This window comes from Apteryx mantelli, chromosome 29, assembly GCF_036417845.1.
Source record: "Apteryx mantelli isolate bAptMan1 chromosome 29, bAptMan1.hap1, whole genome shotgun sequence".
Classification (NCBI taxonomy): domain Eukaryota; kingdom Metazoa; phylum Chordata; class Aves; order Apterygiformes; family Apterygidae; genus Apteryx; species Apteryx mantelli.
In genome coordinates, this window is record NC_090006.1 from 7,003,848 (window position 1) to 7,254,706 (window position 250,859).

The window sequence follows — 250,859 nt, forward strand, 5'->3', positions numbered from 1 at the left end:
GCACAAACAATCTGTAAGCAGGTTGTGCACAATTCTCAAATCAGTCCTGCTTTCAAGGGTTTTGGCTTTCAGCTCAAATGACATCCTGCATTCTGTACCATTACTCTTATCCAAAGTACTAGAGAAACAAACAATTTATATTCAATATGGTTTTATTGAGAGGTATGATTCCAAAAATACTCACAAAAAAAGATAGTATGTAATAATACTGTAATCTATATTACCAATAGCACAGTAATTGCACAAAATATTAGGTAACATACTAAATGCTAGAGGACTACAGAAGACCTGATTCCACCAAAAATTACTAAAATAGCATTTTTGTTTTGCCCAGTTCTGCACACCCAAGCAGGGGGATACAGGTGCATAACACAAAATTCCTGCTTGTAAAGTGTGGTCTCAATTTTTAAAATGTGTTCCTGCTTGCCATTGTATGACATACAATACATGCTTTTCACAGAACTTAAAAAAAAAAAAAAAAACAATTTTCAAACCAGAGGACTTCTTTACAGTGATGGATATCAGCTGCAATTTTTTTTGAACACAACACATCAGTCAAACTTTTTTTTATACCAACCTAGTCAGCTCCTTGATAATAAAAAGAACCTTTTCCAACAGATTAATACATGATTATATATTATTTCTCCCCATAACTGAGGACCCCCAGTTTCCATGATGTGCAATTTTCTCCCTATCCCAAGACCATCAATTTAAGCACAGATGTCCTAAAATATTCCCAATACAATACTCTGAGAAGGGACGTCTTTCTAGTCACAATGATGTAAAGCTACACAATCTGTTAAAGTACAATTATGGGAAATATTTCTATACTTAATTGATTCACCTTTGCTTCTTGTGTGTTCAGAATAAGATCCTTTATAAATATACACACACATAGACACATTAGCTACACAAACATTGCATGCAATTATCAGTGATCTGTTACACATGACCACCATTATCATCCAGCCTCACCAAGAGAAACGAGGTTGCGCTTGCTCGGCAGTGGAGACACCTTTAAATTGGTTTCGTTATTACCCCAGTTTCACATTACTCTCGCAGGTCTAACTTCAGCCCTGGTAACTGATCCAGGGGAAGAAGAAAGCCTGGTATCTTTCCCCTTCCACATAAGATTATAAAACAAAAACAGCTGAAGCCAAGCAGCAGATACTTAACACCATCTACAGGGTTGGAATGAATTACTTATACTCATGTGCTACCTATGGAAGACAAAATAACAGTTTGTTATTAATAGATATCCTAGTTACCCAGGCTAGAACTTCTCCCTCTGTAGGAGTTTACAGTGATATTAAGGGTGTGCTCACTAGCATTTTTGTTCCCTTTTTCTTATCCAATGTATTACGTATTATTCTTAACACCTGTACACCAGTCACCTGTCCGTGTTTGATAACTGTTGGGGCTCTCTGTTACTTAAAAAAAAAAAAAAAGCAAACCTTATGTCTTTGGCAGTTGTTACCTTTATGTATAGATTTTCATCATCATGTTTTAGTCTTATAAGAAATGCTGGATGTAACATATGCATTACGGCAGTTGACCTATAGCATGGTTGAGCTTCAGCTTCCAGGCAGGTGTGTCTTACCCTCCTGTTCTTGCCTGTACCAGTTAATCATTTTACTGTCCCAGCTCCCTGTAGCGCCATATACTCACCCGAAGGGCCGCTGCTGACCTCCAGGGCGGCTCTGGCAGGCCTCCGCCCGGTGGGAGGGCCGGACCCAGCCCCGGCTTCGCCCGGACCGCGCTCGGCCGCTCCGGCCCAAGGCTCGCCAGGCCTTCGCCTGGCTCGGCGCCGTGCGGCCGGAGCCCCCCCGGCCACGCCGGGGTCTCCCCGGTGCCGCGGGGCGCCGAGCCGCGGGGCGCCCGGCCCGGCCCGGCCCGGCGCGCGGGGAGCGGGGGAGCGAGCGAGCGCAGCGGCTCGGCCCGGGCTCTGCCGCGGCCGCCCGCGTCCCCGGCGGCGAGGCGGCGACCTGCAGCACCCGCCCGCCGCGCTGGCCGCGCCAGGACGCTCCGCGGCGGGCGGGAGCGCGCCGGACAGGTTAAGAGGCACGCATCCATCTCGCCTCCGCTCCCTCCCCGTGCCCCCAGTCAATATGTCTCTCTCCGATGGGAAAGTTAATAAATTTAGCTCTAGATTAAAAGTATCGATCATTTCATTTGTAAGCGATAAATAACCGGGGGCAACGCTGGGCGGCCCGCGGGGTAGCGGCTGCGGGCTCCGGCTGCAGCAGCCCTGCAGCCCGCTGGGGCCGGGGGCCCTCATATGCATTCTGCCCGGATGCCGGCATTGATTTGCTATTAGTCTCCCCGCACCACCCAGTAGCACATCATTCCCGGAGCCGCTATTAATGGCCTTTTGATAAATAATCACTTGTAAGTCAATAAATTTTTATTAAACAGTGTGGCGCTTTGATTTATGAAAATCCGACGGGGTTTGTCTGGGAGAAAAGCGATGCGGAATTGAAGCGGAGCCACTATCCATCTGCCTGCCAGGCTGCCCTGCCTGCGCTCGCCGCTCTCCAACCCGCGCAGCGGCCGCGAGGAGGCGGCCGGAGAGCCGGGACCGGGAAGCGCCGGCTCCACGGGGCGCGCGGCCGTCGCCGGGCGCTGGGCTCTGCCCAGCTCTGCCCAGCTCTGCCCCACACATTGCCGGTGCTCTGCCCTACACACCGCCGGTGCTCTGCTCTACACATTGCTCGTGCTCTGCCCTGCACACTGCTGGTGCTCTGCACCACACATTGTTCGTGCTCTGCCCCGCACATTGCTGGTGCTCTGCCCTGCACACTGCTGGTGCTCTGCCCCACACATTGCTCGTGCTCTGCCCCACACATTGCTGGTGCTCTGCCCCGCACACTGCTGGTACTCTGCCCTACACACCGCCGGTGCTCTGCTCTACACATTGCTGGTGCTCTGCCCCGCACACTGCTGGTACTCTGCCCTACACACCGCCGGTGCTCTGCTCTACACATTGCTCGTGCTCTGCCCCACACATTGCTGGAGCTCTGCCCTGCACACTGCTGGTACTCTGCCCCACACATTGCTGGAGCTCTGCCCTGCACACTGCTGGTGCTCTGCACCACGCATTGTTCGTGCTCTGCCCCGCACATTGCTGGTGCTCTGCCCTGCACACTGCTGGTGCTCTGCCCCACACATTGTTCGTGCTCTGCCCCGCACATTGCTGGTGCTCTGCCCTGCACACTGCTGGTGCTCTGCCCTGTGTACTCTGCAAGTTCCTGGCCCCAGGCCACCCACCCTGCCCCATGTGCTGCCAGTGTTCTGCCCTGCAGGCTCCCCAAGCTTTGCTCCATGTGCTCTACAAGGTCTGCCCCACATGCTGCTGGTGCTCTGCCCCATTCATTCCACGAGCTCTGCCCCACACAGTCCATGAGCTCCTGGCCCCAGGACCACCCAGGCACTCTGCAAGCTCTGCCCCATGCACTTCAGTCTCCTCCCTCCATGCACGCACTGCCCTGTGTGCTCCACGAGCTCCTGCCCCACATGCTACGTAAGCTCCTGGCCCCAGGGCCACCTGCCCTGCCTCATGTGCTGCCAGCACTCTGCCCCACACGCTCTGTGAGCTCCTGCCCCATGTGCTCCCTGAGCTCCTGCTCTCTGAGCTCTGCCCTGCGCACTCCATGAGCTCTGCCCTGAATGCTGCCAGAGCTCTGCCTGACGTGCTGCTGGTGCTCTGCCCCATGCACTCTGCAAGCTCTGCCCACGCACCCCCCCCCCCCAGCTCTGCCCCATGAGCTCTGTCCCACGTGCTCTACAAGCTCCTGCCCTGCATGCTGCTGGTGCTCTGCCCCATGCACTCCATGAGCTCCTGTCCTGCACGCTCCCCTAGCTCCTGCACCACACACTCCCAGAGCTCTGGCCCATGCGCTCTGCCCCACATGCTCCCGACCCCAGATCTGCCCGCCTGCCCCACAGCAGTGCAGTAGCAGCTGTCCCAGCTGCAGGCACAGATGGGACAGGGCAGAGCTGGACACTTGCCACCAGCAACTCCGCGCAGCCGGCCCATGTGCAGCCAGCCCAGGCCCCGGTGCTGTACGGACAGACAGTCTGTTGCCACTGGCTCCTGATGGCAAGAACTGGCCCTCGCCGACGCAGGAGCAGGATGTGGCACTGCAGGAGCAGAGCTGGGGCAGAGCGGAAGGAGAGGAGGGGGCTGCCTGGTGCAGCGCAGGGCCCATGGGCCGAGCGGCACCACTCTGTGGGCCTGGCTGGAGGCGGCGGCTGTGAGGGGCAGTCAGGCTGCAGCTGCGATTTGTCACTCTCCCGGCTGCAGCAGGCCCTTTGCCACCTGCTTTATTTGTCTCCTGGCCCTGACGTGGCATCAGACAGGTGTTAAACTACTTAATCACTTTAAAATTGTTTTAATTTTCTGTTTTGTATTGATCTCCACAGCACCAATTAATCAGCTCACTGGACCAGGCAGTTAGTACATTAAAAATTGTCAGCCACGCTGGGCAGCTTAGAAAATGTCAAAAAAATATCCCAACAGCAGCTCGGCACTTCTCTCCCAGTGCAGAGCTAGTTCCTGCCAGGGGCCAGCTCTGCCCATGGACAAGTGATGCAGCCTCTCCAGCCCCTGCAGAGAGGAGCCAGGGGTGCATGGCCTTGCAGGAGCCCCCTCGGCCTCACAGGAGCGCCCACAGAGTGCAATGCACCCGGCCCGGCACACTGCCTTGCCTGGCCCCACAGCCTTTGGCAGCTGGTGCCACACATCTCGCAGAGCCACCCTTGCAGAGGGGGCTTTGGCACTGCCACCCCCCCCCCCCGGGATCTGCCCCACTGGGCAGATCTGCGCATAGATCTGCCTTGCTGGGGGCAGGACAGGAAACCCCCCCCCCCCCGGGGGGGGGGAGCATGGGAATTAGCCCTCCCCACACCCAGGGACATGCTGCAGCGCGGCCGGGGCCCCTCGCACAATCCCCGGCCTGGGAGCAGCGGGACGCGGTGGCAACAGGGGGCTGCGCTCAGCAGCGCCAGGGTCTGGTGGACGGGGCGGACGGGGTGGACAGGGTAGCGCTGCATCCCCGGGCCGAGCCGCCTGGCGCTGCGGAGCCGCGGTGCTGCGGCCCCGCGGGCAGCGGCTGCAGCTGCGGCTGCGAGCGGGGGCACCGCGGAGGGGGCCGCGGGGGCGGCCCCGGCCGCCGCCCGGGTGCTGTGGCGGCCGCTGCGCCGGCCCCGCCGCGCCGAGCGCTGCCCGACGGGGCTGCAGCCGCTTATCTGCTATCGATTTGCGCCGCGGCAGCGGGGCTGTTTGCTCGCACCTGGCGGCGCTCCGCCGGCTCCCGCTGGGCAGCTGCCGAGCCCCACGGCGGGGGAGACCCCGGCCCGGCCCGGCCCGGCCCGGCGCCCGCCGTGGGCAGCGGCCGGGGCTCCGCGCCCCACGCGTGTGCGAGGCCGCTGGCGCGGCGCGGCTTGGGGGGGGGGGGGGGCAGCAAACAAGCTGGGGCTATCGACGCAGCATCAATCCTGCGGCCCCGACAGGTGAATGGGCTCGCGCTCACGCTGCCAAGATAAATGATATTTATTCGCTGCTAATAGGTTCCTACAAGAGGCCCCAACGAGGGACTTTTGAACCGGCAGCTCTCGCGGATGCGGCACGCCCCAGCCGGGAGGTTCCCCGGGGGGGGCGGCCGGGCACCGCTCCCCCCCCCCCCCCCAACTGCCGCGCTCAGCCGCGAGGCACCACAGAGGCAGGAGCGGAGCCCCACGGGGCCAGGCTGGGTGCTGGGAGTGGGGCTCAGGCCCCAGCCTCGCGAGCTGCAGATCCCACCAGCCCCACCACCTGCACACCCCTTCCCCGGGCCACGTGCACGGCCCCTGCCCCACGCACAGCCCCTGCCCCACATATGGCCCCTGCCCCACACACAGCCCCTGCCCCATGCACAGCCCCTGCCCCACGCACAGCCCCTGCCCCACACATGGCCCAGCCCAACACACGGCCCAGCCCCACACACGGCCCCTGGCTGCGCACCATGAAACACGGGACTCGGCTGGGGCTGGGACCTTTATTTCACCAGTGCTTGCGGGGCGACTGCGTCCGACGCCTGCCCCCAGCACGCCAGCCTGGCCGAGCGCGCCACAGCCCCCGGGCAGTGCTGGCGATGGACAGGGCCATGGGGGGACACGGCCTCTGTGGGGGATACGGCCTCCCGTCCCCCTCTCAGGGCCAGGCTTGGCCGCTGCAGGAGCAGCTCCAGGATCAGGGATGGCACCCAGGATCAGGGATGGTGCCCAGGATCAGGGATGGCTCTTGGGACCAGGGATGGCTCCCGGGATCAGGGACGGCTCCCAGGGCCAGGGATGGCTCCCAGGGCCGGGAATGTTTCCCCACCCACACTGACACCGAGGGCAGGGCTGGTGGCCCCACAGCTGCCGCGGGGCAGGCTGTGCCGAGGTGCTGGGACTGTGGCGGCAGTGCTCAGCCGCTGTGCGAGCCCAAGCCAAGCACTGAGAAGGCAGCACGGTGCTTTCGCAGCAGCAGCCGGATCTTCTCGTCATCCGAGTCAGGGTCCAGGGGCTTGTTGTACTCGTCGTCCTCGGTCTCAGAGGCTGCCCGCTCCCCGCCCGCGCCCCCAGCCCGCTGCGAGGAGGAGGAGGGCTCCAGGGCACTCTTCTTCCTCCACTTGGTCCGGCGGTTCTGGAACCACACCTGCACCCCATGGTGCCGGCACCATCAGCGACTGCCGCCTCGTGCCTGGCGCGGGCCGGCCCCACCAGACCACACTCACCTTCACCTGGGACTCCGTCATGCCAAGAGAATAGGCCAGCCGGGCCCGCTCTGGCCCAGCTAGGTACTTGGTCTGCTCGAAAGTTTTCTCCAGCGCGAAGATCTGGTGGCCCGTGAAGGTCGGGCGCGTGTGCTTCTTCTTGTGGATGCTGTCGGCCAGGTGGGCCGGGGCTGGGGAGGGAGGAGTGGGTGAGTACGGGGCTCACCACACCACAGCCGCAAGCCCTGTCCCAACACCGGCTGGCCCCCTCCCCGCATTCCCCTCCAGACCCCGCATGCTCCACGGCGGCAGCCCGTCCCAGGCAGGCAGTGCTGCCCTCCGAGCTGGCCTGGCACTGCCAGAGCTGAGCTGCGCCCACCCACCTGGCACCAGCACTGCATTGTCACTGTGAAGGCACCAGTCTCCTCGCGCCCATCTCCGGCAGCAGGGCATGGCTCCGGTGCCATGTCCCTGCCCTTGCCTCACCAGGTGCATGGCCGGAGAGCTGGCAGCAGTGCCAGGAGTTGGCACTCTTGCTCCCCGGCCTGTTGCCCGAGGAGCATCCGAGGGCTGCAGCTGCTCGGCTGGCAGCACCTGGTCCCTGCCCGGGGGCTCCCGGGGGAGCATCGGGGCTCCATGCTGGGACAGGGCTCCCTGCAGCGCTGCTCCAGGAATGCTGATGCCAGCTGGGCAGCTTCCCCTGCCCGGGTCTGCGGCTCTGCCCTCCCATCCCATCCCGTCCCATCCAGGCCGAGCCTGCACCAAGGGGGCTGCGGTCCCTGCGGGGCAAGGGCTCTCCAGAGCAGCAGGCACAGCAGAGCCGGCTGCAGCTCGCATTGGGGCTGAGCAAAGAGTTAATTTCTGCTCCCGGACCGGCCCCGCTCCAGCCATGCAGTGGGAGACCGCCGCGGGCAGGCAAGCGCCGGCTGCGCGGGCACCGGGGCCAGGGCTGTTCTGGCTGTGCCCACGCGGGATGGTGGGAAGAGCCAGATGCAGCCCTGCCTGCACCGGTGCCTGCGCTGATGCCCGCGCTGATGCCCACCGTGCCGCGCCGCGCCACGCCGCACTGTACTTACGGCCGCCGCAGTGCCGGCCACCACGCCAGTCCGGGGCGGCCTCCGCCCAGCAGCTCCGGCCCCGCGGCAGGTACTCGCCGCTGGCCTTGGGGAAGGTCCCCACCTGGGGCCCGTAGTAGACGCCCTGGGAGCTCAGTCCGCCAAATCCACCCGCGTGGGGGTAGCCAGGGAGGAGGCTGCCGTTCGGCGTCGCCGCGGGCCGGCTGAGGATGTCGGAGATGCCATGCGGGGTGCCCGCAGCCAGCTGGGCACCCAGCCCCGGGGCCCCCAGCTTGTAGAAGGAGCTCTGGACCGAGTACTGGCACACAGGCGCCTTGGCCTCAGGGAAGGGAGCCAGCGCCGGCCCGTTGAGCAGGAAGGTGCCGGGCAAGTTGGCATCCATGGTGCTGCGAGTCGCCCGCCCGCACGCAGCAGCCCTAGAGCCTGGCGCCCCAGGGCCGCGAGGGCCGGCCCATCCCTGGGGCGGTCAGGCCTGGGCGTCTGCCCGGTCTGCACCTCACCAGCAGCACCGCGGTGGCCTGGGGCCCCGGGCAGGCTGGTGCGGGATGCCTGGCAGGGATGGCGCCGGCAGCGGGCGGTGGGTAGCCACGGCCGCAGCGGGCGGCGGGCGGCCGGGCTGACCCCACGCCCGACGTGCCACCAGCGCCGGACACTCAACTTGGGCTTGAGCAGAGGCAACATTTCTCTGATAAAGATGTGGCCCATTAGAATACCCAGCCCCCATTGGCCAGGCTGCTGCAGGCGCTGCTCCCATTGGCTGGCCCATTGCGGGCTTGGCTCCCATTGGCTGCCCCATGGGGTCTGCCTGTGATTGGCTTGCTCCAGACAAATTGCCCTTTGAAAGCCAGCGGCGCTGGGGTTGCCGCGGGCCATGCACGCCCGCCAGGGCTGTGCACACACCCCTGCAGTCTCTCCCATGGGACACAGCAGCACCGGCTCCATGGGACACAGCAGCACTGGCTCCATGGGACACAGCAGCACCACCTCCCTTCTGCATGGCTGGGTGACCTCCTGCAGCTCAGACACAGGTGCAAACAGGGTGCTCATGGCCCCAGGCCTGCACACACTCGTGCATGCACCAGGCAGCACTAGCAGAAGGGCATGGAGTGCAGATGACACCAGATGGGCAGCCCCTTCCTAGCCCTTCCTGGGAGGCTGCTGCCAAGTCAGCCCCAACTCCTGCTTGCATCTTTCTGCACCCTTTGGCCTTTCCCCAAACACAGCACAAACAGCTGCCTGTCCCCTGCCCCCCCCCGCCCCCAGCTGTAGGGTAGGACAGAGGGGAACCTCATCTTGCCATGCTCCCTGGAGTTTCACTTCCCCACCCCCACCCCAAAAAGCAGAGATGAGACACAGTCTGTGTCATTTTCTTTATTAATTCATAGTCTGGTAGCTGGTGTACAGGGAAATGATCTATACATCAGGGGCTAAGACAGGGAGATCCAAAAGGCTTGTTTCCATAACAATTAAAAAAAGGAAATAAAAGTAATTTTTAAAACTTCTAAAAAGCTTCTAGTGTGCAGACTGCAGTATTCCCTAGGCTCATGTCGGATGCAGCCTCCCCCTACCAGCCCTACTAGCAATCCGAGCGCAAAGCAATGCCACTGCAGGTGCCTGGCACGGTTGCAGAACAGCACATTCCCTAAGGAGTATATGAGGCTGAAGCAAGGACCCACACACAACTCTATGGCGATGCTATCAGAGGCAGCTGTAGCGGTGGGTCTAGGGAGGTTACTCTACACAGCAAGGGCGATGGATGGAGAGTCTGTGCCCTACGTGGCTCAAACTGGGGGGGGGGGGGGGGGGTGTCGTTTTGCTCTCTGAGACTAAGCTGGCTATTTGCTTCGCTGCAGCTAGGCTTCCTCCCCAGGCTGCAGGGGAGCCGCGGCTCTCCTGGCAGATGGACACCCTCTGCCACATGGGGCTGCCCTGCCAGCGCACCCCCTCGCACGGCCAGGAGCGAGCAGCGGGCTTGTTCTGCGTGTGGCCGCAGGGTGTGACTGCAGACCTGTGAAGCAGGTCAATGGCCACCTCCTGGGGAGAGCTGGGGCCCCGCAGCCCTGTACTGCAAACCCCTGGCCCTTGCCTTGGGTTAGGTAAGGGACAGAGCCAGGGGACGTGGGACCTACTGCTCCTACCGGCATCCTGACCTCCCGGGGTCAAGTGCTGCAGCAGATTCAGCCCGCGGTGCATCTCAGCCACGTGGGCAGTGCTGCCTGTTACTGCTAGAGTAGCGGGCCCCAGGCTGGCTCCAGCTCTAGGGGTGAGCGCTTGGTCCGAGCTGCTGCAGCAAGGCCTTCCACATGGCCAAAGTGCAGCTGCCCAGGTTGGTCCTGGGAGGGTCAGCATTGGCGGGGGTCGGGGCTGTGCTCATTTGTGACCTTGCAGGAGGCCAGGGGACCCTGCAGAGCCCTTGTGCGGGTGCGTGGTGCAGGTCTGCTGGCTCCTGCCAGCTCCTGGCTCATCTCCTGAGCAGAGATTGTGCTGAGTAGAGCTAGGCACAGCCCAATGCACAGCACAAGCATCCCCTGCTCTGTCACTACTCATTCTCCCTGGGCCCCAAGCACCTCCATGCAGGCTACCAGCTTCACTCCAGCTGGAGCCAACACAAACTGGGGCTTGCACCATGGGGCCAGGCCCATGGGACTGCTCCCACAGGCCCCTCTCTTCAGGCCAGGAGGTGACCAGAGAGGGGCACAGGGCAGGAGCAGTCTGCTGTCCTCCACTCCTACAGCCTCCCAGCTCCAGTCGCCAGAGCTGCTCACATTCTCCAACGGCTTGGCCCATCCTGCAGCCTGAAGAGGTATTTGGGAGCAGAGCTGTTAGTGCTTTGTACATACTGCTAGAGTGTCCCTAGGGGTTTGCATAGTATTTATTGGTTCATATACACAAGGCTGATTGCTGTACAGTTTACACTTTCAACACAAGCAACGAGCTCAGTGCTCTAGCCAGAGCCCTGCCCTGGTGGGAGACGTTGCACGTGCTGGGGAGAGGAAGGGCAGCCCTGCACCAGCCGCTCTGTTGAGGGTGGCTGTGCTCCTTGCAGCCCACCTGTCCCACGCTCCTGGCCACTGCTGCCCTTCCCATACCCCAGCGATTGCTGGGGAATGAGATGCGAGTCCAGCAGCGGCAGCACGGAGGCAGGGGCTGAGACCCTCTCCTTGCACGGCCGGCGGTGCCGTGCTGCCCCAGCCTCCCTCTCACGGCTGGGGCACGGGCATGGGGACGCATATACACACGCGAGCGCGCGAGGGTGGATGCTCCTTCCCTCGCGTTTGCTGCCAGCCCAGCTTTTGCCTCCCAGAGTAGCCAAGAGGATGGTGCCCCTAACGTGTGCAACCGTCTCTGGGCTCCTGGTGGCAGCGGATCGGGGACGGAGGCCCCTCCGTCAGTATTAAGTACTGTAGCTCATGCGTCTGCAGTCAGTCAGTCATGCGAATAGGACGGTAAGTATGTCTCATACAGAAATCATGCCATTAGCCTATAGAAACATGTACAGCCAGCCCTGCTCCCCTCCACTCTCTTTCCTCTCTCCTCTTCTCAGGTATGTGTCAGAACATGTGTGGCGTTTAGTGGTTTGGTGTTGAGGTGAGATCCTGGAGAGACAGAGAGAGAGAGAGAGAGAGAGAGAGAGAGAGAGAGAGAGAGAGAGGGAGTTACCAGCAGCTCACAGTAGCACAGCAAGGAAAAAGGAAGGGGGCAGCTGGGCCTGCAGCAGCCCCAGATCCTTCTGCACCCTGTGCCTGTCCCACATGCAGCCATCCTGCCCAGCCAGCCCACAGCAAGCTTTAGGGGCATCAGAGAGGCAGCACCAGAGCCTAGCTGAGTGCCCTGCCTAGAACCAGCAGCAATGGGATGGGTGGTATCGGCGGCACTGTCCCTGCTGCAGGGAGCTCGCTGCAGCTTGGAGGGGTTGCCCATGTGTGAATTTGCATGCATCACCTGCCATGGGCCAGGGCAGTGGGGAGGGATGGTCCTGCACAGGGGGTGCACCAGCCTGCGGCAGCACCTCTTCTGTGACAAGCACCTCAAGCAGAGAATAGGCTTTGAGGGCTGGCCGCGTATGCAGAGCCTCGGGATGCAGGTGGGGAAGGTGCTGCAGGACAGGTGGCACCATCCATCCCCGCAGCAGGAGTCCCCGGTTCCTGCTGGTGTTGGGCAGGACTCAGCAGCTTTCGCAGCTCCCAGCTCACTTCCCAGGTTGGGCTGCCCCACAGGCAGTGCAACACCAGGAAGGAGCTGGGTGGGCAGCTGCAGGCTCTGGGACAGACACCTGCCTTTCAAAGCCAGCCCTGAGCCTCAAGCCTTGCCTAGGGCAACTGACTGCACCTTGCCCTCACAGCAGCAGGGAAGACCCCGCACGTTCTGCCTGCAGCCACTGGGCCACTTCCACAGGCTGCAGAGCAGTAGGAGCACTGCCTCACGGGGAGGCAGCCCCAGGCACTGTCCACAGCGTGGGGTAGGCAACAGGTGTGGACACAGGCGTAAGCCTCTTGACTGCTATGCACCCACAGAGATCCCACTAACACAGTGGGGAGAGAGGAGAGAGAGAGAGAGAGAGAGAGAGAGAGAGAGAGAGAGAGAGAGAGAGAGAGAGAAGACAGACAAACACAGCCACGCATGTGCAGCAGAGGCCTTTCCTCGGCAGTCTCCTTGCTGGCACAGACACGCTTGCAGCACCTTCCTACAAGTGCTGTGCTGCCCAGCCCAGCAGCAAGTACACAGAGGACAACAGTGCAGCTCGTCCAAGTATGCCATACCAAGCACCATGCCTTGGGCCTGGCCCACTTCCACCAAAGAGGGGAGGCTAGGGAAGCAGGGAATGCACAAGGCTCAAGGCATACTCCAGTGTCCACCCTGGGGAGCAATGGAAGAAGTGCCCTGCACCAAGGACAGGACCCTGCCCTCATCTCTGACAAGCGTCATGTCCCTGCACCTCACCACTCCTGCACCCCTGCTCCCCTTGTATCCAGCAGCAGCATCCCACCGCCACCTGCTGCCCTTTCCCAGCTGCGTGAGCCTGAGCAAACCTCGTTGCCGCCCTCTTGTGCCGCCTCACAGGGAAGGCTGGCAGCAGGAACTGCTCACAATTTCCCATCAGGAGTGCTGCAAGCAGAGGCAGCAGGCCAGGCTGGCCCAGCAGAGCCATGACACCCGCATCTGCCTCGCTCCTGGGCTGCACCCCAGGGGACAGGGAGGCAGAGGTGCAGGCTCCAGGGATGCCGCTTCGCTGCAGCGAGGCTGCATGGCTGGTGTTGGTGGATGAAGGGGACAGCTCTGTTCTGGGCTGAGGCAGTCCTGGGGCTGTCCTGGAGGGAACAGTTGTGGAGGGACTGTCAACTCCACAACAGTAACTGCAGCACTGGCCAGGCTCCAGGCCAGATACAGGGCAGTGGGGGAAGAAACCGGGCCAAGAACTGGAACTGCCCCCGTGCAAGTGCTATGCACTCCCTAGAGCTGTTTTGGATACAGATCCTCCCTCTGCCACAGCCTGCTGCAACCAGGAGTAACAATCCCGTGGCCCCGTCACTGCGGATGTGGGATTGCACTGGAGTAATGACTCTAAGGATCCAGGCTGCTGTGGCCACAGTAGCAGCCCTGGCACTGCACTGCAGTGGAGAGCTGAGTGCAAATGTGGATCCAGTGCCAGGAGCTGGCTGAGGACCACTGCAGAGGAGAGGCACAAGCCCATGCACCTCACCCAGGCTCTGGGCCCAGGCACAGGCTAGCAGCCGGGGCACCAAAGCCGCCTGCCTTCAGCTCTTGGCTGCAGCAGAGCAACCCCCTGGCAGCCTGAGAGCTGGACACAGCCTTGCTGGCGCTCCCTGGGGACGAGGCGTGTGTCCCAGTAGCTCCGTGCATGAGGCAGCATGGGGAGCTGGTGAGAAGAAAGAGCAAAGGTGGGGTTACCTCAAAAGAGGCCATTTGAGGGGTCACTGCTTTCCCCTTTTCAGGCTGGCGCGTTTCACTATCTGAGCCCCCATCCTGCCCCCGGAGACCTCCAATTTCGGGACACGGACTTGCACCTCCTCCTGAGGGAGCCGCAGGGGCGGGAAGCAGGACACCACCCCGGTGGACGGACAGACGGACAGACAGAGAGACAGAAAAGGACAGGAGAGGGAAAGGCAGAGTCAGATGGCAGAAGACTGAGCAAGAAGACTATGGCGCAGAGGGCAAGAGTTGCCCCAGCAGCCGCAGAGGGGCGACAGGAGAGGAGAGCAGGACAGGAGGAAGGACAGAGGGCAGTGGAGCCCCGGCGCCCCACAGAGGCAGTGCTGGCCCAGGGCCAGCGCCTGTGGGGCCGGTGCCTGTGGGGCTGGGCTACGAGACGCACTGTACCTTGGCCCCCAGACCGTCCCGATGCAGGCTGGCATATTTCATGAAGTGATCGGCCTCAGCCTCCAGGTCACGAGGCTCCTGCAGGGAGCCCTCCAGCAGCAGCTCCTCATGCTCCCGCCTGCTGTCCACGTCCCTCGGGCCCAGCTGCCGCACCACCTTCCGGATGACCTGCGGAGACCAGGCCACGGGCATCACGGCCAGCCCACGCGGCGGGGTACAGCACCAGCACCCACGCCCCACGTGCAGGGTCCAGCCAGAGAAGCGCCACAACCTTCACTGGTGGCGGCAGGGAGCAGGAGCCCTGCAGGGCCCTGGCTGCAGTGGGGAGTGGGCAGCCAGCAGAGGGGAGGGAGCAGAGCGCTGCAGCATGCCTGCCACTGGCACTGTGCCCCAGCCACTCACCTTCTTGGTGACGATATTGCCTTGATCGTCTGTGAACTGCTCCTCCGTCACCTGCTCCCCAGGGAGATGGAGGACTTCATTCCCCTGCAGCAAGAGGAGGGACAGCAGGGCATCTCAGGGGGGGCAAGAGGAGCCCCTTTGCAGCGGGACAACATGCTGACATGCACCCGTGGCCTCTGTCTCCCACAGGGCCCCGGTCCCTAACTGCTCTCCTGTCCACATTAGCCCCGGGGCTGGGCTTTTGGCCCCTTGCCCGTTACCTTCACAAGGACGCGCCGACGGACAACCCTGGTGGAGAACAACTCCTCATCGTCCGCCAGCCCCTGGCTCTCCCCGAGCTCCCTGTCCAGCTCGTGGTGGGCGTGCTTGAGCAGGAAGCGCAGGGAGCCCCTGGCGATGTGCAGGACGTTCTGGCAGCTGACCAGGAAGAAGGTCAGCAGCACCAGGGCGATCAGCAGCTGTGCCAGGAAAGCCCACATCCCGCCCCGGCGGCTCCCAGCGGTCCCGGCCTGCCGCTCAGACCCCAGCCATGGTGCCCGCAGAGCCCCGCAGCACGGGAGCAGCCCCTGGCGCCGTGGCCCCGCACTGGGCGCTGCCGTAACTCGAGCTGCCACAGATCAGCTGGCCACGGGCGGAAGAAGGCAGCAGGCAGCTGGGGTGTCCTTTGCACTCACTTCTGTCCAAGTCATCAGAGGCAGGGCAGTGACAGCACCACCCTTCCCCAGTCGGGTCACAGTGGCAGAGACAGCCCTGTCCCCCTCCCCATCAGCCCGCGCCGGGCTCTGCCAGCAGCTGCTGCCCGGGCGGGCAGCACTCAGCCCTCGGTCCCAGGGTAAGCGCAGCCCTTGGCAGGGGGGCCTGGGGGCTCTGGAGGGTCACGGGCATTGCGAGCGACACTGCAGACGGGCACTGCTGAGCCGAGCAGCTGCCCCCCTGCAGCCACCGGGCACCGTGCTGGAGGTGTGTGCCCCAGCCTGGGACACGCCTGCCCTCGCCCTGTGTCTGCCGGAGCTCTGGGGCTGCGCAGGATGCCCACCACCCAGCTTGGCCCCAAGGCCAGCTCTATTTCTGGGCTCTCTGTGCCCAGTGCTGGCAGGCTCTTGGACAGGGACCAAGAGAGATACTCTATTAGGAAGTGAGCAGGGTGACCGGCTGGGTTATAAATGGAGAGCAGGTGCATGCATGCAGAGTGCAAACCAGGCTATTCTGGGCCAGCCCTGGGCAGAGAGGCCCCCACAGAGGCAGGGGGCAGACAACTCGCCAGGACACCTCCACCTCTTGCAGCCCAGGTCAGCCCAGCTGGCCCTACGGCAGGCTCAGGAATGAGCTGCCCGTGGGGTTTCCATCTCCCGTGGTCCAGGTCTCCTTGCTCTTACCCTCATCTGCACAAAGAAGCTGCTGTCTGTCTTCTGCCAGTGGCCGAAGGCCTGGCCCATGGAGTGCTGGGGCTGCCAGTCGCTGTGCTCTGCGGAGTTGATCCGCATCGGCTCCACGGCTGGCACCAGGACCTGCTCTTGCTCCTGGCCCTGCACCCCGGAGGCCGTAGTGTGTGTCAGGTGCAGCCTTCGGGTGACCCCCTCCTGCCAGGAGCCCGCTGTCAGGTCCTGTAGGCAGGAGATAAAGGAGCCTTCTGCATTCCAGTCCCTCAGCCTGGGCACCGGAGAGGGACAGGGACAGGGAGAGAGAGACAGAGAGAGAGAGGCAGTCAGCTTTGCCACGGAGTTGCTGCACCATGGAGCACCAGCCTGCCTCTTGCAAACACACCTGCGCACCCTGCACACCCCTAGGCTCAAGGCTCACTGGCTCCTGGTGCCACCAGGGCCCAGAGCAAGCAGCATGAGACGCAGATGTGTAAAAAGCACACACCTGCTCTCCCTATGCTCCCTGCCTGTCCTGTGGCCTCACGGCCCAACTGTCTCTGGACTCTGCACCCTGGTCTGCAACGGGGTCTAAGGCAGCACCCTGCACCACCAGGCTCTGCTGGGGACCTCAGCAGGATTGGTGCCACTGAGGGCGTGTGAGGAAGTGGCCCAGGCTGAGCTGGCTCTGGCAAGCATAACCTACATGCAGGGCCTGGCTGTCTGTGCAGGGTCCCTCCCAGGCGTTCTGCGAGGAGCCCCACAGAGCATCTCCAGAGAGGTGCCAGGGGCTCAGCCTGAGCTGCCACTCTCTCTGCCCAGAGGTGTTAGGGCTCCAGAGCCGGAGACCTGCACAGGAGTGAGCCAGGCTGGGAGATGCCTGCAGCTGGCCCAGTGCAGGGCAATAGCTGGTGATGCAGCTCCGCTCCCCTCCCATGGCCTCCCTGGTGCCCCAGGCCACAGTACCTGTCTGCACTCTTCTCAGCCATGTGGCTCACAGTAGGTGATGCCGTGATCCTGGTTTGCGCCTTCTGCTGAACTGAAACAAAAGAGACTTCACTCTCTGGGTCCTGCTCCCCGGCCATCCGCAGCTGGCGATCACTGGCTGGCATCTTCCCCTCTGGCCTCTGACCCTCCTCCTGCTCTAGCAGGTCAATCAGGCCATTCATGGCATCTGAGTCCACTGTGTCATCCTCAACCAGGTCCATAGAGCCCAGGTGGTCTGGGCCATGCGCGTCTGCCAGGAGCTGACCCGGGAATCGGCCTTCGCTTGTGGCGTCCGAGTCCTCGGCCTTGCTGCACTCCAGAGAGGAGTCCTCAGCAGTCACCAGTGAAGGGGCGAGCCCCGAGGACCACACCTGCATGTCGGACATCTCCATCAGGGCGTCCTGCTCAGTGGCAGCCATGGGGATGGCATCCATGATGGCCACCTCATTCCAGTACTGGTCGGCACGCAGCGGGGACGGCAGTGTGTAATGCAGGGAGGCAGGGGACAGCAGCTCGTCCTGCAGCGAAGCATAACCTACATGGGCAGATAGAGGCAACATCTCCAGCAGCCGTCTCACACGCACACACAAGCGCAGCTGGGAGAAGGGGAGCAGCCTCAGCAAGGGTGCCTGCCCTGGGGACAGCATTTTCCTGGCCACGCTAGACCCCAGCTGCTAGGCTGAGCAGGGGCGGCTCGCAGCAGTGGCAGCCTTTGCACGGTCCCTCTTGCCCCTGCAAGCGCCACAGTGCCTCCCTTCGAGTGCTGGCTCTGAGCTGGGCAGGCCCTGGGGTGCTGAGCACACCAGCCGGGGGCTGCATGAATGCCCCATCCACACTGCAGGGCAGAGGCCTCTTGGCTACCTTGCTGCCTTAGCTCCTGCGTGTCTGCCCACAGGCAGCCTCATCCGGCTAGCCAAAGGTCTGCCTAGAGCTCACGTTGCCAAGTCCTGCAGGCACCAGCTCATGAAGCTAACCCTTCCACATGGTGCAGAGGAGCAGGCTGAAGGCAGCACCAGGAGCAGGGACGGACAGTGCGGCTCGGGGGCCCTGGCACATGTTGTGCAGCCCTGGGGCTCTGCAGGATGCAGCTGGGGCCCTATAAGCCTGTCTTTGTCTCTGGGGCTACCAGCAGCTGTCAGGTCCTCATCCATGGCGGAGCGGACAGCCTGGTCGCACTGACATGGCCTGCAGCTGGGCCAGGCACTCCCACCCAGGCAGGTGGCTTTGCTCAGCCTTTTTTTTTAGCTCTGAGCCACTGGCCCCTTTTTCGCCCCCAGAGAACTTGTCCTGCTCTCCAGGCAACCAGGGATTGCCAGAAGCAGCCAAGACACGGAGGGTAACCGGGAGCCCCCAGTGCAGTAATGGTGCCCTCTCCCTGGGCAAGAGCAAGCCATGCAGGGCTACCCAGGGAGGTGCACAAGGCAGTGCAGGAGGAGGTGGCCCAGGGTGGCTGCCTGCGAGGGCCACACAGCCATGCACGGGGACAGTCCCTGGTGACATGCGGTCGCTGGAGCTGGACATGACTCCCGGAGGGCTCAGCTGAGGTGGAGACAGTGGAGACAGGCAGTGGAGGAGGATGAGAGAAGGAGAGGCCAAGATGAGCTCAGAGGAGAGAAGTGACAAGAAGTGACCCACAGAAGTGCCCGCACCTGATGGCACTGGGTGGCATGTTTGAGAGAGCACAGAAGAAGGAGAGAGAGCAATCAGCAGGAGTGGCGCAAGGCAGTGCCGCAGTGCAGGGCCGCAGCAGCACACAGCCCCATCCCTGCTCCCAGGGGACACACTGCAGCTGAGCCCGGCCATCCCACACCCAGCACACCTCGCCTGGGATCAGGCACGCAGCCACAGCCAGACACCTGGGCCTCTGCGAGCTCCCAGGCCATGGGTCAGCCCAGGAGGCCAGGGGCATCCTTCCTCCCTGGCACGTCAGGATGAGGAAGCACTAGGTGCCCGTCCTGCCCGGAGAGCTCCAGGGAAGGCAGATTTCTGCCTGAAGGCTGGCCAAGTGTTTTCCACAGCAAAGGACCCAGTGCAGCAGATGCATCTGTCTGCCTGCACCGTCAGGGGGTGCCGGGTCCAGCACCCACCTCACACTGCTGACTGCCTTGCCTGCAGCCAGCTGGCTCTGGCCAGGCAGGATGTCAGCTCCAAGCCTGCCTCTCCTCTTCTCTGCTCCCCAGGGCTCTCCCCGCTGCCCCATCACAGTGCCCAGGACTCACCATTCATCTGGGACGGTGAGAGGGAATAGTCTCTGTCCGTATAGCGCCAGCTGCCCTTCAGGCTGCGGCTCTGTCGGCCAGAGCCCTCCAGCATGCTGACAATCTCGCTGCGGTCAATATTCCTCAGTGCCGTATACAGGCTCTCGACTGCAGGGGGAAATCAGTGTCATCAAGCAGCAGGGCAGGCCAATGGCTGGGGACACAGCTATACCCCTGCCACACGCAAACCAAGCAGGTGTGTGTGAAATGGCTGCATAAATCCAGCCAGGGACCCCTGAGCAGGCACACATGGGTGTGCTACATGGCTGCTGTGCGCAGCCAGCACAGCCGTGCCCACAGGCATAACACACTGCGGGTGTGTGCACCGGTGCTGGGAGGCCTTGTATGCACATCCAAGAGAGCCCAGCTCACGGGACCTGGCCCAGCTCTGGGTGGAGGGAGAAGAGCTACCCCAGCTGCTCCCAGAGATCAAGGAGGGGTCAGCACTGCTGGGCCAGAGCTGCAGCCCTGAACAGACCCCAGCAGCAGGTGCCGGCCACCTCGCAGGGCCACCGCCAGGCTGCTGCTGGTGGCGCACGGCTGGTACTCACTCTTGGCGTTCTTGTCCTCGCGGCTGACCCAGAGGTTGAGTAAGGCCATACTTTGCTCCAGCAGGGAGTTGGGGTTCTCCACACGTATCCTGTTGATGTCTTCCACCCCAAACTGCAGTTCACGTGCCAGCTCTGGGGGAGACACCACATCTAAGGATCACACTCAGGCACCAGCCACCAGCTCCCGAGCCGAAAAGGCTAAGGATGTCATGAGGGACTCAGCCAGACCCAGCACAGTCCCCCCATGCAGCATGCAGCCAAACACAGCAGAACATGCAGGAGCAGGAGCTGGGATGGGGCAGAGATTGAAGACCGTCTGCCTAGGCTGGCTGTGGCCAGCTCAGCAGTGTCTCAGGCTGAGGAAAAGCATGAGTGCTGCTGTTGGGTACGCGGCTGCAATGAGAGTGCTGGGCCCACGTGGCTGGCACTCACCACCTACACGTCAGCTCTGGAACAGCAGCAAGGCTTACAACTCAGAGCAAAACCCCAACCTGGCATCTGTGTGCATGCTTTGCATTGCGTGCACAGCTGCAGGTAGGCTCATTTCAGTGCCAAGGCATGTTCACAGGTTAGCAGAAGAGCTGGGACCTGCACAGCCAGCCTGTCAGAAGAGCTAGTGCAGACTGCATGCATACAAGCTGCACAAGGGACCAGCTCTCAGCAAGACTCCCCTGGGCAGCACAAAGCAAACTCTGCCCAGCAGCATGTTTCCAGCCTTTTTAAGTGCCAAGTTTCAGAGGAGCCTCATGCATCACCTGAGTCTGCACAGTGTCAACTCACCTGCCCAGCTGAGGCCCAGCTGTTCTGCTATATCAACCATCTTCTGGTCTGCCTTGTCCGTGCTGCTCAGAGAGCCTGGAGGAGAAGAGGTAAGTCACAGCTTCACCTGTGCAGGGCCCTGCACCAGGGTGGGGAGGTAAAAGGTAGCCAGCTGCAGGGCTCTGTGCAGACCTGTAGGCATTGCACTTGCTTTCAGGACACCGCAGGGCAGGGCCAAGGAAACCACTAGGGAAAGGGAACCCGCCCTGAGTGCGAGTATGACAGGGTCAGCCTTTTCACCTGGCCTGGGCATCCCTACCCCCTGAGTGCAGGTGATGGGAGGGCTTGGACAGGCCCGCAGGCTGCATACCAAGACTGCTCTCACTGAGGATGCTGTATCTCTCCCGTAGAGCCAATGGCGTCAGTGTCCTCCTCCGCTCCTCGCTGCCACTTCCCTGTGCAAGGTGATAGACCAAGGGGTTACCAGCCTGTGGAAACAGGGCAGCAGCTCTGCCCTGACACCACCACTTCTCCCAAAGCCCTGGAAGAGTACAGTGTGGCCACCTGGAGCAGCTGAGGAAGGAAAGTCAACCAGCAAGTGCCATTCCCTGCGCCTGGAGGAGGGAAAGGCCCCCTCTGCCAGAAGTGCCCAAGACCCAGCACTGACCTTGGTGCAGGGCGGTACACTGATGTTCAGGTGGCAGAGAACATGCTGCAGGTCCTCATACTTCATAGCCTTGCGCAGGAACGACAGGGAGCCGCTAGCTTCCCGGCTGCTGTCCCGCACCTGCACAGCAAGAGCCAGGTTAGCTGGACCTGAGCAGGGCAGGAGCGGGGACCGCTCTACAGCTCAGCCCCAGGCCCTGCCATTACCTTGATGGGGATGGCGAGACGGTTCTCCCGGAAGGACTGGAAGAGGAAGGTGCGCGGCTGTGTGGCCTTCTTGACAGGCACCAGGTTGCCCGAAAGCTCGACGTGTAAAGGCATTCCCTCCACCACCTAGCAGGGGAACAGAAAACAGGCTCAGCCCCTCCACAGCCAGTGCTGCTTCCTGTTCCCCTGGACAGGGACAGGTAACCCTGGCTCTCCTCCCTGGATCAGGGCCAGGCCCTCCACAGGCATCAGTCTCCCCTCACAGGGCAGTCCTCACCCTGCTGCCCTCCAAGCATGCCGTTGGGGACATACCTCAATGTCCCGGCTGCGGGCCACCTCTGTGAAGTTCTCATGCTGCTCCAAAGTCTTGTCGACCTTGTCATCGGTCATGCAATAACAGCGCAGCCGGCCTTCCCTCACATCGTTCATCTTGGCAAACACCACAAATTTGGCCATGTAGGGCACGGCTGTCAGCTCCTTGTACAGCGTGGTGGCGAAGTGCACGGCCTCAGCTGTGCGTGGACAGTCTGCCAGCCAGAACCTGCAGGAGGGCTGGGTCAGAGGGACTGTGGGGACTGCTGGGTCAGTGGCACCAAGAAAGCTGACCTCCAGCCTGGTAACGAACTGCACTGCAGAGGGTGCCCCAACAGCCCTGGGCACAGGAGCAGCACAACCTAAGGAAGGTATCACCCAGGCACAGAGTGCCCACTCCCCTCTGCACACCCAGCTGTCACACGTTTCCCAATGCATACAGAGGTAGCATGGGGGGAGTCTCAAGGCTTGCATTCAACTGCCCTGCACATGGGAATATGGCAGCACCAAGGAGACTGTGAGCACAGAGACTGTGAGTACAGAGCCTGCACCCCAGGATGGCCCAAAAATCAGAAGATGCCCCCTGCTCATCACCTGCTTGCCCATGGCTTACCTGGCAGACACGTTGGTGGTAAAGTTAGCGCACTCGTTGGCATAGACCAGCTTCGTGGTGCCTGTTATATCTTCCCACTGAGCTTGGGCTGTCCCTCCTGCAGCAGAAAGCAAGGGTGAGCATGCTGCCTTTCCTAAAGCCTGGGGCCTGCGTTCCCCTGACACTTGCTCTCTCCACTTCACTGCTGTGATCTGTCCTTAGTTCCCAGGAGCTGCATCCCACTGAGGCCACCCAGCCCATTCCCACTGGAGAACACTTTCCCCTGCACGGCAGGGCTGGGCAATCTCACCGATGACGCTGCAGAGCAGACGCAGGCTGGTGGTATCACCCTCGCCACTGTCCCGGGGGCTGTCCTTCCAGGATGGGGGCAGTGGGATGCGGAGGCCGATGGGGCGGTGGAATTTCCTCCGGCGTGGCTCCACCGTGACAACGGGGCTGAAGGTCGCCTGGTTCCCCAGCAGCTTGGTCACCAGCTCGTCGGGCACAGGCTGTGCCTGTGGGCAACGCAGGTGGGTGTCAGGGCTGGGCCCATCCGGTGGGCAGCCCCGGGCCCCTGCAGGAGCACAGCCTGGCTCCTGAGCAGGCTGTCTAGAGCCCCCAGGGCTCACCTGAAGGGCCAGCTTCACCCTCTTGGTGACAGCAGTCTCCGGGAAGGTGGCCTGCACCATGGGCACTAGTGTGCTTTTCAAACACCCTCCCTCAGGGCCGATCAGGTCACAGTCCTGGCAAATCCGGGACATGACCACGAAGTAGAGAGGGAAATCTGTGGTGATGATGCGGCAGATCCTCTTCTTCTCCAGCTCCTCCTGGCTATCCAGCTCTGCGAAGGCAGCACAGTAACTGACCAGAGTGCAGGGCCCAGGCACACACCAGGCCCACGGCCCTCATCTGCCAGATCCTCTGAGCTGCACTGATCACACCACACTGTGCTCAGCACCAACCCCACCGCCTCACGCTCTGGGCATGGCCCGTTCCCAGGCCTGCTGCAGCCCCCTCGAGGGGCTTGGGGCTGCCCTGACCAGCAGGAGCTGCACCGATGCTGAGCCCCGCTGACGCCGAGCCCCTGTCGGCCTGGCACACTCACCTTCATCCATGCCGTTGAGCAGCTGGTCCAGGTAGCTCTCCTCATAGCGGTTGCGGTGCTCCTTCCAGACAGAGCCATTCTCACTGCGCAGCACCACCAGCTCGCGGTCCCCGCGCCCGTATGAGGCGAAATGCGGGATCTCCACAATCACAGGGCTGCGGGCAGCAAAGGGAGGGCACTCACACCCAGAACCTGTCCACCGGGACACCCCGCTGGCGAGCGGCCCCCTGCCAATGCCTGGGCAGTGCCCTTCGCCCACTCCCAACAAACTCCGGAGGAGGAGGGCAGGACTCCTCACACCCCTCCCTGGGACATGGGGCTTCTCTGCGCCAGCAGGACCCTGCTCGTAATGGCTTTTCCCGTGGTGGCCCAGCCACCACTCCACTGCCCGGCAATAACCCGCCCAGGAGCATGCTGCCCCTGGCCTAGGGTGCGTCTTGCTGGCCAGCGCCTGCTGTGGGACGTGGTCGGGGACATTCCCGCACTGGACCCTCCATGGGCATAAACTGGCACAGGTCTTGCCACCAGCTGGCAGAGCCTCTGGGGGAGCCAGGATGTGTCCCCAGTGCTGGGAGGAAGAGCCCCGGCGCAGCAGCGCCAGCCCTCGGCGCTCACCTCAGGAACTGGGCGCCGGCGGGCCCCAGGGCAATGATGCGGCTGGCCAGGCCCTCCTCCTCGGCCAGTGGCGGGGGAGCCGGCAGCTTCTGGGGCTTCACCAGGCGGCAGGTGATGCGAGTCGGCGCGGCGCAAGTGCGGGGCGGGATGACCACACGCAGCCCGTTGTGCCGGCTGCCCCGCATGGAGCCGCCGCGGGCGTCCACCATGAAGCTCACCAAGAACCTGGGGGGCAGGCAGAGACGCAGGCAGGCTGGCACGCTCCGGCCAGGCACGCTGCCACCGGGCGCACGCCTGCCGCAGGGGTTGGGCACTCACCCTGTGTGCACGGGACTGGCCACCGGGCTGATGTTGTCCGAGGTCTCCGTGGCAGGGCTGCTGGGGATCAGCGAGTCCTCGTCGAACTCCTTGGAGGGCTGCGCAAGACAGGGGCAGCCCCACTAGACGCAGCTTCTGCCTGGGGGCCTTGAACCCACCTGCCCTTCCCACACCACCGCACAGGGGGGCCCCCCCCGGCAGCCCCCACCATGCGGCCAGGCCCCACTCCCACCCCACACTTCAGGCTGTGCCCAGCGGTGGTGGAGCGGGCTCACTCTTCTGGGCTGGGGGCAGCCGCATGCCAGGAACGCCCCAAAGTTGGGGGCCATGACAGATGTGTGTCTTGTGCTCACCTCCTGCGGGGAAACCAAGGGTGCATGCAGCAGACTGACTTGCTCGGCTTCTGCCTCAATAGGTCCTACCTGCTCAGGCTCCTCTGCTCTGGTCACCACAGTTTCAGGTGGGATGCAAGAGACCTGCAGGATGGCTGGAGACTCCACTCTGTGCAGGAGAGGACAGTGATGGTCACTGAAGCAATGAACCCTCAGGCCTCTGAGTGCCCCCAGCCTATCTCCAAGGAACACCAGGGCTGGAGGGCACAGGGGGACTCAGCAGCGACCCGAAGTCCTGGCGCTGGCCCAGCACCAGCCGTGCTTGCTATCCCAGGATGCTCAGCGCTCCATCTGCCGCCCAGCTTTTTCCCTTCCTGCTCCCAGCACCCAGCCAGCCCCTTGCCCTGCAGCTGCTCCCTCCCTGCCATCCAGGGCCTCTTACCTTTGTTCCAGTGTTGTCTCGGTCACAAACTCCAGCACCTCCCTCTTGCCCTCCTGGTCCCTGGCATCGGGTGTCTTGGGCTTGGGTGCAATCAGCTCCTCCTCTGAAACCAAAAGCTGGCTCAGCATACAGAGGGGCAGAAGGATAGGGAGCACAGGTGCCCTCCCTCAGGACTTGAGCCAGCAGGACCCTTCTCTGCTCCCGCTGCTGGCCTCACCGAGCCCTTGGATCTCAGCAACCACAGACCTGCTTTGCCCTCAGCCAGACGGGCTTTGTGCTGGCCACAGCAAGGCCCACAGTGCGGGTTAGTGCAGCAGGAGCTGTGATAGCTGTTAGGAGCCTGGGCAGCCAGACGACCCCTTTCCTGCAGCACCCAAGCACAGAGCAGGGCCCACTGGGGACACTCCACAGTTGGGTGCTAGGAACAAGAGTGAGGACAGAGTTGGTGCCACAGGAAGGATGCTGTAACACTGCTGAGTGCATCAGTGCACCCCTCCCTGGAGACACAGCCCCTGTCCAGCACTACCGCTGGCCCAATTAATGCTTGCTGAGGAATTGACCAGGGCTCAGCTTTTGCTGAAGCCCTACAGGAAGGGGCCCAGCTCCTCCCAAAGCAAGGAGCCAGCCCCAGGGTGATGGGCAGGGGTCCAGAGCAGCATGGAGACTCCCCAGCACTCCAGTTCATGGGCAGAAGCCCCCCCCCCACCACCACCCTTGGCCAGAATGAGCTGGAGCCAGGGACAGAGCCCAGGGCTGCCAGGGAGACACCAGAGGGACAATCCCGTTCATGCAGTCACACCACAGAGAGCAGCACAGACACAGATGGGCAGGGCAGGATGGCAGGGCCTGTGCCGCAGAGCACCAGCCCATCAGCAAGACTCAGCAGATGGATGTGGTGAGCGGATGGTTAGTGGCTGTGGGGTGAAATGGGTCATTGAGCCAGGGCATAGGGACACACGTTTTCATACCCATTAGAGTGACATGAGCAGTGCCTGCAAAGTAAGAAGAGGCAAAGGTGAGGTGTTGGTGGGAGGGAGCACAAGGTGTCCAGGGGCGGACGGGCTGGGAGTGGTACCACCCGGGGGAGCAGGGCACTGCAGGATGCTCTGCATGCCCAGGGGTCTCTGCAAGGGCTTTGCCCCTGGGGCACAGGACCCATGAAGAGGTGCAAGCACATCTCTCTTGCACAGTGCAGGGAAGTGTGCGGGCAAGGAGGTGCCACCCAAGAGTCTCATGGGCTACCCTCTTCCTCTCCGCGAGATCCCCCCAGTACCACCCAGCTCCACCACCCTGGCCAGCAGAAACACCTGCTCCCATCCCTGGGGCTCCTGCCTGCCACACCGGCCAGCCAGCAGATCCCTGGGGTGGTGCAACCCCAGCTCCAACCCCTCACCTTCATCCTCTGACACATCCAGAATCTCGTCTACAGTCTCCGGGAAGCTCATGCGATGCTTTTCACTGACTGACTGCAAGAGCAGAGGGGAGTCAGAGCAGTGCAGCAACCCACAGCCCGGATCCCCAGCCCTGCACTAGCTACCCAGTGCTCGATGCTGGCTCTGCAATGCTGCCGACGGGGGTTCAGCTGTCCCCAGGCAGCCTCTGACCCTGAAGCAAGCCCACGGCAGCTGCCTGGGGCTCGCTGCCTGGTTAAGGGCAGCAGACTCCTGCCTGGCTGCCTCCAGCCCCAGCCCTCCTCCATAGGGCTCTGGGCCCAGCCAGCCCCATCCTCCAGGGACTCACCGGGATGCTGGTTTCCTCTGTGACAATCTTCAGCACGTCTGTGACAGAAATGTAGCCAAGCCGCTTTGCAATGGCCAGAGGGGTGGTGCCATTCTGTGCAAGGAGACAGGACATGGATCAGCTGCAGCCATGGGGAAGCCCGAGCAGGTGGGTGTCTGAGCTCGCCCCTGGGAGAGCGGGGGGGGGCTGAGTGCTGTACTCACTGTGCTGATCTCGTTGGGAGATGCACCGTGCTTCAGCAGCAATGTCACAATGTCTGTGTGGCCCTGCTGCGCAGCTTGGTGCAGGGGGGTGTAGCCCAGCTGCAGGGGAGGATAGAGGGTGCTGCTGTCAGCTCCAGGAGCCTGCTGCCCTAGAAACGCTCCCAGGCCTCACACTATGCTTCATGCCTGGAGCACAAGGGCTGCTCCCGCCTTGCTAGGGTGAGCAGAAGGTTCTGCAGAACCCAGGAGTTGCCCAGGGCTGCAGCTGGACTACAGCAGCACCCAACCATGGAGACCAGATGGCTCAGGGCAAGGAGGGAAGAGCCTGAGCCTTCCCCATAAGTCTTCAGGTGCTGCTGCCCAGGGCAGAAGGGTCCTTGGAGCACAGGCCATCTCTGTACCTTAGTCTTAGCATTGACGTCAGCCTGGTGCTGCAGCAAGAACTTCACCAGCTTGATGTTCCCGTAGTGGCTGGCCACATGCAGTGGGGTATAGCCCATCTGAAAGACAAGACAGGGTGTCAGCCTGTCCTCATCAGTGCTTTCTGCCATTCTGGCTTAGCTATGCTGATCCCATGGGCAAGCTCCACAGGGCATGTGTGCTGGCGCTGCCTGAGAGCCCAAGGCCAGGGTGGTGGGCACGCTGTAGTGAACATCACATTGTGCCCAGGGGGACATCGGTGAGCTGTGGGAGCAGACAAGAAGCATCCCCAGGGAGCTGGGGGGAAGAGGAATGAGTCCTTGAGACACAGACAGGATGGGAAGGAATGCCTGAGAGAGGGGAAGGCCCTTGCACAGAGAAAAAGACCAAGGTTGCTCTTGGAGGGAGCCTGAGATGTGACTCCTCCATGTGTTTGCACCCTCAGTCAGGGTCAACCCTCTAATTTACCTTGGTTGTTGCATCCACTGTGACTCCATGTTTCACCAGAACATCAGCAACCAGCACATGCCCCTCTTGGGCCACGAGATGGAGAGGAGTCAGGCCACTCTGCAAAAAGAGTAGGTCACAGGCACAATGGTAATGCCAGCATTGTGGCTGTCTACCAGCAGGCAGCAGAGTCTGCTACCCTGTCTGCTAACTCCTGCCAGGGTGTCCACCTCCAGCCTGGCAGAGAAGTGCCAGGCCAGCTTACCTTGTTGCCAAGGTTGCCATTGGCTTGTTTGGAGAAGAGCAGTGCCACCATGTCTGCATGCCCCTCCTGGGAAGCCAGGTGCAGGGGGGTGACTCCCTGCATGGACTCTGCATTTGCAGAAGCCCCATATTGCAGCAAGCTGCTGGCCACCTCCATCTGGTTCTGCTTGGCAGCAATGTGCAGGGGGGTGTACCCATTCTGCAAGAGGAATGAGAGAGGAGCCATTGCACAGTGCTCGGGACCCACAGGGCAGACCAGCAGGGACAAAAGTTGCCACCCTTCCTCTCCAGGCCGGGTCTGCCCTTTCTAGTCACCACCAGAGCCGATGCTCCACGGTGGAAGGCAGGCTTACGCCCAAACCACTTCCCTGACAGCAGCTAGCCCTGACACTGAGGGAAAAATCCTGTTTTTCCAGCCAAGTCAGTGCAAGGATTTCAAAGACCACCTGCTTCAGTCCTGACTGGTATTAGCTGTCCTGGGGCTTCTGCTCACATGAATTTCTACAGCAGCTTTCAGCCACTTGAGCCATGAGGAGCCGGGGCAGACAGACCTCTGCTAGAAAATGTCTGGCTGAGGTGTGGACCAAGGCTGGCAATATGCAGGATCAGTATTCAGGCATAAACTGCAGGGCCTTGAGCACTGCCTTTGCTGCTACACTCCAGGAGCACAGTGCCTGGCAGGCACCCTCCGCCCAAGATGACGCGCAGGCTGCCAGTGACGCAGACCAACGGGGTGATCAGCATGTGGACCGGCTGCTCCCCTGATGCCTGCCCAGCAGCTCTGCTGGCAGTCAGTGCAGGAAGGAGAGGGGAGTGCCATATGGGGAGGGCTGGCATCAGCAGGCATTTGCCTGTTCAGAGAACACAGCTTCTGCAAACGCAGTTACTGAGGCTGCTGAACTGCTCTTCGGGGAGACGCGCTGCCTGAGCATGGGGACTCCCATGAGATGGTGGGTTTTATTTCTTGCTGCTTCCCAGCTGCATGCAAATGTCCACATGCGGTTTCCCAAACTGCCAGAGAGCAGTGCTATTCAGCAGGGCTTGCCATGGAAACGGCATCCCCACGCAACAGCCACTGCATTTCCAGTAGGGCAGGTCCCTGACACAGGACAATCTGTCCTGCCTGTACAGGGTAATCATTTGACACCCCTGCCAGCCCCACAGGCTGGTGCAAGGGAGGAAGCAGGCATGAGCAGCACGCACAGAGAGCAGCTGGTGGATGATCAGTCCCTTGCACATACTCCAGCAGCAGGAGCTGCCCAGATGGCAAGTCAGGATTGATGGGTGGTGCAGGGCACGGCACAGCTGGCCCTAGGTTGGACTGTTTTGGACACATGGCACATCCCCATGCCCACAGGAATGCCCAGTCCAGCCTTACCCAGGCCGAGCTGTGTGGGGAACTCCCCTTGGGAAGCAGCAGCTTGACAATCTCCAGGTTGTTGTGGTGCACAGCCACATGCAGTGGGGTCAGGCCATTCTGAGGAGGGGGAGAAAGCAGAGACAAGTGAGACAGAGACTTTCCCCACACCACTTCTCCCACAGCCACTGGCCACTTCGGGAGCAGCACTCACCTTCCCTGCTGCATTGGGGTTAGCATCACGTGCCAGGAGCAGCTCAGCCACATCCACCTTCCCGTACTTGGCTGCAACGTGCAGAGGGGTAAATCCTTTCTGGAGAGAAAGGGAGCCCATCACAGGGTGCACTGGGAAGATGAGAAAAGGACTGGCACATGTACAAGAAGGGAGGCTGCAGCATATGAGGAGGCTGCCCCTTTTCTGATAGAGACATTGTGTCCAGCCTTGGCCCAGCTGGGTCACACATTCAGCAGCACAGGCCACATCAAGCTACCTTGGTCATGCAGGTCTGTGAGGCCCCTTTCTCCAGCAGGGCCAGTGCCGTGTCCACATGCCCCTCTCTGGAGGTGATGTGCAGGGGCATGTGCCCAGCCGTTGTGGCCAGGTTGGGGTTGGCACTGTTCTCCAGCAGAAGTTTCACCATGCTGGTGTGGCCAATGCGTGCAGCACAGTGCAGAGGAGTCTGGTCATCCTATGAGGGAAGCGGGAGATGGTTGGCAGATCCTGGACCAGTCCCAGGCCTTCAGTGCTCAAGGGAGCCCTGGTCCTATTCCTGCTGTTACACAGCCCCTGGTAGGCAGGGCCATAGGCAGGTAAGAGCGAGGGAACTAGCACCCAGACTCTTCGCACCTACCTTGGCCTTGGCATTCACTTTGGCTTTGTTCTGCAGCAGATACTTTGCCACATCCGTGTGCCCTGCTCTGGCTGCCATGTGTAGGGGTGTCTCCACTTTCTGTACCAAGGACAGAATAAAGCAGTGAGGCCATAGGAGGGGAGATGCCTTCCTGCAATCATTCCTCTGGTCCCCGAGAGTGGAAGAGCACTGTCCCCACCTTGTTATGGCCCCTACCTGCCATCAGTGGGGAGGTCCACCAAGGATTGCCCAGGAGACCAGAGAGAACAGGACTCAGGGACTCCCCATCTCCTGCTGCACCCCGCCATGATGAGCTCCCAGCATCCCAGCCAGGGTTGGACTCACCACGTTGGACACATTGGGAGATGCTCCACGCTGCAGCAGGGTCTTGACAATTGGTAGGTGCCCCATGAAGGCAGCCACGTGCAGGGGGGTCAGGCCGGACTGTGGAGATAGAGGACCCAAGAGCCAAGCTGGGGGCTGATGGCCTTGTCCATACCTCTTCCTGCAGCCCCCCCACAGGCAGGCTCCAATGCAGAGGAAGACTCTCGGCCCCCAGCCTGGCCCCCAGCAGTCCTGCAAGTGAGCTGAGGGGAGCACGGAGAACTGCTGCCTCCCCTGCCACCCCCCATCCTCTGGGGAGCACGGCCAGGGCAGATGCTGCCAAGCGCAGCAGGTCACCGAGCTGCAGAGAGCTCTAAGCTACAAGGAAGAAGGTGCCTGGGGACAGGGAGAGGCAGCAGGGCCATTACCCCCCTGCAGTCCTGCCTGGCTCTGCACGGGTAGCAGCAGGAGAGCTGGGGACTGTGTTGCAGCCCCACCTACCTCCGTGACAGCATCGATGGAGGCACCCATCTTCAGCAGAAGCTCCATCACCCGGATATGGTTCTTCTTGCAGGCAATATGCAGGGGCGTGAAGCCATTCTGCAGAGAGAGATGGACAAGGCAGGTGAGTCATTCTCTGTGAACACATCCCCCCTCTGCCCCAGGCCCTGGCCCTGCCTGACCCTCCTTCACTCACCAGGGCTCGGGAGTTGGGCTTGGCCCCCTTCTCCAGTAGCAGCTTGGCTACGCGGTGGTGCCCGCAGTGTGCAGCCACGTGCAGCGGCGTTAGGTGGTCCAGGGTGATGTCGTCAATCTCAGCGTTGTACTGCAGGAGCAGGCGCACGCAGTCCAGGTGGTCACCCTGCGCTGCCATGTGGATCGGCGACAGGCCATTCTGCAAGCAGGGATTGGGGCCTCAAGGCTGGGCCAGGTGGGGAGCTGGGCATCACACCACAGTCCCTGCCCCATTCCCCATGCCAGAACCCCATGGCAGAAGGGAATCGCACATTCCCAAGATGCTATTGGAGAGGAGCCCTGACATCCCTCACCAAGGAAGCAATGCTGAGCTGAGGGGAGGTCCTGAAGAGCTGCTGCCTTTGAGCAAGCTGTCGCCAGCAGGGCTAGTCCCTTCAAAGCATGCACCCCTCTGGCAGAGGGCTCCTGCCAGGGCCAAGGAGGAGGTCAGGCAGTTACTTGCCCTTTGGCAGGCCAAGAGCACAGCCCTGGCTGCACAGGAGCAGCCCCCAGGGCGAGGAGCAGGGCAGTCCTGAGGCCCAGCCATGGATGGCATCGAACAGCTATGCACAGCTTTTTACCCCCTGCACTTCCCTGGGACCTGATGTCAAGGGCAACCCCACAGAGTTTCATGGGCACCTTGGTTTTGGCTTGAATGGGAGCCCCGTGGTCCAGCAGGATCTCCGCGATTCGCACATGTCCATTGCGGGCTGCACAGTGGAGAGGAGTCAGCTCGTCCTGGGGAGAGAGACGGATTCAGAGGCTCAGTGTGGGCCAGGCAAGCACCATAGCTGTGGGCAAGTAAAGGCAGGGCACCCTAGGGAGGGAGGGGGACATGGACTTTGGAGAGTCTGCCCTCAGCCCCCAGGGCACACCAGAGGCAGCCATGCAGCCTCCTCTCATCTCTGCACGCACCAGCCAAGCACTTTGTTCACCACCTTTGGCCACCAGGGACTTTCTCTCACGCAGCAAGCGAGACATTCACATGGCCTGCACCGTGGAGTGCAGCATGGCTCTGCTCCCCTGGGTGCAAGGAGCTCAGGGAGGGAGACGACCCATGTACTTGCTGGTGATGTAAGAGTGGTCCTCACCTTGGTCCTTGTCTCTATCTGGGCCCCACGATCCAGCAGCAGCCGTACCATGATGATGTTTCCTCGACGGGAGGCGATGTGCAGGGGTGTGATCCCATTCTGGCAGGAGGAACAGCAATCTGTTGGAGAGAGCAGCTCCTTCCCCTTCCCCCACGGGGCTGCAAGGAGGTGGGGGGGGAGGGAGAGGGGGAGGGAGGGGAGGGAGGGGAGGGGAGGGGAGGGGAGGGGAGGGGAGGGGAGGGGGAAGGACACACAAAGGGCAGAGAAGCGCTCCACCTTCCTGCCTGGGGATGGCGTACAGGAACAGCTTGTTTCACCGGGCTGAGTGAAAGGGTGAGCACCTGCTCCTGCCTGGAGCTGAAAGCTGCAGACAGAAGCTGCATAGAGTTCACAGGAAAACTCCAACTCATGGGTTTGGCTGCACCCATGGGACAGGGAGAGACATGTCAACTGCAGGGGCTGTAAGCTCTGCCCTGCAATGGCAGCACCAGTTTCCCTTGGCCTGGACACAAGGCCCCAAGAGCTTCCAGGGGTGCATGGCTGCAACAGAGGTGCAACAGTAGAAAAGGCCCACGCTGGGTATTAATGGCAAGTCCTCAGACATGCCCAGTGCTCTACTTTCCATACGGTCCCACCTCACCACAGTACCCTGGCTGGTACCTGCTGGTGCACTTATGCAGAAAGGAGGCACAGCTCCCTTCCCTGATGCCAGAGCAATGTCAGTCCCAGTGACTTCCCTGCTTTGCACTCACCTGGGGCGTGAAGTTGACACTAGCTCCACGGTTCAGCAGTAACTGAGCCACACTGAGGTTCTCATAGTGGGCTGCAATGTGCAGGGGGGTAAATCCAGTCTAGGGGAAAGAAGGAGGGATCAGACTAGCCAGACACATGCTCCCTGCTGAAAAGATGGATAAAACAGCATACCAAGCTGCTCTTCTCCCTGGGGATGTGGGAGGCTCCCAGAGACAGGGTGGGAGAGCCACACACCTTGGAGAGGACATCAGCATTGGGGTCATTCTGTAGCAGCACAGCAGCTGTGCGGGTGTCATCATTGCGGGCTGCGATGTGCAGGGCAGGCAGGCGGACCTTACCCTTTGTCCCATAGTTGATGAGGTGAGCAACCACGTTCTCATGCCCCTGCTGCAGAGCCACAGCCAGTGGCGTGAAGCCATCCTGCCAAGGAGAGATGGATGAGAGGTGCAGAACCAAGGGGCCTTGGCAGCACCCAGCACACCCAACAGCAGCCCCAACATGCAGGGCTCTAGGGTCCTCCACTGGTGTCTCACCTCCGTAGCTACATTCTGGTTGGCTCCATTTTCCAGCAAGAACTTGACAACTTCTAGGTGGTTTTCCTGTGCTGCCATGTAGAGGGGTGTGAAGCCTTTCTGTAAACACAGAGCCATGCATGTCAACACAGCCCTTCCCCAAGTGCCTCAAGCCCCTTACAGACCTACACACCAACACCCCTTCTCCGTACCCAGCTCACTGAACTGGGGCAAAAGCATACACAGCATGGGTGGGACAAGTGAAAACCTAGCAGGAATCATGGAGAAATTGTAGAGAGCTGGAGGCCCCCCACATCCAGAAAGAACCAGGGGATCCTTCACAACAACAGTCAACCCACATGATACTGCCTTCCACTCGCTGCCACTGCACTCTCTTGCTCTGGGGATGTTTCTCCCACCAGGTACATACTGAAGAGTTTGCAGCCACACCGGGTCCAGGAAAAGGAGAACAAAGGAGACACGGTGCACAGAGCTGCAGGAGTGTGATGGGAAGCTTGTAGCTGTACAAGGGCAGCATCGCCCATGAGTCCTCTCAGGAAGAGTTCAGCATGCTTGCGTGTGCTGCCACGGACTCCTTCAGGAAAGAGACCACGCTTCTTTCCCCATGCCTCCCCTCTCCACTTGCTCACACGCTCGTGTTCTTTCAGGAGTCTGGCAGAGAGCCTGAACAGGACTAGGGAGAAGCTGCCAAGGGCTGCTGAGGTGCCCACGCTGGGCACGGTTCCCACCACAAGGACACCACCACTGTGTGTGCTGGGGGCTTTTCCCACTCCAGCCCAAATCACTCTACCTGAGACTGCGCGTTGACATTGGCCCCATAGTTCACCAGTTCCCGGACCACGTTCTCTTGCCCAGCCAGGGCAGCGATGTGCAGGGCTGTGTTCCCCTTCTGAAAGACACCATGAGGCAGCACTCAGGGGCAGCACATGGAGCAGCCCATGATGCCAAGGAAAGACAGGCCTGGTGTGTCAGCACACATGCAAACAGAGCTGCTGCCATTTGACAGCATCTGGCCAGGGCAAGCCTCTGGGGCCATGCAGCCTGTGCTCTGCACCCCATCCAGGCAGCCTCCATTCGTATTTGTTGTCCAGGAAAGAGAGTAATTTTGTATTGCTCATGAAGTTACTGCCAGCAAAAGCTGAAAGCTTTGACTCAGACTCTGTGCGTCTCCAGTACCAAGAGATGAGCAGAGGAGGGAAGAGAGGGAGCTGAGATGGCAGTCTTTAGGCAATGCTGCAGAGTGTGCCCTGACAGCCAAGGCATCCCAGCCATGCTGGGGATAAGCAGGCTGGAAAACGCAGATGTGGGCTCCTCCGACATTTGCCTTGCCTTTGGGTGGTGGGGATAGAGAACCCACGCTGGAACAGATGCCAGACTCTGCTCTGCACCAAGCCTTGCCAGAGCATAGAGAGCCTGGCGAGCCAGGCTCCCTCCCACTCACATCTCCCTTCAGACAGTGCTGGAGGCTGCTCATTTATCAGCGCTGCTTGCCTGCACCTTTGTCCTGGTCGTCACCGAGCGAGTGCTACTCCCCGCTGTGGTGATGCAAGGTGACAACTATATATTATTTAGGGAGCACCAGAGCTCTCTGGGCTTGCGACAACGGCACCAAAGCCATCTCAGTGCTGCAGCGTGCAGGGGGCTGCCCTGGGAAAACATGGGCTTGGTCTGAATGTGTCAGCCCATGCCAGCAGAAGTGGGTGAAGACAGCACTAGCATATCTTGTGGTCTCTGTCACTCTCCTCTTGGGCTTGTGGTGCCCTAGCTTTCATGGATCCCAAGGAGGAGATGCATGGAGAGGAAGGCTCCCACCTGGAGCTGCCCAACAAGGCTGCAACTGAGCTAAAAGCAGAGCCTAGCCCCCACCCAGGCCCCAGCTCAGCGGCGCTACTACCAACACAACCTTCCCAGAGGGATGAAAGCAAACAACATGATTCACTGTGCAGCTATTGCTGGTGCATCTGGCAGCAGTGGCAGGGTGGCGAGTTGCGACTGATGTGACCAGCCTCCCTCATCCTCACCTTGGTCGTCGTCTCCAAAACGATCTCCTTGTGCAGCAGCTCTGCCACCATTTTCACATGGCCCTCCTTGGAGGCCAGGTGCAAAGCGTTCAGCCCATTCTGGAGGGAGCAGAAGTGGGAGAGGGGCATTAGTCACCTGCTGGGGCTGTCTGAGGAAACACCTGCCCTGAGCTCCTGTACAGAGCTGTAGGTTCTTGGCTCACAATACTGGAGAAAGCAGAGTCAGGTCTTGGGGCCTCCAGGATGGGGACACACAGCCCCCTCCCGGCCCCTCCACTGACACAGCTCCAGGACACAAGCAGCTCGCAGTCCCCAGTGCGGGCACAGCAAGGAAGCAGGGGTGACAGGGATCAGCCCAAGGTCTCCACACCCCTGCCTTTCTCCCCCAGCTGCTCTTCCCCATGCACCAGCAAGTACCAGCTACTGCTGGAGCTAGACTCCAAGAGCTGTAAGACTGGCTGGGGAAGCAGCCACCTTGCATCCCCACCGGGAAGATACAGGAGCCAGGGAACCCGCTAGCAATGGGCCAGCACCAAAACACCTTTCACCCACTGGGACAACTGCAGAGCCAAGGAAACCTGTCAGGCTCCTGCGGCACAGCCAGGCAGCAACGTCATGGCCCAGCACTCCTGCTGGGAGCAGGAGCAATCTCCCCGCCATCAAGTCCTGTGCTGGCTGTAGCAGGCTCCACACTGCCAGAGCACCTGCATGCAGCCCTGAATGCCAACTTGCTGCCTAACACGAGAGGTTTCTCATGTGAGCAAAACATGCAGCTACCATAGACTATTTCCTATGGATGGACATCACCAAAACCCAGTGCCTGTGCCCTCGGCTCCACACGCACCGCCTCAGTCCTCCCTGCTTGTGACTCATCCCTGAGCTCACTGGCGCACTTCCAGGGCCCTCCAACTCCTGTCTTGGCAAAAATGACTTTCCTGAGGGTGCCAGTCCCCTCCTGGAAGCAACAGCCATTCAACAACCCGGTCAAAGAGACACAAATTCTTTTGTTCAATGCTGATTACAGCACATAGCAGAGCAAAAACCTACATATTCACAGGCTTCCTCAGCAAACTAACTCCCAAGTCCCCAAAAGCCTCAAACACAAGAGACTTTTTTCTAAGGGGAAATTCAGCGAGAATGCTGCAACACTCCCAGAACAGGACCACCAAGAAGAAACATTCCCAGGCCAGACCTGTTTACACTGGACACATGGCCTCAGATAAGGCCAGCCTCTTTGACTGGCCTACGCAACCCCATAAAGACGGTTACTGACACCCTTAGCTTCGTGGGCTCACAAGCTTGATCTGTGGCCGCAAACATACAGCCTTTCTCTCTGTTAGATTTGCACAACGGACACACGGAGCACAAGACCATGGACACTCAGTTGCTCTTCTCAGCACATATGTCCTTTTACGCAAGAGGTTCCTAAATAGCCTTTCGAATACTGAAAACCTGTAAGGAATGATTATTCTCTGGCAATACAAGTGCAGTGTTTGTAGAAGACTGTTTCCCAGCATCCTGTCATATTTCTGCTTCAGGAACAGTGCAAGCTGTTTTGTACATTTCCTTCAACTTGACAGCTCATCTGACCCAAAACCTCCACAGGATGTGCCCTAATTTGAAAGGTGCTGCATTCCCCTCACTAAGTGCTGCAAATGCTTCCCAGAAATCCCAGTCACTGGCTGCCAGTGCAACAAACTCAGCCCTGCAGAAAACACAAAGGATGGGGCTTTGCACTTAGCCTGCGCCAAAGCAGGTCCCTGCCTTGAACTACCCACCAGGACTGGGACTGGCCACCCCGAAAGAGATATCTCTGGGAACCTGTGTGCCAGCACAGCTCCAGTCCCTGCTGGCGAGGGTCCTGGCAGCAAGGTCTGCTCATCCTCAGGCCACCAGCTCCTCATACATGAGAGGGGAGCATGCAGAAATTTGAGACATGAGAGAGGTGGATGATGATGACGATGCAGATGCCAATAATGATAAGGATGAAATCAGCAGGATGAAGATCAGATGGCATGTCAAGGTCTCTGCATTTGTGTAAGAATACAGGGCCTGTGGGATAGGTCTGACCACATACATCCCTCTTTATTCTATACAGGACATGTGAGGTTGGACCTTTCTCACAGGTCTGATATTCCTCAGATGGAAACCCCAAAGTGCCATCTAACCACTGCAAGATGGCAGGAACCAGTGCAAAGACATCACTGAAAGAAGTGCCTCATACTGTTGCAGCCATGTGCTCCCCATCAAGGTGTTAAATACCCTCACCAGCAGCAGAAATCTGGCTGGAGACTGACTCCACAGCCAGCGAGTGGAGACAGGTGGTGACTGACCATCCCTTTGGATGAGGAAGGAGAAGTTCAAAGCCACTGTCTTTAGCTCATGGCTGGATCTCTGCTTTTTCTCCTTGCAGAGCCCTCTCCAGAATCATGTATTCCTTTGCACTAGTGGTACAGGAGCAGGGGACATAGAGATCCTCCCTCTGCTTTTAGGGTTGTCATCAGAAATGAGTGAACATCCATGATGCGCTCTGCTTGTGGATTCTCACATCTCAAAAGGCATGCACCAGCTTGACTAAACACAGCCCCCCCGCCGCCTGCTCTTGCCTCTTTCCTCCGGACACCTGCAGGAAACCAGCAGGAGCGATTTCTCTGAGCCATTTGTGAACAAGCAAAGCAAGATGATTTTTCCCTGACAGGCTCTGTTCCAGCCTTTGCACACATGGGGCATGAAGCATGAATGTGGCACACATGGCAGCATCCCCAGTCCTTCCTGGAGAGAAGCGTGACACAGATTTGAGCAGCCTGATCTCCCTGCTCCCCATGACTTGCTTTCCCAGATATTTGTAAGGGAGCAGCTGGTACATTAAATAACTATTTATCTTTGGTCATTCATGGTTGAGTGAATGGAACCACGAGCACTGTGAGTGCTTCCAGTGACTGGTCCACTGCTGTGGCTCATTTACAGGGCTTCTGCTCCACCATGAGAGCTCAGGGGAATAGCAGCTGGGTTTAATCAGTGGGCCAAATTCTGAAATAAAGTATGGCAACTTGGAAGATCCTGCCTGGTTCTGAGGCAATTTGGTGCAAGCATGTGATGTGGTCAGTGCTGAGTCCAGTTGAGTCCTGCAGCCCAGCGCTAACAGCGCATCATATGGCTTCTTCTCTTTACAAACCATACATAAATCCACAACGATTATGGGATTAGAGCCTCTGTCCCACAAACAGGAGCCCATCATCTCGTCTTCAAAGGACTATGAAACTGAAAATTCTCTACTACTTCTCCCTACAAGACCCTTCTGACTTTAAACCCCTATGTCCCCACATAGCCTGATGGTAAGAGTCTTTAAGATTCCATCAATGCTGATAATATGCATTAATAATTCAGATAATAGAGTGATGAAAAAAAAATCAGCATCTCTTGAGCTTTCTCCAAATCTTTTCTCATGCCCCAGAGAGTAGAATTCAAGCTGCAATGTGCCCCAGAGGCCTGCAAGAGCTCAGCATCTGCATGGCACCACCAGTCAGAAAAGGAAAGGAGACAGCGACATTTCCAGGAAGAACCTGTCTGCAGTAACTGCACCAGCCACTGCAGTGCTTAGATCAGTAAGTATAAACTGTGCTTGGTTTGAGTGCTTGATGCTGAAACAGGTAAACATACATTTGTGCTACGTGCTGAGCCAGCCTCCCCAGCATCACTGCTGCTTCAGAAAGCAGCTAACAGTACAGCCTGTGTTCCCTGCTGAGCCTAAGCCTCCCGCCGCAGCACCTACTCTGACTCAGCCTGAGCCACTTGCACTTGACAGCTGCCCAGATACGAAATGTTCTGTTGATTATGTGCAAACAAATCCTCTGTGCCTGCAGCTCTTCTTCCCTGGGTCAGACCTGCTTTGCTCTGAGCTACAAGGGACTCCACCTGCCCAACACATCCCAGGCCAGCAAGACTGGCATTTACAGACATGCCCTGACCACATTCAGCTGCAGCTTCTGCAAATCTGAAAGCCTGAGCATTGCAAGCAAACAGAATATTCCCAAGAATGAATCCTGCAACATCCTAGACACTGTGCTGCACTCTTCACAGCCATCTGTTCTGCCCTCCAACAAGCAACTGAGCCCCTTCCAGCTGTCTCAGGTGCTTGTGTCCCTGAAGGAGCCTCACTTCACCCTCTCTGCCCACCTGCTAACTCCCTCTGCTACACTCCAGCCAGCGCTGCCGGGCACCCCAGACCCTTAGGTATTACAGCCCTCCCTGCCCTAAAGACAACTGGTCCAGATCTGCTGTCTTGTCAGCTGTTTTTCTCCCTGGCACAGGACTTGTTTGCACTCAGCTCAGCACTGTGGGAGCCCCCCAGCAAGGAACTGCTCTCATGCTGCAGTCTGCCTTGTGTGGCACCCCTCTTCCCCCAGCTCAGTCCTGGCTAGGAGCTCCTGGTCACCTGATTGGGCTGGGACAAGGGCTGCAGATCGCCTGGAGCCTGGGAGTGAGGGGAAGGGGAGGATGGGGACTGCAGGATCCACACCCAAGGGATCCACAGAGAGAGTACATCCCACCAGCCACTCGCTCCTCTTCAAAGCATGGTCTCAGCATGGGTTATTCATCCCATCGTGCTGGCAGTCCTGACCCTGCACTCTGCCAGGTGCTGTGCATCTAGCCCTCAGCCAGGCATGCTGCAGCTCCAGAGACAGTTGACTGGAGGCTGCACAGTGCCTTGGCAGAGCAGATCATCCCAGAGGAGAGCTTTATTCACACCCAGGCACACCGGGCACAGGAGAGGAGTGGGGTCAGGACAGGCAGCATCTCCTGCAAAGTGTTTAAACTTCTTCTGCCACAACGTTATTTGTTAGGAAAACTGTCCAATCCAGTGGCTTCCCTAGCACTTACCAGCCAGTTTATACCCTACTCCATGCCAGGTAGGACTGTGGGATCAAGGCAGACCCAACCAGACCCACAGGGCAGAGAAGCGAGCAGCTGTGGGGCACCTCCTTGCCTCTATGCTATGGGAGCAGTGTAACGGAGGGATGCAGTGACCGTTACCTGGGCCTTGCGGAGACACAGCATGGCAAGGTTGCACATGAACTAGGGATGGTACCAGAACCCCTATGGGCTTCACCTACCTGGTTACAGGTGTTAATATCTACCCCATTCCTGATGTGATCCAAGGCTTTGTCCAGGTTCCCAGATCTTGCAGCTCTCAGAAAACTGGTTGCAGCATCAGCCTTTGGGGGAAAAAGAAAAAGCATGAGACTCAGAGTCCCCCTCTTCTCCCGCCCAACTGGCTCAGGGCCATCTCTTCACTCTGTTGTAGAGAGTACAACTGCAGTCAGCCCCTGGCAGAGGGCACCGAATCCAACCACCTTGCTGCTGACCACCAGCCTTGGGAAGCAGCGAGGATGCAAACAACCAGAGCCAACTGGGCAAGGGTCTGTGCTGGAACAGAAGGGAAGAGGCATGAGGCAGTCAGGGCCAGGACACATTTAATCCTAGGATGCATTTAACAGAGGGAGGCTCCTACCTCCTCAAAGGCTCCCACCCAACCTGACTCTCAGGGGAACTGAAAGGGTAGTTAAAGGGATCCTCGTTCTCATGGACAAGCATGTGTTCCCCAGCTAGACCCCAGCCAGAGAGCACTGGATTGCTTTGAATTTGTGTTTAAACCTGCAGGGAGAGCTGCACGGAGAAGCAGCCAGCGCTGAGAAGCATGGTCCTCTCACAGCAACAGCAGCTGGGAGCAGACAGAGAAGTTAATTCCCTCTCTATTGTTCGCAGAGCCACAGTCTAGCTGCACACTGGCAGTGGCTACAGGAGTCCCTTGCCTCCCCGGGTAAGGCCAGGGGAAGCTGGGGCTGCCAGCACAGAAAGCAGCGAAAACCTTCTGAAACAGGCTTGTGGCAATGCACCACGAGCATGGGTCCCTGAACACTCTCCTGAACGTCAGTCATCAGTGGGACCATCTCCACAGGTGCCTGATAAAGCAGCTCTCCTGTGCCTGCCCCATGCCAGCCACAGCACTGCCAATGAGAGCACTGGCATGAGCCCACAGCATCTGTCTGGCATAGGGAGGAGAGGAATTTCTCCTCCACAAGTGGATTATGAGGTGCTCTAGTCAGCACAGGTGAGCGCAGATGCGGGGTTATTATTAACTGTGCTCATCCCTTGCAATACCTTGTGAGCACAGTTCAGATCATGAGCAGGAGGTGACAGAGCAGGGAGAGAGCTGTGAGGAAAAGATTGTTTCTGGGCTCTTTGAGGCAGGATGTGGGAGAAGGGCCTCTGACAGCCATGTCCAGATGGGGGTTGCCCCTTTTTGCTCTCCTGCTCTGCGCAAGCTGGCACGCATGAGGGCCACACAGGCTGCAGCAAGAGCACACATCTGGCAATTTCCCTGTGGCCATGCCACAAGCACCTCAGCACCGCGGATCCTCAAGCTCCGGGTCCTGTGCACCAGGCACTGTACAACTGCACAGCAAAGAGCTGGCAGTCTACAGAAACCAGCCAGAAAAGGCCAAGGACAGGCAGGTCAAGGTGGGAGCTGCTGGGACGGACCAAGTCGCCCAGAATCACGCAGGACATTGCAGGGCTGCGAACCGGACCTAAAGTCAAGAGCACCCCTCTAATGACAGTCTGCTGACAGAGATGACAAGGGGGACGAGAGCCACGCAAGGTCTGCAGCTCACCCCAGCACCCCTAGCATGGCACAGAAGAAGCTCTAAGGGGATTGCTGTAGCCACAGCAGCCTCCCCTGGCCCAGGAAACACTCGTCCTGGCTGAGCCCACTTTTGCTGTTCTCCAGAGACTGCTGGCCAGCCATGTTGGTAAGTTCAGGTATTGGCTCCAGCGACAGTGACCCTGACTGAGCACCCTGCAGCCAGGAGAATCAGAGCACTCTTCTTTAACAGAAATGAGGCAATGCCTCCCCTGCGCCACTGAAACACAGCCACCTCAGGCAATGCACAGCAATACTTCAAGCAACGCTGCTTGGTAGCGTAAGGCACCAGATGGGATGGACCACCAGCAGCTGAAGAACAGCACAGCGGGAATGTGGTAAGACATTTCCACGTGGCAGGGACACTGGGCTGATGACCAAGGGCTGGTGCCTGCACACTGGGTCAGGCCCGAAGAGCTCTCTGCAATGAAGAGCCACGAGACATCTGCAGCAAGGGGGGAAGGACACCCTCCTCCACCTCCAGCCCCACTAGAAAATCAGAAACCATCTTGTACTGCCCGTGCCAGGAAGCCTGACCCAGCCCCGGCTGGCCTGCAATGCCTACAGCCTCACTGCGGAAGAGCATCCAGGGTTAACAAGCTCCTGGGAAAGGATCTGGAAGCAACAAGGCCGGAAAGCACAGTACTCGAGGCAGAGATGGGCAGGGTAATGCAGCGTCTGGCCCAGGGCTCTTCTCCTACCCTCTGTTCTCAGTGTCACTCGTTTGAATTTGGACAACGAAGCAGGGCACAGTTCAGCTGCTTTCTGCTCTCCTCCACCTGCTTCCCCCAGCCCATCCTTCCTGCCCTGACCATCTTAGCCCAGAGAAACGTAGCCAAGCCTGGGGCCTGCAGCCCTGCTACCCCCGGCCAAAACAAGGCCCCCGGCCAGGGTGTGCAGGCCCCCACCCACAGGGCACCCCCAGCAGGACTCAGCCATGGCTCCTGAAGCAGTGGCCAGGCGCCACGGCCCCTCCAGACTGCTCATGGCAGGGGAGCGCCTGGTGTTAAGGGAGCGGGTGGCAGAGGGCAGCACCGCTGTTCGCTCTTCTGCGCTGCAGGGAGCACATGCTGACTGCGTGACCTCCCCTGCCAGCCAGCTTGCTACCACCTCAGAGCAGAGCCTTGTTCATTTGGAAAGAGCCCCCAAATCCAAGACTGACCTGCTGACTTTGCAGAGGGCTGTAAGCATGAGAAGCCACAATGTGGCACTTAGGTGCTTCCTGCTCATTCAGGCTTATCGACTGCACTAGGCAGGACGCAGTACCAGCACCGTGCTCTCAGAAATGCACATTTGTGCTCCAAGTCCTGCGTGTTGTCTGGAGGCCACAACTCACAGCAAGGAAATACTGACAGCTCCAACCAACAGATTTAATGCAAAGGACTTTCCCAACTCCGGACCCTGCTAAGCCTCTTCAGCTCAGTCAGGCGCAGTGACAGGGCAGCACCTCAGCTATGCTGCAGACATGTTAGCCACAGCAGAGACTTTCCACAGCAAACCCCTGGGAAGTTCAAAGCGCAGCTCAGCCAGCTTCTCCCACCCAGAGGATACACAGGGAGCTGCAAAGATTAAAAGGATAAAACTCTACAGGCTCCAACAGCAAAGGGGCTCCCAAAGCCCCAGCACACCCAGCAGCAGAGACCACAGGCAGAAAGCAAGCAGAAAAGCAAGGGGAGGTCTCTTTGGGCATGAAGGAGAAGTGCGTTGTATACTCACAGCAACGTCTGGACCGGACCTGCCCTTTCGTGCTGCCATAGTCCGGCACTTCAGCTGAAACCTGAGCCTGGTGTCCCCTCTCCCCCTCCTTGGTTATCTACTCCCCAGCTTTGAGAGAGCCAGTAAGTTACATTGCATTCTGTCTAAAAATACAGGCTCCCTCCTCACTCCAACGCAGACCCTGCAGGGATCGCCAGCCGCTAATGGAATTTGTTCATTTTCTCTCCATTATTGTGTCAGACAGGATATTTAATACCAAGCCGCCTCCGGAAAGCAGATGACTGCTGCCAAGTGCAAGGAGTGGGTCAGAGCTGCAGGTGCCACCTTGGGAACAGCAGAGAAGAGCAGCCCCACAGACATCCCCAGGACCCTGGCGTTTCACAGGTAACACCCGCCACAGAGGAGAGGTATCGCGGTGCCCCCCTGACCCTCCAGATGTTGGGGGCTGGGGTCTTGGAGAACATGGTGAGTCTTGAGTGCATCAGACCTACTGCCCTTCGGCTCCCCATGATCAGGGATGCATAGAGAATTGCAGGACATCAAACACCAGCAGTCAGACCACACACGCAGCCAGAGAAGGTGGTCTAGCTCAGCTCACACAGTAAAAGCAGAGGAAACAGATCTGCAAACCCTCCTGACACCAGTATGCACATTGGGACTGCCTACCTATCTGTCAGGGGTATTCTTTCACGGCAGCGTGCTGTTACTTTGGGGTGTCACAGGGATCAAGACAGCACTAAATTAGCCAGAAGAACTGAAGCATGGTTTGGAACACTGGCATCTCCTAAATTTCAACAAAAGGAAGCTGCAACAGCAAGAAACGGAGAGACCCTATGAACACAAGTAGATATGCATGTTGAAGACACACGCACAGCCCAGTCGGCACAACACGAGCGTACCTAAACACAGACCCACGCACAGGCACACTACATGCACCCACCTGGCATATGTGCACACACACACACTGCTGCACACAAGTGCACATGCAGTCACTTGCTATCCATGTGCCCCAGAATATGCAGCAACTGCTTCCAGATGCAGAGAATGCCTCTAGTGGTTTTCCTATCCTTGTGGTTTGTAGTGTTTCTGTTCTTTGTCTTCCTAGCAATTTTCCAGGAAGGAATTATTCCAAGGGGAGAAGACAAACTGCCTTACTTGCCACTGTGTACCACTTGCACTCTTACAGAACTGCTACATCCCACTACACAGGTGCCATGCTCCACAGACTTGTGGACCTGTGAAGTGGCAGGGTGCTGTTTCCAGCAATTACCAGAGGGAAAAATCCTCAGATTTGGAGTTTGCAAAGTGCTCCAAGACTATCTAAAGTAAAAACCATAACACAGCACATTGGACTGTGCTTCTAGTTTCCTGAAAAAAAAGAGAGGGAAGGAGACAGCACCCCTTGCCTCCTGACAATCTAGATTTTCCCTTTTCTCTCTCCTTGCCCTGATTAGTGGCTTCCTCCATTCCTATTCACAGATGCCTTCCTGCTCTTACAGCCCTGCTCTGCAAAGCATTACTGCTGCCAGATACATGCCCTAGCCCCTCACTCCCCTTCACCCTAAAATAAGACATCAGGACCTGATGGAGTCCATTGCATTGCAGCTGTGGCTAAAGCAACATGCAAAGGGAAAGTTCTGCCCAAACAGTTCAGGATGGATTTCACAGGCTGCACTCAGAAGTTCAGCAATCCTGCTCTGCTTGTCTTCTGACCATGGTCAGAGTTCTTCTCTAATCTGTTCTGGCAGTGTCGTTGCTCTTGCTCCCACCCAGGGAGGAGCCCCCACGAGCTCCCTCTGCACGTCACTGATAAAGGAAGGGAGGATCTCAACAACACTGCCTACTTCTGTGAAAGGTGGATATGTTTATCAGTCCCTAGGAACCCATTCTGCACAGGCTGGTAAATGATGAATGTAGATGATTCCCAAGCATAAACGAGTTCAGAAATTCATGCTAATCTCACTGTGTTTTCTGGGCCACAAAGACAGGCAAGAAGCAAATTGCTGCTGCTGCTCCAGACTGGCAAAAGGCACACGTGCATCCTGCTACACTGCCCTCTTCACCCCCCCCCTACCCACTTGTGTCTTCTACCTGCAAGTTCTCTGCTGGAGCCAGGAGGCAGCCTGGGCAAGGACTGCAACTCCTCAGCTGTTTCTACAGCATCAGCACGAGGGGGAGGCCTGAGCTGGCTGCTCACTGCACTGTACATGGAGGCACTCCAGAGGAGCAGGGACCTCTTCCCTGCAAGGATGCGCACACAGGTGACTTCCCATGCCTTGAGGGGTAAAACAACCCTTTCTGCCAAACTGTAGTTAGTCCCAGTGGCCAGGGAGTTTGGGTCTGCTCTGCTGCTGAGACATGTGGTTGACACCTGCATGAGAAAAGAAGACAAATGGCTGCACAGCAGCTCTACCTGCATGCCAGGGGCCGAGGGATGCAGACCAGGCCATGTACATTGTCTTCAGGGCAGGCTTGCTCCTGCCAGCCCTGGCACTCATTCAGTTTGGCTTCTTTCAGGCCTAGTTACTGAAAAACATTGCCAGTGAGGAGGATCACAGACAGCAGGCTTTGCTGCATTAAAAGCTTCCTAAGGTTGCTCTATAGAAGAGATCTTGAAAGCAATTAGACCCAATTAAACCACTAAGCAGATTCCTCTCTCATGAGTTTTGCCACTACTGATAACTCTACATCTTCAAACTCTTGTCTCCTTTGTATTCTCTGGAAGCCATGTGCTCCTACCAGCCGGATGCTTAGTAGCTCCTGCTCTGCACACTGCTGTCATCTGTTTGCAGCTCCATGGCTCTAACACTCTCTCCAAATCCTGTATCAGGAGCAACGCGTGCCACGTTTTCTCTGGGATACATTAGAAGCAAAGCTGGCTGAGGCATCTTGCAAACTGCGATGCTCAAACAGCCTGTGGACAGCAGACAGACAGCAACAGAAGAGCCACCAGTGAACAGGAGGAAACAGAGCTTGGCTGCCTTGGGCTCCCGGAGCAGTGGACAGAGGCAGTCCAGCAAGGATACACCTGGCAGCCTGATGTTGGCACACAACTATCACAACAACCAACAGGGCCCCAGGACTGGCAGCGAGATGCACAGCTGACTCTTGGCAACAAAGCCACGTGCTGTTATGGGCATCCTACCTAGACTGTACACAAAGGTCCAAACCAGATCCTAGGAGGTCTTTCAGTCACTTCCAGTTCTTAGTGCCAGGGTGCTGGAATCCACTGTCGGTGATGCCAGCTGGGGAGGTAGTGCAATAAACCTTGTAATATGCCTCGACTTTTGCTTAAAAGAATGAAGTTGCTTTGCTCACGTGGGCTTGTGTCCAGCAGTGGGCATGGTTCTCAGGTACAGCCAACTCCTTTGATGCATTATTTCCAGCAGAGCGGGCAAACCCTTACATCAATGTAGTGGCTTACTTGTAAGACACTGGCCAACCCAGGGATTTCTCTGGAGCCAGAGCTCACGCAAACCTCCCTGCCTTGCAGGCATCAAATGTCCAGATCAGCAGGTAATAATCTGGATTTTTTCTCATCAGATGGGAAGAATATGTCAGCCCTGGAAACACACTGGCTGCCAAGATTAAAAGCAGTCAGAGCTGGCCTCTAGGGTCTCCCTAAGGAGATCAGGGGAGCCGAATCAGGAATTCAACCGAAAAAGCCCAGAAACAGAAATTGCACTGCGTTTGCCTTACAAGAGCTTTCTCCCCTATCTGTATGCACAAAAATTTGACACTCCCAGTGGTCCCTGCAGCGGAAATAAAACCCTCTGGCAGGTTTCTGCCTACTGGGTAGAAGAAAGGATTCAGCAGAGCACAGCATCTCCAGAGAGGCCACAGCAGCAAGGCCTCGGGCACGCAAGCAGAGGAGCACAGAGAAGAGGCCACCAGGCATATACTGCAAACTCAGATGAAAGAGAAAAGCAAAAGCATCAGGAAAGCTTATCAGATAAAAGGATAAATCCATACACCCAAATACTATTCTGTCACTGTCCTCACCCCTGGTCCAAATGGTGCAGGACAGGACCACAGATCTTAACAGGACTGACAAAAGTTAAGGCACTGACAAGGAGAGGCCATCTGTGGAGGGCATCTGCCAAGTGAGCGTGTCCCTATTTCATATATCACCCCAAGTAGACCGTTTGTCCATGCTGCTCTCTGCTAAGCAGAGATTTCACAGTACCACCAAGCTTCCCCAAGGCACACTCCACTGATTGGCAGACTATCACAGGCCAATGCCTCATGCTCAGCAGAGATCCCCAGTTACTAGAATGCAAGGAGGGACCCAGCCATCTCCCAGCAGGGAATCAAAGCATGCAGAAACATAAGGATCTGCTCATGTTCCTGCAGCAAGAGGCTCTTAGAACTGGGAACAGAACTCAGCACAACTGGCAGAGGAGAAATACCAAAGCAAAGGGAGGAGAGCCCCTCATGGGTTTGCAGGGAAGGAGGCATCTTGTCAATTAGTTTTCATTTTGAAAGTACTGAAGAAGGGGCAAGTTTTCAGGTGCAGTCGCCAGTCTGGATCCTTCATCATGCACAAGCCTCCATCATTACATAATAATGAGTAACTAGCTTTTGGAAACCCCATTTTTGCACACTTTTAACAAGAGGGGTGGTTCTGGACTGTCACTGGTGGTGCAGTTCAGCGCCAAGGTTAACTCTGTCCCTGCTGAGCACATTCATATCCTGACAGCATCTGTGTTGGCTCCCTCCTTCCCCCTCTCACAGGTCCCCTTTGCTAGCTGCTGAAGCTGGAACAGGTTCAGGACTGCGAGGAGGCTGGATATCAGAAACAGCTTAGTCTGTCTTGAGCAACAACTTGGGAGCTGCCCCTACACAGTAGGCTCTGATCCTTCTGATAAGGATCCCCTGGTGCTACATCCTACAGCTCTAGGAAAGCGTACCTCTGTCAGTTCCCACCTGCTACTAAGGGTTTTTCTAAGTAGCAGCATCAAAATCTTGCTCTGTCATTTGCAAACTATCATTTCCCAGGTGAAATACAATGCTGGGTCCAGCAGCAATGAGGGGAGAGAGAAACAGGGGCTGGACAGGGAGATGGAGACCAGAGCACTATTACTTTCACAGAGAGCCAAAGCAAGGCAAGCATCAACAAAGCTACCTCTCCTGCCAGCTGGGGCCAGGCGCACCCAGCAAAAAGCTGTCACTCTCCTTTGATGTTAGCAGGAGCCTCTGCTCTCTGCACATCCTGAAAAAGGAAAGCTATTTTTACCTCACCAGAAAGTATATAGACTGCGACTGAAGACAACACACCAGAGCCTGTCGCTCAGACACTACACCTCTTCTTACAATGTAACAGGGTTTATAGCTGGTTAGAGAGATGCAGCAGAAATGCGACTGCTTGATTTTATCTCCTCCTTCCCTAATGCACTTTCTTCCCTGGATCATGACGTAGCTCAGGCAGGCATGTGCAGAGGATGCTGGGGAGGCCCAGAGCTGGCAGGGCTCTAGCAGGTTGCCACTGCAGGAGGGAAAACAGACTCCTTTGAGCCTGGCTGATGTAAGTCAGGGACTGTGAGGCACACCTTGTCAACCTGCCTCCAGCCTGCCACGGCTCTGCGCAGCGTCCCTGTGGTCAGGAGACGGGCTCGAGTCCAGAAATACTGTCAGAGTCTGACCCAGTCCCTGGTGGAGGAAGCTTCCTTCTCTTTTTTAGGGTTGCTTAAAAACTGCTCCTAAATTCTGCAGTGTGCTCTGGCTCATCCTCTACCTCTGCTTCAGCAGGGCTAGTCCACACCTGCTTTGCCTGCCTGCACAGGGCAGATGGCTCCGAGCATTGAGCTGTCTGTTAGGATCTGCACACTGCAAGGGATCGCAGTGCAGACCCTACACCACGGCTGCAATAGATTGCGAGCTAGCAGCATTCAGCCAGGCCAGTCTGGCTAGCGCTTAGGGATGCATCCTCCAGAAGCCATGCAGGGAAGAAAGCATTGCCAAGAAAGCACCTGAAGCACAGGTCTGGCAATATATTCCTGCCAGCTGATTCCTAGGATTGACATGCAAGCAAGAGTCATGGCAGCAAAGACACCTGCTCCTTAACAGAGCTAGTGCAGCACCGTGCCTAGAAAGAGACGTCATCCCGTGCACCTGGTCCAGAGCTTTGCTGGATAAAAAAAAGATACGACGACACAAAAACCAACACTTACCATTAGAATAGAGCAAAAAAAACAATACTGGGAGGCACCTCCCGTCTCCCAGTAAACTAGTGGTGAGAAGGACAGAGGTGAGCACAGCACCAGGGGGATCTAGGAATTCTGGGTTCAGTGCCAGGCTCTGCCACTGTCTCTCAGCACAACCTTAGGCAAGTCCCCAGTGACTAAAGAAGGGCAGCAAACCCTTTCTGCCTTTCTCTGGTCCTTTTAGACTGCAATCCTTTTGTGAAAAGGGCCATTGTCTCTGGACCAGACTCAGGTCCATGTTACTGGCCAGAATATATTCATACTCCTACATGCAAACAAACACTTGGACAGCTGACCTTATTCCTCTTCCCCCAGCACTGCCCAGCAAGCCCTTTACCACACCTGGAGCTGCCCAAATACTCACTCTCAAGTAATGCAGGCATGGCATCGCTGCAGGAGAAAGTCAGGACACCCTGGATAGCCAGGGTCTGCAGGTCTGATGAGACCACTTACACTGTAGCCAAACCAAGTGCGAGTGGCCAGTGTAGAGGAGGTTTATCAGCAGCAGGACTGCACCCTATCACTGCTCACACGTGCCTACACGCAGGCACAGTGGGGACGCTCCTGCCTGGGGTCTGGAGATTACAGGGCGTCCCACGTCAGGGGCTTGGGGTGAGCTGCCAGGCTGGACATGAAGTGTTTCGTGAGTGCTGTGCCTGAGGCACACTTCATAAACATATCTGTGAGCCGTAAACAGGGTGGGGCCCACATGCTTGAACCCTGCTCTTCAAACAGTACAAATGAAGAAAAAACTTCAGAAGTACGAAGCAAAATAAAACTCCTCCATGGCCAGAACACCACTGTCTCTTGGTTTGTGCTGCACAAAGCATGCTGGGCTGGAGGCAGTTAACATAACTGGTCTCTGCAGACCTCGGCCAGGGCACAGTCCCAAAGTGAGGGACACTGAGAAGGAACCGAAATGGCAAATAACGTCTAGTAACAGCAGTTCCAGGCCCTTTGCAGGGCCTGGGGCCTACTGCAGTACAATGAACGCGCCCCTTCCCCCCTTCTACCTGCACAGCAGACTCCTGCTCCAGCATCCCTTCAGGAGATCCTTGCTTGCAGCAAGAAGGCAAGGGGTCCACAGTGGTTGGTGCATGCCCTCTCTGAAAGACACGCAAGGAGTCACACCAATTGCTCATAGGAACAGACCTCCTGGAGACAGCTCCCACCCACCCTCCTGCCGCACACTCAGCACAGGATAGCGCACCACCAAGTGATGCTTACTTGGCACTTCTGGCTGGCAGAATGCATCCTTCTGTTAGTAAAAGATGCTAGTGCTTTGCTAACTCTGTTTTGGATCCAGATACTAAACTAGGCAGTCTTGACAAAGCAGTAAGGGAGTGCAGGGGAGTTGCACAGCTTGGTTTCTATTTCTAGCTACTGTTCACCAGGTCCTCGTTGCGAATTATAGATTCAAAAAGGCCAAGCTGCTTTCTCCCAGACACTGGGGCCAAACAAGTGAATGAGAGGCCCTGAGGTGATCACACATGGGAAGGCCTAGGCAGAATATAAACAAATACAACTTGTAGCACTTGCAGCTTCAGGGAGAACAAAAACAGCTCTGCCAGCTGTATCTTCACTGGGGGAATTCCTATTCCAGCCCAGCCCACCACTGAGAAAGCTTATACCGGCTGGGAGGCAGAAAAAGTAGATCAAGACAACCTGTTAGAACAGAAAAATGCTTTGCATTATATAGCGATGGGGATTTTTATAACTGAGCAAATGCCAGGTCGAAGCATTAGAACAAAGTGGAATCCTTACCTCAGTATAAGGAAAACACCTTCCCCTTGTCCAGTGCAATTCAGTACTTCCCTGAAAGTCTGGGATCACTCAGATGTTTGACCTATAACAGAGTCCACCTCTAATACAGGCAGAGCTCAAATGTAAACACTGAAAAGGATGGCCACTGCGACTGTTGACTGGCATACTACATTTGCTCCAAAAGGCACTGCTGCTCTGAACCTACAGAGCAACAGCATCAATATATCAGATATTGCTTTTTTTTTTTTTTTTTCTGCATAACTGCATGTCATGAATGCAAATAAGAGTCCTCTGCACTTTGGAGTCAGGACCTTACCAACCAGAGCTGACAGGCCTATTCAAAGTCCCTGGCTTAGCATACTGCAGACCTCCTCCAGGTCCTGCAACCACCAAGGTAACACATACACTTGACAAAGCCCTAGAAATGGGACCTGCGTGCTCCAGTTCATTTGGGATTACCTCATACCATACCTCTGGGAAAAGCAGTGTAAAAGCACCTGTGAGACCTCTCCACCTGTTTGCTGAACAAGTCCTCCCCCACTTTTTTATGAGAACTCCTTCAGGCAGGGACTAAGATTTAGCTGTGATTTGTGCAGCCTCTGGCACTGGTAAACACTTGGAGCGCAGGAAGAGCGGCTTTCCTGAAAATGGTACAGAGAAACTCAGGCATGGCAGCATCTCCAGGGTGGCAAAGCCATGTCCTCCTCATGAGGGTGAAGACAGGCCCTGTGCAGGGCAGGAAGGGACATTGCTTTGGCGCTTGGCTCCTGCCCAGGATTTCCTCATGCATGTCACATGCCCAGAGCTGCACCGTGCCTGAGCGAGGGAAACCCTGGGCCCGTGTGCAGAGCAGGAAATAGCTGTGGTAACAGCTATTGGTAATGTAATGGTAAACACAGGGTATATTGGCTCATGCCTAGCAGCCATGTGGTTAGCAGAAGAAGGAACTGCCCCAGGTCCCCACTGCTCAGCCAGAGCATTTCTGCAGCCACGAGAAATGAGAAAACTGCCAAAGGAGAAACTTTACCACCAGGCACTGTCCCAACCAGCCCAGCCAAGTCAAAAGCCCTTGCTCCCCCTGCCGAGACCTGGGGCTCTGCCCACAGCTGCTGCCAGGCTCCCAAAGAGCTAGCTCCCCCAAACAGCACGACCGAACTGCCCTGCACCAGCTTCCCTGCGCATCAGAGAAAGTGCTCGGAGGCAGCTGAGGGGTCCTGGGCTATCAGCGACGTCCACATAGGCTGGCAGGCACAGGATGGTGGCAGACCCATGGACCAACAGTTGAGGTAAATGGGCATGTCACATGGCACCAGATATCTGTCTTTAGGCAGCTGTACGGAGGCCACAGGGTTAAATCTATCAGCCACATTTCTGCAGCTCTAGAAATGGTGGTGGTTGCAAGAGCATGAATGGACAGGGTCCTGCGAGGTGGCAGGGAGGCTTGCTTGCTCTCTTCCCAGAAGAAGGGGAAGAACAGAGCTCCATGCCTCAAAGCATGTGATACACTAAGATCCACTGCTTTCCTTGGCTGTTTGTAGAGCTGATGTAGGCTTCATCCCTAAGGGAACTGCTCTTTTTGCTACATTAATTGCAGTCACACATTAATCACATCTTTCTGTATGCTTTCCATGATCCCTCTACTAGATCTCATCTCACTCACTAGCATCTCAGTTGAGGCAAACTCCATCCCTAAAGTTCCCCCTATCTAACTGTGGACAGGTGAGTTGTATATACCAGTGCTGAAACTAACTCTCTAGATCAACTCACTTTACTAGCATTTTGTCACCACCCTCTTGCCTGTTAGATCTAACAGCAACATCTTTGACACAGCTTACAGTTCTGGAGAAAACAGCAGTATGGGCACAATCTTGTTTGAGAAACCAGAGCCTGGAAGAGCATGAAAGTTAATGAATACAGCTCTAATAAATTAATAGCTCTTAGTCCCAAGAGCATTTTCCATTTTCACAAAAACAGCTCGAAAGCTTAAGTTCTCAGGCAATTCCTTAACACTTGCTTGCTTCCTGACCCTAAACTGGGGTTGGCTGAGTGGCTCATGCCCTAAGATTTTACACCATGTCTTCTCCCTAGTGGCATCTGGGTATGTGAACGCCTCCTTAAAGGCCTCTGAGATTCTACAGATCAGTGTCGTGTTGCCCCACAAAAGCTAACACAGAGCTAAATCAGAGCTCTGCAAAGAGAAAGGGTTTACAATGGACACAACAGAAACACTCTCTATGAAAGAGCAATCTTCATGGTGCAAAAGAGTGGACAAGAGCTGCAGTGAATAATAGCTGTCAGCTCCCACCTGTGCCACTCTGTGCACCCCCATAGGCTTCAGGGGATTTTTGCAAGCAGGGGTTCCAGTGTTTCTTAAGTGCTGTTCCCTGGATGCTATAAAATCTATCATAGACATGAGAAAAATAATTTCTCCCTCTGTTGTCCTGTGATAGCTCTGGGATGGGACTCAGCAGCCCCAAGAATAGTGAATTCCATCAGCAACTGCAGACAGAGTTGGTGGGGCAGAGTGAAGCTGTTTGTCAGGAATGAAAAAGGAGAGGAGACCTGTAAAGAAAACTTCTCCTTCAGCTACAAAGAGTTTTGTTTTTTTCAAGACACAAAGTTCTGCCTCTGACCTTTTCCTGAGAGACTTTGAAGAAACTCTTCAACTGCACTATGATGTAGCCGTGAAGGAATGCAAGGATCCTTCTTCTGTGCTGTTATCTCCCATGTAACTAGAGAAGCGATCTCTGGGCACCAGCAACTTTGCTGTCTGCTGTCAGTCCATCCCCAGCTGTTCTTTTCCTTTCACTGAAGGGAATGAGGAGTGTGGGCAGCAAAGAGCTTTAAACACCCTGCCTTTGCGAAGGGTAAATATCTTTCTTTAACAGTGTGCTTCATTACCTTGAGGAAACTGCTTTTCTCACAGGCCTTAGATGCAGTCCTTCCTGCGTTCAGCAGGTTGAGAAGGGATGCTAAAGCAAGTCCAGGGCTGAAGTCCCTGAAGGAGAGCTGCTCCTCTCTGAGCACTCGTTGTGCCCTCCTGCTGCAAGGATGAGAGTATGCCAGGGGTTCGCCTTCCTCCAGCGCATCCCCTTTCTGCTTACAGAGGAAAATGCTCCTGGGCTTCCATCATCTGCTGAGGCCCCAAGGGGCAGCCAGGTTCCCCAGTTCTGGTCAAAAAGCTGTTACCTTAGGAAACATGAATGCAGTTTTAAAGCTGAGTCAGCAGCAGAAGCTGAATAATTTAAGTCCTTAGCAATTCTGTTACTGCTGCCAGTCATGGATAACAGGAGGTACTCGGCTGCACACGAGGAGAGAGGCAGGATGAAAATCAGTGCAGCTGTCAGGCTGCTCCCTCCTGTTAAGAGGGAATAGCAGTGATACCGGGGGAAATAAGCTGATTACAGTGCTCTGCAGTGCTGAATTAAGCACTCTTATGCTCAGAGCAGGCAGTCCTCTGAGCACAGCAAGGCTGAGACTTGCTTTCCTGTGTCATTTGTTGTTTCTGGCATGGTGATCCATAATTTCACAGGAAGTCAATGGGTGCCTCACCTTTCAGACAACTAATCCCTCGGCTTCCAAAGTGCTGGAATCATCAGCTATGAGCAACAGAGAAAGCATATGAAATGTATGTCCCCTCCGACATCCTCTCTTTAGCTTTCTAATGGAAGAGGAGCTACGCAATGTTATGCAGTGGGAGAGGGGCAGAGATTTGCTCTGCATAGATTTTCCAGCCCTTGCTCTCTCCCTGCTTGCACCATCTCCTTTAGTTGGGGGGGGGGGGGGAGCCAGTTTGCAAGTACTCCTCTCCAAACCACTCAAAAAAACAGCACCCAGAAGCATGGGACAGACGACAACCTGCAGGAAAACCAATGGATCAGCTTTGCAAACCTCAGCAGATGAAGGAAGTGTCTCCCCATTTTACCTCTGATCCAAGAAGCTCTTTCATGGTCTTACATTAGTTCAGAAGTATTTGAGCCATGGGATTCCCAAGGGAAATCCAGAAATACAAATTGAATAGATGCTCTTAATGTTGTGTTTATTGAGCTGTGCAATGTCTCCTCCAAAGGGACGATTTCAGAGACCAAACAGCTTTCTCTCATGCTCCAAGAGACAACTGCCCAGTGCCACCATAACCACAGTTTAGTCCCTGGAAATGCTGTGAAGCTGCCTGGCTGCTCTGTATGAGTGTTGTGAGGGCTTAACTCTGTGCTGTTCTGGCTGCAAAGAAGGAGATTTCTGCACAAACCAAAAGTGTTCGGCACCCTCTCCATCCAGCCCTCCCATCCAGTAGACCAGAGGTTTAACATCCACTTTTTTTTCTCCTGCTAGAGGCCAGCCAGTCCTGAGAGCAAACAGTATCTCCTAGCTCAGCCTGAATCGTGGAAAAATCCCAGCTCTGGGAAGTCAGAGTTTGGCATTATGCCCATAGCATGGGCCAAGGGCAAATCGCTACATAATTACTGCTTATGGTGTAAGTTTCTTCTTTCGCTCAGGCAGCTGCCAGTCTGAAAGACATAACAAGACTTCCATCAGCCTGCAGTTAATCAATCCCACCTATTGATCCTACTGGTATCCTGCTGTAACTGAGAGATTACCGAACCCCCAAGATCCTTAACTGTGCTGCCTGTCTGGGGATCTCAAGACAGAGAAGCATCCAGCACTTGGCTGCAGTGCATGCCTGGAGGCAGTGCAGACTGACATCCTGTGAGAGCAGATGAACACACAGTCCCACCTGGCACGCTGTACTCTGCTCCTCTTGGAAGGAAATCTTCTGCTCTGCTGCTGAGGATTGAAGGAGGGGAGTGGGAACTCAGGTCTCACTGCACCCTTGTGCCTCCATCCCTTTCAATGGACCTTTACTCTCAGAAGTCACCTGGTCCTTGAGCTCTGCAACATCCCCAGATGCCACGGTCTGCACCCTGAGATCCTCCTGTCCAGTCACATTCGTTCAGGCAGTTTGACAGAACTTAGAAACCATTTCTGTAAATGTCTTCTTTTTTTATTTGTCAAATTATTTTCCTCTGGGCTTGTACCAGCAGGAAAATCTTTTGAGCTTGAGTCACTCTGTGGTGTACGCAGTCTTGTTGCCTGCTCTCTGGAAGGCACAGAGCTCACCAAGGAGAAGAGGAAATCTCTGTTTTAATATTCACAGCAAGAAACAGTGAGCTGCATACCTGTGCTTTGACACAGGAACTGTCTAGTGTTTGATGAAAGGCTCAGATATCAATAACAAGGCAGGAGGTTTTGCACCAAAAATTATTTCCAGTCAATATTCACACCACAATCAAATGCAACTTGCTGAGCTTTTTCTTCTAGGCAGACACGGCATACAGCTGGGCAGGATTAACAAAACAAGGATCAGCAAGAAGCTTGATGGAACTGCAAGTGCAGCCCAGCCATTTGGAGGCAATATCTGTGACAGTGGCAGCGCTGTGCCACAGCTTACCGTGAATTGGTGGTCACAGAGTCAAGGTACAAACAAAAATAAACAAGTCATTGGAAGTTTCCATTCTCTACACATCTCTAATTGACCCGGGTCTTTAAGCACCCCTGTATGGGAGCTGGAACAGTAGTTTGACTGGGTTATATCATCAACATCAAAGGAAAACAAATTCCATAATAGACATTTTGCCAAGAATATTTGTGAAAACAGTAAGTGCTAGTAAAACTCATTTGTCACTAATATTTGCTCCTGGGGATTATTCGGGTAGAGCCACTGAGACTATCACAAAATATTTATCCTGCAGCAGCACATGGAGCCGGACCTGTCCCACTATTCCAGGTCCCTCACAAATAAAGCGCTGACCTTCTCTCAGGAGGTTGGAGCCTCGCTTGCCACTGAAAGCAGATTCCACACACACTCCCAAGGTCATTCCTCTCTCTTTCCTAGCAGGGTGTCTAAGGGGATTGTGATAAGGTTAGACCACTCACACTGGCAGAGCTGGCCCTACACAACAAGCCCTGGCCCCGGCAGCCAGCTTGCAATGTGCACAGCACTGCCTCTCTGCAGAGGGGTCCCCATAGCTGAACCTCCTTGAGAAGAAGCTTCCAAGAGAGACCACTGATGCCTGGGCTGGGCAGGTGCCAGGGAAAGCAGTTTCAGGGAGTGGAACGGTAATCAGAGCTGAATATTACTTCCACTTACGGGCCAGAAAGAGTGTCAAGGACAGGCCCTCCACAACCACAAACACAGAAAATACAGGCTGCAGATTCTGCCTTGGCCTGAGATGTCCAGAACGAGGGCCATCCCGCTTCCCATTACTTTCTTTCCAGCTCTGACTATTTTGATGCTTCACTATTTAGCAGAAACATTGTCATATTTGTCGTCTGTGCAGTTATTTTACCCAGAGGCAATTAACACTTGTACAAAAAGTCCAACCCAATGAGACTTGAGAGGAAAGAAGAAGGAAAACCATTGTATTCTCCCGTTTCCTAAACTATAATTGAAGCACTTCATATGTAAGTGTCTGAGCTTAAGGCCATGTTCTACACCAACACAGGAAGTTGCAAAAGGAGGCGGCAGTCAGAGGGCTTTTCATGCTCAGCTCCATGCATCTCTTGGTGACATTCCTTGCTAGCAGAAGGAGCAGGGGTCAGCTCCATTGTGGTAGGCAAGGGTCATGGCTCCTCTGCCCACGGTGCTTGGCTCTGAGAAAGACAGGTACTGTAAGGCTGGAGAAGCCGGCTCTAAGCATCTTCTTCTCTCCACTAAGAAACTCACTCAGAGCAATAATCCTCCTGCTGAGTGACTGTGAATGACATGACAGCCAGGCACGCTGACAAGCAAACAAATGCTGCAATACCTTGGTTTTTTTGTTTAACAAACAGACCAAAAAGATGTAATTGTTTTCAATTTGCAGAGAGCAGTTTTGCAAATACATTTCCAGCCTCTCAATCCTGCAGTCTTTGCTCTTCCTAAAGGCCTAACCCAAAGCTTTGGAGCAGAAAAGTTCATGCCCTGAGGTCTGGAGTGCAACTGCACATTCCTACTCCTTCCAGGAGAGTCCAATCCCTCACAGACAGCCAGGACCTGGGAAACCTGTGCATTTGCTGATCACCTAGCTGAGCAAATGAACGAGCCAAATGCTTTCTTGCATGCAGATCCATCCCAGGTTCTGATGGTCAGTTACCATTGATTTATTTATTTCTCAAGCACCCCAGGCATGCCTGGACGACATGATATAAACTTTACGGCAAGAACCAAGCCCACACCACTGAATCCTGCTCACAATACAGCAGTCTGCACCTTTCTCCAATTACTGCAATGTTCTGAAGAACAGTTTGGCAGATCTGCAGAAAAATCCACTTGAAATCTTAAACCCCATGAGTTCCATCTAAGGATAATTAATGAATGATACGGAAGAGATGTGCACATTTCTGTTGTATGCCCACAGCCCTGCTCTCACTGATCAGCATTTAGGATGATTTCATCTCACAGTAGCTTTTCCTAAGGTTTAATTGAATTGCATAAGATGCCTCTGGATGAGAGAAGCAGAGTCCCAGAAATACTCACTCATACTACTTTGGAAAGTGAGCAATTCTGCAGAAGAGAAGTGAAGACAGGGCTCCACTGACCCAGCAGAGTTAATGGGAGTCTCACTATTGTTCTAAAATTGAAGGACATCAACTATTTTATTTCTCCCAGCTGACATTTTTCACTGAATGCCTCCAGCATCAGCACTTTTCCTTAGTCTCAGCAGTAACACCAGAATGCATTCACTCTGGAACCTGCCCCTAAAGCTCTGTCAGCTACCATGCAGGGGGTGGGGGGGTATTTACTTCCAAAACTGAACTTTCCCTGCCAGCTGCAAAACACCAGTGCAGTCGCTCCTCTTCACAGGCCAGACAAATGCCTTCTGCAACTTGAACTCTCGAAGCAGAACAAAGCTTCTAGTGGTCACAATCACCAGAGCATAGGCACGGACAAAATTGCCCTACTGCCGGACTCACTGACACTCTGCAACATAGAAACCATGAACCAGCCCTGAAACATTTGCAACAGCACAGGGCTCCACAATGGCTCATTCACCTGCTTCTCAGGGTAGCGCAAGACACTGCACTGGCAACGCTGGGCGCTGCACTGCAGCACTCATGTACCCACCTCAGTGCTAGCCCTCACATGCATTACAGCCTGCAGAGCAGATGTGCCACAGAAAGGGCTTTTCCAAAATCTCTCTCACAAACCTACCCTGTGAGTCCTCGTTTAGGCACATTTTGTTTGGAAACCACAGAGCTCTTACACAAGCAGTCTCTCCTATCACTGTTTGCCTAACCGAGTCCCTAGCCTTCCTTCCCCAATATGTACTGTAAAAACCCAGCACTACAGCCTGGGCCACCTAGGACACTGGACTAAGGCAAAAGAGAAAAGGGGAATCTCTTCCTGTAACTCACTTAGCAAATTATGTATTGTTCTCTTGTTCAGATGTCATCCAAATGCTTGAAAATAAGTGCTGGGCTCCCAGACCAGCAGCCCTTTTTCCTGCAGTAATGTTAGACAAACGCTCCTGAGCTCATCAGCAGGGTAGTGGGGCCATTTGCAGGCTCAGCCCAGACAAGATCATGAAGCAGAGAAGAAATTAGGTGTTTCACTTCAGAGGAAAATATCAAGGATCACCATTACCAAGAAAAGACAGTCCGAGCAATCTCAAGAGAAGGATGCTGTGATCCTGATATGGAGAGGACCTAGCAGTACAGGGATTGCCTATCTGACCTCCAAAAGAGGCTAGGAGCCAAGCTCAGAGAAAGGCAGGAGATCACCACAGTGGTGAGAGAAGATGGAGGAACCCCAGCAGTGCACGTTCGTAGGCCACACACAAACTCACGTGGCCCTTCTTAATGCAGGAACAAACAGACCTCTGCAAAGCCAAGCCCAATGTGGCCTTTCCCACAGCAGTCTGCTTGGTGTTCACATCGGCCCTGCAGCCTAAAGTGCCTATAAAAGTATACGCACAGAGATGGGAGGAAGCTTTCTGATTACTGGATGCACTGCCTTTGTCCACGTCCGCCTTGCTACCCCAGGCAGGATTCAGACCTTCTGCAGTTTCTTCCAAAGAGATCATGCATCAGACAGATCACATGTCCTGAACTGCCCTTGCTGTGCTAGCAGCAGGCCCAGCTCTCGGAGTCAGGCTTGCCAGAAATCCCTCCGGTTGATACATTCAGCAAGTCCAGCGCAGCATCTACAGAGGCTACCCTGGCATCCAGAAACATCATTACTGCAGTACTGAGGCACTTCCAACTGCTCCAGCAAGCACATTAGGCCTGCCTCCACCGGAGAGGAGAATGTGGGATAGCAGCAAGGACACAGTAGGGAAGCAGGAAGTAGCCTGGAGACATTTGTTCATTCCCCTTCACTGTGCTCCCAGTTGTGAGCTGTTGTGTGCACAGTGACGGGAAGCAGGCTGCTCTCAAGAGCTGGTGAGAGCCAGCGCCTTCGTTTTCCCAGTCCTTCCAGAATGTGCTGAATCCCCCTTGCCCTGCGTCAGCCTGTAACCCTGGCTGAGAGCCACCCCAGCGCTCCCTGCAAACGAAGGAAACTTCATTTTGGTGGGTGGGAGGGGGGGAGGAGGTATGCCCCCTCCCATTGCGATCTGCTCCTGAACCAGTGGAGTAGCACAAACTGAACATATTCACTCCATTTTAGAGACAGGGAATAAAACACAGGTAGAGTGAAAGGGAGAAAAAGTGTGACCAGAGGCTCATGGTTTCTGGGTCAGCTTTCCCTGCTGTAGACTCCGGAGAACTTGTGCATGCCGGCAGTGAAGTGAAAGCTCTTGCTCTCCATTCAGCATCCAATTCTGCACTGCAGAGCAGTGCACCAGGCAGAGTCTGTAGGAGACAGCAAGTCACTGTCCAGGGAGCAATAGAGAACCCCAAAGTGTTCCTGTTCTACATAACAGATCAGGTTTTGTTCTCGCATAGGTCTCTTGCAGCCTGGCAGCAGAATCAGCTCAAAGTTACTTCAGGGTAAACACACAAAGGGGCAATGGACTTTGTTCTACCAATTTTCACGGTCTTTGCTACACTCCTATCAACACCTTCCTTGTGCCTGCATTTCTACTTCTCTGGTGTGCAAAGTCACTGCATCCCCAGCTCCTCTGCCCTCCACCCTCGAGCCCAGGTCAGAATTGTGAGAATGTCAATACAGGCTGGAAAAACACTGCAACATGCTACAACACAAAATTCCTGACAATCAACCTCCCCATGGACCAGACATACCCCAGATCCCCCATTAGACCTTTTGCAGGCAGCTGCTTTTGAAAAAGTCTGATTTTGCGCTAGAGCAAGCCTGTTCTATAGGCCATGGCTAGAGCTATAGAAGCTAAGCCCTCTAGAGACAGGAACCTGACCTGAAACATCATCTTCTCGTAGACAAGCAAGAGAGGTGCTTGCACACTCTAAGAGCATCATTCCTGAGATGCTACAGAGAAAACACATACTTCTGTTGGAAAGCTGCCTGCTTGTAGGAACACCAGGTCTGCAGCCCATTTGGAAGTCTAGCCCTAGCCTACAGGAAGCAGAGACATTAATCCCATGCACATAGAGTCAACAAAAACAGAAAGCGCTTTTTGTTGCAGGTTTGTTTGTAATTAATTCAGGTGATTACATAGCAACTTAACAGTGGCAATGGTGCTGCATCCACTGCATACCATGCTACAGCATATTATTACCACCTCACAATCTCCTGAAGACTGCACTGTCTAACAACACCAAGGCCACAGCACTGGCAGCTGGTTGCCCAAGCTACAGCAGCATGAGGAGCAAGGGGTGTGATTGAGATGACCTACTCTCCTTCCTCAAACCACCTAGCTGTTCCTGAGCACCCACCACAGTACCCCAAAGGCCACTGGCTGACAGCGTGTCAGAATAAGTCACACACGTGTGCCTGTTCCCTCAGCAGACATTAGCTGGAGGTGCCAGAAGCACCCGAGAGGGGAGAGCTCACAAAGCGGCACTGAATTTCCAGTGGCAATTATAGCACACAATAACGACAGTTGGGCACTTTGCCAAGGAAACGCGGCATTTCAGCTTGACAGATTAACGGTGAAGGCCAGCAGCAGACCCCTTGGGAATGCTGCTGTAGGAGAGTGGCCAGACCCACACCATATTTTCACAGTGTTTAAAGCTCAGCTTTGCTTTTACTCCTGGTAATCCCCCATAACAAGCACAGAGCTGCAGGGGACAGAAGAGGTGCCTGGGGCAGACACCCTAAGGGCAGACTCGCCGCACTGGTGCTAGGCACCTATGGAGTTAACACCTGCAGCAGGGCTGGCTGCCTCTGTTCCCTTAAGAGCCAGTGCAAAGAGACAAGCATTTTTAAGGGCACAATTCAGCTGACCTACTTCCGTGCGCGATGCATCGTGGGAAGGACTCCTGACTGGAGGGCGCTGAGACGGGCAGTGCAGATGCAGAGATCTGCATCACAGCACCCCTAAACTGGGGCAGACAGGCCCCTTTCGCAGCAAGGGCTCTGCGTGCTGCTGGCAGTGCCAGGCGCACTGGTGCACCAGCCAGGACACCGGACACAGCTGCATGGACAGCAGCCCTGCTCTGCCCCGACACAGCTGGTGATGCAGTCCCACCCCAGAAACATCCATATCATCCAAATCCTCTCAGCTGCTGCTGCCATGGCAACGCCAGAGAGAGCCTCTACCAGCCTTTGATGTGCTGATCTGTTTAAAGCGTACAAAATTCCATGCGGGAGCTGCAGAGCTGCCGGAGGGGCACCTGGCCACCCTGCCAACAGAAACTTTCCAAGGAGCAAGGGGTTCTGTGCACAGCAGGCACCACTGCCATCTCCTGCCAGAGGGAGTCGTCACCAGTGTACTGTTGTCCCTGTGCTTCAACTCACCCACTTAGTGGAGTATAATATTTAACATCAGACAAGCTGCTGTTTCACAAGCTAATTTGGATTATTAATAAAAAAATCCCCCACTAAATGATTCAAAAATAAGATATTGTTACTCCAAGCTATCAGCGAGTGTTGGGAGCCAAGCACCACAGGAGTGCTGGCCACAGAGCAGTTAACTGGGAGACAGGCAGGGCTGCTACAGGCTGTGGAAATGCCAGCAGAGCCAAGCAGCACGTGGCATAGCATGTCCCCATCTCCCATTGCCTCAAAGGAGGAGGAGGAGGAAGCAATTCTAAATGACAAACAGGTTGCGTGAACCACAGGAAAAGCAGGCTGTTTGATCTCCTCTCCAGCAGCTCACAGAGATCCCCCTGCATTGCAAGGATACCTCCAAGCTCCAAAGGACTGCACAGTTACTTTACCTTCAAAGATGAAGTCTCTTCTAGCATTTAGCACCAGGATTCCCTGAGGCTTTGCATGAAACTGATGCTGCCAGTGCCAGGAAATGTTAGACACTAACCCTGCACCATGCCTGCCCTTGCTGAGCTACCGGACTAGGGTGGTTCAGGACAGTCAAAGAAGTCCTGAAATGTGAAGGCACCAAGGAAGACTTTATGTATTGGAGGAGGTTTTATGCTAGACTTCAGACAGAATTTGCATTACAACATAAACCACAGGAACCTGAGGTAGTCTCCTACAGAGATAACACATTTGTCCTGTACTCTCCCCTTTCCACCACTTTCATTTGAAGCCCACTTCACAATCAAAAATTTTTTTCTGTGTTCTTTCACCCTCTCACTAAACTAATGTGACCATACCAAGAGTAAGAGGAAACAGCCTTCAGCAGCCCACAGAAATGCTGCAGAGAACTTAAGGGACAGGAGAAACTTGACTCCAATTAAAATTGCAAAGTGAATTAAATGAAGCAGAATGCAATTACATAGAATTACAGAATAGTTGGGGTTGGAAGGGACCATCTGGTCCAGCATCCCCTGCTCAAGCAGAGTCAGCCAGAGCAGGTTGCCCAGGACCATGTTCAGTCGGGTTTTGAAAATCTCCAAGGATGGAGACTCCACAACCTCTCTGAGCAACCTGTGCCAGTGTTCAACCACCCTCACAGTAAAGAAGTGTTTTCTGCATTCAAGTGGAACACCCTGTGTTTCAGTTCGTGTCTGTTGCCCCTCATCCTGTCACTGGGCACTACTGAGAAGAGTCTGGCCCTGTCTTCGTTAGACCCTTCCTTCAGATATTTATACATGTGGATAAGATTCCCCCAGAGCCTTCTCCAGGCTGAACAGCCTCTCCTCATATGAGAGTTTCTCCAGTCGCTTAATCATCTTTGTGACCCTATTTTACCTGAAACGGAATTTGGCTGAACAGAGGAGTCAGTCCACACACACACACACACACACTCTTGGGAGAAGCATCACAGGAACTCTGACAGCAACTATGGGGGCTGCTGGCAACCAGGCTCAAAGATAGCTGAACCCAAGACCTCTAGGTTTCCTCCTTTTAACTTCATGGAGTGTGGGGGCAGGGTAAGCACTTGTTTTACAGTGAATACCCTGGCTGTGCATGTCTGTGAATGAAATTAAACAGTAAAGAAAACCCTATTAATTATTTCCTCTCGTGGCTTCCCCAAGTTCTTTTTTTAAAGAAAAGAGGAGCCATTTTCTCCTGACAGCAGATGGAGGTTGGGAAGCACATCTTAGCCACAGTGCACACTGTGGCAGAGACAGGAGAGCACACTGGCTTCCTCACAGCTGCTTTGCTGCATTACCTGCTGACCATGTTTTGGAATATGGTCCTGCTGGGCACCCCCAGCTCTTCGCTGAAGCTCTGTTGCTGCCACCAACAAGCGTAAGGCAGGTGCCCCTCTGACCAGGGCTCTGCCTCTTGAGCAGTGCTTGACTGGAGTCTGCCAGAGGAATGGCGCAGCAGACAAAGCTCTGACTGTCCTTTTCGCCATGAAGGTGAGGCCCTATGTGATAAAACACCAGCCCTTCTCCCCACATGCTAGACAACATGCAGGCTGCTCACAGGATAATGAGGTTTGCATGCCTCCCAGATCTGATGGCGGTGAGAGGCAAGGCTGATGCCAGCCTACACTGAAAACACACATGCTGTCTATGCCTGGTGCTGCTGGTGGAGGGCAAAGGAAACGCCAGTAAAACTGGCAGCTCAGGTTAATTCCTGCTTTGAGATGCGTACTGTTCTGAGTTGTAACTGGAGGGCAGTGCAGCAACACCTGGCTGCCTGAAGCTCCTGGTCAGATCCTGCAGTGAAGGAAGCACCTTGGCTGTCCGCTTACTTGAGCCCCATAGCATTTCTCTCCTTCATAAGGAAGCCGCTTTGCTATTGCAACTGTGCACAGAGCCTCTGGATCAGCTTGCCCCATGCCCACAATACTCCCAGCTCTTCTAGAGCATGACTTTAAAGCAAAGTGAACTAGTGAAAGATGCCAGCTCTTCTGCCCAAGTATCTGCAATTTACCCATGGAGTCCATGGCAGCACAAGAAAGGCAGAATGAGTGTTCCCCACATGTCCCCTCTGGCAATGCTGGTGGTGCCATGTGGTGCCTTGGGAGACCCCGTAAGGAGGTGCAGCTGATCCCTACTGCTATGTTGTCAGGAGGCAGTGAGTGCTGCTGTCCCACATTTTGGCAATGAACAGCATGATGTTGTTTATGTCTTGCTGTGCTGCTGCTGGCCTTGGGGCACTCTTCTGGCATGTCTAAGAGGCATACCTCACCATTGATGGGGGTGAGTTCCCACGTGTTGAGAAGGACTTTTGCTGATACAGTGTCTCAGTATTGATGGGCAGCAGATACTTTGGACCACTGTCCTGTGATACTGCTGCTCCTCTTACTGCAATCTCAGCACTGTAGACATTTGACAGTGTGTTTGACAGGAAGTATTTTTCCCAGCATGCACAGAAAGAGGGTCAGCCTGCTGACCATCATGCTGCTGTTTAACAGGAACATGTTGTTATGCATCAGTGCGGTGGCACGTCCAACCTGCGTGTGAAGAGAGCTGCCATGCCATGCTCCACTGAGCAATTCTTGCTTGGACCAAAACTACTGTCACTGTGAGCTGAGCTGAGCTGAGTCTGATAGGCAAAAAGCTGAAGGATGGGCTTAGAAAATTACAGCCTGCATGCCAAATACAGATGCCATGCAGGCAAATACTTCCTGCATGCACTTCCTACTGACTCTGCTCAGGCCTCTTGCCCTAAAGCTGAAATGCCCCCATGCCAAAGACACTGACCCAAAGAGAGTAACTTCTGTCTCAGCATGAAAGATGAGAAGCAGAACCATAACCTTCCCCCACCACAGTGAAAGCAAGCCCAACATCAAAAGCCAGTTAGATAAGTTTTTCCTTAATGAGAGCTCTCTGGAACGTCATCCCCCCCCCGCCCCCCCCACACACACTCCCATTCCCCGTGGCCACTGTCAGCTTGAGTACTTTCATCTACCACAAGACAAATGGAGGAGGAAAGAAAAAAAAAAATCCTATTTAAGAACACACAATTTACTCTTATAATCAAGTCCACAGAAGTCATTGCAGCAAAACATTGATTCAAACAGCAGAGTAAGAACCCAAAAAAGGAAAAGGTGTGCATATGACCACGGCGCACAGTAAAAGCTCACACTTTCGGTCATCAGCAGAGTACAGCCTATTCCCGAGCAGACCAAAGGAAGAACCCCTCCTTTTCGCTCCCCTCCCCTTTACAATGAATGAAAGAAATAGCTCAGATGGTGTCCCATCTTGGTGTCCCATCTCTGCCTGAAGCTCTGACGGAGCCTGTCCAGTGGAAGCAAGGTACAGGCCAAAGCGGACATTTTTCTCCTCAATCTCTTCAGTTTGCATGACACCTGCAAAAAGGCAGACAACTGACCTGTAGGAATTTGCCTTGTGTTCCAACATATTTTCACAGTCTTGACTTGTTGCTTGTTAAGACTCTGCTTCTCCCAGCAAGCCAATCTGAGGTGTCAGAAAGGCTGGTAGTTTCTGAAACTTTCCACATGCTGATAATGCCAGCTTAGCTTTGTTTTTAAAAGATCATGGAGAATAATGGAACAAAAGGGATGGCTTGTTTTGGAATCTCCAGTTCCAACAAATTCAGTCATGTTCAATGTCCATCCAAAGCACCAGCACAAGACTCTCTCATTGCAAACTCCTAAACCAGGGATGCTAGCAGGTGCAGCAGAACAGACTAGTAGCTCCAGCAACATGGACAAGGCATGTTCCAGGAAGCAGCATGACAAGCTCTCCACAAAAACCTCACCAACGCTTTACCCACAAGGTTGCTAGATGACAGCAGCTAGCAGGTTGATGGCACATTCATTCTGCAATAGCCCAGGACCCTCAGTGTTTGCACAGGAGATTCCAAAGTCTTTGAGTGCCATTCACAACTGCTGCCCTGTAAATAACCACTTAGAGCTGGGCTATGGAAGAAAACAGCACTTACTGCTGAGCAGAGCAGTTCTCTCCAAGCAGAGCAATGTTTGCACACTAGGACATAGCACCTCAGGCCTGGGAGGCAGTGTCTGCAGCTGAGGACAGAGAGGGAGAGAGAGCTGCTGAAGTATCTAAAAAGATGTTGAGTTTAATTGCAGCATGTTTGGAGAAGAAAGGGTCAAATGCCTTGGAGTTTCCCACAACACTCGTCCAAGGCAAGGCTCTGAGACCATGTGTGACCACAGGCTGGTTCAGTCAATCAGAGAGCTGAGCAGTTGTTCTGAAGTGACAGCACAGACACTCCCCTCTTCTATTCCCCAATATGTCACTTAAAATAGATGGTGGACCCTCAGGGTGTATCCTATCTAGTGCATAAGGATGGCAGAGATCTGTGCTGCCTCAAGGTCCATGGAAGTGCCGGATGACATGGTGATAGAGTTGGAACAGGATCTAGATGGAGCAATCGCACTGACAGACCAATGCCTCTGCTGCCTACAGCCAGCAGTGAGATATCTGCATAGTGATCACTGCTCCTTTCTGCAGACTGCCCTGTATCTCTCCTGTGTTCAGAGATGTAATGTGAAAGTCAGGAAGGTCACAGTTACAGCTGAAATTGTCCTTAACTCACCCCACACCTGTCTCAAATTCACCCACCACAACAGCACATTTTCATAGCATTTATCTTATTCTTTGTTTTGTGCTGCAATCAGCAAGTCCTGAGAAAGACGCAATACTCCCTATTCCAGGCATGGCATCATGACAGAACTAAATGGACCCTGAATACACTATGCATTTCCTGTAGAGTATCTGGAAGCCTTGGTTTTCTGGACAAATGACACTGTGAAAGGTGTAATTACTCACGATTCAATTCCTTTGAAGAGACCATCAGACATGTTAAAGACCTAACATAATTTATATTCTATGGTATAGAGGCAAAAGGTTTTACCCCTCTGTTCCCTGCATTTCCCAGATAAGAGGTCCAACATATGCATGCAAACACATCCTACAAGCCCTGAAAAGGCCCAGTAGCATGCTGCAGTAAAGAACTGTAGCCTTCATTTCTACTTTTTGTCTTCCTGCAGTACCTTTTTGCCTAAACAGGAGGCTTCTCAGTGACCTGGACACACACACACACGCATGCACACTCCCTTTTCCTCTTCTCTCATCTTTGTACAAATATAGAAACCTCAGCCGTTTTCTAAACGCTATCCTGCTGCTGCATTCTCTGCCTCCACCTCCCAAAACACTTTGGTGAATACCTGCTGCTTTGTTTCTGCTGCAGATTTTTTTCACTAACAATTGTACAGGCTGCAATAAATCCTAGATTTAACATAGTCCCCTACTCCTGCAGCCCCAGCATAGAAATGTATGGCTCTGGCTTAATGTTTCAGCCACTCAGCAAAATTTGGTTCACAAATAGGAAGGGAGCTTGGATTTTGCTGCTGTCAGCAGCATTGTGGCTCAAAGCATGACACAGTTCAGCTGCAAATGGCAATGTGAATTTTCAGAGGGCTCCAGGGTGCCGAGCAGTCCCCTTAAAAGGGGAGGGAGACGTCAGGAACTTCCCTGCTCATAGGAAGCTGCCCTCTGCTCATCTAAGACTTTAACATGGTCTATCCAGTCCAGGGCTGATGTTTTCAGAAACTCATGTCCTTTTGAGAGCTAGCAACGAGGACTGCTACAGAGATACAAGTAGGGCAGGGAACCCAGAAGCCCCTGCAATCCTTGACCTATCCCTCCATCACGCCCCCAGTGATGCTGCACCTTCCCAGACTGGCACAGAGCGGGTACATTTATGAAGAACCTTGACATACTTAGACAATTAAACCAAATTAGCATAATTCAGACTGAACTTCTAATTTTAGCACTCTCTAAAGCTGCTTTCTTTTGAGCTCAGCTCTAACTTGCGGTGCCTCAGCTGCAGCATGCTACAGCCAGCTTCCTACAGTGAATAAACAGCTCCATGAGCCGTCAAGCACAGGACTTTCACAAGGGGCACAGTCCTTTGCCTTGCCTTCTCCTGGGGGTACACTCTGCAAGCCAGATGGGTCTCGTTTCATGGACACAGCAAGTGTCCTGTTTGGCCAGCACCTTGGCTATTACCCACAGAACAGTGGGGGACTGGGCCTTCAAGATAGGGCACAGACTGTAAGAACTTGCTCATGAATTAGAATTCTGAATGCTGCAATGTTTCAAACATTCCCCACCCCCTCCAATATCCTGGTATCTGGTGGGCTCACCAAGAGCATAGTAGACATCATTACCTGAATAATTTAACAGCCTGCAGAGCAGCAGTGCAGACTGGCACCAGCTTCCTTTCAGTGTCCTCTCCCTCTAGCAGCTAGCCCTGCTGCAGCAGGGTCTGCTCTGACCTGATGCCCCTCCCATCCAGAGGCCTATATTCTGTTCAGGTTTTGTCCACCAGCCAGTCCCCCTCCCATCACTGGCACTACATTTTCCTCCTGCCTGGAAATGCCAGGAGAGAACAGAGGTCGAGGGTCTAAAATGCCTTGCTAGCTAAAGTCATGGACAAGTTGTTCTTCACTTACAACTGACTCTAGTATTTGTGGACAACCAGTTGCTGGGAAAGGAATGGACTTCCTAAGGCAAACGTGAGCCGCTATACTTGAGCTCGCATTATCTAAGAGACTAGGCTCTTTGGGCACTGCATCCTGCAAAGGGCAAGGCAGACAGTGAAAGAAGAAGGTGGTAAACCCAAGAGAGGAACCTGCCACTGTTCAAATGCGCTGTTTTTTTAACTGAGCAGTTTGAGAGAGGTCTTGGTCTATGCCCATTGCAACATCCCACGCTCAGCCACAAGTCTCTGTAACCTCCCCACTGCAAAGGAGCATTAAGAGCAGTCTAATTTCTGCAGTGCCATTTCCCTTCCTGCACACAAATATGCCACATGCTGTCCTCTGCCATCCCTCCCCCTTACTTAATGCAATCACTGGAAAGAAAACACAAATGCCAGGAGCACAGATGCTCCCATTATAACCAGTGCATGCTGTATTGCAGCCTACTGGAAATTGCTAGAGGGTGACTGCAAGCAGCAGTGGCTGAAATCAGACAAAGCATTTAATCAAAGGGGAGTTTGAAACAGTCTCCTCTTCCTACTAATTCCATACTGGGAGAGGGAGGGGGGAAATGGAGTGGGAACCTGGGTGGGGTGAGGCAAAAGTGTCCCTTTATAGGCCTCAGTCTGCAATGGAGTGCAATAAAGCAGATCACTGATGCTATCTTTAACCCTGTCTGCATTTCCATTTGTACAGGACTCCAGTGGCAGGTCAGATAAACAGCATCAGAGGAAGCCATTGTCACACACAGAATGCACAGCCCCAGGACTTCTCAGCACAGCCTGAAACACAGACTAAATATTTATGAAGCTTCTCCAAGTTGGAGGTCTGAATCTCCCAACAGTGCAGCCAGCTGACGTCATCCCCCCTAATCCTGACGGGACTGGCTTCCCCGACAACCTTGACAGAGCTTGGGGCAGTCACAGTCACCTTGTATTCACACAAAGCAGTTCCTCGTTGGCATGCTGCGCAGACAGAGGCAGGGTGCAAATCCTCCACAGCTGCTCCATCACTCAGAGCACTGCAGCACCTGTATAGGAGTTCATGCCTTGCCCCATTTGACAGCAGTTGTGTCTGCAAAACACTCACCTTCCCAGCAAGCAGAACTACCTCCCTGCCCCCATTTATGTGCTGGATATTTGTAGCACAGCAGATGCAACACTGTACTGCTGCCTTGAATCTAATGCACACAGAACCCATGGAAAGATTTCTTAAGATGGTCCTTTAGTTTGCAAAATGCTTTTAAAGCCCACATAGTTGCTAGATGGCTAATGGTTGAGCCCACTCCTAGGCACACAGTCTAATTTTCTGTCTACATGCCCATCCAGTTACACTCAGGATGGTAAAGCTAGGGCTTCCCTGAGTCTCAAAGGCTTTGGCTATCCCGATATCCCATGTTCCTTCTCCCCGCCACTGCACTGTAGCATCATGCTGCAGGCAGAAGATACCAGTTCCTCTGTGAAAAAGTACTTCAGACAGAGTACTGGAGTACCCAGTCCTGGCTGCAAAGAGCTGCTGCTGACAGCTGGAGCCTGGCTGGGGTGTCTTCTGTTCTAACAGACTAGTTCCTATCTCATGTGGTCCTGAAGGTGCTTTCTTCAGTGCTGTCCCATCCCACCAGCTGGTTAACTTCCAATGGAAGGTGTCTGTAAAACCACCATTCTTGCTGTGCTGCTGCTGCCTCGAGTGAGATAGCATACATGCACCTCAACACTGTTTTTCCCTGCTCAGCTTCTCCTCCCTGCTGCTTCTCAGTGCAGGGTCAGTTAATGGGACTACTGACCCCAGCGGGCCTCCCACAGTGTCTCACTTCCCTGTTCTTCCCAAGCTGCTGAGGGCTCCAGGCTCTCATATCCTGCTCTTCCCTGCAGGGACAGCCTTCAGAGAGAGGGTGGTAATGACAAAATGCCAGATGAGAGGTTAGAGCTGGTATGTCCAAACTTCCAACATCCCGTTGCAAGAAAGTGTGGGCACAGCCAGAAGCGAATTTAAGATCCAAGCACTGGGCTGCAAGACCAGTCAGGAAAATCTCTTGGCTTCACCTGCTTCAGCATCCGCAGTGCTCTCTACTTCACCCTGGTGCCAAGCCAACCCAAAGCTGGGCAGGAGGAATTTTGTCTGATGGAGATGACAGAATTTGCCACTGCAGCTGTTGCTCTAGGAGCAAGCAGAGAAAGAAGGTGAAGCAGCTCTGTGCTTGAGACTCTGCAGGTGGCATGGTCCTTTCTCTTGCTGACAAGCTCCAGCTTGCAGGTGAGACACCAACCCAGCTCCCAGCAGCCACTGCAGTCCTGGGTGACGGATAGCCATCTCGCATCTTTGGCAGGACCTACTGCCACTGAATGTGGGAATCCAGGTAGTCCAGTCCAGCAACTGTGTCAGGCCAGACACCCATGGGAGAAGTGCACAATTTTCTCAGAAGCCCAGGCTCATCCTGGGGATGTTCTAAGCTCTCTGCAGCCCAGGTCTGCTGAAATCCTTTGCTCTTCTTCTGCCCATCACTCTTCTGTGCAGCCTCTCTAAACCTAGTGCAAGCTAAAGGCTGCTGCTTAATGATGGCCCTTGGAAAGGATGGCAGGCAAGCACAGAGAATAGCCCTAGTGGCCTCTCCTTGGCAGCACTCCAGCAGCCATTTCTCACCCCAGTTTCTCATGTGCTTATTGCATAATTCTGACAGGGGTGTCTGGATTTTACACGTCAGGGATCCTAAGCTTGACCTCAGGTTTCACCTTGATACAGCTCATCAGCAAACTGCAGATGAGTAAGCTCTTCAGCTTGTAATACACCAAGCACAAGTGTGGTCACCCTATGTAACCGTTGGTAGTCCTACATTTAAGGAAACATCATTGCTCCCGTCTGATTGAACTTGTGGCTGTTGTACCAAACCCTGTTTGACTTGTTCTCTTTCCCACACTTCTCTGCTTCCCTAAGGAAGCAAAATTCTTTTGTGCAAAAGAATGAGCACCCTCAATACCACCTCTTTCTCCTCAGAGCTGCTCATCCTGATCTAGCCTCTCTCCCAACTCATTTCACACACCTCAGATTGGAGTTTCTTCCGAAAGTTGATGCCAACTGGTTATGTTCACAGTTATTCCTTACAAATATTCTCTATTCATGCTGAAGAACAGAAAGGGGGTCAGCCCATCTGCTGCCGCTAAGTGCTCTGTTTGCTCCTTCCCATCATTTCTTCCTAGCTGGTGGAAGAACTTTCTCCTCAAGAGTTTCTCCCAAACAGAAAAGCCTCTCTCTGTCTCTCCTCTTCTCCATCAAGCCCTGTCTGACAACTTCTTGTCTCCCTTATCTGAAGCATCCTCCCAGCCTCTCCTGCTGTGATGTATTTCAGTTTGTAATAGCGAGCACTAAAACATTTCCTGCTACAGCCTGTAAAAGAAGCACTGCATGAAGCATGGGTGCCAGTCTATACTGCGGAGAGCCATGAGCCCTCAAACTGGTTTGTGTTCTGTTTCCAGGAAACGGACAACTACAAACAAGGGAAAGAGTTTTATGCAGAGAATTTCTTATCAGGAATCATTTTCTTTCAATATTCAAGACTGCACTGCACAAGGTGCTGTACAAATCCATAGCAAGTGACTGTCTTACTCTTGGACACTTGCAAGCAAAACAAGGTAGACAGGGGGGAAAGGTAAAAGAAGGGGTTTGTTCCTCATCACTCAAAAAAAAAAAAAAAAACAGTGGTAAATTCAGACTTCAGTGCATGTGCTGTGCTCTCTTTCTTACACCACACTACTATGTCCAAGCAAAACTTACCCTGAACATATCGGGAGGATGTATAACATCTTTCACACTAACAGCTTATCATTTAAACACTGATAGCAATTGCCACTGAAATTGTCAGCTACTGAGCTTTTGGCTAACTGTTTTTTTAATATAGCAGCCAGAGTTATACTGCACACGAACGGCACACACACATTCTCCTGTGCACTTGAGGTGTCCTTTGGAGATTACTGGCACTGTCACTCATACTGAAGTGCTATTGGTCTTAACTCCAGTGTGGAGGTTACACCTCTTGGGCCCTTTCTAGCAACTCATTTAGGGAGCTCCCTTATTGCTTCCAGAGCTCCTTGGAAAGGATTCAGTCCATTTTCTGACTTTAATATATAACCACAACAAGAAGCTACATACAACTGCAAAGGAACTGAATAACACTGTACTGACATAATGTGTTCACAGATGAGCTTACAGCTGTGCCAAAACACCACGTTCTCACAAGGTGCTGTGCTGCCCCCACTAATCCTGCAGAAGGCAGGGCTGTATCTTTTAAGCGCTCTCTGCGACTTCTGAGGGAAGGCTTTCTGCCTCTCAAGTGACCACCGCACAACCACAGTGAAAGGAGTGTTCTTTACGCCAACAGCATCACCCAGAACCACACAAAATGACAGATAGCTGGATCCAAAAACCAGATACCGATACTGTCAGTCACCACTTGCCTCACTGTCAGCATAGCTGGCCACATCAGAGACTTCACACGCAGCACAGCAGCTGTAACTGAGGGGCTGTGGACTGGCCATCTAAACAAAACACCTAGAGGTCTGGAGCTAGGAGCCATCCTAGATGGTGCTTGGCAAGTTCTCTAATGGCAGTGAACTTCTATTATCTAATTCATATGCTCCTTTGCTCATGGGCTACTCTGTCACACCTGTCTGCCCGCAGCACATCCTAAAAAGCCACCAACACTTTATGCTAGTTCAGCACTTTTGCTAAATGTGGTAATGGAACAGGCTATACTGAAACCTGGCTCTCTGGGGCCATCCTCAGACTAAGGCAAACTCCAACCACACTGCAAAGCCCACAGATTGGGAACACTCCTAGGAAGAGTCTGGCTGTTGAACAGACTGCTCATCCCCAGGGCACTCGTGTGGCTAGGCTGCACAAAGAGCAGAGGTGAGTAACAAAATACTGTTCCTTATATCCTTGACGTGGACCCTGTCAAATCATACATTAGCTCTCATCATCTGGGTTACTAAGGTGGGGACAGGGAATACTGGAGGAGTGGCAAGGTTATGTACATGGACTGTCGCTGTGCTGAGGAGACAAATGAGAGGGACATGACAGGAAAATGGAAGGACAAGGTCAGTCAGGTGTTTGTTTCATTTTCTCCAAACAAAAGCCAAGGAATTGCCATGGAAACTAAAAAGCAACAAATATAATCTTGGTCCAAGGAGAAGGTTTTGGGGCAACACAGAATTAAGTAACAGGACTCACTGCCTCCAGATATAACAGGACACAAGGGACTGCAGGATTCAACCCCCAACCGCTAATTTGGGCAGTTCAGGGGGCACATACAACCACACCAAAATGGCTGGAAATGCTAAAGGATACAAAACTCTCATGCCCCAAGGCATAACGTCAGCTTACATGGAATGAGAAGAAACTTGTTCCGGGGACATAGTCTCCTTCCTTTAGCTTTGCCTTATGCTAGCACCTCCTTGGATCACAGGTTACTTCTCTACTATTAACACAAAATGCATTGCAGTGGCACATGGTGGGTTCAGTCATAAATTGAGACACTGACATGCCAGACTGTGCAAACATAGAGCAAATAAACAGTTTCTGCCCCAAAGAGCCTATACCTATATCTGCATACAAAGCAAGGGACAATAGTCAGGCACAGGCGGAGAAACAGAAGGACCCCATGACACAACAGCAGTTCAATCCATTCCAGGTGCCAGTGCAGGAGCCTTTTGAAGCAGAGGCCTTTTGCACAGACATTACACGCTGTCAGAGCCCGATGCAGACTCACAAGGCACCAACCAGACACCCAGACTAACACAGATGAAATCCCCACAGCTGCTGCAGCAAAATAGAACAGGAAATTCAAATGCATTCTGGTATTCTGAATGCATTCCCCAGCCTGATGCCAACAAGGAGACTTGTAGGATAAACCACTGTCACCAGAGACACTCAGGCTTTGGGGTAGGGGGAGATAAGGAGAGAGAGCTGGACCTACAGCAAAATCTCCTGGCTTGCTAGTTCTTCACACCAGACCCCCTTTACAGCCCTCTGGTAACATAAGAGACAAGCTGTTCCACCAGCACGGAACAAAAGAGTCCCTGGGGGGATGAGCCTTGAATCTGTGTGCAGCAAGCAGCTATCACTGAGGAAGGCAGCATCTGACATGATAGCATCATGGTAGCTGAAAGACCCACAGCCAAGGCCCTAACTGCTGTCTGCAGATTTCACTTCTGTCCTGAATGCTTCCACTGACTTCCCAGAAGTTCACTGCTCTCTGCAGAGACACAGCCATCCTGGGCTGCCCTGGTCAAATGGTCTGGCATAAAGTCACACAGAAAACACCCTTACGCCCAGCTTTGGTCCCAAGAGGAAGGGGCAGGTGAACAGGGATTCTGCCTACCCTGATTGTAATCACTGAGCTGAGAGGTAGGCAGGCTTCCCTTGCCAGAGTATGCTCCTGGGAATTACCACTCTGGAAGGGGTAGCTAAAGATCCACTCCTCCTCAGTGTGCCAGAGCCCTGCCAAGTTCTCCAAGGAGACCTTGCTCACTTCTCCCCATGCTGCAACAAACCCCAACAGTACACTATAAACAAGGCTTGTTCATGGCTATAAGGTCCATCCCATCCCAGGAAACCAGACCCATTTGGGTTTATTTAGTGGTGTTTCTCCAGCTTCCTTCCTTGTGTCACAGTGTGTCTTAGCAGCAAGTGCAACTCAGGTCCCTCACAAGGAACTAGCAATAGGATGCCCTTCCCAGTGCCTTCCATCTGAGGAACTCCAGTCACTTTACAGGCATCTTTGGATCTCCCAACTCGTCACCAAGACACACTTATGTTGTGTGTCTGGGTGGGGCAAAGAGGGAGAGAGGGTGATTTTTTTCAAAGCCACACAAAGCAAGCCTTTACAGAAAAAGGGATGAAATCTAAGAATTCCAGTGTTCTGCACTGGCCCCGGGCAAGAGCGCACTGGCCAGACAGCCTGAACCAGCAGTTGTCCAGCAGTGTGGCAGGAAAAATAAAAGCCTGAGGGCTGGTTAGCAGTGCCCATCCCTTTCATCTCAGCAGGGCACTTCTCAGGGCTGTCCAGGAGCAGCTATTGATAGGCTCTGAGCAGTAGCGCACTGCTGTAATGCCCTTGCTTGCAGAGGGCACATGGAAGTCTCCAAGTCTTTTGCTAAATGCAGAGCAGGAGCCCACCCAAGGCACCCCCGTACTGCAACCTCTTCTCACATACACTCTGGATTTCCCTTGGTTTTACCTCTCTCCTCATTGCCCCTCTGCACTGGTGTAGCACATACGTCCCTAGACCCTGTGCTGAGAAAAGCATTCAGTTCAAGAGGTCTCCAAGGAGCAGCAAAACTCTCCTAGCCCCATGCCTGCTCCTGCAGGAAGCTGACAAGCAAACAGGCAGTGACTTTTCAGAGAGGAGCTGCCGCTTGGAGCAACTGGGGGACCCAAGGCTCCAGCATGTTCGTGTCAGCAGAGGGGAGAGACACCTCTTCTTGCTCTTGACCCCCCACTCACCTGCTGCCAGCAAGTAACATGTCTTTGCTGTCAGGGAAGACCTGTGTCCCACTCACAGACACATCCTTCCCTAAAGTAGTGGCACAGCTCACAGTCCCCTGCATAAAACTGCTCTTTCTACTTCAGTGGTCTGCTTTCACTGTACCCTGGTTTCAGTGTCCTGGTAGAGCTCAAGCAAGACATGGGGTGGTCATTAAAAAACACTTCTTCACTAGAGAAAGGGGTGCAGGTCTCTTGCCCTTCCGCTCTTCAAACTGAGTGGCTCTGGGAAGCTGCATGATACTAGAAGCCAGAAATTTTACTTTGGAGATCAAATCTGTTACTGGTAGATTATTAAAGGCTTGACTTGGAACTGGGCCGAGTGAGGCTCCCGAGCTGCCTTGACAAACCCTTTGCTTCCTCTCTCCCTTCACCCTCCTTCTTCTGTCCCCTCTCTAAGCTGTCAGGGTAAAGAGCAGATTGCTGCCCCCCAAAGTTGTCCTCTGCTTGGCAGACTGAAGCATGTAGATCTGTACAGGGAATTGGCTCCCCCTCCCCACCCCCCCACCCAGCAAACTGCACCCACTACCACGAGCACAGGAATCTGAACATAAGGCTGCCTGCTCCGGTGCCCCTTACCTTTTTCTTCCGGTCCCGAGAGCGGTTCCTGCGCTTGCGATCGGATTCTTCCTTCTCCTTCTGCTCCTGCAGAGCCTGAGCCTCAATATCTTTGATTTTCTTCAGCTGTTTAGCTGCTTGAGCCATGGCTGGTCAGGCTGCAGTTCTCTCCAGAGCTCACACCTGCACTCACCACGCAGCACCCTCCAATTCCTGGCCAAGAAAGTCCCTTTCTCTAGCTCAAAAGCTGCCGACCCAGATGAGTGCAAAACCAGTAATGAGAGGAAGATGGAGAGCAGACTACAAGCCCCAAAGGGCAGCCGATGTCTCGAGCTAATTGCTAGATGGAGTCCAGGACACCTCTATAAAACATTAATAATCTTAAGTCCAGCTGTTCCAGAGGTTCTGTGCACCATTGCAGCAGCCCCCGACTGCACTGGCACATCATGTAGAATCCTTCTTGTGGGACAGGACACCTGGCTGGTGCTGTGCTCTCTCCCTCACTGTCTCCCCTGCAGTGCAAGAAGAGATGCAGGCAGTCAGCCACAGGAGGAAAAATAACTCTCAGCAATTAATGCATGATGACAATAGAGAAGCAGTGAAAGAGAAGGCCGATGCATTTCATCTTGACTTCTGAGCTCCCTGTAGCAATGCATTATGAGCAGTAACCGGCATGTAGTTAGCCGGTGGCTTTACCACTGCAGTGCTGCTGAGGCAGGCACATATTCCAGTCTCTCCCATTCTCTCCCTCTCAGTCACTCTCTGTGCAGCAGCCGCATCGCTCGCTTGTTCTCTGGCTTATGATTGCAGCTCCTTTCAAGGGGAGTAATAGGGAATCGCCGCACACTGTCAGAAGGCAGGCAACATCTCTGCTCAGAAAACAGCCAATACTGCAAAGGATGTGCCAAGTACTGGAGCGAAGTGCAGCTTAACAGCATCCTTCCCTCCTCACATCCCTCCACTGAGTGAGCAGCAAGGGGAGGGGAGGGATCTTGGCTGTGAATGGGAGTCAGAAACCAGGAACTCAGACTGCTCTTTGACTACACAGCACCAGAAAAGTAAACTGGGGCCACCAGCTCATGCCCACCCTTGCACCACCAGAACTCAAGCCCTGTCCAAGGACCCCTGACCAGCACTCCTGGAGGGTCAGCGACCCCTTTTCCACACACATCCATACATTTCACCTGCAGCTGCCTCTCCAAAGCACAAACAGTTTGCATGTTGGAAGTCAGTGACTCAGGCCTGGAGGTGTAACTTAGATTCCTCCACACAGCCTCAGAGTGTGAGGGGACCAGGATAAAACTGGGGTGGACTCTGGTCATGATGATAATGGGACCTGACAGAATGTGCTGTACTATTCAGACACTTCCGAGCAGCCCTACCTCTATCAGCTCAGCCCCTGTTCTCCTGAAAAACCTCCCCACCATGTGCGAACCCACGGCATGGCCAGAACCTCAGGAGCATCACCATTCACCTGCCCAGCTGGAAGCCCTGCACGTGCTACATTTTTCTGGCACAGCCCACCTTATTCTGAACAGAAAGGGTCCCTTTTGCTGCCAAAACATAGGCAAGCAGGGATTAATAGCTCTTTCTCAGCAAGTACTCGACAGTCACTCCCAGGTCATTCAGGCTGGCAGCAGCCTGGGAGATGCAGACTTAACCGCACAGACAATATAGGACACTTTTCTGCCCAAGAGGCTTGTTTGAGTAAGTTTTCCTCCATAATTTCCTGCATCTTTTCCTCTTTGTGGTTCCTCTGCTTCTCTTGCTCCATCCACAGATCAAGAAGGGTGCTAAAAACAGAAAAAAGATCTCCCTGTAGCTTTTATAGTGTGATGGGTGAGAGTATATAGAAGGCTTATGGAGTCCTATAAAGAATGAAGAAAAGGAAATCATTAAATTGTACAGGGTTTTTCCAAGGACAGCTTTAGTTCTGCATACTGTACCCCTATGAATAAATAATACACTCAAGAGTAGATAAAGCTGCACATCTTTATATAGCAAAATCTTATGAACACTCACACAAAAAAATTACAAAATTTAATAAAAGCTGCATAGTGAAAGGTTCCACAGATAGGACATGCCAGGTGCACAGCTGCACCAGCCACACTAATCCTGCCTCTTCCACATGAGCACTTTGCAGGCCAAATGAGGAAGGGACCAAACGGGGGGGGGGAAAGGGTCTGCGATCAACAGCAGGCACATGGGCAGCAAATTAATTGTTGCAATTAACCATAACATGTTGCGAGTTCCTTACTTCTGTGTGTTTGACTTTGCATCCTAAAACAGCTCTCTGCTACCTTGGAATTCTTTCCCTGAAATTTCCTAATTTTTCCAAATAGGGAATTCAGAAATGAAATCGAGTTCTGCTACATACAACTGCATCAGTTCCCACCACGTCCTCACTACTTTTTGGGTCCTGCTGATCTTTCCGTGCTAAAGGACACACTGTCCACCTTGAGCTCCAGGCATGGCCAGCAAGGCTGCAGCGAGGCACCTCTGGGATATAACACGTCATCCCTAACACAAGTTCTGCCTTCCTGGTTCCATGACTTGAGCTGGATCAGACTTCGGAAACCCAACCCTGTTATGTGGCAGGGTCTGCATGCTTGGACTTAGGGGCAGCTGTGTTATAGCCCAGGCTTTGGCATAGGCAGCCCTTATTTCCCTGATATCAACAATGTGTCCGCTATAAATGCGGCTAAACTGGCAGACAGTGGCAGTACACAGAGTCTTTGCCTGTACATGCCTGTAGGACACTGCCTCCTCCTACAAATAGATCCCACCCCTTAACTCCTTATAAGCCAGAACAGAGCGAGCACAGAACAGGAAAAGCAGGCATCAAGGGAGAGCCAGGATATGGGAAAAGAGACACACAAGTGAGCGGAGCCACACTTTGCTGCCACATCTGCTCCAGGGGACATCAAAAAGCACCTTCTGAAAAGCCAGTCTGAAAGCCTGTTCCCCATCAGCGCACACACAGGGGGAAAGAAGCTCAGTCTCACAGAAGGAACAAGAACGTTTTCACGAGCTCATCGATTTTGAATTCAAGCTCCTGTCTTGACATGTTACAGCCAATAGGCTCCATCATAGCCAACCAGGTAGCTACCAAAGTCAATTTATCTGCAGACTGCCTAATAGCCTACCCACCATTTTCCCACAGCACTCTCTGTGAATGCCCCATGCTCACCTCTGACTGCATAAAGCTGCAGTCAGGAAAGAGGGATGAGGTCAAGGGCAGGCATGGCACTGTGATTTTGCTCTCTCTCCCAGCTTTAGCATGGGTTTCACATTTTTTCATACATTTTTCAAAAGCCCTTGATTTTGAAACTAGGAGAACATAAGAAAGCTTTCTTAAAAATGGCATTAAGCTCTTAATGATTGCAGAGAAAAGTTGAAAAGCATGGGATGGATGGAACCCACAGGCTTGGCTCTTTACCTTGTGGATCCCATTGGGGCCAATTCCAAAATCCTGATCTATAACAAATCAGGCAAATTTGGGTGGCTTGAGTCAGATTTCTAGTATCTGAAGTTGGCAATACTGACTCTGTAGCATGGAGGACACACCTGCACGATGTCTGTTGTGCTAGCTTCTTACCACAGAATGAATCTCGTGTCTTGAAGAGAATCCTTATGAGGACCTGGGACAACTTCCCAAAGCCGGTGAGTGAGACTGCTGCACATCATCCCAGGTGAATGGGGAAGATGCTTTCTCTTCCTTTCCCTCCACTCAAGAAACATTGTTCTCCTTCTTTCCCTTCCCCTGTACGCTGGCTTTATTCTATACTTCAGGCAAAGGTCAGCATGTTTAAGGGCCCATACACACAAACTCTAGAGCTAGATGTGGTCTTTGCAAGTGAGAACCATCAGCAAAACTAGTAGAACAGGTGTAATATCTTTCCCAAGCCTGGGCTAGAGATCTCCTGTCACCTCCACAACTCTGACCCATTGCAAACAGTACTCATGCACAGTTCTGGTATCAGAAGACAGCAGAACACCGAGAAATGTCTGGATATGACAGTGACTAGTCATGGCTGCAGGAGGAAGTTGCTGCATGGAATGATTTAAGAGGCTTCCGTAGAAGAAGAAGAGAAACCAATTAATCCTGTATTGATTCGGCTCCTCAGAGCATTCAGAGATTGGGTTTGGAAATGTCTCTGCAATAGCTGTGACTGCTTCCTATGAACAATTTAAAACAAGAGGGAGAGTGAGCACGAAACTGCTGCAGCCACTGCTGTCCATGCAAGCTTTGCACCAGGGAAAGGTGCAGGAGCCATAGCAGTTAGCTGAACTCTCCCTCACCCCAGCCCTGTCTACACAGCAGGCCCTGGCACAGAGCACAGCCTGCTCCTGCAGTCACTGAATGGCCAGATGTTAGCAACAAGACCACATGGAGACTTATGGACCCAGATGGGCATCTGACTGGTTGAACTATGTCCTCTAGCCCACATTTTACATTACTGTCCCCATAAAATCAAAGCAGCAGTCTGGAAGTTTACATTGACTACAGAGCAATTCCACAACGCAGTACTGCAGGAACAGAAAGTCACCTTAGCTCATTTCAGTTGACAATTGGTTACAAATATCACTTTGAGCCTTGGCACTAACACCGGGGCAAGAATCACCCATGACTCAATACAGCACAAACCTGTTGTTTGTGCAGCAGTGCAGGCATCACATTCAGCAGCTGCAGCATGAACCCTGGCATTAGCACAAGGATATGAATCATCCTGCAACCTGAGGCTGACAGCAAGCACCATTACAGCACACACTAGCTGCAGCACAAGTCCTGACCCTGGGGCATAAGAGAAAATGTCCTGGCACGCTCTCTGGGAGGCAGTGCAAGTCCTGACACTAGTGCTCATGAGTGCGCTTCTTAGCTAAGGCAGCCCATTATTATTGGTCTGGAAGCACAAACTGAGGGTCTCACACTTGAGCAAGGAAAAATGGACTCTGGAGACTCAGCAGGAGTAATGGCTCAAACGGCTGATGTCAGAACAATGAAACTTAAGATTCCTCTCCACAGTGCTTGTCCTAGGTTTTTCATTAACTGGCAAACAGCCAGGGAATGGTGAACAACATGGCGAGGCAGTCAGCCTGTGCACAGCCTCTCCTGGGGCTGCCTCATTTTGCATACTCATCATACCATTGCAGCTGCAGAGCTCACTACCTGGCTCTGGGGGGATGCCTCCCAGCTGCTAAAAGGGAAAATTCCTAAGTTTCTCCTGGAATGAGGAGAAGGAAGGACAGCTACTGCCACCAACTCTGGGAAGCATGTGAGGTAAAGGCCAGCCCTGCTCCAATACCTGCTAGCAACACAGGGCAATGAAGGCAGTGGGATAGAGAAGATGCTGGCTAGGGCACGACTCTTCTGGTGACAAAGGAAGGACTGTGCAGTAGAAGAGCTAAGAACCCTCACCTTGACAAGTGTGTTGAGACCAAAAGTCTCTTGGAAAGCTTTTTATTTTGTCCCTACTGCTTTTAACCTTCTAAGACGGCTGCTGGCTTTTGCACCAAGCACTGTCTCTTTCTTTTTCTGCACAATTAGAAACCTGTGAATGAGAATGGCCAAGACCTCAGTTGTCTGCTTTTCTTTTCTTCCTCCAGGCAGCTTTAGGAAGTGTTGCCAGGCTCTGAACAAAGTCCTGTTTTGCTCAGAAAATGCAGCATCATAAAAGAACAGGGGCATTTAATCAACTTGAAGGGTAAAATTCTAAACACTGCCTAAGAGAGAAATTATTATTAACAAGCTTAGGGTTCAGGAGAACCCAGATATGTACATGTGAGCCTGGAGTGACCATAAAGGAGACATTTTTCAGAGAAAGTGTTAGCCCCATTAACATAGGTGGATATAGCTGCTAATGTAAAGGGGGCCTCAACCTATGTACAGGCTATTCCACAAATAAAAAGACTTCCTGCTCTGGACTGCCTGTCCACAAAGCAGAGAAGAGAAGTATCTAGCAAGACTCCAGGCAGCCCCAGGTTCATACTTTATTTAAGTCAGAGGGAGTATTGATCTGTTCCCCTTTAGGTACACTTTATAGGGCACCAAAAGAATCACCCACTGTCCTCAGAAAAGGGGAATGCACTTGAGCAGATCAGTCACTCTCATCAGTGCAGCTAAGAGGGAGTCCCATGCTTTCCCAAGGCCAGGAATGTTTCCCTGTTCAAACTCCTTTTCCTTATCAACTTATCCAGGGTAATATTGTATTCTTCAGAACCCCGACTATAGTGCAGTGGTCCACAGCTGTGTGCATGCTGTGGGAGCCTCCAAACAGATGCTTCCCATAACATCACTATTCTTTCCCTGTTTACCTTGTTCCTACTCCGACATGCTGCTTCCCCTCACCGAGTGCTGCATGGTATTTGTGCTGAAGGCTCTTGGGGCTAGCAGTAACATCTCCTAACAGATCAAAGTGTCTGGCTCACATCTGGAGGCACAGAGAGGTGATCAAGGGCAACTGTGATGGCCCCTAAAGACACTCACTATTTTTCAGTGTTTTTCTTTGTCCTCAGACTTTCTACCACCACCTCCTGACTTCTTGATGTATGGCCAGGCAGTTCTGATCACTTGCTGAGGACCAAATTCTGCAATTTGCTTTAGTCTCAACTGTATGCTCACTAATACAAACCAAAGGAGGACAAGGGGACTCCTAAAGCAGCTCTAATCTTGCCTACATCAGTCTGCAAGAGAAGACATATCAGAAGGCAACACCAATGCAATTTAAGCCAGCCGCTCTGTAGAATAGCTCCTCCTGGCAGAACTAACTGAAGCCCTTAACTGAAGTCCTGGTGCAGGAAATCTGCTGTCCAGTAACAATTTGTTTCTTCTTATGCGACACCCTTTTCCCTTTCCCCTCAAGATTCCAGGAAGGATTTCATCCCTATTGAACTCTGGGTCCAGCACTGTTGTCCTAATAAAACCCCGGCCACTAGTGTTTGAAGTTATGTTTAGCTCTCTAACTCAAGGCAGAGTGGCATGCCTGTTAACGGAGCTTCTGAGTCACTGACAGTTCTTGAAACATCTGTCTTGAATTTTGACAGCATGGTTTAAGAGACTGAGTTAACTAGAATTAGATATTTCTGCCATACACATAGGGAAAGCTATTTCTGGATTGTCCTCTGCAGGGGTTTACAAACATGATGTTTTAAGTCATGAAGTGCTTGACCTGCAATTGATAACAAGCTTTTGTGTGCTGCGGGTGTATGATTGGTATAAAGGGACCACAGCAATCTGCTGTATGCGAAGAGAAGCTCACCTCCTTTGTCATCCTTGCTATTTCAGAACGGAGCAAGGACTTAGGACAGGACAGGTGGGAAAGTGGGAAATGGGCTTGCTAGTAATTTCACTTAACTCACCATTTCATTGTTCTCCAACAGCAATTTTTCTCTTGTTTGAAGAAGTTGTTCAGGAAATATTTAGAACTGTAGAAAACACTTTATGGATCATATCTTGTTGCTGCTTGCTCCTGATGGACAAACATAAAAGCTATATAAAATAGGGAAACAAAGGATGACAGAATTTCAGTAAGCAAACTTCCTCTTTTAGCTGAAAGGTACCATGCACACATAGTAACCAATATATTACAAGAAAAGAAACTTTTCAAGAACCTTATTTAATTATTTTGGTTCACAACACCATATTTACCACTTTTTCCTTCAAAACAAATTAATTGTATTATGATAACCCTCTGGGACCTAAATCGCAGGCTGAGACTCTACCATGTCAGACAAATCACAAGAAAAAAGAAAAGAAAAAAGAAAAAAAGGATAACAGAGTCTCTGTCCAAAAGAACTTACAATGTACACTAATTGCCAAGGGAGAACAAATGGATACCGACAGGGGAACCATTAGGAAAATAATCACACGAATCACACGAATGTGCCATTCCACATACACAACTCTCCTCCAGAACAAAACTTCTGTGAGGAAGGAAGCACAGAAAGGAATTCCTGTCCCTGTCTGCTGTTTTAAGAGATGAAATGTGCAGCTGCAGCCCTGCCCTGTCCTAGGTGAAAATCGATGTCTGATGAAGCTGCTGAGATTCCCTGTGTTAGGGGCAAAAGGATTTAACATTCTAAGCTCGATTTCAGGCAGTTATTTTTAGCCTAAATTATACTGGCTGACATGCTGTGAAGATAAAAGATGCTGCAGGCCACACCTTAGCTGCTGTAAACTGAACCTGCCTCAGTCTGTCTGCATTTCCCAATTACTGCAGAGACTGGATCTCAGCAAGGAGCTCTCTCCCCAAGTTGGAAAACTAATTAAGATGGTTCCATTCTTTTTAGCATTTCCTTAATTATCTCACTGATGAGCTTTTAGAGCTGTCAGCCCCCTTTAAGACTATTCTCCTTTCAATTAACATCTTTCAAAGCCACAACGCTCATCTAGAAGCTGGTACATTGCTGTGGGTTGCATTCAAACTCTTTCCTGCACATTCATAGTCAGTAACAGAGGTTTTGGTCCACATGTCAACTAATTTAGAGCAAACCTGTCAGTGCTGAATGGAACAACTCTCACTACATCCACAGTGTGAGATCTGACTGTGTGGCTATGCACAGTCGGCAGTAGCAGCTGTTCACAGCCATGCTACAAGGTACTAACAGTTCTTCCACTTCAGTACAGTCTGATTTCAACCCTATTCTAGCCTGGCAACTCTCAAAGAAAACTCTTTAGCCTTCCTCTAACAGTAAGATTTGATAGTTTGCAATGACAAGATACTAAAAAAGAGGTCACCCTGTTCAAGGCTACAAATGTGGTTATCATCAAGTTAGACCACTCAGACAGGTCCTTTTTTTTTTTTTTTTCTTTAAATACAACAAACAGAGACTATTTACAGTGTAGTATATCTGAACAAATAATGCTCTTTATAAACATTTCCTAAGTAGCAGTTGCTGTTTATCATCTCATTAACTCTGGAATCACATTTCCATAATCTTGTTTGTAGATATCCATAAACACTTGTTTTTGTACTCTGGCCCACAGAAGGAGAGATAAAATTGTTATAAACCATTATGTTCATATCTAGACATTTACTTTTTCTTCTTAAAACTGTTTCAACAACCTTAAGAACTGAGAAATGCACAAGAAGCTTAATTTAAATGTATTATTAGCACTGGCCCTGGTCATCCCAAGCTTGGCAGCTTCTGATTAAGCATTGAAAAGCTCTCAAAACAATTGAGAAGCATTTCATATCAGCAGGTGTGACCATAATTTGGTACCAGGACAGCCGACAAAACCTTTGAATTGCCCTACTTGTCAGTTTACAATACAAACATTTTACCAGAACAGAACTGTATGCTGTCATTTCACAGAAGTGATTTGCCATGACCATTTTGAATTCGAGTTATCTAAAGCAACAGAACTATCAGAATTATGTTCTAGTCTAATCATTCAGCACATTAATTTTTGAAATCAAAGCCATTTCCAATTGCTGGAAGACATATACTTGCTTTCAATTGATATCTTATTTTTAAATCCCATATTGTACCCTAAAAAGGGAGAGATGTTTCCAAAAATTGGTAAGAAATAAAGGCAGCCTTAGGCAGGGTTCTTTGTAGATAGCCATCAACACAAGCACATTTTAGTGGTCAAATCAAACCCCATAAATTCAGTGTATACAGTACATAACAAGCAAAAAAACAAAGACCCCAAACCTTAGCTGTTTAACTATGGGAAGACCAGGGCACATTTTGGGGGGGAGAGTGGGGAACCCCACCACCTCACAACTTTGCTACTCAACAAAAACAAAGCTTCCTTTAAATAACATCTTTTAAAAAAAAGTTACGAGTGACTGAACACAGCTCGCTGACACAGAATGACACAGTCTCCACTCCAGCACTGACTATGGGTAGGTAACATACACACATGCATGCGCACAGGATGCGTTTACTGAGCTCCAGACAACTTACCTGTAACACTGTTGGTGTACATTACTGTAATTCACAAGCGATTAAAGTTGTAGTGAAAACCTTATCTCAGATCACCCTGTCTCCCTCTCCTTCATGCTTGAATACCCTAAAACTGTTGGAGAAAAAAGGAACAAGTCACCCAGGAGAGTCCTTTGCTATTAGCTTCTATCTGTATTTTTATAAACTTATATGTTTACATCTGAAAATTCAGCTCCTCCAATAAAACAACTATAATGAGTTCAAAGAAAAATACATCACGGTAAAGGACGATTCAGCAACATCCTCATCTTATATAAATTTAGTATCTCCAGTCCAAACTGGAATGAAAATAATGTTACTGAATCTCAAGGTCTTTTTCATTTATTTACCATGATACACAATCAGTTTGCTTACTTCAAGAAATATTTGTGAAAACACCTCTGTGGAAAAGCCTTTAGTAGAGTCTCTTGTCCCCACTTGGTTCCCTCACAGCTCCCCACTCGCTACTCCCCAGAGCTTCTGCTGGGCTGCAGGAATGGCTGCAGCAGGCCAGGCACCCCGCAAAACCCTGCCAGCCACCAGAAACAAAAAGCAAAAGTCTGCTCTTGAATTGCTAAAGGGAGCTGAGCTAATGGTTATCATCTGTTACAAAGTTTCCCAAGATGAAACTTTGGTGATAATCATACAGCAACTGAAACTTTGCTTCCATCTAGTGTTTTGAAAGTTGTAAGTTTGCAGAGGAAAAACTCGGCAAGCATACCCTAAGAGGTCCCACAATAAGTGACATAATGGGACAGCACTATTTATTTAAAGCTCATGACTGATCCAGTTCTGCCTTAAAGCTGCAGGGTAACTTTGCTGTGTAAAAATTCTAGTTCTCCTATTCAAAGAGCTAACTGTTAAGATCAAAAAGCAATTTGAAACCAGAAGGGGAGAAAAAGCTTAAAATATACTTTGAGATTTTTTTAGTGCACAAGTCAAAACTCTAAAGATGATTTTACAAACAAATGGTGATGAAAAACAGCTAACACATTTAGCTTAAGCTTTTGGCTGACCCTGCAGAGAAGAATTTAAAACTAAAGATTTCTGGAGAAGCCTTCCAAGTGCTTTTTTTCTTTTTTTTAATCTATCTCTGAGTGGAAACTGTAAATCAAAAATTAACATCATCAGAGACCGTGCACCTAAATTCCAAGTACCACCTCTCTTCCAGATCAAAAGACACACAGGAAATCATATACCTAGGCCTAAATATCAGTGGAAGAGTTCAGTGCTCAAATGAAAGAAAAAAATCCTCATGCACAACAGACATCCAAAATGGCTCAACATAATTTATTTTTTATGTTAAAATGTACAGAGTTCTTTTGAAAGTACTTGCTAGAAAGGGAAAAAAAAGTGATATTACATACAAGGAGAGGAAGGGAGACCATCTGGCCAGGAGCGCATGACATGGAGAATTACAAAGGCATCTAGGCACCCCTTCCCCTTAGCTTACAAGTCACCATGAACAAAGTACAAAGAGGTTACAAAACAGGAAAAGCAAATATAAACAGACAGGAATAGACTCAGCTTCATTTGTACATGCGGCTTTTAGAGGCATCTGGAGCTCCTATTCACACACTCTAGAGATCTCTTTAAAGAGAATTTTTATCTTTCTTAAAATAGTTTTTAATATTCTACAACAAAGATAAAAAATTTTAAAGATGGAATGAAATGAAAAAGCTCTTATTTTAAAAGGCATCAAAGTCACTAACAGTGAGTTTTTTTTAATTTCTTTTAGAAGATTACCCAAGTTATCTTGCTAAAAATACATTTTTTTTTTTAAACAGAAGTGAAAAAATGGTAGGTACCAATATTACTGCGTTGGATAATTTCTTTTTATATATAGAAAAGAACTTTTTTTCTACAATAGTTCTACAGTCACAAAGGCTTGTGGAAAAGGGAGCTGCCCAATTGATTTAAAAAAAAAAAAAATACAAAACCAAACCAAACCAAACAGCAAACAAACTAAATTCACGGCCCTCATTTCAACAGCTTCTCCTCTCATCTCAGACCCCTACCCCAGCCCGCACCCCCCTCCAGAGACCAGGAAGCAGCAACACAGCTGAAGATCTAGAAAGGAGAGGGCAGCACAGTGCGCTTTCTACATGGGTGATTTGGAACTGGAATTGTATATACAGAGAAGTGGGGTCCTACACAGCCTTGTACATGCTCAAAAACCAAAGAGAAATAAAAAGTGGAAGTCCTTTGTATTCTGCTTTTTATGGTTAGCAGTTATTGGAGGAAAGTCCATTTTAGTGCATCTGAAGAAACCCCAGCTTTCATTTGGATTCTTTTGGTTTAAAAACAAAAGAAATTAGTCTTATTAATGTGTCTGTATTTCTACTTCATATACAACAACAACAACAACAACAACAAAAAAGAACTTTACATTAAAGGGTGAATAATGCTTTCCCTTTTTGTATTGGGTGACATGCCAGCAGGTACTGTCTCTATCACAGAGCAGCATAGACAAAAAAAGAATGAACTGGATTATGCAGTAATAAACGGCAAAATCCTGCTGCCTGCATCCTACTGTGGTGTTCAGACCATTTCATTCCTGTAAAACGGGCTGATTCCCTTCATTTCCCACACTAGCTCAAAAGTGTGGCTATCCCTATAGAATGGTGTCAAACACAGCTGAAGAATCAGGGAAGTATCTGCTTAACAACACTGACTCCTCCATAAAGCGGCATGTTCAGCAATTTCCTACCACACACCAGGAATGGAAGAGTGACAAGGACACCACAGGTTTCCTCTCAAGTCACTTAAAACATACAGTTCATCTTCCAAGAACAGGCAAGTAAAGATGTTAAGAGGCAGACCACTGGAAACAGCTGCTCTTGAGCTCAGCCTGACTCCAAGGCTCAGAACCAAGACCCTCAGCTTTTCAAAGTACATACTAAAACAGAGTTTGGGATTTCAGAGTTATGGCTGACTTGCAGCTCACCAAAACAAGAGCCTGCAGCCATTTTCTTGTCATAATAGACAGTAACCACCTTATCCTCCTCATGACTGCATGAGGGATATAAACAGCTCTCTCCGGAGATGCTTCTACTAGTTCAGTGACAGAATGTGTGTGTGTGCGTGCGCACATGCACGTGTGCATGTGTGCACGCACGTGTGCATTTCTGAGTGGTGAATGGGATCATTTAAAAGTTACATTATATTTTCAGAATGAAACATACAGACTATTTCAATTAATTCATCTACAAAAACACCAGTGTGAATAGAATTTATTGTTTACATATAACTCCAAATTTTACTGAGGGTGAGGAAGTCAGGGAAAGTTAATAATGAAAAAAATTTCCTGACTTGCAGAAATAAAGAGCTTCATTTATCCTCCGTGTCCCCTTCTGAGTCTCCCAATAAGTGCCTCCTGCTAGAAGTAGAAAATGCTAGGTGGGGTTTAGAGGGAAGGGTTGTTACCCTTTGAGATTTCAGACATTTTACATGACTGCAGCACTCGGAACTGCTTACAGAGGGGCACAGGAGAGGGAGAAGAACATACATTTGAAAAAAAATTTAGAAAGATGATTTCACTGTTGCACATATTATGTCCAAGTGGTCAAAGTAAGGCTCTTTTAAATTATGAAAAGATTTTGTGCATGTTTTCCCCCTAAAAAACATTTGTAAATGATTTTAGCTGTAAAATGGTTCAGGATTGTGAAGAAAACAAAAACCCAAAACAAAAAACAAAAACAAAGACCAGGCTTCCTAAAAAATAAAATAAACCAAAGAAAATCCCTCTAAATCTACAGCAATATTTTAACTGGAAAAAGGTCCATTTTCTCTGGTTCGTCAGTATAAAAGGTTCCTTTATTTATATATATTTAAGTTTTTAGGTTGCAAGTTCATCTTGCTCATCTTCTCATGTACGGTCCATTGAGAGACTGCTTGGGCACCCCAGCAGCATTCATGTAGCTGTGATGGGAGGGGCCAGTGTACATCATGTTTCCATGAGGATTTGGCTGCATAGGCTGCTGGGTATAGGCCTGGCTCCCCATCATTCCCATCTGCATCTGCATAGGATACTGTGCTGTCTGGTTCATGTAGGCAGGGTTACTATGGTAACTGCTGTTCATCATGGGCTGTGTCATTCTGTAGCTGTTCATGGCATTCAGGGTGTTCATATTCATGGAATTAACATTGTAAGGGGTGGTTGGCATTAGGTTGACTCCCATGTTCATACCCCGTTGAACAGCTAATGTACGAGGGCCAGCCTGCATGGCAACTGCAGGTGGGCTGCGGCCATAGAGCTGCTGCTGGTGCGCAGTTGCAGAGGGCAGTGGTGCTGATTTAGAGCGAATGGAAATATGCCCTTTGACTGGCATTTGCCCCTGCAACCTCTGCGTATGTGGAATACCGATATTGGTAGCAGACATATTACACTGAAGCAGAGGTGACGTGAGGTTCATGGTGGTGGATGCCAAGTTTGGTGGGGGTGTCATGGTGGCTTGTGCTTGTGGTGTCCCAGCTAATGGATGAGAGGGAGCTAGCTGAGCTAATCCTGTGTTGGACAGCGAAACACTGGTTGCATAGGAAGTCACAGCAGGAGAATGGCTATAAGGCATGGCATGAGGGTCCATAATGGTGTTTGTCAGCTGCTGTAACTTGGCTAAACTGAATGTGGCTGATGGTTGTGAATAGCTCCCAGCCCCAAAATCCCCTGGAATCCTCTCATAGATACTTATGTTACCAGTGCTTCCGGATTCAGGTATTTCCATGATCATAGGTGCTGGAGTGAAGCTGTTGTTCATGCTACACTGAGACAGTGGAGGTTGCTGCTGAGGTGGAGGTGGGGGCTGCGGCTGCTGTGATTGAGGCTGTTGCTGTTGTGGCTGTGTTGTTGGTTGCTGGTTACTAGGAGGCCTTTCCACCACACAGCTCTGAGGTGACTTGATATTGCAGTTTGCTGCAGGCTGGACGCTGCTTTGCTGCATCATGCTGCAACTGTTGCCAATGTTTGCCATTTGCTGAGTGACAACACAACTGTTCTGAGTGAGGCTGCTAGAAGACGACAATCCCCCGTAGGAACAGCTGCTCTGGGAAGAGTTATTTCCACAAATGCTGCCTCCCATAGTGGAGTCATAACTGCTGGGGTTTTCATAATTCTCTGTGGTGCTCTCAATGCTACCAAGGTCACTGAAGCCACTATCCACCACCTGCTGAGAGTGGTCTGATACAGAAGGCACATCCATCATGGGGCTGGTCTCCATGTTCTGCATAGAGGGTGCGGACAGGGATCCTTGTTCAGGACTTATCTGGGTGTAACTGCTCTCCAGAGCAGGCACATTTGGGCTGCTGACAGAACGCACAGACTGGCTGGGGTGGGACTGAACAGAGGATATTGGACTGTTGTGTTCTGAGGCCTGGCAATCTTCAACCATTGATATCTGAGGATCTTCCTCAGTCTGGGTGTAACTCTGCAGAGTCTGACAAGCTGCAAGAGTTTCTTCACAGTCCTGGTAAGCTACATCATGCTCATTGCTCTCCTCCTGTGTCAAGGACTGGACTGCTTGAACAGTTTCTAGATCTAGTTCACTGTGAGGAATCTCCTCTTCTTCCTTTAATTCAATTAACCCTTCTTTATTACTTTGCTCTTCTTCGTGATCATCTTCAGACCCAGGGACATGCTCTGAGCCCACTGATGTCTCATTGGAAGCCTGCTCTTCCTCAGAATCTGCCTCTGCTTCATCTTTTCCTTTTGCATCCTCTCTACTGCTTGATATGCTTGTTTCTAAAAAACACTCTTGCACATCAGGCTCCTCCTTCACCCCTTCTCTCACAGGCTGTTCCTCCAATTCTTTCTTCTTCAGAGACTCCAGATGACCATCATCTTCATCATCAGCATCATGGTCTTCGTTTTGATTAGTCACTACTGCAACTTCTTCTTCTTCCTCATGGTCATGCTCAGGTTCTTCTAGTTCTTGCTGTTCTTCTTCTGATTGCCTTTGCTCTTCTAAAACCCGTGGCTTCTCCTCTACTTCCTCCTCTATTTCAGGCTCTTTAACTTCTGGCGCTGGACTGCTGCTGCTGTCCACAGGAGAAACTGCCCTTACTTCACTGCTGGTTGTATCTTCCTCTTCCCCCTCTCCCACCTCTTCTGCTTCCATATTCACATCATCATCTTTCCTTTCCTCAATAAGGGGCAACTCTTCTTTCTGCTCAACACTTTCCTCTGTATCTGAAATTTTGAGCTTACGCCCTGTTTTTGAGCTAACTACCACTGCATCAACTCCCTCACCCTGAACAGATGGTGTCACTTTCTCCCGGTTCAGTTTAAAACCTGGTTTTCGACCAGGTCTTTTCTTCCAGTGGATTGGTTTTCGGCTTTTGCCTTTTGGCCATCCCTTTTTCTTTTTCATGGGTGTAGAAGTATCTGGTTCCAGTGAAGAATCCTTTGCTTCACATTTTCTCAGCACAGATAATGGTTTCAAGGTTGGGGTGCCTGAAAACACAAATGGAAAGACACCGTTCAAATATTTTATTTTACCTGAGCATTCATGGAAGCTTTCCCAAACATCCCATCATGTTTACCAACTTCATGTACCAACAATAGCTTAGAGAAATATTGCAAAGGGTAACAAGAAAGATCAAGGTCTGCTCATTAGCAATCACATTACACATTACATTTTCAAAGAACAACACTGCTTTCCAGGTTTTGCATGGTCAGAGCTTTGAGCTTTTAATAAACAATCCAAATTAAATGCTAGGCTGCATGACAAAGTCCTAGAAAGACTCGCCACCCAATGCAAGCGTTATTTATACAATATGCTCACAAATGAAAATGTTCTAGTGGTATCCTGCACCTAGGGAGGAAATACCTCCAAGCACCAGTACAGGTTGGTTGACCTGCTGGAAAGCAGCTCTGCGGAGAAGGACCTGGGAGTCCTGGTGGACACCAAGTTAACCATGAGCCAGCAATGTGCCCTTGTGACTAAGGCCAACAGTATCCTGGGCTGCATTAGGAAGAGTGCTGCCAGCAGGTTGAGGGAGGTGATCCTTGCCCTCTACTCAGCCCTGGTGAGGCCACATATGCACTACTGTGTCCAGTTCTGGGCTCCCCAGTACAAGAGAGACGTGGAACTACTGGAGAGAGTCCAGCGGAGGGCTACGAAGATGATTAGGGGACTGGAGCATCTCCCCTATGAGGAAAGGCTGAGAGCGCAGGGCCTGTTCAGCCTGGAGAAGAGAAGGCTGAGAGGGGATCTTATCAATGTATACAAATATCTAAAGGGAGGGTGTCAAGAGGATGGGGCCAGACTAATTTCAGTGGTGCCCAGAGACAGGACAAGAGGCAATGGGCACAAACTGAAACACAGACAGTTCCATCTGAATATGAGGAAAAACTTCTTTACTGTGAGGGTGACAGAGTACTGGAACAGGTTGCCCAGAGAGGTTGTGGAGTCTCCTTCTCTGGAGATATTCAAAATCCTCCTGGACACAATCCTGTGCAACATGCTCTAGGTGACCCTGCTTGCGCGGGGGGGGGTTGGACTTAGACAATCTCCAGAGGTCCCTTCCAACCTCAACCATTCTGGGATTCTGTGATTAAGTAAATAACCATCTCTTGACTTTTTACTGAGTCACAAATCAGCCCTCCAACTGTTTAAACCAGGACCAGTGTCAGGGTAATGGGCGAGCAGGTAGCTGGGTCATCCCACTATATGGATATAAGATCAAATTTCCCCCCAAATTCAGAGCAGATATAGTCACATTTCTGCCCTTCCTACCATCATGAAAAATGTTGCCAGTTCCATGCTATACAATTCCCAAGCATTAATGTAAGAAGAGCTGTTGTAAATGCGCACTTATGCAAATAATTTAACCAAGGTAAAACTGAATAATATATGCTCCAAGTAGCCCACAAACACTTCTTACAAACTGCTCAAAGGTCAGCTGAGTTACTCTTGCCCTTTGCTCAAGTCTGTGAAGTGAACGGGATGTTAACAGTGTTCTGGGTTGTCAGAAGTTACTCAACATTCTTAGGAGCATGTTCATCCACAGTTAGTCACTTAAAAAAAAAGGTATTTCCATTGAAATGCTGTTATTTTAAGCTAGAAATACACCATATATTAGGTCCAAGAAGTTCAGACAGGCAGTTACTCTAAATACCTCTGACCATAAGCATCTTGCAAAAATTCTGGGTATTAAAGAAAAGAATTCAAAACAAACACTGAGTTCAGAGTTCAACAATCCCTTGAAGTCATCCATAAAACAAATATTTGGAACATGAATTAAAAAAAGGATCTGCCAAAGCCATAATATCATTGGGCAGGCAGAAGAAAACATTACCTTCACAGAATTTGTTAAAGCATTAACACTTAACCCCTTCTTTCACATTTCCAATCTACTACAGAGGATTAGCCTTTAGTATCTCCTTGGTAAAGATCCTATGCTTTTATCTGCCCTGTCAAGGATATAATATTTTTAAGAATACAAAAACAAAAGTCAGTGATCTTATCATGGCAGGCTCCCCTTACAATAATGCAATATTTTTTATCATATGCACTTGACTCTGTCCTTGCAAAGGAATATGGATTTTAAGACCACTCAAAGTTTCATCCACCTTGTTTTCAAGGATGTTGAGATACACACATGCTCATTCAGATGACTTAGCTAAAAGAGTATGCAGATAAACTTGGAAAGAAAATCCTCACAGTTTTCACATTTGGAGTAAAACTTACAGGTAGAACCAGGAAAACCAAAATAATGTGGTCCAGCCTATTAAAGAGCTTCACCTTCTCCCATGCAACAGTAACCAAATTGCACAGAATTAGGAGAATATAGGGAGACAAGGCTTATTTATTTTCCACAGCATATAACACATTCTGTCTTCAGAATGCCAAATCCTTTTAAAATATTGACCTCAAATCACAACACCACACTATCCACTCTCACTTTGGCCCCAATAGCAATCAGAACCAATTCAAATTCTGATCAGACACCAGATTTCAGAGACTGCAATGTTACATCTCAAAGAATTTATAAAAACAACTTCCACACATTGCCTTAACCAGAGATGAAGTTCTCATAGAAAATCTAAGCCAAACCACCCTTAGTCAGAATGTTTAAAAAAAAAAAAAGTAAAACTTTCCAAGAATCTAAGCTTCCCATAAACACTGCTAACTCTTGTAGTTATGACTAAAATATTCTAAATTTGAACCAAGTATAAGTGACTGCAACAATATATTTGTGAATTGTCACAAAGCAGTGAACACTCCCCCCACAACAGCTTAATTCTTTATTCAAAATGGCCAGCAATAAGCTATTTACAATGACTAAATCATTATCCTCATCCGCTAACATCTGTTTAGATAAAATACATTCTATTTTCTTTAAGATCAGTGCAGTTTTACTATATTTGTGTAAAGGCATCTGTGCCAAAGGCATAAAAAGCATACAGATACCATATGATTCGAGAAGCAGAAATATCCTAGAACAGCAGGCTTATTACTGGCACCTTGTTACCTTAGTGTTAGTGACAAATTTGTAGAAGTTCAGGAAAAACAGCGAGTGAAGTGACACTAGAGAATAGGAAGCACTGAATTACAAGGCGAGAGTAAGAAAGTAAAGTATTTATAAAGCAGGTGAGCAAGAAATTTATCACTGTAGTTTATAATGGGTGCAACTTAAAATAGTGGTTTTCCAAATATCATGCATGACCCCTGGGGATTATGGACTATTTGTAACCTTCAAAAGATCGTTAAAAAACACTGCTTAAATACCGTTGTATTTTATAAGGCAATGTGTGTGTGTGAAATCTCTAAAGGGATCTGCATCTCCACCAGAAAATATTCAGAACACAAAAAGATTGAAAAACATTTATCTAACAGGTCTTCTTCCAACTGTATAGTCTTATTAATGGTGCTGGAATAATCTGATCCAAATAGAATTAACAGAAACACAGTATGTGTTGACTGGGGACAAATTTCCACTGAGCAGCAAACTTAATGCTGCATTAACATGTGTTTGCACTCAATTTAAACAGTTATATTTTATTATAAGGATTTAGGGTTAACTGTTGCTAAATGAATAGTACAAGTGACTATAATCTCATTGCTATTTTCAGTATTTAAGTACCTTTAGAGAAAAATTCTCTTCTGCTAACCAAAGGCCAGTTGAAAGCCATAAATTAATGAGTTAGTTCCAGTAACGATCATTTATAGTGGGATAAGAACACCATACATCTTTCTTATACAGTTCCCTTTTCATTTGGCCGCTCGCCTTGCACTACGTAGGCCATCAAGAAGTTCTCTTGGGAACATGATGTATTGAGCAATAACAAAATAAGGAAGATAACTAATGCAATATCTAAAAGACAGACGTTTAGAGTGCATTGAAGATGCAAAATAAATAAAAATATTTGGTTGGAACTGGTTATTTTATGAATTGAAGATTCAGAGGATTTTAAGGAGATATGAGAAGTTGAGAGGAGGGACATGCAATTTGATGAAGAACAGTATCCCAAAACAGATCATTTGTTATTTCTCTTTGTCTTTGTTGGGAGAATCTGAGGGCTCGTTAATTTGTTTCTGCTTTATTTCTGTAAAGTGACCCTGTTGCATAACCTTTTCCACAATCACAGACATCAATTCCACTGGAAAAGTTGAAGCTGAAAATGACCTGTTATCAGTTCATTGGTGCTGAGATAGTTAAACACAAGCACCATGTTTTCATGAGACTTCGGAATATTTTAGGCTGGTTTGACTGGTAATTTATGCCTAACCCTATATTTTGGCTGGAAGTTACAAAGCAAGGTAAACAACTTCTTCCATCATCAGCTATCATCATCTGACACTGACACACCCTTATCTGTATCGAGCTTTCAACTGCATACCATCAAACATACCATTAGTGTCATCAGACTCCTCCTCATCTTTGGACTTCCTCTTAGAAGAAGGTCTGCGCCTGAGGGTGTCTTGTGGGGGTAAGTGCCGAAAGTATCCACTAGGCAAAAGTTCGTTCTCCTCCTCCTCTTCTTCCTCCTCTTCCTCCTCCTCAATCTCAAAGGTAGGCTCTAATCGGGGCATTGGTCGTTCAGAGTCTGAGTCCTCAAATGGTTCATCCAGTACTTCTGTGGTCTCAGAGATCGTTTCAGTGACAACACTGCTGTTGTGGTGCTTACGCTTGCGGACTCGCCTCTTCCGATGAAGAATTGGTTTCTGAAAGGGGAAGGTGGGAGAAAAGACTTTTCATTTTTATCATGAGTAGTTGAAATAAAACACTGCTAAACAGAAAACATGAGCTACAGAGTTGAACACTAAACAGAACCAGAAAGGTCCCTTCTGGAATCCAGGATTCACAGAAAACACTGACCAGCTCCTGCCTTCAGTTAGACAGATGTCAAGTACAATGCAAGACCACTCATTTTAGTGGTCTCACTAAATTAGTAGCAAGTACTCAAGATCAGTAGATTGGCATCAGCGTAATGGTAGAACGCATTTAAACAGCTGAAGCTTAATAACCCATCAGGTCACAGTCATTACAACACAGATATGAACAGTTTACAATGAGCTGCAAAGATGATACAGAAGATAACTTTTTATCGCAGCATCCCATGAAGAGAGGATTTTCTTGGTCATGTTTATAGAATTCACGTCTCCAAGGTAAATCATTCCAAAACCTTCATGCCATGATTTCAGTTGTTTAGGTAATGTTTGTGTTTCAAAAGCTTCTTTTACAAGTAGGACTTAGCTGTTTTTATTTGGTGTGACTGAATACATCTTTAACATCTGAGGTGAGAAAAATCAAAAGCACAAATAGCAGAAAATACTCTCCAGCCACTATACCATTGTTTCTCTAGAGAAAATAGTCCTGCAGACTTTTCTGGAAAGGAAAAAAAAAAAATGTGCAGATGCTACTTGTACACTTAATACACATTTCATGAGCTGCACTGACCCTCAAGATAGCATCAACATATTGAGAAAACAGACTGCATAATATAGTCAGAGACAAAAGAAAAAAGAAAAAAAAAAGAAAAAAGAAAGCACACACCTTTCGTTTTAATGTTGGCTTTGTGAGAACTGGTGGAGAGTTTGATCGAGGACTCACAGGCTCATCTTCCTCCTCTTCACTACTTTCACTAGAACACCTCAGAGGCGTGCTGTCGCTGTAGCGGCGGGGTAATCTGTCGCAGTTTTCTGAGAATCTGCGCTTCAGTGGCTCAGTGTTCTTTTTCAACTGCCCTCTCCACCTTTCCATACCTTCACTGTACCGCCGACGGGGCACTGCAGATTTTTCACCTTTGCCATACTGCCCCTGGGAAACCACAGATTTTTCCTCATCTTCAGCATACCGGCTCCTTGGGACTGGAGATTTCTCCTCACATTCACCACATCTTCCCTGTAAGGCTGCTGACTTCTCCTCACATTCGCTGCACCGGCCTCGTGAGGCTGCTGACTTTTCCTCACATTCGCTGCAACGTCCACTGGGAACTGCTGTCTTCTCCTCAACGGGCAATTTTGGTTCCTTCTCACAAAAGGGCTCCCGCAGTTTTTTGCCCTTGCGGCTCCATCGACCTCTTCGTGATGGCTGACTGTTTGCAGGAAGACTATCCAGAGGAAGAATGTGCTTGTTTGGCCGTGTAGAATTGGCTGGAGCAACAATGTCTGGCTTTTTTTCATTCTCTGTAGGAGAATAAGGCTCTTGCTCTTTCTTCTCCCATGATACAGATTTTACCATCTGATTTAAATAAAAACAAATAGGTTTCACACTTCCTGTTTAAGTATCCATCCTGAATTCTATTCAGCAGAAGCTTCTGAGCAAAAAGGAATGAAATTAGAAAACAAATGCACTCAGAAAAGTTTAACAAGAATGATGACAAATGAATTGACCTTATGAGATTCTAATAGTGCCAACTGCAACTCCTTCACCTCTCAAGTGATAATGTATCTCAATTAGCTTCCTGACAAGTGATCTCAGTCAGTAACAGCCATCCAGTGGTCTGCTGGAATGCAAACATCACCTTGCTACATCCAAACACAGTATTTGTGTTATTTTCAAGAAAAAGCAAGGTAAGAGATTTTCAAAGCTACTTTTGGTAACAATGCATGATTCATTTAATTTAAACACAGTGACAGTGCACAACTTGCCTCTCAGAAACAGTAGTCTAGTCAGTTCTTATCACCTGATGTGAGTGTGCAGCCCTTCAGGAATAGCAGCCTGTATTTCAGGAATTTTCACTGCTCTGCATACAGTGATTTAGGATAAAAGCTATTACTGGCTTGGTGAAAACACATAGCAAAAGTTTTTGGTGCAAAAATGTTAAGCATTTAGTTGATTAATTTTTACTTATGCTACTTGTCACTTATGGAACAATTGTGTGCTTTCAAACCTAATCCCATTTCAATAATTTGATGAGAGTCAAAGGTTGCTTGACTGCAGGGGTTCTTTGGTTTTGTTTGCTTGCTTTTTTGTTTTCTTTTTACATTGAAAAAAGCATTAGAGATGGAAGAAGCCTATTACTCTTTTCAGCAACAGTAAAGACAGACAGACTTGAACCTTCCTCCAGATATTGCTTCACCGATTTTCCTATTTTTAGTTTCTCATCTGAAATTATAAAGATGCATATACTAATCATGACTGCAATGCTTTTTATGATTATACAACATGCCCAAGCTTCCCATTCAAAATTTTGTTAGCATTGTCTGTGAAAGCATAAGAGCACTGAATGTAAACTATATGTCACATAAGAGTAACAGAATCACTCTTACACTGGCCTCTGGATCTTTTTCTTTCTGCTGTTGTTGCTCTTCATTTTCCCCATCCTCCGTCTCCTCTTCTTCATCTTCAGAGACAACTGAGTTGGAAACTATAACAGGTGTCCAACGCAGACATTCTGCATCCACATCTATGGGTCGGACATTAGTTCTAAGCTTCGCCATATGTTCCTGGATGAGTTTCTCCCGACGAATGATCACAAATCTAAACAGTAATAACACACTGATCAACAGTAGGCTATACGCTATACATGTTATCATGTGAAACGGATATTAAACAAAATATGACAGAAAAAAAATTATCTGTTTACTCTCAAGCAGTGCTGCATGAATAACTTCAGAGCGGACAAAAAGACTGGGACAGCTCATTAAGATTCTACAATCTGCAATATCTTCAGACCAACAGATAAGGCATCTTAAAACTGAGAAAATGCTACTAAAATTCTTTCCATTTCTTGCTAATGGTGAAGCCGTTATCCTTACATAGATAACATTCAGCTGCAGACTATCGGTTTTGTTATATGTTAAATGGACAGGGGGTATGCCACCTGGGAAACAGAGAGACAATCTAAAGTGAAGGATGCCAAACATCAGTTACATGAGACATGCAGAGTCTGAATGACAGTGAAAGAAATGCTTTAAAAAGTTACATTCCCACTATCCAGTGTGTTTTATTCAGGTGGCTGGGACTAATATCACTGACTAATTTTGTAACGTAAAGTAGGATGCATATTATAAAACAAGGACATACAACGCTTCTCAAATAACTTTGAAATTTCCAAATTACTTCCAAGTAGGAACACAAAACACAGCAGAATACAATCCCACTCCCCCAAACTGCTACTGTCTGAACCAAGAAAAATAATTCTGAATATTTCACTTGACTGGTACATGCAGCTAGTGAAGCAAACGATCTCTATTCTATATCCACACACCTCATTTCTCCCAGTGATCTATCCCATTGCAAGATTTCCATGTTAACCCCCACAGTTAATGACATCTTTGACATACAGAAAAGGAGGAGGAGGAAATTGGCTGCTCAGCCACTGGAAAAAAAGGATGAGGAGGGCAACAACTTCCCCTAGAGATCCTACTGTTCCTTTTTGAGATGACATTAGACTGATTATGCAGGTGGACCCCCAGAGAACATGGCCAAAAGACTGGCTTGCTTTCTCTCACAGCTGGAAATGACCCAGAAGTTCCATAGCTACAGAGCTTCACAGCTGGTAACCTGGTGTAACTTTGTCATTAAACAATTCTTGACCCACACACAAGCATCAGGCATCTCAACAGCCAATATTTGGACACATGCTTATGAATTAAATAAAAATCAAGCCTATAGATGTGACTTGTCTCCAAATACCATTCAACTTTATTGAAATCCATCTGAAGCTATCTGGAAACACGATGGGATTACTGTACTCACTGATCACTACGGAAGTCAAGCATTCGCAGGTGGTGCAGAGTGGAAGTGATATCTTGAGGGCAGATTCCAGTCAGCTTACTCAACTTCTTGATGCTTAATTGCTTGTCACGTTGATGATAAAGGCACTCCAATATTACACTTTTCCAATAAGCCATATATGAGAGCCGCCCCAGATCTGACAGTGGCTTCTCTGGTGATCCTGCTTGACCCTCACGCTTTGAAAGTAGGTAGCCTAAAGAAACACAAGAAAAAAAATTCACAGAACTGGCATATACAGCTACTATTTCCTGTCACTGCACTTCTACAGAGACATTTTCCCAGAAAGTAGCTGAACGCTACTTAGAAGATATATATTACAGTTTTGAAGGATCATGATCAGGCCGACATTTTTCAGTTCAAATACCTATTATTCAATGATAAGAGCAAGAGATTTCTAAACTACACTGCCTTTGGTTATGGGCAATGCCACGAGATGGCAGCACTTGCCTACCTTGAAACTGTAATGACACAAAAGCACATTAGTCCCGCTCCACAGGCACTCAGCAGGAAGTACAGAAACAGTGTAGGGTCTTCTGAATATCTTTGAATTTTCAACTCTGCCAACGAAGTCATTAAGTCATTTAAAAGAAACCTGACCTTTCTGACAGTGAGGGGCTATTTTGGCTTTAGAAAGAGATAAAAGATGTGAAAGCAAATAAATTTTAGAAGTTGTTATTAGCTTATCACAGAACCATTGAGGTTGGAAGGGACCTTTAGAGATCATCAAGTCCAACCCCCCTGGTCAAGCAGGGTCACCTAGACCAGGTTGCCCAGGACCCTGTAATAACTTAATAATAACTTGTAATGACAAACATAACTTGTGGCAATTATTTTATGTATGTGAAATTCATTAATTTGGCACAAAATTCAATTGCAATAGTAATTTTGAAGATGGTAGAGGGAAAACACATATTTTAACCATGTAAAACTAAAATGGCAAAATATGTTATTGAAAATTATCTACTGCAAAACTTATGGCCAGACTGGACAGTACCAAGCTCTAACTACAGAGCTTTAAATGATCTGAGACTTTCATATACAACACAGCTGCAATAAAAAGAGAGGTTTTATTGTCCCCAGTATGACCAAAAAAAAAAAAAAAAAAAGAGAGCTGACAAATTGACAAATAAGTCTTCCCATTGCTGGTCTGAGATAGCCAAAATTTGTTCACTTTTCAAGAACTATCACTGACTTCCTTTGTTTCGCCAGTATTTTGAGGAGAACAACAGCTTAAGTGCAGAGGGAAATTTACCAGCAAAAGTATTCTTGTATAATTATGCCAGCAGGATTTTTCCTCTGGACATTAAGTTCAAAATTAGCAGGTCCACTGGGAGGGGTCTATCAGCAAAATAAAGAGTAGTATAGTTACAGTGGTAAGTTTTCCAGTGAACTCACTGAAATCCATGTATGAATCTCAGAACTGTTTGAGTACTCAGAGCCTAAATATAGCTGTTCTTGTTACTCTCAAAGGCTAAATCAAAACCTAATTATGACTAGTATTTTCTTAAGACACTCATTCACCTAATCTAGCTGCTGAAGGTTTCAGACTGTGTAGTTTTAGAGCTGATTTTTGTAGTAAGTACAACATGCAGAAGGCAAGCTTCTGCTAAAAACACTACACTGCCGCATGCCTATAGTTTCTATCACAAGGTGCTTACACAAGAAACACGAAAATTAGAGGAAAAGTGATCAATTTGTCTTCAGAATTTAAGTCTTCTACCAAAAAAGAGTAAGTTATTAGTTCACTCGATTTTGTGAGCTTTCACATCCTGTGTCCTGAGATGTTTTTAATTTAGAAAATATCCTTTTCCATAGTCAACCTTTTCTTTAAGATATAAAAAGACAAAGACAAAAAAAAAAGGGGGGGAAGAAAGAGATCCTTACTGAAGTCAATTAGGAATCTGCCATAGCCCTTACGCTGGTATTGTGGAAGAATCATTATACAGGAAACATTGTACTTCTGTTGGCAGTGTTTCTCCTGTTGGAAAAAAAGAAGCAAATTTTAAAAACAAAATACCAGTGAGAAATAGTAGAAGTTTTTCTGTGCAAGTCCATAATTACTTTTACGGCAGAAACTGAGAATGAAAGCCACAGCCAAAGTTCCTTATTGACAGCAATGAATGTGAGCAAAGGAAAGATTTCAATAAAAAAAGACAGAACAATATCAAATCTGTTACCATCATTAAAACCACTAGTTCAGGAAAACAAAACAAATGAGACTGACATTAACTACCTTCTGCTTAGACACACTACAGTAAAGAACATAGGCTATATTACAGTGTTACAGTGAATCTTTAAGTATTTCATATTTATAACTGTAACAAAGGAAAATATTTTCTCAGATCTGCTGTTCTGAACATTGAAAGAAAAAGCTTCAATTAAAGCTATTTAAAATAAGCCAAACAATTACAGATAAGAGACTTAAAAAAATAGGTCCATCTGAAATATTTTCCCCATTGTGTGCAAAGAGAAAGGGGAAAAAAAAAAAAGAAAAAAAAAGAGGTGCAAACGTCAATTTTGGAAAACAAGTTTATTTACTGAAGGGAAGATGAGACTGAACTACAAGGTAACAATGTTTATCTCAAAAGCAGTACTACCCGTCATCACCATGGGAATAGGAACTCATTTAAAGACTTTTCCCTTTGAGCTACTAGTTGCAGTACAAGTTCCTTAGAGAGTAAATGCTATTCAACATCACAAGAAAATTTGGTTTTATAAGTTGGTGCAGGTCTTTTAATGTAATTTAGGTAAACTCTGGAGCAACAGGTGTCTACATGTCGTACTATATAAAATGCTAAAGCCAAAATTACAGCAATTAAAAGACTCTGAAGCAACATTTCTCACACAGTAGATGCAACCTCAAGTCTGAAGTACTGTAATACTTGCCTTGGAGAAGTAGCCGACAAGGTGACAGCCCTTGACATCATTCTGTGTCAGCACATAGAAAAGAAATGGCTCCACATCATAGTAGAGGGTCTTATGGTCCAGGAAGAGTTTGGCTAACAAGCACAAATTCTGGCAGTAAATAGTGCTGACATTACCATCGACCTTACAGAAATGAAGAAAAATTACGTCATTCCATTTGCTGTTATACAAAGACCTGCCTTATCTGGGTATCCAGGTAGGTTTGAAGCATCTAACATGACTTCCATGTCAAAGGTAGCATCTCAAAGGATTCCAGCTTTCACAGCATAAGGGCTGGGGCTTAGTCACTGTTACTTTCATTAGCTCAAAGGAGAAATTAAAACTCATTTTCCTAAAATTAATAAACATTTGTACAAAACAAGCCTTTTTATATGTTTAATGAATGAATAATCTATATATGAGATCAGCAGCCAGTGCTTGCTGGTAGTTCTTCACTCTTAGCAACTGAATGTTTCAAGTACGGAGATTTTTAGGACTACGTAACACTTGTCTCACTACTGGTTGTTAAAAGACCCTATTTTAGAGGGGGGGGGGGAAGTGGACAGCTTAGTATCCTAACTTACCTCAAAGACTGAAATATTGTTTTTTCTGTAAATTTCATTGGCTGGAGGATGAAACCAGCCACACTTTTTCATATGCTGCTGGAGAATAGTTCTGCTTTTCATATACTTCAGACAGAATTCACAAAGGTACAGCTTGGGTAGCCTATACGCAGAGGTAAAGAAAAATCAAAGACTCCAAATAACATATTTTTGTATATAACTTCTCAGTCCTGCAGATGCAGAACTTGATGAAAACAAAGCTAGTACGTACTGAACTTAAATATGTGATAATCAGGCTAAAACAAACAAACAAACAAACCAACCCTCTACCATACTTAAAGCCATAGCATTTATTTACTCCATAAGGAATACAGGTGTAAAGAAAATATATATATATATATTTTATATATATATATATATATATATATATATATATATATAAAATGTCCTACTTAATTACCTTTACACTATTAACACTATTAATGTATATATTTCTCCTAACCTAATTTAACTAAAATCTTGAAGAAACAACAAAAAAGAACAGTTTTGTGCTAGTAAAGATTGGGTGGATTAGGTAGATAAATGATTGCTATTTTCTCCCTCCCAACCCCCGTAACAGAGAACATGCATGTACCCATGGGCAATGGATCACAATCTCATCTATTTTTTTTTTTTTTTTAAACTACAGAACCATTTTATATCCAAATTCTTCACGTCAGTGTAGTACATAAGCATCCTAATATTTTGCAATTTAACCCCATTTACATACTCTAGCTTGGGAATAGATGCCTTTTTCAGTGACCTTCAATGCCTTTACCAGAGCTAGAATAATTCCTGACAACAGACCATTTGCCTGTATTAACTGATAGAAGGAGTTTTATTTCATTTTCTCTCTCCAGCTATGACCCTTTGAAGTTATTTCTACTTCTAAACCAAATTCCTAAAGCTGGTAGTGTTTGCAGTTTAGAGTTTGCAAAGCTCTTAAGCAAGAGAACATCAAAACAACTAGATGAGCATCTCAGCACAATCTTTCAGATGCTGAAAAACACAACATTAAACACTTAAGGTTCAGTTATGTTGGACTACAATAACTGAGATATGATTCATACAGTATAAAAATAATACATCAAATTCATTCTTGCCAAGTTTCTACTTATTGTTCTTCTTTCAGCTCTTAAGATAGTATACAGCCATTTCAAGCTCTAACCAAATCATTTAATATAAAGTTAACATCTTATGCCTGAACAATTTCATTATTTTGTATCATGATGATACCATGTATAAAGAACCAAAGTCAGATACTCTAATCATTTACATGCTCAACGACAGCACAATACCACATCATTTCGCTCAGGCTGCTCTCTCCTCAAAGAGTACAATATGCGAATTCTTTGGGAGTCTCTGAAACAATTCTCATACTCACAGCATATATAGGTTGTTACAGAGCTTATCAATTTCTTGACCTCAAGACATCTATAACTACCACAAAGAGTATCTGGATGATGTGTAAATTGCTTCTGTCCTACATTCAGATAGAACCTTCTTACAATTTCCGCACCTGCTGAAGTACAGCTCTCCCACAAATACAGAAGTAGAACAAAGGAGAAGAATGTTCAATCATACCTTGAGTATTCCTGTGGATATGGGGAGGAGTACCAAGTCTGGATTTCATACTTGCCAAATTCGATGACAGAAGGGCAGCGGACTTGTGGATCAGGAGGCCCAGTCACCCCTACTTTCTGTGCAAGAAAAAAAATTGCTTTTGTGAATTTCCAAGTGAGAGACTTCTAGTTGTAATTTCTGAAATAAATGAAAGTGTTTATACCTGCATAGTCCATCTTCATCTACCTGAACCCATGAAGAAATAGGAAGATGCACACATTGCTTTCTGACACTAAAACCAACACCAGTCACGCTTCAAGCAAACACTTGATTCGCAAAAGGAAGAACTAGTAAACATCTTCATATCAAATACTTCCACTACCTTTCACACTCTTACATGTGGTAATCTTAAAGACAAATTAGCACACAGCAGAATTTGATGTAATCCTTTAATACAGTTGCTTTTTCATTCTCTTATTTTAATATCCAAGATTAGAAACAGGTAAACTGCTCCTGTGGTTAGGATATAGAACATTAATCCCATGACTGTCTTCCCAGCAAGTAGACTATACGTACTACAGTGAATGTAATATCTACCAAAACAATTTTCAGGGTACAGTTATTTGCTTATCATCGAGAGATTAGAAGACTTAAAGGGGGGGGGGGAAAATCAAATAATTAGAAACAATTTAGAAAATAAAATATTTTAAAATAATTTATACAACCTTTTTCTGACTCTCTGGTAGTAACTGTGTATTTCAGGGGACCTAAGAATAAGGGAACTAAATACTTTCTGCTTCAGAAACAAATGCTTGTCAGTCCAGGAAGACAATACCTCAGAAGACTGTCACTCGCATAGTTAAAAATCCAAATATTCCCAGTGCCTTTGCATTATCATATGACCAGCCTGGACTGCAAAGCTATTAATAAATGAGACAGCTTTTCAAGTAAGTGGTCAGATACTAACATGAAAAGTACCAGTGAAATACCTATAAGCAAATTTATGCTAGCAGAATGAAACTGTTTCCAGGACAATGGGTTAGGGTTTGAAAGGTTAACGTTCAAAATTAACACTTTTCTAAGTTTCCTAAGCAGGACTGGTCTAGGCAATATACAGCTCACCAAGGCATACACGTTTTAAGGAACTTCATCTAGAGGCAAAAAGAATAGTAATCTCCTATTGCAATACTTAATCCAGAGCTCCAAATGGAGCCAGAGTGATTCATGTTTCCTTCTATTCTTACTCAGAGGATAAACAGAATATTTCAGCAGTCAGCCAAAAAAGGTCTTAGGAGTTAGAACTTACTACCTGCATCAGATCCAAAGTCCAACTACTTTAAAGTTATCTGCAGCTTACTGATAGATTCCTTAGGCTTCCCCTTTTTGTAAGGGGGTCATCTTAGGCTACCTAATAGGAAGGAAGCTACATATGGAAGTCAGTTTACTTTAATTCAGTTATAAAGCTGCATTTAATAAAGAACAAAATCCCCAATATATGTTTGCGGCAACTGAAAGAAAGGTTGAGTGCAACATGAGAATTTCACCTGTTGGCAGAACAAATTACCAAAAGAGCAATTTGCCAAGGCAGCTCTTTATAACTACAACAATCTACAGTGAGGCACTTCCCGCACTGTATTCTCAAAGGAGTCACCATCATCACCCAGTACAATAGGTCAGTAACCAACACAATCATCACAGGCATCCTGACAAGTCTCAAGAAAAAGAAAGTAGTAGCACGCACCTGCAGCAATGAATCCTGCACCCGTGCCACCTTTTCAGCAACAAACCTCTCCTCCACATGAATGCCCAGTGCAAATGTAGAGACCCAGCTCCAGTATAACTGTTTACACATCATAGACAGCAGAAGAAAGCCTTCAACAGCAAACTACTATTTCAGCTCCTATGTTCATTGCAGATAGCTCCAAACTACTTTCTTCTTGATCATTTAATAAGCACTCTTTGCACTTCCATTCTCTTGGGTAAGGCAGTTAGCTCAGTGTTACACACACACCCTTCCTCCATCAGCTGCATCACAACCCTGGTTAACCCTTTCCCCACCAAAACCAACAACATGCTACTTTGATCCGAAGTATTTAGTCTATACCACGTATTTTCTCCCCGTAAAGCAAAACAAACAAACAAACAAACAAAAAACACCTCTCTCTAAAACTTGCTCTTTGTCCAAGCAGGTGCTTGGAGAATAATATTTTCTCTGTTTCTGAGTGTATTTCCATAGACTTAATACAGACCTAATCTTCAGTTGTTTTTCCTAAACCATAGTTATGCTCAGAAACCCTAGTCTCAAGTGCCATTTACTCAGTAATGCACATGCTGAGTTTTTTGAGTCAGTCCTGTAACAAGGTCAGAAATAAGTAGTATTATACAGCACTATTGTATTTGCACATGAATAAAAGTTAAAGCATATTAAGATGGAGTGTAATTATCACACACACAGTGTAGTTCAGTCTTTTCACAATTCTTTGTTCCTTAATTCTTTTGGTACAGACACTATATATAGTAATTGGAATGAAACCAACCCACGACAGAATCATAGATATGTAAACAGAAGTAAAATATCTGAAGAAGGTTAAAAGGACAGTTACACTCGAGAGAAGCCCAGCTCATTACAGTCACCACATAAATTCAAGTAACCCATCTGGCTTCAGAAGGAGTAAGTCATAAAACCTTTAAAGTTATTGAAAGGTACAAAATAATACAAGGAACAGGTGGCAATATATACTAATATATTCTAATTAGCTAGAGGCCCTGCATGATCCATGCTGTTAGCAAATAGCTCTCGTATTTTACTGCTTTAACAGTCCACACGTTTTACTAACTATTTAACAGCTCTGACATAACTCAAGGGTTTTTAGATGCTCACCCTAACCTCTCGTACTCTTATGCTCACTCTTATATTAGGCTTCATTTTTTACAAGGTCAGTTCCTCACTACTCTCAATCAGCAAAAACAAAGTGCATTAGCTTTGTTGACTATGTGCATTAGTCTTTGATCAACTGACTCACCTGGAGTCTTTTTTTCTTGGTATTTTTATTTCTTTGTCAGGTTTGGTACTTATTACCAGACACTGAAATTTTGATTTTACCTGCAATGCTTGCTCCTGAATATCTCTAAACAACTCCATGTCTTTTTCAGTTAAGACATCCTGGCTCCCAAAAAAACGCTCCTCATTTTCCTGTTTTCCATCCCAGCCATCCTGATTGTCTGTAAACAAGAGAAAATTGTCTTCATTTACCATTTACAAAGGAGTACATGTTTTTTTAGTATAGCAGCAAATAACTTTAGCTATATTTAGTCACTTTGGCAGACTTTTGATAGGCAAGTTTCTATGTGGGTTTGGGATCACAAAGGCAGAAGCAGATCTGGACTTGTGATCGTGTCAAAAGTAACGTCAGATATTTAACCAGGTCTCACCACTTTGACATTCATAACATCATGATGGCATTTATAACAATGAGATGGGTTTGGAGAAACAGCTTACCACTGTGCCTGTTTCTCATAAACAAGGATTCCAACTACCTAAAGGCCATATATGCTGCTGCCAAAGCCAGGACAGTTATGTTCTCACCGAAGAAACGGCCCTTCCACTTAAAAAAAAAAAAAAAAAAAAAAGGCAAGACGCTTCACCTCACCTCCAAACTATTAAGATGAATTATTCTTCTTCTAGCATCAGCCAGGCTAATATACATAACTATTCTAAAGCTATAACCCTTGTACGTTATTGTAAAGTATTACCCACTGCTTGTTAAGGAACAATTAAAGCTATGAAACTAATGAATAAGACTGTAAAGATCTTAATGTAAAGGTTATATCAAGGTGCAGTCACCAATTAATGTCTTAAGCTAGAAAAGAGAAAAGAACCCAACCTCCCCAACACCCCATGTTTAAAAGAAGGGATGCTTTCCAGCAGGAAAGTGATGAACACTGTTTGAAGACTGCTCCTCTACAGTTGAGGAAATAAAGAACCTTTTGCATGCAAGCACATACCATAAATAGAAGTCTTTCAGATGGGTTTTAGTTATTTATTTCCCCATTTCATACTTTCACATTACTGTTCTTATTTTCATTAACCACTGCATATTACTCCCTAAATTACTTTTTCCAGTGTGACATTATTTTGCACATTTCTTAGGTTATCTGTCAGTCCCTCATTATTAAAGGGCATTTTACCAACAATAATCATTTAGTCCTCTTCACGTCTAGATGTATATATATAGAGGAAAAGGTCGGCAGAATGACTTCCACTTTCAAACTCCTATTCTACTACGATGCGTGAATGATCTGCATTTGAGTGTCACTTCCAGCTCCAAGTTCCTAGCCTCTACCAGTTCCAGTCACTTCAACATCCTAGTCTTTGAACATTTTCTTGGAGTAGAGGATACTTACAAGGTGAAAAAATTTTTACCTGTGGGCCATTCTGAAGTGCTAGATTTCCTGGTACCCTTTTTCCTGATCCTATATTGCTGAGAATAGTCCACCACTTCCCCTCGAGCTTTTCGTCCATCAGGGGAGGGAGTGAAGAATTTAGTAAGGCCATCTATAAGCCCTTTGGTTTTCTTGTTAAACTTCAAGGTGGTGCTGCCATCTCTGCAGAAGTCCAAGACATCCGTCTGCTCCAGGTATCCTCCTTCTGATGATGCTGACTGGCTGGACAGAGTGATCTTTCGCTTCCGACCCCGACCAGGGCCAGTTCGAACTTTGCTGAAGGGACCTTTTGATCTAAAGAATCAGAAAGGGAAAGATACAGTCAGAGGATTTGGTAAAGGGGTTTCTTTTAAGCTGCAGAGTGGGCTAGCATCTTTCCTACCTATTTATTAATCACTCAGAAGCTAAACATGAAGGATTTAATAATAAAGGAATAGTCAAGAACTTCTGTATCCTACAGGAGCCAGGATTCTAAACTCAATAGAAGTACTGCACGATTTTCCCTGCACACTGAACATTATGTGCAATTAGTTTAGGATAAATAGCAGATTTTTACTGAATTTAATACTAAACTTATAAAAAACAGTAGCTAGAATAAATACGTTGCATGTATTGTTTCAATTACACAGGTGCCAAATGCTTACACTCTTGATTTGCCAAAACTTTTGTTCCAATAGGAAATTATCATTAAAATTAGGTAGAAAGCTAGGGCATGCAGGATATGCACACTAGCTAAGAATCTAAGAATCCATACCGCTGTTGATCATGTTAGCAGAAACAGTGCTGATCTCCAACCAGCCATCTTTCAGGCTAGAAATTTTAAAACTCCATTGAGATAACTGAGTAGCTAACAATTCTCAAAGGGATTGTCCTAGACTGTCTGCTGTTTCAGGAAGACTGACTGATTTCAGCTATATTCTTTGCAACTACACAGGATGGAAATGGGCTGCTCTTTCCTAAAAAGATAATCTTATCATCTGTGCATAATTTTACAGGTATATTCGCAAGCAAACTGGTGAAATAAATGCAAAAAACCATGAACAAATGGTGAAATAAAAAGAAAATCAGCAATAGCAGATAGCTAGCTTTCCTTTTACTGCTGTGACTTAAACAGAGGATTCCTCTAAACCATAGTATCACAGAACACTGAAAATTAAGATATTTAAGAGATGTTCCCTCTACTTTTTCAGGCATTAAGCCTCATAAGACTTTTTGCAGAATATCCTTTGATGGTGTTCCTTAGAATAAAGTGTTGGTTTAACATTCTTTTTAAGCTGGCTTGATGCCCAAACCAGAGGTTCTTGTGTCATGCTCCTTGGCCATTTCCTCCCCTGCACTGTCAACAGGGCTGCATCACAACAAGCACTGCACAGCAACCGTAATTCAAGAAATTGCTCTGGCTGAGAAGTAATCCAAACAATTTCCCCCAGCCAAACCCTAATGCAATTCCCCCACAACACACCATGACAAAGCCACAGAATCTGTACCATGCAGAGTGCTATGCAAGTGCAGAAACATGTGGCTGGAAGCAGGGAAGGGAAAATTATTTTTTGGCAGCAGTGTCAGATTAAACGTGTCAAACTACAGCCTCACCAGCTTTATTTTAGATTACTTAGGTTCTCTAAGCATCAACAACAGTTCTTGAGAAATGCAAAACAAAACCAGCTATGCTGGGAGAAGTAGCCATCCAGCAGAACAGACTTGACACAAACATCAAAAACGTATCTGATTGTTAAGGTATAGTTCAAAACTAAACAGATAATTATTACAAGAAGTCAAAATCTAGGCACAAAGAAGCACTGAGAAAGTGCTCTTATTTTTTTTACTGTACTCTTCGGGAAATTACTTTCTGTATTAAGAAATAATGAAAAGCTCTTCACTGTAAAAGGAATTTTCTCACAGAGAACGGATAAGGCACTTCAGAAACACCTGTTGCCCTACAAAAATGAGACAATTTACTCCTCTTTATAAGAGACTTACGTTGTGTTTTGGTTCTTTAACCTGTTTTTGGGACGTCCTATTGGGTTAGCATAACGCCGTTTTATCTGTGCTGCCTTCTTGTGTAAAAGTTTCCTTCCTTTCTTCCGTGGTCGACATATCTGACATATCCACATACCTGTAAAGACACAAATTCCCATCACTGGATGCATATGGGATCTACATAGGATGAAAGGAGAATTATGGGCCCTAGGGAATACAGGCCTTTCAACAAACAAACAAACAACAACAAAAAAACAGTCCCACAGGCCCCGATTATCATATATACACACACACAAGAAAAATCATGTATATGATCCCACAATATAAATTCAAGTCCTTCTCCCTCTCCCCCCGCCCCAGATGTACCTCCCACAACTATTCAGGAACTCACTTTAATTGGTAGCAGGCTATCCAAAAAATATGAAAAGGTAACATATTTAATAATCTCATATTCTGCTTACAGATGTACTACTTCCAACCATCTCCTACAGGAAGATTTTTCCAGCTACCAAGGAAGAATCCTCCACAAATAACCTGCTCTCTGTCTGATGGAAAAGAGAAGTTTGGTTACATTCCAGGATCCTCCACTGTACAAATGGACATGCCATCAAAAATCACAAGCCCATCTCTTCCTTTTCTATTAGGTTATTTATTCAAACGAAAGCTGATAAGCTGATCATTTTAATCTAAAAGAATCACTTCCATCTCCTCAGATCTCAAAGATTTTTTCAAAACCCTGCACAGATAGTAATGTACAGGAAACAAAAGGTGAAAATGGAAAATCTGGATGTGCAGGTTTGACCCTCCCCAGACTAACTTATAGGTTCTAATACCTGAAAAGCAATGATGTAAAGAGCGAGTTAAATGTAGGTAAGAGGAGAAAAGATGTGGAAGCACTTTCTACTCACCGATCTCCTCCAACATCATCCTTAATTACCCTTTTCATCACAAAGTCCTCACCTTTTGGCATCCTGGTAAGAGGGGGGTCACAGCACTCCATGTGAAAGCCACGGTCGCATGAGTCACAAAATAGCATGTTATCCTGTGGAAGAGAGATAAAGTTAATCTCTCTTTAGATCTGCATCAAGCCCTCCATTAATTTGTCACCATCTCAGAGAATGTGCTCATAGTTCTTAATTACAGATATATCATCATATTTCACAGGTCTCAGAAAGACTAACAGACAAACAGAAGCTGTAAATATTTGATTCCACAATGACTTTATTTTGTATTTTAACAGAACATCCACAAGACTGACATTCTATTCCTTCAGTCCATAGCCTACTGTACTCACAGCATTTTTGCCCTGATCTCGACAGGAACTGCATGTTTTGCACTCGATGCACTGCCATCGCAAGGCTTTCACTCGAACTGTCAACTCTGGAGAAAACTTCAAACAGGATGGATGACCTATTGAAGAAGGAGAAAAATGATAATAGTAAAACTATTTCAGTGCTGTTAACACTTACAGATGGTGTGATGAGAGACAGCTATGGCAATTATGTATTTCCTACTCCTATTTTTAATGTGCCTCTCTATTCTTATCTACTTATAACATGAAAACAATACCCTAGATACTGTGTGGCAGGCCCATGTACAAAAGCACACCAAGATGCTCTTTTTCATAACTGAAGTGAGACACATGATAAAACTAGTCATCATCACTACATCCTTAAAGAAATCTCCAGGGGCCAAATGAACTATTTGTGTGTTAAGTTCAACTTAACTGTCTCCACCTAGGAGCATGAGATTCAGCTCTACTAACTGTATTTATATGTCACAGATACATACTCCTCATAGGTATGGGTCAGAATTAGTTACTACACTAGACCTCGGTCTCAAATAGCAAGGGTCTTACTAGCTGTGCTGTAAGTGGTCACCTACCACTGTTGCCACAGTCAGCACAAGAGATGAGCTCTTCAGGTTTCTTCTCCCGATTTTGTTCTTTTGTACCAAGGCAGAAACTGCAGATTGGAATTGGTTCTGCAACAGGCTGGGGGGGGGGGGGGGGAAGGGGGAGGGGAGAAAAGAAAAAAGGTTAAAGGCACTGAGTTTATTAATTTCTATTCTACTGCCCAACTGCACAAGTAAGGCAGCAAGTTATAAAACACACAAAATCATATTAAAAAAAATTATAAGAGTATGCTGTTTAGCACTCAACATCCAAGCAGCAGAAGAAAAGGCTTGATCTCTATAAAAAAAAGTTCAGGGGGCTTGAACACTAGGTAAGGAAAAAGAGGTATTTCAGATGAGGTGCAATATTAGCAAAATAACAAATAAGTATTAACTAGCCAAGTGTACTTTCAGCCTGGGATAAGTAGCAGGTTTTTAAATCAAAGGACTGACATTCTACAACAGCCTCCCCAAAGTAGTAATGAATGCAACAAACTGAGTGGTTTTAAAATGGCTATTGATCAACTAACAAGAGAGAAAGAATAACCTGACTGCATGTAATATTTGGTGCTGGATTTCATAATCTAGCAAGTTTTCTCTAACTCAAGTCTGCATTTTCCTAAAACAAGTCCATAACTTACAGTTTTAGGAACAAAGATATAAGGTAAATTTAGTTTAGAAAATTATACTAAAAAAAAAATATGCTACAATCGTGTTCACAACACTGGAAATGTGAAAAAAGTTGCATTATGGTACCTTTCAGACACATTCTTTGTATAGCTGTATTATGTTATAATTTATAATTCACACGCATTTTGCAGAGCATATTATGCAATCGCATATGCATGTATTGCTAATTACTGAACATAAGCATATGCCAGAAGAACATCTAGGAATCTTTATTCCGGCTAAGCCATTACAACAGCTATATCCAGAATACTATTTTGCAGAAGTCAGCTTGTTTTACATTGCAATAATATAGCTTGAAACAGTGCACAAATGCAGTATACTTACAGACTGAGGTGTATTCTTCAAAACATCCACTAGATGGAAGCAATCAGAACAAACACCTTAGAAATTTCTTAGAATACTATTTCAGAATTAAGCTACACAACATGAAATGACTACCTGGGAATGAAAGCCTAAAATTCCTCATCCTTAATACGTGTGTTTATCTTAGGGCTCGGGAAAGTCCCAGAAGATGTTTAAGTATAACCTAATAAGAAATCGCCTATCAAACTGCTTCAGTACCAGTACATTTATAGGTTGAACTTTGAGAGATTCCACTTTGTTCCTTCTGGGAAGGAGAGAAAACAACACAACTGTAGATAACAATGCCAAGCACACAAACCATTTATCTCCCAGTAAGAGGAGAAAACTAGCACTTTCCTTTTTGTGAAAAGCCAGGAAGGATCTCCCCAGCCACAGTCACCATAGCAACGTGGGCCAAAATCAGCTAAGTAGGGATTCTGCATCCTCTTTTAACACTGGAAGAGCAGACTGACTGTATACAAAACCTTTTCTTTTTGTCCATGACTAGACTCCGGATGCCACACAGCCAACTGTTTGTAATCAGTATAAGGATTATTGGGGTAAAATCATGTATTGAGGATCTGTCAGTGCTTTAGTTTCTTTGGAATCAAGATTTCAGGAATTACTTTTAGCTTCTACATTCTCAGAAGCATTCCTATTCCCTTGTCTCCTTACCTGCAATCTCTTCCTGAGGAGTATTTACTATGCCTCAGAACAAGTTATTATTAATTAACCTTGATCCTTCCCATAAGAACAATACCCAGAGTTTTGGGGTTTTTTTGCCATATTATCCACATCTCAATACCACACAGAGTGGATCAGCACCATTATTCCTATTTACAGATAAGAAAATGATCAGAGAAAGTTCCTTGAGTAATGTCACCAAGCAGATCAGCAACAGAACTGAAGAATGCATTGATCCCTGTTTAGGCATCTACTGGTCCTTTCTGAAAGAAGGCAACGATTTTCTTGACTCACAACAAAGATGTATCATGATGGTCTATGTCCCCTCAAAACAACTTCAGCATGTTCACTCATCCTTTACATTTAGTCATATATTAGTCCAGTCATTTAAAATTTAAAAAAAAAAAAAAAACCCACAAATCTCATTAGATTCTTTTAAATAAAGCATATTGTAACTTCCACAAAATTACAATTGCAGTTTCAACAGAAATCATCTCATTAAACATCATTTAACATCTCAGAATTGTCCGTTTTCCTCTCATCACAGGAAAGTTCATTTCAGTCCAAAGTGATGATGATTTTCCATACAGAATCTTGACTGCATTGTAACCATCTTTCAGAGAGACGATAAAGAGAAACATTTATCTTTTCCAAGAGCAAATCTTTAAAGTGACTGAACATTAGACAGCAACAGTTTCCCTGCATGAACAGCTAAACCTTACTTTCTGACATAAACAGTTTACTGATTTCTAACTCAGGGTTAAGAGCCAATGCGGTATTAAAAGCTGCACTACGAAACACTGAGGTTTAAGCTCTGTATTACAAAAGCAATGAAGCAGAAGAAAGCTTAACAACGACAACCAAGTTATGACAAAATCACTGATACTATGTTAGGCTCTTCTGTTAGCTTTGAAATTACCAAATAAAAGCAGAAATAATTAACTATATTAAGACTGCCAAAGCGCCCACACACACACACAAAACACAACACTCATAACCTGAAAACCCAGAGTATCCTTGCTTTGAACACAGTAACCTCCATGATACTGTAATGGAACAAGCACAATTCTTACATACGTTTATATATAAGGAACAGTATATTTTCAGAACTGCATTCTACATCAAACCTCAATGTAAATTGCTTTCATATTCAAGAAAACATTTCTGGTTTTAGTTCAAAGGACTGTAAAATAATGATTTAACTCACATACTTCCCATAAGCTGAAGATACTTACTCTGCATATCACACTACGTAGAAACAAACTGCTAACAGTAAGTACTTAGAAATGCTGTCAATATATGGTCACAATTAAACAACCAACAGAATTCCTTCCTCCCACATATAGGTAATCACAGTAGCACTTGGAGACTACTTATTTATGGAGAAGGGCAGTACCCCAAAAGCATAAGATAATGAATCCAGATAAATCATATCTGGATGATTCTGATGATCACACAGTAAGAGATGATGTTTTTAATCATCCTTTATGGATCACATCAAGGATGCATTTGGTCTGACCTCTGCAAGCGTAGTGAAATAGACATAAGTACATGGTTACACCTGATACAACACTCAAACTTTGGGCACCGCTTAGAAGAAAGACTACCTAAGCACCACTTGGTAATTATGTTTTTCAATTTTTTTGAAAAATTAATGAGAATAGCTTTACTTCTTCTGAAAGAAACACAAGCAGGAGCCCCCAACGAAGAAGTTATGTAGTTTGAATAACATGAAAAGCATGAAAGTATGAAAGGGAATTTCTTCAATAACCAGCTCTGGTCAACATCACAGCAGATACCATGGAATGAGGCAAAACAGATGACAAAAAAGACAAAAAAAATTGCAAGATTTTTGGCAGCAGAATTAGGTGTACATGAAAGATACCTTAAGAAATAACAAATTATTATTGGACAGCAAGTAAGAAATATAAAGAGAACAGAACAGCCTATAAGAAAGGGTTGGGAGAAATAAATGGGAAAAGGCTCCTTGCAAGGAGCAGATGATAAAACTGTAAATAATGGTGCAAAAAAAGGAAGAAATATTTCCATCTATGTCTGTTTTATACGTTTAAATATTACAGGTAAACACAAAAAGATTATCAAATAGAAATGATACTATCAAGACTACTACTAGGACTGTGTGTCTAGTTCTAGTATCCACATAAGAGCAGGATATGGCAATAGATTTCAAAGGAGGGGCAATAAAATTATTCAAAAATAGGAGACATAAGGAAATGAACACATTCAGGGTATAGGAATGACTGAGAAAACAAACTGGACACTACACATAAGCAGTTATACATGGAAGAAATATTCAACAGTAATAGAGCAACCTTTCTGATGATGGCAATAGCATATGTACCAATTCCTGGCAGTTAGAAAGGCAAATCTTGGAATGAACTATTATTTTCTATATGCAAGGTCAGTTAATAAAGACAAAACAAGAAAAATCCACAACCAGCAGATTTATAGACCTTAAGAAGCTCTTTTCAACATGCAATGGCAATAAGCACAACATTTATTACAACACATCATAGAATTATTACCAAAAACATGAGAAACACAGAAGCATTCAGTAAATATTTGTTCTTTAGTTTGGGAAAAAGCTACTGATGTAATCCTACCAAATGATGCCAATGAGATGCCTTCCTCTGCAACCCTAAGTAGTTCCTATTTAAAGTCTGCCTAAGTTAGAGGTAACATGTCAAAAATCAGTAATGCCAATAGCTGACGTTACTATCACTTCGAGCCTTCACGATGCTTTTTAAAGATCTGTTTCTGTAGACTTTCCTAAGAAATAACAACTTCAACAAGTGATAGCTTAGAAGCATTAAATATGTGCTTTCTGTTGATACCTTCTTATCCAGTGGTAAATATTGTGGCATTGATTCCTGAAGTCCTACATATTTATTGATCAAAAAGAGACCCTTAGAACAATAGAAGGAACTAAAAAAGTTTAATGTTTAAATGTATCAGAAGTAATATTGCATATTTAAACCACTTGTGTATTTCAAGCAATATTGACTATATGATATCAAATTTCCCTCCAGGTCCAAACTTTCATTTAAATGATGTTGTATATATCCTCCTCTGTCATCAGTACCTTTTGATACAGTTTTATGAGACTCGCACATCTCTATGCACTTGAATCTGTTACCAAAGCATATGCAATTCGTTCATATGATAAGACTGGACATAGTTGCATTTCAGAAGTAACAGTAGACATTTCTGGATACTAGTAATCCAGTTATCCACTGAAGGTAGCAATCCCTTTGACTTCAATTGCATATTCGCATCTTGCTGGTCCTAACATAGTAGTTAATTTTGTAGGTGTCATCTTAAAAGCATCGACTTGTTAGTAGGCATGCAGAGCAGAGTGGAATAGTTTTTGCATAGCAGAATGTGACTGATGGCAGTTTCACTCATTTTGGCACAGGAAAGCCAACAGCAATGAATGCTGATAGTACCCACCACATTTTTTAGGAACATATAAATGATGTGCCAATTTACGTAATTTCTAGAAGCAATCTCATTAAAGATCTGATAGAAACTTTGAAAAGACTTTCACATAATCACAGAACGGTCGAGGTTAGAAGGGACCTCTGGAGATCATCCAGTCCAACCCCCCTGCTCACGCAGGGTCACCTAAAACATGTTGCCCAGGACCCTATCCAGAACAACATTTCCCTTTCTTAAATTTTGATATTCCAGGTCAATTTCAGCACAGGAATTACACTGAAAGCTCAGAACTCAAATGCTTTCACTCTCATTTCAGCTACTTTCATTCATCTGTGTGTATGTACTACTACTGAATGTTAACTGGTACAAGTAAGAGAAGAATTCTTTTACTTTATTCAGTTTGACTTTTAGGAAAACTTCAAGCAGTTGTGCAATCCAAGGCAGCTGATCATTTTACTGAAATGTTTCAGAATTTGATTATAATGTAACAACAACATGGCAAGGAGCATGAAAAGATAGGTGCAATCAAGCAAGCTGGGGTCTAATTAATAGTAGCTAGATGTAAAACACATGTAATGCATGTATTTCATTAGACAGGCATTCTCCTTCCCTAAGGATGAGCTTCCAAATTACTTCCCTAGTCCAAGCCTTTTCACTTGCATGCTTTTGTTTTTGCCTACACTGCATTTGTATTTGCAAGTTGCTTAACATCATTAAACTGGGAATCTTCTATTCACCTCCTAAATGCTTCTATCCAACTTCACCTCCGAAATCTTCACATAGCTGCAAGAAAGCATATGACAATAGCCAAAAGAAACACAATTTGTAGATAAAGATGAGTTACAAATAAAGAACACTCAAATAAACAAGTAATCAAACTGTAGTGATACTCTCAAAATTGCCACTCATTGTTGCATCACAAGGATTTCTAGGACTTTGTTTCACTGGTTGTAAAGTAAAATACTTTTTTCTTGGATTAAAAAGGCAGGAGTACTATGGCCTGAAGACCCATATACAAGTTTTGGAGAATTAATTACATTAGCAGTTCATATCTGAATGGTTTCAATTTCTGTAATAATTTTAGACAAATATATACGCTTTCCAGCTATGCCACTGCGGTAGTTATAAAATGCCTATATGACCATGATAGCTGCATCTTTCTTGCAACGTATTAAAACACATGAATAATGATATTTTTTAGGTTCTCCCCACCTCTTACTGTTCTGATAGTTATTGAGGTGCACTGGTAAAGCTTAAGAGTGAATTTCATTAGATATCTTGCAAGTTACAGTTTGTTTGTTTGTTTTTTTAATACAACTATTTTTCTGCAGTGTGGAGGAGGAGAAAGCATGTACCATTTCACTGAAGGGGGGGGGGAATCCCCAAACACTGCTGGCCTCTTCTAACGGTCACCACCCTTTGAAGAAAAGCCACTTCGCTGGCTATCCCAGGTCATTTGTCAAAGCAACATTCCAGCCAAACCTGAACACTAATGCAACTTTTCATGTATCCTCTGTCCGCAGGAAGTTCCTGAGCAATTTATTTAACCAAAGAGAAATTTAAAGAACCACAGTACAGTTAACATTCTAAATTAATCTTTCTCATCTCTTCTAGACAATGTCTGCGCACACCCTATTGATGTCCATAGTCCTTCAAATTTGGAGGCCCATCATGTAAATACAGTTTAGCTTTGGAAGAACAAGATGAAAGATTTTATCCTTCACAGCTTGACTGTTTCCTGTGTTTACCAGTTCTGAAACTGTAAACAAATACTTAACTGCTTTTACAAAACAAACCAGCTCAAATTTGAGAAAATACAGAATAAGATACTAGTAGCATTCAAAATGTTTTAGAATAATTGATTAAATTAGGATAATTTAGAATGGAGAGATGAGGTTACTCCCTATCCAAAACTTCTGTGTGAGACAGTGTTATGCTAAGGATGGAGCGATCTCACTGCTGGTGTGTTTGTTCAGCAAAGAACATCCTGGCAAGTGAAGAATGCAAGCACACAATGAAAGATCCGGGAAAACAAGACTGGAAGCAGCCAGCTCAGTTTCATACTGCAAATTTTTGGCAGACATTCAACTCCTTCTGCTGTTTTTCTCGCAAGCACATCTATCTATGTAATGTCACCAGATCCAGAGAGGGAGGGAGTCAGAGCAAATGAGAATGACACTGTCTTATAGTCTGCCAGTCTCTCAGCACATGCTGTTACTATACAAAGGATGTCTAGAAACCCAACATGCTGTACAGATTCACAGACTGTATCCCCTCCTAAAAGCAACTACAGAGGAGAGGTACCTATAAAAAAGCTGGGGGGGGGATAGTTTTTAAACGCTTCAGTTTCGGCCAATCCTTCTGCTTTGTAGCCTTCTTAATTCAGGGAGATTGAGATAGGAAACTCTTCAAAACTCACAGAAAAGCCACTACAGCCAAGTCAGTAGCCCACCCCACCAGTGGTCACTGTCAGTAACCTGAATGCACTGTCCTTCCTGTATACATTTTAGTGCCATCAGAGGCTCACCAGATACCCAGCACCATCTTTGCCCCATCATTATATGTCTGCTTGTGGTAGTCACTGTGGCAGTCACTGTGGCTGAGAACCAGTAAGCATAAGATTAAAGCTAATGTAAAAGAAGTACACAGGCCGGTACCAACACTTTTTTCCTTCACTGTTTAAGATGCCCTGAACATTAGTGCCCCAGAGAGATAATCTGCAACAACTAATATCTACAGAACTTTCCTCACTACAGTATAACATCTAGGAGCACTGACAGATGGTTTCTGAGAATTAATGCTGGGTCTTTAAAAAACAAAATAAAACCCCAAACAAGCAAACAAACAAACAGACAAAAAAACCCAAGTGACAATCTATTGCTTCTCACTTCAAATATCTGATGCTATTGCAAAGGTCTGCCTCAAATACTGAAGCTACTGGAGAGAGTAGATGAACCAGAAAAGCTAGAAGGGAAGTACAGCCTACACCATATGAAGAAAATGATTTAAAACATGAGGTAACATGTTTCAATGAGGAGGGCATCAGAAAGTCTGGATTCTACTCCATGTCTTTTGTGTGGGTGGGTGGGGAAGGAAATTGCTTCAGCTCTGTGCCTCGGTAAAACAGGATTAGTGAAGTTTATACTACCAAAGTAATTTTACAAAGAATGTTTTTCCGTTGTATATAGGGAAAACAGCATAATTTGGGAAGTACTGTTCAATAATATCAATTTGTGACACTGCCGTGTACAGGGTTTTTTTCATCTGAAAAGTCACCCACCTTTCTTCCAAGTGTTATCAAACCCCAATTCTTAATGTTCTCTGCTAACAGTATGGCAAAGGAACAATATGAATCAACTTAAGATTAAAAGAGAAATTCCTTAAAATACGGTTTATGTTCAAGAGAACAATGCTAAATATATTTTATGAAACATGTGAAAGACTATTACAGTAACACGTGTATGTATTTTTGCCTGTGTCAATGGATATTTTGTCTCCAATTCATTTGGCTGGGTCTCATTTGAAAGAACTAAGCATATTTATATGGCAGAATACACGGTTTAAAACATGACTGCATTAAAATGAGCCTAAGGGAAGAGATGAGAAAGAAGTATACAATGGAAATGACAAGTATGAAATACATCATGTCTTCATAAGAGAAATATAAACAGGTCATTAAAAAAAAAAGAAAGGATTTTTAAAATTCTAAAATAAAATATTTTCAGAATAAGTCTGTTCTTGTTTGGAGAATGACTACCGCAATGGAGACAATATATGAAATGTTATCTACAGAAGTAAGGTGGAATGTGAAGGTTAATAGCTTAGATATTAGTACAACATATACAGGCTGAATTCTATGCAGTGATCATGACATTTGTAAATTCAGGGGAAAAAAAACAATGTGCGTGCTAATTGAGGCTGACATTTGAACAGAAAAAAATACCTTAAAATTAGACACGCACATAAGAACTTTACAGAATCTCAACTTGAAATATTTAGACAGTCCATCATTAAATAAACTTCCCAGAGCTAACAACTCCTCTAAGCAGAGGATTAAAAGAATTCAGGATTTGTACGTCACAGTCAGAATCATATGCCAAGATTTCCTGCCTGCAAATTACTGGGAGGGGCCGAAGGGAGGCGGGGGGGGGAGGGGATGACATATGGAGAAGACTCAAATTTCTTAATTTGCAACCAAAAGAAACCCATTTCATTTGACGCTCTGATTCAGGAACCTGGCAGTTCAAGTTACTGAGGTTTTCTTTACCCAAAGCTACATCCTTTAAGTTCTCTCTCCTACACTTTGCCCCAGTTCTCTAATTTTCAAGAAAATAATGAATGTTATCTTATGAGGAACAGATGACCACATCACAATTTTAGATGAAATAATATTTCTAAGTCAGACTTCCACAGCTGCAGAAGCAAAACACACCCTTCAAACCAACAAAAATGTCAAACTAAAATCTTAACTCCTCCCACTGGGAACAGTCTGCATTTCACAATACTTCTCTGTTTTTCACAGAAAATAAGCAACTTCAGTGTTGACTTTGACTTCTAAAAAGAAGGTTTTATTTAGCAGAAGGTTTTGTAAGCATCTAAGTAATTTTCACGTATGTAGTAAATTATTCCATCTTTAGACACTGTACACTGCTTTACATCAACATTATCTGTCCCCATGAAAGAAGGGAAAACATCTTGATTAGAATACAAACATGAACTAACAAAAATATCTAACACAATGCAGAGGCTCATGTAAAAATGCTAATAGAGAAGGCACAAAAGGGACTGTGAATGAGAATTCAGTGCATGTTGAAAATACCTGATACAGGGTCACTATCTGCAGTTTACTCAGGATACCCACACAAGCACAACTATGGGACCGAACTTTACTTATTAAGATCTACCTTGAACACTAGATTAAAAAAAAAAAAAAAAAAAAAAAAAAAACACAACACCACACACACACACACACACACACACACACACACACACCTCTGCTAATAACCCTTCACTATCAAAATCGGTTGCTCAACATCTTGTTAAACCTTTCTGTGAAGTGTTATAAAGTCCCATGTTCTTGATCCACAGTCCTCATTAATATGTCAAACAGCACAAAGGCTCCAATAGCCATTCTTCTTCCCCCACCCCTGGGCAGTCTGCACAAGCACAGAACATTCTTAGGTAGGCAACCTTAAACAGACTTTAACAGCAAATCTGGCAAGAACCCAAACAGGCACAGATAAAACCTTTTCCACCAAAGAGATCTGCTGCTGAGAGAATGCCCATACGAAGGCACCCTGCATTTTCAAATCCATGTGAAGAGTATGTGCTGAAGTAAGGCAGTCGGTCACTATAGTTTTACGGACTGATATTTTAAAAAAGTATTCAGTATCAGCACAAAACAAGGGCATCTATTTTTTCCTCAGATCATTACAACATTTTTGCATGGACCTTAACGATTAGCAATTTCTGAAGCTTATTTATTGCCACATTGAACAGCAGTACTACTTCCTTTTCTTCCATATGGGCCTTCGAGGAATTCACTACCGGTCCAAACAAGTTCAGAGATCCAGCACTCCAATCAAGAGACTTTATTACTAAATATTCAGGACTGAAACTTAAGGACTGAGGAGAAACCTAATTCTTTGGGGGGAGGGGAGGGGCAGGGGGCACAGCATATTCTTAAAGAATTTTAAGTTAAGTCAAACTTAAATATACATATCTACAAGCTATATAGGTCACAGATTTTTCTGGGCTTTTAAAAAAAAAATCAGAGTGGAGAGTATAACAGAAATTGAGGGAAAACAAGTAAAAAGGTAGAAAAGGTCCTTTATAGTTCAAAACACCGTTAGTTTTGACATAATTCCCATTTTACTCATGAAAAAATAGAGATGGAATGGTGATTCAATTTGTGGATACTGAGATTCAAAAGCAAAGATTCTGGAATAGGAAAAACTGTTATCATATTTTTATAACACTTATACAGATATTTAGCTGTATAGCAAGATCCATAATTTGTTCTATCCAGTTTTTAAGAATACAGTGAACTGATTGAGGCATTGACAATTAAAAGTGCTGGTGATTCATGGATCTTCACAGCAACATGCTTGGAAAAGTCATTATTTTTAAGCTGTAATTCATTATTAATATATGGGTCCACAGACTAGTTAACTGGCCTACGAAAGTAACTCAAAGCAAGTGAATATGTTGCCAACGGGATTCTGTTTCCTACCCAAGGGTCAATACCTTTGGACACGCTTCTATCTCCTTTCATTTCAAATCTCACTACAGGTTCAGGCTTACCACAACAGCAACAACAGCTGAAAGACTGAAAGATTCTTGAGTGATGAAACTAACAATGAACTACAATCTCCCATCCAATGTATGAAGCAGTATTAGTACCTGTTCCAAGGAAAAGTGTTCACATAGCCAGAAAAATTTGTGAGCACAGAGAAGTTAAAGTCAGATTTACACAACAGAAAAGGAGAAGACCTGAAGAGATGGAATGAAGACTAACATGACTTATAACAGTTCATTAGGATAAATTTAGTTTGCAACCCTGTAAAGAGGCAAGTAGCAATAATACATATCTACCCACATACTCCACAGAGGACAGAGGTCAAAGGAATCGGCAGTGTGTGTCACACAGGATTTCTTTCCCAGATTTTCTGTTGATTGCACGTTTAGTAGTTATTTTAAGAACATGGAACCTATTTCTTGACTAAAAAAGATATTAAAAGGATATTACTTCATTTAAGGCCTTTTTAACTATTTTTTTCCACCACGAGGACTTAAGACAAAGTGTGATAGTAGAAAAGAAGGACATTGCACCAAGCATAGACTGGCTGGGAAACTAGGGGAAGGGCAGGGAGAGAATTATATACCGTCATTCTCTCTGCTGTTTTTTCCCCCTGTTACATAACAAAGCTAACACTGGAACCAGGCTGTTGTTTATTTAACAATGTTCTCCATCATCCACCCTCCCAGTCTGACCATATTTTAAAGCTCTGCAATAAATAAGGTTCCTTTATTAACCACACTTCAGAGATGTGTCATTCCATATCTGCCAACAATCTCCAGGACAGAAAGCACTAACAGCAGGGATCCAGCCAACACATTGGACCAGTTTCACTTCATTAAAGACTGGTATCCTATATTCAGTTTCTACTGAAGCTGTGTCAGAGCATGCTGTTACAAACACTTCCTCCCCAGTAGTACCCCATTGACATAGCTACTCTATCACAGTAACATCTGCTGTCTTTCCATAATAACCAATTTTTAAGTTACCAGTATTCCAGATTCTGCCAGACCTCCTCTTGGTCTCATTCTGGAGCATTTCCCCCCCAAAATGCATCATTTTACAGCATCCATTCACAGCTGTCCATGATAGTAACATTTCTGACCCACTTAAATTTGGTCTATTATTATGAACTGCTTCACGTGTTCACTAATCAAATGAATCAAGTTCAGAGTAATTTTTTAGCACTTGGGTTTCCAGAATTAAACAGAGTACAGACAGAGGCCATCTGTTATCGACCATGACTTTTTAGACAGAGAAGTACAGTCTTGTCTTCCAAGGAACCAGCTGGAAGAGAGTCAATCCTAATCTTACTCCAGCTGGGAGCTAAAGCTTGAAGAGCACCCTTGGAGAGCAAGGGTGAGCTCTCCAAGTATAATTACAGTGCTCTGGTTGCAGATCCTTTAGGTACTCCACCCAAAACAAACCAATCCACAAATAACTTCCTTACTGGTAATGGGACAGTTCTTCGCTTTAAGACATAGAATTAACAGGTATTACTCTAAAATGGGCACAATTTAGCAATAGTTATCACATACTCAACGGCCTCCAAAACAACTATGATGTCTTCTTAGCAAAACAACTTTCTGAAAGGATACAAGAGGTTTGGCTTCATCTGACAAACACAATGATTGCACACAGGGATCTTGAACTATTATTTGCAATGGGGAAAAACCTAAAGGATGCTGCATATATAATACCCCCCAGTTAAAATTATTGATAAATACAGACAGATATAAATAGCAAGACAAAATCAGGAAACAGACATGCCATAAAGAACACATGAGAGGTAGCAGCAAAGTAAATACTGCTCTAATAATCCTCCTATTATTCAGCCAAAAAAGTTTTCCTGATTTTTTCAGGAAACACAATCAGAACTGTTTTTATAGACCTCGATACTCTCAGATGTATTGTAGGACAATACTTAGCTATTTACTTAAAGGCTACTGCAGCCCTCTCCAATTTTAACTGACATAAAAAGCTGTTTTAAAGCAGAGCGCAAATGGAGATCAATTAATATGACTGGTACTTTCCTTTTAATTATGACAGAAACTATCCTACTCTTTGTCCTGAGATCACATTTCAAATGCTCTGGAAACACCCACCAGGTACAGCAACTATTTCAATGTCTCTTTTGATTAGTTGACTTCTTATCATATTTGTTATAATAATAAGTTTACAGAAATTCTTACAACTGTTTAAAACTATGTTCTGTAGCAGGTGTCAAAAAAAACCAAAACAAAACAGGGTGAGCTATTTCCACCTAGACTCTCCAGCCTTAACACCTGCACCTTACTACTGTCTAGCTCCTCACAATAATATACCACAAAAGATCTCCTTGCTCTTAAAAGAGTACTAAATACTGTTGTATCACAGTATTGTAATAACTGTTGAATTGCAATAATACTGTACTAAATATTAAACAGTACTAAATACCATTGTTAATTGCAGTCATACAGCAAAAACCTTACACAGGCCACACAAATGGTAAATTTGATTTCTATGTGTTAAATGTCATTACTATTTTTGTTTACAGTGAATAAATAAAGAGAACACACAGGGCAATGACACATCATACTCTGGCGCTGTGGGGATAACAGCTTTAGCATTTCTCAAAAACTGCTGCCCTAATAAGATAACAGTTTGCCTGGGCTTTTATACAAATATTACACTCTGGTCTCCTACATCTTCATTAGTTTTTGTCTACAGCTAGTATTCAAGTTGTGGCTGGATTCTTCCTTCTAGATTGACCATCATATTACACAAATTTGAGAATCAGCTAAACAGTTCCAAAGGATGATATGCACTTCAATAAATACTGCTGTAACACACGGCCATAAAATTTTTTCGTCCCAAAACCATTAATGTATTTGTTTTGTAATTGTTAAGAGACAATTAAAAATTTGAGCATGTAACTAGCATGCTATGACCCCTCTCTGTTAGATAAGACAGCACAAGATAGTATAACCTATGTACTTTGTCTTATTTTACTCTAAATGCCAAGCTTTCTAGAACAAGATGCTTTTGGTTTACCCTTTTATATAGTACCAATACAACACGACTCAAACTATTAGATATTACAGCCCTACAAATAAAGGCTGCTCTACCAATGAGAACTGCTCAGGAACTCAAGCCAGGACATTCCAGACCAACACAGATTCAGTGAGTCTTCTATTTCAGCACTGTCCATTAGCAAAGGAGGAAAAAAAAAAAAAAAACCCAAAACCTATTTCAACATATCTGATCAAAAGCACTCTTGATGTATTGCAATCCTTTCCCTCAGCATTCTGAAGATGCAGCACAGATCTTCATGAGAAGTTTCTCACAATTAAATAAATGTGTTTGATAGTCAAACATAAATATGATATAGTTTACTTTTTATGCTTCAAATGAATAGAGTATTTGAAACTAAGTGACTATAAAAGAGAGGAATCAGTCTTTGTCATCTTGCAAATGCAACTTTTTGTAACAGAAGGTAAGCAAAGAAATAAAAGTATTGGTGACATAGATAAAATATAGGTATAGCAGGTTGCATTGCAGACTCAAAGGCATGCAACCAAGGCCTCTAATGTCCTGACAATTCACAACAGGACTGATTAAAGAGGCTACTGCCCCCTGCTGTCCTCTGCCCCTTCAGTGAAGGTTCCCTCCCCTCCCTCCCACAGCAGTAGTATTTCACTGCGCAGCACATAAAACCACCAATTTCATTTTACAGTAATACACTGAGCTACAAACTGCAGCAGTTGAGAAGCAACTCACCACTTGTTTTGTCTTTGCAATGGCCGTGATAACCCCTGGCAGAGATGCAAGGTGTCAGCAGGAAAAATTAATTTCCTAAATCATCCCAACAGTACCCGCCCCTGATCATGAGCAACAACAAAAACAGTAAAAAAAACAGGCAAAAATCAAGCAGCAGTGAAATATCCCAGAAAATTTCATCAAGATACTCTATAAATTTTTTCTGCATACCCTTCTGTCAAGACCTTCTATTCCCAAACACGTTCCAATACCTAGTACATGCTAAACAGTATGATTGTTGATTTTGTTCAACTCTATGAAGATGAGCAAGTTCTGTCAGCTATCTAAAAATATATGGCATTCATTATAAGATAACTTATGATTTCTAAAGCAGCAAAGAGGTTTTTCCACTTAGAAAAAGAATTTTTTTAATAATAATTTGTAGGAATTTTCAAGGAATAAAACTGATCCTCTGAACAAGTGCTAGCATACAGAAATTAATCCCAGATATATAAAGACTAAAATCATTTCACTCTGCAAGTAGACTAATTGCACATGAAACAGAAGTAACAGTTACACTTTAAAGAAATCTTTCATATATATTTAATCAGGGCTTTACTGTAGAATTGGACTATAATAGTACAATTACATATTTTAGAGTCCAGCTTGTGCAGTATTGCTCATTCCCTACAGATATGGGAAGAAAAAACATCACTGATGGATGCTGGATTTGGTGCAGCTCATTCTTTGCTCCACACTCACTACCTCTTTGGCTGACCTAATGTGGGAGGTCTGACATCTACACTTCCTCAGTTCCAGCTATGTTAAAGGGATAGTACTTGCCTGATACTTAATCAAGAGGTGGCAATTCACCGTTTTCTCTTTCATTACAATTTCAGTCCAAACTCTGTTTACTTCTAGTTATTGCAACAGTTTGGCCATCTCTCTATCTACCTCCTCCCTTTCCATAAAAGGGGATAGGTATCATGGATCCTATCACTCTGTCACCTACCATATAAACAATATCAAATTCAATTCCAGCGTTTAGTCCAGGACGTCACAAGGAAGGTAAAAACAGCTTTTCACTGCATTTCCTATTTTAGCTTCTAAACTACAGGAAACTGAAGAAAAGGCCACACTTCCCAAAAGCCTGTGCATGAGTGAAAGCACATACAGTACGTAAAGCTGAAGTTAAGAGAACTCCCTTTTTGTTACCCACTGTCCCTAACAGATAACCAAATTTCAGCAATGAGCTCTGCCCATCAGCAGGGTTTTTTTGTTTGCTCGTTTTAATCCAAATAGTGTTTCTAGACTTAGGATTTCAAAACCTTACTGTCAACAGCATGTCACTACCGCATCAGCCCAGGAAACCAGGATAACTTGCCAGGCTTTTTGGCACTGAATGCTGTAACATAGTATTCACAGAACACTGAGGTAAAAAAAAATCTTTGAAGAAAGAAAGTAAGATTTACTAAACATAAAAACTTCTATAGTACTGTTTTGATTTATGTTAAAAGTTTAAGGCTACAACAGCATCCATAGACTTCCTGCAAGCTAATCATAATAAAAGGAAAAACATCCAGGGTTGAATATTTGCTTTCAGGCATCTAAAGTGACACTACCATCGAACACTGCCAGGTAAGTACTTGCAGCTCAGTGGAAGCTATATTTAAACAAACAAAAAGAAGAAAATATTATTCTTTTAAGGATCCCAAATTTGGATCATATGAAAATATGAAGAGTCATTAAATTGATGTTAAATACAGAAATCATAATAACATTTCTCTTATTCACAGGTTTGGGAGGCTGGGGTTGTGTTGATATGGTTGCTAAGATTGTTCTAAGAATCCAAGTTACATTGTTGCCATACTCCTAAAGAACCTATGCAGCATGATTCCATTAGAAAACAAAACAAAACCACACACCATTCTCAAGCACCCAATAACCCAAGAAACTGACTGCTGCATAGTATGTGTTTTGCACCTGCATAACTGTTTCAGATTTAACACAAGACAGTAGTGGAGGAAGACTATCACATAATGTCTGCAGAAAAAATTGTGCCTTATCAATTCTGCGCAACAGAAATTGACCTTCTGGCTTCCATTGACCTGCAGGTCAATCAAAACTGGCAGAATTTACACAGATGTTTTAATATCACAGCCTCAAAATGACTCAAGAAACTAGTATGAAACAGCATGGGTTACACAGCACAGATATGGTACACAAAGAGCAGAAATCTAGGATCTTAGTCTAAAAGAAAGATCAGAAGAATTCATTGAATAAATCCCTTGCAAAATTTGTTATACTTACTGCAAAAGAGCTTACAGCACGTAACACCATTTCTAATGTTCCTAACAACCCTTTCAATGTTTAAACTGCTCGGACCTCGGTAGGTAGAGAGGAATTAAGGAGCATATGTAACAGTCCAAAACATACATACGTATTTATACACACACACACCACATACATGATCTTGATTCATATATTTTACTGGGGGCAGGGGGGAATAAATGCAGTGTTTATAGTAGCCCATACTATCATTTACCACTCTGACATATCCCATCTTAAGATGAAGAAACCCCCATGGAGCAATTCACCTGAAAAAAAAATTGTACTGGTCCTGAGTTTTGGCACATTACAAGAAAACTGGATAGGCCGTGAAACACAATGTGGTAATAATAATACGCACAGCTAATATTTTCCACTGTTACTACCACTCTCAATCCAGCTGCCACATGTGCCAGGCTTGTTTACAAGCCATTTTCCTACCATTTTTATAACTCTACCAGTTTGGCTACAGATATCGTTGCAACAGTACGTAAGAAACATATGTAGACAGAGCACTTAGAAAAGGATGGAAGAAGCTGACAATTTTCAGCACAGTAATATTTAATCCTACATTCCAACAGCCCACAACACATCACTGTCACTAGTAAGTACTGTGTCCACAGTAGCGCTCCCACAATTAAAACACAAAAGAACCTTTATTAGTGATACACCAGCTTTGGAGGTTTTTAGGAAGAAGATTCCTATAGTACTTAAGTCTTCAAACTCTAATAGACCATAAAGAAGCACCCTCTCTAGAGGGTGAAACTGATTTGAAAAGCATCAGCAGCATAAACATAAAGATCTCATCACCGAGGAGGGTATTTCCAACAAAAAGTCTGCATCACAGCTGAAAAATATATCAAGTGTTATGGACAGACAAAATAATTTTCATGTTCCAGAAATCCTGGACTTATAATGCAAAGGTATGAATTACTGGCAACTTGGTCTACAATAAACAAAGAACAGGCTTCAGCTTTACTCTACTTCCACAGCAGCATAGCAGGGACAGGAAAGATACTGACTGAGTATCAGTTTCATTCAGACAACTTGATCTCACTGTTGTAGTGGAGAGTAAAAGATCTTTCACATGCAAAAAGATGGAAGGAAGAAAAAAAGGCATAAAAATAAGAGAAAACACAATAGCAAAGTGCTTTATTTTTTCTCATGAACCGCACCCAAAGGTTGTTGGGCACACAAAAGGGAGCAGAAGTTCACAAGTGTTCATTCCAGCATTTTCTTGTTCTTCACATCTCCTGATTTTAGTCCTCCTTTTAACTGCTATATCTCATGTACTTTTTCTTCATATTTTACAACAAATCTGTACTGGGACAGAAATCGAATTTTTTTTTACTGTTAATGCAGAAAGCCACTAACACAGTATTAGGCCCCAACTGCTAATCAGAGCTTCGCTATGTTATCCGTATTCAGATAAGAAGCTGAGCTGCCAGTCAGATAAAAATGTAAAAATAGGATGATCTCAAGTCTGCTTTGCAAATCCACCTCACCTTAAAGTGTGAAGGCTTGCTTCCCATGTTTTGCTAATATAACTCAAGTAAGCCTCTCATCATGTATTCAATTCCACCATATAGAAACATAAGCGTTAAATTCCCCCTAGTAGGTCATTTGCAGTTTTCAGGTCCAAAGTGCAAGTTTTTACCCAGTAAGTTTCCTTTGGTCATGCTCAGAAATTTGGAGGAAGCAGGCTCCTCAAAGCACATTGGTCATTTCTAACTTACATGGTGCAACTCAAACAAATTGACCTCAAATTGTAACTCTGTATTGACACGTCATCAATTCCAAGAAAATTCTGGTGCAAATGGGGTCTTACCTTATCCTTTTCATGGGGAAGGAGACACACTGGAGGGAGACAGGAAAGAGACTCACAGCTCTCCTTCCCATCAGCATTAGTGGTTGCCTTAGTGTTGAGCTGGTACAGAGGTCCATCTTTAAGGAGCCTCCCATGGCCAACAGCACGTTTGACAGCTAATCTTAATTGCTGGTGAAAAATGGAGGCAGCACTACTTCCAAATAATGCAGACACATCTTTCTGACCTTTCAGAAAGCGCTCGATGTTCTTCAAGGATGAGCCACTAGACTCAGCCAAGCCCTCAATTGCGCGTTTGATGAGTTTATTCCAGTCCACGTTCGGTTTACCATCCAGCTTTCCATGGTTCCGAGGTTTTGGAAGTGCTATTCTCCCAGGATTATCAGGATCCTTGTAGGAATTGAGACCCTTGTTGGAGACTTTTAAAATAGTTCCATCCTTAACACTCAACTCTAACTGTTCCAGAACAGTTTTGCGGTCCAAACCGTGTGACGAAGATACTGCATTGCATATCCTCTCCTCTGAAGGACGCTGTTTTTGTTTCTTTACCTTTTTGATCGCCTCCAAAATCCACTCCGTATACAGCGGGTTGGCGAGTTTTACCATGGTGAAGAATTCTGTATATCCATAGAGTCGTTATCCTTTATCCCGATGCTGAACAAGTTTCACACCGTGGGAAAACAGATTCTCGGATGATGGGAAACAGTTAACCATAGCATACACGTTTTCAGTTCTGAATTACTCCTCCTTTCTCAAACATGAATTGTTTTCACACTGAAGAGAGGAAAGCAAAAGAATTATAAATTTCCTCATTCTTTCTAGGAAATCCCATAACAGCTTCAGAGGAAGTTTTCCACAAAGATATAAAGATTTCAGCACATCTCACCTCAACTTCAGGTCTTTACACTCACAATCAGAGAAACTGTAACATTAGGCCTGGAAGAAAACAAGAAGAGAGTCATTTTCAAAGATTGAAAAAAAAAAAAAAAAAAAAAGCCTACAGTAATTCATTAAACACATAGCAGAGTTTTTAATCCATTACTACCGTTCCAAAACACTGAAGTATATACCTAAGGTCATATATTTACTGCAAATAAAAGCATGACTTAACACTGAAATAACTAACTCAATATATCCTAGCGGAGAGGAAAAAAATAAGAGAGTCAGAAGTCAGTTAATTCTGCAGTGAGTTTTATATCATTAACGATCACAATCTACATTAATGGGGGGAAAAAAAACAAATTCCAGGATTTTTAAAAAGCAGCAACTCTCATGATTTTTGCATACTGAAGACAGCGTCTGAAACTTAAGTAGAAAGCAGTATGAATTGTCAAGAGCCTTGAGCAAACAGCAAGAAGGAAACTTTCAGAACTCTTCCAGGAATGTAATCATAGGTCTGACTCCCTCCTGCTAAGAAAAGCTATGACAGTTGTTCCATCAAGGAAAAAAGTGAAAAAAACACAGCTTGAGATTGTAATTAAATGTTCCACTTTCAGAGACCATAGAAAAGAAGAATACAATAGTATAATCTTCCACAGATGAGACACACTGGAAACACTTGAGGACAAAGTAACAGGTGACCATAAACGATGAAGAAGGAAAGCTTATGTCACTGCTAATTAAAAATGCAGATGGAAGGGTATGAGGCTCTATTTCATAGTCTTTAGCACTCTTTAAAAAAAGACTTTTTCTTATTGTGGTAACAATATGTTGTGCCAAAGTTCTACTGTGAAAGTACGTTAACCCTGAAGGATTTATAAACTGTTTATTGCAAGGAATAAAGATTTTATACAGGGAAGTTTTAGTTATGAGTTAGTTGTCAACACAGTTCTCCCCTTTTGCTTTCTAGGAAGTACTAAAGAATTTATCAACACACAAAATACATTTGCACATGGCATCAGACTCAACTGCACAGCTCCACACAGCCAGTCCTAGAAAGATTCAGAACTACCGTTCAGACCAGAGGAGCGGCAGTACTTGCCTAGAGCTCTTACCCCACTAGCAGACATAGAGGGGAGCACAGCCCTCGAGACCCCCGGCAAAGCAAAGCGGTGCTCCGAGGGCGCCCCAGGACCCGGGGGGAGCAGGCAGCGCTCCCTGCCCGGCACAGCTCGGGGCACGGCACGTTACGTAACCGCCAGCCAGGCTGGGGCGACACCGGCACGGTCCCAGCGTCGGCCCGCGCACCCGCGGGCTATCCGCGCGGCAAGCGGCCCTGCACCTGCTATCGCTCGCCCCCATCCGCCTCCCGGGCAGGACCCCACACAGAGCCCCGAGGGGCGCCCTGCCCCGGGCGAGGGACTCGGTCCGGGGAGGCCCGGAGAAACGGAGCGCAGGCCACAGCCCGGCAGCTAGCCGGGCCCACACCGCTCTCCACCCTCAGCCCACAGAGACGGTAGCGCGGCCCGGCTCCCCACACCGGCTCGGCCGGGCCCGCGCCCGCGCCCGCCTCATCCGCGCTCTCTGGCGCCAGCGACCGAGCCGAGCCGACTGGAGCTCAGCCCGCGGCCCCGCGGCCTGCGCCGCCCGCCTCATCCGCGCCGCGCCGTGGCCGCCACCTCCCCGGGCTCCCGGCCCGAGGGCCCGGCGGGCCCCAGGGGAGCGGGCGGCCGGGCCCGGGCCTGGCGCAGAGCGGCGGCGGGGCCGGAGCAGGCCGCGAGCCTGGAGCGCCCAGCAGGCCTTCCCCCGCCCCAGGCCAGGGTGCTCGCCAGCCGCCCGTCCCCGTGCTCCCCTGCACCGGGCACCCGAGCCGGCGCGGCCCCACCAGCACCACTTACCGAGGCCTCCGAGAGCCGAGAACCGAGAGGCAAAGGCCGGACGGCGGCGAAGCCCGAAACTGACACGGCGGCCATCTTGGGTCCGGAGCTCTGAGACGGGGGGAGGGGGCGTGGGAGGGGAACAGCCCGCGGCGGGCGGGGGCGCGCGCGGGGAACAGCGCGGTGCGGCGCGGCGGGAGCGGGCGCGGGCGCAGGAGCCGTCGCCGGAGCCGCCGCCGGGAACGGCCGCGGGGGCCGAGGCCTGCGCGGGCCTCGCCGGCGGGAGCGCGCGGCGCGAGAGGCGGCGCCCCCCCGGGGCAGCCGGAGCGGCAGCGCCCGTGCGGACGGCGGGAGCGGGGCCGGAGCGGCGGCGGCGCTCGGTGAGGCCGCTGGCAGAGCCGTGAGGTGGGGCTGTCCAGCGCCGGCGACCGCGCGGGAATCACGGGGCGGCGGGAGGGTTTGGGCTAGTGACCGTACTCTAGTGATAGATGACTGCAATCTGTAAACTAGGAAACTCATCTCCCAGGCTTAATTAAGCATGTACGTGGAGCAGTAATTCTGTTTTTTCTGACTTCAAGATTCTGAAGTGATGTGGTATCCTGAAATAATGGTACCATTTAGCTCGGAAGGTGTTTCCGCCTGTCCTGCACCTCTCTGCTGCCGGGACTCCTCGTCTGTTTTTAGGGAGTTTTTTCCTCTGAAGGGGGCCTCGTTAGGGCCCGCGATATGCTCTCAAACGGCGGCTCCCCGCGCCCTCCGCCCGTCCCTGCCGCAGGAGCCGGTGCGCAGCGCCGCGGCCCGCGGTGAACAGCTGCAGGAGGCTGCAGCTTCGGATGGGGGCCGCGTTCGGCGGCCCGAAGGTAGGTCATGCACAGCAGCAAACCTCTGCTTTGCTTGAGAAGGTGTAAAGTAGTAGTTACACCCGCGTATCTTTAGAGGCTGCTCTATATTTAGGTATCTTTGTAAAGTAATTTGCTTAACTTTCTGACATTATCTCTGATATAACATACTCTTTTGAGATACTTTCCAGTTTGTAGTGTGAAAATACACTGCCAGAACATTAGCTGTTCTACACTGAAATAACTTGGGACCTAGCTACATATTTTGTCTTGGTTGTGCAATAGGCTCCACAAAGCTGGCTGTTTGTCACTGAAGTCAGTGTCTGAACGCAAAGGCTCACCTTCATTGGTTAATTTATAGAACAGGGTGATTTTCTGCTGCTTTGAGCATATATTACATTGATCAAGCATGTGTCAAAAGCAGACAGAAATTCACAAACTCTAACACTTTAAATTAGAGCATTGTCTCCTACATAATATTTGATTAAAATAATTCCATTTGGTTATCCATACTGTATGGTTATGTCTTGTGTGCAAGTCTTTAGCCTTTCTTTCTAGCTCTGTTTTAGTTTTGCACATGCACATTAGAAAGGCAGTTTTCAGCACTGACTTACAGGAGAAGTATTGTATAAAATTTCATGTTAGCTTCCCTTTTTATAAAAGAAAAAAAACATTTTGGAGACAGAATTGATAAACTTGTTTAGTGAGAAATTTCTTTGTTGAGCAAGAGGAACTCTTTTGACATTTTGACACAATAGATTTTTTCAGTAAGAAAGTAATCGTTTTCAGTCACTTACTGCTTGAACCATTCGGGTAGCAATTGACTTTGAAGTGCTACTGTACTAGATACCATACAACTAGTTCTGTTTCTGCCCTGTGGACGGGAGAGGTCTGGCCTCCCCTTCCAGAGTTGGCTTCTCGCTACAAATTCTTCTCTCCCACCTCTTCCCAAGCCTTCAAAGTTCAGTGCTGCATGGCTTCTAGGACCTTAAATTATGAGGCTGTGATGCTAAATTCATAAAAGCTCATGAAGATATAAACGTAACTTATACAGAAGACAATGTGAGTAAGCATACCAAGTGCTGCGGAGATTCAGTACATAACAGTGAAACCAAACTTTCTGTGTTCCTTGAACAGAGCATCAGCCTATAGACTGCTGTCTCAAAATTTGCAGTAGGTTATTATTAGCACCCTTGCAAAATCAATAGATGTTGTGCAGTATTTTAGAAATAAAAAAATGGCCTGTTTTCTTCTACCCTCTGTTTTTATTTTCACAGCACAGGCTGACAGTTAAATCATCAGAATTCCTGCATATGGCAAACTACAGATGGTAAGGAATTGTTTTATCATAAAGACAGTGCACAGTTTGGCAACACCATTTTGTAACATGGCTCTTTGACTGTGCCTAAGCTTCCCTGGGGGGTTGTGTACCTGAAGTGAAGTATACTGAGCTGTTTTCAGGCTGTCACCAAGTTATCCAGCAGTACAAAATTCTGTTCTGGCAACATCATCTGCAAAGTTCTCCTTTTAGTTTCCAGTTTGTATAAGCTCCTGAGCCACTGCAGAGAAAAGCATTTATTCACTTTCAGAACAAAACACGATCTTTGTGCTAACGGTTTGGAAGCAGACAGGCGGCATTTCTGCAGGAGTAAACAGCTGTAATAACTGCAAATTACTCTCTGCAGTTGCCAGTAAAATACTGGAAAATTTTTGGAAAAGTTTAAATTTCAGAGTAGTGTCCCAGCTACACAGGAACTCTTTAAAGGTCAGAACTGCTCAAAGGATTTTGACAAAGTATCTCTCATGATTACTTTTTCATAAATCTGTAGGATTTTGAAGAAAAATGTGTTCCCCCTCTTCCCTCAACAACCTTTTCCTTCGGTGTGCACAAATAATTTATTGCTCTATGGTTGCTCTTGCATCAGTACTAAATTCCTGATGACTAAAAAACCTGATGTTACCAGAGGAAAAATACAGAATCAACAACATCATGAACTGAGTAAATACTCACAGTTTTGATGAGGAATGCAAGCAATCAGAAGGAAAGGCAGTTTTTAAGCAATGTGTAATACAGTCAAACATGAATAGCATTTCATGAGACAGAAAAGAAATAGATACCCCTGACTGCAGTTTTTAATTTCCAGGTTTAAAATAGAAAAGTTTGAGCTTCTCAGAGAACCTTGTATATGTATAAAGGTTTTATATGCATATGAACAAAAAAATTACCTATGCTGTTGGTCAATTTAACTGTGTTGCTGCTTCCTGTCTACCATACCTATATGGCTCCCGTTAGTACACTCTCCAAGTGCCTCATAGCCTAGTGTAGTAATCCTTACAATACCTTTTTGTTAAAAGTAAAATGATGATTTAAAAATAATAATTATTTTAAATTTCAAATACTGTCATAATTGAATGTCTGTTATCCCTACGCTGATCTTAAATTTATAAGCCATTACTTTAACTTGAATTAAAGACATTTAAAAACAGTATTTGCTGTTATATTTTAAAAAATGCATTTGATACAATTCATGACTGTTAAAGGTGAATTAGTAAATAGGTCATTTCTCCTTCATTATTTTCTGTCATAGTAAAAATCTGATCTGGCGCCTGTTGAATCATCTAATACCTTAAATAAGGATGTATGCATACAGTGGTAATAAAAGGTAATGTCAGCGTAAACCAACCAAAAAAAAACCATTTCTTGGGAAAAATAGTTACAACATATAAATACAAAATAAAACATAAACTTTAAACTGTGCATTTTTTTGCATTCTGACATAATCCAGCCAGCCAGCTTACTCATTTTCTGAACTCGGTGATAAAACCGCCGAAATGATTTGCCCCCAGTCATGAATAAAAGTCAGGAGTGGAAACTCAGACCCAAGTCTTCAGATGCTTATGCAGCTGTCCTAACCAGTAGGCTGTCAGCTTCCTTCACATTTAATAAAGGTTGTATGATAGATAGTTTACTTCATGGAATAGAAAGGGCTCCTTTTCTGTTACTCTTGTATTTACGACTGTTCCCTCCAGAGTAATAAAATGGGAAAATTACTGCTAATGGCCTTGCCGTACTCAGAAGCCTGTAGATCTGCTAGGTGTACATGTGATAAACCTCTTCGAATTATGGAAAGAAGCCACTTGGTATAGAGTTTATATGCATTTTGCATGACGATTGTTTTTCATGCCAGCTGGATTGTCTTTTCAGTACTGGTATGACTCTGTGGTGAAAAAAACAGCAAAACAGTGGAGTGAAAAGCATTTGGCTGGCTGCTCCTCACTGCAGAAACTGGGTTACTAAACGTGCTTCGTAGACCGTACTAATATGTTCACCATAAAAAAGGTAAAGACACATTGAGGGGTCAAATTCTGATACCGATGCATTCAGCGTAGTTCAGCCTAACTAGCTGCAGCAGGTTTTGGAAGGCGCAGAGCGAAGGCGGACTCCTCCCGGAGCGCCACCGGGCGGGGTGGGTGACGTGTGCTGCTCCTGGGCGTGGCGGCGGGGTTCCGGGCGCGCGCGCTTGGGCTCGGTCCGCCCCTTCCGGCAGCTCGGCCTCGGCAGTTGGGGCGTTGCTGGGCGCGCTCTAGGGCCTGTCTCGAGCACGGTCTGGCCGCTTCTCCAGTCGAGGCTGAGACTAGTGTGTCCGTCTGCATGCGTCATCACTCGCGCGCCTCTCCTCGGCCTATCGGAAGCCTCTGTTAGTGGGCCACCCAATCAGAATGCTCGCTGCCAACGCCCGCCCCCAGAGGGCTGGGGAAGTTTTTCCGCGCTGCCAATCCGCGCGCTGCCAATCCGCGCGCTGCGGGGTGGGGCTTGCAGCGGGCGGGGCGGGGCGGGGCGCAGGCGTGAGATTTGGTTGCTGCTGCCGCTCCTGCTTCCTCTCCGCTCGCCGCCGCCATCATCATGATCCACAGCCTGTTCCTGATCAACGCCTCGGGGGACATCTTCCTGGAGAAGCACTGGAAGAGCGTCGTCAGCCGCTCCGTCTGCGACTATTTCTTCGAGGCGCAGGAGAGGGCCTCGGAGGCGGAGAACGTGCCGCCGGTGATCCCCACGCCGCACCACTACCTCCTCAGCGTCTACCGCCACAAGATCTTCTTCGTGGCCGTCATCCAGACCGAGGTGCCGCCGCTCTTCGTCATCGAGTTCCTGCACCGCGTCGTCGACACCTTCCAGGTGCGGCCGCGGGCCCCGCGGCGCTCTGGCTGACGGGCGGGTGCGTTGAGGCGGTTCTGGAAAGGGAAAAGCCCCAGGTGGCTGCAGTGTTGGGGGGTCTTTTGCAAAGGAGAACAGGTGAAAGGGGAGCCTTTCGCATTACTGGCATTTAGTTTCCTCTTTTTTCCATCGCTTATAACTCTGATCCTCCACGTGAGAGGATCTAGAGTGGGTCCTAAGGGAACGATGGATGCAGGATCAGCTTGTGCTCACAGCAGCTTTCAGCAACCAAGACTTAGGTTTGTTTCTCAGCCTTGTCTCTCCAGCACTTGTGAACTAAGACCAAGACCAAGCTAGACTTGTTTTCTCCAGGAGTGCAGGATTCATAGCCATGTGCTTTAGTCAGTTAGTGACAATTTATCTTGCAAGCATAACTCTTTTCCTAGAGAAGTGAGTCACAAGAGTTGCCTCAGAGCAACCACATTCCCCTCTATGTCATCTTGACACGATTGCAGGTCAGTTTGGGGAAGCAGTGAAGACGTCTGTTTTCTTTCTGCTGTTGGCATGGTTGTGTAGTCTGGATGCAAAGTGTCTTGTGACCAACAGCCTGCCAGAATATAGGAAATGTGGGGCTTTGGTCAAACGAGTATCGTGTGAGCTTTGCTTCCATGTGCTAGTCAGGCACATGAATGTAGGTTCTGAGTTATGTGCATGAAATGCATCACCATACACAAGTCAGAGTAACGGCTGAAGGAAATATGCTTTTTGTATTAATACTGCTGCTTAATCAGTTGCAATTGAACCACTTCTTAAGTGCTAATTTTAAAAAGTCTCTTCTCTGTAAGAGAGAGTCCCTTTTTATAGAGAGAAAATAGGAGCATGTCATGATGAACTAATTTGCCAGCTTGCTGGGGCAGTGGTGGAAATATGCTTAGAACAGTGTACATCTGTTGGAGTGCTCAGTCTGTCCAATGGGCTTCCATAGATACATGGAGTTTGTGTTGTTTCACCTCCTCTGAAAGGAGGCTTGGTTTATTCCTGTGTAGCAGAACACTGAACTAAATGATCAGTAAGACTCTCTTATCTTCAGCTTCTAGAAGTTGCTGAGTAATTGTTTCTTTTGCACAGGATTATTTTGGTGTCTGTTCAGAGGTGATGATCAAGGACAATGTTGTGGTGGTTTATGAGGTGCTGGAGGAAATGCTGGACAATGGCTTTCCATTGGCAACGGAATCTAATATTCTCAAGGAGCTGATAAAACCTCCCACTATCCTGCGAACAGTTGTCAACACTATCACAGGTACAGGGAAACAAAAAGCAGATAAGCTGGGACAGTATTCCTGCAGAAGTAAATCTGGGTACGGGTTAAGAAGAGAATTTGTGTTGCCCGATAGCCTCTGAACTCCAATACACCTATATCTTGGGAGGTCTGTGACAGTGCTTTGCTCTTAGACTTGTCTCAGTTCCAGTACCATTTGCATTTTTTTTTTTTTAACAAAAAAGACAGAGTACACAGACTACATATTTATTTATAGCCACAATGCGACTTCCTGGATGAGTGGGATTCTGTTTTTGTTTTGTGTTTGTTTTGTTTAAGTAACTCTATCCTGTGCTTCACTGGGGTGTGTTCTGAAGTCAGATGTAGGAGAGATGGAAATTGTAGAATATAGACAATGAGTCTGGAAGAGTAACTGCTCTTCTGCAAAGGAGATTCTCAGGAATTAATTACAGCTTAGTTAAATGAGGCCAGGGACAACTTCTGGCGGATTGGCTGACACTTGTGGGTTTTCTGATCACCTTTCCTTTTCCAGGAAGCACAAATGTGGGTGACCAGCTCCCCACTGGACAGCTATCAGTGGTGCCTTGGAGACGTACTGGTGTGAAATATACCAACAATGAAGCATATTTTGATGTGATTGAAGAGATAGATGCAATCATTGACAAATCAGGTATGGAAATTGCCTCTGGCTAAGACTAGAGTAGCATGTCCTGATAGTGCTTGAAAAGAGAAGGTTTGCCAAAGAGTTGCTCTCTCCTCAAATGTGGGAAGTTCTATTCCTGTTCTTACTCTGGAGTCTTACCAACCTGTAGGTGCTGTTTAATCAAATGTGTTAGTGAAGCATCAAGCAATTGACTTTGTCCTTTACCTTTGACCATCCATGAGATCTTGTATGCAATTCTATATTGGAATATAGAAGGTGAGTGGAAATTGTGCCTGCTGGGGCTATTCTCTTAGTTTCAGTGCTTCCTAGTCTTGTTATAGTTAAGAGCCATGGTCATTGGTAATCAAAATGGATGTTGCTGATGACAATGGTTATTTGTATGCATCTTCTCTACAAGTGATTGGGAGTGAAAAATATATTGAGCAGCCAACATAATGAGCCATGATATTTCATAAAGGTGTTAGATTCCCTCCCTCCCCCTTGGTATCTCTTTCATGCCGTGATGAGTTTGGTTCAGGTTCATATAACCTCCTTTGTTTATTTTTGCAGGTTCCACAATTACTGCTGAAATCCAAGGGGTGATTGATGCTTGTGTCAAGCTGACTGGGATGCCAGACCTTACCCTCTCCTTTATGGTAAAGCTCAAGGAAGGGGCGTTATATGCTGTGTCTTTACTCAGATATCTTTAACAGCTTTTCCCAGTCCTGCTACTAGGATCTTCGTCTCACTGGGATACATTCCAGTAGATCAGAACCTGGATATACCAAAGGAAGAAAGAACTGACAATGGAGGCTCATAGTGAACTTGAACAACTTCGAGCCCAAGGGTTTTATTATGGGATGCTTTGTTAAAAGTACTGTTTATGTGTTGTGATAAATTTCTGATATAAAGTGATGCTTTATGCAGATGTGCTAGAGGACCATCTTTTCATGAGTATTCATCAATGTGATTATTTGACATGACTAAATTTGTTAAAATATGATAGAGTATTTTGAGTACAGCTATTGCACAGATGTGACGGCATCAAATAGCTTAACATATCTGAATGTGGGCATCTTCAACTAGATAGAGGGTATTGAATGGTATGCAATTCATGGATGGAAGGCTGAGGAGAAGAGATTATTGTAAGTAATACTGCTTTGTTCAACTTTGACTTTCTCTTATTTCAGAACCCCCGATTGTTGGATGATGTCAGTTTTCATCCATGTGTGCGTTTTAAGCGCTGGGAATCAGAGCGAATACTTTCCTTCATTCCACCTGATGGAAATTTTCGCTTGCTCTCCTACCATGTCAGTGCTCAGAAGTAAGTGGTGAATTTAGTGCTGCAAATTCTATAATTTTGATCTTGGCTGGGAAAAGAAGGAATTGCTAGTAAAAGTTAGGTGGCTTGCTTTGCCAAGTGAAGTAGAAGTGCATGATAACTTTCACTTTTTCTTTTTAAAAATGTGTTTTCTCTTCTTGTTTGGAGCAGTGATTCTGTAATTTTTCCCATCAATTTGAAGACCAATAGCAGATGAACAAATTAAGGCAGGGATGAATTAGGCAGTAGGGAGTTACCAACCTGCTGATTTTTCTGTGCTTACAAATTTTTTTAATGGTAAAACAAGGTAATTCTGTAATCCAGTTATTTTTTGATGTCTCTCTTAATAGAACTATAACTTTTTGCCAATTGGTTGCACTTTTTTCTGGAAGCAGGCTACCCAGTAGTGGTTTGGGTTGTAGATGCTAAAGCATTTTGTTAGACTTTGTCAGGTGTATCTCAAGTAGGTGAAAAGGAGTCAAAAAAAAATTATATATATCTCCAATTGTAAGCAAACACATGTCCTGTCTGGAGCTACTTACCAGTTTGGTTGTGACATGCAAGAAGATTCCCCATCTTTTGCTCAAGTCTCCTACTCTGCTACAAGTCCTTAGCCTTCCTGTGATGGGAAGTAGAAAATTAAGATATGGAAACCATGCTAAAAAGGTGTATTTAACACTTGAGATCAGGATTCTGACTCTGTTCTGTGATTCAGCAAATAAAACCTGCATAGGTTACGTTTCTCCTTTTAGGGAGACTGTTGTGCACAATTTTCAGTGTGGAACGTGGCAAGGACTGCATCAGGAAAAGTGAAGATGAAAGGAGAGATTGACAAGGACTGTCTGTTCTTGTCTTTTATTCTAGTCTTGTGGCAATTCCTGTCTATGTTAAACACAACATCAGCTTCCGTGATGGCAGCTCATTGGGACGCTTTGAGATCACTGTGGGGCCAAAGCAGACTATGGGGAAGACGATAGAGGGAGTGATGGTTGCTAGCCAGATGCCAAAAGGTGTCTTAAACATGAGCCTCACACCGTCACAAGGAACACATATCTTTGATCCAGTTACAAAGGTGAGAGGAAAGAGGGAAATGAGGTGGGTTTTTTTGGTTGGTTGGTTGTTGTTGTTGTTTTTTTTTTTTTTTTTTTTTTTTTTTTTTTTTTTTTACACCTTTTTAGCAATATGAGGTTGAGCTGTTCATGCTTACCTGCCTTCTCTGAACTTTGAGCCTTTGAAGGCAATATCTTTTCTTGGGGTCAGAACTTCATATACCTCTAGATTCAGGAGACTTGCATGCTAGAAGTTGTCTCAAGCCCAACAGCCTATAGCTCAGTGTCCAAGTGGATTGTAGGTGTGGTTGCTTGGAGAGCACAGAAATTACAAGGACTGCTGTTGCATGATGCAGCATTCATCTGGGGGATGCTTTACAGATTTCTGCACATCTAGTTCTGATGCCTAGTATTGCATGTTAAATTTTGTTCTTTGCAAGCAGTGAAGATTTGGGTTTGTTAGTGGGTTTTAGTTTGTTTTTTCTCCCTGAGTTCACTTTTTGGGTGTTTTTTTGTTGTTGTTGTCTTCTGTTTTTTTGTTTTGTTTTTAACTGCAAACTTAAATCAGATGGTGTAGAGCCTCGTAGTAGAGCCTCAAGCTACACAGCTTCAGCCCCTTGGAAAGCAGGAGGTTCTGCATTATTTATACCACTGTTATCCATAGGAAATGGAGCCTGTAGCCAAGTAGTGGGAATGTTCTTCATGATAGGTTTTGGGGGAGTCTCACAGAAAGAGAGAGGGAGAACAAAGGAGTCTGAGACAGCTGCTCCTTAAGCCTGTACTGTGTCTGAAGCAGAGGACCCCAGACTTGACTGAGAGAAGGAAAGGGTGCTGTGTATCCAATATGGAGGGGAAGATGCTGAGACAAAGACTTTTTGCTTAGAGAAATGTTAAAAGCTGTTATTGGAAGGTCACTTCTTTCTAGAGGGTGTTACTATGTTTCTGTGTTTCACTGCTGCGTTTTCTGTTCCATGAAGTTGCTCTCATGGGATGTTGGGAAAATAAACCCCCAGAAGCTGCCAAGCTTGAAAGGGACCATGAGCCTGCAAGCTGGGGCATCCAAACCTGATGAGAACCCCACAATTAACTTGCAGTTTAAAATTCAGCAACTGGCTATATCTGGTAAGTGATTGTTAGGTGAAGAAGGTGAATGTTTTGTGTTGTGTCCATGTGCTGATTGACCAGGTAGCTGACATAGCTCTGCATGCCCTCTGAAGTACATTCTATCTGAAACGTGTTCATCAAATGAAAGAACCATATACAGATTTGTTGTTCTCTCTGTTGCTTTGTAAAACAGCCTACCCATTCCCTCTTGGATTTCTTGCTTACAGCCCTATAAAGAATTTTTAGGGTAGGGGTGTGTTTGTAAAGAATGCTACTGACAACTTGCATTTGCCAGCTTTCCTCTATTCTATTTCCTGCTTGCTAAAACTTCCCCTATGCCTTTTGCGCCTTTAGTATGGTTTTCTCCTCCTTTATTCTGAAGGCCTATTAGCTTTGTCTGTGGCAGCACTCAGTCTCACACTGTCTTTGTTTGCCTTTAGGACTGAAGGTGAATCGCTTGGACATGTATGGGGAGAAGTACAAGCCCTTCAAGGGGATAAAATACATGACTAAGGCTGGCAAGTTCCAAGTCCGAACCTAGAGGAGCCTGATAGTGAGGAAGAACACTTTCCTGTTTCTCCTATCCCTAGCTGTTGGATGCAGCCTCTCCCCACCATCACGCATTTAGGGTTGCCCCCTTACCTGTACTAGCATCTGCTGGAGAGCCAGTGCTTGGGGTGCTGGGGAGCAGGGAAGAGTAGGGCTGACCTGAAACCTTCTCATCCCTAACTGCATCCGAAGTACTCAGAGCAAAGGCAGATGGGAGAGGTATTCAGGTTCCTTGGGATTAGTGAGTCAGATATGTAAGCCTGTATCACCTTCACCTTGCTGTCTTAAAGGAAATTCTAGGGATTTATTCTGCTTATATCTCCTGTTCCCTTTGTTTTGGTTGGCTTTTATCCCATTGTAGATGACACACAGTTGAATTTCCATAAAGCTCAACTCCAGTGTGATGGTGTGGCATCTGCTCCTCTCCCTCACTGGGTGTTTGGAGAGCTATAGTTATTGCAGGTAGAGAGGTCAGCTGGCTGTTCTGCCTCGAAGAGCCTGAAGAAGTGGAAAGGTAGATTGTCCTACACAGAATGGGAAGTTAAGTCTGAGTTTGTATGTGGTGCCATGGAGGAAGGAAGGGAAGAATGAATGTCTGGAAATTTCAGAAGCCCTCTTTGTCATTAAATAACTTGAATTAAGTGTCTCTGGGGACAGACTGGAAACTCATCAAAACCTTAGTATGGTATGCTATGAAGAGCCAGCAGAAGCACAAATTTTCTTGTAACTGCTGGGTGATGATCTCTGAATGCAACTCTGCCTCTCTTATTTTTTGCTTGTTATTTGGAGGTAGGGTTTCTCGTAGCTTCTTTGGGGGGGTCGGGGAAGAGCCAGAGGCTGTATAAGAACATGTGTGGAATCATAGCACTCTGATGGAAACTGAAGCTGAGGCAGCTGAATGAGGTAGATGATCACAATCCTAGTAACTTGTCAGAACCTCTTTTTGCCTCTGCCTTCCTCTTAGGAATGAAGGTGATACTGCTGTTCTTCTGCTCACTGATGTCTTTATATGAGATAATTGTGTCCTGGTACCTATGTGGTGTTTTTGGCTGTCCTACCTCATTCCAGTTCCTATCTCAATCAGCTGCTGTGCAGGTGAATTTTAGCTTGCATTGGATTTTTCTCTGGGGCCAGCTCTTCTGTAGGAGATGCTGCTGCATCTGCCCATCTCTGTCTGTGCTACATCTCTCTGTACAGCATAAACATGAAATGAAAGGCATATGTGCTGTTCCATATTGTCTGTAATGTGCTTTTTGGCCACTAGATGCCGATGTATTTATTTCTGTGGTAGCCGAACCTGTCCATAAACTGCTGTGCATGGGACTGCAGCATCTGTGAGGTGGCTGTGGAGTCCAGCATGTGCAGTCTGTGCTTGTGAACAGAACAACATGAAGGATAGTACCTATTCTGGTTTGGGCGTGATGGATATTTGCAGCGGGTGAGTTGCATCTCATTTCTGTAATTGCAGGTTCCAGTGCAACTGATGAATGCCACTGCAGGTGGCCGTAGTGCTGAGCATGTTCAGTGCAAATATAACCTTTGACCAGGGCATCAATAAAATTCATTTTTACCTGTCATCTGTGTCATTTCAGTGATTTGTGTGGGGTTTGCAAGATGCACAGTTGGTATTCAAGGATAAAGGTAAAACATGCCAACTGAACTTTGAATAGTGGGTGCCTTAGGGAGATGAACATGGTTATACAATTTCAATTGTAAGTTTGGGGATAATTTCCTGTCTGGAAAAACTAAAATTGTTTTCTTGGAATAATTCTTAATGATCCCAAAAGCAATTCTGAACTCTCCCTAGAACTTCTGTGAAACTGTCTTTAGAAACGTAGATGAACCACTCTTGTTTGTTAGGTAGGGTTTTTAGTAGCAGGCTAAGGGCTGTGCTTTAATTATGAAGACAGAGAAACACCTCCTTACCTTCCAGCTCCTCAGGTACTGATATTGTCCTTTGGCTCTGTAGCTTTGTTTTTTTTTGTTTGTTTGTTTGTTGTTGTTTTTTTTTTTTTTAATAACTTTTTCCTGCAGAGGTGATTCACATTACTCAAAATTTTGAAGGGCTTTTTATGTGCATAAGGATGTCTGGCCCTTATGATAAGCTTTCTAAATCTCAATCTGAAATGGCTGCAAATTCCCACAGAATGAAAGATGAAGCAGAACAGAAGGGAAGAGTAGGGGGCAATTTCAGTGAGATAACTTGGTGGAACTTGATTTAAGGATTTTTTGGAGGGAGATGTGAGGTACAGCTGGGTACTTCAGTTGCAATAAATGCAGGTGTCGACATGTAGGTTCTGAAAGAGTTTGGATGTGGCCTTATCAGCTATCTGCAAAGTGAGAAGAGAGCTGATAGGTGAGGCTGGCAAAAGGCAGTCATCACTGCTGTAGACCTGGTCTCAAAATGGTGTCTCTGTGCTGTGCTGGAAAAGGACAAATAGGGAAAAAACAGGATGAGAAGAGGAAAAGCTGATGTGGTAGAGATAGAAACAGACTTGAGGATTTTCATTAGTTGGGGGGGGGAAGGGTGTAGTGAATAAACAAGCCAGATAAACGGGTACTGCTTTCAAGATTAGTCAAATATGCTAGAGCTAGATGCCAGCAACTTGCAAGAAGTTAAAGTAACTCTGAAGAGCATGAATTCTAGTTATTGAACCGGGATTTGGTAAATCTCCCGGTTTAGGAATCTATTATAAAACAGGGGATAAGGAGGTGTTTGGAAAAATTTGGAGTGGATTCTGGCCCATACTTAAGTCAGTCATGGAGAAGATGTCACAGCAGACAGACCAGGATACAGACTGTGCAGAGATGGCAGCTAAGGCTTGTATAACTCCATTTGCTGTAACCCTGGATATTTCATGTCAGGGTATTTTCAAATCAGTAATTTATAGAACAAGGAACTAGTAATGGCTGTGATGCAAAACATTTATTTTGAGCCCCATGTTCTCTGTAATAACATTTCTATAAAATATATTTTTCTAAAAGAGCATGTAGCAGGTGTGGTTCAGTTACATTTTACTGCTGACCATTAGATAGCATCTAGCTCAAATAACTTGTTTTTAATGGACTGTCTGAATTTTGGAACAAAAGTTGCATTCGTGAGGGCATCTATCTGTTACTTTTTGAAACAGTCTTGGGTGTTTTACAGGGTGCAATTATTTGACAGGCTTGTGAATGCCAGGATAGTGAGGTACAGCAATGCGTGGAAATGGGTTTAGGGGAGAGGAATGGAAATTTAAGCTGTCATTTTCTCAAGATTAATACTTAAAAGCAATTAAAAAAGCTATACCTTGTATATAAATGTCTTCTTCCCCTTTTTCCTGGCTGGACTACAGGACTCATTGCTGAAGCTTAGGCGACTTATACCAAGGTTTGTTTGAGGACATTGTGGATGACCTCTGAGGCCCATTTACAAGCTGGTAGATAGAAAGACATAGACCACTTCCTAGAAGATTTAAAGTTGATATTTACAGTAACCATTTGAGGAAGCGATGAGAAGCCTTGCCAAATCCCTTTCACATATTTATTGTATAAGCTTCTCTGTTTGATTAAAGACTATGCTAGTAGATCATTGGAGAGCTTCTTAAAACTGTGAGAGTAAACACTTATGTATCGAGTTTCACAAATAGACCAGCTTTCCAACTAAGATGGGTGATTGATACTGAAGCTAAATTCCTTTTGTAGCCTTAGTGTCAGCTTTTCCCTTTGCAAAATGGTAGTCACACCTGCTTTTTCTTACTTTATAAAATAATTGGACAAGAGAGAATCTTTTAAGAGGCCTAACTCTTAGTGGGTTTCTAAACACCACTTAGCATTGCATGGCAATTGCAATGGAAGTAAGCATTGTTTGTTCAATATTAATTATTGAGATTCTGGTTAATGGTGTCTTGGTTATGCCTGTCCTGTTTCCTGTTAAAGGATAAATCCAGCTGTGTATAATTTGACTTGATCTTTAGTTGTGCATGTAAATCTACGATTTATTGGATTTAATGCTGTCATTACGCTGGCCCTTTGTTCTGCTCTGTTCTGCTCTGCTGCACTAAAGAGCCTTTGCTTTATCATATCACATGATAATACATGGAAATGTAATAGTCAAAACTGTGTTGACTTTTCGCAGATAGAGCCACTATTATGAGTTTTTCCTATTCCATATTTATTTAAATATTTAGTTCCTGTCAGGAGGAAAAGCAACTGGAAGAATAAAATATCCTAACAGGCATGCTAGCCCATATTTGCTGAGAGAGCTTAAGCTCAGACTCCGTTAATGAATCAGTTCCAAACCGAAAAAGCAAGTGGTGTATTGATATGGAAATTGCCAGCCCAGGCATACGGCTTTGCTATTCCTATTGGAGTCAAGCTGAAACCACCCTAAATAACCAAAGTAGAATGGCATAAGAACAAGCCTAATCCAGATTGGAATGTCTTCCAAATTTACAGCCAAATAAGAAATAGCACTTTTATTAACAAATCCATTGCTGTATTAGGAAAATTACAGATCTAAAGTTAGTGGGTGAATGTAGATTTTGATGTTTTGGTGGACAAGTTTAGACCTGTCAGTTGTTCTTGCGGTGGTAGAAACTTTACTATTAAACAAGAAGAAAAATAAAACCCAACAACAAAACAAGCACAGAAAGCTTAAAATATCTGCATAGTATAAAATCATCTTTCAGAACTGTGTAGATAAATAGATAAAAACTTTTTTCTACAAAAGCGGCCTTGCAGTATGTCTGTGAAACGGACATCAGACAAATGTGTTCTTTTTGCTCTGTGAGACCCAAAGATAAACAGCCCAAGCTAGAACAAGCCCAGACAAAATGAAGGCTCAAACTTGGGACGCTTTTGAAGGGTTCTCCTCACTGCAGATAGCTGTGTTTTGGGTAAGAAAATACATGTCTTCCCATTGCATATTTCTTAATGTGTTCATGTTGTTGTTGCATATGAGACAGTTTTTAGCCCCTTGTCCAAAGGGAGAAAGTTCTCTGTCCCCTGCCTTAAGTGCTAGAAAAAAATAGCCTTTCTGCCCAAGGAGATGAGGGGGTGGGAAAGGGTTTTGTGGGAATGAATTTAAATAATAACCAATTCTCTTTGTGAAATATGTCCATTTCTGCCCTAGGGCCATGTTCTGGAAGACCTATGCCTGTGCGTTTCTGAACGCGCTTCACAGCGTTCAAGTTTTGCCTCTTCTGCTCTAGAGAGGGAGAAAAAGTTTCAAGAAACTAAATGTGTCCACTTTTGCCTTCAGTTCACCCACATTCCCAAAACAACATAGCTGCTCACTGGATGCTTGGCATTCTCTCTTGGTTTATTCTCTCAGGCCAAAATTTATTTTTAATTGTACCATGTGGTTTGATGACAGGAAAAAGCTTGTGAGGTAAGGGGGATAGGACAGGATGGGAGACTTAGATTCTGCTAACTGGTAATGAGGAAAGGCAAGTAATTTGAGCGTGCACCCTGCACACACATTACGGCGTGCCTGCCTTTTTTACTGAAAGTCATAAGTATCTGGACAAACAGGAGGCCCTGTCAGCAACCTTAGAACTCCCTGAAAGAATCTGAGGGCATAGTCATGAGACTTTGGAGAGTTTGTTTTTCTTCCTCAGGGTTTCATGTTGTCCTGAATCCAGTCGAGGTAACGATTCACATTTGTATAAACGCCAGGTATGTCTTTGCGGCCACAGCCTATTCCCCAGCTGATGATCCCGATTAGATACATGCGATCATCCTTCATACAGACCAGAGGCCCTCCAGAGTCACCCTACAGAGAAGCAGCAGGTTAGTAAGAATCTCTGTTGTTTCCTTTTCTCACTGGCTCTAATGGTGCTCTAGATATCTCTACAGTGTCTAGATAAATACCTTATGTGGTATGCTCATGCATCAAGAGACACCATGTTTCCAGTGCTGTTGATAACAGCACTTTTGCATTCCAGACAGAATCTATCAGTGTTCCCCTCCAATATCAGGGGAGAGAACCAAAACAATCAATTTCTAGCTTTGCCTGGTGCTCACTTATGAAATGTAGATGAGGCATTGTTGTTAGGAGCAAAAAGACGAATATTCTTGTTTAAACTCTAAAGGTCCAGAATGCTTTATACTGCTGTAAGTAATAGGAAAGTATGGTTATTAAAGAGCTGTTGAAAATGAAAAAATGTGGATCTTTGTTTTAGGTATTACAAGAGAATGTGTGCCCTTCTGTTTCTCATGTCACAGATTGTTCAGTTCTTTGCTTTTCAATACGGCAGCACCCCCTTCCTCTTATAGAATCTCCTGCTGTCTGTTTGATATGCTCACTAAGAGAAAATATTAGGAAGCCCTCACGAGGTGGAGTTTCCTACTCAGTTCTGTGGTATTTCCTATATTTGAGATTTTCAGTCTGTATTGTCCTGGTTTGTTTTGGTTAAGTGTGGCCTGTTTTCCCAGCTATGAGGGGTGGAGAGAGGGAAAAAAAATTCAAAGAGAAGCCATTGATGCTGTTCTGCTGAACAAAAGTCTACTAGAACTTGCACGTAGCCTGATGCAGGGCTTTTTGCTTGATTAGCTTGGACTGTCAAGGCTAGAATTAGCAAGAAAAGAGAAACAGAATTGGGTTTACCTTGCAGGCATCATCAAGGTGTCTTGTGTCTCCTGCACATAACATATTGTCTGTAACTGTCCGGTTGTCTAGATGCTGTGTTGTACACCTACTGGCTGGAAACAATCTGACATGGCCTTCCTTCAAATGGTCTGAATAAAAGGGAGAAACTGGAAGGGAAATTTAATATACGCATATTTGAATTTTGCAGTTCAGTTTCTGTTTTTCTGTTGATGGTTTAGGGGAGAGGACACACAAGTAGCTGGGTGGGGATTGGGGCAGGGCAGGGGGAAAGCAACTCATATTTCCTTTCTAAAGGGTCTTTTTAATCCTTGGGGATTCTGCTTTGTTAGTTGAGAACAACTTGAAATATAGTTGAAAGAGAGCATTGCTTCTTTAAATTAGCTACACTGTCCAAACTGCACAAGCTTAAATGTTTCAGAGGCTTTTGCAGGCTGCGAATTACAGAATAGTGGGTTTCTTGGATGGACAACACTTCTTTGCACAGTTCAAGCAATCTAAATAAAGTCACGGGAAATGCCTCTGAAAATCACAAACTCTATGAAAAGGGATCCCACCTTTAGTATTAGACTTGCTCTAACAAAAACAGATATTCTGTGTATACCAAAGTCTCGTTGTACACAATACTGTGTAACTGGACAGGAATGCAATCTTGTGCTATGTTGGAATGGAATGTTTTTTTGGGGGTGGGGGGAGTTTGGCTTTATTTTCCTGCGCAGCTGCACAAAGTTGAAAGTTGGCAGGATTGTTGTTTTTCTCTCTACTTTTGAATTATAATTGCAGCATCCTTCCCCTCTCAAATAGTTTATCATGCATTCACTGTAAGCAATGCTGAGGATTAGCCACTTTCAACACTTTAAAAACAATTTATGCTACATTTAATGTTAATCTTCAAGTCTGTTCCAAAAACCTGAAAGGTGTTCAAATCATGATTAGGTCTGTGTTTTCTGATGGATGCTTCACAATCAAAGTCCTTGCCTCCAAGAGTTTACAATTTAAAGAGAATAAAAAGAAATAAGCAGAATGTAACAGTGCTTTCTTCTTTATATAGGTCAGCCTGTGTGTACTTTCAAATGGATTTTGTTCCTATTTGTTTCTTGATTTTGTTTTTTTTTTAATTAGCTCATTTAAAAAACAGTTAGTTGGCCTCTTCATATATAATTGGGATTGTTACTTCTTTAGCTTTTCTTTGCCAATTGCTGCACAGCTTATGTATCTTTTAGAATAATGCAACAATCTGCAATTGTATAGTGTAGTAAATCTTGACAGAAATGGATTTCCATCAGAATGACAAAACCTAAACATAGTACAGCAAAAGTGTGCCTCTTCCTTAGCCATTATGCCATCTGCAATCTTTCCACTATTGGAGAGTGTCAAGGAAGACTCTGCTAGCCCATGCAGCTGACAGACCTCAGATGGGTGAAATAACTTACAGCAAAAATTGCTTTTGTGTATGTTCCACTTGCACATACCTTTTGCAGTGCTGATTAAGGCCCATACAATAGTTAAAGGGTCACACATTTGGCAATGCTAGAGGCATGAATTACTGGGGGGGGGGGGGGGGGCAAACTTTGGACATAGTGTATCTTCTGCTTACATTCTTCATCTCTGCCATAACCAGAGATCTCACATTCAGTCCAGTCAGGCAGCTGCAGTTCTGGTGTTGGGAGGCAGGCAGCACGGACAGTGTCTGTTTCAATAGCACATTCTTCTAAGTCAGACTTCAACTGCAGCAGAGCTGAAGAAGAAAAAAAGAAACCCCACATGACTTAACAGCAAACCTGAGCCAACCATAATCTTTCTAGTCATGAGGTCAGAGAAGTTCTTACCAATATCATTGTCATAGTTTTCTGAGTCAAATTTTGGATGCACGGTGTAGTTCTTCACTTGAAACTTTTGTTCGTTCTGTTCAGGAATTGCTCGAGAAGTCCTGCCCAGCACGATCTTCAGTTGACTTGTATTAAAGCTGAAGAACAAAAAAAGCTTTACTTTCTTCCAGCATTGAATGGAGTGGATCCTTCCCTTGAGGGTGTGCTGTTGGAGCTTCCCCTCCTCTTATTTTAGCATTCTTACTACTTCATTACCCAGACAGTTTGACCTTGGATGTCTTGTTTGCCTAATTTTGGGGACTAATTGCTTACAGCAGTCATGACAGAGCTCCTCTATTAGACCCTTCCTGTTCTCAGGTTTCAGACAGCTCTGCATTCTGTATTGACAGATTTGTGCTTTGTGCAGTTTGATATTCTGCTGAGGCATCTTAATGCCATACAGCTAGCTTGCCCAATAAATGCCTATCTGTCACGTTCATCACATTTAACTTGATTATCTTTTTACTGTAGGATGACTTACTAGGCTAAATAGATTTTTCCAAGCCTCATCCTTCCAATAAGGCTGCACTGGATGCTTTCATTCTCCAGATTTTTCTCATGATTTTCTTGTATCTCTTCAGTAGGCAGTACTGAATTTTCAACTCACCCTTCTTCAAAACAGTGAGCAGCTGACAAAACCCAGCAGGAGTTGATCAGAATTCCTCCACAGAGGAAGTGCTCTCCAGGTGCTCGACGATACCTCACAAAGATGGCAGCTTGCCATGGGTGAGCTGCAATGTCTGCATAGGAGCCACCTTTAATCCGGTATTGGCGTGCTCTGCGCTGCCTTAAGCCACAGGTGGCTGTGGATGACAAACCCAGAAATAGGCTTTGTGTTCAGCCCCTCTTGCACTGCCTTTGGGTGAAGAGCCTGTCAATTGTCGGTGCATGTTGAGGAAGCCTGGCATGAACTGTTTAGGATCTGACTCATTCCTGTTTCCTAGGAGACTTGTATTATGTTCAGAAAACCACAGCATGGAAGCCCTGCCTTTTCTCTCCATTCCCAATTCTGCAGTCGTCTTTGCTGGCTGAGGAAAAGGTACTTCTGCAAGAGCCAAACCACAGAATCCCTTTCTAACCCCGAGAAGCTTATTTCCAGCTCTTATTTTGCTGTAAGAAGCTTGAGTTTAACACATATGACATGCAGAGCAGTAATGCCTCAAAGAAAGAGGAGAATCAGGAGTGCTAGGTTTCTTACAGCAAGTAGGCACATTGCAGTACTCCCATGTGAGCTGGTTTCCTTTCAGTACATGGCACCAAGGCTTGCTGTCATTGTCAGGATTCCTGCAGCACAGGAAAGAGAAAAGGTATTTGTATTATCAGGTCTGCAGGGAGTTTGGGGAGAAGGAGATATCTAAATAAAGCACGGACTGAGACTGAATGTACTATTTTTGATCTTCCTGGAGATACAAAGGGCACTAGCAGCATGTGGAATTTGCATCTATGGAGTCTGATAGAGAGAGAAACATAGATATTTCATTCCACTTGCCCTATTGGCAGTGAGCTTCATTCCCAGCAGTACTGCATTTCTTGTACTTTAATAATTCATATAAAAGACCAGAGCCCTGCCTCAAGAGTACCTCAATTAAATATTTAAATACACACACACACACACACACACACACATACACACACACTTTTTTTTTTTTTTTTTAATTCATATTATAACTGCCTACGTACCGGCAGAAATTGTGACTACCAAGGCCCAGCTGGTAAGCGTCACTTCTCCAAGCAGTATATAACCTGTTGGCAAGGATTCGAGAATTCCACCTCAAACAGGTAGCTCCAGAACTGGTAACACTGTGGCTGCCTCTGTAATCTGTGCCTCTTCCAGATTTGCAGTTGACGTTTCCAGCTTCAATAAGAAAGTTGCATGTTAACTGATAAACATGACTGTCAGCTGTTCCTATTGTGATTTTTATCAAGGCATCTATAGATCAGCTATCCTTATCTCAGTCTGTTGGTGTCATAAATATTAAAAGCTTAAACTCTGTTTAATGTGAACAGTTGTTTAACATTTTCAGTTGACAGAAATAGAACAAGTTCACAGAGAATCCTTAAATATGCGGTGAATCATGGACAATCTAAAGTCCTTTCTCTGTCCCCCTGTTGAGTACCTTTTGAACAGGAAGGCACGCTGCAGTGTTCCCAGGTGTACTCTCTCCCTTTGTAGATGTAGCACCAAGGTTTGGAGTCCTCATCTGGGTTTCTGAAAGAGTGATGACAGTATGCATTATTACAAAGCTGTTGTTATTAGTCCCATGTGTGCCATCTCATTCAATAACTTGATCCTGCTCTGGAGTGGGAGGGTGGACTGAACCATCAGAAATAATTTCCATTCCTATTTTAAGTGTGGAGTACGTGGAGATGAGGATGAGACAGCCAGCATCAGGAGTGGAGAGCTTGTTCGTGCAGTTTAGTTCATGTGCAGGAAGCAGTATATTTTAGAGAGTGTTTTGAGGGGTGTCTGGAGAAGCAGGCATAGTTGGAGGAAATTGGCTTTCAAAGGGAGTTTTAGGCACAGAGAAGGTGCGAGAAAGGTGTGAATGGGGACTGGGTGAAGACTAAGGGGTGAGAGGTGCACACATTTTGCAGCCTGTGAAACACCCAGTCAGAAGTTCGGATATGTCTACAGAAGTTGCAATTGCTGATATTTGCACCTGTGCACAGCGTTCTCTGCTTGGTATTAGCCTGTGTTGCAAACAGCATTTCCTTTGCCCCGTGCTCCCAGAATGGGTTGCTTCCTGCAGCCCTAACTTGTGTGCCATCAGTCCCTCACCTGCAGTAGTTGTGATTGCCCAATCCCAGCTCAGCAGCGTCCTCTCTTCGGCCACTGTACTTCCAATCCATCAATCCATTCGTATTCCAATTTAAGCATTCAACCCCACTCTTTGTCATGCTCCATGTACCCCTATATGTTACTCCAGCATCTTGGTAGCACTTAACTTCAGTATCTGAACCAAAGGGAACAAAATGTCACTATAAGGCCAGCATCCCAAACTCTGTTTTCCTCTATCTGTTCTGTTTAAACTCAGCTCCTAGATGTCTTGTCCAGTCAGTGAAAATGCCTTGTCAGACAGATTGTAAATATACACAAAGGTCTTCAGCTCCAAAAGTTAAAGTTTTAGCAAGAGACACTGACACCACTGTCCTTTTAACACATTCTTTGTAGAATTAGCTTCAGAATAAAAAGAGGCAGCTTAACAGAGAGCCCAGTATGCAGCAGCAACTTCTGGGGATTTCTTCCTTCTACACTGTATAGCCAAACCCAGCAGCATTGTCCACAGTAATCCTAGTATACTCACACAGTATACTAGTACACTGTCCACAGTAACCTAGTATATTCACCTGTTTCACACTGCTTCCCCGAGAAGCCTTGGTGGCACTGGCAAATGAAGAGCTGTGGGGAGTAATATGCCTGTGAACATTGGCCTCCATTGTAGCATTTATTTCTAGTGCAGTCTGTGGAATAAACAGAAGCCAGGAAACATTGTTAGATTTCACAGCAGCAAGCAGCTGGCAACATACATCCATCTCTCTTCTCCTGACAGCTCTGTTCTATTTTGCCCTGCCTACCTGTTACTGTCCTGTGTTTACAATCTTTTTTTTTTTTATGTAGTGCTTAATTCCTCCTTTGCTCTAATCTCTCTGCATACACTATTTTGAGCCTTTCTCAGCCCCTTGCCCACTCCAACTTAGTCCTGCCTGAGTCACTATGTATTGGTCCTTCCATTTAAAGTCCAGATTTTCTGTATAATAACTCCTTTCCTGACAGTAGAGTTCTTCTTTAGGATGATTAGATGGACAGTCAGTCATTTCCCCCATTTCCTTTCTATTTTTCTTTCTTCATACTCACCTCTGACAGGCACAGTGTGGCAGCGACTCCGACCGCTGTCACACCTACAGTATTCTATTCTGCTCCCTGAGAGTCTCAGCCAGGTCCCCCTGTGCTGGTAAATCTCTCCAGATGAGTGGTCTGTGCAAATGGCTGTAATTGGAGACAGGAAACCCTCTTTTAGAGATTCCAGGAACAGAAATGGCTGAACAAAGGAAGTCATCTCTCTTTCCAGGAGAGAAGTATCTGTGATAGGGGAGCATCTGTCTAATGGGCCACCTTTTTTCCTTCCAAGACCAGAACTGTCCCATCTGTCTCACTGCTATGCTGCTAGATGTACAGTTCTGTTATTCACCAGCCTCTTTGGTCTTTGAATAAGAGTAGAGGGAGAGGAAAACTTCATTCTGTGAATTGTGGAAGGTATTAATATTCTGGTATTTTGTTTCCTGTGTTTGCCAAGCTCGGACTTCCCTACATAACCATGGCAAAAAGCTTTCAAGCTTCGTTCTCTCAGCATCATCTGCTTTCCCCCTCCTGTGTTCATAAAGCTCCAGGCAGAATGATTGTAGTTTGCCTAGCTTACCTCTAGATCTGGCTCCCCGTTTGAAACGCATGCGGAAGCCCTGCAAGTAAAGAAGGGACATTCTGTGAGTAACTGCTCCCTTAAGAAAACTGAGAGAACAAGTGCTTCCAAAAAGCCAGTCCTTTTCTTGAGGTCCTGCAAATCAGGGGACATCTGAGTAACCATCTGCCCTCACTATCAGCCAGTACAGTGAAAAGTGCCTTTAGTGCTTTAGCATAGGTACAAAGAATTGTAAATCATTGAATTACCACAGATTACCTGGTTAATACTTGGCAGCTGAGTGACATGAGCTTGGCGATGTAGGTACACATGTGATGCCTGAAGTGATTATGTGCTCCTGGGCCATTGCAGCTGCCAACTAAAGCTTGTCAGCTTTCCGTTATTTGTGGGAGGTTTAAGCCAGCAGGTTTAATTTCCCACTTACAAGGAGACAGAAGTGAGCAAGCAGTTATCTTTGCTCAGCTGACAAACAGCACCCCTATGACTCTTTGTACCTTGATTACTTTTGATTTTTCTGAGCAAGTCTTAGTAGTTAGTGATAGTAGAAGCTGAGCATGGACTGAATCATCTGTATGCAATGATACGTGACACTTCCTTTTATACAAGACTTTCCCTTGTTATCCACCACATGCTTAAAAGCTAAAATTGGGGTGAGAGGAAGAAGCAAAAAAATAGAGCTACGCTTATCCTCCTATAGCCAATTAGATAAAATATTAGATAAGATTTAGATAAAGTTTTAAGAAACCCCATTATAAAGAAAATTTATTTGATAGGGCCTCAAGAGAAAGAACAGCATAAAAAGAAAGAGGAAGGCTGGAGTAGCAAGTTTTTGAGAAAAAGACTAAACATTTTAGAATTGTGCAGAGTTTACTGAAGCTGTGCAATATGAGGCTTACAGTGAGGGGAAAATGGGAACCATAAATGAACAGTTGTAAATGAGAATTAATCATTGAAGATGATGCCAGTAGAAAATTGCAACAGAGCTCTTTTTAACAGTGAGCAGTATCTGGCTGAACAGATGCACCAGGAAAATTTGCGGCATAGCGAAATGAAAACCAGATAGGATAATATATTACTAGAAATAATCCCAGATAAGATATAGACTGCCTTGTATAGCTTTTCTTCCTCTGATTTCTAGCGATATAATCAGATCTTCCTCCTGTCTGATGCAAACAGCTAGAGTCACTGGTAAGGGAGTGCTGCTAAAATTTAGGTTGAGTACTTAAGGGTGGCAAGAGTAGCATTGCTACATTGGCCTGTTACCTGGCATTGAACAGTGGTGAATGCTCCCAGCAGTAGGAGGAGACATGGGAGTTTGCCTTCCATTCTGTGTGTTTTCCACATCACCTCCAGGTCTCAAGTATCTGTAGAGACAAAAGGAAAAAGGTGATGTTGAACAAAGAAGGTGTTTTACAGTGTGAGTGGAGTTCCAGGTTGTAAGTTTAAATAAAAGTTTTGAAAGGTGAAGCTATTCTTTTTACAAGAGTTGGTTAAATCCACTTTTAGCAGTCCTGGTGTCCCTGAGCAGGAGGGAAACTGCCAGGTTGGACCCATATGTGCCTCCACCTGATGTATGTAGAAACCCTACAACCTAAAGCATGCTCTTCTGGGTCTAGGGTCTAGCCACTCATGCAGTGTTTCCAGGGGAACAGCACTGGCAGAAGGCAATTCCAAATCCGTTTTCCCAAGGTTGCTGTAAGTCAACAATATTGTGCCCAATATTAGAGAAGTGGACTTGTCTAATGAAGGAGTGTAATGCTGATTGGAATGTGTAAATTGAGATTCAGCTCACCGAGACTCACCCGGAGATCTCTTCTAGGGCAAAAATCTGCTAAGGGTGAGTCTGTGATGACAGAGGTCTGAAAGGATTTGCATTTTATACACAGATACCTTCTTTGGGTAAGAGTGAGGGCTTGTCTCTCCTGTAGAGGGTCTCACTGCCTCTTGATGGATGAGTTAACAAGAAGGAGACTATGATGGGGACTATGCAGGGACAGCACTGCTATGTATTTGTTTTTCATATTTCTGTATCTTCTCCCTGTTTGCCCTGGCTGAGCTTTTAATTTCTGCTGTTGTCATATGCTTTTGCTGAGAACTGAGAGTGAGCTGGGAAGCTAGCTTTTGGTCTGGCACTCTCATTTATTCGTTACAGTATTTCTTTCCTTGTGTCACTTCTCTGCAGTCACAACTACCTCTTATTCCTTTTAATGCCTTCAGCAGCTTTACACTTCAGACAAAGCCCTCTTCCATCTCATGTAAAGATTTTTTTATTTCCTCCAGACTCATTTACATATTCTGTCCCACAGCAGTTGTCCTGGGAAAGAGCCCACAATGATCTCTCCTGTGGGAGATCACCATCTGCTGTGAAGTGGCTGCTGTTAAGGATGAATCTGGATCTCTGCCTCCATTCATCTCATATGCTTTGAAAATCTACTTCTCTCTTTCCTCATCAGACCTAGATTTCCTATCTGGTGAATTTCCTGCTCTGACCTGGCTTACCACAAATGGCTATAGGAAGGGCACTTAGGTACTGTGATCAGTCTGTATTTCTTCTTTCTGTAGCAAAATATATTTCTAGCTGGCTTTGAGCGGGCAATTTCTTGGCAGAAGCATGAGTTTAGATCTCTGTAGCCACTGACTGCAGGGAGATGTGTACCATCTTATACTCCAGTTTCCCTTCCCCCAGTTTGTCTCCTGACAAAGGAGACAAACAAGTGGTTTCTTTCACGGGAGCAGAGAAGCTTTGTAGAAGTGCGTACTGGTTTAGGGCAGTTGCTAGGTAGAGAAAAATTCTGAGCACGGGTGCGGGGGGGGGGGGGTGATTTCATAAGACAGCTTCAGTCCTGTGCAGATAAAAAAGCTTATGGCTAAAATTAAGCAACACATTTTTTCCCCTAGTTGGACCAAAACACATTTCTCTTCCTAATACCTGAAAAATGCATGAATATAAGAGGCAAAGGCCGTGAAGGGTTCTCTGAGGTGGTCTGTTGCCTATGAGGGTAGTGCACTTTGTTATGGGCTTCTGGCTCCTCTGTTAATCCCTTTGGTAAAATTCCCTGAAAAAATCTTTGTCCTTTCTTTTATCTTGATGACCTTATAGTAACTGTAAAAGATCAGGAAAATGGATGTATGTAAGAGAACTCCAGAAAAGCCTGACCTTAATAGTATGAGTTCAGTAGCTAGATAAGTTCTAGTTTCTATTTAGAAATACTGCTGAATTTGAGAACTTAAAATAAGGATTTATTGGGACATTAATGGGGCTCTGTTAGTGGAGGGGGGGGAATGTTGTTCATGGCAAAATATAAATTGGTAAGATGGATGCAAATTATCATACAGTACCAAATGTATAGAACTTAGTGCCTTAGGAACTTTATAGAAACATGGTGTTAAATAGCAAGGACCAGAGAATCTATGAAAATCTAGGAAGGTATTTTCAATTTTCACATTTGAGTAAAAGATTTTAAGGACACGAGTTATCTTTATTATCTAATCTGAATTCTTATAGTAAGATAAAGTACTTCATCAGGGGTTTCTGATATAGGCCCATAATTTTTCTCCTAAGGGTACTAGTTACTCCTGCATGCAGTAACAGTAGCTGTTTTTACAGTTGAACAAGACAATCACCAGAGTGAACAGATTATTAGCTTGATACTCTGTAGCAGCCAGGACTCCTGTTCCAGTCAGTCTAGATGGCTGAGATGGTGAATAACTAGAGTATGATGTAGAAAGGAACGTCACTGTTTTCACCAAGTCCAGCACCAGAAAGTGCATCTTCTCTCTTCCTTTAAAGGTATTATGGCTCCTATACGCAGCAGGAGCTGGGGATGAAGCAGAGTAACAGGCAAGAAGGCCTCATTTCTGTTTCAATTTCCAGTCTCTAGGATTGCTCTGCAGTTCCAAATCTTTGACATAATATTCAGGTGCTCTCTCCCACACGCTCGTCTTTTTACCATCTACATGATATGGTCCTTGAGCAAGTAGAAAGCTAACCCAAACCATTATTTGAGAGCTACTACTTTCAGAAATGGAGTTCAGGTCTATTTACATAAAGGCAGAGAATGCAGCTGGATAATAGCTTGGTAAATTGGAGTGCAACAGATGAATTAGTCATAAGCTGGGATCCAAGGCTAAAAAAGGGAGAGAGAATTAAGTTGTCTTTTTTTAAGGGTTCAAAGAAAAAGCAAAAGATACAAATATTCCAGTCTCTGAAGCAGAGGTGGGAGTAGACCAGGATAGTTTAGGCTGCCGTTTTTCATTGAGCTCACACAAAGGGGAGGCTAAATTGCAAGTCAGACTGAAAAGATTCACAGAAACAACTTGTGAGATACTTAGTCAGTCCAAGCTTTATCTTTGGGCCACATCTTGATGGTGAAATCTGTATAATTCAGAGCATTTCTGAGGGATGTGTGTAAGTATGCAGATTTAGTATTAGTCCCCATATATTTTCAAATCCCTTCTCACCTCTTAGGAATCATTTTACATTGTATAGCAAGCCCCTTTTAAATGGTATAAGGATAGTGTTTTTCAAAAAGGCATTGACTTCACAGGACTATGCTAGCTGAATCTGAACTAATCCAGTGAAGTTTCTGAAGACACGGTGCAGGATCTGAACTGTTACTCAGAAGTCACTTGGTTGCTGCTGAGATCTCATGTTATATTATCCTTAATTCCTGTAGCCATTGCTCATTATCAGAGCTATGCAAGGACATGTTCTGAATACCACAGCTGCAAGGTTTTCAGTTGCTATACGTTAGTACCACTGATCATTTTTGTTGCCATCTGTGAAGGAAGCTGGAATTTCTCACTGACAGCTTTGAGAAATGAGATTCTGCTAGCTAAGACCTCATTAAGGAAAGGTTCATTAAATGAAACTACTTATTTGAGAGGAACTGCTTTGTTAGAATTTCTCTCTGGGAAGCACCATAAAGAACTGTTAAGACTTTGTTTCTGAGGTACACGTTAAGATACCCTGGAAATTAAATAAGTCAACATTAGTGAAATCTAAATTTATTTATTTTTGTAGGATAGAGTGGCAAATCCAGCCTAACTGATATCTTGGAGGAAGTCCAAGATGACTGAAACCAGCAGGAAACTACAGCTAGTTTTAACAGGGGAGGGGGAAAAATGCCCTGCTTTCACAAAAAAAAAATTAGATCTTAGAGACTGATGTGAATGGAGAAATCCCTATTTGAAAAGCACCTGAGTGACTTAGAATAAGAACTTAATGTTATAATCAAGTTTATCCCATACAGTCTGCTGCACAAGCGCATTCTAATGTTATGCTGCATGTGCTTATATTACAGAATGCTACAGCTTGTATTTCTTCAGTTACCATGCATCAAATATTGCATCCTTTCCTCCGCTTATTTTTGCTGCCCCAGTTCAGGCTACCTGGTATTATAAAGCTACAGCCCTTCCACCCTCCTTCTTCCTCCCATGCCTGTCCATCCATTTGTGGCTGGCGTCCCACTATACATGGAAAGTTGGTAACATATGTTGACAGCTGTATCTTTTTAGTCTCATTTTTGGGAAAGGTAGAACCTATGCCAGTCAACTGGAATGTTATGAATGATAAGCCCTATCAAACTGAAACCATATAGCTGTTTGAAAAATACTGTGTTTACAAGACTGCAAACAGAAACCTGCTAGCAATATTCTTTCTTACAGAGCTCTGCTAAACAGTCTGTGCCTGCTGCTCTGACCCTTTGCTTCCTCTCTGATGGAGAAATAATTCAGCAAAAAGTCAGAGGTCTAGATATGTTATTTTGACACTTTGATTCTACACTTTCAGGTATATTAGGACATAAAGGCATATGATACCCTGAATGTATAGTGGCTGTTAGGCTTAATTCTTTTGGAATTCAAAATGAATTAGAAGCTGCTTGTTTTGTTTGTAATTAGACTTTGAGTGAGCATGCGGGTAATAAGGAAATACTTTCCTTAAAAAGAGAAACAGACAGAAGAGGGAAATGGAGCTGAGGAGGATGAATTTGGAGGTTTGGCTGAAATACAGAGTTTTAAAAATGGATCAAGGTTTTAAAGGATGGAGTGAATTGCTACAATGGATGCCTAGGTTTGTAGTGAGAGCTTTCTACTCTTAGAAGAGCCAGCGTTATACAAATCTTTTTCCTATTGACCTTTATGTTAGCCAACATGCAGCAGAGTAAGCTGAATAAACATATTGCAACCAACATGCTATAGCATTTTGCTGGAGATTGTTTATTCCATGCTAATCAAGCAGACCAGCAGCTCATGAGCTCATGAGATGCCACACATGGAACAAGTATTGAGTTAATAGCATATAACTCAGTACAGACATGGAATCAACCTGATAAGGAATGCTGCGGATGCATTACCTCTGCTGAAGCATCACCAGCAGGGATACTTTAAATCCCACGTTTTAACTATTAATGATTTTGTTTTTAGTAACAGTCTTTCTCAGCAGCAAGGGTATGAGTGTTATCTTACAGATGTAGAAAAAGAACTGAAAAAAAAAAAAAAAGCGTTTTACCAAGGTCACAAAAAGGTCATTGGTAGAACAGAGATTAAAAACAGCTCCCCCCCTAAATCCCTCCCCTGCAGTGTCCCAGATCTGTCCATTAGCGAATACTGCTTTGATTCTGAATCTACAGCACTAATGGTTTTCTTCCTGATAAACTACTATCTTGAATTAGCTCAAATAAAAGGATTGCAGATCATTTCTGTCTTTTCCTGCCTTCTGGAGAAAGTGTTGCTGTATCCATTTTCTAAACTGAGCAGATGAGTATTCAGACTCATTACTGTTTCCCTTTAAAGTATGACAGTGGACAAATCTCTCCTTTTGGAGAAAAGAAATAAAAGGAATAGTAAGAGTCTGAAGTCTTTGAAGGCATTGGAGGAAATGACTATATCAAAGTCCAGCTTCCTTTTGGGAATCACTCTTAATATTTCCTGTGGTTTTGGCTGCATTTGAAAGGAGAGTGTTCAGGGAGAACTGAAGAAGACCCGCCCTCCTCCTCTCTGTCCCTCCATTATCCTGTTTGGGAGCCTAGGGAGAAATGCATAGTCTGATCTCCTCCCAGGAAGACGATAAATAATCCTTTCACAGATGGCTCTCTGGGTCTCTCCTTACCATCAGGACATTTGTTTATAACTCTTCTTTGATTTGAAGTTCTTTTGCCAGGTTTTCTCTGTGCAGGAGACTCCTCCCTGTTAATTGGTCAAAGCCTGAGGCTGTCAGCCCTTTCCCTGGAATGACTTGCTGAGGCTTTCTTGAAACAACTGAAAGCTAGCATCTTTAAATCTCCTCAAATGCCGAAAGGCAATGGCTCAGTTAAATGCCACTAAAGCATCATGGCAATTAATTATTAAATAATAATGTTTAGTAGTATTTAACAATAACGCCATTGATGTTGAAAATGGGAAATACACATTTTGAAACAGGTGCAGAGTAGCACATACCTTTTGGCTTTTCCTCTTCTGTATTCTGCTGATAATTTCCTTTACAGATCAGTCTGGTTATTTGTTTTCTGCGCCTCAGCTCTGATCTCTCTGAACAGCTCCTGTCCTACTTAAAACTCTACTCAAGGGGGTGGAGACTAAAGAGGGCGGTAGGGCACAACTTTTTTTATTTTTTTCTTCTTCCAGAGGAAAGATAGCAGGCAGGCTGTGGGGATGATCTAGGACAGGGTGGCTTGTGTCCATAGTATTGGGGAGTGTGTGTGTGCAGGGTAGGAAGAGAGGTTGCTTGCTGAAGTAGTAGGACATATTGGATTTTACAGCCAACTGGTTTTGTTCATTCTCCATTCCAGTCAGAGTGCAGATTCAGACCTTAGAACAATTTTTCCACCTGTTTAACATCTTAAGGTTCAGGAAGAGAGAGAGTGGTACGTATCCCTTATGAAGAACTGTTTCTTCATGCTTGTAGCAATGTGAGGGGAGAACTGCCCAAGCAGTGTCCCAGTGAATGCATGAATATATTACTTCTAAAATGACTAGAGGTCTGCAACCTGTAGGCTTTGTCCTAACCCTGAGGAGCTCCCATTTCAAGCAGGAGCATGATGTGCTGTGTCTGAACGATATCTGTTGAGAATTTTTGGCCTGATCTGTAAGTGGAGCAGAGCATGCCATGAACAGTACCACTTGGAGATGAAATTGTCAGTGGAGCTGTCAAGGTACGTGCAGTGAGCAGAACCTAAGGACCCTTAGCTGGAAGAGAGGAATAGCATGGTAAGGACCAAAGGGTTAAATGTTCAGTGATACTGACCATCCTAGAAAATGATGGTCTACTTACCAGCATACAGTACACAATATCAAGGTGTGGCGGACAAATCCAAATGATCAGTTTTAGACCTGAATTTAGGGCTAGGATAGGACAAGTATCAGTGATGTAATGGTTACAGTAACAGATGTGTGCTAACTTTTAGGAACTGATTCACTAGCAATGAGGTTCCTGATACAATTTAGTGTAAGCGCTGACATAAGAAATAGCGTGTGAGGGACTTTCATTTTCAGGAAATAGCTGCATAAGAGTTCTCTATTGGGAAACTTGGCAAGGATTATTTAGCATGATGGCAAAGAGGAAACACTGGTGACTCTGAATGATTATCTCTTCTCTGTGTGGAAATCTATGTCAGGTTTTATAACGTGTTTCTTTGAGAGTCACAATGCAAGCAGTAAGATAACTGCCATGACACTGATTTAGGGACAGTTGGTATTGACTTACCACAGGGACCTCCTAGTTGTTGAGAAATAGGTGATTGGACACTGCAGAGAGAACAGGTGCTAATTTTTTATTATTTGTAAAGATTCCAATTATTTGCTATTGGACTTCTAGATTAAAGATGCTAACAAAGTGGTGGTTGGGGGCAGGATTTAAAAAGTTATTTTATTTCCTGGCTTTTCACAGCTTACATTTAAGAACACTTCCTGTGAAAAAAAGATTTTTCTGCAGCTCACTAGAGAGTGTGATATAGGTGTCATTTGTAGTGCTTAACATGGTTTAGGAAAGCCAGCAATAAGTGTCTCCTGCCTCAACATAACAGCCACCATCTCCTGGCTTATCTCTAAACTGCTCCTGTCTCAGGACAGGGTTTCTGCAGGGCTACTGTGTTACTGAAGAAGTGTGGAGCCTGCTCTATGTCGGGATGTTGTCCAGGTGCTCTTCATCAAAAAAGCAACTGTTCAGATGCTTTGTGGACCCTCTACATTCAATTTCAAACCAGCTGCAAACTCCAGGTCATGTAGGAGGTTTAGAGGGGACTCGGGACAACTTTGGTACAGGCTTTATGTTGCGTAACTATAAGTACCATAACATCTTTACTAAATACATATCAAGCCTGGAAATTGGGAGGTTGAGGGGCATTCATCTCAGGTCGGTTTAACAACAATAAAAGATGCTAAATTGAGAACTTTAAACTTTTCTCCAGAGATTAATCTGCTGTGCCTTTTTCCAGTAGTGCTCTTGGTGAAGGGCTCAGGCAACTTCTGGAGATGCTGAGAGTACTGGAATTCATGTTTTTGGGGGTGTCTTTTGGGGGAGCTGGCTTTTGTTTTTCTTCACAGACAGTATTATCTCACATGTATATGTGCTATCCTCATCACAGTAAAGACTGCATCAACAGTTTTGTCTTTCTGTGACAGATCAATGTTGAGGTTGCTTCCCTGTGCATGATTATCCATACTGATAATTAGGATTATATTGGTGTTTTAAAAACAAGTGATTGTCACCTATGGTAGACAGCTAAATACCTTTAAAAAATCAGTTTTAGTTCTGTGCTCGTTTTCAGAAATTTCTACCCAAAAAAGGATTTCTACCTTTTTATGCTTCTTTGCCATAAATATTACTTTCTGGGACATAGCCCACACTTCAGCAGTCGAAAAGTACCACCCAGGTCATCTATGTATAAATGTAATTTTTTGCTGACTTTTTTTTTTTAAAGTGTCCACATGCAGACAGTGCTAAACCAACTTGATACTTGTCTTGCACAGAGGACCTATCAACTGTTCCAGCATTATTTTTATTATGCAGTAGTAGAGAGTACATTCAGAGGTGCCCAGACTGGATGTAAATCTAATTGCACTTCTTTGAATATCCTATTATAAATGTGTACATGTTTTATGTCAGTATATCAAACCAAGCATGAAACAGTCCTGCTCCGAAGAGCTGCCTGTCCCCCCATGCTTTCTTTAGGGAGGAAAGTATGTACTCACTACGTAGCAACTATGTGTCAGAGACTGCACCCTCCTGAGGAGGGGTGCTGCTCTTAGCCATATCTTTCTGCATTAGCTTTGTATCTTAAATGATATTTATGAAACTATTCAGTGTAGGGGTCTGTGTCCCAGGATAATGATATGTGATGGATGAGTGAGACATCGAAACCAGGGCAGCAGGAGATAAGTACGTGCATGAGTCTCTCCTGACAAGAGGGACTCTAGAGTGTTGCATTGTCTCATGCGTATAGCTCTCAGTGAGTTGCAATATTGCTTCTGTTAGAAAAATAATCACCGATTTATTAACAAAGAATAAACTTAACAGTCATTTCCTTTCCACCTAGTTGAAACACATGATGATCTTTTTTTTTTCTGAATCACCGCTTTGTCTAAGTTTTCAGTTGGTTCTGCGCTAAGTTTTGTTTCTGCACCTTTCATGGACAGAAACACCTGAGACAAGTGTTCTGTGTTTCAGCACACACCTATCTTGAGAGAATTTTGCTTCCTTTTTACACTAAGTGACTGGTAGAATTTGTAGCCTTTGTTGGCATCAGTTGCCCTAGCTGAACTTCCCGCTGTATGGAGTGAATGCAGTCCCTCTGATGTCTCATTACTTCATAATTGTCTGCAGGAGCAATTTCCATAGTCATTGTCAGACCTGTTAGGAAAGGAAGATTTGGGGGGGGGGGTGGAATATTCCATATGTAGCTGACAAATTTTTCAGTGAGCTTCTTATTCCTCAGGATACCCAATAATATTGTGGGGGTGTGAGTGGAGGGATGTCAAGTGGCAAAAGGGCAGGAAGCAAGCTAGAAATTGCAGAAGCACACATTTTCTTAACAGGAATCTACATTAGCTAAATGTGTAAATGTGTTAAACAACAGTATTGTGGGGCTGGATGTTTTCTTTGGAGCTGGGCTTTTTTTTTTTTTTTTTGCATGCAGCATGCAGAATTTGGGCACAAGGCAGTAAAGAGAGCAGCACCTCAGGCAGCTTAAGTCCAAGAGTCCCCTCTGTTGCACATTTGCTGGAACTTCTCTATCAATTTAAATATAAAGAAGCCATATTCTGGTTTCATGAGGGAAGAGTTCACTGTCTGCTAAGGTGAAAGAGGTATGTTGTGGTATGAATAAAGTATTTGCACAGATCACTGCTTTATCATCACTGTACCTCTTCCTCATACAAAATCCTCTTAGGGATTATTCTCAGAGTTACTTGAAGTATGTGCAAAAAAGCTACTCAGATTCCACTGCTATTCTGCTTGTGACCAGGTTTGAATGTTCTGATGCACAGAAATAATTTGATGAAGTGTTCTAGCAGTAAGGAGGATAGACTTTTTTGAAAATGGATGCTAGCAGCAGGGCCGCAAGTTGCCTGCATTCTCCAGAGATGGATTTTTGGTAATAAAACCTCAATAGCCATGTCAAAAGTCTGTGCATCCCCCTCCTGGCAATCTTTTGCTACCATAGGTGTGGAGGATTTCTGGCACTCTCTTTGGGCAGCAGCCTTCCTGAGCAATCAGGATATGAAATGTGCTTTTGTCCTGGAAGGTATGTGTTGAGCAGCTGATCTTGACTGTTTTCTTTCAATGCAGTGACTGCCCAACCTCCTTTTCCTCTTGTAGGATGTATTGATGCATTTCTGGTCCTGATAACTACATTCAGTCCAATGCAAGAAGCTAAGTTTATTGTGGTCACTTCACTCTGTACCTTTCCTGAGCTCTGTTATTTGAATAAATTCCTGGGATTCCTAGTACTGTTTCACCCTGTGCTGTCTTCTCCACCTAGGCTGGCCTCACTCTGATTAGTTACTGATGGTCTTGGTTTTATAAATAAGATGAGGAAGCCAGCTCTCTTGAAAATGATCATCAGCAGCAGCTCCTTATTCTTACATGGGTACTTGGTACTAGGTGAAGAGACTCTGCTTATCCAAGGACTTCCTGTCAGGCAACTAACTGACACAGGAAGAGCATTGTTTCTTTTTCCTGAAGAGACAGTAGTTGAGCCAGTATGATTTAACATGTTTTCTCTATGCCTTTCCCAAATGACAATCATCTAGTTTAAATGGGAATTAGATGGGCAGTTGGGAGCCTGGCCACAGCTGTTCTGTAAAGACTCAAATAGTCCAGGCACCAGTGTCCTGCTCTGACTGCTCTGCTTCTGAGTGTGTGACCACAATTCTGCTTTAGAAGCCTGGGTTAAGAGGAGGTTTTAACCTGCTCTGTAACTGTTAAGGACACAGTGTGTCATTGTCTTCCCATCCCATGTACGCTGTGCTCTGATTCAGATCCACCTGTTTATCAGCAATTAGTAGCTTTTGTCCCCAAGAAGAGCTGTAAAAGTTGTTTAGGAAATAGGCTGCAGGCCATGTGCATATTGTAGGCACGATTTTTCAGAATCCTTAGTACAAAATGACCAAGCCTAAAAGAACAGTTGAAAAATTTGCTAAGTTCATGCCATTTAACATAACGGCAAAGACTAGGGATTTGCTTGCATTGCAGTCTAAAAGTGGTATTGCAGCTCTTCACAAAACTAGTTTATAAGCATAAATAGTTTAGGTACTGATAGTGCCTCATGAAGTGTTGGATTGTGAATCCCGTCTAGATCCTTAGCTAAGTATTCTGGCAGCCTAGCAGGACTCTGAATATTCTTTGCTTTCATCCAGTCTGCCTGAATACTCATAGCTCAGACCTGTCATCTTCAGCTGGCATAACACCTTCAGAATGTAATCCAGAGATGGTTGATCTAGCAGTTTGTGTTTTTCAGAATGCCTAAGTTCATCTAAACATTTATAGTGAAGAAAATTCTTTGTGTAACTGAGAAACAATGAATTGTTAATCCTTTCTCAAAAGAACAGCAATACAGAATAGGCAGGCATTGGATGCTTCCATACTGTTCCATCTTTGGTCTGCCTTCACTTTTACTTTCCCCCCTCCCTCTCAAAGAGTCTTAGAGCTCAGGAGCAGTTGCATTCCTTTTCCATCAGACTGGCAGTTCCTTCCCCAACAGCCTCTTTCTTCTTACTGTCCTCAGAACTCAGAATACTTAGCTCCTTCAAGGTAAGCACAGATCACTTAATCTTTTCTGGCTACAGGACAGTGAGGCAATAAATAATTTCTTTCTAAAGACAGACTTGTTCTGACTTAACAAATTTCAGAGATGAGAGGAAAGATGAATGTACAACAGTTATTGTCAAGGCACACAGAAACAGCATATACGTGTCTGGAGTCATCTGGGCTCTCTGCAGTAATCAGCATAGCACTGTTTCTGTGTCTGCCCCAAGTCTAGCAATTATGCTCCCCAGGAATAAAGCCGGCCACTTTCTGTACTCCTCAAGTATTGTGTTTATGGGGCCACTGACACCTTCTCTGCTCTGTGTGGTACCAGTTTTGTCTTGGAGTACTCCTCACCTCACCAGCTGCAGGCATCTCTTTAGAATTGCAGTTAGGTAAGAAATGTCTCCAAGACTGGAAGCAATGGAGGAAGAGGTGTAGTGTGGTGTGGTGCTTGTTTGTTTTTTAGTGGAAGCTGGTAAAAGAACGGGGATTATTGACAAGAGATAGGATAAACTTTGTACAGACACACTGAGCGGATTCAGCTGTCCAGCTGTGCCATGCTTGTGGTCTGCTGTTGGCCCACGTTTCCCCCCCACACCCCCGATGGTGCAGCTTTGCTTGGTGGCCCTGTCACCCTGCAGTGAATGTGACTGCCTGTGCTGCATGTCAAGCTGCATGCCTCCCTCCCTGCGCCACTATGCATGAGTTTGCAGCAGCATTAGAGCACTTAGCTTAAGCCAACTCATAGCAAGTCGTCAGGAGAAAGCAATACCTAAAAACAACGTAATGCACAGAATGGTACTTTGGTTTGGGGCGGTGGGGGCCGAGATAAAAAGTACATTTTAGTACATTTAGCAGATTTTACTGAAGTTGTGTGAAAGAGACAGCTATTCTGCCACTTTTAGGTAATTAAATAGCCCATGACTCCACTCCCGTTTTACCCCGAGTCCCCGACTTCGGACAAATAAGCGGCTGTGACGGACAGATAAGCGGCTGTGACGAACAGATGCCACTGACCCCAGAGGCGCCCCGCGGGCTCGGCGGGTCCCCGGCGCCCCCCGGCGGGCGCCTCTCGCAGCTGCAGCTGCAGCGCGCCCGGCCCGCGGCTCCTCTGAGGGCGGGCGCACCACGTGCCACTGGCGCCGGAAGCGGACGCGGCCCAGGCCCTGTGGAGCCGGAGCGCCGCGGCCCTGCCATGAGCCGGCCGCCGGCCCTGCAGGCGCAGACCTGCGGCCCCTGGGAGATGAAGGAGCGCCTCGGCACCGGCGGCTTCGGCAACGTCATCCGCTGGCACAACAAGGTAGGCGGCGGTGGGCCCCTCGCCCAGCGCGGCCTGGTCCGGCCCGGCCCGGCCCGGCCGGCCGCGCTCAGCTGAGCCCGTGCTGTGCCCGCAGGAGACCGGCGAGCAGGTGGCCATCAAGCAGTGCCGGCAGGAGCTGAGCCCGCGCAACCGCGACCGCTGGGCGCTGGAGATACAGATCATGAAGAGGTGAGGCCGGCCCGCTCCGCCGGCGAGCCAGGGCGCGGCCTGCGCGCGGCCTGCCGCGTTCCCGCTCGCCGCCGGTACGGGCCGCTGCGGGCCGGCCGCTGCGGCACCGCCCTGTGGCGCGCGAGGGGGTAACGGCGGCGCTGAGGTGAGCGGTGTGAGAGGCAGGCGGCGATCTGCTGCCGTCCCCGGAGTGTGCCTACCCCACCGCGAAGGCGAGTGCACAGGAGCTGGGTGCGCACCGAAGAAAACCTTGCTTTGTGTTTTCTCTGAGCTCCCAGGTCTTGAGGTTTAAAGGCTTTGTTCTCTAGAGGCCGTGCCACTGTCTTTAGTGTTACGACAGTTTTGCTGTGTAGCTGCTCTTTTACCTAGCTTAATGTCTGCGTTGGGTTGTCTTTCAAGATGCTGGAATACTTGTGTGGGATGCAATTGTCTGAAAACAGTTGGGATTTTCTCTGAAGCATGTTAACAGGCTGCGTTAGACTCCTGCCTAGGAGCTGCAGGAAGATGCCTTGCTGAGAGCTGTTATGCATGTTCTCTGAAGCAGTGCACTGACCGCGCACTGAAGCAGTGCGCACCGGTTGTGCACTGAATGCAAGGAGTTGAGCTGAGTCTCTAGGTCTGTGAAGGATGGGTGAACTGCAGGCCTCTAGAATATGCTGGTTCGGTTTCTAAAAGGATTAACGTCTCTCTAGGGCTTAGTGTGTTGACCATGTGCACATGATGCTGCGGAGCTCTTGTAGAAGGTTGGGTTTCAGGTGTCTGCCATGGTTGCGGTGATATGAATATGTGCCTCATTTCCACTCCCTAGGCTGAACCATCCCAATGTAGTGGCTGCCCGTGATGTTCCTGAAGGGATGCAGAAGCTTGCCCCAAATGACTTGCCGCTGTTGGCCATGGAGTACTGCCAAGGTGGAGACCTCCGCAAGGTGAGGTCACTGGGGTGGTGATGGTGGCTAAGGGATCTCAGCAGGACGGGACCTGGGGTTTCTCTTCAGAAAAGTTTAGTTTGGAGCGTAAAGCCTTTTTTTTTTTTTTTTTGGTTAAACCCTGCTGCTTCCAAATTCGTGTCATGGTAGCTACAATGTTTGGTGGGTTGGTTCTTGATAAAGTTCCACTTGTAAAAACTTAAGCATTTTCTGAAACTTTCCATGTTTGTTTGACCACAACTGATAGTATGTGGAATTTGCATGTAGGGGATGAGGGGGCGTGTGAGGTGTACAACAGGATGTGAGTATGGCCAAGAACATCATAGGGCAGATCTGTGGGTGTTATCTTTCCTGGAACTGGTAAACCTCTATCTGTAATAGAAAAAATAATTTGTGTTCATTCTAACCTTGATTTTTTTTAACCTTTGCTATAACCTGCCCATAGATTGAAATCCAGAGCGTACAGCTGAGATTAGAGCTGATCCTGTCGGGCACAGGGGAAATAGCTATGAAGGGTGGAGACAGTAGAAGGAAGAGGATGGGGATGATGCTGATTTCTTCCAGCCACCCTTTCTCCTCTCCAGGGTAGACTAAGGCCTTAGGCAGTAACTGTTGCTATCAGAAGTCCCAGTCCCATTTCTTTGCTGTCACTGGAACTTCTTGCATCCTTGAGAGTTTGTGGGATGTGGACCTTTGCTTAGGACACGGGAGGGAAAGATTATGTATGTTTTGTGTTGCTCTCTTGCAGTACCTGAATCAGCTGGAAAATTGCTGTGGCTTGCGGGAAGAAGCTATTCTGATCTTATTGTCTGATATTGGTAAGTTGTACCAATATCTTCAGTTGTCCCAAATGTGGAAGCCCTTTCACTGTTGAATCCACTCAAAGGCTACATGACAGTGACCTTAATGACTCCATGTTAGGCCCTGGAATAGTATACTTGCTTCTAGTCTTGTTCTACCAGTCCTCTCTAAGAAAACCACTTTCTGATTTTTTTTGTTCTTGCAATTCCAGTGTTGAGATGGATTTTATTTCCCAGCAAAAATGTTACTCAGGATTTCCCAGAAGGTCCTGGATAGCTGAATACTGGCCAAGTGACTCCAGTTTATATTGTGTATCATCTCTCCACCCTCAGTTCAGTAGCTCATTATCAGGACTGCAGAGTGTGTGTGATCAGTTGTTTTCCATTAGCATTTGGGCGACCATTATGTGGAATTTGAGACAGTTCTGATGTTTGCAGTGTGATGCAAAGATTAGAGAGAGCTGTCTAGAGACTTTTGGGGAGTTTGGTGGTGGTGGTGGTGGGTTTTTTTGTTGTTTTAGCAAGCTATGTTGTTATCATGGGCTATTACGTGAGTGAGTCACAGCTGAAGTGAAACTGGACAGGTGCAAAGACTTTAAAGAGAAGAGATTCAAAAAGTGCTTTTGGGGCAGGTGGATTCTTAGAAAGTAAGCTTGTGGCAAGAGGAGAAACATGCCCCGATTAGTACTCCTATTGCTAGGCAGAATCTCCTGTCCTTTGTGTCCCCAGAGCATTTGTATCCTGCTGTCTGCATCCTTTTACTCCTTCCTGACCAGGAAAAGATACTTGGAACTGACCAGAGACAGTGGCAGGTCATGTTTAGAGCGCAGTTTGTGTTTATGTGCTTGCGTGTATACGTATAGAACTCGTTCTTCAGATCACTTAAAATGCTTGCTTAGCCAGTCTTTCTAGGGTGACTGTCCTTCAGGAGAAGGCTATATTGTTGATAACTCTTGAAAGTCCAGCCAGATCATTCCACACTGAATAGGAGAGCTGCATCTGGGAATGCAGCACTGTCAGACGGGACATGAAGTCCCAAAGAGCAGAAAGTGAGTCCTTCTGGCTCAGGCCTGAATTAGCACTGAAAAGCACAAACTGTAGAAATGCTGCCAGGTTTTGTTTTTCCTAAAACCATACTTTTTACCCACAGGATGGGAGATATATTAAGGTATTATCTTGACCAAGTGTGAGAAATACAGGACATTTATTCTGCCTTACTATTCTTAAGATGAAGTTTTTATCCTTCCAATGTAGAATGGAATTTATCAGCCTGCAAGTTGTGGGGTATCAGTGGTTGTGAGCAGAGACCGTATGTTACATAGAAATTTCCTAGGAAGAATTTTGCAGGTGAAATTGGGCAGAACAACAGCTTGTGGACAGGACAGAACAAAGTCCTTCGTAGAGCAGCCTTTGGATCCTAGGTTAAGACTGTTGAAGGAAGAGGTGTACTGAGGAAAGCTGAGTTCAGCCACTCCTCTAGCCACAAGATATGCTTTGCTTCCGTGCAGCTGTTATAATTTTTAACCTTCAGCATCTGGGAGAGGGTTCATCAGGAGACTTTGGGCAAAATGAGACTACTATATCTTCAGAAAAAAATAGCTGCCAGTAGAGCAAGTTCTGTTTGCGTCCAGAAATGTTTGACGCTTGCTTTTCTTCTTGGACTTGATATTTCATTCATCTATTGATTGTACAAGATTTGACTCAAAAGCCATGCTTTTACCATGTAAAAATGCGTCCTTACTGAGGTCATGCTAGGTACTCTTAGTCGTGTTCTAACAAATGGCTCTTTCTGTGTCTCAGCCTCTGCTCTCCGGTACCTTCATGAAAACAGGATCATCCACAGAGACTTGAAACCAGAGAACATTGTGCTGCAGCAAGGAGAGCAAAGGGTAAGCAGGAACTGGGCGTCTTTGGCTGCACAGACAAGTAAGTGTAAGAGGAACATGCATGTGCCAGACAGTTACAGTGATCCCTCTGCAAGAGCTCTCAACCCAGGGTAACAGCTAGCTCAGAGCTCTCTGTCAGAGGAACAGTATTCTATGTGCAGCTGAGATGAGAGGTTGTATTAGACTTCTGGTAATACCTGGCATTTCAACTTAAAATACTGATGAATGAATCCGATTGTAGCGACTGGCCAAAGATCTGAATTAGCAGTAACATCTGCCGTTCTGTGCGATCAAGCCAATGACAATTTTATGTACCTTTGGTCTTAGGAACCTGCGAGAGTGTCCTATTTCCTCCTGCATCTCTTCATTGGCACCTTTCCTGCATAGATTTGAAGAGCTGAACTTTAGTTTTCTCTGCTGTGTAGTATGTTTTTAAGAGAACTTCTCACCAGTCCTTGCTCTTTGTTGTGTCTTTCAGTTAATACACAAAATCATTGACCTTGGTTATGCTAAGGAGTTGGATCAGGGCAGCCTATGCACTTCCTTCGTTGGGACACTACAGTACTTGGTAAGGAAAGAATATGGCTAGAAGAGCAGCTACCACATTGTAAGATGGAGTCAACAGTATAATTGTATCTTGGACTGGGCAAAGTACTTGTCCAAGAAGGGGTGCATTTGGGCTGCTCTAGCAAGGAAAGGTAATTGTTTTTTGCTGACACTGAGTTTTCACAGTGTCTGCTAGCTTCTTCTGTTGTAAATAAGAAGCAGGAGTGCCACTAACCTGTAGTATTCACTCTGAGAGGATATCAAAGGTCTTGAAAGGTAGCCCATTCAGCATGGTCTTTGTAATGTGTTGTACAAACGTTAACGAGCTCTTAAGAGGTAGAGAGCTGAGAGAAAGGTGTCTTTTTCTCTTGTGTGCGTGAACTGTTTCAGGCTCCAGAGCTGCTGGAGCAGCAGAAGTATACGGTGACAGTGGATTATTGGAGCTTTGGCACACTAGCCTTTGAGTGCATTACAGGCTTCCGACCATTCCTACCCAACTGGCAGCCAGTGCAATGGTGAGTGACCTGGGGCCTGGTGATAAGAAGAGCGCGTGCAATACCACTGTCCTGTTTATGTGAAGTAAGGGTGTAGTCCCTGGATTTTGGGGGGGATTAATATTTTTGTTTCTTGCCTTATGGAAAATGGGTCCCTTCACTGGAGTTTATTGACCTCCTTGAGCAAGTTCAGCATTTCTGATACTTCTCTTTGGGGTCAGGACTAACTCCTGCAGGGCAGGCGGCAGAAACCAAAGCAGCATCTGGATAACATCTATCAGGAGTAACTGTAAGAGTCTACTAATGTGCATGCTGGGAAAGACAAGTGATTATTTCACCACTGTACTTCCTTGAATTCATTAGGCATACAAAAGTGCGACAGAAGAGTGAGTTGGATATTGTCGTTTCAGAAGACTTATCTGGAGAAGTCAAATTTTCTAGCAGTTTACCTTACCCAAACAATCTAAACAGGTGAGGACTGAAAATCTGTTGTGCCATGCGGGAATAAACTGTTTCTTCTGAGAATGAACCAGGTCTATATTATGTTCCTTACTGTGTTAATCTGTGGATAGGAAGAATGCATGATACAAACAGCGCTTATGTCCTTCAGCAGACTTGTGTAGATGAGAGAGCCTCTATTTCTGCATTCTAAACAGTGGATTTGTGATCAGAAAATGGAGTTGTGTGTCAGTCCTCCCGCAGAAGCCAAGCCGTATGATGGCTGCAAATGCACTTTAGTCTTTTCTGACCCTGTTCTTATTTTGGTCCTACAGCGTTTTGGCTGGAAGATTGGAAAAATGGCTACAGCTCATGTTAATGTGGCACCCACGGCAGAGAGGTACAGATCCTACATATGGACCCAATGGGTGTTTCAAAGCTTTGGATGACATTTTGAACCTGAAGGTGAGCAGTGGGCCTGGATTCCTCTGAACACTTTTCCACAGAGTAGGTGTCCCTGCCCTATGAGGGAAGAGACTTGATTCATAGGCCTAGGAGGAAAAGCAGCACAGAAACCCATTTAGGATGACAGCTAATAGCATGTGCTTTCCTCTTGCTTATTTGAGGAGAAATACTTACTGAGTTTGTTTGGATTAGTAAATAGCTTCTCCATGTGCTTGGTTCTATATTCTGGCAGAGGATTCTGCTGAAGTTGTTTAATTGCCATGTGGCCTCTCTTCCAGCTGATGGAGGACAAGGACTTTGGCATCATGTTATGAAGTAGCTGTGAAGCAACTTCTTGAACCCTGCCAAGTACTCTGAAACGGTTTCTTGGTGGTTGGTGTCTCAGGCCTGGAATCTCTGCTCAAACATGACCTGTGCATCTCCAGCTCTTCTCATGTCACACTGCTCTTCTTGTAGCTGCTTCATGTTTTGAACATGGTTACGGGAACTGTACACACCTACCCTGTGACAGAGGAGGAAACTCTGCAGACTGTGAAGGCCAGGATCCAGTTAGATACTGGAATCCCAGAACAGGACCAGGAGCTACTGCAGGAAGCAGGACTTGCATTGTTTCCTCAGAAGTTGGCCACTAAGCATATAGCTGATAGCAAGGTGAGTCTGGATGTTCCCTTCCATGCCGCTCAGTGAATCGGCGAACACTGTTCCCTCTTTGGGAGCAGAGCATACCTCCCTGCTGCTCTGGCAGTCCTTAGTTGTAGTAACCACACAGACCTAACCCTTTGCAGAATAGGCACCCTGTTTCCTTTGGTGTAACACTATAAACAGAACATTCCTCTGCTGTGGAAAACTGTTTATAGTGTTACTGAGGATTGTTGTTTATGAGAGAACTCAGTTGGGTCTTTTTGTCTTTGGCAGGTGAATGATGCGGCAGCTACAGACACAGACCTCCTCTTCCTCTTTGATAACCAGAAAGTTTCCTATGAGGCTCAGGTTGCCTTGCGTCCTCACCCAGAAAGTGTTGACTGCATCCGTAAGGATTTTCTCTAGTGTGGATGTGGGAGGATCTCTCCAGTGAAAGGGCTGCCTGTGTTCTGTGGTCTGTACCATGTACAGAGTAGAGAGAGCCTTTGCCTGTTGGGACTGGAGAAGCAGTAAAACAGACTGGCATAGCATTCGTTCCATTTGTCAGCATAACTGAGGGAAGGGAGGGTTAGATGTGATATGCTGGGAGGAGCTCCCCGGGGGATAGCCAACTCTAGACTGTAAGAGGTAGACTCTTGGCTACGTGTTCTTCAAAGGAGTGATGTTTTGGTCTGTCTTGTCATGTGCTAATACTACTTTGAGGCTTCATGCTGATATGTACATTTTCCCTCTTCCCTCCCCTTTGTTTCCAGTTCAGGATCCAAAGAAGAATCTCCACTTTTTCCAGTTGCGGAAAGTGTGGGGTCAGATCTGGCACACAATCCGGATGCTGAAAGAGGATTGTAACCGGCTTCAGCAGGGACAGCGAGCAGCCATGTATGGTGGCAGTCTCTCTAGAATACTTACTTCTGCCTTTGCTCTGCTGTGAAAGGGAAAGGGCAGGAATGGGACCCTATTACAGGGGGGAGCCCATGAGCGGAGCTGTTTACAACTAATGAAAAGCTGAGTTGTATCCTCTGACACAACTGCTTTTGTGGTCTTTGCTACACTCAGCACTATCTACTTTTGATATATGTGGAAGTCTGGGTTTATAGTTTGGGTGTGTAATATGACCTTCTTGTCCTTGCAGGATGAATCTGTTGCGTTACAATAGTACCCTGTCGAAGATGAAGAATTCTATGGCCTCCCTTTCCCAGCAGCTGAAAGCAAAGCTGGACTTCTTTAAAACAAGCATCCAAATTGATCTGGAGAAGTATAAAGAGCAGATTGAATTTGGAATTAGTGAGTATTGCATCGGGCAAATGGAGGTCTTTTTTGCCTCTTGCCCCAGTATACTACCTTCCTTTTCCTGTATCAACCTAAGAAAAGCAATCACTCTTCTTTTGTTCCTGTAGCTTCTGAGAAGCTGCTGTTTGCCTGGAAAGAGATGGAGCAGGCTGTGGAACTCTGTGGGCGGGTATGTTTCTAGAGCTAATTGCTTATCCTAAAGAAAAAGAGGCTTTTCTCATTGTCCTCCCTTAAATAAAAACTGCTTGTGTCTGAGCTGACTCCAGACATCACATTGTCTTGGTTTGGATTGCATCACTTTTTGCTTGCCAGTACTTCATGGATCTCTCTGTGTTTGTAAGACACGGGGAAAAGAGTGATCTTGAGGAATGTCCTTGATGTCCTGCTAACCAGTCCTGGAGCCAGGAGAGTTTTAGCAGGATAACTGAAAAGAGGATCTGGAACAGGAGGTTGAAACAGAGTGGGAAAGTGAATGATTAGATGATCGAACACAAGAATTTCAAAATTCAATACTGATGTTTTAAAGGGCAGTGGTTTTCCATTCTTGGTGCTTGTTATGCACCTGCTTCCCCTAAGGGATTCAGCCTTCTGACATAAGACAATGTAATCCCTGCCAGCTGGGCCAAGGACCATTTGTCCCAGATGAAAAGTGAAATGTGACTAGTTAACAGTTGATTCCCTGCCAACACATGGCCCTTCTCCAGTGGGAGGAGGCAGAGTGGCAGAATGACTGTCTGACAAGTGGCAGTTCGTGTTTCTGCGTATGAACAAATTCAGGTTAAAAGCAGAAATTGGGGTGCCAGAGCAGGGTGTGGTTGCGCACTGAGGAAGAAGGGGAAGAGCAGAGATTGGTAGGATGGGAGAATATCTGCTAGAGTGGCAAGGAAAAGGAAGCATGACAGCATGGGAACTAGCAGTACATTTACTGTAAAGTCTGACCCTTCAATGGCTCTCTTTCATGGGCCAAATTTAGCATAGAAAAGTTCTTGGAAGTTGTTTTATCCCAGAGCACCAAGCATATTTCCTTGAATGGAAATTAAAACATTCTTATTCCTTTTTGTCCAGGGCTGCTGTTTGCATCTTGCTGATGCGAGTGTTGGGAAATGTGAATGAGAAAGGAAGAGCCAGTGAGGTAGTGTCTGTTAGTATGACACTGTCACATTGTTTATGTGCTGCCCTGCTTTCAGGAGGATGATGTGGATCAGCTAGTGAAGAGGATGATGGCCTTGCAGACAGACATTGTGGACCTGCAGAGAAGCCCCCTAGGTCGTAAACAAGGAGGAACACTGGAAGATTTGTGAGTTGAACTATCTTGAACTTCATATATAGGAGTGTTGCTAGTGTAGCTTAGTTCCTTTTTCACTGCAAGGCAATGGGGGTGCTATTTCCAGCCCAAATTATGGGGGACTGGCAGGACTTAACATGACACTAAAAGACAATTTTTGAGTCCTGACCTGTCGGTCTGAAATTGCAGACTGGTGTATAGAAGACTTGAGTTATTGAAGTAACTGTTCATAATTTTGATCTTGGAGAAGTTGCTTTTTGTTTTGTGCCTCTTTCTTTTAGAGAAGAACAAGCCAGAGAGCTGTACCGGAGGCTGAGAGAGAAGCCAAGAGGTAAAAGACATTTTCGGTCAAGGTCAGCTTGCTCTGCGTGAGTTCAAACTCTGGAGATACAGTAAACTGCATTGAGAAAACTTTCTTGGTGTTCCAGGCCTGGCTATACACTAGATGCATATGGCCTCCTCTAGACTTGACTTTTTTGGAGAGGGGAGTCAGTGAGTCCATTTTAAACCAGGCAAGCCTGGCTTTCCTGCTACCTCTTCCTAACTGTGAGACTCTCCTGAATTCTTCTCAGAGCAAGTTGTTGCTGCAGGCATATGCTGCTGCTTATGTTTCTATGTAGGAAGCATGAAGGGCAGTTGGCAGTTGTTCCTTTCAGCAGCTATACAGCCCCAAGGCAGTAGACCTGCTGTTCCAATTCTGCTAATTCTCATATTTTCAAGGAGGGTAGCTAAAATCCAGTGCCCTTCATCCCACTCACTTCTGCATGCCATGAACTTTTGATGTTTCAGGATTAAAGAAGTGGAAACAAACCACTAAGAGTCTTCTCACTGTACGTCTTATGAGCCTACTTATCTGTGTTCTAATCTGACTCCTATTCCAGATCAGAGGACCAGTGGTGACAGCCAAGAAATAGTACGACTGCTCTTACAGGCAATCCAAACCTTTGAAAAAAAAGTCAGGGTCATTTATGCTCAACTCAGGTGAGCTTCAGAGTCAACTTTTACTGAGGGTTGGGGAGAAAGTATTCTCTCTTTCAGCAAGAGGTTTTGTTCTAGAGGTTAAACATCAAATGTGTACAGCTAGTGTAATTTCTGAGTGCTATAGAGGATAAGGAACTTCAGACAAGTTCCCCTACTGCAGCTGCCCATTTGTGACCTGTTTCTTTTTTTTTTTCCTTTTTTTTTTTTCTTTTTTCTTTTTTTAACAGTAAAACTGTAGTTTGCAAGCAGAAGGCACTGGAATTGTTCCCTAGAGTGGAGAAAGTGATGAATCTGATGAATGAAGATGAGAATACAGTTGTTAGGCTTCAGGAGAAACGACAGAAAGAACTGTGGAACCTGCTGAAAATTGCTTGTGTAAGTGGAAATAAAAAAAAGATTTTGAGTAAAACCATATTTTTTAGGATAAGTAGCACAGAGTAAAAGAAATCAGTAGTAGTATAGACTGTATGTCCTATGGTTGCTTTTTGCCATTAATTTCTATCAGGGTTAAAGCCAAGCTCTGAGCTCTTGTGCTCCTGACTGCTGGAACTAGGTGGAAATAATTGCAATCTGAATCTACTGTGTTTTTCTTCAGAGTAAAGTACGTGGTCCTGTTACTGGCAGTCCAGAGAGCATGAACACATCACGACTTAGTAGCCCTGGTCAGTTGCTACTGCAGGTCCCTTCTGGAACCTACAATTTACCAGAATCAATCAGGAAAAGGTGAGGTGAGGTCTGGAGTTGTGTAGCTAATGTTCGCAGCACAAGGTTGGGGATCCTGCTTTGTGAAATAAAGGCTTTCTTACATTCTATGCTTTGTGTTCAGCCTCCACTGTCAGCAGTGTTTTCTACCTAATAGCTAGATTTCCTGGGGCTTGTGAATCTTTCTTTAGGAACAACTGGGAATAATGTGTAAGTTCACCTCCCTGCCCTGAAAAGAAAGATAGGGGCTTGTTTTATCTGAAATGGTTATGCTTATTTGAAGTATAGGGCCAGCAGGAATTGTTCGAGTGTTATCATATTAGGTAATGGTGGCTGGGCTGTATCATAAAGGAGAGCCTGTTATACCAAACACTTAAGATTCTGGCTTACTTAAAGGAATGGGGTTCCCTTTTATAGTTCTGGAATGACAGACCTTGGCTTATTTGCTCGTATGATATTTAATCCTTTATTTTAAAGGCTGTTTTGTAACTTTTTTTTTCCCTAACAGCAAGTTGATATAATAAAAACCTGATACCAGTTTGAACACCCTTCCTTTCCCCAACCCCAGGAAATGTGCAGATGCCACTGACTTTCTCAGTTGTAATATGAATCACCAGCTTATGAGCTGACTGATAAATATTCTTCAGTGCAGCACAGCATACCTGCCTAGAAGTATTTCTTCATCCAAGGTAGTGGCAGCATCTCTTTAGACAAAACTTCAGTGGAAAATAACTGTTTAACAATTGTCCTTTTCAGTGAGGAGCTTCTGTTGGAATCACAGAAACTCTGTAGCCAACTCGAAAATGTGATGCATGACACAATGAAGGACCAGGACCAGAGTCTTATGGTAACACTTTTGCTATTTTTGTATAAATAGACTGTGGAAGTCTATGGTTTCCAACTTCTGTATGTGTACCTTTCCTATAAATAAGTAATATGGCTAATAGATTTCTACATATTACTCTTGTCTAAGAAGAGAGTAGGATTTGTGGGAGATGCAAACCCCCACTCCCCCATCTGAACTGCTGACCAACCCATTCCCTACTTGCAGGGAATGGGAGCCATGCCTTGGGGACTGACTTTGCGCTGAACAATATGGCACTGGAAATACTGGGGCTTCCCCTTCCCTGGAGAGATAGAGGACTTGACTATTGTACAGAAATAGTTGTAGAAGTGCAGTTTGGCAATCACGATCTTCCTGTGGTGGCAGTACACTGGCCAGGAAAAATGGACAAAAATGTAGGGGGTGGTAAAGATGGACTTGTTCACTAAAGTAGAGTATTGAAAAGAAAATCCTGAGGAAAACAAATAATTTAAGGTTTTCCTTTAAATAAATTAAAGGATTCACTCTGAAATTATTTTGAGCAATTTCTTTGGAGTGAAATTTTAAAATCTGATTCTTTAAAATTTTTCTGTAATAAAGGGGAAGTAGTCTCAACTGTAAGCTTGTGTTGGAACTGTTTATTCTTTAGGCTCTAGATTGGAGCTGGCTGCAGCTTCAGGTAGAAGAAAGAAACAGTCCAGAACAAAACCAAATGTAAAGTTACTTCAGTTGCATCTGAAGACATGCTACATAAGGAAGCCGACTGTGATAAGCTGCTGCATCTGAAAAGGGAAGTTTAAGTGCCTCCTTCTACTGTCACCTACTGCTTCTGTGATGCACATGGCCTAGCTTTTAATGTCTGAATCTCAAACACTTTTTTCCACAAGGATATAGTAGGAAATGCCTACTTGGAAAAAGTTGATAATCATGCCTTAAGATAGCAGATATTCTTGCTTTCTGATCTTTTGTATCTTCCCTTAGGCATCACACTTGATTGTTTTGCTGCCTTCTAATGAACAAGGGACAATTTATGCAATCAGCTTGCACAGTCATTGGTAGATAATCATCTTCCTAATATACTTGAACTGTGAACTTATTTTCTTAACTCTGCCGATTTGCACTTTTTTCCTTAAGTGTAATGTTGTACTTACTTGTTTCCTATATGGGAACGAAATATCTGATATGTGTAAACTTTTGGTTTGCTCTATTTGATACCATCAATACAATTTTAATGAAAAAGCTGCTTTCATTGTGCAGGTCTCTGAAATGCGAGAGGTAAGGATATTATCCAAGAGAGCCTAGGGAGTGTAGATGAACTTCAGTGTAGATAAACTGCAAATGATTTGTTAAACTATACACCTGTTAACCTTAAAGTTCTACCAAAACCCCCCCCCCAAAAAAACAAACTGTGCTCTACACTGTTGTGCTTATCTGAGCCTTAGTAAGGGGTGAGACAAAAACATTATGTTCCAACTGTGACTGGTTTTATTTCATTCTGATGAAGAACCAAGGTTTCCACTACAACACAGAGATGATTTCTATAAAAGGTTGTGAAGTGTAAGACATGCAGGATGCAATATACTAGAGGGGAGATGTGGGATTTTCTTCCTTTGTAACAAGATGCTATGCTGTCTTTAGGAGCCCAATTAAAACATGAGAAACTAAAGTGAAACGTGGCACAAACATTACAACTTCCATGCATGCTTTCAAGTATCTTCCTTTGAGGTGTTTGCACCTTTTGGACTTCAGTGTTGGGTTAAAGCAATTCTTTGGAAGAGTAAAAGTTCACGCTTCTTGAAATTTCAGAGTAATGTTAAGGCCAAAACCCTCTGGGTATACTTTTTCTTCATCTCTCAGGGCCTATCTGTTGCTTTACTCAGAACTGCATTAAGCTTCCAGCTCAAAGCCCAGCCCAACTTTGTGACCTCCAGCACTGAAGTTCTTGCCATCAATCAAACCTGAGAGAGTCAACTTTACACCTGGAAAAACAAGCAATGACACCAATATTAAAAAAATAGAATGCAGTTCAGCATTTACATTGCTGCATAACTCTCTCCAAGTACTTGAGCCTCACCGATGCTTCTCATCTGCTATAGGAACTTCAGCACATCCTTTATTTCTGTGAACCTATACAAGATTTCTAATGTTTTTTTTTTTTAAATCTATCTATCCTGTTTAAGAGATGAAATTAAAGTAAACCATAACATAGCAATAATTAGACTTGCTACCAGTTGGACTTACATACCAGGTCGAAGGGTGTGAGTGTAACCAATTCCAATCAGGCTGGCATTATTCACTTTAGCCTACAGGGAAAAAGAAATCATTTCTCTGTATAAACACTCAGAATTGTCCCACTGCCTTGAGAAGGCTGCTTACGTGTTAATTCTTCTAGCTTCTTATAGACTAACCTCTAGCAGAGGTATATTCTAATATTTCCTTTTCCCCACAAAAAGTTTCCAGTCTACCCAACTGTAAGTAGGTTCCTTGAATTTACCTCCAAATTATAAAAGGCTTGAGTATTAGTTCCAATCCGTTCCCCACTCCCTCAAATTGTGGCTCATTATTCCTATAGCATGCTCTCCTGTCCTTCACTATCGCATCCTTGTCTCCTTGCATCTTTTAAGGTGTCTAGTTACTACAGTGCCAAAGTAACCAGAAAAGTCTGTCTTGCTCACAAATCAGTGTTCACAAGTTGTTTAGTAGTGGTTTTTTTTTTTTTTTTTTTTTTTTTTAGAAGTGAGCAATAATACATGAATGTGCAAACCTCTTTTTACATTACTAAGTTTTGATCTGTTTACAAGAGTGTTTCCTATTTCTTCTTTTGGCAGATATATCTCAGGACTAAATCTCACTTTAAAGCGTAACAAATGCTTACTACTTCAGTTTTTAGTAACATGCTGTACATACATATTTTAATTCACTCTTTACTCCCTAGTGGACATGTTTTTGTCTCCTGGATATCTCCCTCATTATTTAAGCTTGTTTCTCCCCCCCACCCCTCTTACATCTGTGCAAGAATTTGTAAGTGTTAGTAATAACATTTATCTCAGGACCTGGATTGACTTTTGAGGGTTAAGCCATTTTTAGGAGAGGGCTGTAAGCTCAGCTGAATACCTCCTCTCATTTTACTATGCTAGTTTTACATTATGCATTAGTTAAGAATTAGACAACTAAAGTGCCTCTCATAGACTTCACACTAGTATTAACTTTTAGGAAAACACATTTTGTATAGGCCTCAAGCACAATGGACACACGGGTGACTATTTCACCATGGAGAAAGAATCCTTGAAGGGTTTTTTTGTACCATGTTTCACAAATAAAATGTATGATGTCCTAGTTTAAATTTGAACCACAACAGAACCCACAGTTTGCCATCTACCATACTTTCTCAGTAACAATATCTGAAGAAATTACTTCATACAACTAATTTTCAGCATTTAAGGAAACTTATTTCAAATACTTGCTCATGTAACAAAATTCTCACCACAATGGAAGTCTTCTCATCCAGTTGGTACTTGGCAGCAATACCAAAACGTGTATTGTTACTGCCAGCAGTCCATGCAAGATTTACTGATGTCTCAACCTTATTATTAACCTTCTGATAAATAGACCCACCAAACTCGGTGCCATCATTCCTGTTCGTAATAGATAAAAGTGTGTCAAGACTTTCCTTGTTTAGAAATAGTAACCTTTAGAGTAACCCTCCCTTTCCCACAATCATTTGATCATTATCTCTTCTACAATGAACCAACAGTCTGAATGCTTTCATGGATCCATGTCTATCTACTTCCTAGCTGGAGCTCTCGGACTCCTGCTGATGTTTTTGACCCAAAACAAGAGTGTACGTTCCAGAATGGCAAGGAACTTTCCAAGAGCTGAGCCACAAGGTTTGTGATTCTGACAAAAAAAGCAGAGAACTTTACTTGCTTGTCCTCCTAAGTTAAGAAAACGAGCCTGTAATGATGCATAAAGAGACAAAGCCAGAGGGAAACTTAAGTAAGCTATCATTTTTTGTTAGTTACACTGAAAATGGGAATGAGACCGAAAAGAGTGTTATTGTGGGACAGCTGTTTAAATATACAAAATTTAAAGCTTTTCAGAGCACGTGAACACCAAGACTAGAGCTAAGCTAAACTGATATCTGGAAACACTTGGGCATGATGCAACACACCTCTCTCCTCCTCCTTGGGCATTTCTGAGCTAGAAACTTTCTGGTTGTGGGGAAAGGGTGCATTAGCTTAATCAAAGGCTCCTTTATTTGTACCACCAAAATAGAAGTGAAGCTTATAGATTTTATTTCAAGTTTTCTAAATAAATTAACATTCTAAAGTGCTTTTTTGCCCCCTGCTATCCTGTAAAAAAAAAAAATTACTCTGAAACAAAATCTCAGAAGATGATCAAAAGTTGGAAAGTTGCCCCTGCTTGAACGTGAATTATTTTAAACCAATCTAATCAGCATCCCCCTTCTTTCCACCCATCTTTTACCTCGTACAGTAAATTCTCACCACTCATCTAGTTTGGCTGCTCTGATAAAGTTCTTCCAGGCTCAGATAATACTTACACATTAGTGTGCAGCTGGAAGTCTCCTGCCTTATATCCCAAGGCAAAGTTATTTTGTGACAGCTTAGACTTGGCTGTATCAAAAGCCATCTGGTAGCCAGCAAGCCAGCCTTCATAGCCTAGCACTGCCCAGCCATAGATGGTTGGTCCAGAGAGATCAATGTCTATGTTGCAGCCTAGATTTACATATTCTCTTTTGTAGGAGGTCTTCAACTTCCCACTCTTCTTCCTGTGGAGAGAAACATTCCATTTTAACCCTTATGCTATAAAAGTATAATATATATATATATATATAATTTTAATCATATATTTTATATACATATATACGATTGAGATATATACATACACACACACATATCCCTTAAGGCAAATTAATTAAATAATTGTAACACCTACTGAAAACAGTTACAACAGCTGAAGAGGGCATGGGATAAGGGTGATAGTGGGATTATGTATGTTGTGCCATGTTTTTCTCTAACATCTCAAACTCTCTAAAATCCTCAAGAAGTAAAAAGACAAAAATATTTCTAGATATGCTCAAAACCCGTCAAGTTCCAAATTTTATTATCCACAAGTATTTGCAATGTGTTATGGCATCACCAGTCTCTTTCGGCAGCATCAATGACATCTCACACTGACAGCTGGCTTATTCTTTAGTGACGTTTTTCTGCTCAGTTCTCTCCACTGCTCCTTCACAGGCCATGTCCGTTGTCATTCCTTATTCACTTTGCTCTGATCTTAATGTTTTTATGGCATACTTTAGCCTTTCCAGTTCTAGCCACTCTTCTGCATCCCTGGGGAATTTCCTATGTGCGCATGTTGCTGGATACCTACCTCCTCTACTGAAAGCAAATTTCCTCATCCTCCAGCCATCATCCACTTTTCTCAGCCTTTTTCTCTCCCTTCAGAGAAGTCTCTTTCTTTCTCTCCAACATGTCTTTGTGCTCATCTTGCTATCAATTCAAGCTTAACATAACTGAGACAAAATTTGAGCACCTCACTAAGCCTTCCCCCAACCTCTTTTCTCTCCTGTTGCAAGCGCAACAGAACATGATGCTGCCTGTCACTCGTATTCCAGGCCTTGCGTCTCATCTTTAACTCATTTTCTAAATCCTTACATTCAACCAGCATGTCAAACTGTTTTTTCTGATATGCTCTCCCTGACACTAAAGAAATACTAGTAAATATTTACAAAGCTGTCTCAAGATTCAGGCATCTACAGGCATAAAACCCCCTCCTTTACTGCCTAGAAAAAAAACAATACTTCAAACCTATGTTATTTCACTGTCTGTCATAATACCTATGCTGTTCTACTTCCTTGTTCGGTTGTGCATAGACATCTTTTTTCTTTATTACTCCGCCCATAACCTTCAGAAAGCAGAGTAATTTTGCTTTGTGTTCCTAAGGCATTGACTTGACAGCAGTAGGACTACCATCACCATGACAAAGATGATGATAGTACAAGTTAAGCTTTCCACACAAGACCTAAATGTTTAAGGGAGGAGTTACACAAGTATAACACCTACTCAGAAATGACAAATTTGCAAGTGGCCAAAAAGACAAAGAATCATATTTTGCAGTCCTTGTTCTTCTGAGCCCTGTATTATCCATCACCTTCAAAATGTTCTACAGTGCCTGCAGAACAAAGTTGTCGATTTTTTTTTGATCTAGAATTCCTGCCTCCTACAATATTTGAAAATGATACTCAGCGACAGTAAGTTTTGAGCGTTTACACAATAACCAGAATAAGCATTTCTAATGAGAAGAACAGGGCAATTCTTGAAATCTGTGGGTAAAGGTGACAGAAAATATTTACCCTGTGTTTGGTACAAATACAGTGTCAAGGGCCACCTTCAATCCTTCAGCCAACTGCAAAGAAAAGCAAAGTTGTCATCTGCTCAGAACTCTACTGAAACGTTGTTTTAAATTTTTCCTCCATTACTATAGCTCTACTTCACATCTAAAGAGAAGACAAAACATGAACATAATGTCTCCTGCATAATTTTACAAAAAAAAAAAATCTGAAGATGCTGTAAGATAAGAGATGAGAATTTAGACTTTTCCCCCTCAAAATGAGGCAAGATAACAGGTACTTCATAGATGTGTTTTTTCATACAGGCAGATTTCAAATCTAGCATCAACAAGAAAAAAAAAAAATGGAGAAACTGTATTCAAGAGAGAAAAGTGTTCAGTTTATGTTTATTTATTCTCTCTAGTTCCATCAATCCACACATAACCCAAGAATCTCTCAGAATCTATGGGCTCTCAGAATCTTTTAAGACTGGACACTACTTCATAGGCCAGACCGTGTACCTAGCTCAAGCTGCTCCACCCTCATTTTGAGATAAACAGCCAAACAGACGAGAGCACAGACAAAAGTACAAAACTACAGCTATGCAAATAGCGATGAATACACAGCAGCACAGGGCACCACAGAGCATTGAGTGAAAAGCATAAAGCCATCACCTTTGAAAAGGAGTTGTATATTTTGAGACGGCTGTACACAAGAAACCCTTTGCTCAAGCAATGCCAAGTTGCAAACACTAATTTTAGTCTTCAACTTTAAGGCACCCAGAGTTAAGTCCTTATATATTAGGGAGCTTAAAACTGAGAAACCCTTCTTTGTTTAAAGATCAACTTTAGCTATATAGAGCTGTCACTGCTGCAGTCATGCATGAAAACCAAGAAGTCCCCTTCAGAGTGGATAATAGTGATATTTACTCAACCAGCTAATTTGATGTGCCTGTATCTGCGATGACTGTGCCTTTGGATCATTATGCAGCAGCACTTTGAAGCAGGGGGATACTTTCACCAAAAAAAACCAAAAACAAAACAAAAACAAAAAACCGAGAGATTCATAATGCTCTGTCTGTGCTTTCTGCAGATACACTGTATCTTCTTTCTTTTCAGTTCTCCAGATAGTTTTGTGCAACTTTTACTCTCCAGTGTTTTCTGCTCAACTCTGTTTTTCATGCCAGCTGCTGAAACATTTTCATAATATCTCCTTCCTCTTACCTGATCCTCCACAGACACTTCTGTTCCCAGTGTGTTGTCTGTGTTCCACTTCTGGGTGAATGTAAGTCCACAGTCTTTGATCTTATATTTGGTCTCTAGACTCCCTGAAGCCTTGCCTGTGTCTGTGTTGGAAGACCCAGTTGCAGTAAATTCCTGCCAAGAGCACAACATGAGAATCAGCACTCATATTTCATACATTCTGTACATCTTCTCTGTTGCAGATTTGTCCTTTACTGAGATGTGCTGACAGAGACCTGAAACTTGCTTGGGTTGGAAAAGCACTATTATACAAAGACCTGTTGTCTTCACTTACTTTTCATCTGCATCGTTATTTCATCACCTGGCTCCCCCTATAATTTTTATGATCACACTTTTTTCCTAACTTATCCCTCACAAAAGAAAAAAAGCAGTTTGCTGTATGTTTTTCTACTCCGAAATTGCAATTATTATTATGACATTCAACAACTCACTCTGTACCTTCCCATGGATCCCTACACACATAAAGACAGGTACTCACTTGGGATACAAAGCTTCTTGTATCCCTGGGTTTTCTCACAAACTTCTCTAATTTCCTGTATCATATTAGCAGTACTGTCCCAATGGCATATCAAATAAATAGCATCTATTACACTGTTCTAGAAATCCACTCTACCCTCAACAAATGCAATCCTACATCCAACTTAGGCTACCAGATGAATAGCTGAAAAAATATTTTAATTTTTCTCTCATTTCTCCAGACATCTCATGTTTCTTCCTTGTCATTCTTCAGTGAAAACGGAGAATGGACAGACACTTTCTGCACTGACTACTACCCCCTAACATTGTTGTCCTCCTGCCCTCTATACTGCTGTCACTTAAACCCTCAGCTCACACACCATGCTTATGACTCTAAGACCTTCTCCCTCAACCAAATTCTCTGTCATTACCTCTGTCAGTAACTACAGTTCAGAAGCTGGGCCATCCCTTTGTAGGGTACCTTAAAATTGTAGACCTTTTCTGGTATCCTTCATAGTTTCAGAACATAATTTGACCCCATTTGCAGCTTGACATCTCTCCATCAGGCTGGTCCTTCACAGACTAGTATAATCGAAATAACAATTTTGAATTCTGTATAATATATACTCTTGTGTAACACACTCTGTCCTACACTCTTCGACAAGTTCCCCACACATTGGAGCCTCCTGTTAACTAGGGGACACAACGTCTTCATGAGCATCTCTCCTCTTGGAATTGCTCGGAGGTAGCCTACTCCGTGTTTCATGCACAACAGACTACAAGGCAATGGGTAGGCATATTTTGGCAGTAAACTCAAGGTATACCAGCTAAGTTTTAAGAAGCATTTGAGAACTGATCTCATTTCAGTTGTCCTCACCTCTCAGATACTTCTTTGAAAGAAGATAATTAATCTTTGCCATTACATTTCCAAGTCGTCTCTCTTAAAATTTAAATATTGAAAGATACAGTGCTTACAGTATCCACTGCCAACATGTCCAAGCTTTGAAACCCTAACTTTTAAGATTTGGCTTGTTTCAGGACAGTATTCCTGGATGGTGAATACATTACTTTCACAATTTTGGGCTTTGCAGAGTGCATAAAGATTGTCTTTAAATGGTTTTGGACTGCCAGGGAAATACTGCCATAACATTCCTAGCACATCAGGAAAGAAAATGAAATTTACTGTAGCTAATGCACTACCACAACAAAGCACACCAACTTTACTTCACATCTATCCAGATAACAAAAGTACATGATGTAAGTCAGGAAGTGAGTGACTGTCTTTTAAGACACGTTCACTACACGCTCCTCTAATGTCACTTCCACAAACTTAATGCAAAGGCATCAAACCTGCATCAGACCTTAGAAGTACTTTTTTATTCTAACCTTAAGGCAAGTAAGCTGATCAAAAAAGGCTTGATTTGTTTCTCAGATCGGGCACAGAAAAGGTTTTAAAATGGATTTTTTTTTTTCAGCCAAAAGGAAACAAACAAACAAACAAACAAGAATTGCGCTGTTATGGTCAAAAGGATTTTCCTAGCTGTCAGAACTATCAGAAGCAGAAGGAACACAGGCAAGATTTGCTGCCATCAGTCTTTAATTGTCAAAAGCAGAGACTTCTGATTGAACACCATCTCCAGTAGAAGCATTTCTGAAATTTTCTGAAACTGAAAACCAAACTCAGTGAGGCTCCATGTCACACTCCAGTCTGAATCAGTAATCAAGCTCAACTTCTCATTGCCCGTTCATTCACGATGGCTGGCATCTTCAGGAACACCATGCACAGAATCACAGATGGTTGAGGTTGGAAGGGACCTCTAGAGATCATCTAGTCCAACCCCCCCGCGCAAGCAGGGTCACCTAGAGCATGTTGCACAGGATTGCGTCCAGACAGGTTTTGAATATCTCCAGAGAAGGAGACTCCGCAACCTCTCTGGGCAACCTGTTCCAGTGCTCTGTCACCCTCACAGTGAAGAAGATTTTCCTCATATTCAGATGGAACTTCCTGTGTTTCAGTTTGTGCCCATTGCCTCTTGACCTGTCTCTGGGCACCACTCAAAATAGTCTGGCCCCATCCTCTTGACATCCTCCCTTAAGATACTTGTATACATTGATGTAATACATTGATAAGATCCCCTCTCAGTCATCTCTTCTCCAGGCTGAAGAGGCCCAGCTCTCCCAGCCTTTCCTCATAGGGAAGATGCTCCAGTCCCCTAATCATCTTCATAGCCCTATGCTGGACTCTCTCCAGTAGTTCCACATCTCTCTTGTACTAGGGAGCCCAGAATTGGACACACTTACTATGCCAAACCTGTTACAGTCTGTGAAAGAATTACAACTGGTAGAAAAGTTGATATAATGCTTCAAAACCTTTTAAAACTGCAATGGTTGTGTCCAAGTACACAGGAAAAAAAAAAATTCTCTATCAAAACAAGTGGAAGTCCAAAGTTACACTTTCCTCCCAAACTCTTCTCCATCCCCAAAACATATTTTGTTGCAGCCAAATGCTAACTAGACACACTTTGGCACAAAGCCAGAAGCAGTAGAAAACTTTCTTGATTTCTCTTCTGCTATTTTTCTTGTGTTCTTATTTTGGACTGTTGGGCAGACATTACAAATGGCTCTACAGGCATGAATCATGCAGCTGATTAAGAGCTATGGACACAGTCAAACTTCATGACACAGATGACAACATGACTAAAAAAACCCAACAGATTATGAACAACAGTATGGATCATTGAAAAATCTACTAGAGAAAGCAACAAAAAAACCCCACACCAAAACAGTCACTATTCTTACCAGCTGGATAAATATCCAACATGAAAGTTGCATGGAAAAGGAAAAACACATTTTAGCACTTAAGAATATGGTTCTGCATAGTCTGTTACATTCAGAAGACAATGTAGATAACTATTACCATATTATTTGAGAATCAAAGCTTCCTGCCAGGAAAACTATGCATATTCTGAGATGTCAGTAACTGATTTCAGTCACAATAAAGAGACCACACAGTTCCTCACGCCCACATGTGCCTGCTACACAATGCAAGTAATCCATCAAATGCTCAATTGAGACAGCATACAATAATGCAGCTTTTTACTAAAGGAATGACTTAAGTCATTTATGTAACATGAAGGCAAGAGAAGGAGGGAGCTCAAGCAAATATGGTTATGAGAGAGGCTGAAAAGCAGCACAGGCCAATCAACCTGAACAGCACTGAATGCTTAGCACACACAGAACTGAGACTCAATGCCAGAATAAGCCTGTCTACTGTAGAATATATGCCTGTGGTTATAGACCAAAAACTGCAAAATCCATTCTTGGCTTTACCAATCTTCCTGTGAAATCACAAGGAAGTTAAGTTCTATTTCTCCATCAGTATTACAGGGATTACAATGTTTTCTAGTTATTTGAAGTGCTGTAAAGCTTAATTAATGCTTATAAAATGCTCTAAAATGCTACATAAAAGGTACTGTAGGAATACTATTTATTTTTAATTAAGTCTTGCATTGTAGGCATAGAGGAGATGACTGAAAATGAAGTTAAGTCAAGTCTGCTTCTTGGTCTTTTGGATAAAAAGTCAGTTTGGAGTCAAAAAATCCTATAAATCCTGCCAACAATGGCAGAGGAACTCAACTACATTCATAAGCAGAAGTGAGAGCCATTTAGGGTGAAGGAACTCTTATGTTTGGAGATGTGGCAACAAGAATTCTTGCACACCACAGGAAAAGAAGTACCGATATATCAGTTCTACATATCATTGTAGAAACACATCAGTTAGCTACAGGTTTTACAGTGAGAACTGAAAGAGTAAAGCAAAACCTGCTAGCAAGTTATTGCTACCATTTCAGGAATCTGTCCCCCCCCTTGCAATGCTGGTGATGCTGGAACCCCCCCCAAAACTCACCACTCCACTGGAAGACTTGGTCTTCAGCTCTAACTTGACCATTCCAAATCCTGAAAATAGAAGAGTACACAGCTTCTGTTTCACCATAACATTACAAACAAAGCCTATTACTACACTCCAAAGCACAGCAGGCAGGGATCACTGGCCTGAAAGCAGCCAATGATTTCAATAGGTGTTGATCTTGCTGAGGAATGATTAAGGGACTAGGACAATTCAAAGTGGATGGGTTCCTTTCCCATCAGGATACAGCGAAGCAGAAGCAATTTTTTCTTTAAAAGGATATTGAAGTTGTTCTTTATTTTTTGTTAAAGGATTAGCAGGGACTGGTAATTTTTCAGCACATAAGGGGCTATTACAGCCACGTAGTCCATAGCCATGCATAACACAGGCCAGAGGTTTTTACCCATGATTTTCCTCATCAATTTCTAGTAAACTTTTGATAAGCAAAGGCATATTTTCAGAAGATTCTATAACCATGACTTAAAAGACTTCCAGTGATAGGAATTGACATGCTTCTTAATAATTCATGTCAATATTTGCAGCAGTAGTGATGACATTGCTGTGACAGTCTCAGAACAGAAGCAAAGCAATGTTTATATACAAAGGTGCATCATATACTAAACCAACTATTTGTAGGGAAAAAAGCAAACAAGCTTTCAGGCATGCAGTTGCCTTCTCAACAGATAAACAGAAAGCAGGAACAGAAATTTGAAATAGAAGCAGGAACCTCAAACATCCATTATTAGATCTCTCCAACAAACCAGCAATTTGAAAGAAATGAACGGTTAGCATTCATAAAGCAAGAAGAGACGCAAGTCAGGAAAGAAGTGATAAAGTTGTTAATATCTGTGGAACAGAGAAAGAAAAGTAGTTATCACTTCTGAGGCAAAGTATATTTGCACCATGTTTCTAGTTGGAATTTACCAATAATTTCAAACGATCCACCTGCTCTTAAAATATTTGGACAGGTTAAACAGCTACCCATCAAGTATCTCCACCTTCTGTAGCTGTCTGCAAACTGTGATCAATTGATATGGTTACAGTTTCTTCTAAGCAACTCGATTTACTTTTTAGTCTCTGACTACAAGGCAGGAATTTTTCTTTTCCCCTTCTTGGAGAAAAATATTTTCAACTTTCTTCAACCAGTGCTGTGTAAATTGGAAGATGAAAAACACAACATTCTTCAGAGACATGAAGTGCATCTAAGTTAGAACTCTTAACTTTCCCCTCTATTTTTTTACTTATTGCAGCATTTTCATGATACATGGCCACATTTGAGTTTCCGTACAGGCTAGACGTGCCATCCCTCTGTTCAATTCCTACCACAAGCTACTTAATGGATATCTGAGATATTAATTTTTTTCCCCCCCAAGACTCCCAAGAAATATATGAAAGATTATCAAACCACAGTCATGTTACTTACCATATCCCTTATTGAATACATCCCTGGCAGATTTTCCCAAGTCACAGTATGATGGTGGGACAGCCATTGGGTCTGAAACATATTGGAAGTTGTAAGAATCTAGATTTAACAGTATAAAATCTAAACTATATCCCAAGCATTTATAAACATGTATGACTAGTACCCTCTATGTATTTCACGAATACAGAGATACAGAACTGCAAGACAAAAACCTTTGAAGTGTGTTCGGAAAAGTCAAGCTTGTGTCAATGTTCTTTTACCAGAACCAAAAAAAAAAAGCCCACACCACAAATTCATGAAGTTATAAAAGGCAATCTGCTATTTGAATCACTGAACCCCAGGAGCAGTATTGCATTCAACTGCATACCTAGGCCTCATATTCTGCTATTATATCACAAAAAAAACAACTGAAGGAAGCATCATCACTGTTCCAACAACAAGCAAACATTGCTTTCATGACAGGTACCTTTCTGACAAGGACCCCAAGAAGCAAAGACACACTAGCACCCCCCTCACTACAATTAGTTCACGTACATGTAAAGATACACCTGCCCCAGAAAAGAACAGCCATCACAGATGATGTTTTTGTTTGATTTCAATGGTAACTGCCACTTCATCCTTCCTACAGCTGAGCAACAACTGACACCAGAAATCTCTGATCCCCACCTGTTATTATATCAGACTGAAAGAGTGATCTAATAAAATAATAATGCAAGCAAAATATGTGAAGTCTTTAAAATATCATCACTCCTCTTCCCCCATTTTAGCTGCTTATCCTTCCTTTCAACTATACTGGAATGCTGCTGTTTAGTACCCTATTTCTTATTGATGGTGTTCTGATCTTGACTCCTGCTTTCAGCAAAAATCTCACAGATATTCCTTTGACCTTTGTATAACAAGAAGTCTATTCCTGCAGCACCTTCTGACATTGCTTTCTAAAAAACCAAAGTTAATCAAAACCCAAATAGCTTTGCAAAGCACTCAGCTTCTCTGTCATAAATGCAACAGTATCTGTATTAGCTAAGTCCTGCTTTCAGACAGTTAGCCCTTTCCTAAAATGAAGTTTTCAGACAATTTGCATCCTCTGGTGGACAAAGGCACTATGTTCAATGACTTAATAACTAACCTGTACTCTATATCTATCTATATATACCTGTGGGTTTAGAGGATCTAAAACAGCTGGCCATCACTGCAGATTCCTTATTCGAAAATTAGGACATAAAACAGGTACTTCGCAATATGAATATGTAAAAAGGCCTTTTTACCTGTCAAACATGGAATAAAAGTAAAATCAGTGAATCATTAATGATGAAAGACACACAGAACATGTCCTTTTACAACAGCTTAGTTTAAGTTATTACAATAGTTTTGGCAACACAGCTATGGAGTAGAGTTTATCTTTCTTATAAAAGATTGTCTTTTCACACAAATCTCTCAATTCAGAAGTTTCAACACGTTTTAAATTTCTGGTTTTTTTTAATAGGTTTGTCAAAATAGCTCATTCCACTCATTTCAAAAGCCTAGTAACTCAGATTTATGTAGCACAGCTGATGCTTGGACATTTTAACAAATATGCAAGTACTGCATACTACATATGCAGTAACTGCCTAATATGCTCATGAACCTCACTTTTCCCAGCAAAAAAACCATATGAAAGATAACTCTCTGCATGAGAGTTCATTAGATACAAAAGCAGAATAAGAAAAGAAATGCTACTTTCCTATTCCTTATTTTAAGCATCTTGTTTTTAAACAAGTTCTCCTTAAGCCTGTGCTCCCCTTCTCCCCCCCCCCCCCCCGCAACAATATAAATTAGTACAACAGCCACAGGAAAAAAACATCAAGGCATAAAAGGTTGAGGCAACTGATACTTAACGTTGCCATCTTTAAATGCCGTACACAGTAAACCAATGTCTCTATATAAACTGCAAAACATAACAACAAATTGTAAATTACACCGAAGAAAAAAATATAAGAATGCCCAAAGTGGCCTACAGAGTAACTGCAAAAACAGAACAAAACAAAACACCCAAGAAAGAATAATGAAGAAAAGTATGCGAAAAAAATTAAACGTTGAGATGCCAGTCTCCTTCCTACTGACACTTATTGCGGCAATACTGGCCATGACAGCTCTCACGCACCCTCCGGCAGAGGGGGAAGAGAACAGCAATGCGCAGCATTAGCCTCCGCGATCACCAGGCTACAAACCAACGCCGCAACGCGAACGCTGCGGGAACAGGGTGCGCTCACAGCGAGCGCGGCGCGGCCTCTGCGCGCTCTGCCGCCGACGGAACAAAACGCGATGGCTTAACGGGGCCGGTTCCGCCGGGCTTTCTCCCGAGCTCGCGCTGCCTCCGCGCAGCGATCTCCGCTAACCAGCGGAACGACGGCGCCTGGAAACACCCGGTCGCTGCCGACCACGGAAGCGTGTTTTCCTGCCGAGAAACCGGAGCGCCGGCAAGGCCCCGGGCACCCGCGGGGCGGGAGCGCCCCGGGCCGCGCCACCTCGCCAGAGGGCACACGGAGACACTGGCCGCCGCCCCCGCCCCTCCGCGGCAAGGTGACCCGAGGGACGCCAGCCGCGGCCCAGACCCGAGGCCGCCGCCGGGCTGCGCCACGACAACGACCGGGACCAAAGGAGCGAGCGAGCGAGCGAGCGAGCGAGCGAGCGAGCGCGTGCCCCGGAGATCGCCAGACACCGCCGCCGCCCGGTCCCCCCGCTACCTGCAGGCCGCGCAGCTCCGGAAAGAAGTCTCGGCGCCCCCCAGGCCCGCATGCGCAGCGCCGCTGACGACACCGCGCACGCGCATCTCTAACCCGGGCGCCCCCTCCCCCCGGGGCGGTGCGCCCGCGGCCCTGCGCATGCCCGAAAGCTGCAGCGGCCGCGCGCTCCAACGGCCGGCGCGGTGGCCTGGGGGAGGGGGGGGGCACGGCCGCGCCCCGGCCCTCCGGCCTTGGAAGCGGCAAGAGAGGCGGCTGCCGCAGGGCAATTCCTTTGTCTTCACCGTAGCTATTTCTCCTAGCGGCGCCCAGCCTGGGCAGGCCCGGACACGGGCCCTGCAGGCAGGAGCGCTCCCTGGGAGACTCATTTCTTGGCAGGAGAAAAGGGAGCGAAGGCCTAGGACCAGCTCTGGTTTCAGCAATCTCCAGGCAGCTGTAGCAAGCTTCGCCTCAAAGGGCGTGAGGTAATGAAATGTAGTAGTAAGGTGCCAGGGTCAGCACAGCCTCCCTGAGCAGCTGGAGCTGCTGCAGAGCTATGTGCCAGCTCCCTTTCAGAGAGGTGCAGGAAAGCTTATTACAGAGCCACTACTAGACTCAAGCAGGTCTCACACCAAGTTTGATAGGTATAGCCGGATGAATGTCAGAGCTCATCTACTGCTTGATCTGCTCATCCTAGAGCAAGTCATTCTGGAAAGGGCTAATGGAGAATGGGAAAGGAAGGTGGATGAGTTGAGTCTGCATTTGATGCAAAGATCAACTAAAACTTAATTAGGAGTAGCTCAGCCTCAAAAAAAAACAACAAAAAGAAGTCTTTTACTGCCCTACCTCCTGCCTTACCCAATTTTGATACAAGTCCGTGTATTTCTGTCCAGTTTAAAGACAGACAGGACATGCAGCCAGCATCACTGACAAACCAAAAATGGTAGTTTGCACATGTGTAAGATTATATACGCACAGACAAGAGTACAGCACACATGCACTTAGGCAGATTTTCCATGACTTGCACAGGGTGTATAGCAACTGCCTCCTGCTATTACCATTTATTTTGTGGTCCAGTTCTGGGGGGGAAAAAAAAACCACCACCACAAGTCATTACACAAAGCAGCTGAGAACAAGGGCTAGTATACAGTGTGGGGGGGGGGGAGAAGGTAGAGGATGCATTTATGTAGTTTTGTTCTGTTTTTCTTCCTCCCAGAAGGAGTTCAGTGTGTGCTGTGAGAAGAGACTGCAAGGTCAAACTTTGCTCAAACATAAAGTACCCTTCTGTGCTACCAGTTGAATATTATGGAGGATGTATCAGTATGTGGGACTGCAGTATGTGCTGCCCAGAGAACATTTGCAAACATGGTAAGCTTCTGTTACAGCTTTTTAATGCTACTTAAATGACAGCTAAGAATCAAACAGGATTATACATACATGATGGAATTCTCATTTTGTTAATTCCCACTTATTGTTGAAGAAAACACTGAATACATCATTTAAATGTCTTTACTGTGAGGCACTGGAAGACTTCACGTACTACCAAATCAACTTCTGTCACCTTACATACCCCTGCATGCATTAGTGATGAGGAACATTCACAAAAAATGCATCAAAACTCCCAACAGGAAATACAGAAGAAAAAGGGAAAAGAGTATCAATCTATAGTCTCCATTACTAAGAATGATCCACAGTAATTATATAAGAACAAGTAAAAATGTAATAGTAGGCTCAAGACAGATAAGGAAAAAAATAAATATTACATCAGTGTTTGATGATTCCAGTCTGGTTAAGCAGTCTGTTAATAATAAAGATGCAAACCCCTCTCTGCTCTCATGAGGGGAGACAGTAGACCTAAACATTATCCAAAAATTGGTTGTAGCATTAGCAATAGTGAATTTGACTATGTGGAAAATAGCTCTTTAAGTTTTCTTTTCAAGCTTGCAATTCTGTAATGCATTTGCCTTACTCCCACATGGTATTCAAATAAAAAAAAAAAAAGCAATACACACCATACTGATGCTCTATAATAAATGAATTAAAACTAGTTGATAATTTCAAGAAGTTAACCAACAAAAATCACTGTCTCAAAGATAACTAGTAATGCTATCTTGATGGGACATGCTCTCAAGTCCAAAATATTTGTTACCTTTCAAAATCATTTATAACTCCTCTTAAGAGAGTTGTCAGGTTTGCAGATAAAAAGGCTTAGTGACTCTACTGGAATGATAAAAGTGCATCAGTTAATCATACTGGGCTTCTGAGTAATGGCAAAGCTGAACAAAATTTAGAACCCTGCAACTGATAGTACCACAATATATCTAGGAACAGAGAGCATGAATCACACTACAGGACAGGGGTCACATTAGCATATGGCCATGATGAAAGGACTTAGAAGTAGGGATGGAAAAACAGCTTAGCATCAGCTTTGGCACTGCATTGGGAGGCTTAACACAAAGATGAGTAGGGGAAATACAGATGTTAGCAGGAAATGGCATTACTTCTTTATAAGAAATTCAGGACACAGCCAACCATAACAAATGTCTCAACCTCCTGTATATACATTAAATAAGATACAGATAACTAGAAACAGATAGGAGGAGAAAGCTAGCAGAGCAATCTGAAGTTCTGAGGGGTAGAATGCCTACAGCAATTCCAAAGATTAATCTCTTAACCAATCAACCTGATCAGAATCAGGTTGAGGAAGAAGGTAATTAATCCATGGCCAGGGCATGTTGAACAGTAGTTCTTCACAGAGAGAGCAGCCAGAAGAAATTTGTGGACAAGATACTGTGGCTGAAGACAGGACAGAAGGGCAGGTTATGTGCTACTTATTGCAGATCAAGAGGGAGAGCTGTCTTCATGCTTCAGACTCTGCTTCTGGGCTTTGCTGTGCACACCATTTCTGGATGAAGATGTGTAAGCCAGTTCTTAGGGAAGGACATGTCTGCTCCCAAAAAGGACAAAGACGTTGCTCAACATCCAGAAGTAGTTCAGTGCTGCGACTTTGGCTTCAGTTTGTCTTGTTAACACCAGTCAGTGCAGAAGCACAACGATCACACCTGAGCACCTGCCAAAACCCCCCTCAGAGATATTAAAAACACAAAACAAAAGAATGAGAAAGGATATGCCTTTTACTTCAGAGTTATTTGTGTACTGTGCCACTAATTCAGGTCTCCTCCTTCCAAGAGCCAACAGAGCAAGTAAGGAAATACCAGGTGCTCTGTCTGTCTGAGAGGCTAACTGCCCTACAGCCCACAAGCCCCAGTGATACACATTGGGTTAGCCTATTCAACATGCTAATGTTAGAAGATTGTTCTCCCTTCTCCCTAGGCAAGTAAGTTAAAGATTCTTTTCTTTCAAAACCCTGAGGAAGAATTTAGTAAACTGTAGCTGCTTCAACCTTTCCACTCTATAGCAAAACGACCCTTAACTATTGCCATATCATGTATATTATACCAATATTATGTGTATAATTATACTACGCTTAAGTGTCGTAATGGAAGCGACTCCCCCAGGAGATTTCTCCATTATTGAATGTTTTTGAAAACAGTCATCACAAGATACAAATAATCATTTAAAAATTCCACTTCAAGACTGGAAAATATTTTCTGGAGACATCTACCCCATTTGAGACATTTCTGCTGGTCTGAGATTTAAGTGCTATAATAATAATATCCTAATAAAATCCTTTTAATTTTCTGATATTTATATATGGGGTGAACCTGTCTCAGGCTGAAACTTCAGAACTGTATATGTTTAATTATAAGTGTAACAGTACAGTGCAAGTACTAATACACTGCCATTGCCTAATCTGATCTATGATTATTCATAAAGGGCCTGCTGCTGTGCACAGATGCTATACATTATATACTCAAGCTGTTTATGCTAGAAGCCTGCATTAGCAAAACTTTCATCTGAACATTCCAAGATGCTCTACAGGCAAAAACTGCTCACAGATTGCATCAGAACAAACAAGAAAAGCCCCACACATTTATTAGTTAAAGAGATGATCTGCAACCACTGCACTAAAGCAATGGCCTTACCTCTAAGGCTTTCAACCTCTTGTCTTTATGATTGTTGCACAAAATAAAGAGCCAAAAAGAAAGCTATACTATTTCCTTGACAGACTGCCCAGTGTTTAAATATTAACAATAGTAAGTGATGTTTGCACAGAGTATGTCTGTGTATATGACATTAAAGCATGAGAACATCAGTACTCTGATCATCTCTTGCGATAATACAAGAAACAAGCTAAGAGGCTAAGAAGGTGGTAGCTGCTTTCTTCAAACCAAGCTGTGAGAACTTCAATAAAACAAAACATTTTGCCTTCAAATCAGAACTTTCTACTCCCTGGGGTTAAAGAAAAACCTGTGATTTATTGCCCGATTACTAAACCCCAAAGCCATTGACAAGACACTTTCTCCAAGGTGTCTGACTACCATACAAATTTACCACTTTTTTTTAGTATCACAGTTCATTCAGTTAAGCCAAATAGTACAGTAAGTGCTTTAACCTGCTTTGAAAGCTTTTATATAAGAGAAAGATACCAAAATGAGGTATTACAGAATTTAGTCTTCACTACCTGTTACTCTGGTGCCATGGACTTACTTTAAAGCACCAGTAATGTACATTTTTTGCAATAGTGATCAAGAAATTAACATGCGCTTGATCTGTTCATGAAAAGCTATGAAAATGTCTGCTAGGTCACAAACCTAGACAAACAGTTATTCACTCCGATCCTCCGGCTCTCGGTACTTCCACTGGATGTAGTCAAAAATGTCTTTTTCACATTCTACCGGTAGGGCCTCCCCAGCAACTCCTGCAAGCATATTACAGATGAGATTTGAAAGGTACTGCCCTGAACTGCCAAATGCATTGCAAGATTAAGACAAACTGCTGTAAGCCAAACGGATTTGCACAGAAACCACAGACCTTTTCATACAGTCAAAGAACTGCAAAAAAAAAAAAAAAAAAAAAAAGAGAGAGAGAGAGAGAGAGAGAGAGGGAGACTATAGATGGTCAGCCCACTCACTGCCTTCCCCCCCCCCCACAAAAAAAGAAAACAACCGAAGGACATCGCACTCTCTCAACAAGATTTTCAAAACCAAGTACATGCTATGCATGACACTCAAAGAGCCAATCTTTAAGTCAACAATAAAACTCTAAAATAGATGAGGTGGGCCAGAGAAGTGATTTTTTGCTGCCTGTATGTAAGTTGCCTCTGCCTGCTACAATGGCATCCAGTTTCAGAAAGAACACAGTGAAAAAAATTTAGTAAACTACAGTATTTTCCAAAGCATTTCCAGCACACCAAGAAAACAATTTAGAGATAGGATCATACAGAGCATGTAACTAGAGAGAATATGCTGCGTAAAGGCCTGAACTGACCCGTGATGCCCAAGGGACGGATCGTATACTCGTTGATTGTGAAGCCCATTTCCAGAGCATGAGTTCTCATGTTCTTATTGAATATATCACTGCCTGTGAAATACAGTACACCACAGTAATACTGATCTTTTGGAATGAGCCTGGAATAAGAGTGAAAGAAAAGTAAAGATTTAGGACAAATAGGAAGTTACAAACCATTCGGGATTCAGTCATTCATTCTTCTAGACTTACTGCCTATTTAACTGCACACATTCTGGACTTCTTTACACTTAATTTTCCAAGAAGCAAGATGCAAGAATGAAACGCATATCAGAGAATGGTACAGCACAACTGCCCTGGCCTATAAATTGTTGATGTTCAACCACTGCATAGTTATGATGCTTGCATTCCTGTTCAGAATTATCATCAAAGCAGCATGATAAAGTAGGTTGTAATTCAGAAAATGGATATAAAGGAACCTGTTTTGCATTCATGATTTGAAATACAGCATTCTTGCTAGTAACCTGATGTAAAGACTGGCAGCTGTTCAGTGGCTTCCACACTACATGAAGGAATTACAAGACGAGTAAATGCTATGTTCTCTACGCGAAAGTAGAGATGAGAATGCACAACATCAAACAAATGCCTACAATGTACCAGTGAGCCAGAGTATTTTTTTAGGTTTACCGGATATCAATTCTCCTATGTGGATACACTGTTCCATCTTCTTTATTTGGCAGCTGACAGACACCCTGTGAGGAAGCAAGAAAAGCAAGAAATTCAAAATGAAATAAAACAAATTTTCAGTCCCACAGGGCTTGAATAATTCTCAGCCCCTGCCCCTAAGCAACCTTTTGAAATGCACATCTCTAAAGGAATGTAGTTTTGGGTTGATCATCAGTCATCCTGGAGAGAAAAGTTAAATCCCTACTGAACTGATTACTTAAATATCTTATTAAAACAGCTGAATAGTATTGTGAATCACTGTTTTATATTGCTAAGAGGACTATAGTTCAACTTGGTCTATAACTACTTCTTAAATTGGTATTAGAGCAGGAAGGATCACAAGACTCCTATTTTTCATTCCTCTACCCTAATTATTATCAGGCTCTTCACTATGCACATATGAAAATCACAGATCACAGCAGCCTAAGGAAAACAGAGACAATGCTCAAGCCTATAGAAGTGAAAAAAGGAAAATTTTTGAGAACTCTTCTGCCACTTTTCCACTCCAAACTGCCCTGTAATCCCTCTGTAATTAACAATTTAACTTTGGGATATATATATATATATATATATATCCATATATATTTTTTTTTAATACCTAGCCTGTAATCACTTAAAATGATAATGCAATAAGTGTGGGAAAAAATGAACCATGATGAATAAGACAGAAATAAGGAGGAAAAAAGTATAGTATGTATGAGACAAAACAAAGTGAAGATACACCTGAAATTAGAAACTGTGTTTCAACATCTTTAGGACAGAGTAACAAAAAGGGGCAAAGGTAAGGTTGAAGAAATGATATGTAAGGATGAAGGTGTGACATAGCACCAAGCTTGAGGGGAAACATTAGGCAAAATAGAGATACAGTCAACAGTTACAAAAGTTATTTCAGTGAGATTCAGAACTTGCATAAACAGGAACAGCTACATAAATACCTGTAGATTTTCTAATCCTGAAGTCTTTACAAGAGAGATTCCCTAGGCAGCAACTACCAACATTTTTTATTAGGAGAAATAAAAGAAAAAGTCACAACTCTGACAGTCTAAACAACACATTTTATATATACCCTAGCTTCTGTCATGAGATGTAACCCCGTCGTATCCCTCACATCCCAAGAAATCCTTACCATGAATTTGGTGTCACCTTTGGACAGCATGTCTGTGACAAAGCCGACTCCTTCCAGTTGTTCTACAACCTGATGTAAGAGTTTTGACTAGGAATGGTGACAACAAAAACAACAACAGAAAAGATACTTTACAAATAGGAATCTTACTTGTTTACCAGACAATGGCTCACATAAATAGAAGTGCATCACTGTAGTAGTTTGTTCCTGAAGTCTGGCTGAGGGAAAAGATTTCAGTAAGACCGCAGGGGGAAAAAAAAAAAAAAAAAGAAAGAAAAAAAAAGAAAAAGCTAAAAAAATTGCAATTGCAAAACCATAAGAAAGTTTTCCACTGAAATCTATCAGATTGAAATGGAAAAAAACAACCCCAAAACAAACAGTTTCCTAGTTTGGAGTTTTGAATTTCCAAAGCAATGAATCTATAGACACAACACACACATGACATCATTAGGATTGCCCCAGAGTTAGCCCAGATGTATTACATCCACAGTAGGATATTTGCTTCTCCTCCAAAAGATTGCGGCTATATAAAAAGAGATGCTTACTCTGCCTTCAGTCCATGCTTTATGCTGCTACATCAGTGGTAGCTGCTACAACTGAGGTTGTAAAAGTAAGCAAATTTGGGGGGGGGGGGAGGAGGGAAGAAAATGGAGGAAAGGATAAGAGTAAACATACTAAGTAGTTCTGCAGAAAGAACATAACTAATACAGATGTGAGAAATGATTGTTACACCTCAAAATAAACATGTTGCTCAAAGAGAGTAGTTTACTATTATGACAACAAAAAAAAGATTCAAGATACTGCAATACAAGTCTAAGATTGCATATTCTCTGCATTTAAGCATACACTTCTGGGAGTAGTGTATAGTACTGATTCATCATAACAGATAAACATACCTGTTTGGATGATTCAGATGTGAAACTTGGATGGGTTAGGAGAACATCCATATCCCCACTTGACTCTGCGCCTAGGAAAGTAAGAAGCAAGAAAAGTCCCTGTGTAAACCCTGCTATCCATTTTAACAAGACCAGTTAAAGTTAAGCTTTATGCCTGAACTCTGATGCTCATCCCTGACAGAAACTATACTAACTTTGATGGACATGAACTTAACCTGTTCTTGGAAACATGCTTTTATAGTAGAAAGTAGTCAGTGACCATACAAGACATTTGTGGAAAACCAATCATGAAGAGAACACTGCTTTTGCTTCAAACAAAAAGAGTTGGCATCACCTTACATCTCAGCAAACACTCCAAAATCTCCTGCTATACTCTACAGTAATGAAGCACAGATGCTGTTAATGTAAAAACAAAGCAAACCATTCATACTTTATAATACACTACTCTGTCAGGAGGGGCGGACTTACACGAGTGTTTCATCACTGAACTAATCAGCCAACTTAATACCAAAAGAGAAAGTGGGGTTCCAACATCAACTCAATCTCCAGAAGAACAACATATATTAAAGTCATATACACATCAGTAAATACACCATCTTATTAGCCCAAAATAAACACAAGATCAGATGGCACCAACCTCGTCTAAAACTGCCACATACTGTAGCAATATAGTTTGGGTCCAGCTTCTTTACTTCTTTCAGCACAATTTCCTATGGAAAGAGAAAAGATGAGATGTCAGTCACTCATTTACCCTCATTGCCTCATGTCCTTGACAAAGACTTTCTTACCTGCATTTGCAGCATTTCTTTCCTTGGGATTCTTTTCTCAAAATCTTCAAAATATCTGCATATATAAATACAAACATGTCTGAGGGAGAGGCAATGGCAACATCTTAAATTTTAAGTCAGTTAAATGCATATCAGAAAAACAATACAAGTTATATTACTGTAATGTCGCAAATAAAGTTCCCCTTTCTCACCACAGACAGCTTAGAAAGCAACATCTTGCAAAGTGATGGCAAACTTGCAACTGAAGGTCTTAGAAGATGGCTTCATTGCATATTTTCCCCTGTATCTAAAGAGCTGCTATGAGGGGGGAGTAATACTACTATATGACCAACTGGTATACATTTACATAGCTCTCCAAAAATACAAATCTCAGTCCATCAGCAACGAGCAGGAAAAAGTCACTCACCCTTGGTCAGAGGTGACCTACACTGTCAAAATCCAAACGGAACCTCACAAGCCACATAGAGAGCTCCTGAAACATCTACACACAGAGCTGTAGAAAACAGACTGCCAGCGTGCTGTGCTACTTCAGAGGAAGAGAGGCCAGCTGAAACAATAGTGTACCAGCTGCCTGACCAGCACATGCACTCTTCACATCTCCACACCAGAACCATTGACAGAAAGCACTGGCAGCAGCACTGCAGCCTGGGAGCACTACATATCCACTGACAGTCATGATCCAGCCAGTCCAATTTCAAGCTCTGCAGACAAGGGTTCTGGATAAGTTAACTGCTTTTTTTCCATGCAAATTGCAGTGGAACTAGGGACAAAAAACAAACATACACACACACAAAAACACCCCACAGTGTGTCATCGTTCCCCCCCCCCCCCCAAACACACAGCACTGAAACCATTCTTGCAGCTCAGCACTTTCTAGTGGCTCTGAAACAAGACCTGAGCACAATTCCAGGATCAGACCAAAGGGCACTGCATACACTAACATGTAGGGATCCTGGGCAGATCAGCTGGGTTCTCATACTCACTTAACAATGAAAAGTTTTCCTTAAATGCTACATGTGTATGAAGACAGGGATGCACATCAGGAACGGGACTCAGATAAAGAGTGGAAAGACGACAGTCATTGCACAGCCCTTCTTACTGATGGGCAGTTTGTCCAGGTCACACATTCTGAATCTCTGCCACTGATGCAGAAACACTAGAGCTGGCTTCTTGCTAATACAGCTATAGTTCTTCCAGAACCAGCACAGAGGAGCAGCCATTTGACAAGCAACATTCAAACTAGTAAGCACTGAGAGAAAAGCACATGCTCTGCATGGCTTTCTCAAGTTCAGACACTGCAAAGGCTTACCTTGCACAAAGCATGCAGAAGTGCCCTGAGGCATTTTTGTCAGCACTGTGCTGAGATAGCAGGCCCTTTCAAAAACAGATGGCCAATGTAACCTTGCTAAAGTGATTCTCCATGAACCAGCTGAAAAGTCATTTGGAAATAATTCCCTTCTAGATGGAGATGAATTTCAACTCCAATGAAACAAAAGATCTGAACTGCTAAAAAGCATGCAGAGCATGCAGACAGAACCTTACATTACATCCTAGTGTCAAAAGGGGTCATTAGAAATCCAAGAACTTGCATCCAAGAAAACTTACTTCAACCCAATTCGCTGGTGATGGGTCAGCTTGTGTTCATTTTTTCTTAAATCTAGAATAATAAAAAAATTATTCAAGGACTAAAATTTTTATGTTCATATTCCTATCGTACAAAGATGATGCGAGTGAAGAACGTGTAACAAAACAGCTACCTCACACACAAATGAAGACATTTTAAATGGCAGCCTGGTCAACAGCTGACAGTCTAAGTCAAAACGCATATAGCATTGTCTGATAAGAACAGACTTCAACAGACCATTCATCAACATGACAAAATCCATGTTATTTTCTATGTAGTCTGTAAGCATCTTACTCTGGAAGGTATAACACATTTACTCTGTGCACTAGGTTTATTTTTTTAATACACTTTCATCAAAAACTAGGCATAACTGCTATCACAGTACCACTCTGAGACAGGCAGCTGGAAAGAAGCAGCATTACTGGACTGTGAATTAAGGACCCAAAGTCAGTGCAACATATGACATACACTCACCTTCTAAAGTCTTAATTCCTTCCTCTACAAACTTCCTAGCAGCAGCAGGACTGCAAAGAGACCAGGCGATTTGCAGTCAGAAACAGCAGGAATCTCATAACACTGAAGAGAACATTAGACCTCTAGGTTCTTCAAGACCAAGACTAAAGTCACTTCTAATGCTTGCCTTCCACTTGGCACACATACTTGCAGTTTCTACTTTCAATCAGCAGAAGTGGGTATCCAGAGCTTGGTCTGTACATTTTTAGTATTTATACAACTATATAGTGACATACAATCATTTAAAGAAAAAAGAAAAAAAACACCCTCACCAAACGGAATATTGCTATAGACAACAATACTAGTATTTAATTGGATGCATGATAAGGACTATTTTAAACATAATCAGTCTTTGAACCAACTCACAGCCACAGCAACAGAACCATTTTTAAACCAGCACTTAAGAAATGAGGCTCCAGCTTGCAACCTACAGTACAGCAAAGCAGTCCAAATTCCAGTTTGGCTGGAGTTTGTCATTAGCACAATACTTCAGTGAATAGTTGCATTTTTCCCCCAACAGCAGGGGCATAGAGCAAGCAAACAGGAGAAAGGGGAGCAAAGAAAATTTTACCCAATGCCAGTAACTCGGGTCAGGAAGTTGATAGATGCACTTGTATCATCTTGACGAATCTGAAAGAAATGAAACAACACAAACTAAACCCTTCTGTGCTCCACTTGCAGTAAAGACAAAAATCTTGAGAAGATAATACTGCCTGTTCAGATTCTGCTTTGGAGGCTTATTATAAATCAAAGCAAAATAGGACCAAGAGTAGTAGTGTGCATTATGACAATGCCATACATACCAATCCTGAAAACCATCTGCTCTAACTACCTATGCTAAGATAAGCAGCATGTTTAAAACTCAAAACTTTACAGTTTTCCAGATCCAGTCTTCCATTTCTCAGAGAAGACACTCATATGCTGATAATATTATCCAAAATATTTTCAGAAATAGGTAGTTTTAAGGTGTCAGTTGAGCTTCTTGTTCCCCAATTTCTACTGCCCATAGATTCCCTATCCACTGCTCTCAGGCTTGACATCAGTCTCTCCAAAGACAACCACAGAGGTTTCACAAGGTAAACAGACTTCTTTGCAAAGTACAAAGAAAAGCAACTATTGAGAAGTAGAGTGCACAGGAAAGAAGCCCACCTTTTCCAACTTGCGTAGTTTTCCAGTGGATAAAAACTCATCTATTTTCTCAGCTATTTTAGCACCTACTCCATCCTAAATATTGGAAGAAGAGGGGGTGGGGAGAACAAGTTAACTTCCAGATCATTTATAGCCACTATATCTAGGGGGGAAGGGGGGGAACCACAAAAAACCCTCAGAACTACAACACAACAGCACAAAATTTAGAGTCCAGTAAGAACTGTGAGGCCATTGAGACCATGACAAAGTATTGGGCAATGAGGTAGTACCAGTACTTGAGTGTAAAACGCAAGCTGTGTGCAACATCATTAATTAAGAGCTATATTAAAAGTTCCCTGAAAGCAATTGTTTGAAACCAGGCTGTGACTCTTACAACTAAGGTCCCAAAGGTTAACAGGGCAGTAACAGAATAAAGGGAAAATTTTCCTCAATAGCAACCTTTTACAGGTAGGGCCCCAGCCAGATGGGCGAGGTGCCTCTAGTTCCAACTATGAAACCCCCACAGTGCTCCCCCTACAGCCAACTCCACCCCCACCCCTGACCCCACCACCAGAGAAGGGGAGAGTGGCAGAACTGTCACAGGCAGGGCTGGTCCTGTGCTGCCCCCATCCCTTTCAGAAGCCCCTGACACCACCTGGCATCACAGCTCCCATGCTGCAGGCTATCTGCTGACCTGAGGACCTGCCACCGTGGTACAGGCACCTACCAGCTTCTTGGCCTCGGCCCCACTCCGGATCTTGCTGGGATACCGGGAAATCACAGAGGCTGCTTTTCTGCAGAAAAGCACTAGTCAGAGACCAAACCAGGCAGTGGTGCTGCCGCCACCTCCATCCGGGGCTCACATGACAGGGAGATGCAGGGGAGCGGGCCGGGTCCCCGCAACGGGCGGCGGGCTGGGGGAGCGGGCCGGGTCCCCGCAACGGGCGGCGGGCTGGGGGAGCGGGCCGGGTCCCCGCAACGGGCGGCGGGCTGGGGGAGCGGGCCGGGTCCCCGCAACGGGCGGCGGGCTGGGGGAGCGGGCCGGGTCCCCGCAACGGGCGGCGGGCTGGGGGAGCGGGCCGGGTCCCCGCAACGGGCGGCGATACCTGTACGCGTTGTACTTGTGAATAGCGCGGTTCACGTTCCGCTCGTAGTTCGCCAGCTCTATGGGGGGGGGAAACACCGTTAGAGCAGCCGAACGCCACCATAGACCCGCACGCCCCGGCCATCACCCACCGGTAAGAAAGTCCGTGATGCCCTCGTTGGGGCTCTCCTGCGGGGCCTTCCGCTTACTCATCTCGAACACCCAAGAAACCGGCCGCAGCAAGCAGAAGAGGCAAATGACGAGGGGCCGGATATCACAACGCAGCACTTCCGGCGGTGGCGTCATCAGAGCACGACAGCCTTCAATGCGCATGCGCAATCTCGCCTCCCGCGTGACGCTCCACCAGTGACGTCAGGGGACTGCGCGTCGCCGTTGGTCTCGTACGCATGCGCACGGCACCCGCCCTCATCGCCCGAGCCCCACGGTTCCTCAGACTGCTACTGCAACCAGCCGCGCTCTCCGCCCCTTCTTGGTGCTCACTGACCGGCAGCACAGCCGGTCTCTGCCCGTTGGTGCTGCCCCGTGTCTCGAGAACGATTTGTACAGCCTCCATGCGTTCGGGGCTGCGTGTGAGCACCGGGAAGCAGCAACACAGTTACTGAGACTATGCTACCCGTGCGGGGAAATCCGCTGATCGCCTCCCTAGACTACAAGGAAAAGCCAGTGGAGCGGCTCACGCATGCGCACTGCAGCACCGCCGTCCCCGCTGCCCGCGCTTCGTCACAACGCGGAGTGCAGCCAGGCGGCGCATGCGTGCGCAGTGGGCTCTTGTGATCGCTACCGAACGCTCAGCAACAGCACGGTAAAGCCGCTAGTAGGATTGCGCGTGCGCAATCCCGTGCACAGCGCCGGGCTGCAGCCAGCCGGTCGCTCGAGGTCGCTCTCCGTGGTTGCGGCGCGCTTCCTGCTCCCTGCGTGCCGGCGGGCAGAAGTGTGCTTCCGCTCGGTAGCGGCGGGTGAGGGTAAGTGAGAGCATCCCTTCGGGTGGCCGCGGGTGCTGGGATGTGTCCTGCTCGCCGGGACGCTTGCTGCGTGGAGGCGCGGGGCAGGGGTGCCTCCGGCTCGGCTCCGCGACGGGAGCGTGAGTTTGACTTTCTTTTTCCCGTGTCTCGCCTTTAGGCCCCGGTTCCTCCCCAGCGTGGGTCGGGGCGTGCGCTCGCCCCCGCTGGTATACCCTGGAGATGCGGGGAGGCTGGCAGACGCCAGTGCGGGACTGTGGCAGAGGGGTGAGGATGTTCCTGGGGTGGCTGCGGGTGCCTGGGTTTCTCCTGCCGACCTCCAGGTATGGGTGTGGGGAAAAAAAGGTGGGGGGTTTCAGGGGCCTGGCAGTACTCAGCACCGTGAGCACACAGGGAAGGGTCTGCCTGGAACGATATTTGACTTTCCCTGTTGTTTTTTTTTTCTTAATCTTACCTTTAGGGCTGAGGTTTCTCCCCCAAGCTTATATGTGGCTTATGTGAGGCTTATATGTGTGCCTTCACTCATGTAGATGCAGATGGCCTGGAGGTGTGGGGAGGCAGACAGGCCCTCGAGCAGGATTTTTGCACGGTGTCCCAGGGAGGATAGATCCTATGTACCTCGTGTGCCCAAGGGTGTTAATAAGTGACGAGATGATAACAAGTGGCTGTCGGTTATAGAGCTGTTTCTTTGCCATTCCCCTTACTAAAGAAAAATCAGTTTACAGATTGTCTTTCACGTGTAGAGACAAACAATATACCTTTCTTCAGGTCTGGTGGGGGTTTCACAATGCACCTGCAATAACACATGGTCATTGTCAGAGAAGAATTAGAACAGTTGCCTGCAGAGGGTACAAAAAAAGTGTTACCTTACATGGACAGTGCTGTGGTGGGCAGAGCTACAGAACAAGAGGCAAGAGAGCGAGGTAGCTAAGCCTTAAAAATGACTGGACAGGACAGGATTTAAGACTACATACCATACACATGTAGTGTCTTGCAGCACCTGTAATCAAGGAACCTGTCTTCTGCTGTTTGTCATTTATAGCTGTGTGTAAACAAATCCGCTCCTCGCAGAGCAAGGCTGTATGCAGGTGCAGTCCTCCCAGTCCCAGTGCTGTAAAGCTGCATTTAACGGAATACAGTACGTTAAAGTACAGTGTGCTGCAGGAAGCTGTTCTAGACATAACAGATTCACCCAGGCTTCTCATAGCTCTAAAATCTGGTGTTTTATGAGATCTGTCTCTCTGCGTATGTATATCATTCTCCATTCCATGCTTTGTATGTTGGTGATCTGTTAATCGCAGTAGCCGATAATAGGAGGGACATCTTTGGGGAGAGAAGTGGAGTTTCTCTTATTTGCAAGGGGAGACAGCTTTAAATTGGATCCATTTCTTGCTTCTGCTCTCACTTTGTTTACATTTGGCACTTCTCTGTAACTTCAGCTAGGGAAATTAATCTTAAAAGAAAGTATTGCATTTTTCCTTTTCTTTTTAATTTTTCAACTTATCTCATTATTCTTAATCAGTAATTTGGCAGTTCTCGATCTGTGCGCATTATTGATCAATTCCATCCATTCTCTAAAAGAAACAGACAGAATTAATAATTTAAATAAGAATTGCTACATGTAGGTATAGATTTTTATCCTCCTTTTCTTTGTTACTTTTAAAAGAAATGCTGGGTGCAATGTATGAGTAAAATTCATGCGCTGTGTAGGGTTAACTTTTGGAAACGTTAAGCACACTGGTTAAGCTTTGTCTATTAAAGGTATGAAGTGTTCTCCAATACTCATCTCTGCTGTCTTCCTTCAACATGACTTTTACTTTGGTGCAGTCATAACATTTTACTGTTCGTTATTCACTCCTCCCAGATTCCAGCTATACTTACACCGTCATGTGAAAATCGCAAGCAACGATACTATCATTAGGGCTGGCAGCTTCGCCCTGAGTTGCTATCCTCGGTCGTCCTTACGCCATTCCTGGAACTTAATTTAAAAAGACAAGCAACACGGTTTAAAAAGGCAATATAACTACCACTAGGTGGTTATATTTTTGGAGGACTTTTCCCAAGCTTTAGCTGTGACTGATGAAACCATTTCATCTGAGATGACTTACAGCTACATTCATCTTTTACAAGAGCCTGAACCATTTCTTTTATCTTCTCCATAATCTGCCGTACAGAGCCTCCAGGTCCTGCTGTTTCTAAAACAGGTTTTTTGTGTGTGTAAACTAAAGGTGTTATGAATTGCTCTTCTTGGTTCTGTCGATTGCAGAACTCTCTCTGCCAGGGGGCATGTGGGTGGTGGACAGCTGTATTCCTCTGGACTCTTAGCACAGTTACCTTGAGCAATGAATGTGAGATGTCAGTAACTTACTAAATGCAGCCTTGCCCTCAAAGTCCGAGGGACAGAATTAAGGCGCAAATAAGCCATATTAAGATGCTGTTGTTGAAAGCTTTAAGGATTTTTTTCTTTTTTCAAAGTATCTGTTTTTTCCTTTTTGGTTTATCATAATATGTACGTGTCATAAATCTCTTTGAGACTGTTAAACATCTGCTTTACAGTTTCATTCCTGTTTAACAAGCACCATCTACTATTAGGCTCTCAGGAATGCAGTGATCACAGAACTGCATGTATTTTGAGATGTGCCTTTCCAAAGGTGGTTTGGCTGGGTGGGGGGAGATCAAGCAAACCCTTTGAGGCCACCTCTAATCTGTTTAGTTTCATTTTGAATTTCTTCCTTTCTTTGCTTTCTCATAGGGCGTCTGTCAGCTAACAAATAAAGAAGATGGAACAGCCTGTCCACACAGGAGAGCTCATATATGGTAAATGTAAATACGCTAGACCTCTGGTACGTGACAGGCATTTGTTTAAATCTGTGCGTTCAGATCTATCGCTCCACGTTCAGAACGTGGCCTCTGCCCAGTATCTAATTCCTTTGCGTAGTGTAGAAGCCACTGTACAGCTGCCAGTCTCTACAGCAGGTTATTAGTGAGAATGAGAATGCTGTATTTCAACTCGTGACTGCCAAAGAGGCTCCTTTATGCCCACTTTCAGAATTATGACCTACTTCATCAGTCTGCTTTGACATTATTTCTTGGCAGGAATGCTAGCGCTTTAACTGTGCAGTGATTGAAACCAGTAATTTATAGGCCAGAGCAGTTATGCTGTACCTGTCTTTGATATGCATTTCATCCTTGTATTAGGCTTCTGGAAAAATAAATTGTACAGAATTCCAGAAGGTGCGCCTTTAAATAGGCGGTAAATCTAGAAGCGTGTCTGAATTGCAAGGGGCTTGTAACTTCATATTTGTCCTCAACGTGTACTTTTCTTTCACTCTTATTCCAGGCTTACTTCCAACAATCAGTATTACTGCAGTGTATTGTGTTTCACAGGCAGCGATATATATTCAATAAGAACATGAGAACTCCTGCACTCCTGGAGACCACAGGATCAATGCTCTGGGCCGGTCATTTTAGGCCTTTGTGCAGAGTTTTCTTTCCAGTTACACGCCCTGCGTGAGTCTCTCCTTCAACTGTTTTTCCAAGGTATTGGAAATGCTTCTGGTAAATACTGTAGTTTCTGAAATTTTTCACCGTGTCCTTGCTGGTACGGGATACCATTATAGCAGGGAGAGGCAGCCTGCATATGTGCAAGGAACGCTGGCACAGAAAAGTGACCTCTTTGGCCCACCTGATCTATTTTAGAGAGTTTTATTTTTGACCTATAGATTGGGTCTTTGAGTGCCATGCACAGCATGCACTGGTTTCCCCATTCTTTTCACAAGACTATGTATGTCCTTCAGTTGTTTCTTCTGAGGGGGGAGTTGCTGCAGGAATTGCTGAGGAGGCCCTGACAGTGGGACGTGAAAAAGACACCTTTGACTACATCCAGCTGAAGAAATGTAAGCCGAAGGATCCGAGTAAATAACTGCTTGTCTAGGCTTGTTACCCAGCGACACATTGTCAGAGTTTTTTTATGAACAATCCTACTCAATCAAGCGCCTACTCATTCTGTGAATATTAGTGCAAAAACGTGTACATTACCGATCCTTTAAAGCAAGTCCATGGCACTGGGGTAGCGTGCGTAGTGAAGACTAAATCCCATAATAACTCCTTTTGATGTTGTTCTCTTATATGAAAGCACTTAGAGCAGATTAAAACATTTATTGCACTCTTTTGTTTGTTGAATGGACCACAATACTAAGAGGGACCTGCAGTGAAGGAGACATAGTAGCCAGTTTCCTTAGAGAAGGTGTCTTGTCCTGTACTTCAGGGCTTACTGTACATTTTGACAGATAGTAGCGAATGCCAGGTTTCCTTTTAACCAGCCCCTGGGGAGCAGAAAGCTGTGACTTGGAGGCAAAATGTTTCTTGCAGCTGGGTTTGAAGAAGCTGGCTACCAATCAAAAGCAATGACAATTCTGTGGAGTCACTGGAAGGGTTTAAAAGACCGTATTTACCTTTTATAGAAGGCTATGCACTTTCATTACTAATACCTGTAGTAATCAAGCCAGGTAAGTGGTACACAGGTGATCAAGGCATTAATCTTTTTCCACATAGTAATAGCCTTTAGGCTGTGATCACTGTTATAAAAGTCCAGCTATTTTAGGAACGGAACAAGCCTTTTTAGCTTGTTTCCTGTAGTACCACAAAAGGCGATCAGAATACTAATGTTTTCATGCTTTAACGTGGTAGACGTTCTCTGTGCAAACATCTCTTACTGTTTAATAATAAAAACTGAGCAGTCCGTCAAGAAAATAGCGCAGCTTTCTTTGGGCTGTTTATTTTGTTTAACAATCAGTAAAGGCAAGAGGTTGAAAGTCCTAAAGAAGACCGCTGCTTGTTTAATGGTGGTGGGAGTTTTTTAGTGCAGCCTCTGAATATTTTTTGTCTGGGGAGTATTTTGCAACGTTCAGATTAAAGCCTTGTTAATAAAGCCTCTAGTAGAAACTGCTTGAGTATGAAATACAGAGACTCTGTGCCTCGCAGCAGGCCCTGTAAATAACAGTAGATCAGATTAGGCAACAGCAGTGAAATATCTCCAAAGGCCAGTGCTGAAGTTGCATGTTGGCACGTAGTTACAGGATGCGAAGTCGTCATCACAGCTGCTATCGAAGTATTGCTCTTCCGTGCGAGCACAGAATGGATGTGACGCATGCGCGGTGCCCCGCCCGCCGCGACACTCGCTGCTGCCCACGGATGACGACCAGTCGGTACAGCAGAGGACCCGTGCGCATGCGCAGTAGTTCACAGCCGCGCTCACCGCTGCCCACAGGTGAGGGCCCGTAAGTACAGCACAGAGTCTCGCGCATGCGCACTGACTTACCATTGCTCACCGCTGCCCTCGGGTGTCGAAAAAGCAGAACGGCGCCCAGTGGGCTGCGCATGCGCACCGCGTCCCCCCGTGCTCACTGCTGCCCTCGCGTGTCGAAAAGCCAGTAAATTGCAGCACCTGCGCAGTGTTGCCGCGGTGCTCACTGCTGCCGCGGGTGTCGAGATAGCAGTACTGCCCCCCAATAAGGCCCTCATGCGTAGTGGGATCACAGTGCTTATGGCTTCCCCCCTGGTGTCGAAAAAGCGGTCCTGCACCCAGCGCGGGCTCACATGCGCACGGGGTCCACCGTGGTCACTGCTGCCCTCGCGTGTCACCAAAGCAGTGCAGCAGAGAGCGGGCGCGCAGCTGCGCATTGCTTCCTCAGTGCGCACGGCGTCCCCCTCCCCCGACTGTCGAAAAAGGAGAGGCGCATGCGCACTGCGTTTTGCCGCGCTGACTGCTGCCCTCGTGTGTCAAAATAGCGGTATTGCACCCGACAGGGGGAAGCGCATGCGTACTGCGTTCCGCCCCTCATTGCTGCCTTTGCGTGTCAAAAAAGCGGTATTGCACCCGAAAGAGGGATGCGCATGCGCACTGCGTTCCGCCGCGCTCATTGATGCCCTCGCGTGCCGAAAAAAACAGTCCCTCCATGGACGGTCGCGGCAGTGTCCGGGAGGAGCGAGGGGTCCCGGGCCGGTGTTGGGGATCGCGGGGCCGCGCTCCGGGCTCTGCGGCCGTATCCGGGTCCCGAGGGCGGGCGGACGGACGGGAAGGATTAGCCACAGGTTCAAACGTCACAGAGCGTTGCGCCCCGCGGCATGCCGGGAGTAGTAGTCTTCCGGCACCGGGCTTCCGGGTGGCCATGTTGTCTTGGCGCGGCATGCCGGGAGCAGTAGTCTTCCGGCACCGGGCTTCCGGGCGGCCATTTTCGTCTGCACGGCATGCTGGGAGGTGTAGTCTTCCCAGCCTGGAAACGTGACCAGCACTGTTTCTTTCCAAGGACCCTAAAGGAGCCTGAGAGACCCTGGAACAGCCACAGGCGCCCCGCAGCAGCCCTAGGGACACCGTGTCACAGCCTCCTAAGGCCACTGTGTTCAGGTGCCTTTAACTGTGTGGAAAGAGCCTGTGGGAGCCCCTGGTACAGAGAATCCCCAGTCGCTTCAGCGAGGGCGCACATGCGCACTGCGTTCAACTGTGCTCACTGCTGCCCTCTCGTGTCGAAAAAGCGGTACTGCACCCGCAAGGGGACGGCGCATGCGCACTGCGTTCTGCCGCGCTCACTGCTGCAGCCATGAGTGGCCTCCCCTGCATACAGAGAATACTACAGCCAGCCGGCGCGCACACGCGTGGTGCCGGTCGCCGTGTTCGCCGCTACTCTCCGCTGTTTCGGTAACGGGTAAGCGAATGGGCCGTGCTCGTCGCCCCTTCCCGGTGCTCATGGACCCGTGCCGCAGAGCGCTCTTCTTTATTGGTGCTTCCTGGTGTCGCGGGGACAGGCAGTGCCGTCTCGGAGCTGCTCCGCGGTACTCTCTCACCGGTGCAGCACCAGAGCCTGCTCGCTGATGCCCGCCGCGCTCTCGGGGCGCTCGGTGTGAGCCCCGCGGGGCCGCGGTGGGCTGCGGTTCGCACGCGTGAGCCGGCCGGCTGCAGCGCCGCGCCGCGAGCACGTGAGGGCGCCATTGCGACTCTCGCTTCCCTCCTGCTCCCCCCGCCCCGGCCCTCCCGCTCGGTCCGTAGCTGGCGCATGCTCGGTGCTCGAGCGGCAGGCCCCCCCCGCCAGCTGTAGCTGGCGCATGCGCGGTGCTCGAGCGGCAGGCCTCCCCCCCCCCCCCCCCCCCCCGCCAGGCTGTGGCCGCAAGCAGCATGGCGGCGCCGGCGAGCAGCATGGCAGCGAGCGGGGCCGGCGTTTTCGCTCGGCGGCGCCGGCAGGTGAGGGCCGGGGCCGCCTGGAGTCGAGGATCTGGGGGCCCTGGTGAGGCGAGCGCGTGCATTCAGGTGGCGGCGGGCGGCGGGCTGTGTCCTGCCCGCTGCGGCCGTCGGTGCGTGGAGCCGGCGGTGTGGGGCGAGGGGGGGGGGGGGCTGGGGCCTGGCTCGGCGCCGTGCCGGGAGCGCGGGGCAGGGTGTGCTGGAGCGCGGTCTGACTTTCCCTGTTCCATGTGTTACCTTTAGGGCCCCGGTTCCTCCGCAGCACGGGCTGGGGAGGAGCGGGGAGGCAGGCAGGCCCCGGAGCAGGGTTATGGCATGGCTTCTGTTGCAGCAGGCATGCCCGAGAGTGCTGGTAAGTCACAAGGAGGTTTAGAAGCTCTGGACCAAGCAGGCTGAATGTCAATTTGAGTCAGGTACGATTAGTGCAGCCCCTGGTTATTTGCTTGAGAATTGTGGCTAGGTGAGCAAGAAGAGGGATAGAAGAATGACACTCCCAGGCACCCGGAGGCCTCCTCCACCCCCAGGTGCAGACTGTGGGCCCCAGCCAACCTGGGCACCAAATGATTGAAAGCCCCGCTGAGCTTCCCCAGTGCAGTATGCGGCAATGGGTCCTCCATTGCCTCTGACGTCTCCCCGGGCACCCATCTTCTGCATAGGGGTCTGCATGTCTCCAGCAGTGGCACAGCGGCCTGACACCTCCTCTTGTCTGGGATACGGGGTCCTTCACAGCTCTTTCCAGGAGGATATGGAGCCCTTGGTGAGTTCCCTGCTGCCTCTTCTGGCATTCTCTGCAAGCTCATGGATCCTCCTGCAATGCTGACAGCCACATGCAGCACCCCTATGCACTCAGTGCACATCTGGGATGGCACCCCCGCCTTGAGGGCCCTGCAGATTCCCACCCTTTCTGCAACCAGCCCCCCCCAAGCCATTAAACCACCCACAAATCCTGCCCCCACAGACCCCCAAATGCCTCCAAACCCCACCGCAACATTGTCACTGACTCCAGACCTTCCCCCTAAACTCGGTCCCAAAGCCCCAAACAATCCTAAAACCACTCCCAGACCCAGTGCCCCCAGCAGCGAGGTGTTCTAATAAATATGGGGCTGTGATCTGTGTCTCCCCCTTGACTCGGTCCCACTTTAGAGAAAAGGGAATTTACAGCACTTCTTGGTGAAGAATGTTGACAGGTGGGTGCACAGGTGACAAGCAGATTTTTCTGTCTTTTCTTATGAGCTGCCTCTCAGAACCCTCTGTGCGTGCAAGACGTGGCTGGTCTGGGATAATCGTGCTGTGTGCAATGCTTAAGGAGAACATTAACATAAAATTGCAGGCTAAGGAATACCCTAAAAAAATAAAAGTCTCGGGAAAAGCCTAAGAGAACATTGATGGGCTATGGGAAGCCCCAGCGATGCTAGAGAAAACAGCACGGCTTTTAGGCACCTCCTCAGAGCAGGAGAAATGTCTTACTCCAGCCTATAGGACAATGGGTGCTATTAATTCCCATCTTTAATTACCGAAAGTGTTGGGAAAGCAGAAGGGACTAGAAATGATGCATAGCAGGTTATGGACTATGTGTAAAGTTTCAACAAGCAACAATCCCCTCTTTGTTTGGCAGGGTAGTCCACCAAAGGGGGACATCTTGAAGAGAAGCAGCTAGACCTAGTGATCCAGGTGTTCATTTTGGTCATCACCTGTGAGGCCAGCATCCGAGCGTAAGAGGAATCTAGGAGCTGTATCAAAAAGGTAATAGGTTTGAAACAGAGACAGACAAATCAAGCGTTATCATTCTTCTGCGTGGCTAAAGACTGAGAGGCTTGTCAGTTAAGCGTGTGTATACGAGGGTTTGAGAAAGGATACTGAACAGTAACAATAATACCGAAGCAGAATAAAAATCAGGTTTCATGGAAGATGGCGTAGGTAAGTATTAGGTGATGTGCCTGCCTGTCTAATAACCTAGCCCTAATCGCTGTATGTAGTTTTTCCAAACTGTTTACCCTGTCAAGTATGATGCAAAGTGCTATATTGAGACCTTTCCTTTGAGGAAAAGGAAAGAAAAAAAAAAGAACGCGGTAAAGAGAAAAAGAACATGCATAAATCGAAGTGTTTCATGGCAAATAAAATGCAAGTTTCTCTCTTTGTTACAGAGATGGAACCAATGATAGCAAATGCTGACGAAGAGAAAAGCTGGACAAGCAGTTTTTTGGTGATTAATACCGAAGGGACGGGATGAAAGAAGGAAGCAAGAATGCAGTTTAGCGGACCCTTGATAGCACCCGAAACTGCGACAGTAGGAGGTGTTCTGGCATGGGTAACTAGGGTAACTCTTGATAATGACTGTTAGTTATTTCGGCCTCCCGAAGGCAGCACTGAGGACTAAGTAACCCGTTCCCACCCCATGGATATTGTTCACTGTATCTGCTTTAGTTTTGCTTTGGTTGTTTCTGTTTTGTTTCGTTATCGTACGTGCATATGTAGAAAGGGAAAGATGTCATATTTAATTTTTAGATTGATTGCCATGGCTGAAGTTGAAGAGACCAGAAAAACGTAAGCAAGCTGAAGTAATGAAATCAAACAGAACCAACTGAGAGCTGTCTCCATCGTCCAAAAAGGGAAAGCACGTTCCTCCTGGTGAGGAAAGATCACCATTAATAGTGATCGGAATAATAGATCACCAACATATAAGGTCTGAAGGTCTGTATGCATTACGAAAAGTATGCTACGTACGTATATTTCTGCGCGTGTGACTTTATGTGTATACAAGGCATCATACTTTAAGAGCTACAAGACAGCAAACTGTTATCTTGGGGGAATGGTGGTCAAGTGGTCAGAGTCTCTGAAGAGACAGAGAGACAGAAGTGTCCGAATTGTAAAATTAAGAGATCGCTTTCAGGAAGGCTTGGTTAGCGCGCCCCCAGGTTAATTAATCCTCACATCCCCTTTGGGGCCACAACAGAAATTCTCCGGCCGCAAGAAAGACTGTTTAGCAGCCATCTGGGCTGTAACTGTCTTTGAGGCTTTTCCCTTTGAGAGCACTGAGGCAATCCCATCTGCTCAATTCCCTCTGTAGTAGCTAATGTCAGGGAAGCAAAGAGACAGCGGAGTATCATCTATCCAAGTGGCACAGGGGGCACTAATCTTAACGAGCGGGGTGGGGGGGTTACTGTGCAAACGTTACAAGAAGTGGGTCTTCTTGTGCGGGTCTGAATTGACAGAGCACGGTTGTGCCAAAAATGTGGACACAGAAGGTTTCTGAAAGATTGATCTCTAGCGGCTACTTAGTCCAACTTCCCTTTCACAGCAAACCTGACTGTTGTCATAGCTCCCAAAACAGGGGATTGGGGGAAGCGGTATTTGTGGCTTGCGTATTCTCGTTTACCTTGCTTGTGTGTGTGTGTATTAGATCCGCTTTTGTGCTTAGAAACAACTTTGAATTCTTATGATTTCCTGCAGAGCTTTGAATGTTTTTTTTGTTTTGTGCTTTGCTTTATACTTTTGTAGGATGATGGATTTTACTATGCCTCCATCAACAAGTGCTGGCTGGCAAAGTTATGTCATGTCCCAACGGAGACTCTTAGGCGAGACGGAGGAGTTCAGGTACGCAGCCTGCCAAAAGAACATTGCCCAGGAAGGGTTGCTAGCCTTGAGCTATAGGCGCTGATGCACATGGCTCGTTCTGTCAGACACAAAGAGGTTTTCTTTGCTTGCAGAAATTTTAGCTTGGCTTTACACCCTATAGTGGTAGTGTTTTTGTATTTATAAACTGTGTTAATCCTAGGCGTTCAGAACATCGGGGAACGACTGTATGCTGCCGTGAAGAACTACAGGCTACCACCCCCAGACCTTTGTAAGTTATCATGCGTCAAGAGCGGCCAGGAGAATCCAAATGCCAGGGGAAAGGTTCTCTGCCTGGTCCTGACGAGGAGTCTTCGGCTGTAGGAGGGTCGGCAGGGTCCTTACCGGACTTGTGAGTAATAAGCCACAATTCACGGACCAGCAAAGGAGGAGAGGAATAGCGACCGGTAGCCCAGTCGCTACGGCATTGCTGTTGCTAGCAGGGCCCCAAGGCCCGTTTGAAGCCTCGCCTGCCTCTTTGGAGCTTTATTTTGGTCCATTTACCTGGAATAAGCAGCGAGGCCTCAAATAAGAATTTTCGTGGCTAGATGGGTAAGCTGTGACCCCACCTGTCTCTGCCTTGCTTTGTTGCTTAATGTCGCAACAGCAACTCGGGACCCCAGAATAAAAACTGTTACAGTGCTTAAGGGAGGATCTGCGTTTGCCCGGGTTGGGGGACCATCATTACAGCTTTTGGGGGGAAAAAAAGCTCCAAAACGAGACTCTCCCAGTGACCTTGGTGGTTTGATTCATTTGCAGGCTAATGTTCTGAGGGCCGGCAACTTGAAGAGGAGCAGCTCAGCCCATTTTGTTGATTTTGGTGATACTGTTTTAAGGAAGCACGTAAGTACAGACGGGGTCTGGGAGGGTTTTCGAGCAAGACAGGAAGGAGCACAGAAGATTGGAGCGTGTGGAAAAACTAGGTGCCGTGAACATACTGAAGTTGTTAAGGGCTGAGAGAATTTGGGGTCAAGCCAATGAAAGGGGCTAAGGCGCAAGGAGCAGTGAAATACCGTCACTGAACACAAGGTTCCTTCCCAGTCTGGACCTGTGTGCGCACCCTCGCTCTGGCAGACGCAGGCACCCTGGAGCTGTAGGGAAACAGGCAAGCAGGCCCGCAAGTGGACTTTGGGCACAGCGGTGTGCAGAGCGCTCTGTGCGCTCGGCGGGCAAGTGGTGCTGGAGTGTGGTGAGAGCTGTTCCGGGCTGACGGGATCCATCTGGTTCCGCTCCCTGTCCCTCTGTCCAGCTTGCCACCGTTCTCTTTCTTTCCCTGTCACTCGGTCCAGTGCCAGCAGTGACCAGTGGGTCCCATTGATCTGCCTGGCTCGGGTTACGTGAGACACCTCTGCAGGGACTCTACGTGCAGAGGGCTGTGGATGTGCAGTGGGAGGGCACTAATGGGCCAGAGATGTGGTGGGGGACATAGTAGGCAGTGAAGAGGCTCCTGGGGAAGGAAGGTGTCACGGAGGCAGAGAGCAGCAGAGGCTCCGAGTACTCGGGTGTTAAGACAGGTGCTCGTGGTAGGGCGGTCTGGAGCTGCTGTTGTCTGTCCTACTCGTCAGCGCAGCCTGCAGTTACTGCGTCTTGTCCGCCTGTGCGCAGACAGGGCTGCTGCGCGGCGCAGCTCGAGTCGTGGTCGCGACGCTGGCATCGAGCCCGCTTTTCTGTCAGGTCTGCATTTATGCAAGCTGGTGTCTTCCCTACATCAGTCTTGCTCTGCTGCTCTTCCAGGAGCCTGTGCTCGACTCTGCTTTCTGGCACACTGTTATGTCGTAGGGCTTTCCAGCAGTATCTGTCTGACTTGGGCCACTTGTGTTGTTCACTAGGCAGCCTGAGCGAGTGAAGCAAAATCCTCCTCCTGTCACTGTCCTGGCCAGAGTCAGTTTCCCATTAGCTCACTCTCTCCAGAGTTTGGAGTTTTTGGAGGTCTTAGTTTTTATCCTGCCTTGGCTGGACAGTGCTTTCTGAGGGTGTCTGTGAGCGGCAGTTTCTCTGAGGAGTATCATCTACCAAAGGCTGGAGGTGGTCAGGTGACTGACCGAGCCTGACTGTATGTGAGGGTTGCTGTGACATCCCTGCGATGAAATGGAGCCAGAGAGGGTGAGTGAAGCAGCACAGAGGGTCAGTCATAATTGTGGAAACAATTATGGGCCTTGGACTAGGGAGTAGTTTTAGGAGGGCTGTGCCTCTCAGTAACTGTTCTGGCTGCTTTGCAGGTGCTGAAGCATAGTCCAGCAGTCGAAGGAGTGTTGACACAGCTGGAAGCTCTGTGGAGATCTGCGGCTGGCCATGGAGGATGAGCTCTGACTTGCAGCGTTGACACAGCTAAGTCCTGGGGCTGCACTGTATGTGAGCAGGGCTAGGAGGTGGAAGCTGGTTTTGCCCTAGGTGGTTACTGGTGTCATTGGCTGTGGATGTTTGCCCATGGAGCTGAGAGGACCAAAAACGTAATTGTCTGTAACACAGATGAATTAGTGCTTGCATTGTTTCAGGTAGGTTCAGTGGAAGTGCAGCTTAGTACAGTCCAGTGGCATGATTCTTGCACATGCTCACATTTGAACGGTGGCTAAAACCAAGCCTATAAACAGCAACTGTCACGTGATTTTGGTGCATGTCTTCCTGTTCTGCTGCCTTTCTAAATGAAGGGGAAACTTCTTAAACTGTGGGCAAAACCCCTTGGCTTCTCTGTACTGTTCTCATGCTCATGGGTGCTTTGGTGTTTCTTGCTTAAAGCTGAGGGTTTGAAGTTTTTCACTTAAGGTTTATTGTTTAGTTTGTTGTTGAGGGTCTGTCACTCAGGGGTTATGGTGTATTGTGGAGGGTCATGACAGGGTTAAACTGGTGGAAAGTTGCAAGTAGCAAGCAACAGGAGCCTCAGACAAACATACCCAAGGACACTGGTGCAGCTGGGAATGATACATCCTGAGAAAGTACAGATAAACTAGCAGAAGCCAGTGGGAACCAAGGTTAAGAGCAAGACAGCTTTTCTAAACAAGTAGCAAGGTACAAGACATGATGGCTGCATGTGTGATCAGTGTAATGATTGGCTACCTGTGACATAATCTGCATGATGATTGGCTTAGCAAAGTGTATCTGTGAAACCACTGAAGCAGCTAACTTCTTAGTATAAATATGCTTAGAAGCAAACAATAAATGTCTCAAGATGCACCACTTCTTGAGTCCATGCCATCATTCGCTACAGTGTATTACTTCATTTTGTGGGGCTCAGTCTTTATCAGTCAGAGTTTACAGTTTGCTCATTTAGGAATCAGGGCGCAGAATTTAAAATCCAACCTCATCCCTAAATTTTAAAGCTTTGGCAACCATTTGCATTCCAAGATTTGCAGTTTGTCACTTAGGGGTTACAGCTTACTGATAAACGAAAAGGGCTAAATCCTTGGATAATAAACTGTAAGCCCTGAAGCCTAAGCAGCAGGCTGCAAACCCTCCTTTGAGGTTTGTAACCTTCCCCTGTACCCAGTATTCAGCTCTGCACGCTGACCTGAGGTCTGGGTTTCATGCGGAGCAGGCCCATCACACCGAGACTGGCGATGCGATGGGTGAGCTGAGCACTGTGAAAGTGTCCTGCAGGGCTCTAGTCTGGGGTAGGGCAGAAGCACAGGCAGGCGAGATCAGGCATTTTCCTCTCAACTCTCAGAGCTGGATCCTATCCCTGAAGGAAAGAGCAGAGGGGGTAGGTTGTTGACTACTCAGAAACCTGCCACGTCAGGGGCAGCAGCAGGAGCTGACCCTTCCCTGACAGATGGATGAACGCTGGTGTGGTCATGACTCTTCGGGTGTCACAGGATAAGGGGAAGCATGGCAGACTCACGCCCAGGTGTTGTTTCTGTTCAGTAAAACAATAAACAGTTGCTTTATTCTTTACACTCATGTCTGTGGTTCCTGCCATCGCTTTGCCTGAAGATAATGCTCAGGGGAGGAGGTTACACATTGTGTGTGCTGCTGGGAGCTGGTCCCCAAGTCCCTCGTACTTTGGTGTCCCTGCGGTTCCCAGGGAACCCAGTGCTGTTCGCAGGGCGGTGGGGAATTTCCCTTGCATTGCCTGGACCTTGGGGTGGTGTTGGTGGCGTTTCTCATCATCCTGGGGGCAGCCAGGGCCCCTCCAGGGCTGCTTGAGGTCCCCAGGCTGCTTCCGGATTTGCTTTCAGCACTTCACCATGTCCCTTGTGTGTCTGGGGATGAGGCCTGTGTGCCTGGAGCTGGGAGATAGTTTCTGTGGGGATGGGGGGAGCCTGCAGGCACCGTCCCATCAGCCACTTCGAGCCGTGTGATGTGCCTTATGGCCCCTTCTGTGTGCACCAGGGCCATTCGTTTGTATTTTGGTTTGCCCCAGAGCCCTGTGTTTGCCCTCTGATGCCCTCAGGAGCCCTCAATTCACATTTTGGGTTGCCCCCAAGCCCCCTGTGTGCCTTTCAGTGTGCCCCGGGGCCCCGTGTTTGCTTTGCAGCATGCCTCAAAGTTCTCCGTTTAGCTTTCTCCCCTGTCCCAGAGTTTTCTGGGTGCTTCTTGGTGTGCCCCAGGGCCCTCCCTTTGCCTTTTGGTGCGCCCAGAGTCACTGTTTGCTCTATCATTGCCTTTTTTTACTTTTGTTGCACCCACAGCTCTGGATTTGTTCTCTTGTCCCCTGAATACTTCCTTTTCCTCTCTGTACACCCCAGGGGTCTCCCTTCAGGTTTCAGCAACCTGCTCTCAGGAGTTGGGGGTGCCTCTGCTACCCTGGGAGCCCCAGCTATCTGTGATGGGGCTGATAGCCATTTCCCCTCCCCAGTTCCTGATGGGCTGCAGCTGTGGGCCCTAGGGCTGGGACGAGCCCCAGGTGGGGCTGGGGGGGCAGGATGAGCCCCAGGTGGGGCTGATGGCAACAGTGGGTGTGCACCAGGGTTGAGGCTGCAGTTGGGGGAAGCCTGCGCTGGGGCCGGTCTGGGACAATGGAGCTGCCACCGAGCACCGCCCGCTGGGACCAGCACGGTGGCTGCACTGCGGAGGAGGTGAGCAGGGCAATGGTGTCCGCGCTCGGGGCTGCGGCTCCCCCATGTGCAGGGGGTCCCGGCGGACGGGAGTGTCCCGGGCAACGTGGCACAACCAGGGTGCACCGGGGCAGTGGGGGCCGGCCGAGGACGCAGTGGGGAAGAGCAGTGCACTGGGGCCACGGAGAGTGGGGAGGGAGAGTGTACGCCAGGGCTTTGGTGGTGCGGGGGGGTAGGAAGGGGGTGCGCCGGGGCTGTGGTGGGGTTTATTGTGCGGTCGGAAGAGCTGGGGGGGGGGGGGCGGTCCTGGATCAGACCGGGAGCGTGTCCGGGAGCGGGAGGAGGGATCCCAAGAGAATCCCTGGGGAGAATTGCGGGGGGGGGGGGGGGCAGGCAGGGGCAGTGTTGGAACTGACCCGGGGCCGGTCGCGGGGGTGTCGTGGGAGTCCGGGGCTGGTGTTGGGGATTGCGGGGCCGCGCTCCCGACTTTGCGGCGGTATCCGGGTCCCGAGGGCAGGCGGAGGGGGGGAATAGGGGAGGGTCGAAACGGAATCGCCAGAGGGTCAAATCTCACGAGGCGCTGCGCGCGCGCGCACACATCCACACCCACACCCACACACCCGGCATGCCGGGAGCAGTAGTCTTCCGACACTGGGCTTCCGGGCGGCCATGTTGCTTTGCGCGGCATGCCGGGAGCAGTAGTCTTCCGGCACTGGGCCCCGGGCGGCCATGTTGCTTTGCGCGGCATGCCGGGAGCAGTAGTCTTCCGGCACTTGGCTTCCGGGCGGCCATGTTGCTTTGCGCGGCATGCCGGGAGCAGTAGTCTTCCGGCACTTGGCTTCCGGGCGGCCATGTTGCTTTGCGAGGCATGCCGGGAGCAGTAGTCTTCCGGCACTGGGCTTCCGGGCGGCCATGTTGCTTTGCGCAGCATGCCGGGAGCAGTAGTCTTCCGGCACTGGGCCTCCGGGCGGCCATGTTGCTTTGCGCGGCATGCCGGGAGTAGTAGTCTTCCGGGACTGGGCCTCCGGGCGGCCATGTTGCTTTGCGCGGCATGCCGGGAGCAGTAGTCTTCCGGCACTGGGCTTCCGGGCGGCCATTTTAACCTGCACGGCATGCTGGGAGATATAGTCTTTTGGCAATGGTTTTCCCGGTGGCCATTTTGCTCTGCAGGGCATGCCGGGAGCAGTAGTCTTCTGTCACTGGGCTTCCGGGCGGCCATGTTGCTTTGCGCGGCATGCCGGGAGCAGTAGTCTCCCGGCACTGGGCTTCCGGGCGGCCATTTTAGCCTGCACGGCATGCTGGGAGGCATAGTCTTTTAGCAATGGTTTTCCCGGTGGCCATTTTACTCTGTAGGGCATGCCGGGAGGTGTAGTCTCCCTATATTGGCCTTCTGGGAGACCATGTAGTGCCTCTCGAGGTGGCAGGAGGTGCAGTTCTCTGTCAGCGGGATTCCCAGCAGCCCTCCGCGTTGTGCTCTGTGGCAGGCCAGCAGCTGTAGTTCCAGGTGCCTGCGCCTTTTCCGCCCTGCAGCAGTGGCCTGCTGTGTCTGGTCCTTACTGGACATGTGCTGCTCACGTGAGAGTCCCCATAGGTCATCGGGGACAGTGGAATTTCTGTATTTTTCCCTCATACAGGTCAGGAAGTGTTTTGCATCTCTGGTGTGACCAGGCAGGGTTGTCCCCAGGGGCTGGGGCTGTTCCTCTTGGCAATGGGGAGGGCAAGGGGAAGTGTGAGGGGCTGTACAGGCTCCTGATAGTCATAGCTTTGCTCAGGATTGGGGCCAGTTAGGCATCAGCTATGAGGAGCGGTGATGCTGGGAGGGCTCGGTGCAGAGCTGTCCTGTTATGCAGCACAAGAGAAAGTCCTCAAGGAAAAGTGACCAGCAGTGTTTCTCTCCAAGGACCCTAAAACAGCCTGAGCACCCCTGGAACAGCCACAGGCACCCCGCAGCAGCCCTAGGGACACCACGTCACAGCCTCCCAAGGTCACCGTGTTCAGGTACCTTTAACTGGGTGGAAAGAGCCTGCAGGAGCCCTGGGCACAGGTACAGAGAATCCCCAGTTGCCTCTAAGGACCTGGAACTATAAGTATTTTCTTTACAAAGATGCGATCTCTTTGATGCCTTGCTGCTGCTTCTGTGTTGCTCAGTGCCCAGGTCTACTATGTTCAGATCCACCCTTCTTGCTGCCCTCTGCTCTATTTGAGCTGCTGGCCAGATAAAAAGGGGTGTGCGGCTAAGCACTAGGTCAGGGTGTCTCGGCTGCTTGCTATAGGACAAACAGGAAGGGGAATCGGTGACAGGGCATGAAAGTACATGTGGATGAGAAACAGCTACTTTAGAGGACTAAGATGCAACTGAGATGCAACAGGGGCAACTGAGAGGAGTAGAAGTAATGGGGGAAAATGGTGATGAGGAAGGTGTGTTGTTAGATGCAGTACAGTAGAGAAGAGAGGGAAAAATTGCTCCTATGATGAAATGAAAACTGTGCTTAAGAGATATTTGCTTTTGCCCTACAGGTTATGAATCTGCATGACTTCCTGAGAACTGTTCTGAGCATGTGGTGTTGCGGGTCACGACTGCCTGGGCAGTGGTCCCCAACTTGTCTGCCAGGACTACACAACAGCTGACAGCTGCCTGTGGAATGAAAGCAAAGGCCAACTTCTCAGAGGTAAGAGACAGTGTCCAAGCAGGAAGATTATGGCGGGTGAGTTAAATGCCCCAGAATCTTCAGTTTTCCCCCTTGTCTCCCCAGGACTCAGCCATCTGCTCCCTATTTGCCTCAGGACCTACCTATTTGATTTTAAGGGTACTCCAAGGCACTGCGTTTGTTCTCTTGTCCCTGAAGAAGTCCTTGTTTCTGTCTAGAACCTGCAAGATTACAGGGATCCCTGTGGATCCCTTCTTCATTCCCTGCAGCCCTCTATTGGCCCTCCAGCCCCTTTAGCAGCCCTCTGTTCTGCTCTGGCCCCCTCCTTCGGCCTTTTAGTTTCCACCCACAGGCCTCTCTTGGCCGTCTAGACCCCTTAGGACTACTCCAGTCCCCTCGGAACCCTTCCGAAGGCCTCTGCCCTGCCCCAAAGGTGTCTTGTAGCCCTCGAGTCCCCTTAGGACCCATCTAGTCTGCTCAGAACCCCTCCTGAGGTCTTTGTTGTGTCCTGGAGCCCTCTTTTGGCCCTCCACTTCCCATAGGACCCCTCCTGTGCCCTCAGAGCACCTCTGCAGGTCCCTCTTGTTACCCTGTTTGGAATTCTTGGTCATCTAGTGCCCTTCGGAGCCCTCTGGTGTGCTCAGAACCCCTCCTGGGGTGCTTGTTGTGCCCCAGAGCTGTCCTCTGCCTCCCCAGCCCCCTTCACAACCCTCTAGTCTCCTCAGAAGCCCTCCAGATGTCTTCCTTGTACCCCAGAGTCATGTTTTGGCCATGTAGACTCCTTAGCACCCTGGTAGTCCCCTCAGAATCCCTCCGGAGCCCTTCTTCATGCCCTGCAGCCCTCTGTTGGCCCTCCAGCCCCTTTAGCAGCCCTCTGTTCTGCTCTGGCCCCCTCCTTTGGCCTTTTCGTTTCCACCCACAGGCCTCTCTTGGCCCTCCAGACAATTAGTCCCCCCCTTGTGCACTTGGGAATACCTTTTCAGCTTTCTTCTGTGCCCCAGAGCTGTTTTCTGGCCCTCCACACCCTGCACAACCTCTCTTGTCCCCTCAGACCACCTCCGCAGGTCTTCCTTGCTCCCCGGTTTTTACTCTTTGCCCATCTAGTTCCCCTAGGACCCCTTTAGTGTGTTCCCGACTCCTCTTTGGGCCTTCCTTGTTTCCCAGAGCTGTCTCTTGCAACTCGAGACCCCTTAGGACCCTGGTAGTCCCCTCAGAATCCCTGTGGAGCCCTTCTTCATGCCCTGCAGCCCTCTGTTGGCCCTCCAGCCCCTTTCGCAGCCCTCTGTTCTGCTCTGGCCCCCTCCTTCCACCTTTTTCTTTCCCTCTGCTCCCCTTAGCATCCCCCTTGTGCACTCGGGACTACATTTCAGCTTTCTTCTGTGCCCCAGAGCTGTCTTCTGGCCCTCCACACCCTGCACAACCTCTCTTGTCCCCTCAGACCACCTCCGCACATCTTCCTTGCTCCCCCTTTTTACTTTTTGGCCCATCTAGTGCCCCTAGGACCCCTCTAGTGTGTTCCCGACTACTCTTTGGGCCTTGTTTCCCAGAGCTGTTTCTTGGACCTCAAGACCCCTTAGGACCCTTGTAGTCCCCTCAGAATCCCTGTGGAGCCCTTCTTCATGCCCTGGAGCCTTCTGTTGGCCCTCCAGCCCCTTTCGCAGCCCTCTGTTCTGCTCTGGCTCCCTCCTTTGGCCTTTTTGTTTCCACCCACAGGCCTCTCTTGGCCCTCCAGACCCTTTGGGATCCTTCCAGTGTACTCTGGAATATCTTTCAGCCTTCTTTGTGCCCCAGAGCTGTCCTCTGGCCCCAGAGCCCCCTTTGGAACTCTAGTCTCTTCAGAAGCCCTCCAGATGTCTTCCTTGTTCCCCAGAGTCATGTTTTGGCCATGTAGACCCCTTAGCACCCCCCTAGTATGCTCTCGACTACTGTTTCAGTCTTCCTGCTGCCCCAGAGCTGGATCTTGTCTATATAGACCCTTTTGGACCCTTCTTGTTCCCCCAGAATTCCTCTGGAGACCTTGGTTGTGCCCAAGAGCTGTGTTATGGTCTTTGAGTCTCCTTAGGGCCTGTGTATTCTTATCAGAACCCCTCCCAAGTTCTTTGTTGTTTTCTCAAGTGCTATGTTTGCCATCCCCATTCCATAGTACCCGTTCTGTCCCCTCAGAGCACCTCTGGAGGTCTGTCTTGTTACCTTATTTTGATTTCTTGGCCATTGATTCCCCCTAGAAGCTCTCTAGTGTGTTCTAGACTACCTTTTTTGCCTTCTTTGTTCCCTATAGTTGTCTTTTGGCTTTTTAGCTCCTTAGGATGTCTGCAGTGTTCTCAGAACTCTTTCCGAGGCCTTTCTTATGCCCTATAGTGCTCTTTTCATCATTCAGCTGCCTCAGTACCCCTGTTTTCCTCTGGACTCTTTGGGAGACCTTGGTTGTTCTCTTTTGGCTTCTTTTAGTTGCTCTCTAGTTTCCATAAGAGATGTCTAATCTGTTCTGGATTCCTCTTTAGAGCTTTGCTGTTCTGCATAGGTCTCTGTTGGTCTTGTAGAGCTCTGAGGAAGTCCTTTATTTTACTCTGGACTATTCTTTCAGCATTTCTTTTGTTCTCAAGCTCTGTTTTGGCCCTTTAAAGCTTTAGGAACCATATAGTGGCTTCAGAACCCCTTCTGGAAGCCTTTTTTGTGCCCTAGAGCCCTGTGGTGGTTCTGCAGTCTTGTTAGCACCGTTCTTGTCTTGTATGTCTCATTCATTTAGAGAAACAGGGGTGATGTTCCCCTGGAGATCTACCCATTCTGCCCACTGACTCCTTTTTCTAATTACTCTAGGTACTATATAGGAAACATCCCTCTTAGGAAGTACTCACATTACAGCAGCAGGCTTGTTCCAGGAGTTTATTTTGATACCTTGGTATGCTACAGGAAATGCTGCCCTGCTAGAACAGCTGTACTATCTGCAGGCTTGAACCAATTAGAGGACTGTGGTATAGTGTGCCCTTTATAGGTTATGTGGAATGTTGTAGCTTTATTCTTAAGCATAAGCAGAACTGATTTCTAGTTTTTAATGCAAAAGCTAGTGCTAGTTAGGGTAAAAAGATAACATACCTGCTGATATTATGGATATAGTATATGAAGTCCCAGTAACAAAGTAGATGGTTTGTTTCATTGAAGAGGTCTGTTTATCCTTTTTGTGCTCTCCATTCTAGATACTGAGGGGAGGAAAAAACCTTGCTTCTGCCTAGCCCTATGTATTTATGGGTGCCATTGGTTTGCCCCTCCCCTTCCCAGGGTTTGTGGGTAGGAGAGTGGGTGGGGCTTGGGTTACATAAACCCAGGGTCCCTGGCTAGAGAGTTCATTCTGCTTTTGTTCTTCTATGGGAGTAGTGCTCTGGAATTGCCTTGGCAAATAACAGCATTTGAGGAAGTAAAGCTACCAAGGAAGATTTATTGCTGTCTTTAGAGAAGCAAAGACCTATCTTTAATGTAAGAGCAAGGGAAGGACTCAAGCTGGAGTTGTGAGTGTGCCAAAGAACTGCTTGTAGCAGGCATTTTTTTGGGGGGGTTAGTGTCTCAGTGTGGGGTGTGCAGGGGTGGAAGAGGGCTTGTGAATGCCCAGTTTTATGTTCTGTTACTTGTCAGTATTGTTTTCTGGTGTTTTTGTGTTTACTGTGGAAGGGACACAGCTTCATCACTGGACTCTTTGAAGATGATCGGAATTGAAGAATTGTTTGTCCCTGTCTGAGACTGCAGACAAGAGCACACAGCAGAGGTCCTGGGAAAACTTTTTCTTCTATATTTATATCCTTGTGGCGTGTGTGTGTGTGTGTGTGGTGTCTGTTTTTTTAAGTATCTGCAGTAATTGGGATGTGTGTGAGGTATCAGTGTCATCAGCTAGTCTGGTTTTTGGCTCACTTGGTAGATGATTTGCTGCTCCTCAGAAATACTGTCAGCCCTGTTCAGGGAGAAACTGTGTGGGATTTTTGTGGTATGTAGACTCGCGGAAGAGTCCCGACTTTATCTGAAGAGGGATGGAAGCACCCTCCCACCCTTTAAGTGCAGTATGATGAGAAAAGAAGTCACGTCATTGGACTCCAAATGCAACTGAGTAAGCCCATGTGCCCCGAGGGCTCAGAAACTAACCTACACACAGCTAACGAGCTCAGCTCTTTTCCTCACCAAGCCTCAGCACTGAGAGTGAATTAAGTGCTGGACTTCTGTGGAGCAGGAGGAACAATGGGCAGTGTTGCTTGCCAGCTCCTTTCTTATGTTCATGGCCCTGAAGTCACTGGCACATGGTCTTTGGTGGCTTTGCTTCTGACTTCTACCCTGGCTTTTGGGGCTGTATGCTTTGCTTTTTCATGTAGTGTGTGGGCCTTTTCCAGGAATGTTTGAGGATTTCAGGTAAGGTAGAATGGGTGATCAGAATGGCGTTTCAGTTGTTCTAGGGCCGGTCAGTGCTGCCTGGCCACAGTGAAACTTTGCTTTGGTTTTCCAGGTGCCACGGGCATCCCCCCAGCCCCAATGTCTGAGTTTGAAATCCGCACGGAGCAGGCGAGCGGAGCGCCCGTGGGGCTTTGATGGAGGGAGCTCTTGTGGACGAAGCTGGAGCTGACCGTCCCGGGGGTGACCGCTCGTGCTCTGGTTTGGCAGGTGACGATGGCAAATGAGGTGACTGCAGGAAGATCAGAGAGAATGCAGGTGCCATTGAGGATGCCTCTTGAGGATGGATGTTGACCCAGAGCACTGCAGAAGCTAAGTTGAGGGGCCCTGGGTGTTGGTGTGCCTTGACTGCGTGTGTGTGCTGACAGTGAGTACAGCATGGAGGGCTCTTCTGGATGAGTGCTGTGTGTGAGGCAGAGGCGGTGGGGTGTGCATGGCAGAAGGTGAGGGTGTGCTAGGCAGGGCAGCTCCAGCCTGTGTCTGTGTTGTTGTGTAGTCTATGTGGTGTGTGTTGTAGCTGTGCTATCTTTTGCTCAGGTCTTGATGTTGCTCTGCTCTTTTGTGCTCTAGGAGCACAGCCCACACTGTGCAGCGCTAGTGAGGTAGGCATCCGTTGTCTTTTGGCTGGCCTGACTCATCAGTGTCTTGCTAATGGATGGCGTCTTGTTTTGTGCAGCCAGCTAGAAGTGGCAGTCTGTTGGACTGGCTTTGCATCGTAGCTGTTTGTTGCTGGTCATCTTTGCAGCCATCTTTGAGATCCTCTTGGCCATTCTTCTTCCATGTGTTTATGGTGTTCTTTCAGGGTTTTCTTCCCTGTGTTGTCACGGCCTCAGGTCTTTCTTGCCAGGCTCTTCTGCATCGATATTCTTGACTTTGCCAGCCCCTTTCCGTCACGGGCGGTGGCGTTTGACTCTCTTCTGGGCTTGTCCAAAGCATCAGAGCTGCATGGTTGTGGCATCGTACGGCTTTCTGGCCGGCAGTTTCTTATGCATAAGAATAGTTCTCTTTGCGTAGGACTCTCCTCCATGTTTGTGTCTGATATTTGTGTGTGTCTGTCTGTCTGTTTGGGGCTGGAGCTGCTTTGCCTGTGGGTGTTAGCAGTGGTAATGTGCAGAGTGTGGCAGTGATGAACTGGAATGGTGATTAGTGAGCTTCTGTGTGCTCCACCTTATGTTATTTTTGTAGATGTGGTGCAGCATTCCCAGCGGGCCCGAGGGAGATGGAGGAAGAAAGGGTCATGCACTAGGAAGGTGAGCTAGAGATTTGTTGCTGGAAGCAGAGTCTTGTGGTCAGCGGTTCCCTGGTTAATTTTTGCTTTGTGTTTGTAGGTGTGGAACAACGTGGAGAGTGGGTCGCTCGTGTGCAGGAGGAGCACGGCAAGGTGAGTGTCAGTCTGAGAGTGGAAGCAGAGCCTAGCATGGGCCTGTTGTCTCGTTGGTGCTGTCCCCATTGCCCACTGCTGTTCTGGTTTTACAGGTGGGTGGCAGGCCTTGGCGTGGTGGCCTGTGGGCCATGGCAGTCAGGATGGGCATGCAGAGCAGGTAAAGATGTGGGAGCAAATGCTTGATGTGGATGGGCTGTGGTTTTGCAGGTGTGACCTGAGTGCTTGCTTTCTGTTTGTGTTTGCAGGTTTTGCAGGAAGTTGTGGAGAGGAGAAGTTGAGTGCTGACAAGAGCCTGAGCAGGTGAGAGGAGGTGCTTGTTGGGTCAGAGGTTTATTGTGCCATGGGTGGTGCTGGGCTGCCTGTTGGTGACAGCTTTAGCTCTGCTTTTTCAGGTACTGCGTGGGCCTTTCCCAGGCATGATTGAGGATTTCAGGTGAGCAGACTGGTGTTGGGCGTTGTAGGGCTGGTGAGCACTGCCTAGCAGAAGAGTCACTTTGTTATTTTGTTTTTTGCAGGTGCTGCGGGCTCCCTCTGGGCACAATATTGGAGTTGGGAATTGGCACAGCGCAGGTGAGAAGAGTGCCCATGGGGTTTTGATGTAGAGTGCTCTTGCAGACGAGGCTGGAGCTGACTGGCCTGGGGGTGACCACTTGCGCTCCATTTTGGCAGGTGATGAAGGTGAATGTGGTGACCGGAGGAAGATCAGAGAGGATGCGGCTGTCATTGAGAATGTGTCTTGAAGACAGATGGTGACCCAGAGCACTGCAGAAGCTAAGTTGAGGGGCCCTGGGTGTTGGTATGTCTTGACTGTGTGTATGTGTGCACTGACAGTGAGTGTAGAGTGGAGGGCTGTTCTGGATGAATGCTTTGTGTGAGGCAGAGGTGATGGGGTGTGCATGGCAGAAGGTGAGGGTGTTCTAGGCGGGGCAGCTCCAGCCTGTGTCTGTGTTGTGTAGTCTATGTGGTGTGTGTTGTGGCTGTGCTATCTTTTGCTCAGGTCTTGATGATGTTCTTGTTCCTCGTGCTCAAGGAGCACGGCCCACACTGTGCAGCACTGGTGCGGTAGGCATCTGTTGTCTTTTGGCTAGCCTAACTCATCAGCCCTGTGCCAATGGATGGTGTCTTGTTCTGTGCAGCCAGCTAAAAGGAGCTGTCTGTCACTCTGTCTTTGCATTGTGGCTGTTTGTGGCTGGTCATCTCTGTGGTTCTCATCGAGACCTTGGCAGCAGCTCTTCTTCTGAGGCCGCTCATTTTGTGTCTTCCTGGCCTCCTTTCAGGGTTTTCTTCCCTGCGTTGTCACATCCTTAGGTCTTTCTTGCTGGCCTCTTTTGCATCGATCTGCCTGGCTTTGCTGGGTCCTTTCTGTCATGGGCAGTGGCTTTTGACTCTCTTCTGGGCTTGCCCAGAGCATCAGAGCCATGTGGTTGTGGCCTCATAGGGCTTTCTGGCTGGCAGCATCTTATGCGTCGGAATAGTTCTTTTTGTGTAGGGCTTTCCTTCATGTCTGTGTCTGATATTTGTGTGTGTCTGTCTGGGGCTGGAGCTGCCTTGGCTGTGGGTTTTGGTTATGGTAGTGTGCAGAGGAGAGTAGTGATGGAATGGTGATTGGTCAGCACCTGTGTGCTCCACTTTATGTTGTGTGATGTGTGTGGTTTTTTTTTTTTTTGTAGATGTGGCGCAGCAGTTGGAGTGCCTGAGGGAGATGGAGGAAGAAAGGTTCATGCCCCAGGAAGGTGAGCTAGAGATTTGTTGCTGGAAGCAGAGTCTTGTGGTCAGCGGTTCCCTGGTTAATTTTTGCTTTGTGCTTGTAGGTGTGGAGCAACATGGAGAGTGGGTCACTTGCGTGCGGGAGGAGCACAGCAAGGTGAGTGTCAGTCTGAGAGTGGAAGCAGAGCCTAGCATAGGGCTGTTGTCTTGTTGGTGCTGTCCCCATTGCCCACTGCTGTTCTGGTTTTACAGGTGCATGACAGGCCTTGGTGTGGTGACCTGTAGCATGGCAGTTGGGATGGGTGAGCAGAGCAGGTGAAGGTGTGGGAGTAAATGCTTGATGTGGATGGGCTGTGGTTTTGCAGGTGTGACCTGAGTGCTTGCTGTTTGTGTTTGCAGGTTTTGCAGGAAGTTGTGGAGAGAAGTTGAGTGCTGACAAGAGCCTGAGCAGGTGAGAGGAGGTGCTTGTTGGGTCAGAGGTTTCTTGTGCGGTGGGTAGTGGTGGGCTGCCTGTTGGTGATGGTTTTTGCTCTGCTTTTTCAGGTACTGCGTGGGCCTTTCCCAGGCATGGCTGAGGATGTCAGGTGAGCAGATTCCTGATGGGTGTTGCAGGGTTGGTGAGTATTGCCTGGCAGAAGAGTCATTTTGTTTTGTTTTTCCCAGGTGCTGCGGGTGTCCCCCCAAGCACAATGTTGGAGTCTGGGATTGGTGCAGTGCAGGTGAGTGGAGCGCCCATGGCGCTTTGGTGGTGGGTGCTCTTGCAGATGAGGCTGAAGCTGACTGGCCTGGGGGTGACCACTTGTGCTCTGTTTTGGCAGGTGATGAAGGTGAATGTGGTGACTGGAGGAAGATCGGAGAGGATGCGGCTGCCATTGCAGATGCCTCTTGAGGATGGATGGTGACCCAGAGCACTGCAGAAGCTAAGTTGAGGGGCCCTGGGTGTTGGTGTGCCTTGACTGCGTGTGTGTGCTGACAGTGAGTACAGCATGGAGGGCTCTTCTGGATGAGTGCTGTGTGTGAGGCAGAGGCGGTGGGGTGTGCATGGCAGAAGGTGAGGGTGTGCTAGGCAGGGCAGCTCCAGCCTGTGTCTGTGTTGTTGTGTAGTCTGTGGTGTGTGTTGTAGCTGTGCTATCTTTTGCTCAGGTCTTGATGTTGCTCTTGTTCCTCGTGCTCAAGGAGCACAGCCCACACTGAGCAGCACTGGTGCGGTAGGCATCTGTTGTCTTTTGCTTGGTCTGACTCATCAGCTTTGTGCCAATGGATGGCGTCTTGTTCTGTGCAGCCAGCTAAAAGGGGCCATCCGTTGCTCCGTCTTTGCATCATGGCCGTTTGTGGTTGGTCATCTCCGTGGTCCTCATCGAGGCCTTGTTGGCCGCTCTTCTTCTGAGGCCGCCCTTGTTTTGCGTCTTCCTGGCCTCCTTTCAGGGTTTTCTTCCCTGTGTTGTCACATCCTTAGGTCTTTCTTGCTGGCCTCTTCTGCATTGATCTGCCTGGCTTTGCTGGGCCCTTTCTGTCACGGGCAGTGGCGTTTGACTCTTTTCTGGGCTCGCCCAGAGCATCAGAGCCATGCGGTTGTGGCCTCATAGGGCTTTCTGACTGGCAGCGTCTTATGCGTCGGAATAGTTCTTTTTGTGTAGGGCTTTCCTTCATGTCTGTGTCTGATATTTGTGTGTGTCTGTTTGGGGCTGGAGCTGCCTTGGCTGTGGGTTTTAGCTATGGTAGTGTGCAGGGGAGAGTAGTGATGGCCTGAAATGTTGCCTGGTGGTGGGTGTTGTGGGGTTGGTGAGTGTTGCCTGGCAGAGGAGAAATTTTGTTTTGTTTTTTTGCAGGTGCCATGGGTGTCCCCCCAGCCACAATGTTGGAGTCTGGGATTGGTACAGTGCAGGTGAGTGCAGTGCCAGTGGGGCTTTGGTGTGGAGGGTGTTCTTGAAGATGAGGCTGGAGCTGCCTGGCCTGGGGGTGACCACTTGTGCTCTGTTTTGGCAGGTGATGAAGGTGAATGTGGTGACTGGAGGAAGATCGGAGAGGATGCGGCTGCCATTGCAGATGCCTCTTGAGGATGGATGGTGACCCAGAGCACTGCAGAAGCTAAGTTGAGGGGCCCTGGGTGTTGGTGTGCCTTGACTGCGTGTGTGTGCTGACAGTGAGTACAGCATGGAGGGCTCTTCTGGATGAGTGCTGTGTGTGAGGCAGAGGCGGTGGGGTGTGCATGGCAGAAGGTGAGGGTGTGCTAGGCAGGGCAGCTCCAGCCTGTGTCTGTGTTGTTGTGTAGTCTATGTGGTGTGTGTTGTAGCTGTGCTATCTTTTGCTCAGGTCTTGATGTTGCTCTGCTCTTTTGTGCTCTAGGAGCACAGCCCACACTGTGCAGCGCTAGTGAGGTAGGCATCCGTTGTCTTTTGGCTGGCCTGACTCATCAGTGTCTTGCTAATGGATGGCGTCTTGTTCTGTGCAGCCAGCTAGAAGGGGCCATCCGTTGCTCCGTCTTTGCATCATGGCCGTTTGTGGTCGGTCATCTCCGTGGTCCTCATCGAGGCCTTGTTGGCCGCTCTTCTTCTGAGGCCGCCCTTGTTTTGCGTCTTCCTGGCCTCCTTTCAGGGTTTTCTTCCCTGTGTTGTCACATCCTTAGGTCTTTCTTGCTGGCCTCTTCTGCATTGATCTGCCTGGCTTTGCTGGGCCCTTTCTGTCACGGGCAGTGGCGTTTGACTCTTTTCTGGGCTCGCCCAGAGCATCAGAGCCATGTGGTTGTGGCCTCATAGGGCTTTCTGGCTGGCAGCATCTTCTGTACTGCCATTTTTCTTTCAGTGTCTGTGTGTATGTGTCTGTGGTTGGAGCTGCCTTGTTTGTGGGTGTGGTAATGGTTGTGGCCAGAGCAGAGTAATGTATCCATGAAACTTTGAGGGGTTTCAGTAAGGTGTAAAAGTATTGTTTAAAAAAAAAAAAATTAAATTGTCTTGATTGGTGTGGGCATTTTGGGGAGTTCTTATTCGTGCTGATACAGTGTTGTGTTTAAAAAAGTGATGGAAGGTGGTGGTTATCTTATTAGTAGTGATGGTGGGAGTGAGTGGGCAGTTGTGTGGTTGTTGGGTGGGCTGGGTATTGAATGTGTCTAACTTTGTATGAGTGTGTCTAACTTTGTATGCATGTGTGTTTATTTTATTTTCCTCTAGGGTGGAGTTAGCATTTAGAATTTTTAAACTATTTAAAAAAAAAAACCCAGCTGGGGGATTTTTTTTTTTTCCCCCTGGCTGGGTTTTATTTTCCCTGGTCCCGGCCACTCTGCGAGGTGATGATCATCACCAATATTGCTGCAGAGTTTTGGCTTGGGGCTGGGGTTTTTCTAGGCAGGATGGTTTTTGGAGGCACTCGGTAACCCTGTTACTGGGGGCTGTCTAAAAAACCTGTGGTGCTTGCTTTTTACTGTAGGAAGGTAGAATATGTGCAGGTGGATGTGAGTGGTAGTGGTGAGATTGTAGGGGTGTATGCTGAAGAGTATGTGCAGCTGATGCAGAGTGTGGGCTTGTTTGTGATGTTTTGTCTGTTGCTTTGTAATGGATTGTGTAACTGAAATGTAACTTTGTTGTGCTGGTGCAGATGCTGAGTTCTGGTAGGGGGAAGGGAAGGCTGCTGGTTTTGTGGTGATGGAAGGCGAAGATTTGCTCATGATGCTGTAATAAAGAGATTGTTTTGAATTTTTTGAGCAATAAAGATAATAAAGATGATAAAGATGCCTGAGTTTATTTGAAAGCAGACACAAAGATGTCTTTGTTGTTTGTTTCTGTTGTCTTATTTGAAGTATCTGCGCCACACATTTGCTCTTGCTGTTTTCCCCTTTGCTCTTGGTCCTTTCTGCTTTTAAAATAAGAGGAAGACAGAATTTTTTTGTTATCCTCTATATTTTAATCTTGGTCCTCATCTGTCCTCTGTTTCTTTTTTTTTAAAAAAGAAAAATCTTTTTCTTACTTTTGTTATTTCTTTGTGTCTCATTTCCTCTTTCCTCTATGTTCTTCCTGTTTGTCTTTGCTTTGCCCCTGTTTTTCTCTACTTTTCTGTCTTTAGTCTTTACTTTTTAGTCTTCCACTCTACCTGTACTTTAGTTTTGTGCTTTGCTCTTTGCTCTTTATTCTTTGCTTTGTGCTATCCTGGTTTGCATTTTTTGCTTTGCTCATTGCTTTAATCTTTGTTTGCTCTTTCCTCTCTGCCTAATTGTCTGCTTCCCAGTTTGTGCTTTGCCCTTTGTTCTTTGTTTTCTGCTCTTTGCCTTGCCATTTGCCCTTTGCTTAACTTTGCTTTCTGCTTTCAGCTCTTTGCTTTGCTCTTTAATCTGTTTCTGCTCTTTGCTCTTTATTCTCTGCTTTGTTTTCTGCTCTTTGCTCTTTATTGTCTTTTCTGCTTTTTATTTTCTCCTTTTTTTCTGCTGTTTTCTGCTTTCTCCTCTCTGTTCTCTGCTGATTTTGCCTTGCTCTGCGCTCTGCTTCTTCTGCCTTGCTCTTTGTGCTCTTTGTTTTCTGCTCTCTGCTCCTTCTGCCTTGCTCTTTGTTTTCTGCTCCTTCTGCCTTGCTCTTTGTTTTCTGCTCCTTCTGCCTTGCTCTTTGTGCTCTGCTCTCTGCTCCTTCTGCCTTGCTCTTTGTGCTCTGCTCTCTGCTCCTTCTGCCTTGCTCTTTGTGCTCTGCTCCTTCTGCCTTGCTCTCTGCTTTTTCTGCCTTGCTCTTTGTGCTCTGCTCTCTGCTTTTTCTGCCTTGCTCTTTGTGCTCTGCTCTCTGCTTTTTCTGCCTTGCTCTTTGTGCTCTGCTCTCCGCTTTTTCTGCCTTGCTCTTTGTGCTCTGCTCTCCGCTCCTTTTGTGCTCTGCTCTCCGCTCCTTCTGTGCTCTGCTCTCCGCTCCTTCTGTGCTCTGCTCTCCGCTCCTTCTGTGCTC

At 46.9% G+C, this 250,859-nt stretch overlaps 8 protein-coding genes and 5 long non-coding RNA genes across 29 annotated transcripts; 7 read left to right on the top strand and 6 right to left on the bottom strand.

Annotated features, from left to right (window-relative positions):
* Positions 1 to 6,039: 6,039 nt before the first annotated feature.
* On the bottom strand, positions 6,040 to 8,416 carry NKX6-3 (NK6 homeobox 3). Its single transcript, XM_067312365.1, has 3 exons — positions 7,814 to 8,416; positions 6,759 to 6,928; positions 6,040 to 6,679 (listed from the first exon to the last, which is right to left on the bottom strand). The coding sequence occupies exons 1-3, from the start codon at positions 8,193 to 8,195 to the stop codon at positions 6,449 to 6,451; spliced, it is 783 nt and encodes a 260-aa protein (XP_067168466.1). The 5' UTR covers positions 8,196 to 8,416; the 3' UTR covers positions 6,040 to 6,448.
* Positions 8,417 to 9,169: 753 nt separating this feature from the next.
* Positions 9,170 to 50,968, bottom strand: ANK1 (ankyrin 1). Of its 4 annotated transcripts, none has more exons than XM_067312467.1 (43): positions 50,782 to 50,967; positions 40,910 to 41,011; positions 35,796 to 35,894; positions 34,565 to 34,663; positions 33,775 to 33,873; positions 33,476 to 33,661; positions 33,241 to 33,339; positions 32,489 to 32,587; positions 32,037 to 32,135; positions 31,360 to 31,557; positions 31,164 to 31,262; positions 30,684 to 30,782; positions 30,339 to 30,437; positions 29,979 to 30,176; positions 29,702 to 29,800; positions 29,509 to 29,607; positions 28,132 to 28,329; positions 27,888 to 27,986; positions 27,401 to 27,499; positions 27,000 to 27,098; positions 26,797 to 26,889; positions 26,450 to 26,522; positions 26,025 to 26,048; positions 25,057 to 25,159; positions 24,636 to 24,783; positions 24,283 to 24,371; positions 23,965 to 24,189; positions 23,350 to 23,504; positions 22,874 to 23,085; positions 22,555 to 22,759; positions 22,266 to 22,362; positions 21,653 to 21,881; positions 21,341 to 21,466; positions 21,135 to 21,254; positions 20,838 to 20,922; positions 20,489 to 20,563; positions 19,709 to 19,840; positions 19,119 to 19,265; positions 16,879 to 17,434; positions 15,931 to 16,204; positions 14,555 to 14,638; positions 14,153 to 14,320; positions 9,170 to 11,409 (listed from the first exon to the last, which is right to left on the bottom strand). In XM_067312467.1, the coding sequence occupies exons 1-43, from the start codon at positions 50,803 to 50,805 to the stop codon at positions 11,383 to 11,385; spliced, it is 5,739 nt and encodes a 1,912-aa protein (XP_067168568.1). In that variant the 5' UTR covers positions 50,806 to 50,967; the 3' UTR covers positions 9,170 to 11,382. The 4 variants fall into 4 exon arrangements, with proteins under 4 accessions (XP_067168568.1, XP_067168567.1, XP_067168569.1 ...); XM_067312466.1 differs by having other exon boundaries at positions 24,283 to 24,380; XM_067312468.1 differs by lacking the exon at positions 26,025 to 26,048 and having other exon boundaries at positions 24,283 to 24,380.
* A 39,396-nt stretch (positions 50,969 to 90,364) lies between these two features.
* KAT6A (lysine acetyltransferase 6A) lies at positions 90,365 to 139,906 on the bottom strand. 3 transcript variants are annotated; one of them, XM_067312487.1, is made up of 18 exons: positions 139,808 to 139,906; positions 137,917 to 137,966; positions 137,034 to 137,804; positions 117,658 to 117,766; positions 117,068 to 117,183; positions 116,734 to 116,815; positions 115,774 to 115,909; positions 113,774 to 114,087; positions 112,454 to 112,572; positions 109,372 to 109,487; positions 107,770 to 107,911; positions 107,168 to 107,329; positions 106,199 to 106,259; positions 104,243 to 104,474; positions 102,811 to 103,021; positions 101,093 to 101,779; positions 99,948 to 100,260; positions 90,365 to 95,543 (listed from the first exon to the last, which is right to left on the bottom strand). In XM_067312487.1, exons 3-18 carry the CDS (start codon positions 137,634 to 137,636, stop codon positions 92,956 to 92,958), a joined length of 5,991 nt encoding a protein of 1,996 aa, XP_067168588.1. In that variant the 5' UTR covers positions 137,637 to 137,804; positions 137,917 to 137,966; positions 139,808 to 139,906; the 3' UTR covers positions 90,365 to 92,955. The 3 variants fall into 3 exon arrangements, with proteins under 3 accessions (XP_067168588.1, XP_067168587.1, XP_067168589.1); XM_067312486.1 differs by having other exon boundaries at positions 106,166 to 106,259; XM_067312488.1 differs by lacking the exons at positions 112,454 to 112,572; positions 113,774 to 114,087; positions 115,774 to 115,909; ... (1 more) ...; positions 117,068 to 117,183; positions 117,658 to 117,766 and having other exon boundaries at positions 106,166 to 106,259.
* A 343-nt stretch (positions 139,907 to 140,249) lies between these two features.
* Positions 140,250 to 144,429, top strand: LOC136994454 (uncharacterized). The gene is made up of 3 exons (XR_010886521.1): positions 140,250 to 140,646; positions 141,903 to 141,955; positions 143,831 to 144,429. It is a non-coding gene; the product is annotated as an uncharacterized lncRNA (long non-coding RNA).
* Positions 144,430 to 144,451: 22 nt separating this feature from the next.
* Positions 144,452 to 152,301, top strand: AP3M2 (adaptor related protein complex 3 subunit mu 2). 2 transcript variants are annotated; one of them, XM_013946586.2, is made up of 8 exons: positions 144,452 to 144,802; positions 145,910 to 146,081; positions 146,593 to 146,730; positions 147,274 to 147,359; positions 147,894 to 148,027; positions 148,889 to 149,096; positions 150,051 to 150,195; positions 152,195 to 152,301. In XM_013946586.2, the coding sequence occupies exons 1-8, from the start codon at positions 144,530 to 144,532 to the stop codon at positions 152,233 to 152,235; spliced, it is 1,197 nt and encodes a 398-aa protein (XP_013802040.1). In that variant the 5' UTR covers positions 144,452 to 144,529; the 3' UTR covers positions 152,236 to 152,301. The 2 variants fall into 2 exon arrangements, with proteins under 2 accessions (XP_013802040.1, XP_013802038.1); XM_013946584.2 differs by having other exon boundaries at positions 144,453 to 144,802; positions 150,618 to 152,301.
* Positions 152,302 to 155,168: 2,867 nt separating this feature from the next.
* Positions 155,169 to 171,145, bottom strand: PLAT (plasminogen activator, tissue type). Its single transcript, XM_013946587.2, has 14 exons — positions 171,042 to 171,145; positions 164,865 to 164,965; positions 163,602 to 163,641; positions 163,040 to 163,171; positions 162,532 to 162,645; positions 161,963 to 162,137; positions 161,301 to 161,392; positions 160,864 to 161,038; positions 160,382 to 160,467; positions 159,791 to 159,986; positions 159,145 to 159,281; positions 158,913 to 159,053; positions 157,316 to 157,464; positions 155,169 to 156,481 (listed from the first exon to the last, which is right to left on the bottom strand). The coding sequence occupies exons 2-14, from the start codon at positions 164,943 to 164,945 to the stop codon at positions 156,323 to 156,325; spliced, it is 1,677 nt and encodes a 558-aa protein (XP_013802041.2). The 5' UTR covers positions 164,946 to 164,965; positions 171,042 to 171,145; the 3' UTR covers positions 155,169 to 156,322.
* A 6,614-nt stretch (positions 171,146 to 177,759) lies between these two features.
* On the top strand, positions 177,760 to 190,853 carry IKBKB (inhibitor of nuclear factor kappa B kinase subunit beta). Its single transcript, XM_067312507.1, has 21 exons — positions 177,760 to 178,147; positions 178,242 to 178,336; positions 179,145 to 179,262; positions 180,011 to 180,080; positions 181,863 to 181,951; positions 182,427 to 182,516; positions 182,885 to 183,009; positions 183,352 to 183,459; positions 183,762 to 183,891; positions 184,348 to 184,542; positions 184,807 to 184,921; positions 185,286 to 185,409; positions 185,663 to 185,814; positions 185,928 to 185,989; positions 187,008 to 187,117; positions 187,387 to 187,436; positions 187,987 to 188,086; positions 188,314 to 188,461; positions 188,682 to 188,809; positions 189,545 to 189,635; positions 190,261 to 190,853. The coding sequence occupies exons 1-21, from the start codon at positions 177,854 to 177,856 to the stop codon at positions 190,327 to 190,329; spliced, it is 2,463 nt and encodes an 820-aa protein (XP_067168608.1). The 5' UTR covers positions 177,760 to 177,853; the 3' UTR covers positions 190,330 to 190,853.
* Positions 190,854 to 191,073: 220 nt separating this feature from the next.
* VDAC3 (voltage dependent anion channel 3) lies at positions 191,074 to 205,801 on the bottom strand. 3 transcript variants are annotated; one of them, XM_067312512.1, is made up of 10 exons: positions 205,735 to 205,786; positions 204,165 to 204,276; positions 203,012 to 203,083; positions 201,589 to 201,638; positions 197,187 to 197,339; positions 195,988 to 196,040; positions 194,173 to 194,400; positions 193,096 to 193,246; positions 191,857 to 191,914; positions 191,074 to 191,590 (listed from the first exon to the last, which is right to left on the bottom strand). In XM_067312512.1, exons 2-10 carry the CDS (start codon positions 204,196 to 204,198, stop codon positions 191,499 to 191,501), a joined length of 891 nt encoding a protein of 296 aa, XP_067168613.1. In that variant the 5' UTR covers positions 204,199 to 204,276; positions 205,735 to 205,786; the 3' UTR covers positions 191,074 to 191,498. The 3 variants fall into 3 exon arrangements, with proteins under 3 accessions (XP_067168613.1, XP_067168612.1, XP_013802031.1); XM_067312511.1 differs by lacking the exon at positions 204,165 to 204,276 and having other exon boundaries at positions 205,735 to 205,801; XM_013946577.2 differs by lacking the exon at positions 205,735 to 205,786 and having other exon boundaries at positions 204,165 to 204,750.
* LOC136994485 (uncharacterized) lies at positions 193,254 to 201,153 on the top strand. The gene is made up of 2 exons (XR_010886560.1): positions 193,254 to 193,498; positions 199,157 to 201,153. It is a non-coding gene; the product is annotated as an uncharacterized lncRNA (long non-coding RNA).
* A 77-nt stretch (positions 205,802 to 205,878) lies between the features above and the next one.
* Positions 205,879 to 212,390, top strand: LOC136994484 (uncharacterized). Its single transcript, XR_010886559.1, has 3 exons — positions 205,879 to 206,195; positions 206,927 to 207,078; positions 211,821 to 212,390. It is a non-coding gene; the product is annotated as an uncharacterized lncRNA (long non-coding RNA).
* POLB (DNA polymerase beta) lies at positions 207,085 to 219,241 on the bottom strand. 3 transcript variants are annotated; one of them, XM_013946575.2, is made up of 15 exons: positions 219,115 to 219,241; positions 218,985 to 219,042; positions 218,606 to 218,672; positions 217,900 to 217,974; positions 217,322 to 217,380; positions 216,712 to 216,761; positions 216,219 to 216,270; positions 214,614 to 214,668; positions 214,463 to 214,535; positions 213,826 to 213,896; positions 212,933 to 213,019; positions 211,768 to 211,832; positions 211,102 to 211,241; positions 210,426 to 210,532; positions 207,085 to 208,780 (listed from the first exon to the last, which is right to left on the bottom strand). In XM_013946575.2, exons 1-14 carry the CDS (start codon positions 219,173 to 219,175, stop codon positions 210,438 to 210,440), a joined length of 1,008 nt encoding a protein of 335 aa, XP_013802029.1. In that variant the 5' UTR covers positions 219,176 to 219,241; the 3' UTR covers positions 207,085 to 208,780; positions 210,426 to 210,437. The 3 variants fall into 3 exon arrangements, with proteins under 3 accessions (XP_013802029.1, XP_067168610.1, XP_067168609.1); XM_067312509.1 differs by having other exon boundaries at positions 207,085 to 208,794; XM_067312508.1 differs by having other exon boundaries at positions 207,085 to 210,532.
* A 135-nt stretch (positions 219,242 to 219,376) lies between these two features.
* On the top strand, positions 219,377 to 224,107 carry LOC106487779 (uncharacterized). Of its 3 annotated transcripts, none has more exons than XR_010886508.1 (2): positions 219,377 to 219,785; positions 221,807 to 224,107. It is a non-coding gene; the product is annotated as an uncharacterized lncRNA (long non-coding RNA). The 3 variants fall into 3 exon arrangements; XR_010886509.1 differs by lacking the exon at positions 219,377 to 219,785 and adding an exon at positions 219,792 to 219,945; XR_010886510.1 differs by lacking the exon at positions 219,377 to 219,785 and adding an exon at positions 220,071 to 220,265.
* A 3,354-nt stretch (positions 224,108 to 227,461) lies between these two features.
* On the top strand, positions 227,462 to 234,676 carry LOC106487775 (uncharacterized). 5 transcript variants are annotated; one of them, XR_010886515.1, is made up of 6 exons: positions 227,462 to 227,933; positions 228,792 to 228,919; positions 229,321 to 229,867; positions 230,675 to 230,770; positions 230,952 to 232,891; positions 233,008 to 234,676. It is a non-coding gene; the product is annotated as an uncharacterized lncRNA (long non-coding RNA). The 5 variants fall into 5 exon arrangements; XR_010886514.1 differs by having other exon boundaries at positions 230,952 to 231,631; positions 232,618 to 234,676; XR_010886512.1 differs by having other exon boundaries at positions 229,321 to 229,493; positions 229,682 to 229,867; positions 230,952 to 234,676.
* The last annotated feature ends 16,183 nt before the right edge of the window (positions 234,677 to 250,859 follow it).

Excerpts from the sequence above, each read along its gene's own strand:
- POLB (XM_013946575.2), bottom strand. The coding sequence starts at position 219,175 with ATGAGTAAGCGGAAGGCCCCGCAGGAGAGCCCCAACGAGGGCATCACG. Across the intron at positions 214,536-214,613 it reads AAGAAATGCTGCAAATGCAG|GAAATTGTGCTGAAAGAAGT; the intron begins GTAAGAAAGTCT and ends CTCTTTCCATAG. Across the intron at positions 211,833-212,932 it reads AAGGTGACACCAAATTCATG|GGTGTCTGTCAGCTGCCAAA; the intron begins GTAAGGATTTCT and ends GCTTCCTCACAG.
- PLAT (XM_013946587.2), bottom strand. The coding sequence starts at position 164,945 with ATGTGGAAAACACACAGAATGGAAGGCAAACTCCCATGTCTCCTCCTA. Across the intron at positions 159,054-159,144 it reads AAACTATGACAATGATATTG|CTCTGCTGCAGTTGAAGTCT; the intron begins GTAAGAACTTCT and ends TTTCTTCTTCAG. Across the intron at positions 157,465-158,912 it reads TTATGGCAGAGATGAAGAAT|TTTCTCCCTTTTATTCAGAC; the intron begins GTAAGCAGAAGA and ends TTTCCCTTCCAG.
- AP3M2 (XM_013946584.2), top strand. The coding sequence starts at position 144,530 with ATGATCCACAGCCTGTTCCTGATCAACGCCTCGGGGGACATCTTCCTG. Across the intron at positions 146,082-146,592 it reads AGTTGTCAACACTATCACAG|GAAGCACAAATGTGGGTGAC; the intron begins GTACAGGGAAAC and ends TTCCTTTTCCAG. Across the intron at positions 146,731-147,273 it reads TGCAATCATTGACAAATCAG|GTTCCACAATTACTGCTGAA; the intron begins GTATGGAAATTG and ends TTATTTTTGCAG.
- KAT6A (XM_067312486.1), bottom strand. The coding sequence starts at position 137,636 with ATGGTAAAACTCGCCAACCCGCTGTATACGGAGTGGATTTTGGAGGCG. Across the intron at positions 104,475-106,165 it reads CAGATTCCTAATTGACTTCA|GCTACCTACTTTCAAAGCGT; the intron begins GTAAGGATCTCT and ends GTGTTTCTTTAG. Across the intron at positions 103,022-104,242 it reads CTTGACTTCCGTAGTGATCA|ATTTGTGATCATTCGTCGGG; the intron begins GTGAGTACAGTA and ends ATTACTGTTTAG.
- NKX6-3 (XM_067312365.1), bottom strand. The coding sequence starts at position 8,195 with ATGGATGCCAACTTGCCCGGCACCTTCCTGCTCAACGGGCCGGCGCTG. Across the intron at positions 6,929-7,813 it reads TGGCCGGCACTGCGGCGGCC|CCCCGGCCCACCTGGCCGAC; the intron begins GTAAGTACAGTG and ends CTCCCTCCCCAG. Across the intron at positions 6,680-6,758 it reads TGACGGAGTCCCAGGTGAAG|GTGTGGTTCCAGAACCGCCG; the intron begins GTGAGTGTGGTC and ends CATGGGGTGCAG.
- ANK1 (XM_067312466.1), bottom strand. The coding sequence starts at position 50,805 with ATGCCATGCCTGCATTACTTGAGA. Across the intron at positions 30,177-30,338 it reads AAGTGAATGCCAAGGCCAAG|GATGACCAGACTCCTCTGCA; the intron begins GTAGGTGCGAAG and ends CTTCCCTCATAG. Across the intron at positions 22,363-22,554 it reads TCTGCTCTGCAGCGTCATCG|GAGGGACAGCCCAAGCTCAG; the intron begins GTGAGATTGCCC and ends TTTCTGCTGCAG.
- IKBKB (XM_067312507.1), top strand. The coding sequence starts at position 177,854 with ATGCCACTGACCCCAGAGGCGCCCCGCGGGCTCGGCGGGTCCCCGGCG. Across the intron at positions 179,263-180,010 it reads AAGGTGGAGACCTCCGCAAG|TACCTGAATCAGCTGGAAAA; the intron begins GTGAGGTCACTG and ends GCTCTCTTGCAG. Across the intron at positions 184,543-184,806 it reads AGCATATAGCTGATAGCAAG|GTGAATGATGCGGCAGCTAC; the intron begins GTGAGTCTGGAT and ends TGTCTTTGGCAG.
- VDAC3 (XM_067312511.1), bottom strand. The coding sequence starts at position 205,786 with ATGCGGGCCTGGGGGGCGCCGAGACTTCTTTCCGGAGCTGCGCGGCCT. Across the intron at positions 201,639-203,011 it reads TGTATTCAATAAGGGATATG|GATTTGGAATGGTCAAGTTA; the intron begins GTAAGTAACATG and ends TTCTATTTTCAG. Across the intron at positions 193,247-194,172 it reads TTCCAGCTGCACACTAATGT|GAATGATGGCACCGAGTTTG; the intron begins GTAAGTATTATC and ends TATTACGAACAG.